Here is a 288,358-nt window from a genome sequence, read left to right on the forward strand (position 1 = left end):
TGGATTAATGTCAGGGTCTTCAATTCGATTCTATTGGTCCACATGTCTGATTTTATGCCAGTATATCTGTTTTTATTACTATAGCTCTATAGTAGAGCTTGAAGTCAGGGATGGTGATGCTTCCAGAAGTTGCTTTATTGTATAGGATTGTTTTAGCTATCCTGTTTTTTTTTTGTTTTTTGTTTTTTTTCCCACATGAAGTTGAGTATTTTTCTTTCCAGGTCTGTGAAGAATTGTGCTGGGATTTTGATGGGGATTGCATTGAACATGAAGAAATGGGATGGTTGAGCTAGGGGAGGGATGGAGTGGGAAGGCAATGAAAGAGATATCTTGGTAGAGGGAGACATTATGGGATAAGAGAGAAACCTGGTGCAAGGGAAATTCCCAGGAATCCACAAGGACAACCCCAGATTAGACTACTAGCAATAGTGGTGAGGGTGCTTGAACTGGCCTACCCTAGTAATCAGATTGGTGACTACCTTAACTGTCATCATAGAGTCTTCATCCAGTATTTGATGGAAACAAATGCAGAGATCCACAACCGAGCACCAGGCTGAGCTCCAGGAGTCCAGTCGAAGAGAGGGAAGAGGGATTCTATGAGCAAGGGAGGGTCAAGATCATGATGGGGAAATCCACAGAGACTACTGATCCAAGCCCATAGGAACTCACGAACATGAGACCGACAGCTGTGGAACCTGTATGGGACCAGACTAGAATCTCTGCATACAGGAGAGAGATGTGTAGCTGGGTCTGTTTGAGGGGCCCCTGGCAGTGGGATCAGGATCTATCCCCAGTGCATGAGCTGGCTTTCCAAATCCTATTACCTATGGTTGGACACTTTACTCACTCCTGATGGAGCAGGGAGGGGCTTGGTCTTGCCTCAACTGAAGGTACCAGGCTTAGCTGTCATCACCCCCATGGGAGAATTTACCCTTTTGGAGAAGGGAATAAAGGGTGGGTTGGAAGGCAAAGGCAGGGGCAGGGGGAGCAGGAGAATGGATGGGAGGAGGATCTGTGGTTGGTATGTAAAATGAATAAGAAAAATTAAAAAAAGAAAGAAAAATGGAAGCCATAACACTTGGGTCCCTTGACACAGATGTGTGCCTCGTCAAATGACCAAAAGAAAGAGTTCTTCTGACCCTCAAGGAATACAGAAAGACAATTTTAAGCCTGTTCCTGTCACAGTTTTAAAAACCACGTCTGCTGAAATCCGTGCAGACAAGCTTGTGTCATGGTGGAGAGGGTCCTGCTGTGGCTGCACGCTTTCTGGGTGCAGCCTTGACCTCTTGTCTGGCTTTTCTTCTCAGCAGTGGAGTTGGGGCATCAAAGACTGGACAGATATCCAGTGGAAAGCCGAGAAACACAGATGTTTATCAGCTGCCCCAGCACATCACAGAAGGGGCTTAAGCCCAAACTGACATTTACTGGCTCATATAAAGGGAGCATTCTGGGGTATGTCTCCTTCCCCTCTGTGACATAAATGCCTTCCCATAAGGTCACTGCAAGCCCTCAGTAAGGCAGTCTCTGTTTCCTCCATAGCTCAAACTGGAAGTTCATCTCATCATCTTGACTTGATCTAACTTGTTTTGGGAATGCCCATTTTAGCCTAGAACTTCAGTGGATTGATGCACAATGGGATGCCTTGGGTGAGAGCTCTGAATCCTGTTAACTTCAGGTGCAGCAGGATTAGGGTGCTCAGGACACAGCTCAACCCTTCCCTATGTCCCCAGTGGCTTTATTCTGCTATGCTAACAGTAGAATTAGGGTTCCTTTTTAAAATTTTTACCATGTTCTATGCAAAGACCGGAAAGTGGTGTCCTGAACAAAATTTGTCACTGGAAAGATACAATGTTTTCAGTAGCCACCTTTGAGTTTGGATGGGGTCAGTCCTGAACTCTGTGACTGCAGAGCGGTGGCAGGGTATAGTTCCTTTGGGACATCTTTAGGAGATTTTCAGCAGAACAAAGAAACTTAGAACAAACGGCTGCTGTGAGCAGGGCAGAGGCCCTGTGCCCTGGGAAAAAAATCATGGCATCATAGGAGTCAATTGTTTCTTCACCCACGCTGACAAAGTATTTGTAAGAGAACCACTTTCTTTCTCCTTGAAGTTTACATTCACATCAGGTGATACTCCATTTAAAAAACAGTCATGAACTCTATTCCCATAAATAAGCAATGTGCTCCAGTTAAATAAGAGAAAGAGGGGAAGACAAAGGGGTCGAGATGGGATTCCTAACAGCAGGCCGGCCCACATGCAGCCCCTCTGACACTGATTTCTGTGTCACCTCCATTTACAGAGCCGGGACTGACTGTTAGGGGTCTGGGGGGTCACACAGAAACTAGTTTCTTTGGATCAGTGAAGGGAAGATTCCTTCTGCCTCAAAAGGCCATTCCATTTGGTGATGGGAACTGTCACTGATAATGGTCCAACTGAGCGAAGGTGAGAATGAATGGTAAACACACCTGGCAGGACCCAGGATGGTTCAGCAAATGGGCCATAAAGCTGGGTTAATGGGACAGTAAAGCTGCCTCTGGGGTGCCTTGCCCTTTGCCTAAGCATTTGCTTGGCGACAGGGTCTACTAAGGAAAGAGGGCTGTGTGCTTTTATTAGTCTGCAGACTTGGGCTTATGCCATTTCTTTATATTGACATTGACCCACAATGTTCTCACAGAGCCTTTCCCTTTATATAAACATTTTCTCTGACTAGAATCAGACACCTCTTTCCACCCTGGTGATTGCCTCTGACAGGTGTCCACCCACATCTTCTGAAAGCCCTGGAAAACTGAGCTTCTGTTGTGGTGGCTGCAGAGGGTAAACAACTTCCCTCCCAGATCAGAAAGCCTACAACTGCCACTTCAGATTCATCTCGCTGCAGATTGTATCCCGTAAGCACCATGATGGTAGTCACTATCAATATGGTGAGCCCTGGGAGGGCCGTGTTGTCAAATAAGCCTAGACATCTGATATTTATCCATATTGTGTCTGAAAACAATGAAATTTGTCAACACCTTTAACATTTCTGCAAGTTTCATAGCTTTGGATTTTTCTAGAAGACCCTGGGACCATACCTGTTCTTAACTTGTGACAGACCTCCAAGAGTACCCATTTCACTATGGTGACCTCCCCACGCCTTGCTCCTCAGAGGGTGTGTGTGGTGCATGTTGAGTTATGGCTGTTGCTGGGTGGGGACTTTTTCTAGTCTAACCCTCCATTAGCAACGCCATGCTAACTGCTTATGCTGCACACCCAGGTTCCTTGTGGTTGAATATTACAGCAATGTAGTGCTTGCTCACACTGGGCCTATGGAAGTCTTTAGGCCTAAGATGAGAAAATATGCTCTGCTGGGGCCTGGTAGATGGCTCAGTGAGAAGAGTATTGGCCTTCAGACATGAGGACCAGAGTTCAAACTTCAGAGGCCATGTAAAAATCTAAGTATTGCCATGTATACCTTAAATACAGAGACAGGGGTCAGGCAGTCCTCCTGAGCTGGTGAGTTCCAGGTCCAAGTATACACCTTCTCTCAAAAAACAAGGTTGGAGAGCAACTGAGGAAGCTATTCCACATCAACCTCTGGTATCCACATGTACTCTCACACATGTGCACACACGCAAAGTTGACTAAGGGGCTGGAGAGAGGGTAAGAATGTTTGCTGCTCTTCCAGAGGGCTCATATTTGGTTCACAACTCCCTGTAATCCCAGCTCCGGGAGATCTGATGCTCTTTTCTAGTCTCCACAGGTGCACACACACAGAGCAGACAGATAGACAGACAGACAGACAGACACACACACACAGAGAAGACACACACACCTGATGCCCTCATACACAACACGACACACACACACACACAGCATGCACACATAAACACACACATACATGACAAACACAAACATATACACACACAAAATCAAATCTAAAAATATTTAAAATTGATTTAAAAAAAAAGAGAAAAATGTCCCTTCAAAGAAACTACCTTTCAGCAACTACCTACCAAGGAGCAGAGTGCAGATATTTGGTAGCAGGGGCAGGCAGTCTCTGCCACATCTCAGTGTGACACTCAGTGTGTGTACTTGACTGCTAACCTGAAGACAGCTATAAGGAGAGATCCAGGAATAGCAACAGACCTTCAGCTGGCTAAGAGCCTTCTCTTCTAATGGTCTTTTCCTACAGAGTTTTAGGAACAGCAGGGAGAAAATATTCAGGTCTTTAACTGCCTGGTGGTTTTAACTGACATCAGTACCACCTCTCAGTACATCTCACCCTCAGGATGGGCCAGAGTTGTGAAGCAACGATGGCCTAGCCCACCTGTGTGGCTGACCCATGTGTGGAGAAGGTGCCTTTCTTCTTCAGTGCCCTGGAAGCCCTCCTGGATTCCAGCTAGTTGCTGTGGGCTGCAGATTCAGGGTAATTCCTTTCATAAACGAAACTAGAGTTATAAGCCTTGAAAACGTCTCTGGAAGGAGGGTTATGTTTTTTATGAGTCTCACGATGGTTTGCTTAGCCCACTCCTGTGGCCACCTCGATGGAGCCCTGAGCAGAGCACCTGAGAGCTGTCAGCTCCTGGAATGCTCATCACCATCACGTGAGGTCCTGGGCTGTCCTCCATCTTTGTAAGTCAAGGCTCAGAACTCTATGTGGGATATGAGGGAGACTTCCAGGAAGCATGGCACCCCACAGTCTAAAACACAGCCATTTGGGTCCCTTTGTCAATGTTTACCACATTATTTTACCCTTCTTTCTCAGCCTATTAAGAAGCTCACATCATCTACGAGCATCTCTGGACGGTCCTGGACCCCCCCCCCCCCCCACATACACACACTTCTCTGCATTCATTATGTCTTGTCAGTGGGTACAGCCCCAGCATAAATATCTTAATTATTTTTGCACCTTTCTTTTTATTTACATCATTAATAAGGTGTTGGTTTTGTTTGTATGGTACTCTTTGAGTACCATACAATGTACTTGGAATTAATGCAGTTCTCCGAGCTCGTGGGTGAAGTTCTGCTGTGTCCCTCGCACGGATGCTGTCTCCCCAGCTCTTAGAACTGGAACTGTCAGCTCCCTTTGTGCTTGTGTTAGTGATCGCCAATTCAGTTTTTAAAAATCCTTCAATTGGAATGTAATCTTTCCTAGTTTTAATAGCTCCTCTAAAATATGTGGCATTTAAATGATTAAATCCAAAATTATTCAATCCATTTTTCTTAAAGATAATTTGTGGAAGGTTCTAGATGGCCACTCCTAGTCTCTTCCCAATGCTGAGGTAGAACACTTGACTGTAGATTCCGCTCCTTTGTCACCTGTGCTTTTCATGGCTGCAAACAGAAAACTCAAGATCCTAGCAACTGGCCGAACCTCAACATTGTTTTTCTCATGTTCTAGGCCAGGTATGGTCCTCAGTAAACAGGACCCACCTCTGAAGTCTCTCCAGATTACAAGAATAAATCCATTACTTTGTGGATCAAAAAGTTCAAAATCTCTTATTTGATTCTCTACAGAAGGAGTTGAGTATCCCAGATGTTGTTTTTGTTTGAGTAAAATCTGAACTATATTAAAAACTACCTACTGCTGTGTGGCCAGTTTGGTTTTTTTCCCCCTCTTGAAAGGTTCTGTTGAGGATTGTGGCAGATGCGTTGCTGGGACTCCTGGGGGTCCAGCTGCTTCCTGAGACACTCAGCTTGGGGGCCAGTGCCTCTGGGTTATGCACTTTTGAAATGGTCCTGCTGAAGTGCATGTTTTGACTTTCGGGTTTCCAGATGTTCCAAAGCAGATCCTATGTGCTCAAAGTTGTGGGACTTAGCATTCTTCTTAAAGTGAGGCCCAGAGCAGTCCCAAGTTTAGAGCGGTTTGCTTTGAGTGGACAGGGTAGCTCAGCATTGGTTTGCATTTCACCCCATTGTTTGAATATTATATGTTTAATTGAGTCATTGTCTACTCTTTATTTTTATAAAAGACATTTTTAACACCCTGAGCCATTTTTAATTTCATATGTAACTATACCCTGTGACTATTAATATGAGGAAACATAAAAGCACATAAATGGATTGTGTGTGGACTTCTGGCACGTGGCCATCCCAATGCTAGCACATTGTAGCGGTTTTAAATCTCAGATTCAGAGCATCACACAACATGAACATATTGGGTGGAACTTTCGAAGCCATGTCTGGAGGCTTTGTCGATTTTCCAGTGAGGAATCTAAGCCTAAGAGTGTAAGTGAGTGACAGCCCAGTGGTTTCCAGAGTCTAAGTTTCATTTCTGATACAATGTCCAGAAGCATATACCATCTTTTTGCATGTGTGTGGTGTAGATGTGTGTGTGAGTGTGTGTGTGTGTGTGTGTGTGTGTGTGTGTGTGTGTATGTGTGTGTGTGTGTATGTGTGTGTGTGTGTGTATGTGTGAGTGTGTGTATGTGTGTGTGTGTGTGGTGTAGATGTGTGTGTGTGTGTATGTGTGTGTGTGTGGTGTAGATGTGTGTGTGTGTGTGTGTGTGTGTATGTGTGTGTGTGTGTGTGTATGTGTGTAGTGTAGATGTGTGTGTGTGTGTGTGTGTGTGTGTGTGTGTGTGTGTGTGCAGATCAGAGGTTGAAGTCAGGTGTCTTTCTCTACTGCTCCTTCCTACTCACTGAGGCGGAGTCCTCCAGTGTTTATGTTGGACCTAGGATCAGAACTTCATCCTCATGCCTATGTAACAAGTGCTTTATTTGCTCAGCTACCTCCCAGAGTCAGCCCACCTGATAATTTTATGTATCATTGTACTTCTGTTGACAGGAGTGAAGGTAGTCTAAAGAGAGACATGTTTGCCTCTCCCTTTGGCTTTCCGTTTATTAAGACAGTGATCTCCAAGGGGTTGGAATTTTCCCAGGGGTCTCATGTAGAGATGGAAGAGAAAAGGTTGGGTTACTGGTGCCAGTCAGAGGAAGACCTTGTTCAGGGAGAGATTTCACCCAGTGTTGACAGTTTGTCAGAGCACCCTGCAGGAGAATCACACCCAGACAATAATGATGGTGGGGCCAGACTCTGACCAGGACTGTAAGCTATGCATGCCTCTTACTCTCTATTTAAACCTAAGTCTCATGTTACGGTCTCTGAGATGGCCTTGTGGGAGTCAGTGAACCTCCTGATTCCTCTTCTCAGTGTGGCCACACTGAATTAAGCTTTTCCTGCTTCCTTTATTACTTTACTGTCCAATTGGCCTACTGAAGACAGGTGTCTGAACCTGGTTCTTTAGGGCTGGAGGGTCCAGCTCTGATTCTAACAACTACAGTGCACAGTGGTTTGATATTGAACGTTAATCATACAACAGCAATGTTGAGCTAAATGCAAAGTTTTCATCTCTGCTGAAGTATGCGAAAGTGACTCTTGATGCCGGAGAATCTGGTATTGGTGAGAAGTCACTGGTCAGTCGCTGTGATAGGCGCTAGAGAGCTAAAAGTGAGAATTATGTGTTCAAGAGTCTTCTGTGAGCACCAACAATAAAAGCAAGTGGGAAATTCCAGGTATTGTAAATACACAAGTGACTTCCCAGCTGCTGGCAGAGCTGCTGAACCTGGGCTGAACTTCCTCTCCACAGAGCACAGGGCCCATGTCTCTCCCCAGGGTGCTTACATTAGCAAATGTGTTTTATTCCCCATTGTGGAAGGGTCAGTGAATGTGTCTGAGGTAGGTGAGCCAGACTATAGGAATGCTGTTGATGAGGCAAGAATTTGTGTCTCTATACTCAGGTAACAGAGCCATGGAGATGTTCATAGGATCCATGGTGTCTTTTGGTAAGGAATGAGCCTGGCCAAGGGAAGCTTTGACAGGAAGATGCCCCTAAGCAAATGGGAACAGCTGGTGACTCACTCTACGTGGGGGTGTTCAATGCTGGCCTCTCTGGGCTGCACAGGATGAAGAAGAAATGTCTTGGGCCATAAGTTAAATCCAGGATTTTCTAACCTGTGGCCTGTGGGTGGTGAAAGCATACATATGTTTACTTTATGTGACACTGTGACTTGATACTGCCATTAACAGAGTCTACATTTGAGGGCCTTATAATTGAGCTAAAAGAGCCATGGAGCTGGGGAGACAGTTTAGTCCATAAAGTGCTTGCCACACAGACATGAAAGATCAGAGTTCTATCCCCAGTACCCTGAAAAAACTGTGTGTAATGGAGGACTCCCATAATCCCAGTGCTGGGAAGATGGAGGACTCCCATAATCCCAGTGCTGGGAAGATGGAGGACTCCCATAAGCACAGTGCTAGGAAGGTGGAGACAGAAGGACTCCTAGGCCCACTGGCGAGCTAGCCTTGCTGAATTGTAAGCTTCTGTTTCAGTGAGATACCCTGTCTCAAAAAAGTGAGGCAGAGAGCAGTTGAGGAAGGTATTACTGACATCTGGCCTTCACATGGATGTTTACACACACAAACATGTATACACACATTACACATAAAAATAGGTGGTTTTTTTTGTTTGTTTTTTTGAGACAGGGTTTCTTTGTGTAGCTTTGGAGCCTGTCCTGGAACTCACTCTATAGACCAGGCTAGCCTCAAACTCACAGAGATCTGCCTGGCTCTGCCTCTCGAGTGTTGGGATTAAAGGTGTGCACCACTACATCCAGGCCTCTCATAATAGTTTAAGTAAGTTTATGAGTTTGTGTTGTATGCATGCATAGCTATCCTGGGCCATATGTGGCCTATAGGCTGCAGGTTGAGTACCCTTTAAGGGAATTTCCCTGAAGACAGAAATAGGCAGATCTGAGAGATACTCAAGCAGTGTATTAAAAAGACAAGGATAGAGGAATATCACAATTGTCATAGATAGTAAATGGGTCTGCAGGTCTTCCAGGGAGAAGGACCTTTCTTTGCTCTATTAAACGTAAACCAGCCTTATGATCAGCTGTAGTCAAAGGGACAGAAACAGATTAAGGCTTCAGGGGTGTCTACATGCTGGAGAATCTTCTATTGAGCTGACATCACAGTGTGAACCACCAGCTGGCCTGTGAGAAGTGGAGGCTTAAGGAGGTAAAACACCTCCCTGTCCTCCTCCCACCCCCTCTCCAACTCATCCATGTCCTTGGATCTAGTCCTTTTCATGTATTCTTAGTAGATGTTTAATAAATCAAAGATGAATATCAATGATTAGAAAGGTGGAAAATACTTTCAAAATACGAGCAACATCTATGCCAGACCTTTAGATGAGGATCTCATTGTTGGAAAGCTTTGGCATGTGTATCCTTGAGGTCCAAGACCTGTTCCTCTTAATTAAAACAGCTGCTTATAAATTTCTGCACTGTAATAAAACTTCTTGTCACAATAGAAACACCTGCAGACTAAACTGTGTTTCTTGTAATTCAGTGCATGAAATGCATTGGGTTTGTATTTTCTGTGGAGTCAATTTTGGACCCAGGCACATCAAAGAGAGAGAGAGCACCATCTTCTTACCCAGACTCCATGCAGACAGGAAATTGATAGAGCAGCTGCAGAATCTCTTAGACTATCAAGTGCTTTATAGTAATATGACATAGAGTTAAGCAAGAGACAATACCAGACACAGAAGTGAGAGTTGATCTTAAAAGATGTGAGGATGGCCTTTCTGGGAAGTACAACTGTCTTCATGGCACATGAGTTTAGAAGGAGAACCAGGCCTCAGATTTGTTCCACTTCACAAATATCCTATAACCTTGGGTTTGACTTAGATTCTGTTAAAAATCTATTTTATGAATCTATTATAGATATTCTTTATGGGGAAAATACCAGGAGGAATTATTTAGATCATGCTGGTGTTGCTTAAAAAGGAAAGATACACTCAGTGTTGTTAGCTCCCAGCTGCAGAGCCCTTGGGTGAGGGCTGTATGCTTCTGCTAAGAGGCTGAGAGACAGACCTTTCAAATGAGAACAGGGTGAATTCATGTCTCTGCTCTGTACACGTTTTCTGTGTGAAGCAGTTTTCCTCTTCAGAGCACTCTTTTAAAGGTAGGTGGTATCTGATGGCTGTTTCCTCAACAAAAACATTGTATCACCCAACATTCCTTATAAAATACTTAATTCAGCATGCTGTGGGTGTGGCTCAGTATAGAGTGCTAGCCTACTATATATTAGAGTTAGGATTCTCTAAAGGAACAGAGCGATAGGCTGCACACACACATACACACACACACACACACACACACACACACACGGGGGGGGGGGGGGAGAGAGAGAGAGAGAGAGAGAGAGAGAGAGAGAGAGAGAGAGAGAGAGAGGTATATATATATGGGATTTATTTCATTTATTTCCATGGGGTAGTTCAGTAATAGCTGGTGTCACACTGGAGGTTGTGAGAATCCAGGAGTGTCTCAGAATACAAGTCTCAATGGTACCAATCTGACACTGAAGGCCTGGAGGATTCTGGGAGAGCTGCTGGTCTTCAGTCTTTGTTGAAACCTGAAGAAGCTGGTTTTAATATCAGCAAAGGAATGCAGCAGCCACAGGTAGATGGACTTGCCAACAAGATCAAGGGCAAGCAGGCAAAAAGCAAAAATTTCCTACTTTCTGGGCTGCCACCAGAAAGTGCCACTCACATTCAGGGTGGGCCATCTTGCTTCAAATAATCTGATCAAGAAATTCTCCCACAGGACTCCTGGAGGCTTCTATTCTAGCTGATTCCAGGTCCAGTCAAGACGACAAGATTACCTATCATATCCAGCAAGCCCAAGGCCCTCATTTCCATTCCAGAGCTACAAAAACCTAAAACCACTAAACAATTTTACTAAAATTATCAGGGATTCTTCATTTAAAACCCAAGGAATGTTTTATTTATAAAATAAATTGTCTGTTCTGACTAGAGGGCTCAAGCTCTAGGCATGACATGTTGGTGATTCCTCCCTCCCTTTCCCATGATGGCTCTGCCCTCACCACCATTAAGTAGGAGATGGTAATTAAAAGTTTATGGAGTGGAAAATTAGTAAGTGATAATGATAGTTATCATCGACCAAGTAAATAGAGAACACACACATGCATATCATAAAACATATCACTTGTGTAATAAGGTATAAGATTGTAAACACTGAGCTCAAGTTTTCTCTGCAGTTAATATTAAAGGTTACTGTCTGGTCATGTATTCTTTCTCAGTTGTAAATGCAATGAACACAGTATGACATGGCCACAGGAGGCAGAAACTGTAGAGGAGTGTTTGAACTTGGGTACAAGAGACAGCAGAGAGCAAGGCAAGCCACACTGATAGCCAATGGTTTTATATTGGAATATACCCTCATGGTGACATTTGAGCAGATTTATACATGGAGAGGTGCATGCCTTAATTAATTTCATGTGTTTATGCATGTATGTGTGTGTGTACACTTGGGTGTGTGTATGCATGTGTGTGTATATCCATGTGTATGAGTGTAGCATGCTTACATTCCACAGCACGTATGTGGAGGTTAGATGACAAGTTTGGGTATAGGTTCTTGATTTCATGGTTTCTGAGACTGGGTCTTTCTTTTTCACCTCTAGTGGATGTGTAAGGCTTTCCTGTCTCTCTCTCCCATTTCATTATAGGAGTTCTGGGATTACAGATGCATGAGCCATTCTGTGTCCAGCTTTGTGGGTTGTGGGGACTGAACTTGGGTTCTCATGCTTGTATGGCAACTACTTTAACCATGGAACCATCTTCCCAGCTCCTGACTGATTGATTTTACTGACCATATAGAACATGTCTTGGTTGGTTTTTTTGTTTGTTTGTTTTTGTTTTTGTTTTTGTTTTTTTTCTGGTAACTTGACACAAGTTAGAGTTATTTGAGAAGAGGAACCTGAATTGAGAAAACACTTCCAGCAAAACACCTGTAGGTCATTTATTTGATTTATGATTGATAGAGAGAACTCAGCCCATTGTGAATGGTGACATCCCTGGGCAGGTGGTTCTGGGATGAGTAAGAAAGCAGGCTGAGCAAGCCAGTAAGCAGCATTCCTCCAAAGCCTCTGAATCATCCATCCCCTGCCTCCAGATTCCTGCCCTGGCTTCTCTGAGTGATGGGCTATAAGCTATAAGCCAAATAAACCTTTGCTCCCTAGTTGCTTTTGGTTATGGTGTTTATCACAGCAGTGGAAACCCTAACAGAGACAAATGGTATTAAAAGTACAAACCACCAAATGCTGCACTAACAACTTAAAAACACTGGCCAGACTTTTCAGAGTAGTTTTCCATCACCGAGTGCCACTAAACCCCAAGCACTCTCCTTGCTTATAAAAGCAGAAGACCTATACTAATTCATTTTCAGTTAGGTTCCTGGGTGTATTACAGCTTAAAGACTGGTCCACTAGCCAAAGAGTCAATTATATATGAGCTCTAGTTGTTCTGAACCCAGGCAAGGGTTTTACATTTAGGAATGTCAGTCTGTTAAAAGAACATTCTGTGATCTCAATGTCTCTCAGACACTTTCACTGAAAAAAAAATCACATTAAATAAAGTCCACTTTGAATTTTATTGCTTATGTGGCTTGGAGTTAAGTAAAAGAAGCAATGGCTATTGTTATGAGTGTTGTGTGCTCGGCAGTGTTTCCTGTATGTTCATTTAATCCACAACATGAAAGGAGAATGTCACTTTTACAGCTGGACACTCATTTGATGGTTGCAATATTGAAGCAGCACTCCAGGAAGTGTCTTAAGTCAAATGGGGGGAAATAAGCTGAAGTAACACTTTCCTGCAGAGTGGTCCACACATGACTCACCTTACCATCCACCTCAGCTCAGGGCGCTATGACTTTATGATTCCATTGGCTGAGGAGGCTGCTCTTACAGGAACTATATCAAATCATGTCAGTGGGTCTCAAACACGCCTCCTTCCCTGGGTGACAATGTTTATTAAAGCCATCCGTGCCCTCTGGTGTGTGGATGTCCATTCCGGGTCTTCTGAAGGAAGTTTCTTTCTGTAAATGAGAAGAAAGTGTAAAGGAACTCTGTCTGTGATAATTACAATTTAGACACAAAAACATCTGCTGGGCCCAAAACACTAGCTGTAAGCCATGGTGCTGGCCCAGAATGAAGAAAACTGGTGTGCAGAGATCCCCTGAAAAGGATTTTAGAAAGACTGAATATTGCTACCCACACTGACATTTGACCTTCATGTAGTGCTTGAATAAAATGCACTTATTAAAGATACCTTCTTTTATCTCTTCTATTTGTAAAAGTCACTGATTTTAACCAAATAACTCCAAGCCATTCAAAAACAAACTAGCTAAACATTGCTAGTGACTTACAAAGTATTGGGCCTGTCACACAAAGAATTTTAAACAATTTTTGTTTGCTTGTTTTTTTTTTTTTTTTTTTTTTTTTTTTTTTTTGTGTGTGTGTGTGTGTGTGTGTGTGTGTGTGTATGTATGTATGTGTGTGTCTGTCTGTCATATGTGTGCAGGTGCCCTTGACAGCCAGAAGAAGGCAGATCCCTGGTGCTGGAGGGTTCCAGTTGCATTTAGTTGCCTGACATGGGTCTGGGAACAGAATTCAGGTCCTCTCCAAGAGCTTAAGTGTTCTCCAGCCCCATAAAATAATGTTTGTCCTTTTGTATATGTCCGTGGAGTGCACGGACATGGATTTGCATGTTTTTATGAGTGTGGGCACATGTAGAGGCCCAAACTTGACATCATGTCTTTCTCAACTGCTCTTCACTTTATTTATCTAGGCAAATGCTCTCCCTGAACCCAGAACTTGCCAATTCTGGCTTAAATCTTCTAAACCAGATTGCCCAAAAGAGCCTGTCTTCACTTTCCAGAATACTGGGACTCCAAGAAGCTTCTACTTCTGTCTGGCTTTTATGTGGGTGCTGGAATTCGGATTAGGGTCCCTACACTTGCTCGGCAAGCACTTTATCCACTGAGCCATCTTCCTGCTAGGACTTCATATTTTACTGCACTTCATCTCTCTCTCTCTCTCTCTCTCTCTCTCTCTCTCTCTCTCTCTCTGGTTTTTTTGAGACAGGGTTTCTCTGCGTAGCTTTGTGCCTTTCCTGGAACTCACTTGGTAGCCCAGGCTGGTCTCGAACTCACAGAGATCTGCTTGGCTCTGCCTCCTGAGTGCTGGGATTAAAGGCATGCGCCACTACCGCCTGGCTCTCTCTCTCTATTTTTTTTTTTTTAATCTCCAAAAAAGTTGGTTGAAGAAAATGCCTGTGAACTGGCATGTCTTTCGGCTCATTGCTCTTGTCCTCTCGTTTTCTGTAGCCCTGAGGAGAATGAGAGCAGAAACCCAGATTTCAAGAACGTAGGAAGCCATTGTGTCTTTTTATTTCTGTTGATAACAGTTTTGTAAAACCAGTGGGCTGTGTTTGTGTGAGGGGTCATCCCGCGACATCCCCCGCTGTAAATCACATTAGATGGATGACCTCAGCAGAGGGGTCACTGACACCTGGTAGGCTTGGATTTGCTAAAACAATGGAATGGCTGTGAGTCTATTATAGTTGACTGTTGCATTTACATGAGAATAACTTCGACAATGCACTTCACTTTGAGTTGTGTTTTTGAAACTCTGGGAAAGAAAAATACCCAGTGGCTTACAGAGTGAACCCTGTCCTTGTCAGTAGCGAAGGGACTCGGTAAAACGCCTCATGTTTGTGCAGACATGTTCAGATATGATGCCTACTGTCTGTCTATTTGGAGGGACACTGTAGTGAGACTAAGTAGTCCCTTTCATCCCTTGTTTTGTCTCCTTTCATCCCTTACACCCCCTGTTTCACCCAGGCAAGTAGAGCAAATCACCACAGGCAGGCTTCACCTCTGGCAAAGTCCTCCAAGGACTTCTGCCTTCTCTGCAGAGAGGCAGTGGCCAGCATGTGTGCTCACGGATTCAGCCTGCACACTGGGCAAGTTTCTCAAGGGCAAAGCAGAAGTTGTGAGATTTCTTTCCTCACTAACTCAATCTCTTCTCCCAGCTGAACAGCTACAAGGTGAAAATGTTGGTCCCAAGCATTGGAGCCCAGCTCATTTGAGAAAGGTTGTAGTATATGCTATTACCACCACCTGGGAAGTCTGGTTCTCTGTGAAATCGAAGATGGCATGGCATCAAATTCAGACAAACACATGGAAAAATTGGGGGAGGAGCTGGAGTTAGGGCCCTCCAGCCCAGCATTCTATCTGCACTCCCTGTGGACCTGTAACTCAGCAGTGTGCTCTGTGTGTATTATGGAGTGTTTCTGGGTATTTGGGTGAATTTAGAACTTAGCCATACCCCCATGGGATTTTCACCTTGAAAGGCTATTGCAGTTCATGTATGTGGCAGATTTTTATAGACAAGGCAGGGTTTTTCCATTTTGGCAGTGGCGGTGAGCTCCAGGAAGAAGAGGAGGGCATTATTAAGGTCACAGACCTGCTAACACAGATGGGGTGAAGAGCTTCCCTGGTGAGATCTCATTGGAGATGCTGGGTCAACCTTTGAAATGTGCAAGGACAATTCAGACCAAGCTGGAAGCCTGGTTTTAGAAGCTTCTTCTGTGGCTCTCCTTAAGTTGGCCTCAGTGATAGAGTGTGCACTCACAGGCGTTAAGGGGCAGAGCCACTGTCGGCTGTTTGCCATGAATGAAGGCCCTTATATTTCAGTGCTGGGAAAGAGATGATATTTGTGTTGATTTTCTGTCACAGAAACCCAGAGGAGGTACAGAGGGAGCATGACCTTGGATGCCCAAGGCCCAGACTGATCAAGAATCATATGTTCCAAATCCATCATTGCATCAAGCACCCATCAAGCATTTAAATTTCTCAGTATAGAAATTAGGATTTCTTTCAAAAAGTCAGGTAGGGTTTATTAACAACTCAACAGGAAGGGCCTGGATTATGCAGATCAGTTACTGTAGGACCTTGAAGTGTCTCAGAGCTTCAAAGTTCCATCTTGTGACTGGCCAGCTCAGGTTCTGCAGGAAGCCTGGAGGAGCCAGCTTCAACGAAGGTACAAACTCTGTCATGCTGGGTGCAGAGGCCCACAGACTCAAGACTGAGCTCAGTACGGCATGTGCTTCCGTGTATTCGCTATATCATGGCAAACCTGTCAGCCATTCTAATAGTTTAACGGCCATCATCCCACACTGAGAGTAGTAGAAGAGGCTGGATGCAGGGCCCTGCTCCTCTTCTGCTGTTACTGTTTTGCACCTTTGATTTAATTTGATTTACACTGCTCATTCCAGCTATGGCTCACCTCTTGATTGAAGACTTAGAAGGGCAGTGTGCATTGACATTTGGAGCTGAATTTACTCCTTGTCTGCAAACAGTAAATTAAGTCACCAAAGCCCCTCAGGGTAGGAGCCAGCAAGACTCAACACATTTTGAGACACTGAAGAGCAACAAAAAACCCCGCAACCATTGTTCCTCTGCTGTGTAGAGGGCCTGTGGAGGGCTCCCTTGACAGCTCTATATTAATGGTGCTGGCTCAGTCCCTCAGGCCCTTAGCAGAGATGCCCAAGGCACTGATGACTTGGATCATCTGGTTTTCAGCAACTGGTTCCAGTAAAGTCATCAAGAACTGGAGTCATTCATGACTGTGAATCCAGCATTTGGGATGTGGAGGTATGAAGACGGCCTCAAGTTTGAGGCCAGCTGGGGCTACACAGTGAGTCTTTTTTTTTTCTTCATTTTTCTTTATTAAGAAATTTTCTACTCATTCCACATACCATCCACAGATCCCCCCTCCTCCTTCCTCCCACCCCTAGCCCTCTTTCCCAAGCCACCTCTCATCCCCACATCCTTGCACAGTGAGTCTTAAGCCAACCTGGGATACAGAATAAGACCTGGTAAGAAAGAGAGGTTGGGATGGTAAGGAGGGGGCAGAAGGAAGGAGGAAGGGAGGGAGGAAGGGAGGGAGGGAGGAAGGGAGGGAGGGAGGGAGTCACTATGTATGATGGTTCTACTTTTAGTTGTGATGAATTTCCCCACTGCTTCCACAGATAAACTCCAGGTCTTGAGGCCATCATTTCTGTGAGGGGGTGCCATAGCTATGACTAGCAAACTATATTCCTAAAAATCAAATACTGTTTTGGTCACTGGATGAGTATTTGAAAAATATGCCACTGTTGTCAGGGACACACTTGGATTTAGAATTGGAATTTTCCAGAAGCACCAAGTAACGTGTAAGGGTTGGATTGTTTATGTGTAGCTTCTTTTTTTCTAAATCGTACTCAGATTACAGTGTGCTGCAGGGAATGGCCACTTCCTTCTAGTATTGATGTGCAGTCTGAGAAAGCAGCTTTGTTCTGAAGATGAATACGTTTGCATCATTCTTAGTGCTTGGAATGCTCTGTACAGATGACAGGACCCAGAAGGACAAGGTGATTTTCTCCATCTCACCAGCTTTTGGAAACAGGCTGAAGTAAAGGTCATCTGTGGTGTCTAGGGTCCAAACTCATCTCACGTGCTAGGTCATCTGACTAACCTGCCTTTAAGTTTGGGGCTTCTCAGCCTCTGCATCCTCATTGTACACGTGGAGAAACAGAGTTTCAGAGAGGGCAGGGCAACCCCACTCCAGGTCATGCAAATAGTGGATGAAGAAAGTGGCATCTGCCTCAGGCTTGAGGAGCCTTCAGAGTCTTTGGTGACATAAGTTTTCATTCATGGAGTTTAATGCTTTTAAAAGGCTCTGACTCAGCAAGTTTCTGAGAGGTTGGGGTACCACCTCCCAAGCCACCATGTCAATTTGGCCTCAGAGAATTTACGCAGAGTGTCTGCCCTGGGAAGGATAAAACTTAATAATTTTGATTTAGCTTAGAAACAAGAATTTCTTCATGCTGACCTGAAAATGTATTTTTCTTTTTCTGGATCCCAGGTTCTGGTCCCTTACTGCAGAGCCTTTGAGGCAGCAAACGCTTGAGACAGAGGGTCCTGTCACACCCACAGTCAAAAGCAGAGAGAAATGGGTGCATACCCTCTGCTCAGCTTACTTCCTCAACTCTTACACAATTCAGGGGCCAGCCTTTAAAATGGCTCCTCGGTCTTCATCTCAATTAGCCCAATTAGGAAAAATCTTTCACAGGCGCACCCATAGGCCAACCTGACCTTGGCAATTTCCCAATGAGCCTCTTCCCTGGTGATTCTATGTCATGTCATGCTGACAATTAAAACTAACTGTCGCACTTCCTGATGTCTATGTATGTTTCTGCTGGCTGCTGGGAAAGCCAGGTCGCCCCAAGTGGCTTAACTCTGGGAAACACACCAGGACTGGATACACATTTGTTTTCTAGATCTCAGTCCTGGCTTCCTTTGCCTTTCTTACTTCTCTGTTTCCTTTCCTTCTGTTTTTCTCATCCAATTAACAGTAATGTGCTTTAATGTATCTTCAAGTTGCTTCAAATTCTTCCTGGAATAATTAAAGCATGGCTGAAGAATTTGTTTGAAAAGTTACTTGGCAATTTTTTCTATCTATCCCCCAGATCTGTGAATGCATCAACCCATTTCATGACTGGCTACCTCTGCTATTGATGTCGTCTGAGCTTTTCATACATAGGATCCCTGTCATGCCTGTCTGAGTAGTTCATGGGGAAAACAACTCTGCCCCCACAACACATTTCTTCAGATTTTTGTCTTCTTGAGTCACCTGGGGCTTCCAATGTGGCCTTGCTTATCACGATGGATTCACAATTACAATATTTTAATTTCCTAGGAATTCTTTTTCAAAGGGGAAGGAAAACTCATCAGAGCAAACAAACAAAGATGCAGGTGAATACAGGGTAAGGAAAATTTTACCTCAGGAAGGCCCCTGCATCAGATTGCCTCATTCTTAGAACCCATTCGGTATGTGGAAAAATTCATAACCTGGCAAAATCAAAGTATTCATACTCCTCCAGGCTGTATGCCAAATCAAACCACTCTTTTTAATTACAGGTGAATAATAATACCTTTAAATTTCTTGCAAATGACATCAGCTTGCTTGCACCCTGTGGCTGAGGGCAGGTATTGAGTGAGGGCCTAATTCAGCACAGCCAGCTCTGTCTTGTTGCACTTCCTGTCCAAGGGGGCTGTGCAATCTGGCCTGTTTTGTCAGACGTGTTGACTGGAGGTGGAAGCAGGTTTCAAACAGAAGACACTTGCGTGATTGAGGGCCCTGTTGGCAAGGCAGCTGGGGCTAGGTGTGTGAAAGGGAGATGCACCATTTGCTCACGCTTGTGTGTGAGAGCGTGCTTTGATCTGTTCCTTCCCCCAAGATTGAGGATGGCCCCTCTCAGCAACCTGAGGCTGTGTGAAGCTGTTGTATATGTGTCACTTTTGAAACTGTCTTGCAGCAGAGAGCTTGATGCCTTGGTTCCAGCATGGGGAGCAGAGTACCTGTGAGCTAAGCCTTCCCAGAGCACAGCAGGTCGTGGGGACATCTGGATAGGAGTTGACTGCTGGCCGTTATAAATAGACCTTTTCTAAGAATGAACTAATTGCACTTTCCTGGAAAGATGGGGAAAGCATTGCTGCCCTTTGCCATGCACTCTGCTTGCTGCAGGCTTGATTAAAATGAGTCCCATGTGGCAGAGAGCATCTGTGTCCTATCTCAGAAGGCAGTCCTGTGTCTCCAGGGGCCTGGATGCAGACACCTGTACTGATCGTTCAGCTCAGGCTTCAATTTACTAAGAAAATAGGCTTCATCCCACCACAGGGACAAAGCCACAGCTGACCAACTAGTTTCCTGAGACGGAATAGAGACCTGACTAACTAAACTCTTTATGCTAGAGTAACAGAAGGGATTTCTCAAGTGCTGTCTGAGAAAGGTATTATCTATACTTCCCAGACTAAAATGTAAAAATAAAATGAGGTTTCTGTAAGGGCTGGGAGGACAGTATAGCAAAATTAAGAGAATGGAGAAAGACAGACTGGATGGATGGTCACACCATGTCTAGCATGAAATAGTGTGCTCTTTCCCGAAGCCGAATTCATTGCCACATTAGTGGTGTATTGGATAAAACTTAAGACAATCCTTGAAAAAGAAAGCCAACTGAGTTATAACTTTAAAATGCTTGATAATTTCCTGTGGAAGCATTTAAGTTATTAGGATTTTTAATATGCAACATTAGATACTAATGTGCAATATTAAACATTGAATGCAATACAATTGTGTTGAGACATTTTTGTAACCTCTTCTTATATATCTCTGGAATGAAGATAATCCACCAGTGGTCACTAGATGCTATTTGCAAACTAGGGGGAAAACTAGAAAAGAAAATGGCTGGTCCAGGAGGTACCTTAGTTGGGATATTTGGATTTCTCCCAATAGCTTTAAATTTTTCATACATACAACATGACCGATTTCACTCAGCAAGTTCAGTGAGCAACTAAATTGTTAGTTAATATGTACCTCTCATGAGCTGGGAGGATATAGCTACTGGGTTTGAATGCAAATGAGTTTGGAAGAATCATGAATGTAGTAAACAAATGTCCAGGCCAGAAGAGAACAAATGCCCCAGGGTTGAGAACAACCCTGTTATATAACATGTTATGTCTATAGAAAGGAGAAATCAAAGCATGAAATGGTACAGTTTATTGCCTGTCTACAAATTCTGTGTTTTATACAATATTACATATTGTGTGTGTTACTGACTTTGCACTGCCATATTTCTTAAATACCTATATGCCATCAAGTTCTCTCCCACATGTTTTGCAAATACTTAGCGAAGAGTATTATAATTATTATAAGGGCAACAACTTAAGCTGCAAAATATACTAAAATGTCAGTAGAAACATTTTAAAAGAGAATGTTAAAAGCTTTGACTAACCTACTCTAAAACAATCAAGAGCAAAGGATAAGCAGCAAAAACAAGAGAGGGGGAAAGAAAGGGAAAGGGTGGCCAGTGTGGGTCTACTTACATTAACAGCTACACTAAATACACAAAGCAACAACTGGCAGATATAAAGGAAGGGAGAGATAAAAGGAATTCAAAATGCAAACACAGGTTAGACTTTCTGAAATGACTCTAATGGCACAGAAAATAATTCCAAGAATTCACAAATGGGATTACTTGAAATTGTAAAAGTTCACAGAAGGAAGCAATTAACGAAGTGAATATCAGTCTAGAAACTGTAGAAAGTTCTTCCCAACTATGCATATGACAGATGATTAATATCTAATATCAAGGGTTTATAAAGAACTCTATAAATTAAACACCAAAAACATAACAGTTTTTCCAATCCATAAAGCAGCAACCAATATAACAGACACTTTCAATAGAAGACCAATAAATGCTTGGAAAAAAAAAAAGTCCCATGTCGTCAGCCTTCATGGGAAAGTAAATTATAAACACACTGAGATTCCATCTCACTCCAGTCAGAATGACCCTTTTCAGGGAACAAGGACAACCAGAAATGTTGTGGGGAAAAGAGACCCCTGTTCACTCTTGGTACAGCTTCTATGGAGCACAGTGTGGGAGTTCCCCAGAGACAGCAGCACTGCCCCGGGACCCAGCTGCACCACTCCCAGGGTCCGAGTGATTCCAAGAGAGCAGCACATCACAGAGACGTTCATGAGTACCGCTGCTGCTGTGTTCACAGTGCTCACAGATGAATTGATAAGGACGAGGAGGGGACTGAGGTGAGGGAGGAAGAGCTCTAAAAAGATGGGAGAGGCTGCAAGAGAGGATGTTGAGGGGAGCGAAACCAAGTGGCCTGTGCTTTCTTTCAGATGGGTAATCTTGATTTATACGTGCTTAAGTACATTTATACATGTGCACACACATATGTATGTACAAATGCACTTGAAAGCCGAAAGGGGGTTTCTGGGGGAGGTTGGGACTAGCAAGAGGGGATCTACAGAAAAGAGTGGGCAGGTAAATATGCATGTATATGAAAGGAGCATAATGAAACTCATTGTTTTGTGCACTAAATAAATGTGGCAACCACAGTAGTTCTAGCAATCAGATTCTTTTAGCTAAAGAGACTTTCAGCATCTCCTGTTATCTCTGTGGAGTTCCAAAGTCACCCATGCTTTATCCAACTGATTGGACAGGATATACATTAATAACAGTTTCAGCTCCTGAAACCACAATCCACACGGTTTCTGACATCTGAGTTTCTGTAAATTACATATTTTATATGCAGAGCATTTCTTCAATATTCTTTCAGTGGCAGTTATTTCTTTTCTTAAGAAAATATAAAGCCAATCAGCAAAACATTCTGTTCCAAGTGTTTCAGAGGACCATGACCCGAATTTTAAACATGCTCATTCTATTTAACACTTTGTATAGAAATACCACTCACTTCTCGTTAGTGTTACTCTTCAAGAACCAAAGCAAACCCTTTCTTTCCTAAATTGCTTGTCTGGGATGTTTTGTCATAAGCAAAGTCACTAAGGCATTGGCACACTGGCTTTCTATGTCTTTACTTTCTTTGCAAAGAAGGTGTGTGTGTGTGTGTGTGTGTGTGTGTGTGTGTGTGTGTGTGTGTACAGAAGAGGGAGAGACCATATCTCTGTCCTTAATTCTGCTTTCTTACTCAGTTTCGTACAGCTGCAAGATACAAACTTCAAGTTCTTTTTTGACCCAAATCTGTGTCATAGGTATGACCCCAAGTATACACAGAATAGTGAAGACACAATGCAAATCTAAAACCATTGAATCTGAGAGCATCCCTTAAATAAGCTAAGGTCATTACATGAACCCCAAGTCCCACACAGAGAACATCTCTTAAATAAGCTAAGGTCATTACATGAACCCCAAGTCCTACCCAGAGAGTATCCCTTAAATAAGCCAAGGTTATGACATGAACCTCAAGTTCCACCCAGACCTCCCACTCTCCGTCATTGGGCACTTGCCTGTGTGGTTATGAACAGATAACCATTCTCTCCTGCCTTCAGGACAGAATTCATTGTCCCTGTAGAAGTGAGGAAGAAACACTCCAAGCAAATGAGCATGTCAAGAATCTCCTCAAAATATTGATGAGAGAGTCCTTCACTTTTTCAAAATTAATTTATTTCATATTCATTTGCCTGAATACATGTCTATGCACCACATGCATGCAGTCCCCAAGAAGGCCAAAAGAGGGCATTGGATGCCCTGGAACTGGGGTTATGAACAGTTCTAGGTTGCTATGTGGGTGCTGGGAGCTGACCCTGATCCTCTGGAAGAGCAACCAGTACTCTTTCCTGCTGAGACATCTCTTCAGCCATGTCTAATGTGTCTAAAAGGATTATAATCACAGTAATTTTCTGGAACCTTTATGTCTCGGCCTTTGTCTCTTTAGCTAGAAATCTGCTGTGTGGTTAGGTGGGCCTCCTGGACAGTTTGAGGGGATAGCAGCTTGCACTGGACACGTGGTCCTTCTCAAACAAACTCAGTAAGAGTCTGTTACACAGGAAGAGGGAGAGAAGATGTTTACTCACTCTGAGCAATATGAATGACCTCTGTAGTGTGACTGGGAGGAAAATACAATGAAAACAGTATGAAATAAAGACACCCCCAATTCCATTTTAACAGAAAATAACCTGGGGAAAATACCAGTCATTGTTTCAAAATGCCGTAAAGGGTGAACTGGAGACAGATTTTTGTTTTATAACTTCACATTAATGAGAAAAGCTTCTTCCTCTTGTCCCTTCTCCTCCTTCCTTACTTCCTTTCTTCCTTCAAAAATGCTAAGAGCGCTCTCTCTCTCTCTCTCTCTCTCTCTCTCTCTCACACACACACACACACACACACACACACACACACACACACACATACACTTGCCTCCTACACTGTCCTCCAGTGTGCTGTGTTCTGCTGCATTTTCAGCAGCTGCCACAGGGCAGAGGTACCCTCTGCAGGCCTCTGCCGGACCCTCAACTGGGAGCAACCTCTACCTCTGCTTCTGGCCCAGGCTCTGCATTTTCTGACCCGCCCAAATGTGGACAAGACTCTTGCAAGAAGCTGCCACCACAGATAGGGTCACTCAGTCACCACCCAATGGACTGTGGCCTTGGGAGCTGCAAGGCAAAATGAACACACTCCTTTTAAATCACTTCTCATTTCTTCAGGAGAAAAATCAGTCCCTTTGTGACAACAGGCAGTGTGAAAGTGTGGTGTGGGTGCTGATCCAGGCAGCCCTGGCCTTCCTTTGGGGATCCAAATGTGTCTGTGGGCTCAGCACTAAGCACCTGCTGTATGAAAAGAACTCATGCCGGGCGGTGATGGCGCAAGCCTTTAATCCCAGCACTTGGGAGGCAGAGCCAGGTGATCTCTCTGAGTTCCAGGCCAGCCTGGGTTACCAAGTGAGCTCCAGGAAAAATGCACAAAGCTACACAGGGAAACCCTACTCAAAAAACAAAAAAAAACCAAACAACAACAACAACAACAACAAAACCAACCAACCAACCAAACAAAAACAAGAAAAGAACACACTCTGCCATGTGCCCACTGACTGTCTTTCAGATTTGGGGAGAAACGGTGACAGTTTTTGTCACTAGCCACCATAGCAATGATGGGCAAAGCCAGAGTTATTCTTCTCTAAGGAAAGAGCCATTTGTTATTTTTAACCTGCATTCGCTAAAATGGTTTCTGTTTGGAACATCAGTGATGAAGATTAGGAGTACGGCGTTCTCGACTTCCCTTGTTTTGATTTTAGTACAGGACATAATGATGATAATCATACTGGCTTTAATTTATCTGCCTCATGAGTTTAATGATGCCTTCATCTTTTCCCTAATAGCTTGCACCTGCTTACCATTTTCTCCGGATGGCCATTTGCTCTGAATTCTTCGTTTATTATTCTTAATAACTTCTTGAAAATCATAATCAGAAGGAAGTCACAGAATAAAGGAAGTCACCAGCCCTGGCTGTAACATGAGGAACTGATTTGGGCACTATGTGAAAATATGCTGAGGGATAAGACCAGCAAAGACAGGGTGGGGCTTCAGTGGACTGTACAAACAACAGCTGGCTTCGTCTGCTGCACCCACTGAAGTGGGGAGGAGGTGGGAAAACATTGTTTTAAGTGTTGGAAAGTTTCCAGTAAAATCATGATGTCACCAGGGTATGTTTTGTCTGTGGCTCTCATTTGCATACATTCCTTCCCATGAAAACGTACAACATGAAGGAATGTTCTCTGATACAGTCTCAGTCTATGCTGCCAACTCTTAAGGGTGCATGAAGCAGATATGGGCAAAGAATTTCACTTGTAAATTTTCTCCATGTTAGAAAGAATGGAAAAGGAGAGCAGCGAGGTGTGACGATGCCGCAGGCTTCACTGTGCACTCGCTGAAAGAAGTGGTGGCTTTCCTTTCCAAACCACTGGCTAATATTTTCACCGTGAGCAGAGCATTTCCCACCATGGCGTTCATGTTTCCTTTGCCTTTAGAAGTTGAGAGTGAGCCCGTTTGCTTATCCCTTCGGTCAAAATGGCCCCATACTTCCCTTCTCGTCATTGAGAGATTTCCATCACACACTGAAACGTATGTGGGGCAAGTTTTGGAGCTTAATTTTGGCCTCAATCAAAGACAGACCACAGTTAGTCAGTGAGCAATAGAATGAAGTCAGCAGGGCCTGAGTTTGGAATTCCTTCCACACAGGAGTCTCCATTCCAAAACATCATTCACAACCCTGGAGCTGGCTCAAGTTGGCTCTCCAGTGTCTACTAAGCCAGAGGATGATGTAAGATACTGAGGGAGATGAGGTCACGTGAAGTGCCTAAGCAATCTGTTTCAAGCTTATTCAATATTTCCATAAATCCAATTAAATACAAACAATGATTTTCCTACTTGGGGATGACATTAATTTCTGGTAATATGGAAGACTATATTATATGAATGAATATACCCTGTAAAGACAAATTAAAATTCTTGGGTAAATTTTACTTTTAATTCTTAAAAACATCAAGTATTTACTATTGTTAAAAGTCCTTTTGGGACTTAAAAAAATTCAAGAACCTCAGAGTGGCACTAATAAAGCTGCTTTTATCTTTTAAAGTCTTTGTCAACTATATAAACATGACCTTCAGTTTTGAGGAGGCAAAGACAGAGAGAGAGAGAGAGAGAGAGAGAGAGAGAGAGAGAGAGAGAGAGAGAGAGAGAGAGAGAAACTGGGCCTGACTTGGGGCTTTTGAAGCCTCAGTGTCCTATGCCTAGTGAGTGACACACCTCTTCCAACAAAGCCACACCTCCTAATCCTTCCCAAACAGTCCACCAACTGTGAACCATTGAAATCTATGAGCCCGTTGGAGCCATTCCCATTCACACTGCCACACACAACCTGAAGTTTCCTGTTGCTGTCCTCTGCTGTCCCCTGCCACCACAGTTTAGACAGGAATACAGCCTTTTCTGAAGGTGGCCCAGGACATTAGAATGATGAGAACTGGAGTGAAATATAACTTTATTCAGGTTAGTGATTTTAACAAAACACAAACCCAAGCCTGGGAAGCTATATTTTCATATCATTGAAGTATCCCTACATGTACAAGTGTCAAGACATAAATCTAAGGTTGGATGTCAGAAAATTTAAGATCTAAAGATCAATTTCATTTTAAAAGACCTATTTATCACCCAATTTTCTTTTATTAAATCCAGATTTTTTTAAATAACAAATTACTAGCAACAAAGTAGCTAAAAACTAAAACTCATTTTCTTACAATTTTGAAGGTAGACTGTCCAAGATCAAGGGGTCAATATGTCTAGGTTCCCTGGCTTACAGACTGCTACCTTCCTCCTACCCTCACATGGACTTTTCTACCCACAGCTCATGCCTGGCACCCCTCCTTCTCATAGGGATGCTGGTCACATGAGATCAGGACCCACCCAATGACCTCATTCAACCTTATTCTCATCTTAAGCTCAGGGGAACTGTTTTTCTCTGACCTTTCTGTCTAAGCTTCCTAATGATCTCCAAATGGAATCCATGTGAAGTTGAAAAATCCAATGTTCCCCCCCCAAAAAAAAAAAAAAAACTGGAGCAGTGATAGACCATCACTATTAAACCAGGAACTAAATATAGGCAGACAGCAGTTTGCTACAAGAGATGGAATTGGCCATGTTGCCCACCTTTCCACTCAAAGGCACTGTCCCAGTAATTCTTAAATCAGCATCCAGTTTGGGGAGCAGAGGAGGGGGCAGAGTCCATGAAATGCAAGACTGGAGTGTTCATGCACAGGTGTGTGTACACACATGTAGAATCTTTAGGTTGATGTTGAATGTCTTCCTTGGTCACTCTCCACCTTACATTTTGAGGCAGGGTCTCTCCTTGAGGTCTCTGTCCTCACAGCACTGGATCCACAGGCATTGCTATCCTGACCAGCTTTTTCACATGGGTTCTGATATGAACACAGATCCCTAGCTGGCTTGGCCACAAACACTCTAGTCACAGAGCCATCCCCACTCTGTTACTTTGTTGTTTACCCAGTGTTTCATATTGGGTATACTGAAGACAGATACACTGTGTGTTGGTCCAAAAGCCATCAAACCACAGACAGCTCATTTGGACAGAGACCCCGAACATGGAGCTGGACACAGGAATTAGATAGACTCCAGACTGGCCTCCTGGACCTAGGATTTTTCAGGCTTAGAATGTGACATATCTGCCTTGGGACTGAAGGGAAATTCTTATCAAGGAATATAACTCATGATGTGTCCTATAACATGGGGGTTACTCTGTGCCCCCAAGTGCTATCCCATACCTCTTGTGATTTTTCCAATGTCTTTCATGTACATCAGTGTATGTGAAAACCTGTTTACAATTACCCAAATCTAATATCTAACCATGGTGTAACAATAATCTCAACATTCTTGCATGGTTTTTGTATGCTCTGTGTGATCCAGAAACAGAACAGGCATGCAAATTGAGAGATGATTCCACTTTGCATTGTTTGGAACGTTGCCAAAAATAGATTAGCATTTCAGATAATCCCATCTCATCTGGGATACGTGACCCTGTGTTCAAACAGTTCATCCACTGCATGGTGTCTCCTGCCACTCAGGCTAGTACAAGCAAGGCATGAGTATTGGGTTGCTTCACTCTGTCTTCTAGTGTGCTTGTGGTTGTGTTGAAAGCCACACAGCAGACTATGTCTTCATGTCACAGATGACTTAAAACTGTTAATGAAGGTGACTATAATAGAAGATGTAGAGTTTGTTGTTAGAAGGGGAGGTTTAGGTCTGTCCAAGTCAAAATATGGTGAGTTTTAGGAAATTTTAGAGAGTATAGGGATAGGTTCTTAATAGGACTGGGGATGGAACTCTGTTGGTAGAGTGCTTGTCAAGCAAGAATGGAGCAGAGGTTATCCTCTAGCATAATTTAACCCGGGTTTTATGCTACTGAATGATGTAATCCTAGTACTTGAAGATGGCGGCAGGAGAATTAGAAGTTCAAAGTCACCTTCAGGACCATAGCCACCCCTGAGGCTCTGTCTCAAAGAACAAATGAAGTTTATTTATAAATATTTGACCAAGCAAACTGCAGTCTTCGTCTTATGAGCATCTGGGGAAAGGCTGTGTCTTCTAGAATTCCTACCCAGACAACAAAAGCAGCCATGTGTCTGTGGGCATGCAGCATGACCCTGCTCGTTTGCGACTTACCAGCTACCACTTAGCTTCTTATCTAGTCCTCAGTTTTCTTATTAATTGATAAAGCAGAGGAAAACAATGGCTGCAATTCTCAGAACTGATGTGGAAATGAAAAACAACATGGCTGTCCAGGGCATCCATGGAGTGTGAATTTACACCAAGTCTTTTCAACCTTGTGTACTCAGGGCCTCTCTCACCCATGGAAACTTCGCACAGTCATAGGTCTACAATAAAGCAGGCATACAAACCAAATATTTAGTAAGCACAGCTCATGAGGAGGCTTATTTTAAAACAATTCTTTGCTAGTTTTGCCATTTTTTTCTGGCAACTAAAGTACATTTGCAAACTAATGAGATGGGTTTGCTTGTTTGTCTAAAGATCCAATACAAAGATCTACTAATTAAATGCTTACATTCTAAGAAATAGTGGCAGGAGCTGTCTTTGTTTTCTGTCATCAAACCCTTTTTTTTTCTTTTTGTAGAGCAGTAAACTTTGTAGGGACTGTCAAGACATCAAACTTCAGAACATGCTCCAGTCTCTGGTCTGAGCCCAGGTGTTTCAGGCTGCATTCTTGACACATGTGTTTCTCCATGTACGGTGGTGTTGGCTGTGGGTTTGTCATATGCAGCCTTTACTATGTTGTGACACACTCCCTCTAGTTCTCTGCTCGCTAGGACTTTTATGATGAAGGCCTATTGGATTTTGTCAAAGGTCTTTTCTACATCTATTGAGACGATTATGTGGTTTTTGTCTTTAAGTCCATTTATATGATTTATTACATTTACTGGCTTAAACAGGTTGGGCTATTCCAGAATCTTTGGGATGAAGCCAACTTGATCATAGTAGATGATTCTTTTGATATATGCCTGTATTCCGTTTGCAAGTATTTTATTAAGGATTTTTGTATCTATGTCCACCAGAAATACTGGCCTGTACTTTTCTTTTTCCTTCCTTCTACTTCTTTCTGTCTGTCTTTCTTTCTTTCTTCCTTTTTCTTTCTTTCTTTCTTTCTTTCTTTCTTTCTTTCTTTCTTTCTTTCTTTCTGTCTGTCTGTCTTTTCTTTCTTTCTCTCTCTCTCTTTCCTTCCTTCTTTCTTTTCCTTCCTTCCTTCCTTCCTTCCTTCCTTCCTTCCTTCCTTCCTTCCTTCCTTCCTTCCTTCCTTCTTTCCTCCTTCTCCCACTCCTCCCGTCTCCTCCTCCTCCTTCCCCCTCCTCCTCCCTCCTCCCCCTTCCCCCTTCTCCTCCCCTCCCTCCTCCTCTTCCTTCTTTGATGTATCTTTACCTGGTTTGGTATTAGTGTGACACTGGCCTCATAGAAGGAGTTTGGAAGAATTCCTCCTGTTTCTATTTTTTATGAATAATTTAAGAAGGATGGGCTGTAGATTATGGAGATCCTTGTAGAATTCTCTTGTCAATCCATCTTAACCTGGGATTATTTTTAGCCAAAAGATTTTTGTTATTTTTTTGATCTCCTTATTTATTATGGGTCATTTATGCTGTTGATCTCATCTTGGTCTAACTTCAGTGGTATGGATGATTCTGGAATTTATCCATTTCTTTTAGATTTTATAATTGAATAAGAGTACAGGCTTTAAAAAATTCCCTTATAATATTTTGAATTTCTTCTGTGTCTGTTGTGATGTTTCATTCTTCATTTCTGATTCTGTTAATGGGGGTCCTCTCTTCCTTTCTTTTGGTCAACTGGGCCAAGAGTCTTTCAGTACTGTTTATCTTCTCAGAGAACCAGCTCTTGGATTTTTGATTCTTCATATTTTCTTTTTGTTTCATTTTAATTATTTTTGCTATTTTTAAAATCATTTCTCGTCCTTTCCTAGATTTGGGTGTGGTTTATTCTTGTTTTTCCAAATTCCTAAGTTCCATCATTAACTTACTCATATGTGTTCTTTCTGATTTTTTTTTCTCATGTAGGCTTAGAGCTGTATATTTCCTTCATAGGACTGCTTATGATGTGTCTCTGGGTTTGTTGTGTTGAGTTTTCATTTTCATTTAATTCTCAGAATTTTACAATTTCTTTCTTTATTCCTTCTTTGACAAACTCATCATTTAGGAGAGAGTTGTTTAATCTCCATGAGTTTGTATACTTAATGGAGATGTGTTTGCTGTCCATTTAAAGTTTTTCTACACTGAAGTCAGATAGGACACAGTTATTTAATTTTTTTCTGAATTATTCAAGCTATGTTTTCTGTCCCAGGATATTGTCTGCTTTAGGGAGACTACTGAGTGCCGCTGTAGAACGTGTACTCCTTGGTGTTTGGGGAGAATATTCTGTAGATATCTGTTAAGTCCACTTGATGTATAATGTCATTTAATTCTGATATGTCTCTGCTTATTTTTTTGTCTCCATGAAATATCTGTTGAAGAAAAGGCCATAAAATCTTGAGTCAGGGTTAATCTGTGTCTGTAAGTATGGTAGTACACTTTTTTTTTTTTTTTTTTTATGAATTGGGTGCACCAGAATTTGGCGCATGTGTGTTTAGGATAGTGTTTTGGTTAATTGTTCTATTGATTAGAATGGAATGTTCCTTTTATATCTTCTGGTTAGTTTTACTTTGAAGTCTAATTTGTCAGATTATAGGATGGTGACTCCTGTTTGCTTTGCTTCCTGGCCCCATCTGCTAGGAGACCTTTTTTTTTTTTTTTTTTTTCTCACATCCCTTCACTTAGGTATGTGCCTTATATTCCTAATCTTTCCAGGACTTTTATCAAGAAGGGGTACTGGAGTTTATCAAAGACCTTTTCTGAATCTCACGAGATGATCATGTGTTTTTTGTTTGTTTTTTGTTTTCTGTTTTTCCTTTCAGTTTGTTTATATAGTGGATTACATTGGCTGATTTTCATGTGTGTATGTTGAGCCTGCATCTCTGGGATGAAGGCTACTCGATCCTGGTGGATGATCTTTTTGATGTGTTCTTGGATTCTATTTGTAAGTATTTTTGCATTTATGTTCATAAGGGAAATTGGTCTGTAATTCTCTTTTTCTGCTGGGTCTTTATGTGGTTTGGATATCAAGGTTACTGTAGCATCATAAATGAATTGGACAGTGTTCCTTCTGTTTCCATTTTGTGAAATAATTTAAGGAGTATTGATGTTAACTCTTTTTTGAAAGTCTGGTAGAATTTTGTGCTGAAACCATCTTGCCCTGGGCTTCTTTTTGTTGGGGGACTTTCATGACCATGTCTATGTCACTAGGAGTTGTAGGTCTGTTTAAGTTGCTTGTCTGATATTGATTTAACTTTGGGAAAAGGTATCTATTGAGGAAATTATCCATTTTTTTTTTTTTTACATTTTCCAGTTTGTTAGAGTACAGATTTAAAGTCTGTCCTTATGGTTCTCTGGATTTCCTTGGTGTCTGTTGTTATGTCCCCTTTTCATTTCTGATTTTGGTAATTTGGATATTCTCCCTCTGCTTTTAGTGAATTTGGATAAGCATTTATCAATTTTATTGATTTTCTCAAAGAATCAACTCTTGATTTCATTGCTTCTTTGACTGTTCTCTTTGTTTGTTTATTGATTTCAGCCCTGACTTTGATTATTATTTCTTGATGTCTATTCCTTGGGGTATGATATTTTCATTTTGTTCTAGAGCTTTCAGAAGTGCTGTTAAATTGCTAGCATGAGAGCTCCCTTTTTTTTTTTTTTCTATGTAGTACTTCATGCTTTAAACTTGCCTTTTAGAACTGCTTTAATTGTGTCCTATAAGTTTGGGTATGCTGTCTAGTCATATTCATTCAATTCTAGAAAGTCTTTCATTTGTTTCTTATTTCTGTCATGTCTATTTTTCATTCAGTAGAGTTGTTTAGATCATGTAAAGTTTCCTTCTCCTTATCTGTGTGCCATAAGTCTAGGATGGCAGCTGTGTCTACAGAACTCAAGGCACACTGTTCTGGAATTCTCTAGCATTTAAGTTCACCATTGAGCAATCAGCTGTTATTCTGATGGGTTTTCCTTTATATATGACTTACCTTGTTTTCTCTTGTAACTTTGGGTACTCTTTCTGTATGTTTAGTCTTTTAATGATAAACTTGCAAAGAGAAGCATTTTTCTGTTTCTGTCTACTTAATGTTCTGCATGCTTTTTCTGTCTGTATGAGTGTGTCTTTCTTTAATGTGGAGACATTTTCTTCTATGAACCTGTTGAAGATCTGGAATCTTCTCCTTCTACTATGCCCATAATTAGAAGACTTGATCTTTTTATGATATCTCAAAGTGCCATAACATAGTTGACATAGTTTCATTTTTCTCATATTCTTTGTATAAGTGGTCTATTTCCTCTACTTTATCTTCAAGCCCCGATATTTTGTCTTCTGCTTGACTCATGTTCTTCAAAGGCTTTCCCCTAACCTTTTTAATTGGGTTGTTGAGTTTTTCAATCCCACCTTCATGTCAGCTGAGTCCTCTTCATTATTTCTCTCTCTTTACTGAATTCAGAATTTATATCCTGAATTATTTTCATCATTTCTTTCAGCTATACATTTGTGTTTTCTTAGACATCACTCAGATGTTTATTGTCAATCTCTTCAAGTTTATTGGGTGTTTGATTGGGTCTTCCTTGAAATACTTGAATCCATTGATCACACTTATGATAGTTCTTTTAAATTCTGTATTCTGAGGCTCATATAGGTAATTCTTATTTGAGAACATTTCTATAGGACTAGTGGGTTTGGGAGGTATTCTCTTGGTCTTTCATACTGTGTGTGTTTTTGTGGTGTGACTGGGCATGTGGACTGCTTTTGTTGAGCGTGTCTGATGTGACAGTCTAGTCTGCCTCCTGAGGTGATGCAGGAGCTGTGCAGTGTTAGTGGAGCTCCTCTGGAAAGCTGGTGTGTGGAGAGGGGCCTCTGAACCCTTTCTCTTCTTCAGTTCAGGGACAGGGACTTGTGCCTGCCCCCCAGCAGAATGCAGGAAGAGCAGGAGACAGAGGAGTGGGAAGAGGATGGAGAGGAAGGAAGGAGATAGAGGAGTTGTAGGAGGAGGAAGAAGAGAAGAAAGAGCAAGTGGATGAGGAAGAGGAGGAGGAGACATCCTCCATCTTGTTCCTTCTTGTATCCCTGGATTCTACTATGAAGTACTTTTTTATTATTCTTTTTTTTCTAAATTTTCTATTCTTCTTTCATATATTACATCCACCAAAGATATAAGAGAAGAACTTTTGTTTTTCACGGTTTATTGTTGCTAACAGCTCCCTTCAAATGTTTCCCATACTTTTAGCTTAGAAGTATGTAGTCTCCTGAATTCACAAGCTTTTCAGTTATTCCCCAACACAAGCACTTGCAAACTGAGCAGTCTTCTATAGTTGCTTATTTCACAGAGGACAGAGGCCAAAACACACATAGCCTGCACCCCCCACTTCCCCCTAGAGCTGTTGGCTTGGCAGGCTCACATTCTGCAGAATCATAGATGTTTTGATTTATATCAGCTTGGAATTTTTAATATACGAACCTCAGGCTTTGCCAATATTTGAAACTGACTGGGTAACCTACGAGGTTTTCTACAATGCTGCCCAGGGGAGTAAAAGAAAAATCCAGGCAGGCAAACTTGAAAGCCAAAAAGTATAAGACAAACAGTGTGAACATCACTGCTTCTAGCTCCTTCAATGAGGCCATTACCTTTGCTCTTAGCATTTATTTCATTCTGAAATAGTGATATCCAGGAACTTCAAACCCATAAAAGGCGTGAAGAGATTCAGATACCCTTATAAAACTCTGTCTCAAAATTTCTTCTGGAAACTTCTTGAACAGAGTGAAAGAAATTAGTGTAGAAAGTGTTCTGTGTGTAGCTGGCAGCCACTGCTTTGGTATGAATATTTGCAACAATAAAGATTGGAGTTTCCAGTGGCGTGCTCTCTTCCTGAGCTTTTGTCAAGTACAGCAGGATCTTGCCCTGTAGCCCAGACAGTCTCCAAACTCACTGTCTTCCTGACTCAGCCTTCCAACAGGTATAGGTCAACAGACGCTACTTGGTCCCCATTTTAAAAACATATTCTGAGATGAGTAGATTAGGTCCCAACTTCATGTTGTTTTGTCTGCCAAACTCAGGGAAATCATTGATCCAATGCTATGCAGGCACTGCTGGAATTGCGCTGCCAACCTAGCTAATCAGAGCAGAGCAGCACTGTTGCCATGGAGAGCTTTGTGATTCCAAAACATAATGTGCACTTCCATTTAATCATCAAAACCAGGCCATTACAGGGGCATAAACATCACTTACAGTTTACTCTTACATCTAATTTGTATTTTTGGCTGATTTTGATAAATACTCATGTGAGTTAAGGAAGTTAACTGCCTAAGAGTCTTTTTCATCCTAGCTTGCCAAGGGCCAGTTAGGAGGAGCAAATATATCATGTGATTATCATTTCAGCATCCAAAGGTGAGGTTTCCCCTCATCCATGGCACTACTCCCAGGCATTACTATCAGTTGATACTTAGTTAAAAATGATGAAGGACTATCCTTCCAGATGCATTGGGCCAAAAGAAGTTGATTGGCTGACTGATGGCTGGGCTAGGATCACAACTGACTCTTGGCCTTCTCTTCTGAGCTTGCGAGTCCCTACGTGGATCTTCCTTTCTATACTGTTGCCAAATGGATACGTGGGCAAACCTGATTTTGTTCCACACAGGCAGTAAATATGGCACCAATACAGGGGTCCTTTCTGATGAGAAGAATGTGAAAGCCTCCCCTCAAGAGAGTTACTGTGCTGTCTTAGGAGACCACTCTCATTTTATGTCTTTATTTTTTATATTACTGGTTTACATTACTGTGGCAGATAATGTCCTCATTTCTCCTGGCAAGTCTTTATGGTGGCTTCCCATGCCACTCTGAAGTTGTCCTCCACGAGCAGTCACACTGTCGTGGGGACTCACACACTCATGTTGGTACCAGGAGCCAGGACTCACACTGTCCCAGCCTTGGACTTTGTTTTGTTTGGGTTTTGCAGAACAATTTACGGTGGTGTCTTTTCCAAACCTCTGATCATAGATAGACCTTAACTCTGTTGTGACTCTTTGGTTTTACTCATTGTCTCCGTCTGCTTTGTGTCCTCTATCACCTCTACTCAGGGCTCCTGTTTCTACTCTCAATACCACTCCAGTCTCACTGTCTTATTTCATATTGAGTTACATCCGATAGACACATGGGCTCTCATCCTGGTTTCCTGTATGGACACTTTTCACTCTGACTTTCTGGTGGAGACTGAGCTAATTACACGGCTTCATTTCAAGACCATCTTTTTCCACTCAAGGCCTCTTTCTCCCTTAGTTTGTCTTCATTTGTGTGGACGCTGGCTGTTCTCCTTTTCTAGCAAATGGGTCTCTCACTTTATGGTTTCCTCGCGAGAGTCCTTCCTTTCCTTCCCTCCTCTCCCCTCCCTCCTTTTCATCTTCTCCCTTTCTTCTGTTTGGAGACTAATTCCATGGTCCTCTGTCTCGCATTTGTGACTTTCCTGGAGTAGGTTTTATTAATTTCATTAGAAACATGGGGTGATGAGTGGCCTTGAGGTGTCAGAGCACTGCCCCCTTAAAGGTACCATTTATGAGAAAGCATGTCTGTAGATATGTTGAAGAATTGTTTTTCTTGTCTAGTGGTGATGGCACACGCCTTTAATACCAGCGCTAGGGAGGCAGAGGCAGGCAGATCTCTCTGAGTCCAAGGCCAGCCTGGTCTACAGAGAGAATTCTAAGACAGCTAGGGCTAAACAGAGAAACTGTCTTGAGAAAATCAAAATTAAACAAAAATAGAATTGTTTTTCTTGAGTTCATTCATGCATTACTTCTGCAGTATCTGGAAGACACTGCTTCCTTGGAGTCATCTGTTACTTACAACTCTTACACTCTTTCTGCCTCCTCCTCCTCTACATAGATCCCTGAACCTTGAGGGAAGGGGTTTGATGAAGGCCTCCTATTTAGGACTGAGTTTCCCAAAGTCTCTCGTCCTGCACAATTGTGGATCTCTGTGTTAGTTCTCATCTACTGCAAGAACACACTTCTCTGATGTGGGCTGAGCAAAGCACTCAGCCAGATGCTCACACAACCACGCAGGTTCCAGCCAGAGAGGTCCTAGCACTGAGGGGGAAGTGGGCATGGGTCCCAGCCCTAACCAACAACCCATTTGTAATTGATATCTGCTGACAAAAGAAAGATCATCTTCTTCCAATAGAGTTTCACTGGGTGTGAAACTGCAGGACAGGCCCCATGCTCACGAATAGCTGTCCAACACAAGACAAAGTCTACTGATCTTTTTGTGGATGTTTTGTTCATTTTGGCACTTTTTGTCTTTTGCTTTTTGATTTTCATTTTTATGGGGATTCTTTTGTTTTTGTTTTGTTTTGTTTTGAGAGAGAGAGAGAGAGAGAACATAAAATTGGGTGGGGAGGCTTGGAGGAGGGGAAAGCATGATCAAAATGCATGAAAAAATTGTATAAAAAATTTAAAAATAAAATCAATTGAATATATAAAAAGAGGTATCATTTTCTTTTTGAGAGTTCATAATGAGTTGTTTAATATTTCTAAAGAAGGGTCTAGAAAATAAATTTTAATCACTTTGACCTCCCTTCTCAAAGAGAAGATTCAAAGACTATAGCTCCTTGTCTGTGAAAGCAGAGGACCCTGGAGCCTTTCTTACTGCCCTGAGGACAGAAGCTGCTCCATGGCTTCAGTGATGCTGGGATTTCTGGTGTAAAGAATGGATGTGGTTTCATATCGTTCAGACACACCCATGCTCTTGACACCCACCTTCATAGCTCAGAAACAAGAAGGAGAGAGTTGGCCTTAGTAGTTCTGTGTTCATGAACAATACAGGCTGACCACACAGCTCTTCTGCAAGGGTGTCACTGAAGCCTGAGGTGCCATGTACAGTCAGGACCCAACCTAAGGTGACTAATTTCCCCTCACAAAAAGTGAGCCAAATTTTGTCAGCCCTATGCAAATACCACTTGTCTGGGGCTCTGGAATGTTGATTTTGTAAGTTATAAAACCAAACAGAGGTTTTCACTAAACTTTTTTTAAAATCAACTTTGGTTAGAAATGCACAAATAAAACCAAAAAAGCCCATTAGCACATCTGATAGGTATTGTAAATTGTGTTTGAATCAGTGAAATATGTGAACTTGATTCCTAAGAATTTCTAGAAATTTTGCTTCTCTTACAGTTGGGCCTATAAGTTCATTCAGTTTCACATTGTGAAATTGTGAAGTATCTATTAGCCTTGGTTTTGAACAGAGAGAAAATTCTGCCTGGAGTTGTAAAATGGTTTACTTCTTGGTAGCAGGATGCTTTTTACAGTTGTTTGATTCTGTGGTTGCAGAGTCAGGGTGAAGGAGAAGTCATGCTCAGGCCAGCAAAACCCGGATAGCTGACTGCTAAGCTGGTTCACTGCAGTGTGCTATGGCGCCTGTAACCTTGGGATCCACACACTTTCTGCTCTTTCTAACGTCAAAGCTCTTTTAAGATAAACCCCATGATAAAGACATACAGTGACTGAAAGATACTTGATCAGTAAGATCTTAACCATGGCCAGGGATGAGAGAACACCCTGTCCCTGCTCTACTCACTTTCCCTGATTCCTACCCACTCCATCCTTCTTTCTCTTTCTGTTTTCTCTTTCCTTTCTTCTTTCTTTCCCTTCCCCCTTTCCTCTTCCTTCCCTTTTGTATTCTCCCCTCCCTTCCTTCCCCTTCCCCCTCTTCCTTCTCTCTGTATTCTTGTTTCCCCTTTCTTTACTTTTTTCTCTTACATAAAAACATCCTTAATGAGGCCAGACCCATGAGCTGGCCCTGGGATCACATCTCTGTCCTGGTCAACACTGCTCAAGGTGGATGGATGCTCAAGGACCTGGAGCTCCTTAGGCAAAAGGCACCCTGGGCCAGATGGGGGAGGGGTCAGCCGTTCACTGAATGGTCTAAGCCTGGAGGTGACCCCACAGTGTCCGGGAGACAGAGGAACTCAGCTGTCAGGAACAGGAAGTTGGTAAAAAATGGAAGATGCCCCTGGAGAGCAAATGGAGAGCAGATGGCTTTAATTGTCAGCCCTACAGTGACAACAGACCAGAGAAATTCTGCTCTCTTGACATTTAAAAGATACCAGAAATGCCAGCGACCACATTCCAGAGCTGCCTGAAGGTCTCCGTGTCAGGGTGTTCAGACCTAAGCCTGGAAAACTGCAGGTGATGTTGACAGCACACTCCTGGGACTCCTTGATAATTCCCAGAGTGCACTGTTTTGAGACCTATGCCTTTAGGAATCCTTATCATAGTATGAAGTAGTCTTCCATCTGAAACAGAAATAGAAAGACTTCATTGGGAATTTGACATGGAGAAGAGGGAAGGATCTGTCACGTCAGAGTCAGGATGCCTGGTTTGCAGTCAATATCCATCCGAGCTAGAATGCAGTCTTAGAGGGTAAGAAGCCGAAGCCCCAGGTGGGAAAAATCTTAGGAGACAGAACAGACAGTGCCCTTGTTCCCAGAGCTAGAGACAGCTTTTCATAGAATGTGATCTTAGACTGACTATTCCTGATACATGCTTAGCACCAGACTCTCCACTGCAGATTTAACCATACTGACATCTCATTTAAGAGCTCGGGAAGTAAGGCTTGCAATGTTGAAGGCAGGAGTTTCTATTAGGTAAGTCTACTGCTAACTGTGACAGTGACAGCGGCTGATTTTATCACACGATGGCTGGCATCTGATGTGCCAGCCTCCCAGATCTCTTGTTTCCTGGGTGGGCCACCCTACAGCACCACACCAACCCCTAGAGGCAGCAGGCAGGACTGTGGTCCAGGCTGATGACTTTGCAATGCGCCTCGTTGCTGTAGCTCAGTTCTCCATCCTCTTTCTCTGATCTGTGTTTCCCCGCCTTACTCTCACTGGCCCTGGGGTCTGTGCTCAGGGCTGCTTCAGAAGAACTCAACCTGCAGTCACCCAATCCGGGACATCACACCCCTTTCCCCCAGTGCCTTTGCAGGGGTTCCCAGGTAGTCTGTGCCACTGTCCCAGGCACGTGTGGTTTCGATTGTCACCAGACTCTCATATTATGTTACCGTGTGCTTCTCAAGTCTGAAGAGCTGTGAGTTAATCCCTCATACGTGAGTACACACAGTGGTGGTGAAGACAGTGCCTATAAATGTGGAAGGACTGGGCTTTCTCTTGTCTCCTTGGCCTCTCTGCTCCACCCACGCTCGGCTCTCGGCATTTCTTCTTTGGAGGCTCCTGTCCAAGCTTTCCACTCCCTCAGCCACCACTCTGGCTCTGGCCACGTGGTGTATGGACCACCATAACAGTGTTACCTGGTCAGCTCCTGGCTGTTGCCTGGCCTCCAGTCTTAGTGCTCACCAAAGTAGAAAGAGCATTCTGAAAACCTGAATTTGGTTTGAGCTCTCCTTCCTTCACCCTGATACCTGGTGCTTCCCATCAGCCTTTTGTTTTAGCCCAGATTTTCTTCCATGTTATTTCCTTTTGCTCTGGGTAAAAATGACACTTGGAGGTGGGATCTACCACCATGAGCAGAGATGCTGGGTGGTGGTTGCCTGGTCCAGTTCTACATTCACCTTCTTGACTGCACGCTGGCTTTCAACAGACATAAGCCTTAATCCTTGGGACCTGAGGTTACTTGCATGGCGAACACATGGAAGTGTATTAAGAAAGTTGAGTATCCCAGGTCTCTACTTACTGACTTGTGTCTCCCAAATGGATGTGTTGAAGCACCACCCCTCCAGCATCTCAGAGTATGGCTGCATTTGGAGTGAGGAGAGCAGGAACCAGCCAGGAAAGCAGTTGAAAAGAGGCTGCTGAGAGGAGCCTGGTCCATTCTAACTGGTATTCTCAGGAGGGGAGTGGGTCAGTACAGGAAGACACCAGGGTACAGCTGTACACATGCAAGATCCCAGTGAGGTGCTTTTTGAGACCCTGGGAACAAACTGGCCTCTGTCTTGGACTTCCAACTACCAGGACTGTGGGAACACAGGAGGCTTCTGTGTAAGCCACACAGTTGGCAGGATGGAGTTTTACTCTGTCAGCCCTGGCAAACTCACACAGGCTACATCAAGTGTCCCCAAGAGAGCTGTGCAGAAGGTCATGTTTATAGAGGAGAAGGTGTGTTGGGGTGGGGCAGTGTGCATCTCTAACCTCCTGGCCTTGGAGATTGGAAAGATATAGTTATGTGCCAAGGAATGTTAGAGACCCCTGAAGATAAAGAGGGAAAAAAAATCCTCCTCCCCTAAGAGATCTGCAAATAGTGGGATCCTGCTATGCCCTTGATCTCAGTGTAGTGACAACTGTGTTCAGTTTGAACCTCCAATAATATAGAAGAAAAAATTCCTGCTGTTATGGGGCAATGTTTGTAGTAGTTATAGCAGCTGCTGGAATGCCTGTGTACATCCACTACACGCTATCAGTACGATGGCACCCACTTTTCCAAGACCCAGCTTTCGCTTCAGTAGCTGATCCCAGGTTGTCCATGGCCTGTCAGACTTAAGTCTGCACACTCTGAGCGCTCAGCCAGGTGCCTTCTTCTTGCTCCCTTCTCCACTCAGAGCAAGGGTGTTTTAGGTACATGCTGACTCCATGTGGCACCTCTCAGCTCGGTATCCATTGAGACTAGAAAGACAGCTGAATACCCCACTGACTGTACACTGTCTGCTCCTGTGACAAGGCTCCAAAGAAACAACATAGAATGGACACTGTGACCAATATCAATGACTTTCATAACACTGCAGTTATTAAAATAACTTAGAATAAAAGAAAAAAGCTGTTCTGACGTCCTAACTTGTGATTGAGCGTGTATGTATTTTCACAAGTAACTATGCATTGACTGGATTTGTGCCTTTGATGTATTTTCTTATTGCTCATGCCAAAAACAACTACTTTGTCTTTATTGTGAAAATTGTACAAGATGGAGGGTTGAGGAAGATCAAGTGCCTTTGTCTGTTGTTCCCCTGGTCCCTAGCAGGCTGCCTGTGTCCACTTCTGAAGGTGACCCACGGAAAACGGAACATTTCCTGTGAGGCAGAGGCCTCTGCTGGAGTCTGTGTTGAATGCAAGCCAGAGTCCTGTTGGGAAGAGCCAGGGCTCCCCAGCCAACGTTCCCAATCCCAGCCTCCCATCCAAGGCTGTTCCACAAGTGAAGTGCCTGTGGGCGGAAGGAAAGGGAAGGAAGTAAAACACAGTGCACCAGCAAGGCCTAGCAGATCTGGAGTAGGAGGCCACTTGGGATGGGGGCTGCTCCGTTTTTACTGCAGGCCTTGGGCAGAAGCCTGGAGGAGATTGACTAACCTAAGAACCACTCCCCTCCCATGCTCCTGCTTTTCTCTTCATGCACTTGTGTAACTCAGAGTGAAAACGCTTCAGAAACTCGATTGTTTACTACCACATTTAATTATTTATAATATGTGTATAAAATTAATTAAAAAGCCATGCAGTTTCACCTCTGGAGAAAGTAATGCTAAGTTGTACTTCATCCATAATTCATTCCAGTCAGTTGGTGGCTGGTGAATTTTCTCCCTGGCTTTTCACCAGTGTTCCAGGCAAGGATCTGTAAAGATACATTTTCATAAAAAGTTACAAAAAAAAAAAAAAAAAAAAAAAAAAAAAAAAAAAAAAAGGACTGAGGATGTTGCTCATGTATCTTTCAGGGTTTTGTGAACTTAAGATAATAACAATTTAAAATACACATTGAGAACAGATTTGAGCACATGGACAGCTGCAAATGAGGTCTCAGAGGTGGGGAATGTAGTTCAGTGGGCATAGTGCTTGCCTAGCATACATGAAGCCCCAAGTTTGATCCCCAGAGCCACATGAACAAGGTGTGGTGAGGTGCTCTTGGAATGCTAAACTCCTGAGGTGGAGGCAGGAGGATTGGAAATTCAGTGTCATCGTTGGATACATTGTTGAGTCAGCCTGGGCTATAGGAGAGCCTGTCTCAGTAAATCAATCAATCAATCAATCAATCGATTGATTGATTGATTAATCATGCACACTTACTAATTGGTTTATATAAGGTTGTACATGATGTTTGCTGAGCTTCATTTTAAAAACATTTATTATTTTATTTGAGTGTGTAAAAGTGTCTCTGTATATATATATATGTATCAGTGTGTGGCTGCTGATGCCCAGAGAAAATAGAAGGAGGTACCAGATCCTTTGGAGTGGTGTTTGTGAGCTGCTGGATGAGGTGTTGTGAAATGAACTCTGGTCCTCTGATAGAACAGTGAATGCTGAACCATCCTTCCAGACCCTAGGCTTCATTTTGTGTTTGCCAAACTGAGACTAAAACTTGTTCAGACTTCATCAGGTTTTCTGAGTATGGAAGCAACATGATTTAGGGTGGACTCAGCTAATAAGTCCTCAATAAAAATTAGTCTCATTCGTATCTTTGAAAGAATGTTGTAGAATACTATGTTAAGGTGTGTTACTTTTGTTTATGATGCATTTGTTTAACTCTGTGAAGCTCTGTTACTGTACCTGTCTAAAACACCTGATGGTTTAATAAAGAGCTGGACAGCCAATAGAAAGGCAAGAGAAAGGATGGGCAGGGCTAGCAGACAGAGAGAATTAATAGAAGGAGAACTCTGGAAGGTAGGTAGAAGTAGCCAGAGAAGGAAGAGGGCATTAGGGCCCAGCCACCCAGCTACACAGCAAGCCACAGAGTAAGAGTAAGATTTATAGAAGTAAGAGAACAGCAAAGGCCCAGAGGCAAAAGATAGACAGGATAATTTAAAGTCAAGAAAAACTTGACAAGAGACAAGCCAAGCTAAGGCCAGGCATTTATAAGTAATAATAACCCTCCATGTATGATTTATTTGGGATCTGGGTGGCAGACCCCCAAAAGAGAAAAAAAAAAGCCAATAACAAAAGGATTTAAGCAGATTAGGACAAAAGAGTGAAGACAAGTGCACCATCGTTCCCAGGTGACTGAGTATGATGGGTGAGTATGTTACATCACAGAGGCTATGTTGAGGAATGAAAAGAAAATCAAGATTACTAATTAAGTCTGATTTTCAAATGACTAATGGGTATATTTTTGGAATAAGTATGACCCATCCATGTAAGTAAGACACATGCATGTAGCTAAGACACATAAATGTAAGAAAGACACATGCATGGGTCTTACATTGAAAATGTTTTGCTGATTATGTAGCATTCAGTAGAACTGGCAGCCTTAGACTTTGCCTAGCAGTTCTGAATGGGTGCAGAGCTCAAGGTGAGACACCCACATGGATCTGTCCACAGTTATTACCCTGTTGTGTGGGGAAGGGCTTACAGTCATGCTGGGATTGCTCCTTGCTTGCAATTAAGGTAGTTTGAGCTGCACCTTTCTGCCATCACCATATCCATTGGCCTTTTCCTCACACACTGGGGCCTGTCCATAGTTTCTATGATATTCAATGTTGAGTGCTTATAGGATCCACTACACAGGAGTCACATGCTGAGTTGATGGTTATGAGGGGACCAGAGTCCAATGCTCAAGACCAGATGGATGCCATGCACAGTAATTTCAAGTCAGCTCCCTCCTCCTCCTCTTTCTCCTTTTGAAGAGACGAGGTCCTGGTATGTAGCTCACTCCAACCTCACAAGTGCTAAGATCATAGGTGTGTGCTAGCATATCAGGCTGAGCTACTATAATTCTTGAGCTGGAGAAACATGTCACTTAAACATACCAGACTGTGCTTCTAACAGTCCACTGTGAGCAGAAAAGACATCCCATAAAAGTGATGCTTTCCAGACAGCAGAGATCTTCATAGAAATTGCTATACTAAACATTCAGAAGACATGCAATGGCTGTTTCCTTCAATAACATGCATGATGTTTTGAAGGGGCTGACATAGCCTCTACTCACTGTTGACAATGTAAAAGTTGTCTTCATAGCTCAGGCATACTAAGGAAAGTAGGCATCAGCTGATGTTTCTGCAGCTGGAAGAAGAGCTGGGTTCACAGCAGCAACTCATCCTCAGGAGTCTGAACGTGACTTTTTTTTTTCTTGTTTCTAAAGATACTCTCTGGGAGATGAAGTAATTGGCTCAGTCAATATAAAGTGCTTACTGTGTAAGGACTTTATTGAGGACTTGAGTTCCATACCCCCAAACCAAGCCACGAAGAATGGCATGCACCTGTAACCCCAGCAGTTGGGAGGTGGAGAGAGGAGGGTCCTGAGCTGACAAGCAGCCTTCCTAACCTACTTGGAGAACTCGAGGCCAGTGCAAAACTCTGCTGCCAAAAACCTAGCTTGACCTCTAGCCTTCAGGGCCATGGGCAGTTGCACACACGCGCACAGGACACACACGCTCTTGAATGAATCCCATGAAATCCAGGCTATTCTGATCTACTAGGTCTCTTTTAGTGTGGAAGAGGGGTGTGAGGAAGAAGGCAGGAAAGTAAGAGAGAGGAAAGTAGGAAGGAGAAATGGAAATGGTGAAAAGAAAACAAGGAGGGGGAGGGAAGAGAGGGAGAAAGAGAGGGAGGAGAGGAGAAGGACGGAGCGAGAAAGAAAGGGAGGCAGGAAGATGGAGGACAACATCAGTAAGCTATATATATGTTTTACTAAAATGCTAGAAAATGAGGTCATTGGTGACATATTTGCAATAGGTTTTTCGCTTGTTGTAAAGGACAACAGGGCATCAAAGAGCAGGCTAAGACGTTCCACATGGTATTTGCGGGATGATGAAGAGAATATCTAAAACTGCTTCATTTTCCATAACAAGAAAACCTTCCTCCTGATTATATGAGCAAAGGGGTCAAAATCATGATGGGGAAACACACAGAGTCAGCTGACCCAAACTAGCTGGAGCTCACTGACTCTGGACTGACAGCTGGGGAACCTGCATGGGACCGAACTAGGCCCTTTGAATGTGGGTGACAGTTGTGTGGCTTGGGCACTATGAGGCACCCCTGGCAGTGGGACCAGTACATGAACTGGCTTTTTGGAGCCCATTTCCTATGGAGGAATACCCTGCTCAGCCTCAGTACAGAGGGGAGGGCATGGTCTTGCCCCAACTTGGTATGCCAGACTTTGTTGACTCGGCATGGGAGGCCTTACCCTCTCTGAGGAGTGGATGGGGGCTTGAGTGGGAGGAAGGTGTGGAGTGAGTGGGAGGAGAGGAGGGAGGGGGGACTGTGGCTGGTATGTAAAATGGACAAAAAACCTTTTAAAGAAAGAGAGAAAGAAAGAAAGAAAGAAAGAAAGAAAGAAAGAAAGAAAGAAAGAAAGAAAACCCTCCTCCTAATCCAGGCACCCCCTTTCACAGCAGCTCTTAGAAGTGATCTCCCTGCACTGCAATGAGTCTTGCTCATTTTGGCTTTGGATGAAGGTGTGTTCTGATGGACTCACCCTTGAAGAAGTGTTGATGTTGCTTGCCAGCACTTCAGATCCCTCTCCCTCGCCTTCATGTAGCTGGGTGTTGATTTGGAGGAATTATCTGTAATCCTAAATCAGTTTTAAATCTGCCCATTATCTCTGTGGCTGTTATCAAACCCATTCCGTCTTCCTTTCAAATCTGGTGGATACAGGCACCTTAAGGGTGAGGGACCAAGGAGCTCTCTGCAGGAGACTGACTGAGAGGATGGCCCCTCCATCCCACCCATGTATCACTTCCACTCCCAGTGTGAAGCTGGCCACCAGGACATACCACGGGCCAGTTGTGTTGTCCTTATGCAGAAACTCTGCCCAGGCTAGCACCTGGGTAGACTCCAGAGTTTGACATTCACGTGGCCCAGGGACAGGGGAGCTGCCATCCAGCTACCCCAGGCATTGCTTTCTTTCGTTCCCAGCAGTTTATTTCTGCAGACCCAGGGAACCCTGCCAAGCCTCATCCAGAGGGATAAGCACCATAAATCCCTAATTCCCAAACTAATCTTATGGCAGGGGACATGTTCTGGGCAGCCTTCCCACTCAGCTAACATAACGGGCTTCTTTCTTCCTGAAGTGTGCTCAGTGTCCTGCACGCTTCCTTATTCAAGGTTAATGATCGACTTTCCTGCTTACACATTAAAGCATGGAACCATTAACCTGGACATTCCTAACCTGGGACAGCTTGCTTTATTTCTGTTACATGAACTGGGAAATCAGAGTGTATTTTAGTTAACCAGTAGAGTCTACGCATTGGAAATCATGGGGTGAATATACCCAAAGACAGGCGTCCCTGAAGACCATTCATACCATGCAAAGTCTACATGTTAGCCTCATCCCTTCAGAAGCAGGGCACCCAGGGAGCACCTGTGCTAGAATTCTCTAGGCGTTTGACTTTCAACCTCATTGTTCTTTGTTACAGGCTCTGCCAGAAGAACTGAAGATCCCAGGGTATCACCCTGTGACTCATCAGCCAGGACTGTAGAAACAAAGAATAGATATTTCCATAATTTCAATGAGATTCTGTGACATTTTCTGTATCAGTTGTTCAAACAGAGTTACGTAGTCTCCGGCAGTGTATTATAAATTCAGTTTGGTTTTGTCAAGAGTCCCTGGTCTATAAGTAATTATTTAGAGAAGAATTAATCACAGAAACCCAAGCTGGTCTAAAAGAATCTTTCCTGTACTGTCCTTTCCATTGGAGTAGGGTCAGCTGAGCAAGGCATGTTCAACATGCCTTTTCTTCCTTTCTTCTTAGTGGACAGAGTTTATCTTCTAGACATGGAAGCCATAGGGAGCTGTTCCTTTTGGTCCATGACTTGTCTTTCCACACAAGGTCGTCTCTATGTGCTTTCAGAAATACTTTTCTGGTTTCTGAGTTTCTGCTCCCACGTGTGAAGCATGCAGGTTCAAGCTGTAGGCATCTTTTGTTTTATTAGTTTGTCCTCGGTGGAGAAGTGGCTAGAGAGTAAAGCCAAAGAATTCCTTGGGGAGGTGCATGGGGCCAGCAGCTGCAGAGGGCAAGCAGCCACCAGAAGCTCCGCCCTTCCCCAGGGGAATCCTGGGGTGTGGTGAGCAGTCACTCTCCCAGATGCTCTGTGTTCTGCCATAAGACCATAACTCTATGATGGCTTGGAAGATGAGCTATTTGGATAAATAGCTTTCCTAGAACTCTGAGCAGATGAAAATACTTTTAATGTGTGGGATGTTTTTCTTATCTGTAGTTAGGTCAAAACAAAAGAGACTTTATTACACTGTTATATATAGCACTTACTTAAACATTATTGTCAGAAGACTCTGTTTTCAGATTGTATAGTCTTATATGTCGTTTTTTCCTTGGGGAAACTGGGAGGAAAGAAAAAAGCAGGAAGTAAAAGTGGAAGAGAAAATAATGCCTTAAAAAGATATAAAGGGGAAATGACATAATTATTTTATAATATCAAAAATACAAGAAATACTTATTAAAAATAGATACAAAGAATTCTATATTGTTGCATGCCTGAGAACTTCACAAGTTGTCTGGTGTGTTCCCTCCCACTACTTCCTAATCTCTGGTACCATATTCCAAGGAAGGGAATGCTTGACAGAGATCTGCGCAGACTTCTGTGTTCCCACATGGTGCGGGGTAGCTCTTGTCACCTTGACACAAACCAGAGTCATCTGGGAAGAGGGACCCTCAACTGAGGAATTACCCCCATCAGACTGGCATGTGGGCCTGTCTGTGGGGCATTTTCTTCACAAATGATTGACATGGGAAGGTTCAGTCTACTGTGGGCAGCATTACCCTTGTGAGGTGGTCCTGGGGAATACAAGAAGAGTAGCTGAGCAATTCTTGGGGACCAATCCAGTAAGCAGCATTCCTCCATTGTCTCTGCTTCAGTTCCTGGCTCCAGGTTCCTGTCTTGATTTCCCTCAGTGATGTAACCTGTAAGCCAAATAAACTTCTCACTCCCCCAAGTTGCTTTTGGTCAGTATTTTTTTAAATTTCCTTCCTTTCTTTCTCCCTCCCTCCCTCCCTCCCTCTCTCTTTCTTTCCTTTCCTATTTTTTCTCTTTTTAATTTTTATGTGTAAAGGTGTTTTGACTACATGTATGTTTGTGTACCACGTGAGTGCAGTGCCTGCAGAGGCCAGAAGAGGGCACTGGATCCCTTGGAACTGGAGTTATAGATAGTTGTGAGCAGCAGTGTGGGTGGTGGGAATGGAATCACAATCCTCTGGAATTCCATCCTCTATAGAAGCTTTTTATTAAGGTGCATTCTTCATGATTCCTCTTGAATCATTGTGAGAAGATGAGAAGAAGTTTTATTAATTAGAGAAGAATGTGTATGCATAAGCCAGTGTCTTTACAGATAGCCCTTCAACAATAAAGAAAACCAGGTTCCACAGACCACTTTAAGAAGACTCTTGGTTAACAGTCTGTGTTTCAAACATGCCGTTCTTCCACACACTGTGCCTTACAAGGTCTGTGCAATGGAAACTCTACTGTGATGTCACCTTTGCTACATTTTCTGGAAAGTAACACATACATAAAGCCTTGAGACAGCCAAATTTTTCTGTGGAGCTAGGGAAAAGGACAAGTAAAATGTATGGAAGGCTATGCTTTCATTTGCCAGGCAGTAAATATTGCAAACTGTTATTTAATATTGGCTGTTTTAGTTTTTAAGGCAATTACAGAACCTCAGATGGTAGATTTTTTTAAGCTATGCATTCTCCAGAAAGAGAACCATTTTTTTTTCCTTTAATCAGATCTTTTTCACATGGTCTGCAAAAAGGATTCAAAGTGGTTGGTTTTTCTTTGCTCAGTTCCAGGTGGATCTTTTGGTGGAAATTATGAAGTTAGTAGACAGAGAGGAAGAACAAACTATAAAAGAAGAGAAGGTAGGTGTTTGTTTAATATTCAAATTTAATAAAAGTCTGTGGGTGATTGGCAGTTGGCAGACGCCATGTTTCTAGGTGAGCCTCGTCATGGTGAAGCCTGGTTCAGATCTATGCCATACTCCAGTCACAGGCAGACCCTGCCCAGAGTCAGCATGGAACTTGTCTCCATCCAGGGATTAGAGGGACTATATATCCACAGAACTTCCAAAGGCTGTGTTTGAGCTTCTGCAATTTTTGCTTCCCTTCCTTCCCAGGGGACACTCAGCCAGGACTCCATGCATCCTTAGCTCCCATGCTGGATGGAATAAATACTGAGAGAAGTCACAGCCTGTGACCTCAGCATGTGATTACATGTGATCTAAGGTAGAAACAGAACAAAATTGGAAGAGGGAGAAAGTCAATTATAGAAAAACAGAAGCACCACATGGTAAAAAAGACATTTTTGTTTATAGACAATGCTTTGGTTACGGTACTCTAGCTACTGGTGGTCAGCCATCTTCTAACCAAAGCAAAGGCATTGGCGGGGCTGTCATTTAACACTAATACAGACTCAGTTCTATGCTGGCTTGGGTTTTCTCACACTGGGTTCAAACAGGTATAGAAACTGTACTAGACTTCCAAGTTGCCTAAAAGAAAAGAAATGCATAAATTGCTTTTGCAGATTTCTTGCCTGTAAGAAAACTTCAAGCCTCAAACATCTCACAGAATCAACTGAGCTGAGGGTAGAGGGCTCTGGCTATGTCCAATAAAGCCAAGTTCACTGAAGTGGGTGAAGGAGGTGAGGAGGAGTGCTAGCCAGCCTGATGACCAGAGTTTGAGTCCCATAGCTCACACAGCTCGGAGCTCACAGTGTGGTGGGAGAGAACCAGCTCCCACAAGCTCCTCTGATGTGCGTGCCATAGCTTGTGTGCCCCCACATAATAAAGAAATGTAAAAAAACAAGTACCCTTAAAAAGTTGAGGGTCATCCATTGTGTTGAGATTTTGTGCATTTTTTTTCAAGAGTAATTCTGTAAAATAAGAAAAATGTTTTTTAATAAATATTCACTATTCAAAATAATACAAAACTAATTAGAATGTTATATTAATGATTCTATTAGAATAATAATTAAATTGGAAGACATATCTATTAATAATACTCTAACACAATATAAAATGCATATTTAATTATATTTCTAACACATATACTTTTTAATATAAGCAATATGTGGGTTTTGTTTGCTTCCAGTACACCAATCATCCAGTGATTTTCCATAAAGCAATAGAAAAAATATGCTCTAAATATTTCAAGATGCAGTGTTTTTTTAATAGATATTTTGGCTCTAAGTCTTACTCCCTTTGGTTATTAACTAAATGAAGTGTCCTAATTGCATATTCTTTCATATTTTATTTTTTAATTTTTATTTATGTGTATATGTATGTCTGGGAAGAGAGATGGTGTGTGTGTATGTCTCTCTCTCTCTGTGTATGCCTGTGTGTGTGTGTGTGTGTGTGTGTGTGTGTGTGTGTGTGTGTATACCCATAGAGGGCCAGAAGAGGGCTTCAGATTCAGAGGAGCTGGCGTTTGAGAGGGTTGTGGGCAGCTGAACATGGGTGCTGAGGACCTAACCTGGGTCTTCTGGAAGAGCAGCAAGGACCCTTTACGGCATCTCTCCAGCCCCATTTCGTTTTCTAATAGACCAAGACAGGCAGTGTTTAAAGCTCGCCATGATTTCCTTACTTCTGTCGACAGGTCCTAAAATGGAGCAGTTTTTCTCCAGTGAGAAGAAGTAACACAAGTGTTCTCTTCTTAGCCGGCTTTTGGAACAGAAGACACCCAGCAAGACCTTTAGCTTGTGGTCCACCCAAAAACATTTATGTGAGGTTTTCCCTTCTCCAATCTGTTTTTAGATCTGGCATTTTTGATCTTAGGTTTTTAGGACACTTTAGACTTTATTATGCTTTTTTTAAATAAGAATTTATGGTTTGCTGTTTTTATATATGGTTCTACATCCAACGATTTATCCAGACTTGGATAGAAAATATTTGAAAAACCTTGCATCTATTCTGAACATGTACAGACCACCCCCATTATTCCCTAAAAACACAGTGTACAGCAATCAGGAGGGATCTCACTCATGCCAGCCACAAAGGCTTTACCACTGAGCTATGTGCCCACACCCATCTGAAAGCACATGGGGCAATGTTTGTGGGCTTTATGAGAATGGAACATAATTTGAGAAAGGTTGGAATCCACAGATTTTAACATCAATGGTCCATCCTGGGACTGGCACCCAAAGATACTGACATCCACAAGATGTCCTGGTATGCCCTGAAGAACACTGACATGTGTGGAGTGTCTGATATAGACTCCCAAGGATACTGACATCCATGAGGTGTCCTATATGAATCTACAAGTGACATCTGTACCCACAAGGTGTCCTGGTACCAACTGCCAAGCATACCAAGGGACAGGGTAGCTCCTTCTCTTGTTGGTATTAAGAATAAGGGTCATAAATGGAAAGAGTATTTTGAACAACTCTACTATGACTCTCAGTCTCATGGATTATCAATGTTTTGAGTTGTTGGCCTTTTCTAGCAGCCCTGGACACTGAGTTCATCAGCTCTGTTCCAGGGAGGAGAAGGAAGTGTGGAGAGATACAGAGTGTAGGCTTTAGAGAACCTGTGATTGGCTATAGTGTTGAGATGTCAGCTTGATGGTAATCTAAAATATTAGATTCTGTATAGCTATAAACAACCTACAAGATGTACAGTAGTGATGATATGAAGAATCAGAGTTGCCCTGACTCGACATGATTAGCTGATAAGCCTGGCCTTCAGACATCATAACTTCTTGACTTTGGAGGGGACTTTTGGAAGAACTGTCTGTTATGTTAAAGTACTTTCGTATTAAAATCTAAAGAATGACGGCATTTCAAGATATACAAGACATGTAGTGGCTAAAAAGATACAGAACTTAGATTGGCTATGGTCATAGTTACTACTTTATGTCAACTTTATACAAACTTAAATCTATTTGGGAAGAGGGAGTCTCTGTTGAAGAATTGCTCCCACCAGGTTGGCCCATTGGCTGGTCTGCAGGGCACTCCTTGATTGTCAATTGATATGGAAGGACCCAGCCCACTGTGGCTGGTCTTCCCTAGGTAGGCAGTTTTTAGCTGTATTAATAATAAAGTAGCTGAGCAAGCCTGGGACATCAAGCTAATAATCAGTGTTCCTCCATGGTTTCTGTTTCAAGCTCTTGCCTTGAGTTCATGCCATGGCTGCCTTAGCTGGTGAACTGCAATCTGTCAGTTCAAATGAACTCCTTCCTCCCCACGTTTGGTCAGAGGAAAAGAGCTGTGAATCAGATACTCCCAGTCTTCAGGGAGGAACAAACAAGGACAATATTATAGGAGAGGGCAGACTGAAATCATGGTTCCTTTGTCTCACTTGGCGGAGTATTCAAAGTCAAAGAATGCTATGGAGTAGCTACTTGTAGTTCAGTTGAATTGTTAAAGCACTGGACTAACAAGCTGTACTGAGAAATGACTTTTCAAGGAGCAGCCAGCAAGGTTAGTGGAATCATCGAGGCAATGCAAAAGACTGAAATATTAGGCAAAACCTTCCAAAGCCATTACTTTGGACAGTCAATTTAAATGTCCAGGCCTCACAAAAACCGCAGAAATTTCCGGCAAAGAACCCACTATGGAAATAGCAGCATTCAGCACACCCTGTTCACCAAGTGCGTGTGCTGCCAAACTATAGAGTGGCTGACAAACACCCTCCTAAGCCTGTGCCGATGCCCAGGCTGTTTCTGTAGATTGGCTGGAAAAAACGCAACACCAGGCACACTGCATAGACACTGTGCCAACTTGTTGTATCAAATGCTTCGGTTTCTTGATTTACCGGGAAGGGCACCAAGAGAGAAGGTAAAAAGCAGAGCCCCCATGTTTATAGATTTTTTTTAGTTAGACAGAGGGAAGACACAAGACATGTTCTTGGTGCACTGCTCTAGGCTTCCAGTGAGACGGTCAAGAGCTGCTCTGAGACTATGCTCTGAGACTAACCGGGTGGATGGGTCCTCAGACTTGCGGCGGGCACAGTGGTAGTAGGGCACACAAATGCAGAATGCTCTGCCTTAATTGTTAATGTTTACTCAACAAAAACAGAGAATGGAACACTATGGTGACATTCAAGATGAAAACAGGCCAGTAGCTTCCTGGACTTTTAATATCAAGTTTATATTAGATTACTTTATTCAGTGGTTTAAAACAACTGATCACAGTCCCTCTCCTTCTTCCCCATCTCTGTCACGTCTCCCCTCCTTCTCCTTCCCCTTCTTTCCCCTTTCTCTTCCTTCCCCTCCCCTTTCCTCTTAGTCCTCTCCTTTCCCATCTCCTCCACTTTTCCTCACCCACTCTCGTCCCTTCCCACCCCTTTCTCTTCTCTTCCCTTGTCTTCAGAGACAAAGTCTTAATTTGTAGCAGGCTGACCTCAAACTTTCCATCCTCCTTCCTCATCACCACCCCCAACAGCTGAGATTACAGGAAATGACAATTTCTAATGTATTTATTTTTGATGAATCCAGCTGAAAGCCAATCTTTGTTATGTCTATTTAAAACATCCCTGGAATCCATGTATTTTCTATAAAGACCTGCCACTCTGTGAAATAGCTAATTGGACCATCAGTTCACAACATTGCGATTTCAGAGTGAGACACAGGCTGAATGCCACCTCCAGAACTCTCCTTGTGACTGCGGGTCCTTCTGCCATGCTGCAGTACAGAGAAGGCCTTCCCCACATGCCAGTTCTATGTTGATGGACTTGTCAGCCTTCAGAATCATGAGTCTGATGAAGTTCTCTTATTTATAAGTTATTCAATCTGCTGTAGTCTGAAATAGTCACAGAAAACATGAAGTTAAGACATGGAATGAAAAACGGACAGGTAGTGTGATGGCTAGTCTTTGTTGTCAACTTGGCTACACATGGCTTCAACTAAAACCAGAGTAGTGGGCATACCTCTGAGAGATTTTTTTGACTGGATCATTCTTGAGCTGGGAAGATCCTTCCTAAATTTGAACCACATCTTCTGCTGGTAGCCCATATAAAAGGCCATGGAAGAAGGAATTTTTGCTATTTTGTCTGCTTGTACTCACTCCTGAAGGCAAGTTCATCTATCCCACTCCTGAGACATTCCTTCCCTGGTGTTAGAATCTACTTCTTTGGGATTCCAACCTACACTGAATACCAGCATCTCTCTAGTCGGGACTGCTGAGACTTCTAGCCTTGTGGACTGAACAAACATCAGACTCTGGGCCTTTCCATTGGGCCCAGATAGACCAAGTCTGTACCCCACTTTAATACACACTCACACATGCACACACACATGCACACGTATTCATTGTTAACTGTTCTGTTCCATTACAGAACTCTAATACGGGCAAATTGTTTTTTAAAGATCTTGACTTCAGATCATTCCTTTGGATGTAGACCTAGAAATAGGGTTGCTAAATTATATGGTAGATCTGGTTTTATTGTTTAATTTTAGAAATGTAATACTGATTTCCATGGGGGTATGTACTTACTTACAACATTCAGGGAAATGTATAACACTGTTTACTTTTCCCAAGGAATTAGTTATAATGAGTTAACACATCCCCCATCTTAGTTCTGAGATTTGTTAAATAGATTGAATAATCACATATAAAACTTTGACTTGGTGACTGGGGAAAGTTTATTTTCATCATGTTGCCAAATTTGTTATGATTTTCATTAAAAATGTGATTATCATTCTCCTAAAACATAGAACCAATAGGACATAGATAGATGGATGGATATGTGGGTTGGCTGGATAGCTGGATGGACAGATTAATGTGGGGGGTAGGTAGATGAATAGACATGTTAGTGGATGGATGGATGGGTGGATGGGTGGGTGGGTGGGTAGGTTAGTAGATGAGTGGATGGATGGATGGGTGGATGGATGGATGGATGGATGGATGGATGGATGGATGGATGGGTGGATGGGTGGGTGGGTGGGTAGGTTAGTAGATGAGTGGATGGATGGATGGGTGGGTGGATGGATGGATGGATGGATGGGTGGATGGATGGATGGATGGATGGGTGGGTGGGTGGATGGATGAATGGATGGTGTCTTAGACACCATTCTATTGCTGTTAAGTGAATTACCAAGACAACTATTACAGGAGAAAGCACTTAATTAGGAGTTTGCTTACATTTTTAGTGATCTAGTCCATTATCAGGGCAGGGATCATGGCAGAATGCAAGCAGGTATTGGAGCAATATCTGAGGACTACATCCTGATCCATAGGCAGAGAGAGAGAGAGAGAGAGAGAGAGAGAGAGAGAGAGAGAGAGAGAGAGAGAGAGACTCTGGGCTTGGCATGGGCTTTTGAAATCTCAAAACCTACCCCCAATGACACACTTCCTCCAACAAGGCTACTCCTCCTAATCTTTTCAATCCTTACAAATAATGGCACTCCAGGTGACTAAGCATTCAAATATATGTATCTATGAGGGCCATCATTATTTAAACCACTGAAGATGAGCAGATGGATGAATGGATAGAAATATGGACACATTTATTATGGAAATTGTTCATGTGACTATGGTGACCAAAGAGTTTTGTAATACACTGTCACTAATTGAAAAGGCAGAGAAGCTCTGGCAGATATGGGTCACTGAGTCTGAAACCCAAAGGATCCAGCACTGAACAGTGGGGATGAAAAGAAAAGAAAGCCTTTCTCTTCCTTTTGTTCTGTTGGGGTCCTCAACAGATTGGATAATGCCTATTGTGCAGACAAGAGATTTTTATTTATTTTTATTAAGTTTACTGATTTGAAAGCTATTTGTTTTGACAAATCACTCTCTCAGATCATCCTCAAATCACATTTGACTAGCAATTAAGATGTCCTACATAATTAAGCACTGTGGTCTGTTACCATCATGGCGAGGGAAGGATGTGACCATAATATAGAGACGTGGACGGCTCCACTCCTGCTGAGCAGGCTTCCCTGTGCATTCTGTGGCTCACTTTGAAGTCACAACTAAAACACTGACAGTTTCATCATAGGTAGAGACATTTTTTTCTGGTTGCTACCTTGTCATTTCCATGACATCTGTCTGGTCTTCATTCCTGGCCTGTCATTCAGTGTGGCTAGCACCCACAGGTGACTACTTACCAACAGTCCATACCCTTTGCCCCCCCCCCCATACTCACATGTGTTTGTTTGTTTGTTTGCTTGCTTGCTTTGACACACAAAAGGATCTGTGTTGTCAGTGACTAGTATTTAAGTTGTCAAATAAACTAAGAAAAATAAAATAAAGAGGATTATTTCAATGTGTTAACCAAAACTTTAACATGAGATATAGATTGGCCAGTGAGGTGACTTGAGGCCACCTGTTGCATGCCACCCACTGCATGCCGCCCACTGCATGCCACCCACTGCATGCTACCCACTGCATGTCACCCACTACATGCTACCCACTGATACTATCCACTGCATGCTGCCCACTGCATGCTACCCATTGCATGCTACCTACTGCATGCCATCCATTGCATGCTACCCACTGATACTATACACTGCATGTTACCTACTGCATGCTACCCACTACAAGCTGTCTACTGCATGCCACTCACTGTATGGCACACATAACATGCCACCCACTGCATGCTACCTATTGCATACCACTCAGTACATGCTACCTGCTGGATGTCTAGCTCAGTTATTCCACCTGCTGCATGTCACATGCCTTGGGCTTTCACTCTGCACAGTGATGGCATCATAGCAGATGACTTCTGAGGACAAATTATTCTAAAAAGCCTTTAATGCTTCCAATCAAATCTGTGCTTTTAGGGAGTGCTCCATGCAATTGTCAAATTACATTTATTTTAAGAGATGAATTCACAAACCACACTATTTCTCTCCAGTGAAAATATAAAGTGGCCTTCTCCATTTACTTCTCTTTTTTATAGTTCTGCTGTTTATGACATGCATGCTTCTAAACATCATCAATTATTGCTGAGATATTAAGATATGATACCACAGTCAGCATCAAAATTTCACATTGAGAAATCTCCAACCATCTTCTATTCTTTGAGATAAATGGGCATGTAGGAATGTTGGTGCCAGATGCTTGTGATTTTAAAGATACGATAGCAGTCTAAGGAGAATTTGTGATTTGTTATAATGTTAAACTAATGATAATATAGGAAGAAGCAGGTACACAGTGATCAACAAAAATCATGGGTAATTTCATCCAAGTCACTCCCTTTTCATTATTAGATAAGAAAAGAATTTAAGGATGTACTAGATGGTTAATTAACTCCTCAGCTTCTCAGGTGCTTTGGAGTGACCAGAGCCCACTAGGTCTGGGCAACAACGGTCTTGTCATGTGACTAGACAGGGCTCTCTACTTTTTTAAATCTCTGTTTTTTTCATTAAGCAGAGATGGTAACCCTGATCTGCACAAGTTGCTTGGATCAGTTTTGTTCAGTGCCCATTGTTGAGGTATTGAATTCTGTCCCATAGTGACTTCCTCTCTGAATCACCTTCTCACTCTGTGTCAAGAACAATGACAATGCCATTCCCTTGGGGTCCCTTTCCATCATGTTATCTTTAGGACTTTCTCATAGCATAAAGAATTGAGCTGATCCAGGTGCCCGTCCATTTTATAAAATGAGAACTCTATGTAGCAGGTTACATCCTAGAACTCCCCCTTAGCCCCGGCCCAGTCCATCTCCTGTGGGTGGGTACCGCAGCACCCATTCTATGCAGTGCTAAGGATCAAACCCAAAGCCTCATGTAATTAGGGCAAGCGCTCCACCAGTGGGGTTGCTTCCCTTGACTCCCTGTCGGATGATCCCATCTTCCTCCATCTCTGCTATAGGAAGCTCGGTGGCAAAAATCTTGGTACAGCCAGATGATCTAGGAAGACCTCTCCATTTCAAGTTCCCCACTCTAACACGGTACTAGTGTGGCCAAGTACTCATCATCACAGTTGGCAAAGATTAGGGTCTGGCTGACTTGGCATGTCACCATTTAATCTGTGGCATAAAGTGACATATTAGGACTAGTTCTGTGACAATCACAGAGCAAGAAAGGAGTTCTACTTCACTTTATGTTGTTTTGGTGTGCACTAGGCAGACCCCTCTCTAACAATGTGTGTGTGTGTGTGTGTGTGTGTGTGTGTGTGTGTGTGTGTGTGTGTGTGTGTTGTTTCTGGGCATGGAATCCAAAGTGTTGTGCATATTACCCAAGTGCTGTCACATTGAGTCATGTCTCCAGCTCCTAACTGTGTGTTTTTGCTGGTGTGGTATGGAAGAAGCAGGGAATCCAGCTGTGATAGGAAAGTGGTTCACCAACAAAGTTCCTTTCTGCATTGCTGTTCCTTTTTTGATCCTGCCATCAACAAAATCTGTGATATGGAGACATGGCTATGTAGTGATATATTGTGTCCCCCAATATATTGTGCACCCTAATAAAACTTATCTGGAGATCAGAGGGAAAAAAAGCCAGCTACTATATTAAACATAGAAGTCAGGCAGTAGTAGCACACACCTTTAATCCTAACATTCATGAGACAGAGATCCAGCCAGATCTCTATGAGTTCACTGGTAATAGAGCTCTGTGTAGTGGAACATGCCTTTAATCCCAGCACTAACCATGGAGGTCTGGAGGTCTGTATAGACAGACAGGAACTGATGTAGCTGGGCAAAGAGAGAGGGAGTGAGATGGCAGGGACAGAAAAGATATGGGTGTGAGTATACAGGAAGTAGCCCTCTCTTGGACTGAGGATTTCCTAGGGTAAGAACTTGTGGCTGTGGCTTGTTCTGTTCCCCTGATCTCTCAGCTTTCACTCCAATATCTTGCTCTGGATTTTTTTTTATTAATAAGGCCATTTAGCAATTCATCTTACATGGCTACTCTAGAAATGGGTTCTATTCTCTGGAAGGGTGAAAAGGGATTCCCTTCCCTTGGTTCCAGGAACACATACCATTCTCTCCTTTCTGGTTTCTGCAGAAAGACTGAAGCTTATTGTAGGACACAAAGAATAAATGTTGATGATGGATATGCCTAGAAGTAGGAGGGGGTTGCTCTGATCATCCTAAAAATGTGCCAGTATTTTTGATCTTTGAAAAATCTAAGACATTGGCTCAGGAGGCAATATTTTTAACCCTGGTGGCCCAAACCACAAATTCCGACTACTTAATTACATTCTGCCTGGAGTGTCCTCCCAAGTGTTCCAAAACCCTGGTGGTTTTCATTTCCGACCCTAAGCTGCTCAGGAGTGCTGCTATTGTTATTATTTAACATTCCTGAGAACAGACAGATGCCCTATTTGAAACAGGAATTTGTATTTCCTGTTGGATGAGCTAATGATATAAAATCTGGATGTCATATTTCATTTCTAAAGTTAAACAAAAGAAAAGCATTAAAGGAAACATAAAAAAGGAAGCAGTGAAAGAAAATACAAGACAAGGCATCCATTCTGGTTAAAACACACGCCAGCTCATGTGGGAAGCAGTCCACTTGTGTGACTTTGGTCTGGCTGATGCGTGAATCTGAGTAAAAGCAATAAAACACTGCGTTGGTGTTGCAAGTACATGGAGTTATTGTTTTCCTGATGATATGACTTGGACTTGTTTGAAGGAGGATAATGGGATGGGCAATTTCCTGATGGCAAGGACACCCCCATTTAAAGGAACACTGTTATACATTACAGGGCTCTGTTTGTTATGTCTTTATTTCTTTAAAATCTTTTGACACAACAGTCACACTTTTTACCATGGAAATTTACTCATTGTTTGTAGCATATAACAATTACAAAGTTCTTTTTAAAATCATTTGGAAATTTGGATAGTCAGAAGGCAGCCAGGCAGTGATTATGCTTTTAATCTTCTACTTGTACTTCAGCCTAGGGCCAGGTCTTCCTTTGAGGCAAATCCTTTTAATTGTGCTTGGATTTTATACTTCAGGCATGCTTTAGGCAAATCCACTTTCTACCTGGCCTGCTTTTACATAACTTCAGTTTCCTCCTGTCTACTTTGCTTATATTGTTATGCATAGAAACATGACACATTTCTCTCATGAAGAGTGATAAATATTTTGAAAAGAGTTATTTTCTGTTTTGCATTTTCTGAGCAGGACGACTCTCTCTTCCTTGTAGAATGATCTGCTTGCCTTTGAGAACTGGACTTGCTGAGGCTGAGATGCAATGAACCAGAAGCAGTGACTTTTTAGCTGTTGAGTGTAGAATGAAACACTGGAGTGAGTACTCAGCAAGACTAAGATTTCAAAGCCAAACTTGATTGGGAGGAAAGGACATTCTAGAACTTAGTTCCACTGCTATATGTGAGTATTCAGCTTACTAGGAAAGAAATGAGACATTCTTTTCTATTTAATTTTCTGCTTGCCGGGGATAACAACAGATGAAGTGAAGCCATGAAGGAAGTCCACCACAGCACTTTCTCAGGACTGTTGAAGGGCCAGACATGGGTGAAGTATACATAAGAAACATCTAACCCTGAATTCCCTTCCCTGAGCCAGGTCCAGGAGTGATGGATGTTACTGAGAAGTCTCAAAAGCAGAATCAACTCTAAACTACTCTGTCTGAGTCCTTGGGAGGAGGTACACACCCTTGCTCCTTCCCTATCAAAGGCCTGCTCAGGTTGGAAGTCAGCATGCAATGACATGGGCACCTCCTCCCAACTCCATGAAGAAGATGACTTTCCTTCCATATGAAAGACATCCTTGGAAGAAAGAGGAGGATGCTAAAGATAGTTGTGATAGGAAACTGGAGCTTTAGTGATTTTTTTTTTACACAAGCTTTTATATTTTCAAAAATCCCTTCAGAACACCCGAGACTCAAGTATACTTATCTTTCAAGTTGAAACTTAGCCTTTGCCTCCTCAGGCCGTGGTGCAGTGCTGGGTTCTTACCTCTATTTTCTATCTCCTACCAGATAAACATCCAAAGCAGAAAGGGAGCCCTTTTACATCTCATTTAACATCTTTTGTGTATACCTCATTTTTTTTTTTTTTTTGCAGGGTGCAAGCCTGAGTTTTTCAGCCAGTGCCTGTATGATGATCTCTGCTCAACTACATATTTTATTATTGTACAATTCTTTGTTGACATACTATGTTCCTTATTTGCAGTATCCCCCCATATCAGCTCCATCAGCTTACTATCTCATCCTCTCTCCTCCATGTACTGTGAACCTCATCTGATATTGTTGGCTTGCTACCATTCCATGAAAGTTCATCCCAGATCCACACCTTCCCATAGCATGCAGTGTATGCCTGTTGGTGATAACATGTTGTGTCTGTATTAGTGTCTCATCATCAGACTACAAACTTTGGAAAAGCATTCAAAACCATTTCTTCTTTCTATGAATGAAGGAACATTTTAGAAACTAAATATTATTTTGCCAAAATAAAACTGTATTTGAGTTATACATTTTTTAAAAATCATTTATTTCTAGGTTCACAGTTCAGATACAACATAAGAAGCCTGCTGTGGATATCACTCTGTATAAATAAAATACTGATTGGCTACTAGTTAGGCAGGAAATATAGGCAGGGCAGGCAGAGAAGAGAATTCTGGGAAGTGGAAAGCTGAAGCAGAGAGACCCTGACAGCAGCTGTCATGAGAAGATGTTAAGATACCAGTAAGCTGGGTGGTAGTGGCACACACCTTTAATCCCAGCACTCAGGAGGTAGAGGCAGATGGATCTCTGTGAGTTTGAGGTCAGCTTGGTCTTTTACTTGGTTGTGTCTGAGTGGCTGTGGGACTGGTGGGTGAGAGAGATTTGTCCTGACCGTGGGCCAGGCAGGACCAGGAAAACTATAGCTACAAATGGTACCCAACGACTCAAGTTTCCACCTAAAACCTGAGAAAGAAGATTCTAAAATGGAGGTAAAACAGCTCCCTAGTTGTATCTCTCAGGTTAGTCACAGCCTGCATGCTTGAACTGCTATATGGCATGTTTGTGGCATGTGCAGTTGAAATATGGTGGTTATGAGGTATCTCCAAGCCTCACATTATGCTGCTGCTGTGTGTGGTGGATTTAGCCTTTGCTGATTAAATTTTTTTTTTTAAAAAGGAAGTTTCTGGGCTACATGCTGTTTGGATAGAAGCATAGATCCACTATGGCTCCCAGCGCTGGCAGATGAAAGGCCAAACTGGGTGGAGCTAACAGCTATGACTTCTGCTTCAGTACTAACTGCTGCAGTTTAAAGCAATAGTAACACAATAAGACAGATTCAGATGGAATAAGACTTTAAATGGTTTACATTATGTGTAAAAATATATGTAGGCTTGGAATGAATATAAACAAATAGTTTTAAAAAATAAAGTTTTTAAAGAGACAGTAAAGGTAGTATTAAAAAATAATCCATGTAAAGATGGCTATTACATACAAAATCTGGATTGTGTTGTCTTTGGGAATTTTAACTGCAGAAAAACATTTGATCATAAAAGCTATTGAGTTAAGCCAATATGTATATCCTAAAGATACCTTGACTTCAAAATTTGGGTGTAAGGATATGTTGCTTTGGAAAGGAGGCTCTGCTTTTGTTTTCACAGAAAGCCAGAGGCTATGGATTTGTTCCAGATTAAGATATATCAGGTTTGACCAACCAAGACCCCCTGAAAAGTCTCCGATGACACCATGGCCCAGATGATCCAAAATTCAGAATGGTTTCAAGGCAACTGGCTCAGACAATACAACCCCACAGACTACCCCACAAGCCTAAAATATTATTTGTGTCTCAATAAGATACAGTGCCTCCCTCCAGCAGGAAGTAGTAAGAGCAGCTACACCCAAATCCCCAAATATACCAAGCTGGCTTTAGGGAAGGAATTGGCTCACTCCTTCTCTAAACCCAAGCATATTCCTAAAATAAAAGGTTGAGAGATTCTTGTGTCCCATATCAGAAGAGCCATCTGGTGTGCAACAGAGAAAAACCAATATTTTTATTTAAAGCGGGTTGATTATAAATACAATCTTTTTCTAAAGAAGAAAGGAGGATAGTATAGAAATGATATGATGAAAGGGTAGATTAATGAACCTACTTTTAGAACAACAACTTATCTAGAAATGTTTTACATTGCTATAGATTTTAGTTTATTGATAGAAGTTTAGAGTTGTTTTTGTTATACCATATATATTTCTACTCTCATTTGAGGTATTATGGTTATGTATCTCATTTAGATTGTAATGGACAATTAAGAAATACAGATTAATAATTAGTCTTCTATGATAGTCAAACTTGTAGCCATGTTAGCTAAGTTTTCTAGGTGTACATAATCCAATTCAGTTAGGTAAGTAATCTTCAAAACACTTCAAAGAACTACAGAGTATGGCATTTAAATCTGGACAGTGAGACATGTCTGCTCCTGGCAGCACCAATTTACTTCAGAGAGGAGGATGGACATTGAAAACATTCTATATGGAGTTTATCTTCTTGGCAAAAATGCCATTTGGGCAAGAAACTGTTCTTGCCTGGACTGCTTGATTGACTGAACATGCAGGACCCATGGGAAGGTGACCACTGAACTGCTTGGCAAAATGGTCCTTCAGGTTCCTGCTTGCAGAGGAAACTGCCAGATATTCTACAGGACACAGAAAAATGACTGGGAGACTCTAGACCTGTGGGCTGAAGATAGATGCCCCAACTTTACAAAGGAACTTTGGATAACTGTCCAGGCTGCCAGCTGTCTCTGTCTACTCTCACAAGACTCCCGAAAGTTGCTTGTATCTGTTCCCTGTTTCTGAGGTAATATTATATCCTTCTGAGGTCTTTGATGTAGTTGAAGACAAGATAGTTATAATTTCCTTAGTTATGATAAGAGATAAGTTAGCTATGAAGCGTTAGAATCACAAATATAAGATAGATAGGATATGTTCTTTAATTTGCCAAATGCAAATAGATTAGATATTGTAACTGTAATTCTTAGATAACTGTTTTGTTATATGTAATTTTACTATGTGAAAGTTAAAACCTTTGTTTTTTTTTTTTTAAAAGAAAGAAAGAAAGAAAAGGAGAAGTGCTGTGGATATTGCTCTGTATAAATAAAATGCTGATTGGCCAGTAGCCAGGCAGGAATTATAATCAGGACAAGCAGAGAAGAGAATTCTGAAAAGTGGTAGGCTGAAGCAGAGAGACGCTGCCAGCTGCCACCATGACAAGCAAGATGTAAGTTACTGGTAAGCCATGAGCCACGTGGCAACTTATAGACTAATAGAAATGCATTAATTTAAGATAGAAGAACTAGATAACAAGAAGCCTGAGCCATTGACCTAATGTTTGACCTAAACAGTTTAAATAATATAAGAGTCTGTGTGTTTATTTTGTAAGTAGGCTACAGGACTTCTGGGGCTTGGTGGGAGCTGGAGAGAAACTCTCCAGCTACAGAAACCATCATTTATCTCTAAGTTATATTGTTCAAGAACAATATGAGGAACTATCATCCATCTCTAGGTTAATGATGTTCAGTTACAATATGAGGAACCACCATTCATCTCCATGCTCACAGTATTTAGGTATAGTGTGGGGAACTACTACTCATTTCTAGGTTAGAGTGTCCAGGGTATAATCCCATGAAATGTCATTCATTTCTAGGTTCTCAGTGTTTAGGCACAACATGTACCAAACATTTGTCTGTTTCCATCCTGTAGCTCATCTGATCATGAAGAACTGGCCTAAAAAAGTTTCCATTTGGCTAAAGATAGATGACTAGAGTTCAGAGAGCTGTGTTCCAAAGTTCTTTCCTAAATCCAGATTGCCTTTAACTTCTTCCATTTTGAGAAGCTGCAGGCATGAGGACCTGCCATACATCTTGCTCAGCATGAGCTGCTGTCTGTGATACACACCATGCAAAGCTTCCCAGCCCACTCCTTACTTTATTGTCAGGCTTTCTGTTGTATTGTTTCTCCATCTGGTTGGCGCAACTTTCATGTGGTTTTGGAAGTATGTGTCCAAGAATGTGTCCCAGATCAGCATCCTGTTTTCCTTCTCATTTAAATTTCTATTTAGTAAGCCTCTGTGGTTTGGATCTAGTGAGTAGTGTTTTCTTTTTTGGCAGGACTCCCTACCCACTTCCTCAGAAATAATACCTCTGCGTTCATCTGTCCTTCCCTACCTCTCCTATGCTAGGGCAATATATTGTCTACTAAATATATCTTGAGCAATATTCTAGAACATGACCTCCTCTTGTGGTGATAGAACCTATGTCCAAAACATGGCTGGTCCAGAAGTTCCTTTCATGGCAACACTGTTCAGTATCCCATGCCATCAGCAAATGGAAAACTTTCCCATCAGGCTATGGTGCTTTGAGTTACAACAGTTCTATTGCTTTAGAGAAACATAAACGACAACGTCTTCAAAATTAAGAGCACACTATTTTTTTTCCTGGTCAAAACCAGAAGGGAAATATGGTTCAAATTCTTTTTAAATCCTCCTTCCAACTGGTCATAGAAGCCCTATCATGGATGAATGGATTTTCTTGACATACTACATAAAATTATTTGTTTAAATGACTATTGTATAAGCCAGATATTTGAAGCATAAAACTTGGTTGTTTTTGGCATTTCTTAATTTGCTTACTCTGGTTATGTTCTCCTCAAATCCTCACATATAATTTCTATTGCCTCTAAAAGGGGTTATGAACACACATCTGAAGGAGACTTGGCTTCTTGGCTTTTGATGTTTCAGAGTCAGCTCTGGCTTGAACCTCTTGCTTCCTTTCTGATCCAATCCTCAGTGAGAACAATTCTTAAGCAAGATTTCCTGGGGGAGTTTTGTGGTTTGAGGTTTTAATAATCTAGGCTAAAATTCAAATACAAGCCACTGCTATTTGGATAGATCTCTTAGCCTTCTTTATGTGAACTGCAGCAAACCTGTCCACATTTTAAAATATTCTGAGCAATACCTTCTATTCAAGTAACACAGGGCAGTTACGCTTCCCATCGAAGAGTATCTAGATACCTGCAAGTTGCATGAAAATAAAATATATGCACTTCATGAAAATATTTATGAGTATGTTTTAGAATTTTCGACTCCTTTTTAAAAATGGATACTGCTCTATATAGAGGAAAATCTACTGAAAATATTTTAAAGGTTAGATCTTTGGGACTATTGAAGTGGGGTCTATTTAACTTTTTTGATAGTAAGCCGTGTTTGTATTAGTTCTCACTTAAGAGCCATTTCTTTTATTTATTTAGTTATTTGTTTGTTTATTTTAGAGCCATTTCTTTAGGCTGGTTTTTGTGTATTTCCAAAATGGCTTTGTCTGCTGAAGAGTGCTCTGGCTTGAATATTGCCTGTCTCTCAAAGATTCCTGTGTTGAGGCCACACCCTGTGGTCTTTGGAAATGGTACAGCACATTCAGCATGGGAAGTTTGAAGGGGTCTAGATGGGACCCATTGGCAGTGCTTGAGTGGAAGTTAGTAGACCAGATGGACACAAATCTCTCTCTTGTTCACCTTGCACATGCTTGTCTTTGCAGTCTATCACCATGTGATAGAAAAGAGGGTGCCAGCCTAAACTTAATCCTTTAAGGCACCACAGCTTTCCACCTCCAGACCTGTTAGCTAAATAGCTAAATCTCTCTCTCTCTCTCTCTCTCTCTCTCTCTCTCTCTCTCGGTTGTTGTTTTGATAAATTTAACTGTTAGGGTATTTATTATAGCAACAAAAAGCTGGCTAATACAAAGGGTCTATTTATGAACTTCCTGGAGCCTGGAATATGTTAAATAATAGCATCTGGATGTAAGTGAGGTCCTGTACTCATGTAAGAGGTAAAACTTTAGAGTCTATCACACAGGTATAAACACAAAACCACAGCTCTCACCTCAAAGGGGATAAGATGTAATTAATTCTGGATCTGAATATGAGTGACCATGGCCTGGGAACAGATTTAGGTTACCCTAAATTCTATGATCTAACATGGTAACAGTTTAAGGAAGTAGTTATAGTACAGAACAAAGAAAATCATAAGAAAAACACTCTGAAATTCTTTGGTGGAAACATTAAGTAGGTGGATTGAAGCAAATCAGAGAACTCTCAGCTGTAGGCCTAAGATGCTATCTTATGCTAGTCTTTGCCTTCTGGTTAGTGGAAACTAGAGTTTTGTAAAGTGAATACATTCTGAAATGGTTTACCTGTTAGTCACACAGGTGAGCAAGGAATGCCTAGGAGGCTAAGGACAGCCCGAAATGAACTGCAATTGGGTTCTAGACCTGCAACATTCCAACCTCCCCACAATTATTGAAGTTCTAATTAGCTAATCAGTGTTGTAGCAGCCTCAATGGAAGGCCCAGCTTCTTCCTTAAACCCTCGTTTACGCGTTTTCTTTCTTTCTTTTCTTTTCTTTTTTTTTCTTTTTTTTTTCTTTTTTGGTTTTTCGAGACAGGGTTTCTCTGTGTTGTTTTGGTGCCTGTTCTGGATCTTGCTCTGTAGGCCAGGCTGGCCTCCAACTCACAGAGATCTGCCTGGCTCTGCCTCCTGAGTGCTGGGATTAAAGGCATGTGTGCGCCACCACGTTTTTAATATTAGTGGTATTTAATTGATAGAGGATTACCCATTGAAAGATTTTTGAGAGAATAGAGCAAAGCAGGAGAATGTTTATGAGCAACACCCAGTTTAGGGACAGGCCCTCAACCCAAGAAAGAAAACTTTTATAATTAGAGTAATGTGGGTAACTTTGAAGGAGCCTCAGAACACAGCCCCTGCAGATTCTGCAGATTCAGGCTCGGGAGAATAGGCATGCTCTGGGTACTGAGCCTGAGGGGGATGCCCGTCATACTGAGTGGCAGGCCCGTGTTTTGCACAGTCACTCCTGAGGGCTCTCACCCAGTGAAGCAGTCTGTAGTGTTGTCTGCACAGTCTGGTGAAGTCAAGGGGTGCTGGGACCCCCCTTCACGGAGAAGCACTTGTGGGTTACAAGTGGAAAGTTGATGTCGCTTTCAATGTCAAGTTAATCCACATTTAGTTTGATTTATATACATTTTCCCCTTAAAATTCAGTTTAAACTCACCCTTTTAGAAGAAAAAATGTAATTTCCTACATTTCAACAAGTGTGTATACATTTATTTCAAAGATTTGCTCATTTTTATTTGTGTGTATGTGTGAATACTTGATTGGCCATATGTGCACCACCTGCACCACTCTGGTACTTGAGTGCCAGAGGAGGCCGGTGGCGCCTCTGGATTGGAGTGACAGATGATAAGAAACCACCTGATTTGGGTGCTGGGAACTGAGTCCAGGTCTTCTGCAAAAGCACTATGTGCTCTGAGCCACCAGCTCTCCATCACCTAACACCAAGTAGTTACAAGAATTACAGCATTTGGGTTTCTGGGTAAGATGACAGACTAGAGGTTGCCCCTGTATGATCCATGGAGGGAAAGACTCAGAATAAGAAAAATGATGAGTCCAAAGAGAGGAAATACTTCAGAAGTCTCTAAAGGAAAGGAAAGGATGCCTGGGAAATGCAAGGGAAAAAAGACGGGAGACAGGGCAGTAAGTGGAAGCTGATCACAGCTCCAGGTCCCTAGTAAGTGGAGGTTAAGCAGGTGCCTCTTCCAAATGGCAATATGGGAAAGAAGGACATTTCCCCTGTCAGGACAAGCCCACAGCCCTCATGCACCTGAAATCTAGTTACAGGTTCTGATGAGAGAATGATTCCTCCAGCAGAAGGGACAGCAGCCGTTAGAAAAAATCATTGTATTGCTTTTTTAAAAAACGGAACTACTTGGGTCTGAGAAGAGGGAGAGAGACCAGGTCAAGGAGCCTCAATAAGGACCTGGGGAGGCAGTTATGGAGGGCAGGAGGTCTGGATGCTGACAAGCCGAAGGGTGCAGGTAGCAGAGAGCTGGAGTCAGGCAGGAAAGTGATGTCCACCACCAGGGGCCAGGAGCAGACCTCACCAGTCAAGAGTGAGCATGGAGTTTAGAAGTGCTGAGCTGGAGGTGAGTGGGAAAATCGAACTCTGGAGCCACCGGTCTGCTACTCCCTGGTGTAGAGCCCAAGATGCTGGAGCAGTGAGTGCACAGAACCTGAAGACACTTCGTTAAGGGAAATGAGCCACACCCAGAACGACAGCACTTTGTCACATGGCAAGGAGATTGGAAAGGGAAGGTTTGGGCATGGTTTAGAGGGTAGATAATGAACACCCAAACAGTTAAGGAAGGAACAGCTCTTAGTGTTGTACAGTACAGCAGTCCAACTACAGCTCATGATACAATACTGTTTTATAATTAATGTGGAACTTGAAGCTCCCATCACAGAAATGAGGAGGAGACCACAGTGACCTGACCATTCTGTGTTGGCTAAATGTGGTTGTCATATTGTTCCCTATGTGCAGATACATCATCCCACACTAACAAAAAAACCAAAAAACAAACAACAACAACAACAACAACAACAACAACAAAAACACTTTAGAAAACACAACCATGAAGAATGTAAGTGCTCCAGGACCAAATCCCATTGCCACTATGGGACTTATTGAAACGGTTTCTGGTCTTCTGGCTGCCTAGAGACAATCACACTATCAGAAGAGTAAGCAGGGATACAGCCTAGCTAGAAAGATGTGGTCTTCAATTTCCCAAAGACATCCAGCCTCCATTTTCTAAAGCCCAATTGTAGGATGTTGGTTATCCAAGTCTTGTAGAGCAGTGTGAGAGAGCAGTGAGGGGCAGCGGGTCAGTGGGTACTAGGACTCAGTCAGGAGCCAGGCACCCTGATGAGCTGTTTCAGCAGAACTATTAGAAATAAGCAAGTCACTGTACAGTCCCAGAAACCAAAAGCAAAGACTGATAATATTTTCATCGTGAAGGGATGATAGATGTTGATGTGAAGCATACTGCTCCCAAAAGTCATGCTTATGGTCCCCAAGAGTTCTTTGTGGATCTGTTTAATGCATCTGTTCTAAAGGTGAAATCACCCTCATATGTAGCTGGCAATATATAGATTAAAAAGAAACTGATGCTTTTCTGCTCCTTTTCTTCCTTTTCTGAGCATGGTTCCATATATCTTTCATACTGAAAGTTTTTCTCAAATGTTGGGTAGCTCTTGGCTCTTTCTGGCGCTTAAACAGGGAAGTCTGAACTGGGCAGGATCCTGCATGTCCAGGTGGACTGTTCACAGGGTGGTTAGAGAGAAAACTGACATTTCCCTGGGTGACATCCAAATGCCAATATCTACCAATCTTTATTTCCGACAACTTTCATGCTTCTACAGGAAAGGAGCCTCCCCACCTCCATCATGAGTTATTTTTCCAGCTACTGAAAATTCCGAGAAGATGGTTGGGAAAGTGGTTAGAGTCCTCAGTTTCATTTCTTTGCTCATTTGAGGCTGAGTCTCATGGAGCCCAGATTGACTTGGAACTCACAACATATCCAAGGATGATCTTGAATTCTTCCCCCAACCTGTACCCCTAGAGTACTGAGTTCATAGGTGAGCACCGCCACACTTGATTCTTCACTGGGATTGAAGCAAGGGTCAAGTGCGTGCTAGGCCCCATCCCCAGCCACTCATTACTGATTTTCCATTTGTCTCCATGACACCCACCACCATTCTTCTTGGTCCCTGTTGTCATTAAGTTTAGGACTATCTGATCCAGTAATTCCAAATAGCAGTGCCATGATCCCCTGACCTTGGGGAGATGATGGTGGTGTGTAGTATCTGCTTGAGTGGGTTGAGTTGAAAGAAGACAATCATGGCTACCTGTACTTCAAGAGGCATGATGAACGTGGCTGGCCACGTGATGTTATTCCATACACAGGTTTTCTGCATGATGGGCATGGCTGAATGTGACGTTATTCTGAACACAGATTTTCTACAGTTTGTTTTCAGGTCTATGTCTCTTTTTGCATGTTCTGACAAGTTATTAACCTGCAAGGAAGGAACCCCACAGAGGAAGTTCTTCCCTGCAGACTCAGGGTTTATAACTTCCCCCTTTGACGCTTCCTTGTGCTTCTGTACTCCAAGCAGCAAAGGTGTTGAAATGGTTAGTTTATTGGACCTCTCTCTTGCTTCCTTGTCTCTCCCGTCCTCATTCCTAACAAAGCAGAATTTGGAAAGAGTGAAGTGAGAAATGGTAATATCTGGCATGATATTAACGAGATACAACAGTATAGCATGCCAGCACCACATGATCTAGTGTAGAACTGGCTTCACAGGAGAGGGCCTGGGTCTAGAGGTCAAAAGATGATTGATTACTGTTGGGCTGTTTTGAGTGGAGTGACGGTTTCACTCAGTTGCCTCATTAAATAACGCCCTTTATATAAAACAAAACAAGCAAACTAAAGACAACTCAGGTTCATTGGTTAAGAGTGTTTGCTGCTCTTGCAGAAGACCTAAATTCAACTCCCGACACTCATATTAGGCAGGTTACAACTTACTGTCATTGCAGGTCCAGGACATCCAATGCCCTCTTCTGGCCTCTTTGGGTACTGCACACACATGGTGTGAGCACATACACACACCATATAAATAAAAGATAATAAAAGATTAAACTCAAATAACTCAATGTTTCTTGTTTTAGTTACACTGTTGATGAAAGCAAAGGCTTTCTGCATCTTGGGAAGACATTTTCTGGCCTGTATGGTTTAGCTGATGTTGTTTTCTGTTCAAAATCCACTGATGTTGGTCATGTCAAAGAAACAAAGGTACAAATTTGTTTTCTGCAAGCCCCTCTCATGGTTTTCTGTTATTTCCTACATACCATTCTGCTATACCTTACTGAAGTACAAATATGTCTATATCTGCCCCCTTCCACAAGCTTGAAGGCTTCCTATGGTGTGACCCTGCTTTATCAATATGATTTTCTGTCACTCTTTATATGGCTTGGTCAACCCAGGTAAATGTTCTGGGTATTTTTAAAGTAGAGTTCTCAGGGCTGGAGAAATGTCTGCAGTTAAGATAGTATACTGTTTTTGCAGAAGACCCAGGTTCTATTCCCAGCACCCACACAGTACAACTCAAAGAGTGTCTACTGCTGCGGTTCCAGGGGATATGACCCACTTTTGGTCTCTGCATACACACATATGCACATAATTAAAAATAAAAGTGAAATGTAAATAAATGAACAAAGACAATGTCCTCTCCCCATGGTGGTGAATACTGACTCCTGGAGGCCCACTGGCCCCAGACATGTTGTCCCCCTGACTTTGCCTTCTTTGGGAAGCTCACCTTGCTGCTAAACTGTTGCTTGTCACCCTCAGCTTCCCACTCAGCTCCCAACCTGCTTGAACAACTAAGCATGCCTGGGATTGTCTTGTTCTGCTATTGATTTCTGCTGCAATCATTCACGACGTCGTGAAGTGGACTTTAAGTTTTTAGAACAGAAGACTTCCTTTCATCTTTTTATGTTTCACAACTCAGATGCTCTGAACATGGTTCTACAAAGGTCTTTGTCAGTTACTTTTCTCGTCACTGTGACAAAGACCAGACAGAAGCAACCGAAGAAAAGAGGGATTATTCTGCCTCACAGGTTGAGAGCGTCCAGTCTAGCATGATGGGGGAGGCAGCAGGAACAAGGGGCAGCTGCCACACGGCATTCACATTCACACTGGCAACAACAAACGCTGGTGCTCAATTGCTTCCCCTTTCCATTCAGTTCAGATGGGCAGAACGGTACCACCGCATCTAGTGTGGGTTCCCCAGCTCAGCTAATGTGGTCTAAAAACTGAGGATCTACAAACCCAGAGGTTAGTGTCCACTGTGATTCTAAATCACATGTCAGTGACAGCTGAGATCAAGCAGCACAGTGCCTCCCCGTCTTTTTATGTGAAGTGAGCATTTCCAGGGAAGTTTCATTTCCTCCCGAGATACTTTATCTGATATTTAGGAAGTTAATTTTTTTTTTTTTTGTTTAGTTGAATCAGAACAGGATGAAAAATTACATTTTTCAAAAAAAAAAAGGATTTCATTTTTATTTATGTATACTTGTGTGTACTGACTGTATGCATGCCGAATATGCATAGTTACCAATAGAGGCCAGAAGAGAGCATCCAATCCTGTGGAACTGGAGTTACAGGTGGTTGTGAGCCACCCAGGTGGGTGCTGCTAACCAAACTTAGGTCCTCTGCAAGAGCAGCCATGCTCTTAACCACTGAGCCATCTCATCTCTCCAGGTCCCACAAAGAAAACGTTGTGTTTTCTGGGTGGTTTGTTTGGGCCCACGGCTAAAACCCAATTGCATTGCTGATGTCTTTAATATTTTATATTTATAGGATGATAAACTAGCTAATGACATCATTTGCCCATTTAATTTCAAGTTGCATAAAATTTCTCAGTTTTCGTTATCATTTCTTTCCCAAGTGTTCCAAAGTTTTAAAAATTATCTTTTGATATGTTTGTAGAGATTTTGATCTCTTTAAAATTTGTTTTGTCTTCCTGTTTCTATTTGGCACATTCCATAAAAGACCATAAAGGAATTTGGTTCAAGTTTATCCTGAGTCTGTCTGATGTTTAGTTAGACTGAATGCCAAGCAATGTTTGGCAAACCTGAGAGGCGACTGCTAATTAAGCAGAGTTTACTTAACAATAAAAAGAAACCAAGAGTTCTCCTTTAAACTGGTGTGAGGGGCTGAGCTGTGCATGCTGAACACCGCCCAAATGCTACAGACCTCCGCTAAGGTTTTCATGAGCACACTGTCATCAGGCTTTGGAAGATCTTAACCCCAGTCTCTACTGCCATCTACCTCAACCTCTTAAGTTCACTAGCACTTTGCAGCAATTAGAGTTTTTACACAAATAGCATTTGCTTGATTTGAGAGCGTTGTAAAAGCATGAACTTTTTGCCCCTGTCCTTTCCTCTTATCCAGTGGTCACGTGCCTGCTCACATCTCTTTCTCACTGGGGAAGTAGTACCTGGTGGTCACGTGCCTGCTGACGTCTCTTTCTCATTGGGGAAGCTGTAGTACCTGGTGGTCACATGTCTGCTCACGTCTCTTTCTCACCGGGGAAACAGTAGTCCTTTCACAGTAAGGAATCGATCTTCACAGTTTGGCCACAGTTTGGTGGCTCATTGCTTGCGGAAAGTCATTTGGGCAGAACCCGAAGCTCAGGGGCCAGCCTACCCTCTTGCCTCTCAAGTTGCTTGCAAACCATTAGACATGCCTTCTTTGCCACACCACGCTGGTCATGACTTTGAAGTCTTAGTGGTGTGAAGTGAGGCCAAGTGAGTGGGCTGGGCTGCGGCCGCTCCGCAGTCACCACGTCCTTGCTGCTGAGAGACCTCCGGCTGCTCCAGTTCTGGGTTACTGAGCCCTCCTTCCCATCGCCAGTTCTCTCAGGGAATCTAGTCTTTCTATTTTGCCTGTGAATAAAAGAACTTGCACAGTGAATTCACCATTCCTTGTAATTCTCTTTCCTTGTGTCCAAAGCTGCTCCTAAGAGCCTTATTGCCCTACATGGAGTCTCCTTTATCTGAAATGCTAAGAAACAGTGTTTCAGAATTTAGAGATTTCTTAAAAGTTTAGAGTATTCGTATATACATGACGAGTTACTTCCTGGATGGAACCATGTCTAAATACAAAATTTACATGTTTCATGTAGATCTCATTAACACAGGCTGAAGGTAATGTAATATTTTTATTTATTTAATATAATACATGAAACCAAGTTTCACAGTGTGAGATTTTCTACTTTTTGTGTCATGCTAGTTTATGAAAAGTTTCAGTGTCCCAACATTCCAGAATTCAGACTTTCCTATCAGAGATGCATAAGCTGTAATTATAGTTTATATTTTTATGATGTAACATTCGGTAGGATTATTTTACATGTGTTTTACATCTATAGTATCTCCCTTTATCCATGATTTTGATTTCTGTATTTTGAGTTGCCTATGGCCTAACTGAGGTCTGAAGAATTACATGGTAAACTCAGACATAAATTATCCATACGTTTTAAATTGTTTATCATTCTAAGTGGCAGGATGAAATTCTGCATCACCTGGCTCCATCTCTCCTGTAACACGAATCATCCTTCAGTCTAGTGTATTCTTATGGTATACATTACTACTCAGTGTCCATCTTGGTTATCAGATCAACTATTTTGGTATCAAGAGTCAGAGCCTCTGTGTATCTTGTTTTATTTACTAATGGCCACAAAACATATCAAATGATGCTCAAATTCTGATGTGAATCTGTTAACTTAAGAAGGAAAGAAAAAAAAATTACAGGCTGAGGTTCTTGGTGGCTACAGCAGAATGTGATATTTTGAGATACAGTATTCCCATAGCTTTCTATACCTGTGAGTTTTCTACTTTATTTTTGTTACACTCTTACTGTGACAATGAATGAATTAAAGTGGAAAAGTAGTGTTTATGGGGTCAGAAATTATCTATTATTTGAGGCATCACCCTGGGAGTCTTGGTGTGTGACCCATGTGGATAAGAGGTGGACAATGAACTAAGACAAAACAATGATTGAAGAGACAAAGCAATGATTCCAATGTCATCTGATGTCCTAGTATTCTGAACTTCCTGTGCTACAGTGCTAGATGGTGGGAATGATGGACCATCCAGGAGCAGGGGCAAGACAAATGATTGTAAACTAGAGTCTCTCCATGTTCTGAGAATAGGGAAATGATGGAATAGGCTAGGAACACAAGGACCATGCCTGCCGATAATTTGATTTTAATGCATTTTGATTTGATAAGAATATAATTAAGTTATTCATCATACATTTGGAGTAATAAATGGAAATGCAAATTAAAATATCTAATAGAGATTGAGATGGTGAAATCTAAAATTTTTCTCTGCATTTCTCACATACACCTGCTTGATAGATTTGCAGAATTCCTTTGAAGATTAAGGATGTTCTGTTTGAAACAAAATATGTAGCAGGAAGAGGCCTTGATGACTCCTTAATAATGGTTGTGTGAATGTTGTGTCCTGACCCTCATTTCTTGCATACCGTGGATTGCTGGATAAAGCCTGTGCCACATATGAACTATTCCCAGTGCTATACTTGTTTGTTTTGGGTGAGCCTAATCTTATCTCACCCCAAACTGTGCCCCCAGAGACAAACAGTGGTGTGCAGCTGTTGATGAGTGTCATCGCAAATAGTGTCCCTCTTTCCCAACTCGATTGCTTTCTTTCTGAACACTGAGGTCCTCGGGGTGCTGAAAGGAGAGTGCTCCTGATCAAGGGAGAGTGCTCCCGATCAAGGGAGAGTGCTCCCGATCAAGGGAGAGTGCTCCCGATCGAGGGAGAGCGCTTCTGATCAAGGAACAGAATTCTCACTGATCTGACCTCATGCCTTGACATTAAAGATTCATAGAAGAGGCCATTTCAATCTTTTTTTGCATAAAAATGATTAATCTTTGAAAAATGGCTAACGAGGGCCAGCAAGATGGCTCAACTTGCCCATTTGTCAAGCCCAATGGTCTGGATTTGATTCCTAGGTTGCACATGGTGGAAAGAGAGATTGGTGCTCAGTGGTACATACCCCTCCACATACACATACAAATAAGTGAATAAATGAAATAAAAACATAAAAAATAAAATGACTAAAGCTGCATTATTTATATATACCACAACCTCACTAAAACTCTACAGTGTGAGATGAACAAGTCCTCCAACTAACTCAGATTTCAAAGTTTATTTTTAAACAAACATATTTGCTTCAAATGAGAAGTTCAGATGTATTTATATACTATGTATTTATACATAATTCAGTGTTTTACTCCCCTTCATCCATTGCTGTCTTCTGAGTCTAGACAAGACACAGTCCAAAGAAGGCTGGATTATCTGGCATTCATTCTTTAAATGAACTTGCATAGTTTCACACTGGAGTCTCACCCTCTTTTAACAGGCACATAGAAAGAGGCCTTCTCTCAGAAGAGCATGTGTACCAGAAGACAGAGTTTTTATTCTTGGTAGTTCATTATTGTCCATGCTTTAGTGCCCAAACAGGGAAAAAGCTTTTTAGTTAATTTTTAATCAGAAGAGGATATTGCGAATACCTTTGGATTTTATTTCTTGGAAACACATTTTCCATATGTAGTCTACCATTAAGAAAAATAGAACATCACCCCAAAGCTATTAGGATTAAAAAGAAAAGGGTGACAGATTTATCCTTAACATTGAGCAATCAGTTGAGGTGCTTCAGAGAATCTTAGTGTTTTTGATCAATATTACCCACAGACTGCTGTGGGTACATCTATGATTAAATAGCACATAAGAGTTGGGAAAGGCATGTGCACTAATGTGAAATAAGAAGTGAAAAACTTAGCTATGAATTTGATTTCTACACTGATGTTTGTGGTAATGGTAATTATGGGTCAATGGGCAGGTGTTCCATCTAGGAAAGTGCATTTGTGATATTTAAGTTCCCTGATATTTCAGCAAGAAATAATGTGTCAGATGACCAGGTTGTGTGACACCATCTCTGGGAAGATGTGAAGAAGCTTAACTCACTACAGACAGGCAATCAATGACAGACCAGAGTAACAATACCTCTCAAGTCTGTCTTGGTGGACAGTGAATTTATTTGGGGTTACAGAAGTTTGGGATAGGTGTTAATTACAGAAGCAGAAATAACTCGGTCAGCTACGTTACCCAAAGCTACACTAATATGATGATAGCTCATGAAAACTAGACCCCTGAATTTACTGTACAACCTCAACTGATTGAAGAGTGTCTCTCTTCCAGGCAGCTCCACTGGTCTGAGAGTGTCTCTGCAGTCCTTAATGCTTATATGACTTTGGGGGGAGGGCTGGGGGGGTCAATTCATTGGTCAGATTCAGGAACTTCCTGAGCCTTTTGAGTTGTTTACTTTCAGAATGTTAACCAGCTTCCCAAAAAGGATGAAACATTTCTCCTCCTTTTAGAACATCTTGAGTCTTAATGAACTTCCCTCCAAGGTAGAGACTCTTATCTGGAAGTAAATTCTGATGTGTTTTGATACATTTCTTGACAACAGTGTTATAAGTTAGAGCCAAACAAAATAAAACAGTAGAAAAACCCCACAGGGATGGTTGATTTTAATTGTCAATTTGACACTGGCTGGAACTATCTGATAAGAGAGTCTCAATGAGGGATTGTCTAGATCAGGTTGGCCTGTGGACATGTCTGTGGGGGATTGCCTTGATTGCTCATTGCTGTGGAAAGATCTTGCTTAAAAGTGGGTGGCACCAAGCTCTGGTTTGGGAGCTCTGGACCATATGAGAGTAGAAAACACAAGTTGAGTGCTAAACATAAATTCATCCATTCATCTATTCATTACACCCTGCTCTTAACCGTGAATGCCATGTGAACGGCTTTCTCAATCCTCTGCTGATGTGACCACTCTTCAATAGTGAACCATAACTGGGAATTGGGAGCCAAGTTAAACTCTGTCTTCCTTAAGTTGCTTTTTGTTAAGGTATTTTTATAAGCAACAGAAATGAAACACAAATGAATTTGAGCTCTAAGCAGAGAGAGTGGCTGTGTAGAGCTTGGCTGAGCTGGAGGAGAAAAATTAACAGGTAATGAAGGCCTTCAGACACTCGTGGATGTCCTCAAAAAGCAGGGAGGGAAGAAAACTCAAGTGTGATGGATGTGAAACCAGTTCAGAGAAGCAAGGTCAGGGTACCGTCACCACCACGTCAGTGGGTCTCACACCCTGCCCTTTGCAGGAACACAAACCATGTAGTCATAATTTCCTTTGATGGATCCATGCTCTCTGAGAGCTGGAGTCCACCTTCCCGTTCACTATGTGCTAACCCAAGTGTCAGTCTTAACGGCTGTGCTGTTTCTAAATGCATCAGTTCATTGGTGTTTCTTAGATACTTGCGAATAGTCGTGGTATTTGGTCTGGTTGAAGAAAAGGATGGTTTAGCTTTCAGTCATAATGATATTTTTTTTCCTGTGAAAAATTAAAACTCAGACCAAGAAGAAAGCTTGAATTTGCTTGCAAGTCAGGGAGTCTATCACAAATGTCCAGCGCAGAGGCAAACCCCCACATCTAAAGCTGGCCCTTAGAAACACTTCATTGCTTTAAAAAATGAAGAGAAAAAAGTAGCTGCTTGACTTCTGCTTGGCTGGATTCTGGATTATTTTTATTGGCAAGAGTTTTGAGTGGCTGAAAGGTGGCCATTAACACAGCCACAGAAAGTGCTGACAGGCTGATTATAAGATTAACACCCTGTGTTACATTAAGTGTGTCAAAACCCCACTCTTACCTGTTGGTGGAAAATACCAGCATAAGCAGAAACATTACAGATGTGAGCTGGTTTCTGATGCAGCCATGCACTTTGGGTGTCTCATTTTTTCAAGTGCCCACACTGGCTACTGAATTTAGCTGAGGGTTTAAGGAATTCATGTTTTATTCAGCAGTGGCGTTTCAGGAGTGGAGGACTTAGAAGGATGGTACACAGGGCTGGAGTGTTAGCCCTGCTGGAGATGGCGCTTGCTGTGTAAGTGTGGGGATCTGAGTGGGGATTCCTGGCATCCACGTAAAAAGTTGAGTTTAGTCGTGCACACCTGTGTTCTATCCTGGGGGAGGCAAAGACAGGAGGGTGCATGGAGCTCATTGGCCAGCTAGCCGAGCCTAAATGAGGAGCTCCAGGTTCCAGGAGAGGCCCTTTCTCAAAAGACACCCACAGGAACATGTGCACACCATATACAGGCACACACACATAAGGAACTGTAAATGAAAGTCATCCTCAGTTTGAATGGTCACATATGGTATGGTCAGGAGTAACTAACACAATCCCATTTATTTTATGAACTTATTTATTTATTTATTTATTTATTTATTTATTTATTTATTTACAGGTTTAACAATTCTTTACCTTAGTGAACTCAAAATCTACTTTACATGCTATAGTGTTTGTGGTTCCCAAACTGAAAAGTACCAATATTCTGGTCCCCAGGTTTGGGAAGTTCCCATGCAACGAGTTGTTACTTTTTAATCAGAAGGGGCCAGGGGATCTCTCCTATGTACCACACATGAGAGCCCATTAAATAAATACACAAGTAGAATATCAACTTCAAATAAGCTGTTAAAATTCTTCTCTGTGTTCACAATCAGAATTGATTAGCCTATGCACTGAGTCAATCACTCATCTAGTTGAGTTCTGCTTGGGAAAAATGTAAGAATTAAAAATGATAGAACAAGGGACAATTTTGAAATGTGCTGAGCCAGGAAGTCTTGCATCACATAAACAAGTGAGAAGAAATGTATACACACTTGGTTACTGAGGGGCCCCATATAGTTTAGTCTTATTGGGGATTGTGAATTTATACTCAACTTCCATTCTGTGGTAAAGAGAACATTGGGGAGAGAACATTTATTCAAAGTAGTGCAAGGCAGTCCAGGGTGAACTCAGGAACCCTGAGACCTCAGGACTGTGATAGGGAGCCTTATGGAACCAACAGCAGAGGGGTATGGGGAAGACAGCATGGCTTTGGGTCTAGCTAGAAGTACTTAACCGAGGGCCTGTTAGTCTGTAGATACAGGCTTCCTTTATGGCCTGTGACCCACAAGGTGAAGGTTGGCCTGATAGAAGACATTTTCTATCTGTGTACTTTTCTCAACCATGTAGGACATTCTCAAGTAGTTTTATATTATAAATTCAACTTATTAGACATGCATTTGGTAGGTCAAGTGTTATTCATGAATCTTTTCTTGGAGGGGTGGGGGTTGACCTTTTTTGAGACAGGGTCTCATGTAGTCCAGGCTGGAACTTGCTATGTAGCTAAGGCTGTCTTGAACCTAGGATCTCCCTACTCTCTTGAAGAATCATAACTTCTGTCTTTGTCCCTAGGGAAGATTAAACAATTAATAGTGCTAAGAAATCACCCACATTTGTGATGCTGGTTTGTTGACTAGAGAGTGTCTAGAACATTCTTTATAGACATCACAGAATTCTTAGCAGAGACACTGGGGAAAATTTCTCTGGTTCAGCTAAAAATTCAACAAAGAAACATCCCACCCAGGTCAAAGGCTCATCAAGTGAAGAATGGGAAGGAATATTAATAAAATCCATAGTGGGAGAAATTAGGCTCGGAGTTGAGATACTTTAATTTCTATCCTTTCTGTTTTTAACTCCAAGCTCACGACTTCAGTGTTCTCAACTTTAAGTTGTGGATGTTACAATGATTGGTGGCATCTCACAGCCCCAACCCATTATTCTTGAGACAGTCAGAACAAGCACTGAATCCCACCTGAGTGAGAATGCCAAGGTGTCTTAATAAACAGCACTGTGAAAGCAGAGCTTTTCCACCCAGAACTAGGTAATACCAGATGTCCCCAAATGATTTGGCTGTGGTTTTGCAGAGAAACATACACAAGAGGGGTTTGGGGAATCAGAGGAGACACTTCTTGGATAACGAAATAAAAAGAGGTGGGGGCAGGGAGCTAACAAATTGTTCTCTGCTGTATTATTCCCTTTGTGACCAAATCAGAGTGACTGAGCACTGCAGATTCAACCCTGTGGCAGCGAGTGGGCTTTTTTGCCTTTGAAGAATTGAAAGCCAAAAATATTTTTAAAACTAAAAAGTGGCTTTTCTGAAAACAGATGGGAAATAACTGTGAAACTTTAGGGGCACAAGGAACGTGGACTGAAGAAAGAAGCAGGTAGGGAAACCTCTAGAATGGAGAAGACAGCCTCAGGAGGCAGAGCCTGCAGGAAGGATGGGGAACTGGAAATCAGCCGTAGGGAAGACCATGGCTCTGAAGCTAGGACTCAGCCCAGGGAGTTGGGGTGCAGGGAAACGTGAGGCGACTTGCCAAAGAAGACAAGTCGAATTTGAGTCAGCATGGAAACGAAGCCAGCACCCCCGGGGGTTCCCTCTAGACACACCCCTGTTCTGGAAGATTCCTCTTAGGGTAAAGTAACCTTTGTCCGTTATTTTAAGGACATTTTAATCATCCGCATCCTGGGTTCAGGTTACATTTTAATGGAAGTCAACTTGGAGCTGTCTCCAGTGACAAGAAAGTGTTTTCTTTCACCCTGAGCTTCAGAAGTTTTTCCACAGTATCAGGGCAGCCTTTTTATTATCAGAAACATGGGTCTTATTTGTGGGCTTCAGCCATGGCAAAACTCCCGTGGAAGGCGATGGGAGTTGTGGTTGTCAGCCTTGGTGAATAATGTTTTTTCTTTCTTTTTCTTTTTCCTTTCCTTTCCTTTTCTTTCCTTTTCTTTTCTTTCTCCCTTTTCCTCCCCTCCTCTCCCCACTTTGCTTTTCTTTTCAAGGTTTGGAATATGAAGCAATCCAACTTATTTTGCTGAGTGTATCTTACTTTTTACCACAAACAGAAGATGGCCTTATGTCTCTCTTAGGTATTCAGTACAGTCATTGAAACCCTGAATATCCCTCTGTCCTTCCTCAAAGGGAAGTCCATTGAATTGTAGCTAGCTTTGATTATGGCCCTGGAACCTCTCTTTTTGTTATCCAGTTGCAATTTAATTTTTATAGTTATTGTTCAAAGGACTCTTTTCCTCAGTCATGTATTACTGAGTCCTGTTCCCCTACCAAATAAGAAGTCAAAAGAGAGTAGTTTTTAAAAATAACTCAAATATATGAAATATTTCTTAAATAATTTTGTATATGGGTTTATATCAAATAATCAACAGTGTAGATGAATACACTTATTAAATTTAAAAAAAAAACATGGAGCCAGAAACAGGGGTGAAAGCCTGAGAGAGTTCAGGGAAATAGGGAAAGCCACAGCTAACCTCATCTCACCAACTCTGCAGCTTCCAAATGCATGATACTTTCTGTTTACCCACGCCTTGCTGTTCTGCCATCTGATGTGCTCTCTCTGTCCAGCTACATCACTTTCTCTTCCTGCCCAGCTCTGTCACTTTCTGTCTGTCTGTATAGACCTCCAGACCTCCATGGTTAACTAGTGTTGGAATTTAAGGCTTGTGTCACCATGCCTGCCTCCGCTCCCAATGTGGCTTTGAACTCACATAGATCCAGACAGATCCCTGCCTGCCAAGTGATAGGATTAAAGGCATGTGCTACCATTGCCTGACTTTTGTGCTTATTTATAATGGCTGACTTTTTCCTCTGATCTCCAGGCAAGCTTTATTTATTAGAGTACAAATAAACCACCACCACACAACAGTGCTGTTTCTATGGGAAATTTCTCCCGGCATCTCTGTATTTGATGTGGGAAGCTGTCACACCACTCTCAGGAGCTGTGGACCATCCTTCAGTGTTTCTTCGATTTGCAATAGTCACCATTTTCCGCCATCTTTGTAAATTCAGATAATATAAGGGGAGCCCAGGGGAGCATTGCTGTCTTATTGAAGTCATTCAAAACAGATAGGACTTAGAACTTTCTACTCTGAAATGTTCTCTGTCTAAGATATCAGAAAAGTGACTTGAGTATGCGTGGACTCTTCAAATCACTTCCTGGTGGCGTGATATTAGCAGTGTTGAAACACCACACCTAGTGGCCATTTCCTCCTCCTAAAACCATGTCCTGAGTTGGGATGGAGCCCACATACTGCTGCCTACATCTGAGTCTGTACTTTCCCCATGTCTTCAGGTACATTATTTTCGCCTCATGTCACCCAGGTGTGGTATGGATAGTTTGTTTTTATGGTACCCTTTCCAGAAGCCAAATCTCCAGGCATCACCTGGAATGCAGGCCTGTCCACAGCCATCTGCTTTTTAAATAAAGTTTGATTGAAGTGGAATTGCACTCCTTTACTGACTGGCCTCTTCTTTGTGGCAATGGCACAGTGGAATAGTTGACAGAAGCTTTGGGGGTCCACAAAGCCAGCAATATTCACTTTAAGAACAACAACAAATGTCAGCACTCTACTTGGAACACAGTCAATTCTCCATGAAATAGTAGCAAGAATATAAAACTCAATGTGTTCTAGCCAAATGCTTGAAGAGCCTTAAATTGTTTATTTTTTAATTCTTTGAGAATTTTATGTAGTGTATTTTGATTATGCTCCCTCACTTGTCCCCTAACTCCCCTCAGATGCATCCTATCTCCCACTCCCTCCCAACTTCATGCTCTCTCTCTCTCTCTCTCTCTCTCTCTCTCTCTCTCTCTCTCATCAATTTGTGCTGCCCATAAACTCTTTGGTGTGGGGCCATCCACTGGCACTTACTACCTACCAGGAGACAACACTTAAAGAAAGCTGGATCCCTCCCCTAGCTGTAGCAGAAATCTTAAAAGGTCTTATTAATAAAAAACAAACCTGAGGCCAGTTATTGAGGTGAATGCTGGAAGATCAGAGAAGCAGAACAAGCCACAGCTTCCTCACCTCACCTCAGCTGATCCTGTTTCCTCAGACTGGTAGGTAGCCTCTGAGTCCTTATCCAAATGAATCTCAGCTGAACTGCTGCTCAAAAGCCTAAAAGCTTAACCAGCCAAATGCTTCTAGTTTCTGGTCTTCATGCCTTACATACTTTTCTGCTTTCTACCGTCACTCCCTGGGATTAAAGGCTCACTTTCTGGGATTAAAGGCTTGAGTCACCATCCTTGGCTGTATCCTTGAACAGATGGATTTTTGCCTCTGGAATGCTAGGATTAAAGGCATGTGCTACCACTGCCTATTCTCTATGTTTAATATTATGGCTGTTCTGTCTCTGACCCCAGATATGTTTATTAGGGTGCACAATATTTTGGGGAACACAATACCACCACACCCAGGAGCCTTCAACTGTACTTGGTTCATTAATTGGGGAGGGGTGCTCATGACCCTCCCCCTCATGACTGGCTTGATCTTGTGTAGGTCTTGTGCAGGCAACCATAGCTGCTGTGAGTTTAGGAATGCAAGTAGTCATGTCCTGAGGAATGGCTTTACTTAGACTCACCTTTCTGTTTTCCACATCTAATTGGGACTATCAGCTGCATACCTCTCCTTTCCACTCCCTGATTTTTCCTGGATACTTTGGTGTTGTGGATTGTTGCCAGTCATAGTAAACAATCTCTGACCTGTTCATGGGTTTGCTTTTGCAGTCATCCTAGTACTTCCCATTGCCTCCTGATCCAGCTAGACTCTCAAGCCCACTTCCTCTCCACTCCTGTGCCTTCTGCCTCATAGGAACTCACTAGCTTCCTGTACAATTTCCCCCAAGTTCTTGGTGTGCTTTCCAGCTTTCTCAACTTTCCTTCTGTCAACCTTCTGTGGTCTTCTTTTCTCCAAGATTAACTCAAATGTCTGACCATCAGGTCAGTGATGAGTTCATCCTCAAAAGGATAAGGTAACTGTGCCTTCATTCCAGCCCTGTCTGGCTGAAGATGCACTCTAGCTCTTATTTGGTCTTGAGGGAGCAACTCAAAGCAAACAAGACAAGTGTTCCTGCTGGGTCTACAGGCAGACTTGAATTCTTGTGGGGATTTTGTTTGTGTTGCCCTATTCAGATTGAGCCTGGGGCATACCAGGCAAGGGCTCCAGCACTGAGTGTTCATCATCCCCTACCCTTTCTCAGAAGATGGCTATTGCTGGAGTACAAACGTCCTGAGATGACATCCCATGACGCATTTAACATTCTTCAAGAACAGAGCAACAGCTTCCTAGTGTGTGTATTCCAAGAACTTGGGAACAGAAATAGGCTCTTAAAAATCATCTATCATGTTGGCTTGATTAACTGATTTAACGGAAGATATAAATTTGAACGCAGTATTCCAAATGGGCTGTATCAGGATGCCTCACAACTTCAAATATGACTTCATGTTACAAGGAGACCAACATCTTGGATTTCAGGGTAAGGAGAACTCTGTTGCTGGTATGATAAAAGTGTGTCACTAATACTAAAAGGATAGCAGTGTTAACATGGTTTATTGTCTCATTTAACAAAAACCAAATGTCACTCATGTCTTTCTCTTCTCCATCTTTATGTGTTCTCATCATTCATTTTTATAGATGAAGAAACCAAATTTAATGAGCCCAATTTAATTTCTTTTGGATTATACAGCCAGTAAGGGTCACACCTGGGAATCACGGTTAATTCTGAGTAATTACAAATCCTGGATTCCTAACACATGACGTGTATCAGTGTATTCATTAAGATGTGGCTCTTTTGTTTCAGTGGGAAAACAAAATGACTGGATTATTCTTCTTTCAAACAGAGCATTGGGAATGATTGCAACACAGCACCTTCCTGAAGGACTTGAACGTTGGGAGGATGTGGAATGTCTCTCACTGGCTGTTTCACAGGTGTTCTAGTTGACATCACTTTATTCTAGGTGGTTCTTAGAGGAAAGAATACAGGTTCCAGGTCACTGGGGTGAGTCTCTGGTAGGAGCATCCGGGACAGCTTGGGAGGAGGATGCTGATGACATTTAAAAAGGGCCTTTCTTTGCTTTAATCTTTAGCTTGCTCAACATCTGTTTTCTGGCTCCAGCGACTATACTTACTACATTAAGTTTTAGTTAGTTTAAGACTGTACTGCCTACTTGCATGGCTGTATGAAAGGGGATGCAGTAAAGAAGCGACCTACATGACTGCTCAGTGGTAATGGTGAAGGTTTGATTGAGCATAGGACAGAAAAATATCCAGAGGTATCTGAGAGTCCAGAGCAGAGAGAGAAAGAAGTCGACTGAACATGGCCAGCAGGCTGGTTGGTCATGGCCAGGGCTGTCTGTGAGAGAAGGGAGAAAAACCAGAGAGAGAGAGAGAGAGAGAGAGAGAGAGAGAGAGAGAGAGAGAGAGAGCACAGTGAGAATGACAGGAGCTGAGAATAGTGAGAACAGCTGGGTAATGAAAAGGATGGAGAGTGAGAGACACCACTTACTTCGGTAAAATCAAGATCAGATAAACAATTTAAACAGACCTATAATGCCTAAGAAAATAGAAGCAGTTGTTAAATTCTCCTGTCCAAAAAAGCCCAAGGTCAGATAGTTTTACTGCAGAATTCTATAAGACTTTCAATACTCATCAAATTATTCCACAAAATAGAATGAAAGGAGCGTTTGCCCAATTTATTTTATGAGGCCACAGTTACCAGATACTCAAAACCATTTAAAGACCCAACAAAGAAAGAGAATTACAGATCAATTTCCCTTATAAACATAAATGTAAATATACTCAATAAAATACTTGTAAACCAAATCCAAGAACACAATCAAAAAGATCATCCACCACAATCAAGTGGGTTTTATTTCAGAGATGCAGAAATTGTTCAATATATGAAAATCAGAGGGGTTGGGGATTTAGCTCAGTGGTACAGCGCTTGCCTAGTAAGCACAAGGCCCTGGGTTCAATCCTCAGCTTAAAAAAAAAGAAAGAAAAGAAAATCAGAGAACCATAGCCAGACATTATGGGGAGAGAGTCTAAATTGAAGGTCTCCATTGGCTCCTTCCCCTTGGATCTTGGGGAATCCCACAGAAAAGCAGGAATAAGATTATAAGACTCACAGGGGATGGAGGACACCAGAAAAACATGGACACTGAGTCCACTGAGCAGGGCTCACACGGGCTCACAGAGACTGAAGTGACAAGCACAGGGCCTGCCAGGGTCTGCATCAGGTCCTCTGCATATACGTTATAGCGCTTAGCTTACTGTTTTTGTGGGACTCCTGATAGTGGAAGTGGGTGTATCTCTGACTCTTTTGCCTGCTCTTGGAACTCTTTTCCTCCTATTCGGTTGCCTTGTCTAGCCTTGATTTGAGGGCCTTTACCTTGTCTTATTGCATCTTGTTTTGTCATGTTTGTATGCTGTCTCCTGAAGGCCTGCTTTTTTCTGAAGGGAAATGGAGGGGGAGTGGATCTGGAGGAGAGCATAGGTTGAGGAGAGGTGAGAGAGGAGAAAGTGTGGTCAGGATGTATTGTATGAGAGAAGAATATATTTTCAAAAAACAAAAGAAAGATGAGTAGCTGGGGGAAGGGTAGAGGAGGAATGAGAGGGGCTAGGAGGATAGCATGGAATAAGATAATAACAATTATAAGATTGAAATGTGTGACAGGTACTTGAGACTGAGGGAGCCTGGAGGCCAGCATGAGCTTTGATAGATGCCTTTTTTCTGTCAGTTGTAAGGGAAGTGACTCCTTTACCAGATGCCAGCAGGTCTCACAAGTTCCTGAGGAATGCTGGCTTTATCTGAGCACCAGAAGTCTTCCTATAGGCCAGATTGAGCTCATTTCTGGATATCTGAACTGTTTTTTAGAGTTTAGGAATTGGAGTCCCCTTTGGATCTGACAATGACACTGTGTTCTTTCTACCCCCCCCCCTCGTTTACCAACATTACATCTTATATCTTCCTATTTGTTTTGAGACTTCTGTGGGTTTTCTTCCAACCCACAGGAAGTTTCAAAGAAGCAACACATCTGACTTTTTACCTACCTAGTCATGAATGCTAAGAAATCCAAGTCAGGAAGCTGCTTCCACCTCAAATTTTTCACTCGCATGAAGCAAGCACAGCTCACCTTGTCGTCTGGAGATAGCTCTCAATGGGTGCCATGCAACTCATCTGTGGGAATCCTGTGTCTCATCTTACAGGTTGGGGACCAATTGTGTTGGCTGTAAACTCTCTTTAAAAGGATGAAGAGAAAGAAAATAACTACAAATGAAGAGAGTCTTCTTCCAGAATGAGGAGGCAGTATTTGCTTGCAAGTGTGGCAGATGAGATAGTTGCTCCCTTTGGAACAGATGGCAGTTGTGTTATCTATGATAATAACTATGATTTCTTCTGACACACTGAAGGGGAGCCATATCCATTGATCAGTATGAAACTTTTGGGTTCTCTAGACTTTAATTTCCTCTCAAGTGGGTGTCCTGTGTCCTTTCTGCCATCCTGCAGACAGTGGAGTAGAGAACCTAGGACACACTTGCTAATCTTGTAGCCCACTATTCTCCTATGTGTAATTAAACATCTTCTACCCATATCTAGGAGAGTATAGGCTAATTTGTTGCCTTAATATTGAGTAAAATCTGAAATTAAATTCAAAATGGTCTGGAACCTTCCTTCCTGCTGGATAGCCCTTACAGTGCCAAGAGGTGCTGTACAGGCTGGAGGAGAACTTGATCGGCAGTTTTCCTAAGCTATGGGCTCTGTGTGTAGAGATACTGACTGGCCAGCAAAGTGAGTCCAGCAGTGCACTCAAAGAATGTCTGTTATTGGAGTAACCTACTGGTTTCTGTTCAGAGTCGATGCCTATCCAAAGAAGGGAATCCATGCCTGAGACTATAGACTCAGGGAAAAGCCTGTAGCTAGGGAGGAGGTCATAGGCTTTAGCTGGTAAGCAACTGCTGCTGTTTTACTAGATGGATATGCTGCACCTGTGAGACTGCTCACAGTGCTTGGCACCCATTTTCTACTATCTTATAGTCTGCTAATCTTTCCTGCCATATTATTCCATTCTCTCCTAGGAACATTAGGTACAAAATGTATCTCTTAATTTATAGTGAACACCTGTGTCATATGAATGCAATTAGAACATGTTCCCTTAAAGGCTCATGTGCTGAGAGGTTGGTGTGTAAAAATTTCTTCCTTGGGGAGATACAAACAAACTCTACCTCTTCTTCATAAGGTCCCAGGGACAAACCAAGTATGATTCTGTCCAAGTTTATCCTGAAGGAAACCAGTGAATTCATAAGGCTTCCTTATACAGCATGGTGAAGGGTCACAGGCAGGAAAACAGAGGGCCAGCCCTAAAGCAGCTGCACCAATAGATTTTTTTTTTTCCCTTAGAATGTATGATGGTTCCCCCTGTGGTCATAGACAGTATAATGGTTTGAGTGAAAATACCCCCTGCCATGGGCTCATATATTTGAACACTTGGTCTTTAGTTGGTAGAACTGTTTGGGAAGGATTCGGAGGTATGGTCTTGCTGGAGAAGTATGTCGTTGCTGGTAGTGGGCCTTGAGGTTTCACATGTGCTCTGTTTGCCTCCTACTTTTGGATCAGTATGTGAGCTCTCGGTTGTATGGTGATATTTTATTTGTACTGAAATGCAATTTTATGTATGTTAATAAATAAAGTTGCCTGGGGGTCAGAGCTAATAGCAATCCATAGCAGAGGCCGGGTGGTGGTAGTGCACACCTTTAATCCAGATCACATGAGAGGCAGATCTCTGTGTGTTCAAGGATATAGCCAGCATGGAGACACATGCCTTTAATCTAAATACCAACCATAGAAGACCTGGAGGTCTGTATAGATAAGCAGTGATGAGGAGGTCATGTGGTTGGGTTTACAACCAATGAGAAGGCAGAACAGAAAGTCAATAAAAAGACAGATATACAGGAAGTAGGTCTCTTTCTGAGGGGAAGGATGACAGTGGCAGCAAAGGGTAAGAAAGGCAGTTTTAAGTCTCAGCTCTCAGCTACTGCTCTGACCCCTTGGGCTTTTAACTATGCATTTGGCTCTGTGTTTCTTATTTAAAAAGACTGTTACATCTACACAATTGTTGCTGCCACCATGCTTTTTCACTACCACCATGGACTCTAACCCTCTGAAACAATAAGCCTAATTAAATGATTTTTAAAAAATAAATTGTCTTTATCATGGTATTATGTCACAGCAATAGAAAAGTTCCACTTAATAAACCTTCCCCAGCATATATATTCTAGCACATTCTCAGACCTCAAACATGTACAATCATGGTAGACTTGCATGCAAGTGGTTAAGAAAAGCAGCTGAAGGTCAATTAACCCTTCCTACCCTCTTCTTCAATAAGGGAATGTCAACAGTCAACAAGCCCTATAGTGACTGACTCTTACAAGCAGACACAGCCAATATGGTGAATATGCAGCTGTGAGGACCATGCTCTACTACAGTCTTCAAGGCCATGGTGCTGAGGTTGTGGAAGCTTTTGAGAGAAGGATCTAGTGAAAGGGCTCTCTAGGGACCCCTTGCCAGTTAGTTGCTGAGAAAGCAGGTTATTATTAAATCAGCATGCCTGCCTTCTAGACCTGTGCTACATGATGACTTGGGGAGCAAGATGGACCTGGAGAAGAATGCAAGAGACACATTGAGTTAGACTGAACTTGGACTGTGAGTTGGCTCTTTGGGGGCAAACAAAACAATTGCTCCAAAAACTGTTGACCCAAGTTCCTCTTTGAGGTCCACATGGTGGAAGGAGAGAATTGAGTCCCGTAAGTTGTCCTCTGAACTCCCCATGAACACTGGATTGTGTATGCTCACACACATACAAGCACAAATATATAATAAACAATTTTAAAAATCAATTGACTTTAATACATGAATTATAACAGATCTAAAGTGACACTTTATTCTTACTCTGTGTTATATGTTGTCTGCTGGAGCAAGAGAAACTTGTGTAGACAGTTGTGGCTCCTCTGACAGTTTTTAAGGAGTAGGAAGACTCTGTGAATGCTTAATGTGAACATCTTGAAGAGTCACTGCACAGCATGACCAGTGTGACTGTGTTTGAGTTGTCATGGAAATAGAGCAGAGAATAAGATGTTTTCAAGAGAGAGAAGGCTAGCTGGGCGATGGTGGCTCACGCCTTTAATCTCAGCAGGCAGAGGCAGGCAGATCTGTGTGAGGCAGCCTGGTCTACAGAGCGAGTGTCAGGACAGCCAGAGCTACACAGAGGAACCCTGTCCCAAAAGACTGAGGGTCCTCAGAATCACTCTTCTCTTGTAAGATGCCTTTGGGTCCAGCACAAGCTCTGCCTCTCTGCACAGAGGCTTAGCCTGAAGAGAGGTCCCCAAGAGAGGATACACACACAGAAATGTGCCAGCCCAGGACCAAACTTCAGGCTCAGCCAGGGGAGGGGGAATAAGAGGCTTGGAAAGGAGGATCATGTTGCTGGTTTACTCAAAAACTTTGCAATTTTCCCCTTTGTACTGAATGTTAAAAATGTTCTTTGCCTTGTATATTAGACCAGGACTGTCACACCATGAAAGCCATCGAGTGTTGCTGGCCCTTCTGACAGGAGGCTTCCCTTGAACATTTGACATTGTGGTGTGAGTGCACTCATGCCTGACATGAACATAAGGGCCAGAGGCCTCCTTTCTCCCCTTGTCTCACGTGATCTGGGAGCTGATATGTGACACTGATTCTCTTCTTTCTCAATCGCTATTTCCTTGACCTACACGGACAACTTCTCATGGTTCCTCTGACCTCTGTGTTTCTTTGTGTCTTAACGAAGGACATACTTCACCCCCATCTGTTTAGGTTCTTCCCCTGACCCCTCCTGCAGCTGTAGTAAAACACTGTATCCTCAGGACTGTCTTCCAGACACCCCTCCTCACTGTCCTGCATCTAACGAGGTGGTCCCAGTCACCCTGCAATCTCACATGAGACTTTAGTCTCTGGCAATTTTCTTCGATTCATTTCAGTTTATACACTAATTTGGAGCTGGACCTGACAAGTTAAAGGAACCGCCTTTACTTCAGATGCCAGTTGGAAACCCTGGGTCTCTGACCTGTTTGTGTTCTTTCTGACTTTCCTGGTCAAGGGATTTCACCATCGCACCTTCAGATCTGATGATTTTCCAGCAACTCACAGAACTGAGCAAAGTCCTAAACCTAAAATCATGGTTCTGTTTGAAATCATGTGATTCAGGCATAGACAAAAGGAAGGGGTGTGGAGACAGATGTGGTGGGAGAAGAGGTCCCGGGCTCGGGCTCCTGGGGTCTCCTTAGGAGTCTGGAAAGCCACCCTCCCAGAACAATGGTACACTCACCAGACAGCATCACTCAAGTTCTATTGAGGCTTCCTAGATAGGTGTGAATAAGATTATTGGGAACCAGAGGGGACTCAAACTCCAGCTCCCTGCCCTTCTCTGGAGATTGAAGATGCATCTGCTTATCGCTTACCACCAATCTTAATGGAAGCACTGTCTCACAGGAAATACCATGCCAAGTAGGTCAAAGCCTATGTACACCTGTACATAGGTACATGTATATAAGTGGATGTATAATTATTATTGTAAATATATGCCTACAATCATGTTCTACAGAACAGTCACTAGTTTTCTACTAGTCTACATGCTCAAAAAGTTGCAGTTTCTCCTATCTTTCATTAATCAAAATTACAGGAGACCATGGGGACTCTCCAGCTTTCTGCCACAATTGCTAATTTCTCCCTTAAAATTCTCATTGCGTTGCAGAAATTTGGCTTCTGTTGAGTTTCATTCATGGTAATTTTATTTTGTTTGAGGCTTTTCCTCATCATCAAATCTTCAATGGGACAGAAGTTACATAGGATCATTTAGTATTCTATTCTATACATTATTAGGTGTAATTAGATCACTCAGAATACAGCTATAATTAAAGGTATCTCAAGTCTACTAACGACACTGTCAGGGCTGAGGTGTGAATGGATCATCTCTGTTCTTGGAAAGGCTTTCTCCTTAGGGTTTGTTTCATGAGGTCAACGGCTACCAACTGTGGTCAGTTGTCAGAGGAGACCTCTGACACATTTCTATTTAAAGTTATCTGGGGTTCTTGTAACGTCAAGCATTTTGCAGTTAGACTGCTCCCAGTGTCTTCTTTTGGAATTTCAAGGCAAACCCCAAACTCAGTGGATTTGTTTTTCTGTCTTATCAGGGGCCTATGTTTAGAGACTTTCATCATTGCTTCCTGTGAAGATTAATGATTCCCCCCTGGGGAAACTGACTCCCTTCTATGTTCAACACAAGACAATCGGGGGGGGGGGGGGGAATTGTAAGACTAGAGTTCAGACAAACAGTCAAACCAAAGAGGAAGAAAAGAATATGCAGATTAAGTAAAAACATGATCAGATATTGCCACAAAAGATATGATTCATAACAAAGGCCAATATCTAATTGCCTCTCATGGTAAAGGAAATGAGAAAAATGCCTGTATGGTAGCATGATTTGGCCTAATTAACATCTCTAAAGACCTACTGAGGGGCCAGGAAGATGGTGCAGTTGGTCAAGTGCTTGCGGAACAAGCCTGAGAAACTGAGTTCAGATCCCTAGCACTCAAGTAAGAATGAAGTACTTCATTGTGTATCTGCAATCTCATTGCTAGCAAGGCAGAGACAGGAGGATACCAGCATTCACTGGCCAGCCAGTCTAGCTAGTCATCAAGCCCCAAGTTTAGTGAGAAACATTATCTCAAAAGAAAACAAACAAACAAAAAACAAAACAGAAAGATGCTGGAAGAAGACACTCCATATCAACCTCTGACCTCTCATGGGCATACATATGCACATGCATATGCGTGTATACATACAAACATGTTCATATACCAAAAGTAAAGACCTTACCGGTTATCACTATTATCACTATTATGTTAGCAAAATAACAACATTGCAGCAAATCAAATCAGTGCTTATTTGTTTATTACATTCATCAGGCTGTGAATTTGAAGCTACCAAGCTCACATGTTTATAGTGTGGCTACCATGCTTACATATTTATAGGGCAGCTACCATGCTTACATATTTATGGGACGGAGAGTCCACAGAATGTGACCATATGGAGGGCTGGATGTCTCATTCGCAATCTAGATCTAATTGAGAGGTGCCAACTGCTTATTTGCTGTGAGGTCTGGATGAAGGTGGAGGTATGGGGCAGCTTTTTCAGTCTTTCTTAATGCCTGCTTTCCATTGACCACAGAAGCAGGAATGGGTTGCCATTGGTCGTTCATGCATATTTTCTAATGCTTTCCAAAGTGTTTGTTGATGTTCCCACACAAGCACACAGGGTGGTTCAATCTTTAGGCATGGTTTATGGTAAGCTGCCAATGTGGTGATGCTCCAAGTGTAGGGAAGTCACTGGCTAGCATTTGGACCTGGGTCAACTGAAGTGACTTGCAACTGGTCTGCTGAATAAGCTTAATCACATGACCCCAATTCCTCTTTGTAAGGGCAGTGAATGACCAATTTCATTCTCAGCATGTGGACTTTCAGGTTTAGAAGTTGCAGGTCATTTGTCTTTCAGATGTTAAAGATGTCACAGTGAGATAGTACCTAACAGATTACTCTGGTGTTTATGCTGAGCTACAATTTCAAGGCCTCAATGCTTCTGGGCTTTCCAGAACTATTGAGGCCTTTCATTTCTTCTTGATTCTGATTTATAGTTCTCAGGATTGAAATATTTGTGGAGATAATTTCCTCATTATTTTCTACCTTTAGTTGTCTCATGTTTTCTATTTATGATGCTGATGATGTTTTTCTTTTCCTTTGTTAGTCGTATTGAGCATTACATGTTCTGTTTCAAAGAGCTAAGTTTTGAGTTTGCTAGTGTACTATATTCTTGTTACTCTGTTGTTTATTTTTTTCCTTTTTCAATTTTATGACTTCCACTATCATTTCTGTTTTTCTTTCCCCTCATGTCTTATTTAGGTATATTTTACTTTTCCTTTTCTAAATTTTTAGAGTTACATACAACATGAACATGTTCATCTCAATTTCTGACAGTTGTGCTTATAAGAATAAAAGCCAGGCACAGTAGTGCATGCCTTTAATCCCAGCACTTGGGAGACAGAGATCTGAGGATCTCTGAGTTTAAGCCCAGTCTGTCTACAAAGGGAGCTCCAGGCCATCCAGGGCTATACAGAGGGATCCTGTCTCAAAAAGAAAAAAAAATCCCTTAAAGGGTGGCTTCCGTGTCCCCCGTGTGCTTTGAAATGCAGTGCATTATCTTACACTTCTAATTCTTTTCCAGTGTTCATTTGTGTCTCATCCTAACCACGAATTATTTGGCAAAGGTTCTCTTTTAATTTCCAAGTATAAGATAATTTTACTTATCTGTTTATTATTAAATCCTAAATTTATTGTTCTGTAGTTAAGGCATATGGCCTCTATCTGAAAAAGAAAGCAGAAACAGTAGACGGGAGGCTTGTATCACAGTTTCCATTAACTTCCTGAGCCAACAGGGAGTGCAGGACCCCTGAAGCATGGTTCCACACTCTGTCCAGTAACTTTGGAGAGAACATGGGCCATAGACACCAAGGACAGAGGAGAGGTCATCAAAAACTATGACTTTTTAAATTGTAATTTCTATTCCACTGAAATAGAGGGAACAGGACAAAGAAACAAATAATTTTATAAAATAAGCACAATAATTTATAAAGCTGAGATAAGCTGCATAAAGCATACAACCCATGAAAAAAACCAACGAGGAGCATTGTGCCTGAAACACAACCAGTCAAGTACAGAGTAGGTGGGGAAAGCACCAGACAGATACAGACTTGAAATATTAGCTAGGGAACATTCTGAAAAGAACCAGAAAAGGCTAAATGAGCAGAAATGTGAAGGAAGAGTAAAGTAATGTATGAAAGAAGAACAATCACAAAATCATTAATTTTATTATCAGGAAGAAGAATATGTAAATATTGACAAGAGGGAAAATTTGAATAAATAATAAGGGCTCCGGTCCCCAAATTAACTAAACGACAGACACGTCAGGTTGAGAGGATCCAGGGCAAACAATAGAAGGATGGGGACAAACATATCTAGACACATTATACTGATATTTACCAATATCAAAGGCAAAAAGAAAATTTTAGAAGCTTAAAAACAAACAAACAGCAAACAAACAAACAAAAAAACCAGCACATTGGAAAGAACTGGATTATAGTGCAGATGAACCCAAGACCTTCATTGCAGACACATTCAAGGTGTTCAAGACTTTGAAGGAACTCAGAGCCTCACTAAGGAGGGAAAGCAGGGGAAATGTAGGAGGGCTCTGTGTGTCTGTTGACCAGTAGGCAACTTAGGAAAGCATGAGTTTTCCAGATTGTTCTCACTGGAAGAATCAATTCCAGTTTCTCATGATTGGTGGGTTGGCACACTTCCTGATTTGTCAGAGATTCATACAAGTCCACTTTTGTCATCCAATCCAGTCTAATCCAGGAGCCTGTCTTTCACTCCTGACAAATATTTGCCCCACATGCTAACACACAGTACATTTTGGAATTCACACAGTGAAATGGATAAATGTACAGAGGAATGCAGTATCAGAGTGAAAACCAAGAAGATATCCTAATAGGGATAGCAAAAAGATTAAAAATAGAAACTAGAAGTTCTCAGTCACAGATGCTGCTCTAAGATACAGAGGATGGTCACCCATCTATTGTTCATCTTTTAAGTTCTAGTTCATGGAGGAATGTGTGTGTGTGAGATCAGGTCTAGCTTACATTTTGAGATAGAATTTCTCACAGAACCCAGAGCTCACCAGTTGGCTAGGCTGCCCATCCAGGGTCTGCCTTTCTCTGCCTCTCAAGCTCTGGGGTTGCAGCTTTTTATGTGGGTGCCAGGGATCTTGAACTCACTCAGGTCCCCTTGCATGCATAGCTCACACTTCAGCCACTGAGCCATGTTCCCAGTACCACTGATTTCTTTTGATGAGGAAGACTATTTGGTGGATTCCTGAGACTTTCCTCATACTCACTCTAGGAAGTCCTGTAGAATGTGAGCTTTGCTTGGTTGTTTGGATCAGTCGGCCTCATTAATTCACCACAACAAATTAGGATGGATTCTTCATACCTACTGCTTGTGTGCAGAAATAGTTAACATGCATGTGAGTATGTGGGGTTCTGTCTTTTGCTGTGTGTCCTGTCAATTTAAGAACTTCACAGGCAAATGAGGATTTTAGATGTTACATTTTGAGGGGAATCATAAGATGCTTCTGTTTAATGTTATTCACATAACACACAAGCACATTACAAACAATAGAAACAAGTTAAGAAAGAGGATACAAAGCTAATTATTTGTCCAGTCCTAACTCTCAAATGGACTTTCCAGTTTTGGTGTTGGAAGAATGCATAGAAATACACTTGAGAGCAGATGGATGAAAGATGAGGAGTACTTGCCAGATGGAATTTGAATTTGTCATGTTCAGAAAATAAATGACCACCATAACAGGTATAGAATACTTATCTGTCCTGTCAATGATACGCTTCTGGGTTGCGATACATCTGTTTGTTCATTTTACTTTATTTCATTGTTGGTATTTCTGGAACAAATGGATGTTTCCTTAGTGTAAATCCTCATAGGTAAAGAGGTGGCTCCCAAAGTGACATTTTTCTACCCTGGCTGTCTCTACATGTTTACAGTACAGCAAAATATGGCTTTGTTTTCCTGCAGTCTTAAGAATTTCCATTTGCTGATTTTAGGGTGTTTTTTTTTTGTCATTTTTTGGACAACAAATGATAATTATTGAGGTGTTTTAACTTTTATTACCAGTGATATTAAACATGTCTATCAACCATTTGACTTCAGTTGCTCACAAATTATGCAGAAAAACATGTGCTCTGTTCCTTAAAAAAAATCAAGACGTTCAAATCTGAGCCCTCCCTACATGTAGGAAGGAAGTGGGTCCTGTATACAAGCTGTCCTTTGCAGATGATTTAGGCTCTGAATTCTTGGCAAGTACCATTTTCAAACTTCCTTCCTCTCTCTTCATATGGGGACAGTTATGATTTATGAACTCAGTAAAGGTTTGAGTGTGTTTCCTAAAAATGACTTATTTCCTTTTGAAAGTCTGGGTCTGGGACAGAACTGCTGGCTTTCACATCTGTACTATATTCATTTGGAAATAAAGTTTTTATGAATCTTGATAACTTTGCTGGGAAAGCATTAACGAAGAGAAGTCATGTAAACTTTAGGTCTCATAGACCCTAGGTAGGTGGGGATTGCTGTGCAAACCACAGCCTTGTGCCTCCGCTGCCTCTGTAAATAAGGAGGTTTTCCTGATTTTTATTATACCTGAGCCCAGGTTACAAAATTGGGTGAGAAAATGGAGTAAGAGTGACCTTTAGTGGTCACTTTGGGTAATCACCAAGGGATGTGATGTCTGTCTCAAGGGGCCGGGTGGACCATGAGTTGGCATGGGGACTTCAAACAGGAGGTGGTGAGTGAAGACTGACTGACCACAGCATTTGTCGGCCTTTCAAAGTTGCTCTACACTAAGGGAAGATCAAACCCTGTAAGCCAGAGCTCAGGAGATGAAAAGGTGCATGTTTAATTGGCAAATGGAAATCCTGTCACACCTATTAGTGCAACTTAAGAGATTTGGTGCCTAAATCCTATGTACAAACAGGCTTGGAAAAGCACCTTTTAATTGAAGCAAAAAGCTTTTGCTTTGCGGAGATTGATTAAAAAGCCACCTGGCCGTGCTTTAAACCTACACAGCAGGGGTGGGGGGCAGGACCTACTGGTTAGCCCACATTTGACTTTAGGAAGAGAACTCATTCCCACGTCTAGGGAAATGAAACACGCTTTCCTTCTTTTTGTTCAGGGATGTCATAATATGTTTCTCTAATTCCTCCTTTAAATGTAGAGAATGATTCCCAAAGGAAGTCATTTCACTCCTTTTGAAACCTGTTTGCTGTTTTCTTAACCTCCTAGTCTAAGATGCATCGTGTAGACATGTTTCTGGGGGTACACTGAAGCCAGAATGGAGACTCAGCATCAAAAATTATATATATATATTCATGCACATGCTTTTCAAGATGCCAGACTATGTCCAGTGATTTTAATGTTATTCATTTTCCAATGACTGTTTTCAACCTGTTTCTGATAATAGTCATTGGCTTTATGGGAAGTAGGATTTTTCTTGAAGACGCACTCTGAATGTGGATGTCACCATTGCCTAGGTAGGGCCTCTAGACAGTATAAAAAGCAAAAGCAAGCAAGCAGATGTTCACATGTTTACTCTCTCCTGATTCTTCCCTGTGGTTGTGATGCCTGAACTCCTAGGGTGGCTTCCCCAAGATAATGGGCTGCAACCAGGAATCATAAGTCAACTAAAGCCCTTCTTCCCTTTGCTGCTTTTTGGTTAGAGTATTTTTATCACAGCTACAGAAATGAAAATGGAATGGACTGAGTGGGTGAGTACTGAGGTCACCCGCATCAGCGGGAAAGCCACAGTTCATTCTCCAGTTTCAGCCCTGAGCCAGTGCTTAGACCTTCCCACTGAAGGAGGAAGGACTTTTGGTGACACTGTGACAAATGTGTTCAGCAGTGGAGTGAGCACAATAGTGTCATGTATATGGGGGTGGTACATTGGTCCTTTCAGAAAGGTACCTGTAACCATTTCCTGGAGTACATACATGTTGGATCCAGGGTCTATGCACTGGTGCCCAGCTGCTGCTCACTTCTGTCATGATAGGATATGTCAGTGTCCAGGAATAAAGAAATGCACATTTGGTTTAGGTCCTCCCCAACACACAGACACCTCCTGGGTGTCCCCTGGTTTCTGAACACAAAACTGGGATAGAGGACTTCCAAATGGGGAGAGCCCTCCAACTCCCCTGCTTATCATGAGAGCTTATGCAGCAGAAGGGGATGAAGGCAAGGAAAAGCCCTTGACATCAGAAGCCACCACACATCAGGACTCCACACGGAACTAGTAGTGATCTCAGAAAGCCCAAGGCCAGAACACAAAGGGCCAGAGCAGAGGGCTTCAGAAGTCCTGGGACAGTGGCAATTCCTCCAGTGGATTTGCAAATCTCATTGACTTGGGAACATTTCACTGCGTATTAAACTCACACTAGTAATGTTGATTTAAACAAAACTTAGTTACTTTAGTTCCTGTGGGGACTGGATCGCCTTTTCCCAAGGCTGCTCTCTGTGAAAGCACCACATGTCTTCTGTAGTGCTTCCGGACAGCTGTATTTCCTGGCAGGAAGCCCTTGGTGGAAGCCAACACAGAAGAGAACAGGTGGAGGTGTTCTCTAGCATTAAAAAAGTCAACCAAAACAGAAACCTGCCTCTTAGCTCACAGATATTGTTGATGTCCTGTGTTTCACAAAGCTAGAATAAATAATTTTGACTGATTTTGGCTAAAGAAATAAATATTTAGGGAGATAGAGATGTTTAAGAAGCTTTAAATATGTACCAGAACATCATATTGTATTCTATGAGAATGCACTCTTTTTATGAATCAGTTAAAAGCAAACTGAAGTAAAAATAAATGTAGAAATTGTAAAAATAATATATTAAACAGTCTAAAATATAAATCTATCTTCTAGGTAATATTTTTAGTTTCAGTAAATGGGGTGTCAAGAAAATTTCTCCCAGTATTCACATCCAATAGACAGGAGCTAAACATTTGAGAATCAGCCTTGAACTTTGGAACCTAGCTGTGAAGTTCTGAGGAGATTTATCTGTGAGAATACAACATTAGAGAAATTGTTGTTTTTGCAACAGCTGAATTATAGCGATTTTAGTAGTTTACCTCTAACTTTATTACTCCTCAGCCAACAACAACAAAAGCCTATTGATTTTAGAGGGTACTGTTATGAATGTAATTACTTAGGATATCTAGGGTATATATACCCACTATATTCTTTTTTTCAGTACTAATAAGTGTTTTATTTTGTAAATCATTGTGTGTGTGAAGCATGTGTTTATGTATATATGTTTGTGTGTATAAATGCAGGCACATTTATGCAGTTCAGAACACAACCTTGGATGTCAATCCCGTCCTTCAGTGTTATTTAAAACATGGTCTCACTGTGTTGTCCAGTCTAGGCCTTGAACTCACTCTGTAGCCCCAGCAGATTTTGGTCTTGCAATCAAATTTGAAGTAGCTGGAATTATAGACCTGTATTATCAGGTCAGGCCACTCAGGTGTATTTGTATACTTTATCTTTCTGTAAGATATGGCCTTTGTAGTGATATGGTGGCTGCAATATCGAAGAGTAGAAAGTACCTATAACACCTGGAGACAGTGAGTACACCTGCTGCACTCCACCATGTTGTTGTTGTTGTTGTTGTTGTTGTTGTTGGTGGTGGTGGTGGTGGTGGAGGAAGCAGTAGTCTCAAACGCTTCCTCCTACCTCTGCCTCCCAGTACTGGAATTAACGGTATGAACCACCACACCCAACCACACCTCCTCCAGATCATTATTGGCATCTTTCAAGCAGGCACAATTGAACTTCTAAAGACACACAAGTGCATGTCATATCTTTTCATATGTAAATTACATCTGTTGGCTGGTGGGGCAGGGGACAAGGAAGGGAGTTTGGGACTAGCTGTTTTTCTTTCTTACATCCTTTTGTATCTTACGAATTTACTTTGGTCATATTTAGCTCTGGTGTCTGATCTTCTGTCTTCACTCATTCATTAACACATCCTCACAGGTGGCAAGCCCCCCTACTGTTACCCCTCATTTTAACACCTGATGTTCATAGTGACTAAAGTGGGAGTATCCTCTGATTTCCGTGATTTGTCTTGTTCACTTTTTTCTTTAAAAAAAAAAACAATTACCTATAACCCCTATCAAAAGTAGTTATTAAAAATCACCTACGAAAAATTCCAGGGCCAGATGATTTTAGTGCAGAAGTCTACCAGACTTTCAAAGAAGAGCTAATGCCAATAATCCTCAAATTATTCCACAAAATAGAAACAGAAGGAACTTTGTCCAGTTCATTTTATGAGGCCATAGTTATCCTGATACTCAAACCACACAAAGACTTAACACAGAGAGAATTACATACCAATTTTCCCTATGAACATAAATGAAAAAAATACAGTAAAATACTTGAAAACTGAATCCAAGAACACATCAAAAAGATCATTCACCATGATCAAGTAGCCTTCATCCTAGAGATGCAGTGATGGTTCAATATATAAAAATCACTGCCAGGCAGTGGTGGCGCACGCCTTTAATCCCAGCACTCGGGAGGCAGAGGCAGGAGGATCTCTGTGAGTTCCAGGCCAGCCTGGACTACAGAGTGAGTTCCAGGAAAGGTGCAAAGCTACACAGAGAAACCCTGTCTCGAAAAACAAACAAACAAACAATCACTAAATGTGATCCACCATATAAACAAACTGAAAGAAAAAAAAACCCACATGATCATCTTGTTAGATGAAGAAAAGGCCTTGACAAAATCCAACATCCCTTTATGATAAAGTCTTGGAGAGATTAGAGATCTGAGGAACATACCTAAACCTAATAAGGGCAATCTACAGAAAGTCTATAGCCAACATCAAATTAAATGTTGGGAAACTCAAAGGAATTCTACTAAAATCAGGAATAAGACAAGGTTGTACATTCTCTCCATATCTATTCCATATAGTACTTGAAGTTTTAGCTAGAGTAATAAGACAGCTGAAGGAGATCAAGGGGCTACAAATTGGAAAGGAAGAAGTCAAAGTATCCTTATTTGCAAATGATATATAGTGTATATAAGTAACCCTAAAAATTCGATCAGGGAACTCCCAGAGCTGATAAGCACTTTTAGCAAAGTGGCTGGATAAAACATTAAGTTAATATAAATAAATAAATCACTAACCTTCTTATTTACAAATGGCAAGTAGACTGAGAAAGAAATCAGGGAAACAACACCTTTCACAATAGCCTCAAAGAATAAAAAATTATCTTGGGGGTAATTCTACCTAAGCAAGTGAAAGACTTGTATGATAAAAACCTCAAGTCTTTGAAGAAAGAAATTGGAGAAGATGTCAGAAGATGGAAAGATCACCCATGCTCTTGGATTGGTAAGATTGACAGAGTGAAACTGGCCATTTTACCAAAAACAATCTACAGATTCAATGCAATCCTCAACAAAATTCCAACACAATTCTTCACAGAGTTTGAAAGGACAATTCTCAACTTCATATGGAAAAGCAAACAAACAAAAAAATGAGACTAGCTAAAACAATTCTGAACAATAAAAGAACTGCTGGAGGGTATCACCTTCCTTGTTTTTAAGTTTTACTACTAAACTGTAATAATAAAAACTACATGGAAAACAGACACATTGATCCATGGAGTCAAATGGAAGATTCAGACATAAATTCACATACCCATGGAAGCCTGGTTTTTGGTAAATAAGTCAGAAATACACACTGGAAAAAAGACAGCACAACAAATGGTGCTGGTCAAACTGTAGACTAACGTAAACAGATTCATATTTATCACCCTGCACAAACTCAACTCCAAATGGATCAAAGACCTTAATATAAAGCCACATACACTGGACCTGGTGGAAGAGAAAGTTGGGATTAGCCTTGAACACACTGTCACAGAAGACAACTTCCTGAACAGAACACTGATACCATAGGCACTAACACTGACAATTAATGAACGGGACCTCCTGAAACTGAAAAGCATCTATAAGGCAAAGCACACCACTAATAGGACAAAACAGAAGCCTACAGAATGGGAAAAGATTTTCACCAACTCCACATCTGATATAGGACTAATATCCAAAATATATAAAGAACTAAAGAAACCAGATATCAAAAAGCCAAATAACCCAATTAAAAATGGGGTACAGATCTAAACAGAGAATTCTCAATACAAGAATCTCAAATGGCTGAGAAACACTTAAGGAGATGTTCAACATCTTTAGTCATCAGGGAAATGCAAAAAAAAAAAAAATGACTCTGAGATTCTATCTTACACCTGTCAGAATAACTAAAATTAATAACTCAAGTGACAGCTCATGCTGATGAGGATGTGGAGCAAAGGGAACATGCCTCCATTGTTGGTGAGAGTGAAAACTTGTACAGACACTATGGAAATCAATATGGTGGTTCCTCAAAAATTTGTCAATCGATTTACATCAAGACTTAGCTATATAATTCCTGGACATATACCCTAAGGACCCTCAGTCTTACCACAATGAACTTGCTCAACTATGTTCATTGCAGCTTTATTCATAACAGTCTAAAACTGAAAACAACCTGAATGTCCCTCAATTGAAGAATGAATGAAGAAAATGTGGTACATTTACACAATGGAGTATTACTCAGTCATTAAAAAATGACATGAAATTTACGGGCAAGTGGATCAAAATAGAAAACAATCATCATGAGTGAGGTAATCTGGATCCAGGAAGACAATTATGGTATGTATTTACTTATATGTGGATATTAGCTGTTAAGTAAATGATATCCAAGCTACAATCCATAGTTCCAGAATAGTTAGGTAAAGAGGAGGGTTCTACAGGAGACACATGGATCTCCTGGGGAGGGGAAAATAGAACAGATTATGTATTTTGACTGTGAGTAGTTGGGAAGAAGATAGGAAGGGGTCAGCTGTGTGTGGGGAGATGGGATGGAGAGAAAGATAACTGGAATTGGGGGGGCATTTGCAAGGTGGTCTGGAAGCAGTGCAGTGGAAACTTCTTGGAATCTATGAGGGTGACCCTAGTGAGGACTCCTAGTAATGGAGAATAAGGAGTCTCAACTGGCTATCTTCAGTAGTCAGGCAAGCCTTCCAGTGGTGGGATTAGGTCGTGTTCAATTGAGTTGTTGGCTGAGGGTGTCCATGGAGATCCTCAAACAACCTAGGCTGATGCCAGGACAGAGGATTATTCTCTGAAAACTGACAGCAGGGCCTCAGTCCTGAGGACAATATCCACACAGCTCATTGAACATAGAGAGGTTGAGCTGGCATCTGTGTGGAGCCTTCACCCTATGTTCTAGTCTCCTTGGTGTGGGAATGTGCTCTGATGGCTACTGAAAGAGAAATGTGGACACCAGTCCAACCACAAACCTTGCATTCTGTCCTGCCTGCAAGATGTGCTGAGGCAATCAATGATGGCTCAGAACTTGTGGGAATGGCCAACCAATGTCTGGTTTAACTTGAGGGCCACTCCACAAGAGGGAGCCCATGCCCTACGCTGCCTGGATGGCCAGACCCAGGGACTTGATAGCCCAGAGACCTACGGTAGAAACAAATATGACTAGCCAAATAGTAATGATGATGATGATAATAATAATAATAATAATAATAATAATAATAATAATAATAAATTAATGAAATGACTCCTAATGATATTCTGCTATACTCATAGATCAGTGCCTTGTCCATTTGTTGTTAGGCTTCTTCTGGCAGCAGATGGGAGCAGGTGCAGAGACCTACAGGCAGACATGCAGAAAGATAGTCTAAATTGGAAGTCTCCATTGATTCCCTTCCCTTAGAGCTCCAGGAAGAAGAGAAGAGGGGGTGGAAACGTTGTTGTAGGAGTCAGAGGGGATGGAGAGCACCAGGAGAACATGGCCCACTGAACCAACTAAGCAGGCTCACAGAGACTGCAGCAGTAAGCATGAGCCCTTCAGGGGTCTGCACCCGGTCCTCTGCATATACGTTACTGCTTTTAGCTTGATGTTTTGGTGGGACTCCTAACAATGGAAGTGGGTGTGTCTCTGACTCTTTTGCCCACTCTTGGGACTCTTTTCCTCTCCTTTGGTTGCCTTGTCCAGCCTCGGTGTGGGGCTTTTGCTTTGTTTTATTGTATTTTGTTGTGTCATGTTTGGTTGTTGTCTCTTGGAGGCCTATTCTTCTCTGAAGAGAGTTGGAGGGGAAGTGGATCCAGGGGAAAAAGAATGTGTGGAGAAACTGGGAGCAGTGAAGGAAGGGGAAGCTGTGGTTGGGATGTATTGTATGAGAGAAGAATCTATTTTCAATAAAAATTTGTTTTAACTGTGTGTGTATGTGTGTGTACATGAGTATGGGTGCCATTGACGCTAAAAGAAGGTGTCAGATCCCCTGGAGCTGGAGTTGCAGGTGGTTGTGAACTGCCAGACCTGTGTGATGGGAAGGGAATCCCGGTCCTCTGCAAGAGCAGCAAGTGCTCTTAATCACTGAGCCATTCTTCCAGCCCTGGTCATTTTTTTTTTTTTCTCCATGAACTTTTGGCATGAAAATTGCCATTTTCATCTTGGTAGCTCATAGCCTACAGAGATCTCCCATGAATGGTATCAGTGAAATTCAACCTCATATCCTAACCCAGCTGTGATGGAGGACCTGTTCCCAGACTACTTCAACTGGCTTCTTTCATCTGTGAGGGATTTGCCTGAGACAAATAACTTATGAAACATCCCTATTATCTAAAGAAAACCCCAGATGTATAATGACTGAGGCTTCTCTCATCACTGCTGCTGTCAGAACAAATGCTCAGCATGCACTCCACAAAGACTCCTTTTCTAAAGGCACACACTGAAGGGAACACGGCTGTGCTTATTTCCTCCTCCACTGCAACAAGAGGTCATGTTTCTTTAGAATGCTCATGCCTATTCAGCTCGCACACGCTGCAGCACTCTGCCAAAGCACACAGTCCCCAAACCACTTTTCTCCAGCACCCTCACTCTCTGATCCTCAGCTGTTATTCTAGGAACTGGATCCATCCAGGCTTTGCCTTTGCTGCCACAGGGGACTATCAGGGCACCTTGCGCAATAATTTGCAAACAGTGGCTTGAGAGAAGTGGGACATAGAAAAAGTACATTTCATACTCTGACCTCTCTACATTGTCACAGGGTCTGTTTGGCTGGGCTGGCTTCCCAAGGCATGTGGGGGTAAGAAAGAAAGAAAAACAAATGGAAAAAAAAAGAAGTTAAGAGCTTGGAGAGGTGGGAAAGCTGGGGTCAAGTTTTGGCTTATCTAGTTAGCACGAAACCTTGTACAAGATACTGTTATCTCTAAGGTTCAGTTTCTCCATTCATAAAATCTGGAAAATGGATGGCTCAGTGGGAAAACGGCTTAGGAAAATGACTAGTCTGATGCCCTTTATATGGGACAGGTAAATAATTAGGGGAGTCTAGCATGTGGTTAATTTCTGTTGTTTTGATGCTGTATTTGGGGGTCATTAATGAAGTTTTACGTGGTCTCAGGTTTACTTGGCCCCAGGACAAAGTGGCTACACGTCTGACAAAAACTTAGGGAAGAAAGGTTTACTTTGGCTCACCAGAAAGGCATGGTGGCAGGAGCTGAAAGAAACCAGTCACATTGCATCCACAGCCAGGAGATTACACAGAACTGAGCCTAGGCTCTCCAGAGCTCAGGGCTCACCCTCCAGTTACTCACTTCCTCTGATGAAGCTCTGTCCCCTAAAGGTTCCACAACCTCCCACAATGTCCCCGCCAGCTGGAGACCAAGTGTTAAACACAAAGCCTGCACAGACATGGCACATTCAAGCCACAGCAGTGGCTGAGATGAAACACTCATCTTCCCGCCATATCTGGTGCTCCCGCATTGAGACAGCCATGGCCACTTCGCTGCTAGAACAGGGCACAAAGCAGCATCTTCGTAGCCATGAAGAAGAGTCCTTAGACTTCCGGTGGATATGAAAGTTCTAGCAAGGACATCTCTCCCAGGACAGGCAATCTAGAAGTGTGGCAGCTGGTCTGTGTGAGTTGACTCACACACTGAAGTTAAGGGCTTCAGATAGTAGGACATAAGTCTCCTCAGAGGGCCTGTCTTTATGCTGCTAGAGCAGACACTGGTGTGGCTGAGTGTCTGTGCTGCAGGTGTCCTACTCTAATGGCGACTGAGAGACTGTGGTACCGGTCTATCGTGACTGGAAGGAAGCTGTGAGAAGTTCAGCACTTTTCATATTGTTGACATTATTTTTCAGAAGGGCCCAACATTGTAAGTCACAGCCTTGTACATTTGGTTGGCTTCTGAAACTCCAAAGGCATACAGCCTTTGGAGACTGTAGACAAGGTAGACAGGTTCAAAGGTTTGAAACAACAAGAAGACAGGACACGGAAATACGAACGATAATATATAAAATAATAAATGACATAAGACATTTGATCAAGTCAAGATTCAAATATTTCTTGAAATGGTTTTAATAAGATGGGTGATCAAAGGCCCATGAGAGCTTACTGGTTGTGAGCTCCTAGTCTCTCTGGAAAATACCACCTCAGTTTATTTCTGCTTGGACAGAGATACCTGTTTATGCAAGGTCTCTCCTGCTGTCTCCTGGCTCTCTGCCTTGGTGTCTGCTGAGCTTTGCAGAGGCGAATAAGCCAGTGGCTCTTGCTCACCTCCCTCTCTAGCTCACTGCCAAGCAGACGCTCCTTCTTAGGACCCTGCCTTCTGCTCTCTGTATCCAGGAGGCCACGCTTTGCAAACTGTTTAAAAGCATGCAATCATGCATGCAAACCTTGACCACTGTGTGTTATTTTATTGTTTGACTGATTGCCCCATTCTCCTGTCTCTTTTCCCAGTCCTTCTGTGAGATTTAGGAATGACTCAATGAAAACACTCAATGAAAACACTCTTCTGTGACTTCACGAAACGGCTCCCTGTCTGTCCCTCCTTTACCTCTTCGTACAAGAGCATATTTAATGTCACACATGTACAGTCACCTTTGCCTGGTTTCACCAAATCCCCACTCATTTTTTTTAAATGAAAAACTTACAGGATAGAGAAGGTTGTTTTGTTGTCCTTCATGTAAAGTGGGTTTTATAACAATACCATTAAGAGGTGAATTGGTTAAAGCATCATTGCAATTTGAAACACTAGATATCATTATCATCATCCATTGTTTATGAATGAAACAAAATTATGAATGAAGTAATATTATGCAATGATATTGGAGATGCTAAGATGGGGTTTTAGTGAAAAACAAAACAAAGCATGTAATGGACCATATTATCATTTCACTAAAATAAAACCCAGTATATAAATGTATATAAATATCTAACTATCCACACTGCAGTTGTTTGTTACAGAAGCCCTGGCTATCATATCTCTAGAAGGGTCCTCTAGTACTGCACATTAGAATTATCTGCCATGAGACTAACTCAGAGTACAGGGCAACATTTTTCTCTCTAAAATCCTCTGCAGCTTTGGAAAACTGCACCATGAGAATGAAATAACTATTTTTAAAGATAAAATAATCTATCTGAATTGAAAATGTTCCTGTTTATGAGGAAAAACCAACTGTCTATATGCTAAGATTTAGATGTTACTATAATCTAATTAAAACATCCACTTATTTTTATTATGTACACCACTGAATCGACTACATACCATTTGAGTAAAGAAGTTGGGTACCAGGTACAAGTTCCCACATGGTTATGACAAGGACTGCATTCTTGCTGGCTTGACTTGGTTGAACTGATTCAACAGCTTTTGCTTCTTGTGAAATTGCAGCATTGAATTTCCTTTGAAATTTTGGTTTTGTCTTTTCCAGGCTTCAGGATCTATACGCCAAACAAAATGAGAACCTTTTAAAGGCCCCATTGAATTTCCTGCACACTTGTGAATGTCTGTGGTTTTTCTCATCAAACCACAAGAAAAGCAAGATGAAGACACGTGTGCCTTACCGCCAGGGTGAAGACTTCACATTCATTATGGATGAAAGGCTCAGCAGAGCCCAGAAAGTTTGGATTAAGTTTGGCAAATTTATTGTTACTTTCCAGAAAACTAGCCAAATTTGTGCAGGGAGGTGGGAGGGGGGCTGCCTGTCCACAGCCACATGCTCCCCTGTGCATCAAGCACACACTGAGATTCGGGCGATCGCTGTCTGGATTTAGGGGAGTTGGAAAGAGCACTGACAGGCTCTAACCCTTTGTAATCTTTCCTCCATGGACAGACATTCTCATTGAAGTTTTTAGTTTGAATTATGTGATTGCTGGTCTCTGCCTCTTGTATTAAATCTAACTCTTAAAATGTCCAAGACCTTGTGATGTGGCTAGCTATAGCAGAACATTGCTATGCAGGCTAGCCAAGAGTCCTTCATACCATTAGGAGAGCTTTGTAACCGGCGCTGCTTAGTTGAGTACAGTCCTCTGTGATTTGGACACTTGCAAGGCCCTGGTGTCAACTTCTGGTCAGTCTTCCACCATCACCTCAAAAAACAGCATGTAGGACACTGGGTTTTCCTTTCTTTATTTACCGTTGACCTTTAGAAAATGACATCACTATCCTCAGCATCACTCTCTCTAGAGGAAATAACACTTAGAATCCATATCCACATCACAGTTGCAGCAGGAAACTATGGACTATTAAACATGGCTAAATGAAGGGAATTTAATGAGGTCACTTAAAGTGTTGTAGGCACATTTGGAAAGCAGAAATGGAGGGTGGGGAAGCCATCAGCAGGGCATGGCCACAGCCGTGGGCAGACTGGGAAGAAAATGTTGGATGATGCCAGCAAGAACCCTGGCAAGAGAAGAGAGAAGAGCTAGTAAAATGGAAATGTTGCATGTACAAAGACACAACGTGTAAGGGCACACAAGCTCCAATTTAAAATATTACTGAAATGTTCATATGTAAAAGTGAATTTTGTAAAGAGATCAATACATTTTGCTTAGAAGATTGGTCAAAATGCAAAGGGAAAGAACTGTTAACTCCAGACTACAGATGAAAACAGGCATCAAAATGACTTAAAGTGTTGACCTAAATGACTTTAAGTAAATTCTGTAATGTATAAAGAGAATGTGTGGCTGTCCCTTAGCTGTTGAACTCAAATTTTCTGTAGTTGACGTTAGTGTTTACTTCCTGTGTTGTGTCTGGTATTTGATTTTTATATGCCTGCGTGTGACTTTCTTATTTAATCTGTCTACAGACATTCATTGTGTTTCTTTAATTTAGAATTTTTGCAGAGCATACATTACCAAGTCTTTGAATGTCTTCTGTTTTCCCTATCATGTTAGTGTCATCACTGACTCTGGGAAAAAGCTGTACATCACAATTTCTCACTCCCCTCAACCTGTCTTAAGTATCTAAGGGTTATTCTTGTGGAAAAGTAAAACAGTGGTAATTTTATGTTATTTTCACTGTTAAGGTCTCTACTAGGTAAACATAAATGATAGTTATCTTATTTAGAATCAGAAAATTCTTTTTACTCCCATAACTAACTTCTAAATTTCCCTTTTTAAAAAAAAGTATTTTCAAAGCATGAAAGTTGATTAACCTACTCAAGAGAGTAAACTTCTGGATAAAATTTGTGGGAATTATATTTTCATTAAAATTTTTGATAACATTTAATATTTTATATGCTTTATTCATCCTTTGTGGCCTATTGTCCTCTATAATCATGGTCCTATATATTTTTTTTGGCATTTTTGAGATTATGTAACCAGGCTGGCCATGAACTTGCTCCTTAGTCAGTGCTGGTCTCAAACGCTGGGATTACAGGCATGATCTCACTTGACTTGTTCTGCATTTTGACCCATGCAAGTACTTTTTGTTTTTAGTCTTAGGCATTTTAACTTTGTTAGAAAGAGTTAATAGTTAAAATTCTGAACTAGGAAAATGTTTAAGATTTTACTTTCCCATCGCAATACAGACACACATACTTAAAAAATTCTTACACACAGAAGTGGAAAAAATAAGCCTCAATCACAAGAGCATATGAAAAAAAAAATCATGAGAAGAATAAATGAACAAAGGAGACCTGCAGAAGACTAGATCATGCCGGGCAGTGGTGGTACACACCCGTAATCCCAGCACTTGAGAGCCAGAGGCAGGCAGATCTCTGAGTTCAAGTCCAGCCTGCTCTACAGAATGAGTTCCAGGACAGCCAGGAGAAACCCTGTCTCAGAAAGCCAAAAAAGAAAAAAAAAAGACTGGATCACATTCAACTCAATAACTAGGTCAACACCTGGTATGAACAGAGTAGAATGCAAAGAACCAACAATATACAAATAACCAGAGGGAAAAAAGAGCTAAATTACAGGAACCAGAAAGCTTTGCTCAATAATAACTCTAAATGTAAAAGACCCTAACTCTCCAACTAGAAGATGAAGACTAGACCATCAGATAATAAGACAAGATTTGACTATTTTTCTACAAGAAACAAACCTTACTAGCATCTTTAATATATCAACTAATATTAAGCTACTTTCAACCAATTAAACAGGCCCTCCTTGGGTTATACTACACGGAAAATCCTTTAGAGATGTTATCTCGCACCGTGCATAGCAAAGAAGTCTAAGCAACAGCGTCTAAAGGTCACTACATTTTGTCTTTGACATTTTGCAGTCACTTGTGGAATCTTTGCTACGTTAAAACTGAGGATGGAGATGTGGTTGTTTGACTTCATGTCTAGCACACTGCTCTCTGTGCTCTAGATGACAATGAAGAGAAACTAATTCTAAGCTTTGAAAAGTACCTGAGAAGTCATCGTTGAACACCTTGGAGGCTGAAGCCTGCAGGGGTCTCTTTTAGACAGGGGTCATTGAAGAGTCTAGCAAGTCTAGCAAGTCCCAGAAGCAAAGGCGACCAGCCTTCTAAGCAGGTTCTGGCTTTACCTCAGAGCTGGTTGGTACAGAGCCTCCAGGCAGTCGCTATGTGCAGAGAGGTGCATGCAGCCAATTCACCAACGTTCATTGCCACCGCCTCTTCAGTCTTTAAGAAGTGAAATTTCTGTTTCCTTCTTGTAGGTCCTGATGCATGAGTTCTACTCTCTTGGATTCAGGGAACTACAAGAGGCAAAGTTGAGAACATGTGGTTCATGTCTCCATGTAAACACCAGCCTTGAGGGGGTATTTTCAGGTCCAGCTCTGTCTACTTTCCAAAGATAGGTTGTGATACATGGTGCCTACTACTTGTGCTAACAACCGAGTTGATTGCTATGTGTGTTTCTGTGCAAGTGCGTGCTTGAATGTGTGCATATGTGTTTGGGAGACCATAGGACACTCATCTTAAATCAGTGTTTCTTACTATCTTGGGGCTAATGAATTAGGCAAGGCTGACTGGTCACCAAGCCCCAGTGGTCCACTGGATTTTCTACCTTGTCCTCATTTGGAACAATTCATTTTACCTGGGTTCTGAGGATGGAACTCAGAACCATTTCCCCAGCCGCAGGAGCATCTCAAGGATTTTAAGGTTAGTAGTGAAGGCAACATGCCCTCTTCAACATAGATGGAGGCGATCAACCCACGGGGTCAGGAAACAAGAACAAAAAACAATTTGGTTTGATCGCATTCAGGAGGGTGAAACTCTGGGTGGTCAGGCAGTACCAGATACACTTATTTCTTCCTGATTTTGGAAAGAAAGAATCAGAACAACGGGAGAAACATGTTAAAATATTTAGATATTCTCTCTAATATTTCAGGAAATAGTCTAGCTTTTGCCCCTGGGAGTGCTCATATATCTAGAAGTTTTCTTTTAAAAGCTTGAGGATGAATCTGGTTCTCTCCAGCTGAAGGGCGCATCAGGTCAGAGGCAAAAGCTGCCTGAGTGCTGCTGCCATTGTCTGCCTTCCTAGAGTGCCCGGACCCTCCACACCTCGATGCACTCCATCGAAGGAGAGACGAAAACACCCCTTTGCTTTCCTTTTTCTTCCTTCAAATGGCCAAACATGCTGTCTTTGGATGGATTTCAACCCTGCTTTCATTCATTAACAAGTGAAACAAAATCGTCACTGGCTTCCTTGACAGCAGTCAGGTTTCACTGGGTCTTCCTACTCCTGTCAAGCAGCAGAAGCTCCATTTAACTCAGCCACGGTCCTTGGAGCGCTGTGTGTGTAGAGCCCATCCAAGCTCATCAGAGATAATGACGCGGGGACCGAGAGCATGGGGGCATGATACCAGTGTTCTGGAGTGTGGGAAGTCTTAACTACAAACTTCAAAAGGAATCTGCAAGGGAGGCTTTTAGCGGGTCCAGTTTAGGACAGGGGCAGTGGAGTTAGGTGCAGGCATAGAATGCTATCAACCTGTTTTTATCTTTAGTAGAGTTTCTAGATCCTGAAAACAAGAAGGATTCTTTTAAGAGCATATGTTTTGTTTCTTAAAAAAAAAAAAAAGCAGCAATAGCAAATACAGTGAAAAACCTCCAAATGGGAACACAGCAGAATCCTCCAAGTTTAAAAAATGTTCCATTTTTATTAATTAAAAAAAATCAGTCTCTTAAAGGCATCGTGGGATATGGTGAGTGTATGACCTGGGTGGGGTAAGGAGAAAATTCTGAGTTGTGAGATATTTTTTCATGTTATATTCTTGAAGAAAGAAAAGCTGAATGAAAACACATGTCCTCAAGAAGTGACTAGTTGCAAGTCAATTAAATATCTCTTTCTAGATGTCATTTTGTTGAATCAATAGGGTCTGGGTTAGTTGTGACCACAGCCAGCCTTGTGATGAGGGCCTGGGGCCTGAGTGCTGGGTGCTGTGGCTTGGGTGCTGGGACATAGGGGTTGGGGCATGCAGTGGCTGGGGGTGGGGGAGTGGGGATGGGGGGGCTGGTGTGAGCTCTCTCCCAGACCTGAGTTCCCTGTTGACCACCAGTTTTCTCAGAGGAGGTAGCTGCTGACTGCTTGAGATCTGCTTTGGAAATCCACTCTTAGAGTTAACATATTACTGTCTTCACAGCTAAAGCGGTGTAACTTTAGGCAAGTTACTTGATCTCTCTGAGCTTTCATATTTTCATGTATAAACTGTCATAAAACAACTACCTCCCTCGCAGATAACAAAGGATCCCAAGATGGAGAGATGGCACAGGAGCTCAGATTGCTTGCTGGGTAATCATGAGGACCAACGTTCAAATCTCAGTACCTGGCTAGCCCAAATAAGGCCAAGCACCCTCCTTGACTGGCCCAAAGGGGAGCATCCTGTTTCCATGCTCATGATCCATATTACCCTGGGAGGATGGCGGCAAGCTTTTAGCCTTCGATGAAAACCACGGACAGCAATGGCCTTGGATACCTGATTTGCTGGCTTGTTCTCTTTGTCTCCAAGATGTCATTCGATTGAGAACACAGCGGCTCTGACTCTGCTCCAGCCCCTCCTCTGGAAGCTGCTGAGACCTCCAGTTCACCCCTTCTGTTCTTTTCCTCTCCAATTCCAATAAATGTCCCAATTTCACTTCTGAGCCCATTTTGAGATTCTTTTATTTATGAGACCAAAACATGCCAAGGGAGCCCTTGCTTCCTGGTGATATAGGGAATGCTGAAGAGATTATTTAGGGGTATCCCTTCATCTGTGTCTTTGATCTCCTCAGAGACCGAGTCCTCCTCCCTAGGTTCCTTGCAGACAAGGATGATTGTGAAATAAAGCAAGGTAGAGGCTGCTGGGCTGGATGCTGGGTCTGGGAAGGGAAGGGCCATGTCTGTGGCTTTGATAGAGCATGGAGAACTCTGAAAATTTTGCCCCTACTTTCTAAATCTATGGTCTTCAACATTCCATCATACTCATAAAGGATCCATTCATCTAGAAGGTAGTTACAGTTTTTTTTTAAAAATGACCAGTTTATCAGGCACTGAACTGTAACCAATTGCCTTGGCATTTCCTTAGAAATTCATTTGTTTAAAACAATGGAGAGGGAAATGAAAGGATTACCATTCAAAACAAATTGTCTGTTTTTAGAAGTTCTGAAAGGAAGTTGATTCTTGGGAGAAGCCGCTGGGTTCAGGACACATAGTCATTGAGGTTGATGTTTCTCTTCAATGTAGTGTCCAAAGCACCAGACATCTCTTTATCTCCTTACTTATAATTTCCTATATTTTAAATGCTAGGAATTCTCATTCTATTTATATTATAGTGTTTTATGCTTTATTAAGTCTCAGGTGCTCATACTAAACAGCTGTTTTGTATTATTTATTTCAAAGTTTCTTTGCAAATGAAAGTCACTCTGCATAGACAGTAGTCTTTGGACAGACTAAAAACTCAACCCCCATCTTTACCCTCTTAGGAAAATGATATTTGACCACTGACACCCCTGAGTAGTAAGGGAAAGGACTTCCTGTCTGTGCCCTGAGACAGGTGACAGAAATGGGAAGGGTGACCAGAAGGACAGCTCAGCAGGAACAACCCTTACAGCCAACCCAGATGGTGAGTGCAGTCCCAAGACCCAGCAGCAGGAGAGAACGGACTCCTCAAAGTTGGGCTCTGACCCTAGTACCTGCTACCATAATAGCAACAACAGGAAGAGTGCATAAGTAGATGGAAAGGGCAGCTATTGGCCCGTGAGCTGGAAGCCGGATGCTGGTTTAGATCAGGTAGCCTTTCCTAAGGAGGCCAGGGCACAGAAGGAACCCAACACTTGGACAGTGGCCTCATCACAGCACACACAGCATGATCTCTGTGAAGCAGCTTGTGTGGAAATGAGTATAATGATAACACCATATTGGTCAGCTGGGCATCCAAGTAACATGTAAATGTGTCATGTGACCTAGTATGCTAAACACCTTTAGCTTGGACTGAGCACTGGCAACATCAGAAGGTTGACAAGAATGTTGTCTTCTGTGTCAAAGCTTGTCCACTCTGCAAATGTCATGTATGTCCACATAACTATAAAGCTGGCAAAAGTAAATGGTTCTGGTTCCTCTTAGAAGCCCCGTGCTTCCAACTTCAGAACTGGAGAGCAGGGGCATAGCAGAAGCCAGCAGAGTTCCGATGCTGTAGGTTAGAGTTGGGGCTCCCCTGTGCCCAGTTGGTCACTCCAGCACCTTTATCAGTCTTTGGTGTGGGTTTCCTAGGACACAAGTTGTGTCCTTTCCCAGTGCTCTTCTGCTGGATGTGAAGTTTTCTCATTCTGCTCCTAGAGTCCTTTCAAGCCAGAAGTACCACATCTCATGGTTGGAACAGAAGGAGTACTTGCCGTCTCTGAACAAAGGGTGAACCGCCTTCTCTAACTTCCTATAATCATCTGTGTAGGACAGATATCTGATGGGCTTTGAATGTGAAATGTCTCCCATAGACTCATGTGTTTGAACACCTGGTCCCTAGTGGGTGGTGCTGTTTGAAGAGCCTCACCAGAGGAAGTGAGCAGCTGGGGGCGGGGCAAGTGTCTCACAGCCAGTCTGCACTTCCTGTCCTTTATCTCTTGACTGTGCTTGCAATGTGATCAGCAACCACAATATCATCCACACCGTCCCTGCCGCATTGGACTGTATCTTCTCTGACTGTGTTTAAAATGGATTCTTCATCCCTTCATCCCTTGGTTGTGCCAAGGCAACGAGAAAACTAAGAAATGCAGTCTCCAAAGCATTCAGGTACCACCAAATCCATGCTCTCCCAAGGGCTCTGCAGAAGCTCTATTGTAACTCTTCCCACAAAAGATTCTGTGGCCAAAAAGCCCAGAAAACCTTGAGATACAGAAATTAAGTATTCCCTTTCTGAAAGGCTCTTAAAAACTTCCCTAGTTTTCTGCTCTCCCTCCCAACCTGCAGGAAGGACATGGAGGACACAATCTACGCCCCTGCACAGGACACGTTTTTCACAGGGCAGAATTCTCTTGAAAATAACCTCCCATGAAACATACTCTGGAAAGCAACCTTCTAGGTGTATTATCATCATTATTCACAAGGAAACTGAGGTACTGTATTTCAAATGATCACAGCTGGAACAAGGATGGGCTACACATCTGACATAGTGGGCAGCAATGGCAATTACCTGTCGGAGCATCCCAGCAATGGCAGTACATTAGTTAACCTGCTAACAACAAGTGGATGGAGATTCCGGGAAACCTGCTGTGTCCTGAAAACTGTTTGGATCGTGCTGTTAAATAAAGTAGAACCGAAGCGTCTGAGAGTTCATCAAAAGACCAGACAGGAATGGGGAGAACTTTCCTTTCTTTTGTTTTGTGTATTGATATTCTCTTACATGAGTCCCTTCCATCCTCATTTCCTGCTTCCTCCAGAATGAGATGGTTTGGCCTTTTGGATGTGATTTCTTCTTAATTTCCATTTTTCAGTTGCAAACAGTTTCAAATCTCCCAGCCTTGAGCCATGTGTACTGGGAAGCTCTTGCTGTGCCTTTGGATACCGTGTGGTATGGACAGACAGACAGATGGACTGACAGCATCTTCCCTCCTCCAGCCTTAAATCCTACGTTGTAAAGTGTCTATATGTGAACGTTTTCTCTGCGGTGAGAAAACTGCTTATTTAAAATTGATTAACAAGCTACTGCTGTGGAAGGTTCACATGTAGGCCCGGGGCAGTAAACTGTTGCTGGAGATTATTCTCTCCCTTTTATAGTTCAGGCTTGATTCTCACATTCAATATTTGGGTTCTATGCTGAGAACTTTCCAGAAGGGCGGTTCTTGGAGACAACATATCATGCACCTGTTACAGCTATTAAGGTGAGGCAGCATGAGAGGAGGGGGAAGACGACCAAGTAGCTGGACACTTTGATCACTGACCCCATGATGACATTATTTGTCCCATAGGCCAGTGTATCGGGCACTGTCCATAGGTGAATAAATATCAGGGCTATGATAAGAGTTTTAGATCATCAGGTTTAAGTTTGAGGTCGGTGGACACCTGATATATGACAATGAAAAATACTAGGGGATGATGGGGAAGGTGGATATTGGGGTCCCAGTCTCCCAGGAGATCTTTCGCACTTCTGACTCTTCCCTGGCAGTGGAGATCAGCTCTCTGGCTTCACGAGGTCTCACATCCTTCTCAGGCCTTCAGGAGCCTCCTGGGAATGAAAGGAGTGAGGCAGTGGCTGCTGCAGCTGCTGTGGCTGCCCCTTTCCATTGCCTTTTTGGTCCTCACCACGCCCACACTGAGCAGACCCCTCTGCACTGGTGTACACTGGAGGGTGGACAGCTCAGAGCACTTGGATGTGTCTAAGCATCAGGAACTCATTTTATGTCTTCCAGACTAGGACTCTTGCAGCAGCTTTGTGCTTTGACTGTGGCGTGGCTGTGAGCAGCAGCAAGGTCCTCCCAGGGGCTTGAGGGATGACCCAATCTGGGTCAAAGAGACAAAGATGCTTATTTGGTGATAGATTTACTTGAGAAAATGAAAAAAAAATACAAAATGTAGATGTCCTGGTTTGTGTTAGTTTATTGTAATAAACACCATGACCAAAAACAATTTGGTAAGGAAAGGGTCTCAGCTTACAGTCCATCATGAAGAGAAGTTGAACTTGAGGTAAGAACCTAAAGGCAGGAACTGAAGCAGGGACGATGGAGGAGTGTGGCTTCCTGGCTTGCTTTCTCTGGCTTTCTCAGCCTGCTTTCTTAGTCATCCCAAGACTGCCTGCCCAGGGGTGGTATCACTCACAGTGGACTTAGCCCTGCCACATTACTCACCAAACATGTTGACAAGGACCAACGTGAATTTAATTCCTTCTAAAGCCACAAAACATCGATCTGCCTAACAAAATTTCACATGAGCAATATGTACAGCCATCAGAGAAACTTCTTCATCTGGTGGAATGGGTTTGATAATTTGCTGAGTAATAGAAAAATTCAGATAATTACAGTAATCATAGAAATGATAAATCTGTGTTAAAATTTTATTTTCTCTGCCAACATGAGTATATCACATTTGAGGTAAGGTAGATTTCTTCTTAAGTAGCACCTCCATTGTGTAATCCTTATTGGATATCAAGAATAACATAAAATTCATTTTTGATACCATTAGTATCTTTCAAATAATACTGGTTAAATCCAGTGCCTCAGCAAACCTTCCAGTTGCATTTGAAAGTGGGCTCTTTTTCAACCTTTCTTCCTCTCCTTTGGTCTTAGCCACTAGCCTTTGTCTCTGCAGGCTCTTAGTCATCTGGAAGCCTGTGATTATGTGAAGGGCAGTAGGGAAGTTCCTTCTGTCCAAGCCTTGCGGTGGTGTTCATCTCTAGAGGTGGGACATTCATTCCTTCCCATGTTTGCCTCATTGGGTAGGGTCAGTGTACCCCTCTCTTTGAGTTTCCACTCTACTAGGTTTCCACATCATCCTCCTAAGCCCCCAATGTTCCCAATTCCAGTAATCTCTTCCAGTCCTCTCTACTTTCATGCCCCACAACCTGATTCTTCCTGTTCCCATCCCCATCTGCCCCCATTCCATCTACAAATCTATTCTATTTCTCCTTCCCAGGGAGGTTCATCCAGTCTACCTTGAGGTCTTCTTGTTACTTACCCTCTCTGTGTCTGTGGATTGTAGCATGGTTATCCTTCACCTAACAGCTTATGTTCACTTATATGTGAGTAGATACCATGTTTGTCTTTCTAGATCTGGATTACATTATTCAGAATGATTCTTTTTAGTTCCATCCATTTAACTGCAAATTTCATGATGGCACTTTTTTTTAACAGCTGAGTAACCCTCCATTGTGTAAATGTACCTCATAATCTTTAACCATTCTACTGTTGAGGGAAGGTTATTTTCAGTTTCTGGCTATTATTAATAAAGCCACAATGAACACAGTTGAGCAAGTATTTTTGTGATAGGATGGAGTGCCCTTTGTGTATATGTCTAAGAGCAGCATAGCTGGGTCTTGAGGTAGATTGATTTCTAACTTTCTGAAGAAGTGCCGTATTGATTTCCATAGTGGCTGTACATGTTTGCACTCTCACCAGCAATGGAGGAGTGTTCCCCTTGTTCCACATCCTCTCCAGCATGAGTTGTCACTTGTGTTATTGATCTTAGCCATTCTGACAGGTGTAAGATGGAATCCTAAAGTAGTTTTGATTTGCATTTTACTGATGGCTAAGGATGTGAACATTTCTTAAATGTTTCTCAGCCATTTGAGATTCTTTTATTAGAATTCTCTGTTTAGATCTGTACCCTATTTTTAAAATTGGAATATTTGGGTTTTTTTTTATATCTAATTTCTTGAGTTCCTTATATATTTTGGATATTAGCCTTCTGTCAGATGTCAAGTTGGGGGAAATCTTTTCCCATTCTGTAGGCTGACTGCCTTTTTGTCCTGTTGACAATGTTTGTTTTTGCCTTACAGAAAGAAGCCTTTCAGTTTCATTATGTCCCATTTAGTGATTGTTGATCTTAGTAACTGTGCTATTGGTGTTCTATTCAGAAAGTCATCTCTTATGCCAATGCATTTAAAGCTAGTTCCCACTTTCTCTTTTATTAGGTTTAGTGTATCTGGCTTTATGTTAAGGTTTTTGATTCACTTGGACTTGAGTTTTGTGCAGGGTAATAGATATGGATCTATTGGCATTTTTCTATGTACTGACATCTAGTTAGACCAGCACCATGTGTTGAAGATGCTCTCTTTTTTCCCCAGTGAGTATTTCTGGCTTTTTTTAAAAAATCAAAATCAAATGTCCATAGGTTTGTGGATTTATGTCTGGATCTTCAATTTGATTCCAATAATCAATCTGTATTTTTTTATGCCAATACCATGCAGGTTTTCTTATTATATCTCTGCAGTAGAGCTTGAAGTCAGAGACAGTGATACTTCTAGCTTTTCTTTTATTGTTCATAGTGGTTTTTAGCTATCCTGGATTTTTTTTTCCATATGAAGTTGAGCATTGTACTTTCAGGGTCTGTAAAGAATTTTGTTGGACTTGTGATGGGGATTGTATTGAATCTGCAGATTGCTTTTGGTAGGATCGCCATTTTTACTGTGTTAATCCTACTGATCCGTAAGCATGGGAGACCTTTCCATCTTCTGATATCTTCATCAATTTCTTTTTTTCAAAGACTGGAAGTTTTTGTCATATAAGTCTTTCAATTGCTTGGTTAGAATTACACCAAGATATTTGTGTCATTTGTGGCTATTGTGAAGGGTGTTGTTTCCCGATTTCTTTCTCAGCCCATTTGTCATGTCTATTAGGAGGGCTACTGTTTTTTTCTTTTAGTTAATCTTGCATCCAGACACTTCACTAAAGGAGCTTATCAGCTGTAGAAGTTCCCTGGTAGAATTTTTGGGATTGCTTATATATACTATCACATCATCTGCAAATAAGGATACTTTGATTTCTTCCTTTCCAATTTGTATCCTCTTAATCTCCTTCAGTTGTCTTATTGGTCTAGCTACATCTTCAAGTCTATATTGAATAGAAATGGATAAAGTGGACAGCCTTGTCTTGTTCCTGATTTTAGTGGAATTACTTTGTGTTTCTTTCCATGTAATTTGATTTTGGCTATAGGCTTGTTGTAAATTGCCTTTATTATGTCTAGATATGTCCCTTTTATCCTTAATCTCTCTAAGACTTTTATCAGACAGGAGTATTAGATTTTGTCAAGGGCTTTTGCAGCATCTGATGAGGTGATCATGTGATTTTTTATTTTATTTTTTTTTAGTTTGTTATGTGGTGGATTACATTGACTGACTTTTGTATGTTGAACCATCCTTGAATCTATGGGATGAAGGCTACTTGATCATGATGGATGATCTTTTTGATGTGTTCTTTGATTAGGTTTGGGAGAATTTTATTGAGTAGTTTTGCATCTATGTTTATGAGAGAAATTGGTCTGTAATTTTCTTTCTTTCTTGAATCTTTGTGTGGTTTGGGTATCAGAGTGAGTGTGGCCCTATGAAATGAAGTTGGCAAAGTGCCTTCTGTTTCTGTTTTGATAGAATTCTGTGCTAAAACTGTCTGGCCCTGGGTTTTGTTTTTTTCTTTCTTTCTTTCTTTCTTTCTTTCTTTCTTTCTTTCTTTCTTTCTTTCTTTCTTTCTTTCTTTCTTTCTTTCTTTTTTATTTGATTGGGAGACTTTTAATGACTTATTCTATTTCCTTACAGGTTATAGATCTATTTAAATTGTTTATCTGATCTTGATTTAACTTTGGAAAGCGGTCTCTATAGAGAAAACTATCCATTTCTTCTAGATTTTCCAATTTTGTGGTATACAGATTTTGAAAAGTATGACCTAATAATTCTTTGGATTTCGTTGGTGTCTGTTGTTATATCTACTCTTTAGTTTCTGATTTTGTCAATTTGGATATTCTCTCTGTGTCCTTTAGTTAGTTTGAATAAGGGTTTGTCTATCTTGTTGATTTTCTCAAAGAACCCACTCTTTATTTTATTGATTCTTTGTATAGTTTTCTTTGTTTCTATTTTATTGATTTCAGTCTAGAGTTTGATTATTTCATTATGTCTACTCCTATTGGGTATGATTTCTTCTTTTTGTTCTAGAGCTTTCAGATGTGCTATTAAGTTGCTAGTATGAGATCTCTCCAATTTCTTTATGTAAGCACTTAGCGCTATGAAATTTCCTCTTAGCATTGCTTTCCATGTGTCCCATAAGTTTGGATTAATTGATATAGTTTAAATTTGACTTTATCATGGAACAACTTGTTTTCTCCATCTAGGAGATTGAAAGTTTTGCTGGGTATAGTAGTCTGGATTGGTGTCTGGGTTCTCTTAGAGTGTTCAGGACATTTGTCCAGGCCCTTCTGGTTTTTCCAGTGTCCATTGGGAAGCCGGGTATAATTCTGATAGTTCTACCTTTGTATGTTACTTGGCCTTTTATCTTTTCAGCTTTTGTTCTTTCTTTTGTTCTCTGTATTTAGCGTTTTGATTATTATGTGTAAGGGGACTTCCTTTTGTGGTCCAATCTATTTGGTGTTCTGTATGCTTCTTGTACCTTTATAGGCATGTTCTTCTTTTTTTTTTTAAGACAATGAAAAATTGTCTTTATTAAATTTTATTTGTACATATAATGATGGCAGATAAGTAATAAATTACCAGAGAAGGGAAATGAATCCTTTTCAGACAAGGCCTTGCTGTGTACCCTGGGATAGCCTCAAATTCTTGATCCTTCTGCTTCTGCCTCCCTGATGGTGGGATTATAGGTGTGCACCACTACACACAGTTTTAAATATAAGTAGTTTAAAACTAAACTGTTATTTTTTCCCCCTAAGGAAGAAGTTTTACTTAGTTGTTGATAATGAAAACAGTGTACCTTTTGGTTTTGAGACTTCTGCAAATTTGCTAATATGTTCTCAAAATTGATTCGCACATATTTGCAGTCTGGATATCTTTAGTCACAATTGAACAAGTGAAATTTTTCATCTGCTGTAACTTCTGAAATTTTATTTCCTTGTGGAGTTATGAAAGTCCTAGTTGGGGAGATAAGTTAAAGCCAGACATGGTGGTGCATGCCTGTAATCCCACCCAGCACGTTGGAGGCTGAGGCACAGGTTCAAGGCCAGCCTGAGAAAGATTCTGTCTCAGAAAAAATTCCTGCAATATAGTTCAGTGGTTAGAGAGCTTGCTTAGCATGCTTAAGACAGTAGGTTCAATCTCTATCACCACACACACACACACACACACACATACATATAAATACACACACACACACACACACACACATATATATATATATATGTATGTATGTACTATGAGATCCATTAAATCCAATAAGCCTCACATCATAACAAATTCTGGAAATGCAGCACCATTCATGAGTTTATTTCTTCTGAATTAATCCTAGCAGCTTTCAAATGCCACCACAAATGAAAGTTTTTCACTAGAAAACACACCACCAGAAGATTTTTCATAAATTTCTATGCATTTTGTTCGTGAGTCTTTCTCCTGAAAAATCATAGAAAATGCTGAATGACAGCAAATAAGGAATTGAGTCACAGTGTGCTTGTCCAGGTCCTGATGACATCAGCCATAAGTACTAACAAATTAAGGCTAACACATTTATTTCCCTATAATTCCTATTTTCTTCTTTGTCTGTCAACTCTTTTAATTGTGTGTGTGTGTGTGTGTGTGTGTGTGTGTGTGTGTGAGAGAGAGAGAGAGAGAGAGAGAGAGAGAGAGAGAGAGAGAGAAGAGTGTATGAGTGTGTGTGTGAGAGATAAGTGTGAGTGCATGCGTGTGTGTGTGTGTGTGTGTGTGTGTGTGTGTGTGTGTGTATACAAGTGTGGGTCTTGTATAATATTACAGGGACCAGCCTTAATATTATACATCCCAGGGGCTCAGGAGAGAGAACTACTAATGGCAAGGACTATTTTCATATTTTCAGGAAATGGAATCTAAGCACACTGAGCTCTATAGTCCACTTCTGCTGGTGAACTTATTAAGGCCATTCCACATAGTTAAAAGGGAGGTTTGTTTTGTGAGGTAGCTTACAAATGAAGGGATAGGTTGCAGGGTCTGGGAAAGGTATGGCACAGTCCGGCGCTATTCTCTGGAGAACTCTGCTCGGTCTACCTCCAGCATCCAGGGTCTTGGAACCAAGAGAAGCCTCTCCTCTGGATCCTGGGTCTTCAGTGTCCTCTCTCAGCCCCGCCTTGTAGGCATGACCATTACCAAAGCCTCAATGGGGGTTGGGCATTTTGATGTCTAATTTCTTGAGTTCTTTATACATTCTGGATATCAGCCCTCTGTCAGATGTGGGGTTGGTGAAGACCTTTCTCCATTCTGTAGGCTTTCGCTTTGTCTTGTTGACTGTGTCCTTTGCTCTACAAAAGCTTCTCAGTTTCAACAGGTCCCATTGATTGATTGTTTCTCTCAGTGTCTGTGCTACTGGTGTTATATTTAGAAAGTGATCTCCAGTGCCAATGCTTTCAAGAGTACTTCCTACTTTCTCTTCTATCAGATTCAGAGTAGCTGGATTTATGTTGAGGTCTTTGATCCACTTGGATTTAAGTTTTGTGCACGGTGACAGACATGGATCTATTTGCAACCTTCTACACATTGACATCCAGTTATGCCAGCACCATTTGTTGAAGATGCTTTCTTTTTTCCATTGTACATTTTTGGCTTCTTTGTCAAAAATTATATGTTCATAGGTGTGCGGGTTAATGTCAGGGTCTTCAATTTGATTCCATTGGTCCACATGTTGGTTTTTATGCCAGTACCAAGCTGTTTTTATTACTGTAGCTCTATAGTAGAGCTTGAGGTCGGGGATTGTGATGCCTCCAGAGGTTGTTTTATTGTACAGGATTCTTTTGGCTATCCTGGGTTTTTTGTTTTTCCATATGAAGTTGAGTATTATTCTTTCCAGGTCTGTGAAGAATTGTGTTGGTAATTTGATGGGAATTGCATTGAATCTGTAGGTTGCTTTTGGTAAGATCACCATTTTTACTATGTTAATCCTGCCTATCCATGAGCATGGGAGATCTTTCCATTTTATGACATCTTCAATTTCTTTTTTGAGGGACTTAAAGTACTTGTCATATAGGTCCTTCACATGCTTAGTTATAATAACCCCAAGGTATTTTATAATATTTGTGGCTATTGTAAAGGGTGATGTATCTCTGATTTCCTTCTCAGCCTGTTTGTCTACTGTATATAGAAGGGCTACTGATTTTTTTTGAGTTGATCTTGTATCCTGCAATGTTGCTGAAGTTTTTATTAGCTGTATCAGTTCCTTGGTTGAATTTTTGGGGTCACTCATGTATTCTAACATGTCATCTGCAAATAGGGAGAGCTTGACTTCTTCCTTTCCAATTTGTATCCCCTTAATCTCTTTCTGTTGTCTTATAGCTCTGGCTAGAACTTCAAGTACTATATTGAATAAGAATGGGGAGAGGGGACAGCCTTGCCTTGTTCCTGATTTTAGTGGTATTGCTTTGAGTTTCTCTCCATTTAATTTGATGTTGGCTGTTGGCTTGCTGTAGATTGCCTTTATTATGTTTAGGTATGTTCCCTGTATTCCTGATTGCTCCAAGACCTTTATCATGAAGGGGTGTTGGATTTTGTCAAATGCCTTTTCTGCTTCTAGTGAGATGATCTTGCATTTTTTTGTCTTTGAGTTTGTTTATATGGTGTATTACATTGACAGACTTTCACATGTTGAACCACCCTTGCATCCCTGGGATGAAGCCTACTTGATCATGGTGGATAATTGTTTTGATGTGTTCTTGGTGTCTGTTTGCCAGAATTTTATTGAGTATTTTTGCATCAATGTTCATGAGGGTGATCGGTCTGTAGTTCTCTTTCTTTGTTGCATCTTTGTTTGGTTTAGGAATCAGGGTAATTGTAGCCTCACAGAAGGAGTTTGGTAATATACCTTCTGCTTCTATTGTGTGGAACAATTTAAAGACTATTGGTATTAAGTCTTCTTTGAAGATCTACTAGAATTCTGCAGTGAAACCATCAGGTCCAGGGCTTTTTTTGGTTGGGAGACTTTTAATGACTGATTCTATTTCCTTAGGGGCTATTGGACTATTTAAATGGTTTATCTGGTCTTGATTTAACTTAGGTATGTGGTACCTATCCAGAAAATTATCCATTTCTTTTAGATTTTCCAGTTTTGTGGAGTAGAGGTTTTTGAAGTATGACCTGATGATTCTCTGGATTTCTCATTGCTTCTTGTTGTGTCCCCCTTTTCATTTCTGATTTTGTTAATTTGGATGCTCTCCCTCTGTCTTTTGGTTAGTTTGGATAAGGGCTTGTCTATCTTGTTGATCTTCTCAAAGATCCAACTCTTTGTTTCATTAATCCTTTGTATTGTTCTCTTTATTTCTATGTTATTGATTTCAGCTCTCAGTTTGATAATTTCCTGGCGTCTGTTCCTCCTGGGAGACTTTGCTTCTTCCTGTTCAAGCGCTTTCAGGTGTGCTGTCAAATAACTAGCATTAGATTTCTCCAGCTTCTTTATGTGGTCATTCAGTGCTATGAATTTCCCTCTTAGCACTGCTTTCATAGCATCCCATAAGTTTGGGTATGTGGTGTATTCATTTTCATTGATCTCTAGGAAGTCTTTAAATTCTTTCTTTATTTCTTCCTTAACCCATTGGTGATTCAGTTGAGCATTGTTCAGTTTCCATGAGATTGTAGGATTTCTGTAGTTTTTGTTGTTGTTGTTGTTGAAATCTAACTTTAAACCATGGTGGTCTGATAGAACACAGGGGGTTATTCCAATTGTTTTGTATCTGTTGAGATTTGCTTTGTGGCCAAGTATGTGGTCGATTTTAGAGAAGGTTCCATGGGGTGCTGAGAAGAAGGTATATTCTTTTTTGTTTGGGTGGAATATTCTGTAGATATCGAAAAAGTCCATTTTTGCCATAACATCAGTTAAGTCCATTATGTCTCTGTTAAGTTTCAATTTGGCTGATCTGTCCAGAGGTGAAAGTAGGGTGTTGAAGTCTCCCACTATTAATGTGTGGGGATTTATATATGATTTAAGCTTTAGTAATGTTTCTTTTACATATGTGGGTGCCCTTGTGTTTGGGGCATAAATGTTCAGAATTGAAACTTCATCTTGGTGGATCTTTCCTGCGATGAATATGTAATGTCCTTCATCATGTCTTTTGATTGATTTTAATTTGAAGTCTATTTTGCTGCATATTAGGATGGCTACACCAGCTTGCTTCTTAAGACCATTTGATTGGAAAGCCTTTTCCCAGCCTTTTTTTCTTAGGAGGTATCTGTCTTTGAGTTTGAGGTGTGTTTCTTGTATGCAGCAGAAAGATGGGTCCTGTTTTCATATCCATTCTGTTAGTCTGTATCTTTTTATAGGTGAATTAAGTCCATTCATATTAAGGGATATTAATGACCAGTGATTGTTCGTTCCTGTTGTTATTTTTATTTTTTGGTGGTAGTGTGTGTGTGTACTCCTCTTCTTTGGGGTTTACTGCTGTGGTGTTATCTATTGCCTGTGTTTTCATGGGTGTATCTGCCTTCCTTGGGTTGGAATTTTCCTTCTAGTGCTTTCTGTATGGCTGGGTTTGTGGATAAGTATTGTTTCAATCTGGTTTTGTCTTGGAAGGTCTTGTTCACTCCATCTATGATGATTGAAAGTTTTGCTGGGTATATTAGTCTAGTCTGGCATCCATGGTCTTTTAGTGTCTGCATTATATCTCTCCAGTTCCTTCTGGCTTTCAAAGTATCCATCGAGATACTTTGGGTGTTATTCTGATGGGTTTGCCTTTATAAGTCACTTGGCCTTTTTCCTTTGCTGCCCTTAATATTTTTTCTTTATTCTATACGTTTAGATGTTTAATTATTATGTGGCGAGGGGACTCTTTTTGGGGGGTCTAGTCTGTTTGGTGTTCTATAGGCTTCTTGTATCTTCATAGGCATTTCCTTCTTGAAGTTGGGAAAGTTTTCTTCTATCATCTTGTTATATATATTTTCTGTGCCTTTGAGTTGGTATTCTCCTTCCTCTATCCCTATTATTTGTAGGTTTGGTCTTTTCATGGTGTTCCAAATTTCTTGGACATTTTGGGTCATGACTTTGTTGGTTTTAGTGTTTTCTTTGACTGATGAATCTATTTCTTCTACTGTATCTTCAACACCAGAGATCCTCTCTTCCATCTCTTGCATTCTGTTGGTTATACTTGCCTCTGAAGTTCCTGTTTGTTTACTCAGATTTTCTATTTCCAACATTCCTTCTGCTAGTGTCTTCTTCATTTTTTCTATTTCCCTCTTCAGGTCTTGGACTGTCTCCCTTGCTTTTTCATGATTTTCATTCAAGGATTTATTGTTTTCTTCTGCTTTAATTGTCCTTTCCTCTAGTTTTTTTTTTTTTATAGCGTTCTTCCCATTTTTTGTTTGTCTGTTCCTCTACTTTATTTTTGATTTCTTCTATATAAGGCTCTAGCCTCTTCATGATGTTACTTATAAGGATGCTTTCTTCCATTCCGTGATGTTCAAGTCTAGCTGTTGGAGAAGGGCTAGGTTCTGGTGATGCTGTATTGCTCTTTATTTTGTTGTATGTACTTCTGCCTTGACGTCTGCCCATCTCCTCTGATGTTCGTTGTTGGTCTTATCACTGTACTTGGTCCAGAGAGAGTTGACAGTTTTAGGGAGCCTCTCTCTCGTCCAGATGGAAGCTCTAGGGCAGATGGGAGCGCTGGTCCAGATGAGATTGCTGGCTGGATAGGAGCTGCGGGGCTGCACTCTGAGTCTCGGGAAGTCCCTGATGTCTCCTTATTTTGTCCAGATGGGAGCTCCTCTTGTCCAGATGGGAGTTGCTCTAGTCTCTGGTCCAGATGGGAGTTCCAGGGCAGAATAGAAGCTGGGGGCTGGTGTCTGAGTCTCAGGAAGTGGCTGGGGTCTCGATCAAATGGGTGGGGGGCAAGGTGTGGAGACTGCAGTGTCTGCCTGCAGTCTTGGAAAAGAGGAGCCTTCCTGCAGGGCCCGCTGATTGGCAGGCAACTGGGGCCAAGTTGGTCAGGTCCTCCCGGAGTGGCCTGTGTCCAGAGGGTGGCACCCAGGCACAGTTGCCTCTCTGACTATAACCCAGGCACTCACCTCTGATCCAGATGGGAGTTCCGGGGTCTAAGCATGTTCTTCTTTAGGCTATGAAATTTTACTTCTATGATCTTGTTGAAAATATGTTCTGGGCCTTTGAGCTGGGAATCTGAGGTTCTAGTGGCTAGTATGGCTTCTGGTGGATTAGGGAGCCTCCACTGGAGTTGTGGGGTCAGGATATGGTGGTAAGGAGAGGAGGGGCAGTTGGGGATAGGCTGGACACACTAAGGGAGTGGCGGCAAGTCCAAGGCTAGGGGTCATAGCTGAGGTCTTGGCAGCTGGTGTGCCCTCTAGGAAAGCAGGCGCCTTCTGTTGGAGTTGTGGGACAGTGATTACTTTCAAAGGCAAGAAACTAGAAAGGTATTTGGAGAGTAAGTGTCAAATTTACAAGTCAAGGTTCATAAAAAGTATATATATTCTTATATAGTAATCATTTAATTTACAATTTCTAAGAAAAGAAAAAAAGATAAGGTAAATTCTAATTCATTTTTTGTATTAGTGCTTGAGTGTTATCAAATCACAGTTTATTTGTAAATATCAGGCACATAATTCCCTCTATTGTAAACATCAGCCGCATCATCATTTCCTCTCTGCTGAATTTGCAGATGGTGTAGGGAAATCCATTTCACTAGGATCAGTGGGTTTGAATTTTAAGGTTTTACTGCTTTTATGTGCTGTGTGGTGTCTTACAATTTCAACAGAAAAGCTTGGGATTTTCCACTCAGACGAGGCAGTGCATCTGAGCCTGAAAGATGGCTTGGAAAGAGCCGGCTAAGTCCTACTTCAATGTGGAAAGTGACCTTTCTTTCAAAGCCAAAGAAATCACCCTGCTGTTTTAGTACATGGAACTCTTTCTCAAAATGAAAACAAACAAACAAACAACAACAAAGAAACACCACAGTGTTCTGGTCCTTTGTCTTCCTTCTCAGCTCTTCTGCTACTAATTTTCTATACAATTCATGTGGTGGACTGATGTTCAAGGAAGAAAAATAGTACCCATTGGCTTTCCTTTAGGAAATTCCAAGATATGTACACAGCCAGGATGAGCAGGAAAGGTTGACCCCTACACAATCTCCTCCAACCCAGACCCCTTTACCTCCCCTTTGCAGACCAAGCCCTACTCAAAAGACACTTTGAAATGAGAAGGGCACTGGGCCAAAAGACGTGTTGTCTGTACATCATAAGTGGTCAGTCAACCATTTCAGTTTCCATAGTGTCACCAAGCAAGGAAGCCGGCTACTGAAGCACCCTTACAAAGACAGGAGGAGCACAACTGTCCCCTTGCTGCTGACAGGGTACACCCCATTCCAGCCTGCAGTCACCTAGACCTTACTGCTTCCAACGGGAGTCAGGGCCGCAGGAACTCAGGCGCGGAGCTCACAAGGCAGTGGCCCCTCTTCGAATAGACCATAATGCTTCCTTTTCACTCCACATCTTTCCTTTGTTGTGAAACTCACTGGAGGGGAACATGATTCTGTTTTCAGCCATTTATGCATCGTGACCTGGGTCAGCTTCCCGGTCCCGTATTTACATGGCCTTTCTTCTTCTTGCTCCACATCCGTTCCCAGAATCATGTAAGTCAAGCTTGAATTCCTCTTTTGAATTTTCTCCATCTCAGTCATCTGAATTTGTTCCCACAGTAGCTAGAACTTGTTCAATCCATCTCCCTCAGCTCACTATATTTCTAGTTGCTATGTCTATTTATTTTCATTTTATCCTTAGGCATTGTGGTTCACAGTTATTTGAAGGCCTCATTTACTTCAGCATCATAAATGATAATTCAGGATGAAGAAAATCAACAGTTGTTTGCCATTTTGAACTCGGCTCTTTTGAGCCTATAATAGAAATGAATCTACAAATAGCTCTTCAGAGTTCAGGATCAGGAGTAGGGACAGGAAGAACACCATATATGTAAAAATAAGGAAGTGTGTTTATTTGTGTAAAATTATAGTGGGGCCATGACTATAGTCCCAATAAAGTGGATTGGCAGGCTCGAAAAATAGAAGGGCCCATAGAGGGGAAGATGGCGTTGCTGAGGACAGTTGGGATCCAGGAGACCTTTTAAAGCAATAACAAAGCCCCAGTGTAATGGAGCCTTGGTGAGAACTTCTCAAACTGGCACTGATCACGTGACTCAGTGAGTCAAAGGAAGTTCTGCAGGTTTGTGGGATAGAACTGAAGCCTCAAATCCTTGCTCCATCAAAGTTCCCCACACATTCCTCTATCTGCTTCTAGAAGACTTCTGTAGGCTTCTGGAAGCATAGGTCCGCATGGCCTGGCTTCTCTGGGATGGTCTGATCGAATGGGCAGTGTCCAAGAAGGACGGTAGAGGCCATGAGAAATGCTGGGGGTGAAGCTTGCTCCTCAGGACTGCTTTGTGTCTGGTGCTTTTGGAGCCGTATGTTTTGCTCTGTGTAAGGAAGCTGGTGTGTGTGTGTGTGTGTGTGTGTGTGTGTGTGTGTGTGTGTGTGTGTGTGTGTGTGTGTGTGTGTGTGTGTGTGTGTGTGTTGGGGGGGGGTCCTACCTTTGTTTCTGTTGTGGTGGTGAAATACCCCGAGAGAGCAGTTTAGGAAAGGGAAGGTTTATTTTAACCCACAGGTCTAGGTTACAGTTCATCACTACAGGTAAATCCACAGCAGCAGGAGCTAGAGATGGCTAGTCACATCATCTCCACCACCAAGAGAAATTCAGCAGCCATGCTTAGTGCTCAGCTAGCTGTCCACTTTTAGGTTGGGTCTTCTCACACCACATAAGACAATCAGGACAATCCTGCAGAGATGTCCACAGGTCAGCCTGATCTAGACAGTCCCTCCTTGAGACTCTCTTCCCAGCCAATTCTAGGTTGTGCCAAGATGACCATTAAAGCCACCTATCCCCGGAGACGTCCTAAAACATCTCAGCCAAGGCAAGCTGTTTTCCTTTCTCCATTTCAGATCTTGCTGTTGGCTTCGAGAGCAATGAGGTTTCAGATGCTATGGAAATTGGCCTCTGAAGCTGTACTGAGTGAGCCAAAGAGCAAAAGTAGACAGAGGAGGAACAGTTGGATGCATCTTCAGAGGGGTTGTTGAAGCATCATGCCACACTGTGACTAGGACCAGTGATCTTCCCACACAAAAGAGGAAACTAAAATTCAAAAATGCTAGAAAGTGGTAGAGGAAGTAGGCTATTTCCCTCACAGGCCTGGGGTCTGAGGGAATGATAGCATAGTCACAGTTGTGACAGCCATGGCAAATGGGTCTTCTTGGAAACTCCACGCTGACAGCCACAAGTTCTAGGGTAACTCTTCTCTGGACCCAGATGAAACATCTCTCTGCAAATCCAGCAGTCACAGTAGACCAGCGGCGACTATTTTGCTTTTGGTGAGTTCTTTGGTCTTCAAGCACAGGCTACCTGCTTCTCATTCACACCACCAGCCTGGATTTCAGAGTTGGTGTCCGAGGCAGGAACCCTCTTCCTGCGCTGTCTACCAGTGCCAAAACAATCAGATTAATTCTGGTACCAGCCTGTCAAGCTGGCCAGCCCAGTAAGTCTCGGAGGTATATCTAGATGTTCGGGTTGGCTCGTTTTGTTTTCTCTTTCTGGGGTGACCTCGGGATTCTTGCCAGGGGGTTCTAATGGCTGTCACCAGATAACACCACACGGGGGTTTTATAAGCTGACATTTCCTGTTGCTGGCTTCCATTTCTAAAGGCCAAACCAAACACGGTTTGGACTCTTTGGATCGCAGACTGTTTCTGTCTTTCACTCTTCCCCCTCCTGATCCAGCCCTTAGGTCCCCTCACCTCTGCCTTTCCATCCAGCTTGTGCAGAAGTGCAGGGCTAGGGTGAGAAAGCAGTTACTGCCTCTCACCAGACAGATTTACTAAGAACCCCCTTAGGAAACTGAGGCAACTGGTGGTGTGGTGCTGGCATTGTTCTAAGACCCCATAGTGGAAGGCTTGGCTGGAATGCTTCCTGTGGAATGCCAGAGTGTTAGCTAGAAGCTCAAAGCTTTCCTGTTTCCAGCTCTGGTTCCTGTTCGCTGAAACAGCTCAACACGTCACTGAAGTTAATAAAGCAAAAGTTAGGAGAAGGAACCAAGAAAGACAATTGCCAGATTGATGAGTCCAAGGGTGTGTAATGTTTCTCATTAGGCTCTTGTGGTTGCCACATGGCTATACCACTGAATGACAGCCCCATAGAAAAAGTATCAGGATCCTTGGAAGTGTGAGCCCATTCCCACTGGCAAAGCTGCTGAGTAGCCAGGCTAGTGGCTCCCCGTCTCTAGAGCAGGTGAATGAATGGAGCTCTGGGCTGAGTAAGGCAAGCCCTGACCTCCTGTTTTCAATGTCACAGAAAAGGGTGAAGGTCATGGCTAACTTGGAAGAGTACTCACCCTGCATGCCTGCCTGGAACCTGTCTCCAGTACTGTGTAAACCAGCAATGATGGTACACACCTTTAGGGTGGAGGGCCAAGGGTCATCAGTTCAAGGTTGTCTTCAGTCACACATGACCTTCATTGCCATCCTGGGGTATAGGAGGTCCTATCTCAGCAAAATAAAACAAGATAAATTTAAAAAAAATCAACCACAGGAAGATGCTGCACTGCCTGGATAATGTCCCCAGCTTCTCCAAGGCCTGTGGCCTCTACATAAATGTGTCCCCATGTGTGCCCTTTGCCAGCATCGTTCTGACTGGCTCTTTCCCTGGGAGACTCTCAGTTTTCTCGAATTTATATTAAACTTGAATCGCTCAAAGCCAGTTGATTGTAAGTCTTGTCAGGTCCACAAAGTTAGCATCCCACTGCAGAAAGAGCAGAAGAAATGCATTCTGGGTGTTTGGGACGAGCGCTTAGACGGCCCTCTCATCGACTAAGACTAGAGCACAAGCTTTGAAGAGGAAGATAAGGGCCGTTTAAGGCTATGCTGAGTTTGCAGAACTTGTGGACTGTGTATCTGGGGTTCTGTGGTTGTTTGTGTTTGAAATAACAGCCTAGATCATGGCCTTTTCTAGTTTTTGTCCCCCTTAATATTTTTAAGTGAACATGTATGAAGTCGGTAGTAAGACTACAGAAACAATAAAAACATTCACTCCTCTAGCCACTAATAGGGAGGATGTGAAATGATGGAGAGCTCAGTGCTGGGAGTCACTGCTTAGCTGTCACTCCTAGGGCTTTGCCCAAGCCCTCTCCGACTTCCTCTGTGGTTCTGATAGGGATCAGACACTAAGGTTGGGGCTTGACAGTGTTGGGGCCTGACAGCTCAATGATTAGCATACCCTAGTTGTCTTCATGTCCTAGGGGACATCGGTTAATCTGCACTGCCTAGATAATGTTCCTTGCTCTTCTAAGGCCTGTGGCCTCTGAATGACCGTGTCTCCACATGGCTTTTGCCAACATTGTCTGACCAGCCCCCTCCTCGGGGGAGTCTCAGTTGTCTCAAATCTGTGTAGACCTTGAAGCCCCCTTGCCTGCATGGAACTCTTGTGTCACTTCCTACCCATGACACAAACCCCATGTTGATGGATTAATTTCTTCACCAGAGACTTATTTCACTAATGACTTCCGTTTCTTGCCATTTAAGTGTGTTAGTCCATCCAAACCAACACAAACCCTGTCACAGCCTTGACTGTTATTGGCACATGAGCAAAGCCAGAGCTGATGAACCCTAGATCTTTCTACAAAAACCATCATCTTCAAAAGAAAGCAAGTGACCTGGGAAATCTCAGAGACACAAATTACTCCTTGTAACAAAAACAAGTATCATCCTAATGCATGGAAAATCACAATGAAGGAGGGAATGGGGTTCTGAATAATGTGAGTACCCCTACAAAGGGATTTGGGGTGAATAAAACATCAAACCATAACCTGTGTGGAAGCTCCAAAACACTCAACAGAATAATGCTCAATTCTCCTTTATTTTCAAACATGGTTGCCCCATCCTTCCGCCACCACATGGGATGCTAAGGTTTGTGTCTTGGGCAGGGAGTGACATGAGAGTCCCACGCAGGCAAGGCATGTCCACAAGATATCCAGAGAGATTTACCTGAGGAGCAGAGACTCATCTTACTGGCTGCACCATCTTGAGTCCAGGGGTGAATAAAAAGTGAGCGTGCGAGCGAGCTAAGCATTGGCATGTGATGCTTTCTGGTTCTGAACAGGGACCAAACCATCCCTACCACAATGGGCTGTGTCCTTTCAAAACCAAGAGCAGCCTAAAGGCTTCTTCCCTTAAGTTGATTTCTCAGTCATTTTGTTACAGCAGCTACTACTACACTTAGCCCGAACCCTGTTGGTTGAACGGTCTGAACTGCCTTTGGGATCCATCCTTTCTTTCCCCAGCTCCTGCTAATGCTTGGCCTGCAACCTTCTTTATCATACGTGGTGGCCTCAGTTCCTCACTGAGCTGTCTGGTGTAAGTTTCTCTCTGCTGCCTGAATGATCCCAACCAATACTCCTGCTCTATGTAAAGCAATGTGGACTCTATGTCTCTCGCCCCTCAAGACTCTTTACTATCTTTACTGATTATCTAACACAGTCACACAATAGCTACTTCCATGCTTAATAAATATGTCAAGACATTATTCACTGTTTGCTATGAGCTAAATAAATACCCAAGATAGAGAAAAGCTTTCACCTTAAGAAAATATTGATGATTTAGATTACATTAAAAACGAATTATGTCCATTTTTCAGAAAATGACTTTCATAGAGTGAGTCAGCAACCACATCAAGGAAGGAGGTGTTTATAACTTCTAGCTCTGTCAAAGGACTCATTTACATTTTAGGAAAGTCTCCAGATGTTCATGTTAAGAGGCAGACAGCCTAATAAAAACAGGCAAATGACCAAGGAGCCTGTGTAACAGATGAGAGATCAATGGCTAAAATATGCAGGAAAAGAAGCTAAAAAGAGAATCACAAGAAGTACTGCCAGCTATACTTAGAACCCCAGTCAACAACTGGGACCATGGGGAAGGACCCCCACCCACTGTTGGTGTTTTTACATTATTCAAGGCAGAATCCCTACTCTGACTCCATGCTTGCCTTAGTGGGCAGCAGTTCTAGCCTGTGCAGCCATATAAAAACAGGTCTCCAAGGACAAGTCTGTCTGTCCTTCAATAGCCTGGGTGAGCCTGTTGTCAAACTGTGCTCAACAATGAGAAAGCAGCAGCAGTCCAATCTCCAAATCTCAGTATTTTGAGGGTCAAGGAATAAAGGCAGATACAGAGAGCTCACGTGCTGTGATTTCCCTGTGCACTTCTAAAACTGGATAAAAGTAATGTATCGTGTGAGAGAGAGGCATGGGCTTCCTCCCGAAAACAAGGTGAGCCAGAAAAAGCAGGGGGAAACATTTCTAGAGTGCTGGAAATGCTGTGTTTCTGCCACGGCTTTCGGCTTGGGAGTCATGTTCTCTTCTAAAAGCTCTCCAAGCTTCACATCCGTGACTGCATTCAGTTCTGTCTTTGTGTTTTCTTTAACTAACTCTTTTGAGAGTGTGTTGACATGGGACATTTTAGATGACAGAACCTGAAATGCTCACATGGCCTTTCTCAGCAGGACACCTATGAAAGACCAGAGGAACAACTCCATCCATGTTCAGCTTCATGACCAGTAGATTTTTTGAGGTCACTCATAGGGTCATAGATGAGAGGTTCCTACAGGAACCCAGGTAACTCAAAAGAAGCCTCATCACTGAACAGTTTCCTCAGCATGTGTTATGACCACTCCCAGCCCAAGTTGCATTATGAAGCCCTACCTTCATACTGTGGTGTCTCCCAAGACCATTTTTTTGGGGAGGAGGGAGTAATGACCAGAATTTTAGGTTAGTTCTGGCAAATCAACTTCTTTCATCCTTCTACAGCTAGTGTTGACAGCCCATTACGTTTCTCATGCATTTTGCCACCACTCTGTGTAGCATGTTTTATAGTCAAGGCTGTGGGGCTGCAGATCCTCATAACCATCTCTGCTCCCTGATGGGGACAGCCATGTTATGCCCAGAGGAAAAAGCCACACCCTGATAGATGCGTAAGAACATGAATTCCACAGTTGCCTTTTCTTAGTCCTTACCCAATTTGTCTCATTCCTACTGATGTGTTGTTTTTCCGTAGACATTATGCCACAAGCCTTTCAAAGGTCTTTCTGTGACCCTCTGTGCTTTCTGCCGTGTGTTTACATCAGGAGAAGCACATGCTAATGGCTGTTAAATTACTCAGATCTCTTTTCTTTCCCATTCCCATCACCCAGAAAAGGACGGCTTTTCTAACCCACGGAAATTTTGGTGCTCACCTAACACAACTACAAAATCTCTATTTTCAGAGTGTTAGTCACTGTTCTTACTGACAAACTATGGAAAACGTGTTTCACAATACTACAGCACCCATCAAAATTGTGTCCTGGTACTTTTATGGCTATTTCTCTTTTCCCTGTGTTAAAATAAGAAAAGAAATTTTGATCCATAATTAGTATGATATTAATCAAAAATGAAAATGTCAGGCTCGAGAGATGCTCAATGGTTAAGAGTCTTCAGTCATGAGGACCAGAATGCGGTTCCCAACACCCATATTTCATGGCTCACAAATACCTCTAACTCCAGCTCCAGGTAACACCCTCTTCTGGCCTTCACTGGTCCTTACACAACATGTGCACACACACTAACAGACACACTCATACATGCCCATAAATAAAACAAATATTTTTAAAATATGAAAATAAGCAGAAAATGAATAAAATTCAAATTAAGTATAGTGGCATATGCTTATAATGCCAAGTGTCAGGGAGGATGAAGAGGTGGGGGAGCACTGTAACTGGGAGGGTACCCTGGGCTATAAGTAGTATCTAGTCCAGGCATGGCCATATTTTATCTTAAAAACTAAAACCAAACAACCCCCCCCAATGTACAAAATTGAAGTCATTGTGATAACAAAGTTATGTAGAACTTACCTTGAATGGGAGCTGATAAACATGGGCTAATAAACAGGGACTCAATCTCACTTGTAAAGGTGGAAACTAAATACCAAGCTTGCACTTTATTTACAACTGACTCAAAGGAAGGAACTCTTATTTAATTATTCTCCTCTTGTGAGTTAATTAATCATGATTGTCAAAGACTCATCAGATCGGAAAAATGTATTTATTAAATTAGAATAAACTAGTTGGGGCTGGAGAGAGTTCAGTGATTAAGAGTTCTCACTATATGGGCATCTATACACACAGGGCATACACTCACATAGACACATACACATAAGTAAAAGATAAGTAAATATTTAAAAGAAAAACAAAAAAATATATGTGCTCCCATGTTAAACTTTCAAAATATATAAAAGCAATTCAGGGTGAAAATTACAGAATTCCAGCTGTCAAACACAGAAATCATATTCAAGGGCTGAGAAAATCAGAGATCTTAGCAGCAGGCAGGGATCAAATACCTCTGGCTGCATGTGTTTATTTGTAGAGCCCTGTGAAACCTTCACTTCCAACTGTGAGTCTCACCTGGCTGTGCTTCCAAATAAGCCTGATGCTTGCACAGGTCAGGGAAAGTTTTGCCAAGGTTCATGAACTTCCATTAAATACAGGTTGAGGGTTTCAATTTTTTTTTTTTAAAGTTGGGTCATTCAATAACTTTAACCATGTTGAAACTAGATTCTTTTTCAAATGAAGAGCTTCAGGTGACAGGCAGAGGAAGAGAAAGTCTAACCACTTCTGGAGTTTATAAAGGAAACCTGCTGCATTTTTTCTTTTCCTTTTATTTTAAAGTTTCAAAGAAAATTTGGCAGAGCAGTAAATAATAAATAGATAGATAGATAGATAGATAGATAAATCCAACTTAGCCTGAGTCTAACACTGTCTTTTTTTTTGTCTAGAAGACTCATCAGAATTTACATGAAGCTAGTTTTTTTATGCAAAACCAACAGTATTAAGCTTATATTGCCATAGCAATACAAATATTTACTGTTCTCATACTGTTTTAAATGTCTTATGTGTATTATATGATTTATTTCTCCATTGCAACCCCCCTTACAGACTAAGCCAACTTCGTCAGCCACAGCAACAGCCACAGCCACAGCCAGAGACACAGCTTTGTGCTCCATGGGCTCCAGTTTCCCGAGTTTGTGCAAAAACCTCCACTCAGGTGAAGCCAGGATTCTTGACTATATGACAGAGAAGACTTTCAGAGTAGATATGAAACAGTGTTGGAGTTTATTAAGAAGACATTTTAAGATTGGTTTAAGCATGGGTCTTAAGGGAGAGGGAGGAAGGGAAGAGAGAGAAAGAAGGGAGGGAGGAAAATGGAGAGAGAGAGAGAGAGAGAGAGAGAGAGAGAGAGAGAGAGAGAGAGAGAGAGAACTGACAGGCAGAGAGACCAGTGTGGCTGGTTGAGGACATCTCAAAGGGGATCTGCACTTAAATCTTTATAAATGTTATACATTTTGGTGTTCTGAATCTGCATTGTTCAAGGCATTTCTACGGATCTTTCCCCCTTCTTTTATGTTTTCAGTGAAATTGTAGAGTCCATCTGTAGTTCAGAAGGTCGAGGGAATCCTCACTATTTCACATGATTGTGGGCTGGCCAGAATGGATGCTGAGAGCTGAACTTGGATCCTCTGGAAGAGCAGCAAGCACTCTTAATGATTTGCCCCAATCTTAAAATTTTATAGGATTCTATTACAAATAAAAATTTTAGATTTTTACAGGTAATATAAATCATTTGGTTGTGCAGTCGAGGATGAGCTAATTCACATCAGACAGCAGGCTCTTGTCAAACCCCTTTAGACTTGGACAACATGTTGGACAAACATGTGGCTGGAACCTTGGAGGCTGCCAGGAAGACCTGGAGAAAAGAGATACAGCCAATGGTCACTACCTTCTCCTCCTATCTATGGTCACAGCTGCCCAGATTCAAGGTTCAAGATGGTTTACAGTAAGAAAGTTACACTTATTTGCTAAGGAAATCAAAGCAGCTGCATGGAAGGCTGGATCTGTGACAGACACCTGGCTAAAGTCACCTATTTATTGTGTACACATCTCATTTTTCATGGTTTCCTGGCCTCTTTGTAGTTCAACTCTGACAACTATACATCAACAGAAAGGATGATACATGGGGGGAAATCCAAGTGTAGAACAATTACTTAAATAGTGCAAACCATGTCTGTTATGGGGACTATAAACAATCTGGATAGCGTTTAACAGGGAAATACAATAGCTTCTGATTGTGCCAAGACTATGAATTACAGCATTGTTAAAGTCAGGAGACCATTTAGTTATTTGGCAAAAATACATAGTGCAGTAATTAATGTATGGAAAACATCAATTGTAGCGAGCCTATTTGTATAATCAAATTAATAGTGGAATTCCATAACCTTGGGCGCTCCCTCTCTCTCATTCATTCACTTACCCAGCTGCTTTTGGCAGAAGCATCATGTTTTTACTCACCCATCCTCCTTCCCATAAGTCTTGGGATATAATTGAAACCTGGACTTAGCCAGGACAAGGATCAGTGTTAAAAAATTCTGTTCTTGATGGCCGTCCAATGGCTTAGCCTTTACCCAGGGGGCTTTGCGCTAAGTACAATGATGTTACACTTGCAAAGCTTCTCTTGTTTTAAGCAGTATGAGACTAGCCTGCATGCAGTGCACTGAATACAGGGGCTGTCGTTCATATATTCCGCCAGTCTGTCAGTACACTGTGGAGGTTTATCAGTTAAGGATGTTGATATTTTCTAAAGTGATTTATTTTGTTTTCAAGTGTGTGTATCTGTGTGTGTCCATGAATATTGGTATGTACATGTGAGTGCAGGTACCTGTGCAAGCCAGAGATGTCAGAATCCCTGGAGCTGGGGTTACAGGCAGTTTGTTAGCTTCCTGATGTATGTGCTGGGAACCGAACTCTTGTCCTTTTCAAGAATAGTATGCTTTTATAACTGCTAAACCATTTCTTCAGCCCCAGGTATTTTAAAATTTCTCTATCAGTTAAATCTGAAAACAAACAAACAAACAAACAAATAAACAAACAGTTTTAGGTCCTGTTATGTCACTTTACCTCCTGATCTTTGAACAATAAAAGCAAGTCAGGGCCAGTGATGCTGTTGTGACCTATTGTAAGGACTGAGCATATATCCTTACTCTGTGACTCCTGTGCCAACACTTCTTGCAAATGCTTTCTGTCTAGATGTGACACTTTCAGTTCATGGAAGAAGCCAGTGTCGGGGAGGTGTTCACCAGAAGGTTGCGACACTTCACTCTCTGACTGTGGTTATTATTTGGATTCTCTTAGCAACAGCTTATGGTTTGCTTAAGATGAATAGTTTTTAGGAGGCTGACACGGAACTGACTTAGTACAGACTATGGCCTGTGTTAGTTAAACTCCAAAGGATTAATCCTGCTAGCGTTCATAAATAACACCTGCTCAAGCCTGCTGGCACTGTCTGTCCACACGGAATGCACCAGAGCAGAACCTGGCAGCACTGACAGACTGCATTATCAAGAGCACAGACTCTTTTATTCTTCAAACAACCCCAAACTGTCATTCTTTTGATACCGAGAATTTGGAAATCAACCCCAAACAGCCATTTCCAAGCAACTATGCAATCCCACGATTTTATGTAGTTGTAGAAAAAGAGCAAGCAGTCTCGGTTCTCTAGCCTGAGTTTCCCAGTATCTTTTATAAGAAATTGAGAATTTTCCAGAATGTCTCTGGATATTAGCAACAAGTACATTGCTGACAGTCAACACAGATACAAGGGACTTGGCAGGCTCAGTAGGTAACTTTCTCACGTTCATGTGATCTGGTGGATTGTGAAGTCGGCTGTACTCTGAGACATGCACAGCGAATTCTCCCTGGTGCTCCATTTTATAGGCTTTCTCCCACTGCAGGAACCCGAGAGGGTGGGTATGTGGCCTGTTTTGACCCATGCTAACTTTCTGTGAGTCCTTCTGTCTTGGTCCTTTCTCTTCCTCTGCCTCCCTCCCCAACAGGTTTAAGCTAGCCTGGGAAAGAACTACAGATCCTCTGGAGTACATCCATGACTCCCTGGCCAGGGACTCCCATCTGCCAGTCAACCCAGCTTCCTGAAGACACCCCAGTGGGCCCAGCTGTATCCATGGAGGCAAGCTCAAATGAGCATTGCTGCTTGGCTGACTAATGAGCTCAGGAGAAACAATAAATTGCTGTTTTAAGTCACCAGGTTGTGAGGGGAAGTGTGTGTGTGTGTGTGTGTGTGTGTGTGTGTGTGTGTGTGTGTGTGTATGTGTGTTCATATGTGTTCTCAGTCCCAATAGAAGAGTCTTTTTAGGGGGGAGCAGCTTGGCTGCTTCCATGAGACACTGTTGAATTCCTGAGGGAGGGCAGGCTTGCACCCAGCTCCCCTTCAGGATGCACATGTGGAGCCAGTAAGGACTCTGCATGGTGAAAGCACCTCCCAAAGCAGGTAGTGTGCAATGGCTGAGAAAATTTACCTTCCCCCCCTTTTTTTTCTCTTGCTTAAAAATCCACACCCAAAGCCTAGCAGCTCACTGGACTAATGGAGCACGGACATCTGTGACCACAGGTCACAAAGAAAACAGACTTTATAAATTGTTTAGGAACGTCACTGACTAAGGATGGCTAAAGCAGCAACATTACAGGCAGTCTGGAGAAGGCTTCACTTGTGAGGAACATCTGATTTCCAGAGTTGCCACACTCTAAAATTCAAAATGTCCAGTTTTTGTAAGAATTTTCTTTTATTTATGTGTGTGTGTAGATACTAGTGGAGGACAGAAGAGAACATTGGATGTCTTGGAGTGGTGTTACAGGCAGTTGTGAATCACACTATATGGCTTCTGGGAACTGAACCTGGGTGCTCAGCAAGCGCTCTTGTCAGCCATCCTTTCAGCAACAAAACTGTCCAGTTTCCATTAAAAGTTATTAGATACATAACAACAACAAAAAAAGAAAGTTCAGTCTCTTCACAGGGAAAAAGAAATCAATAGAAAACATTCCTGAAGAGACTTGACCATGGAACTGAGTATATACCAAGACTTCTAGTCAAATATATTAAATATGTTCAAAGAGATAAACAAAATCATGGGTGAAAAGTGTAACTAACAGGGCAATGTTAATAATGGAGTGTGATGGCAATCACTGATTATCAGCTTCATGGGACCCAGAATTGCCCAGGAGACTAACCTCTGGGCATAACTCTGAGTTGTCTTCTAGAGTAGGTTGACCTATAGGCACACCTGTGAGCAATCATCTATAGTAGACTAATTGAGGTGGGAAGAGTCACTCTAACAGTGGGTGACACTGTCCCCTGGCCATGGGTTCTAGACTGTAAAAGGAGAGCTTGAGCTCAGCACCATGATTCATCCCTCTGCTTTCTGGCTCTGAATGTGCTGCAACAGCCACCTCATGCTCCCTCGGCCATGACGAACATACCCACAGCAGAATGTAAAGAAGTTGGGGGATGCTGCACTGCTCTGAAGTGTGATGTTTGTTTGCAGATCTCAGAGATAAGTGAGGTGGAGGTGAAGGTGGATGCTGTCAGCCACTGTTTATCTCTGACCAAAGGTCTCCATGGTGCCAGCATGGCACCTCCCTGCTGGTGCAGCTTTCTTCCCAGCCTTTATCACGATGCTCATTGCATAAGCTCTCAGATCTGTCTGTAGAGTTAAGAAGCTTTCCTATCCCGGAAACTGATTCCAAATTGAGACTTCAAGGAAAGGTTTTGACAAAGGTAGAAACATAATTTAAATAACTTGGAGCTGACTGCAGGTAATTACAAGTACGTCATTGCTCGCTTGGGGAAGATGGTCTCCACCATGGATTTCAGATCAAGGTAGCTCAGAACCATGATCTTTGATCAAGAAGAATTGTTGAGGAGAGAGGTGGTGGCTCAGCAGTTAAGAGCACTGAGCGATGTTCCAGAGGACCTGGGTTTAATTCCCAGGCCATCTGGTGTGTCCAATCACGCCAGAAAAAAAAAAAAAAAAAAAAGTTTTGTTTTGTTTGTTTGTTTGTTTGTTTGTTTGTTTTACTCTTTTGGGGGGCCCACCACCCAGCTCCCAAATAAATCACACATGGAGGCTTATTCTTACTTATGAATGCCCAGTCTTAGCTTGGCTTAGTTTCAGCTTTTATTAACTTTAAATTATCTCATCTACCTTTTGCCTCTGGGCTTTTCTTTTTCTACTTTTGTATACCTTTCTTTGTTTCTTGCTCCATGGCTTGCTTTAGCTGGGTGGAATCCTCTGGAGTCCTCCTCCTCTGGCTCCCAGATCTCCAATCTCCCCTCCCAGTCTTCTCCTTCTATCTATCCTCTCTGCCCGCCAGCCCCATCATCCTTTCTCCTGCCTTGCTATTTGGTTCTTTATCAGACCATCAGGTGTTTTAGACAGGCACAGTCACACAGCTTCACAGAGTTAAACAAATGCAACATAAATATAAGTCACACACCTTAAAATAATATTCTACTACAAAAAAACCTAGTCAGTAGTATTTTCCAAAACAATTTAAAGACAGCTATAGTAATAATGAAGAGAAACCAGTTATTTTAAATAAGTTAAATTCCTATAGAAACAGGAGGGATTTTTAAACCAAAGTCTAAAAACAACAACTTAAAGAACTAACTAGAAATCACCAGGCATCCAAGATTTGGCAAGATGAGACTTTACTCTCTTCAGGTGCCATCTTGACTCAAAGCCCATCAGATGACTCACATTCCAATGTCTGCCACAGTCTCTGTGGTCCAAATACTATGGGATAGGGAAGTATTCTGTAGATGCTCAAAGTGACCAATGGACCCAGTGCACAGAACCTTGTAACCGAGGAAGACACAGCATCTCCCATGAGCCCTTCTTGGAAAGAATCTACAATCTGGATCAGTCTGAAAAACAAGCAAAACTGAAACAAGAATAGTGTTGAAAATGGTTTCAAACTCCCATCTGGACCAGAGGTGAGTGCCTGGGGTTATAGCCAGAGAGGCAATTGCCCCTGGTTCCCACCGCTGGACACAGGCCATCCTGGGAGGACCTGACCAACTTGGCCCCAGTTTCCAGCCAATCAGCAGGCCCTGCGGGAAGGCTCCCCTTTTCCAAGACTGCAGGCAGACCATGCAGTCTCCACACCCTGCCCCCACACCCATCTTCCCGAGATCCCAGCCACTTCTTGGGACTCAGAGACCAACCACCAGCTCCCGTCTGCCCTGGAACACACATCTGGACCAGAGACGGCAGGCAGACCCTGCAGTCTCCACACCCATCTGCGGGAGACCCCAGCTACTTCCTGAGAATCAGAGACCAGCCCCCAGCTTCCATCCTGCCCTGGGAACTCCCATCTGGACCAGAGACCAGAGGAACTCCCATCTGGACAAGAGGAGATCCCATCTGGACAAAATAAGGAGATCTCAAGGACTTCCTAAGACTCAGAGTCCAGCCCCCCAGCTCCTATCCACCCAGCACTCACTCCCATCTGACCCAGAGCTTCCATCTGGAGGAGAGAGAGGCTCCCTAAATCTGTCAGCTCTCTGTGGACAAAGTACATTGAAAAGACCAAGAACGAACCCAAGAGGAGATGGGCAGATATCAAGGCAGAAGTACATACAACAAAATCAAGAGCAATACAGCATCACCAGAACATAGCCCTTCTCCAACAGCTAGACCTGAACATCACAGAATGGAAGAAGAAGAAGAAAACAACCTTATAAGTAACATGATGAAGAAGCTAGAGCCTTATATAGAAGAAATAAAAAATAAAGTAGAGGAACAGACACACAAAAAATGGGAAGAATGCTATAAAAAAACTAGAGGAAAGGACAATTAAAGCAGAAGAAAACAATAAATCCTTGAGGGAAAAGCATGAAAAAGCAAGGGAGACAGTCCAAGACCTGAAGAGGGAAATAGAAAAAATGAAGAAGACACTAGCAGAAGAAATGCTGGAAATATAAAATCTGAGTAAACAAACAGGAACTTCAGAGGCAAGTATAACCAACAGAATGCAAGAGATGGAAGAGAGGATCTCTGGTGTTGAAGATACAGTAGAAGAAATAGATTCATCAGTCAAAGAAAACACTAAAACCAACAAAGTCATGACCCAAAGTGTCCAAGAAATTTGGGACACCATGAAAAGACCAAACCTACAAATAATAGGAATAGAGGAAGGAGAAGAATACCAACTCAAAGGCACAGAAAATATATTTAACAAGATGATAGAAGAAAACTTTCCCAACTTCAAGAAGGAAATGCCTATGAAGATACAAGAAGCCTATAGAACACCAAACAGACTAGACCCCCCCCAAAAGTCCCCTCACAACATAATAATTAAACAACTAAACATACAGAATAAAGAAAGAATATTAAGGGCAGCAAAGGAAAAAGGCCAAGTGACTTATAAAGGCTAACCCATCAGAATAACACCCGATTTCTCAATGGAGACTTTGAAAACCAGAAGGACCTGGACAAATATAATGCAGACACTAAGAGACCATGGATGCCAGCCTAGACTAATATACCCAGCAAAACTTTCAATCATCATAGATGGAGTGAACAAGACCTTCCAAGACAAAACCAGATTGAAACAATACTTATCCACAAACCCAGCCATACAGAAAGCACTAGAAGGAAAATTCCAACCCAAGGACGGCAGATACACCCATGAAAACACAGGCAATAGATAACAACACAGCAGTAAACCCCAAAGAAGAGAAGTACACATACACACTACCACCAAAAAATAAAAATAACAACAGGAACGAACAATCACTGGTCATTAATATCCCTTAATATCAATGGACTTAATTCACCTATAAAAAGACACAGACTAACAGAATGGATATGAAAACAGGACCCATCTTTCTGCTGCATACAAGAAACACACCTCAAACTCAAAGAGAGACACCTCCTAAGAATAAAAGGCTGGGAAAAGACTTTCCAATCAAATGGTCTTAAGAAGCAAGCTGGTGTAGCCATCCTAATATCGTGCAAAATAGACTTCAAACTAAAATCAATCAAAAGAGATGATGAAGGACATTACATACTCATCACAGGAAAGATCCACCAAGATGAAGTCTCAATTCTGAACATTTATGCCCCAAACACAAGGGCACCCACATATGTAAAAGAAACGTTACTAAAGCTCAAATCACATATAAAACCCCACAGATTAATAGTGGGAGACTTCAACACCCCACTTTCACCTCTGGACAGATCGGCCAAATTGAAACTTAACAGAGACATAATGGACTTAACAGATGTTATGGCTCAAATGGACTTAATCAATATCTACAGAACATTCCACCCACACAAAAAAGAATATCTTTTCCTCTCAGCACCCCATGGAACCTTCTCTAAAATCGACCACATACTTGGCCACAAAGCAAATCTCAACAGATACAAAACAATTGGAATAACCTCCTGTGTTCTATCAGACCACCGTGGTTTAAAGTTACATTTCACAACAGAAAAATCTACAGAAACACTACAATCTCATGGAAACTGAATAATGCTCAACTGAATCACCAATGGGTTAAGGACGAAATAATGAAAGAAATTAAATACTTCCTAGAGATCAATGAAAATTAATACACCACATGCCCAAATTTATGGGATGCTATGAAAGCAGTGCTAAGAGGGAAATTCATAGCACTGAATGACCACATAAAGAAGCTGGAGAAATCTCATGCTAGTGACTTGACAGCACACCTGAAAGCCCTTGAGCAAGAAGAAGCAAAGTCTCCCAGGAGGAACAGACGCCAGGAAATTATCAAACTGATAGCTGAAATCAATAAAATAGAAATAAAGAGAACAATACAAAGGATTAATGAAACAAAGAGTTGGTTCTTTGAGAAGATCAACAAGATAGACAAGCCCTTATCCAAACTAACCAAAAGACACAGAGAGAGAGCATCCAAATTAACAAAATCAGAAAAGAAAAGGGGGATATAACAACAGACAATGAGGAAATCCAGAGAATCATCAGGTCATACTTCAAAACCCTCTACTCCACAAAACTGTAAAATCTAAAAGAAATGGATAATTTTCTGGATAGGTACCACATACCTAAGTTAAATCAAGACCAGATAAACCATTTAAATACTCCAATAACCCCTAAGGAAATAGAATCAGTCATGAAAAGTCTCCCAACCAAAAAAAGCCCTGGACCTGATGGATTCAATGCAGAATTCTACCAGATCTTCAAAGAAGACTTAATACCAATAGTCTTTAAATTGTTCCACACAATAGAAGCAGAAGGTATATTACCAAACTCCTTCTATGAGGCTACAATTACCCTGATTCCTAAACCAAACAAAGATGCAACAAAGAAAGAGAACTACAGACCAATATCCCTCATGAACATTGATGCAAAAATACTCAATAAAATTCTGGCAAACAGACACCAATAACACATCAAAACAATTATCCACCATGATCAAGTAGGCTTCATCCCAGGGATGCAAGGGTGGTTCAACATACGAAAGTCTGTCAATGTAATACACCATATAAACAAACTCAAAGACAAAAAAATGCAAGATCATCTCACTAGATGCAGAAAAGGCATTTGACAAAATCCAACACCCCTTCATGATAAAGGTCTTGGAGCGATCAGGAATACAGGGAACATACCTACACATAATAAAGGCAATCTACAGCAAGCCAACAGCCAACATCAAATTAAATGGAGAGAAACTCAAAGCAATACCACTAAACTCAGGAACAAAGCAAGGCTGTCCTCTCCCCCCATTCTTATTCAATATAGTACTTGAAGTTCTAGCCAGAGCTATAAGACAACAGAAAGAGATTAAGGGGATACAAATTGGAAAGGAAGAAGTCAAGTTCTCCCTATTTGCAGATGACATGATAGTATACATGAGTGACCCCAAAAATTCAACCAAGGAACTGATACAGCTAATAAAAACCTTCAGCAACATAGCAGGATACAAGATAAACTCAAAAAAATTAAGTAGCCCTCTTATATACAATAGACAAATAGTCTGAGAAGGAAATCAGAGATACATCACCCTTTACAATAGCCACAAATGTTGTAAAATACCTTGGGGTTACTCTAACTAAGCATGTGAAGGACCTATATGACAAGTACTTTAAGTCCCTCAAAAAAGAAATTGAAGAAGAGGTCATAAAATGGAAAGATCTCCCATGCTCATGGATAGGCAAGATTAACATAATAAAAACGGCGATCTTACCAAAAGCAATCTACAGATTCAACACAATCCCCATCAAATTACCAACACAATTCTTCAGAGATCTGGAAAGAATAATATTCAACTTCATATGGAAAAACAAAAAATCCAGGATAGCCAAAAGAATCCTATACAATACAACAACTTCTGGAGGCATCACAATGCCCGGCCTCAAGCTCTACTATAGAGCTACAGTAATAAAAACAGCTTGGTACTGGCATAAAAACCAACATGTGGACCAATGGAATTGAAATGAAGACACTGACATTAACCCGCACACTTATGAACATATAATTTTTGACAAAGAAGCCAAAAATGTACAATGAGAAGAGAGAAAACATCTTCAACAAATGGTGCTGGCATAACTGGATGTCAATGTGCAGAAGGCTGCAAATAGATCCATATCTGTCACCATGCACAAAACTTAAGTCCAAGTGGATGAAAGACCTCAACATAAATCCAGTTACTCTGAACCTGATGGTAGAGAAAGTAGGAAGTACTCTTGAAAGCATTGGCACTGGAGATCACTTTCTAAATATAACACCAGTAGCACAGACACTGAGAGAAACAATCAATCAATGGGACCTGTTGAAACTGAGAAGCTTTTGTAGAGCAAAGGACACAGTCAACAAGACAAAGCGACAGCCTACAGAATGGAAAAAGTTCTTCACCAACCCCACATCTGACAGAGGGCTGATATCCAGAATATATAAAGAACTCAAGAAATTAGACATCAAAATGCCCAACAGTCCAATTAAGAAATGGGCTATAGAACTAAACAGAGAATTCTCCACACAGGAAGTTCAAATAGCTGAAAGACATTTAAGGAATTGCTCAACATCCCTAATTATCCGGGAAATGCAAACCAAAACGACTCTGAAGTACCACCTTACACCTGTCAGAGTGGCTAAGTTCAAAAACACAGAAGACAACTTACGTTGGAGAGGATGTGGAGCAAGGGAAACTCTCCTCCACTGCTTGTGGAAATTCAAGCTTGTACAGCCACTTTGGAAATCAATATGGCGCTTCCTTAGAAAATTGGGAATCCATCTCCCCCAAGACCCAGCTATAGCACTCTTGGGCACATACCCAAGGAATGCTCAATCACACCACATGGGCATTTGCTCAGCTATGTTCATATCAGCTTTGTTTGTAATAGCCAGAACCTGGAAACAACCTAGATGCCCTTCAACTGAAGAATGGATAAAGAAAATATGGTACACATACACAATGGAGTACTACTCAGCAGAGAAAATCAATGACATCATGAGGTTTGCAGGCAAATGGATGGATCTAGAAAAAATCATCCTGAGTGAGGTAACCCAGACTCAGAAGGACAAACATGGTATGTACTCATTCATAGGAGGATACTAGATGTAAAACAAAGATGACTAGACTGCTACTCACAACTCCAGGGAGGCTACCTAGAAAACGGGACCCTAGGAAAGACCCAGGGATCACTCAGTGACAGAGAAATGGATGAGATCTACATGAACAACCTGGACGACAGTGGGAGTAATGAAGGGCAAGATTTGAGGGAAAGAGAGCTTAGGGGAGCAGGAGATCCTCGCTGGATCAAGAACATAAAAGGGAGAATGAGGAATAACAGACCATGATAAATGAAGACCACATGAGAACAGGAGTGCTCGAGAGGTCCCCAGAAATCCACAATGATATATCCTCTGTAGTCTGCTGGCAATGGTCGAGAGAAAGCCTGATCTGACCTAGTCTGGTGATCAGATGACTAAACACCCTAACAGTCATCTTGGAACTCTCATCCAATAACTGATGGAAGTGGATTCAGAGATCCTCAGCCAGGCCCCAGGTGGAGCTCCAGGAGTCCAACTTTTGAGAAAGAGGAGAGACTGTCAGAGTGTGAATTGTTGATTCCAAGATTGCAAAAAGCACAGGGACAAATAGCCAAACGAATGGAAGCACATAAATTATGAACCAAAGGCTGTGGAGCCCCCAGCTAGATCAGACCCTCTGGATAAGTGAGACAATTGAATAGCTTGATCTGTTTGGGAGGCATCCAGTCTGTGGGACCAGGACCTGTCCTTAGTGCATGAGCTGGCTGTTTGAAACCTTGGGCTTACACAGGGACACTTTGCTCAGCCTGGAAGGAGGGGACTGGACCTGCCTGTACTGAATCCACCAGGTTTAAATGAATCCCCAGGGGTGTCTTGGTCCTGGAGGACATGGGAATGGAGGGGAGGGGATTGCGGGAAGGTGGGGTGGGTGCGGGAGGGGGGAAGACAGGGGAACCCATGGCTGATGTATAAAATTATAACACATAATAAAAAATTAAAATAATAATAATAAAATAAATATAAAAATATCAATTAATTTAAAATGCCACTTAAAAAGACTAAAGGAGAAAACCCCGCCTCACTCTTGGCTATGATCCTCCTGAATCTATGAAGCAAACTGCTTAGCTTTGGGTTGATGGTAAAATTTGAAACAATCATATACTCCCCCTATCTTCTTACACAGGATATTCCAGAGAAAGACATATGTTAAAACTTTAAGTGCTATTGGCTATGAGCAGTAAGACTTCTTTTTATGCAGTTGGTGTTTCTGCACAACTTCTCAAGTGCTGTGGTTGGATTATTACTGAGCCAAGTCAACCTCTGAGCTTTTATTAATAGACTGTGATTCATTGACTGCTTCTGAGCCTTGGCAGCCCACACCAGATCAGAGACATGGTATGGTTTGCATATTATGGAGTATGCTCCCCAAATGTCTAAATGTTAGAAATTTTCTCCCCTCTGTTTCCACAATTGTGTGAAACCTTTCCGAGGTGAAGCTTAGAGAAGATCCTTAGTTTAGTTGAAAATACCTGTGTCCTTCTGGCATCGCATTTTGCGATGTGATGTCTTCCCACACATGTTTTCCCACCATGACATGACCAAGCAAAGAGGAAGGGCCCTCACCAAAGACAAGCTGATGCCTCCCAACCATGTGCTAAATAAACATCTTTTCCTCATGAAAAAAAAAAAAGAAAGAAAGAAAATGGTTTCAGTTGCCCCCTTGGATTTTTTGTGCAATGCTATTTTGGGTGTTTATTAAAAACACTATTGATTTCTTCTTATCTGGAGATGAGAATGACTATCAGGTCTGCATCTGAGGGTGATTCCACAGAATTCAGAGAACATTCCCCAAGGCCTCTCTGTGTGCAAAGGCCATCATGGGAAGAAAGTGCTCTGGAGACTGTCATATGGGATACAAGGGTATGACACAACATTTAGATACAAAACCACATTTACCTAGAAATCACTTTTGTGTTATAATATGGAAAATTCTGTTGAGATAAGGTTTCAAAGAATTGTTCATAGTTATTTCTAATTTTAGTAGTTTTTTAAATTGACTTCTAGGATCCTCCACAGAGTCAGCTGCTCTATCAGCTCAGCACTCTCAGGAAAAGTACAGCTGAAGGATTAGTGAGTCCTAATGCATCTTCACAGGGTTATTTTAGAGATGCAAACAAGTCCCTTTTTTTTTTGCCCTGAATTAAATGCACTAAATTCATAACCACTGTCAGCTGGACAACAGTAAAGAGGCCTGATGTGTCTCAGTCCATAGAGCACAGAGCACATGCTTAACATGTATGATCCAGGTTCCATCCCCAACTCATAAACTAGCCATGAGGGTACATGCCTATAATCCCAGGACTCAGGAGGTGGGGGCAGCCGGATCAGAGGTCAAGGTCATCCCTGGCTACAAAAAATGTAAATGCAATAAAATATAAAACAAGTTGAGTTTTGGGGAGAGTTTCCTTGCTCAAGTCTCTAGTGAGAGTTCAAATAACCATCTTTAAGGAGTGAGAGGAGGTACAGTTTTGCAACATTTGTACTGCTTCTCAGAAACTGTTCTGCTTTTAGGATCTGAACCAGGCTGTCCCTTCTGAGTGTCCATCTAGCCTGAGATTGATAGTAATTAGAGTACAAGAAATCACTTTTCTTGTCACTACAAGAGCCAAAGGGCAGAGACAGGAATTGGCCTCCAGGCTGGGCTTTATTCAGAGATTGGGCAATCTGGGAAGAGAGACTTAATTATCTATCTATGGATCTATCTACCTTCCCCATCCCACCTCTAGCTAGCATCTTTACAGGACTCCAAACCAAGGCTGACAATCAACCCTAAGTTTGTTCTTATCTCTCTGGTCACGAGGTCAGCCTTATCTCTGAGATTTGCAGTGCTGATGTTTCTCTCGGTGTCTCATGTACTTCATTATTTTCTTCATTATTGTCCCTTTCTGTAGAGCAGGAGTTTACTTCCTCCAAAGGTTTCCAAGTCTTGAAGGTTACATCATGGTTAGAGGCTGACTCAGAACAAGCAAACTATGCCAATGTGCATGGATTCCTTTCTATAATATAGAGTATAAACACCCTCTTAAAGGAAATATGGAGTATAAACACCCTCTTAAAGGATAAAAGTGCCGTCATATTCTGTCCCCTCCCATTCTGTATCATGATGTCATCAGTCAAACTTAGCAAATTGCTGCTGATTCTCAGTTACAGCAGGAAGGTCCTGTCAACTTCTCTGACTGGACAGGGAACACAGACCCAGGTCTGTGTCCAGATCTGTCTTAGGACAAATGGAGGTGACCAATGTGTCCTGGGACATGGTGGTTATTAACAGGAATTCAACAGGTTTAGATAGAGCAGAACAGGAGGGCAGGAGATATATAAACCATCCATTGCTGTTATAAACACCAAGGTGAAAAGGGAACACTCTAGAAACTCTGCTTGGGGGATCATATCACCTAGGTATCTCCCCAGACTTAGAGCTCCCGTTCAGCACCTAGAACTTTCAGAAGATAGCACAGATCCCCAGGATACTGACATCTAACTTTCCTGTGACTTGGAGTTAAGTATTAAACAAGACACAGCCTCCTGAAGTCACACTTTCAGGACGGATGTTGGTCTTCAGCCAAGTTGTCCTTTTGCCTATGTTTATCTTCTTCCCCATGGAGCTTTAGCTCACCCCAGGTCACAACTTGTTAAGGCTGTGGGGCTTGTCTGCAGGTGCTGTACGAAGTTAAAGGGTTCATGCCCACAGAGACAGCCCAGAAAGGGAGCACTGCTCACCACCTCTCTGCTGGTAGATGGGCCATACACCTAAAAATGCCTAATTGATTTATTCTTATAATCATTTATGTTTACCTTAGAGGAAACATTTTGTGCTTTAAAGTTACATAAACTGACTATTCAGAGACTCAGCACTTCTGTTATCAGAAAACAGTTTTCATGTTAGAAGTGGTATTAACCACTTATTGACTGATTCCATGTACCTATTTCTCTGGAAAACATTAAATGACTTAATTCTTTACCACAACACTGAGAGGTATACATATCTGTCACCCCTCTGCATACCTGGGGAGGCAGAAAAGCAGAATGGGAAAGTCTGTTATCCATGTTCCTGAAGTTTCTGAGTGGTAAAATTTCTGGGTAAAACTCATAAAGACTATTTAATCTTATTAAGAGTACCTCAGAGGCTGGGGCTCACCATGGAGCCCAGGCTAACTTAACTCTATATGTATTCTCCTGCCTCTGGAGAGCCAGGATTCCAGGGATACACCACTAGACAAAGCAAGAACTTCTTAATACTGTCAGTGACCCTCAAGCATTCTACAGTCATTCCAATTTAGACTTCACTAAAATACTGGTTTGTATGTCACCACCAGGGAGAGACCAAGCTATTTGAAATATAATATTTAATAATCATTTAAAATTTTTCTTCTAGACATTTTATACACATGAAACAGGTGAATCTTCCTGGCAACCAAATGAGCCTGATTACATTACAATCTCTATCTCCATCTTGTAAGGAAGAAATCAATCGAGATGTTAAGTGATGTACCCCAAACCACACAGTTAATACATAGTATGGATGGAGCTTAGACAAGGCCGTTTGGTTTAGGTTTATTTCCTTAGCCACTGCACCTGGCACTTTTTAAATCGAGTAGGACTGTGTCCTCTTCCTCTAGCTCCCGTATGTCATGCCCACTCTCGGATGCACTCTGTTGGCATTTTATTGTGCTGGCAGCTATGTCTCCAACACTTCACTTCTAGTGTCTAATGAACTCCCTGCCATCCAGGAAGTAGTCACGAAACAACCACGTGAATGACGACACCTGATCCTTTTCTGTGAAACTGTTCACACAGTCCCTGCACTGAGACACTCTGCACACAGGTAGCACCATAGGGAATTACTTTAAATTCATCCGAAGTCTGTTACTGAATCTTTAGATGGATTTTGCTTCTGATGACTGATTTTCCTCTCAGTAGGTCTTCCATTTCTTGTCCTATCTAGATGTTGCAGCCATTAGGCAGGAATTGTTTTAGAATTCCATTATCCTTGTGAAATCTGGCTCAATCACAAATTCAGAAAATTAATGGCATTCACCCTAGAATTTGAGGACTAAAGATCAAGATTATTGAGGTAACAGCTGCTCCCATGAGTTGTTTGAGATTTCTGCATAAATAACTTTTTTCTTCTTTTTTTAAGGCATAACTTTAAAAGCAGAGATTTGAAAATATCACAAGACCCACTGGCAAAACACATCATTTAGGCTGCGGGCAGTAGGGAAACTGTAGTAAGGCCAGTGTTAAAGACTCAAGACTCTGAGACAGTTTAGACAAGGCTTCCACCTACAGCCAAGTGTTCCGAAGCAGAACTCCAGGGCTGCCGGCAATAGTATTTAGAGTGTAGATAGTTCTTTTGGACAGTAACCATTAATCACTGGCACCTCACGTTTTGGATGATTGCAGTTCACAGAGGCAAACACTGGAGAGGTGAAAGGTGCATCTAAGCTCACAGCCTGGTTCTTCTTCAGCCGGATTGACGCATGCAGTTTTTCTGATTCAATCCCTATCAAATTCCACAAGAAAGGACCTGATTTCTGTGCCAAAAGTTTTTTATATATAACATCCTGAATACACAAAGTCTTTTAAGCTCTGCTTGCAATTCTCAAGTTGTTCACAGAAGGCCCTGTGGGGAAGGCATCTCTAGTCAGGGGTTGCATTCCTTGCGCACACCTCCAGTCTGTGGAATCTAAGGGCGAATTGCCAAACATTTTTGATTCTCATTTTTTTTTTTTTAAATTTTTAAGTACAGAATAGATCTCTCTTTTTCAACTGATGGAAATATTGACGGCTAAACAATACTATGTAGATAATCACTGCTGGAAATAAATCATCTTTTGAATAACCACTATATGCAAATATTGAAATCCTCAGCAGTTTATTTTTAATGTAATTTGTTATTACCTAAATGTAAAATGAATTCTTTTCATTTACTTACTAAAAATACTTTATTGCATTCCTGCAAGTCCTGTTTTTTCAAGAAAGAATAATCAAAAACAGTTCGTTATCATATCTCATGGAAGAGAGCCTACAACAACTAATAAGCAAATGTATCTGCAATGCAAGATGTAGATTCTAGTGGGACAAATTTTATGAAGAAAACAGATAGGATACAGTGAAGGGAGGTTCACCCTTCTCCAAAGAGCACCCAGTCAGATGTTCAGACAAACGTGTTTGATGAAAGCTTCCAGCAGCTGAAGGGCGCTTTACTCACAACCCCACTGGGCTTGCTGGCCTTTCAGAAGTGACAAGCAATCCACAAAGACTGGAATGGGGATAATGAGACAGAATCCAAGGACACAGGCATAGCTGACAGTCAATCGGGAATCTGGGATTTCACTCTGAAGCCGTCTCACAGATTTTAAACATGACATGCATGACGTGAGTATGTTTATATTTTAAGATGCTATTTTGAAAATTAAACCTAGAGCATGGGTGACACAGGGGAGGAACTGACGTGGGGCCGGAGAGACAGCTCAGCAGTTAAGAGCACTCCATGCTCTTGCAGAGGACCCAGGTTGGTTCCCAGGACCTATGTACGGCAGATGACACACAACTGCCTAGAACTTAAGTTCTAAGGGGTCTGACACCCTCTTGTTGGTCTCCTTGTGCAGCTTCAGTTAGGTACACACACACACACACACACACACACACACACAATCTTTTGAAATGGTGGCGTAAAGCAGAGCAAGAATAACAGAGGCTAGATTTAAGCTGTATTTTGTCATGATTAAAATGCACTCAGAAACTGGCTGTTAAGGCCAGGAAGGGAATTCAGGATGCTGTGGCACTGTTCCAAATCAAGATGGAAGGTGCATTTCCTAGAGAAGGGTGGAGAGAGAAGTGCATGGGATTACTGCAGCTCATCGTGAGCAATAGAAAGAAGGAGGGAAGAGACTGCAAGGAATGTTGAGGCCTCTAGAAGGCTGAGCAAAGCAGCGTGGCAGGGAGGAAGAAGTGAAGACTGTGTGCCATGCCTCCGAGCCATCGGGTAAGGGGAATACCTGACCGGGCCAGTGGGAAGGTCACTCTGTGTCTGAGGACTAGTTGAGCGGTCTTCCAAATGCTGGCTCCTCCTGTTTGCACGAGCACTCAGATGGTTTATGAGGATGAAGTCTGCAGGCTAGTGGAGCTGGTTGGAGCCTCTCTGTGACTCACCTGCACATTTGGTGGCCTGTGTTGGGGCACCAACATACAGGGAGACCAAATAGAGAGGAGTAGATGGAAAATGTTCTTTCTACCTCTGATCTATTATCCATTCTGCAATCAGAATTAATTTCTCAGAACAAAAATCTAACAATGTTTTCCCAGTTTTAAAAAAAAACACATCTGTTTTTACATCTTTCATATAAAAATGCAAAGCCTTACCCTAGTCTCCAAATTCTGTGCTGGGGGATTCAGACACAAAGGGTTGCCTCAGCTGCTGACACTTCAGGCCTCTGGACTGTATTCCATTCCCCGAGAGGGTCCCACAGAATTGCAACTTTACAATCTCGCATGATTCCAGAAGCAATGAGGGTCTCCACTGACAATTACATACTCTGTGACGACAAGGTCTCAACTTTGCTTAACAGTGGGTCCCTGCACCAATGCCACAGCACACTGCCCTCCCCCATGAAATATTTGCAGAAATAAACTCAACCCAAAGCTCATGCATCTTTTTTTGTGTAATCTATGGAATCTCTCTATTCTCTATGGATTTTTGGGGGGTTATTGGGTTCTTTGATGAAATGGCTGAATGTGTACTGTCTTTGTCCAGGAAAAGCTCTGTAATCTGTTGATTCCAGCAGAAGTGTTTGCTGAGGCAGCAGAATCAGCCAGTCCTTTGTCTTTTGGGATTGTAAAGTGGAGTGCTGGGTGAGCCTCCAGGAGAGTGTTGCTTCTGCCTATCCCCTGACAATGTGATGACAGACTGACTTCCACAGTGCTGTACTGACGGCTGCTGACCATGAAGCAAAGGTGAGCAAATCCTCTTTTCCCCAAGCCTTCCTCACGGATGTACAGCTGCCACTCTGTCCCCAGGGTGACCAGGGCTCTCTATCAGTCGATTTTTCTACCAAGGAAACTTTCCACTTAGCAGAAAGGACATATGTAGCCTCTAAACTGACAAGCCTGCCAACTTTATTGCATCAGATCAGTATAACACTTTCTACATGGCATGCTTATCATTCTCTTCCATTTATGGTCAGTGTTCGCTGCATTGTGGTCTTATTTTAAAGAAGAGGAGCCGTTTGTGAAAGGGCACAAGAACAATAAGCTACAAAGCAATGTTGCAAAGGGCTGCATCAGCCTGTTCTGTCATGTGACAAAACGCATGCGGTAATCAACTTCCAAGTGGGAGATGTTTGTCTGGGCTCATGCTTTCAAATGTTTGGTGCATGTTTGTTGGGCTCTGCTGCTTTGGGCCAATGACTGAGTATTCATCATGGCCAGGAAGCAGAGACAGAGGCAGAGGAAGGGGCCAAGGTCTCAGCAAATGCCAGTCCTTCAAGGGACATCCAGAATTGTCTAACTTCCTTTACTAGGCTCCATGTTCTAACGGCTCCCCTATCTTTATGGTGGGCATTTATGCATACAACAGAGCAGTGTGCACTCAGGCTGATGTTCTACAAGCCAAGTGTCTACCTAGGGTACCCACCTCAACCCAGCCTGTGAGGGCCATCCAGAGACGTGGCAGAACACACAAGGAGCAGAACTGAGGTCTTAGTTAGGCTCTTGGTGTTAAATAGATATTTAGAAAGAGAATTTGGGGTTGTAGGTGTAGCTTTGTTGTAGGGTATAGCATGAATCTTAAAAGTTTTTATTAATAAAATCAACTTGATGTCAGGTATTAGGTTAAAGCTGGAAGATCAGAGAATCAGAACAAGCCACAGATTCCTCACCTCGCCAATTCCTTAGCTGATCCTGTTTCCTCAGACTGGAAGCTTCTATGTCCTCATCCAAATGGATCTCAGCTGAACTGCTGCTCAAAAGCCTAAAAGCTTAACTAGCTCTAGTTCCCGGTTCTCATGCCTTATACCCCTTTCTGCTTTCTGTCATCACTTCCTGAGATTAAAGGCATGAGTCACCATGCCTGGCTGTTTCCAGTGTGGCTTTAAACTCACAGAGATCCGAATGGATCTCTGCCTCTCAAGTGATAGGATTAAAAGCGTGTGTGCTACCATTTTCTGGCCTCTATATCTCGTGGCTGTTCTGTTCTCTGACCCCAAATAAATTTATTAGGGTGCACAATATATTGGGGAAACACAATATCACCACAGTAGGACTCTTGTCTTGCAAATGTGTATGCCTGGCTTTGATCATCAGTGACACAAATACATATATACATACATACATACATATATATATATATATACATTTTAAAAAAGACAAGATTTGTTTAGCCTTATCAGTAAATCTCTGGTTTGTCTAGTTTTTTTTTTTTTTTCATCAATAAACGTATCCCATGGGGCATGAGCAAGAGAGGAGGAATTTAGACATCTGACAGCAAAGGTTGACAGCAAAGAAACACACTCCTTGGGCCACACAGGCACAGGCACTTGGGGGTGAGCATGCTACAGAAGAATTTGATGAAAGAAGCACTCTGCTCTTCTGGGATTCCCACAGCAATGCCCAATGACTCACACAGACAATCCACCTCTGTGGGGAAAAATCAGCCCCCGTGCACAACCAGGTGCTTAGACAGGCCCTCTCTTTACCTGGGGATGGGGCTGAAGACAGCACATGACAACATCTTAGACTGTGGTGAAAACCTCCTGTAGGGTTATGGAGCTGAATTTAGGGGTCCCAAGAGATTGGCAGCAGTGAAAGGCTTCTAATCACACAGTCTGCACACATCAGTTCAAAATCAAAGGCATCATGAATCTAGGGTATGTCTGCCAGTGATGGCCCGTGCCATATCACGACTTCACTGGGGCCTGGTCTCTGAAGATACAAGATCTGGTTTGCACTGCACATGTCTTCATGCCCACTAGGGCCAATCAAACTGTCTAGAGGACCATAATCAGACTCCAACCATTGCCGTGTTAAGAGCCTTAGTGTCCTCATCAAACATTTAAGGTTTTCTTCTCTCACAGAAATGAAATTTAGCAATCACAGAAAACAGAAACTTTAAGTGCTCTCCTACTGGCTTCTTCTTTGTATGAAATCAAAACATATTGGAATTGCATTGTGTTAGGACATTTGGTTTAAAAAGTTGCTATTTTAGCTACTGACTTGAGTTTCATAAAGCTAATGAACTCCAGCTTGGGCATAGGACAGATTTTCCAACATCTGAAATGATAGGCTTCCAGCATTTTCTACTTTGTATTTGTTTATGTGAAGCAGTGTTTCAACACTGACAACTGCAAAAGCAAAGTATCAACTCTGAAATCTTTCAGGTGTTTAAAGTGATTCACATCCAAATAGTATCAAGTAGTGAAGATTTAATTCTTTAAAAAATAATTGTTATGTGTGTCATGAACAAGAGCATGTGTTTAGCATTCATGTGGAGATGAGAGGCAACTTTCAAAGTGAATCTCTTCTCTCCCTTCTCCTTGGTGAGGATGTCTCTCTGATTTCTAGTGAGCTGCAGACTTGATAGCTGGCCTGTGGGCTTTGGGGACAATCCTTCTGTCTATAGCTCCCATCGTACCTTAGAGATGCTGGGACTAAAGATGGATACCACCTCTTGTAGCTTTCTTATGTGGGTTCCGAGGATCACATTAAAGCCACCAGGTTTGGCAAATACTTTTACTGCTGAGCTATCTCCCCAGCACAAGGTTTAACTCTGTAAATTCTGTAAAACCAAGCAAGTATATGCATCTCTTAATTATCAATTTGCTTTCACCTTTAAAAATTACATACCTAGCAATTGTTCAAAGAATATTTGTGGATGATTTATTATCAGCAATTACCTGATTTCTATACATTTCTCTCTCTCTCTCTCTCTCTCTCTCTCTCTCTCTCTCTCTCTATATATATATATATATATATATATATATATATATATATTCACAGAAAAGCCATTTGTCATGAAGCTCTTCTACCTTGGTGACCCTCCAAGGACAGTTAACTTCTTCTTTCCAATATAGTTACTAATATTGACTTGGATATCTCACAGCACACAGTAAATATATCTGTATATCTATATACACATGCATGGGTTACAGGATGAGACAAGTTAGTCTGCGTCAGAGTTCAAGAGACTCCACAGTGGGCTGAGAGATTCTATATTGGTTAGACAATGAACCAGACCAGTGCCTGGAGGCAGCCCTGCTGGAGTCACACTGGTTCTGAAGCTGTCGGAGACAAGTTGACAGGGAAGCTGCCGGGTTCAGCTAAGCCTGACAAGAAAGGGCCACACCAGGGTCAGGCCCAGGTCCAGATGAGCAGACAGGTGGCTGGATACCAACAGTGGATGGCAGAGCTGAGTCAGGGCTCTCTGTCCTTAATGTACACACCAGGTGTCAGATTATAGGTTTACATGGGCCGAGATGTCACAGTGCGAGGCATCTGTCCCTTTATGAGGTCCAGGCAAGGGAATTATGATGTTGGCTTCAGTCTGTTCAGTTCAGTTCTTGGGTCTGTTTCCCTGATATGATTTTAATATACCCAAGTGCCCTCACAATTTCAACTTTCCTCCAAAACTCACAGGGTAGCTTCCTCTCTCTTCCCAGGAAGAAATCACTTATCTGTTCTTGGTGGGTAGTACCTGACAGATGCTCAGTTTCTGGGTCCACCTAGGGGTACATTCATCCTTCTTCAAAACAGAGTCGAAAGCTACGCGTAAAGTGAAGTCTCCTAGGGAAAGGCACAGACTTAACAAACTGCTGTTTTATACACTTGGAGTGGGGCATAGTCTGCTCTCAACACCTCACAATTTTTTTTTAATGTTTGTGTTCTTCATAAATCTCCAGAACTACTTTTTGTTTCAATCATGTCCTTCTTATTTGTTCAAAATATAAGGGACGGCCAGGAAAGGTTTCAACTAGTTTCTGTGAACTCAAGTTCCCAGCTCTCCATGCTGTCTGTGGTAAAGATGAGTAAAGGGAGCTAACAGCAGAAAGGGGAGTGCTTTACCTTGCTTATGGTGGTTGGTGAGTGATGGGTGATGACAGGTGAGCGATCTGGTCCCCACAACCTTCACAGTGACAGGCATCACACACAGTCACAGTATTCCCTTACCCAATGTCACTGAACAGTTCTCAGAGCTTCGAGCCATGACTAAATGGCCATGGAAGGAAGCTTAGCAGAGGAACATTGGAAAGACTCTCAGGAAAAGTTCTCTAATTGTGAAAACTATTAAATGCAGAATAAACACTCTCAGAGAGAGCCTGGCTGGCCATCTCTGGGGCTTTAAAGTGGGATAAACCAAATCTTGGAAGAGAAATGAAGGCAAGGTCGATTCCTGGCTGGGCAGCGAGCTGGGTGACATAATGGTCTTTTCCCTCTGTATCATGAGGCCTCTTTGGTGTATCCTTTTAAGCAGGAATTTAGTCTCAAAAGCAGTATTTGAATGTGGGGAAAAGAGTTGAATTGCAATGGAAACCTCTCCAGAGAATGCCTGTGGTGGAGGCACTGGGGATCAGTTACCTGTCTTACTTTACAGCCGACCATGGAAGCCAATGGGACAGCCACCTGATGGGTTTCCTGGCATACTCCCACAGTGGTTGTTCTTCTTTATCTGTGTGTTTATCTTACCCTGACCAGAGGTCTGCTTCTCACAAAAACAAAATAGTCTTTATGTGCTTATTAATGTCCAGCACAGTGTGTGCAGCTGCCAAGTGCTGTCTTCTTTCTTGTACTGTGTGCAGACTTACAGATCTATTACATCATAGCTGAAGAATATTCTAGAAGATCTTTAGAATTAAAAAATATGATGGGGATGACTGAAGATGATTGAAATGGTCACTATCAATTGAAGCCAGCAGTTTCCAGATGATGGGATGGCTTCTGTAGGCTGGTGTTGTCTAGGAGAAGAAGGGGCTTGGGATTCACACACCAGACAGTCCTACACTCCAGCAGAAGTGAGTGAAGGCGGCCATAAAGGGATTTGACTGGGTACAAAGGCCTTGCTCTTTTTTTATTAATGATTTTCATGTGTTCGTTTGCTTCTAAATTTTACTTCATTGTGACTATCATTTAATCTCAACAGGATTGATCCCTGTAGGCCATAGAACTCAATTCTTACATTAGGATTGTAGTTTGTAGGAGATACATGGCTTTGGAGCACTTGGTCCTCCATCTCTATTATGGAGAGCATGAATGGTGGGTTGTGAGGAACTCACAATTAGAATGTCCACATGAAATTTGCCTTTTGTTTTTTTTTAAATATTTGTTAATTTATTATATATACAGTGTTCTGCCTGCAAGTGTCCTTGCAAGCCAGAAGAGGGCACCAGATCTCATTACAGATGATTGTGAGCCACCATGTGGTTGCTGGGAATTGAACTCAGGACCTCTGGAAGAGCAGTCAGTGCTCTTAACCACTGAGCCATCTCTCCAGCCTGAGATTTGCCTTTTAAGTAAGTTTGATTTATTCACACGAACATTCCTTATACTACCATGCTGTTATAAAGGTTGAGGTAATCTTATGTAAACAGACACCCCCTACTAAGGAACTTTTGGTGGGGTAGATAATGTTGCAGGGAATCTTCTCAGGTAAGGATGCTTCTGGAGTGTTCAAGCTCAACCCACATCTGCTATGATGTTCTTCAACTGTGGTAGGTCAGGAGAATAGCACTGTTGGAGGTCCCAGAATGTCCTTGAGAGCATCAGCCATTGTCTAGTGCTGACAGGCAGGCTTGTGTGAACTCAGCAACCATGCCAGAAATTTGATGACCACTGAAGTCAGAGTCACACATTGACAAGTCTCCAAGTCCCCTTGCCAATGGATGTCAGCACAGAGGCTAGAGAAAACATGCCTCAAAAACACAGCAGTGCTATCCTGGGGGCCATCTCAAAAGTTCCAATTTTTGTATTTTTCCATCGGGACTTAGCTTTGTGGTATTGGGGCTCACAGCTAATGGCTTGTTAATTAAAATATCAATGGCATCTTGATGTTGATTCATTAGAACATCAAAGACTGTCTTGAGCTTGACTCCTATTTTGCAAGCATTGCATTATTCTATTTTTCCCCAGCTGGGTGATCATAGCCTTGTAGCATGAATTGTTAGAAGGTCTTATTAATAAAAACAAACCTGGAGCTAGGTATTGGGGTGAATACTGGAAGATCAGAGAAGCAAAACAAGCCACAGCTTCCTCACCTTGCAGTTCCTCAGCTGATCCTGTTTCCTCAGACTGGAAGCCTCTGTGTCCTTATCCAAATGGATCTCAGCTGAACTGCTTCTTGGAAGCCTGAAAGCTTAACCAGCCTTTTGTTCCTCGTCCTCGTGCCTTAAATACCTTTCTGCTTTCTGCCATCACTTCCTGGGATTAAAGGCATGAGATACCATGACTGGCTGTTTCCAGTGTGGCCTTGAACTCAGAGATCCGGATGGATCTCTGCCTCCCAAGTGATAGGATTAAAGGTGTGTGCCACCATTTTCTGGCCTCTATGTCTGTCTAGTGCTGTTCTGTCCTCTGACCCCAGATAAGTTTATTAGGATGCACAATATATTGGGGGACTCAATAGATCACCACATAACCTATCTGTTCTCTGTCTCTCACAGCTCAAGCACACCTTGTCCTGTGTATAGAGTTATGAGATGAGCAACTGTCTGCCCTCCCCTTTTTTAGGGTGCAGGACCAGAGGGATGTTACCACAAAGCAGAGATTTCTGCACCACAGGCCAGTGTTCACACATGACACCTGCCTTTCTGTGAAGCAGCAAGCTAATTCATACAGGAATAGTCTAAACAAAATCTGGTTATAAAAGCTCATTATATATTCTCGGCTCTATTTAATCTTTCCACCATTCTACTGAGAATTTCATAACTCAACAGTCAAAGAAGAAAATATGTTTGTCCAGAGGTCAGAGTCACTCCAAGATGGACCCTAAGCCCAGATGATCACAGATTCCTATAGACTCATTTGCCCTGGAGGTGAGACACAGCCAGAATATTCCTCCTGTTGACAGACAAGGTTTCAGTTCAGGGCAGGAAGGTACATCTACTCAGACACACAGAGTGTATTAGTCACGATTCTCCAAGAACAGGACAAATGGAGTGAAGCTATAGTACAAAGGAGAGTGATAAAATGGGCTTGAGTGGTCCAATGGCTGTCTACACACTGGGAAGTCAGAGAGCCCAGAAGCTGCCCTCTTCACTAGAGGGGAGGCTCCAGTAGCCCCAGTCTGTTATTAAGGGTCTGGAGGCATCTGAGAGATCCGTTCATCTTCAGTCAGTGAAGTTGGAAGGTCAGCGCAGCTGGTTTCTGATGTCAGGAGGCATGACAGGGCCTGCCATGGGACCGATGCTCGCCCGTAAGAAGCAGAGGTGGACAAAGAGCCCAGCTCTGCCCTTGGACCTCTGCCTATTTGGGCCATGCCCTGGAAAGTGCCACCCACTCTGGGGGAGCATCTTTTCCCCTTGGTTAGTTCCTGTTGCAAGTTCCCTCACCAGCACACCAAGGGTTCTGGATTCAATCAAGTTGACCATCAAGACTAAACCTACACAAGGGGTCAGATAAATCACATGGAGGAACAAAGCATGGGGCTTCCAGATAGACAGGACAAAATGAAGGTTGTTTGGGGAGATGGGAACCGTGTCAGGGATGGATGCCCACCGAGTCACACACCACTCAGACAAACCAGAACGATGTCTTAATGTAACAGGAAAAGGCGTCCATCTGTACCCAGGAAAACCTTCCAGCTTGGATGAATTTGGGGAGTTTGGGTCACATGGACTTGAGGAAACATCCTGATTGCCTCCTAGCAGTGGGTTCCCTGTGTGTTCTCCAGGGTTTGGTCCAGTGCAAAGCTATGAGCTGATGAATGCTGGGGGCTTTACAAGAAGACAGACATTTGTCTCAGAGCCCCTGAAGATGGTTTGGTTGGGCTCCCTACAGCCCACACACAGTCTCAGCAGTTCTTTGGGGATTATCTGGTCTTTTTTCTGTATTTGGAAACATCTTCCAGCTGGAAACAAAATACAGTGATGCCTGTCTGTCATGATGCTGGCTGAGGGCCATAGCAGGCAGGCTAACATCTAAGATGCAGTTTATTCAGTGATCTTAGATGGGCTCTTGAGCTGTCTTAGTCCTAGGTCAGTGGAACACAAAATGTTGTGGCCAGCTCCTATCCCATAAGACAACAGCTTTGGGCTCCAAGGAACCTGCCCTGGAGCTTTCTCACCCCCTTATTTGAATGTCCTTCACTATTAATTGTTGCTAGAGTTTTTTCTCCAGGTCCTGCCAAGCCCCAGCAGTCTGACAGCCCACTTATAAAATAATCACATAGAGACTTATATTACTTCTAAACTGTATGGCCATGGTAGGCTTCTTGCTAACTGTTCTTATACCGTAAATCAACCCATTTATATTAATCTATGAGTTGCCATGTGGCTCATGGCTTACCAGTATCTTAACATCTTCTCATGGTGGTGACTGGCAGCGTCTCTCTGCCTCAGCCTTCCACTTCCCATAATTCTCCTCTCTGCTTGTTCTGCCTATACTTCCTGCCTGGCTACTGGCCAATCCAATCAGTGTTTTGTTTATTAACCAATCAGAGCAATACATTTGACATACAGAACATCCCACAGAAATTAATGGACAAAAATGAAGCTTAAATAAGGGAAATAGGGCTGAGTACCCTTTCCTTTGCTCATCTTTATAAGCACCAATGCCTCCTTCAGTGGACTCTCCTTACAGTGCTCCTCCTTTGATAGACTCTCCTTACAGTGCTCCTCCTCTGATGACTGACTTCATGTCTCTGGTGTGGGGAATATGCAGTGTATGGTGTGGGGTGGGGTCTGGGTTTGGGTTCGTGTGTATGTGAGTACATGTGTGCGGAGCTGGGTACATGTATGGGTTGGATACACAACTGTCTGCACAGTGCATCTGTGGGGTCACAGGACAGCCTTTGGTGTTGATCCTTAGGCATTGTCTGCCTTTTGTTTGAGACAAGGTCTCTCCCTGGCCTGGGGCTGATCCACAAAGGGATCCATTGTCTCCACTATGTGCCTTGCCATTGTGGGGCTCCAGGCACTCGCTGCCAAATCTGGCTTTTTCTGTGACTTCTGTGAATCTCAGCACAGGTCCTCACACTGGTGAGGTGAGTGCTCTACTGACTGAACTGTCTCCCCAGCCCCAGAGTCTGCACTTTCACAATGCTGCCCATTTGATTCTCATGGACATTGGGTTGGATACTCAAGTCTCCCCAGGAATTAAAATTTGAGTTTTCACCCCCAATCCCAGCTTATTTATACTCTTCAGTGGTTCACATCCTCTGAAAAACATGTTCCTGTGTTAGCCAGTCACTACCAGCTCTCACACTAGACGTAGCCAAGCATGACTCTCCCTGGACCTCCACTTCTGGGAATTAATAGGACACTCCATTTGTCTTGCGTCCTGTGTTCCCTTAGTGTGTTTAGGAGCTGACTGAACTCAACAGTGGACGCTCCTTGAATCCTGGTGAATGATCAGACATAGTATTACTTCCTCCAACTCTCCTGGCCATCTGTCTCCTTTCTGGAAGCCAGTGTTTGGAGAAATGGAAAACTTCAGCCAGCACCACAGGGAGTGTCTTGCAGCTGGAAGATGGTGGGGCAGGGAATAGGGCACTCTGAACTGTGGCACCCAGCTACTGCTTTGTCACCTCCTGGTCATACAGGCTGTCCATGCAGCTCCTCCTTCCAACCTGCAGGAACCTATCTGCATCACCAAGTGTCCCCTGGAATGACAAATAATCGTATTAATCACAACCTGTGGAGGCACCTCGGCAGTCCTTTGATCACTTCAAAAGTCATTGTGCATTCAAGTTAGTTTTGTAGGTTAAGATCATTTTTATTGACTTAGGATCACAACAGTCTGCAGAGAAAAGGAAATTGGAGGTCAATGGATAGAGTCCATCCATTGTATGCATTTATGAGGTGAAGATTGGGGAAGGAAAGGGATCGATTGTAAGGAGTAGATACAGATGGCAGATGGAAGCAACAGTGCATTCTGGGTCAAGCTTTTTTGCATATTTGGGTTTTTATTGCTTCACAGTACACATAGACATTGTTATACAACAATTATGACTAATTTTAATTCAAAGGACACGTGCATAATTGCATACTAAAATCTGCTTCTCAATTGTCTTTTAGGATCCTTTGTCATTCAACACACTTTAAAATGTATCGATAAACTGCACCAGCATCATACAGAAAGAAGTTGCTCAGGTGAATGAATTTGGAGATAGCAAAAATTGTGCTCATTATTCACTATAGGGGCTGGGGATGAGGCTCAATGTAGAGTGTTTGGCTGGCATGGCCAAAGCCTTTGCTCAAGCAGCACAGAAAACAGAAGTCATAGGGCTGAAGCTGTCCCTAGGGCACAGTGCTTTCTTAGTGCATGTGAAGCCCTGGTTCCCCCTGTAGCACAGGCTGGGGCTCATTATTCAATATTGCAAATTGGTCTATTGTCTTTCCAAAGTGGGAGGCCCTTCTAATTTCAGAACATTCACCAAAGGACCGAGGACAACAGAATCCCCACAGCCACCGAGGGGTCACTACCTCCCGTGTACCCCTTCCACAGCCAGAGTTGGCGGACAGACAAAGCGCTCACCACTCATCCAGACTATGGTGTCCCAGGAAGGAAATTCCAATGATTTCTGACTTTTCAACTCTGCTCTCTGTTGCCAGGAAATTCCTGTCAGGAAAACCAATCACAGATACCTAATCCCATCGCTCATTTTCAGCTGTTCTCTTCATTTCCTGCGGCTGTGGGACTGGCGGCAGAGGGTGGGGTAATGGTTACAGCAGGAGCATGGAGAGCGATCCCAGCTCCCACACCCAGCACAGCAATCCCGCTGTGCTGCCTGTAAGACAGCGATACACCTGCTAATTGGAGCCCCAGGAAACACATTTTTTCTCACTTCTCTTTTTCTTTCCCAGTTAAAAATTACAAGACATCTACAAAAGCTTTCCCTGAGCTCAATACAGAGCCCATGGGAAATTGCAAGCCCTGGAAATCCTGCTTTTGCCTCTGACCACACCATACGCACTATTTTACACAATCTTTTCATTATCCATCTTGCAACATATCAAAACAACATTGCATTTCTCTTTCATTTCAAGCCAGCCCATTTTGTTCTTCTGGGACAGCACACATTTGAAAGGTTGAGCCGGGGTTTTATTTATGCACTCTTTGTTTGGTTAAAAGAAAAACTGAGACGGAACTTCTGAGCTCCTTCCATAGCTGTGATTAGACAAAACTGAACGTCTGAGGCAATGAAATTTATAAGACATATAAATCACATTCCATCCTCAGGGCCTGAAAAATCACAGAGACACAAGGACTTGACAGGGGGATGCTCCTCCCTCCTCCACACAGACACACGCTTGTCGGTGGACCCATGAACACATGATTTCTCAGGGTGTCCCAATGGGCTGATGAGGTGGCTTTGTGGCCACACAGTCTTTTGCTGAAAACAAGTTAAAGACTTGATGAAGGTGTGAGATATGAGGAGGGCTAGCAATGCAGTATAATTCTCTGGAAATCTTTAGAATGATGTGCAAAGCAGCCCCACAATTGTTCCCTGCTCCAATTTAGATTTATTTAGAATTGCTTATGTTACTGAGATTTATAAGTGCTTCATCCCATGAAGAGAACAGCCTACCCTTCAGCCCTCAGAATACATTTGGCTGGGATGGCTCTTCTTTCATGGCACGGAGCCTCTCCAAAACCTTGCTGGAGACTGTCTCAAAGCACAACCTCGACCCTGTCTGGAAAATCGCTAGCCGGCCAACAGACCAGAAGGAAGTGAGTCTGGGTTTTCTATTTTCTCTGGAAAACTTTGTGTTGCAACCTCTTAGCTCAGAAACTCATTCTGCGGAGGCTGTAGATGAGAAGTGGTTTCACTCCGGAAGGTTACCTGCCCATGTAGATCCTGCGTCTCCATCTCACTTGTCTTCCAAAGCTCTGTTTCACTTGACTATTGAAGGCCTCTAAATAGCAAAGCTTTCCAGAGGTCACTGAAGCCAATTCCATTTCCAAGGAAAGGCAGAGGGGCTGCTGAGAAGCAGTGGGAAGGTGTTGATCCGTGACCTCCAAAGACAAAATCACTTTGCTCAGAAAACGTTCCTGCTATGTCTGTAAAGTGTATCTTGCTGTGTGTTGGTGCTAATTACATAAGATGTCCTTGAAATAGACCTGTGACAGTCCACAAACAGCAGAGCAATTGCTGGGAGTGTCTGGCTGGTTTTGAAGCCATTGCTTCTTTTTAGTAGATACAAGGCTATTCTTTCTCTTTTATTCTAGTTGCTATATTTGATTGTTCTGTGCATTGTGCTAAGAATATTAGATATGGCAGATGAAGGTCCAGTGAATCAGAAAGCATTCCCACCAGAGGCAGGGGCAACACATGCAATAGCATCCTGTGCCAAACTCCCAGTATAAAGAGGGATTTAACTAAACACTGAACTACCTTGACATTTCCAGCTTACTTCTCGGTATTTTCTCCATAGATCTATATCTTAGAAGACAGAGCTGCATAAAAGCTTACTTATCATAGGATGTAAGAGCTGAAGAACTAACTATACATATCTCAGAACAAAGGATTTTAACTGAAAGTAATTCAGCTGGAAGCTTTCTGCATATGTGAGGGAAGTTTCAAATGTAATTGCTCTTCCATGCATAGCCACATGAATGGTGTTGGCCCACATGTCTCTACATCCTATGCCCTAGGCCTCACTTCATTTGGAAAAGTGACTTTGAAAATATAACTGTTAAAAATCTTAATGAGGAAGGCATCCTAGTAATCTACCCCAAACCATCCTCTGTCCTCTCCTGTGGCCCAAAGACTATATTGAGTCCAAGAGACAATGTAGATAAATGAAGGGCCACTGAGGTGGCTCATTGGGTAAAGACATTTGTCATGCAAACCTAGCGACCTGGGTTTAATCCCTGGAACCCATGTAAAGTGGAAAGAGAAAACCAAGCCACATGTGTGCTCTAACCCTCCACACACTTACCATGGTACATGTGCCCCTCCCACACACTGTGGACTATCTCTCTCTCTACTCTCTCTCTCTCTCTCTCTCTCTCTCTCTCTCTCTCTCTCTCTCACACACACACACACACACACACACACACACACACACATCATCATCATCATCATCATCATCATCATCACCACCACCATCACTATCACCATTGTAGTTAGATATGCATCCATAAACAGGGTGGCATCATGATGAATGTCCACCATCATCAAATCACACAGGAAAAATACCTGTCTTGGAATGGTGTGAGTTTAGTTTGCAATTAGAGGCAAGGCCAGGAAGAACAGATGTCTCAGAGGGATCCTGGTACCTTCAAAAACCTTTCTACAGCACTGAGTTAGGAAACAATCATGCTTTTCTTTGCTGTTGTGACCTCAAGCACAACAGGCATTGACCTGTCACTGAGCAACAGCCCCTCCCTTAATGTGCCCATAACATGCTGGAGGCACAGAGAAGTTTTGTCACAACCAAACTTAATTCTAACTAACACAAAATAATTGACTCACAAAGTTTGTCCTGTGAGTTGAATGAATTAATATGGTTGTTCAACATGCACGTCTTTTATCATATGGCCTTCTTGGGAAAATGACTGAAGGATTCATATGCCTTAAAAATATACATTATGAAATCCAAAAGGCAATGTGATGACTTTAATTATGCAACTATTACATTATATTGCCTATTTGGATTGATAAAATATGATTACACTCATTGTTATCATTTAAACACCCAGTATTTCCCCTCGTTAGTTACATGTAAACCTGCCTTGTCCATGTACATTTGAAGAATGTTACAATAATGTGTTTTGGCCGTGCTGCCAAAGCACCCATGGCCACTCTTGCAGAATGCATTCTCCCCTTGAACTCTGTGTTTGTTCAGTTTGACTCTTTTCTTACTAGTGTGTGATGCTGGTTTTGATGTCTCATGCCAGACCTGTGTCTCTCAATCAACCCCCAGAAGAAGTTTCTCCAGGTTGCACTGGGGGACACTCCCACCCTGAAAGGTGAACCCAGCATCCTGTAGCTTACCCTAGCCTTCATGAAACACTTTCCCTTCCTTGAGGGATGACTTACTGCTCTGCACTTTCTCCAATCTAGGGAAGAATTTGTCCAGATCTTAATCAACATTGTCCAGCTAATTGCCACCAATGGCGCAGCCACTGCCACTCATTAGGAAAGAGTCTGCAGAAAAGCCTAGAACATTAATGATAAAGCAGTTTCCTTCTTGTGTCTTCTTCCCCACATAAAGCTCAGGATCACCTTTGGGTCTTTGGGGTTCAAATCAGCAGAGGATTTCCTGCCCAGGGGAGAAGTGAACTACACACACACACACACACACACACACACACACACACACACACACACACACTCCTCTTCCTCTCGCCACCCAAAGGGACAGTTTGACTGTCTTTGTGCATCATGTCTGTATTTGAAACATTTAAAAAGAGAATATTCATGTAAGTGTAAATACACAGTGTTACAAAACAACCCACTGAGCCTTCTAAAAAAGAACCCCAAACCCTTAAGGAGTCCTTGTTGCCTGATGAGGCAAATAGAACTGGAAATGTTTTTAATGCCAGGGGAAGAAGGGGTGCAGAGGGAGGAGCTGCTGAGGGGTGAGTACATCCCATTAGGTGGATGGCTAGGCAAGCATGTCTAGGGGCCCAGGAATAACAAGTAGTCTCTCAGTAGGACTGATGGAGAGGAATGATACCTGTAAAATGCTAAACACACATGCATGCGTGCACACACATGTAGAGACACACACCAACACACACCCATACACACCACACACCCATACACCCATACACACACATACCACACACACACACACACACACACACACACACACACACACATACACACAACAGACAAATATTTACAACTCTACATAACTGAATCTTCACAGGAAAATGTTGCCCTGAGTGGATTCACCATGTGAGCGAGTTGAGGAATGAGGGAATGCCCACTGGTCTATCCAAGTTTTCTCAAAATGTCTAGGAGTTGTGGGGAAGTGAACACATGCAGAGGTTGGCTGGAAGCTGTGACAGAGGCATGCACTCCTTAATTAACCTGTACATCAGCTGAAGTCACCAGGCAGACCAGGAGGATGACACTCCCCATTTACACTTATTGCTTTTTCAGATCTGTTCTCAGACATCGCCCCACGTGCCTGCAGAGTGCTGAGCACTTCTTGAAACTCTTGGGGTCAGGACCCTGGTCCCACTCAATTTGTGGTCCTGACTGTTTTCTCCACGGACTCCTTCTTTATTCTTCCACAGCCCTCTCTAACCTACTCAGACATTAAAATGGACTCTTGTCCAGTCTCCTGAAGCCGCTCTGGGAGTCACTTTGCACCAAAACACCAGTAACACTCATGCTCTTTACTGCACAAACACCTTCATACAAAACCCAGTATGGACAGCTGTGTAAAAACCAAGGCAAGGGTGCCAGCGACTGCTCCATCCACCCTGCACCTTGAGCAACATTTCGTCTGCTCCAGCTGAACATTTAGCATGCCTGCAACTGCCTTTCCTGGCAGGCTCCTTTGGCTTTCCTGGTATTGCACTTGCCAAATTCCAAAGACAAAAAGAAAAGAAAAGAAAGAGCCTGCTCACTTGATCTCTCCAGATGTTTACTTTTCGTTTAAAAAGGAGGAAATCTGGGATCAGTGGATGAAGGCAGGATCGAAAGGGCCTGTTGTACTAACCACATCGAAGGAACGCCATGGAGTCTTGGACTCTGCCATCACTCAGGGTTCTGAGCTAGCTCTGAAACCATAGGAGAAGGAAAGGAAAGGATCTCCATCTGTGACTCAAACACGCTGTGCTGTGTGTCAAGTTCAATGAACAAACTAATATTGTTCAGGGTGAGAGTTAGGTAGTGAGTATACAGTCTTTAAAAACTCAGGACATAGTACTGGGAAAGTGTCGCTCATCTGAGTGAAGTCCATTGGGTCCTTTACAAGAGATTCTCTAGTTTGCTGTTATAAGCTATTCCTAGGCCCTTAAGACACAGGATACCTACCAGCTCAACCACATGACCAGAGGCTGCACTGCCCTATGGTATCTACTGTGGGGTACTGTTACACTGCTATAGCACAGTGCTAGAAAGATCCCCAGAAATCCACAATGATACCTCCACTACAGACTACTGACAATGGTCGAGAGAAAGCCTGATCTGACCTAGTCTGGTGATCGGATGGCCAAACACCCTAACAGTCATGCTGGAACTCTCATCCAATAACTGATGGAAGTGGCTGCAGAGATCCTCAGCCAGGCCCCAAGTGGAGCTCCAGGAGTCCAATTGTCGAGAAAGAGGATGGACTGTAAGAGTGTGAATTGTTGACACCAAGACTGGAGAGGCATAGGGACAAATAGCCAAATGAATGGAAGCACATGAATTATGAACCAAAAGCTGTGGAGCCCCCAGCTGGATCAAACCCTCTGGATAAGACAACTGAATAGCTTGAACTGTTTGGGAGGCACCCAGGCTATGGGACCGGGACCTGTCCTTAGTTCATGAGCTGGCTGTTTGGAACCTTGGGCTTACACAGGGACACTTTGCTCAGCCTGGAAGGAGGGGACAGGACCTGCCTGTACTGAATCCACCAGGTTTAAATGAATCCCCAGGGGTGTCTTGGCCCTGTAGGAGATGGGAATGGAGGGGAGGGGCTCAGGGGAAGGTGGGGGTGGGGGCGAGAGGGGGGGAGGACAGGGGAACCCATGGCTGATATATAAAATTAAAACACAAATATAATAAATAAAAAAGGAGGAAAAAGAAATATAAAACTTCAGAGTGAATACAGGAATACAAAGGGGCTACCAAGTGTCCCCAAGACTGGCCCATTGATTCTGGTTTCTCACAACACACTCATTACATAAGACTTAAAGGGGTAAGGGCGTCAAATTATTTTACTCTTCGTCTGCCTTGTTTATTATGAAAAATTGCAGCCAGGACCAGAGAGATAACTCAGTGGTTGAGAGTACTAGCTCTTCTTGCAGCTGACTCAAGTTTGGTACCCAGCACCCATATAAGGTAGCTCTGGATTGCTTGAAGCTCCAGCTCCAGGAGATCTGGTGCCCTCTTCTGGTACCTGCACTCACATGTAGGCACACCACACAGATACATACATATGTACACATTTTTTTTTTTTTTTGAGACAGAATTTCTCTGTGCCACTTTCAAGCCTGTCCTGAAACTCTTTGTAGACAAGGCTGGCCTTGAACTCACAGAGATCTGCCTGCCTTTGCCTCCCAAATGCTGGGATTAAAAGAATCCACCACCATGCCTGGCTATGTACATAATGTTTTAAAAATCTTAAAAAGAAGAAGAAGGAGAAGGAGAAGAAGAACAAGAAGGAGGAAGAGGAGGAGGAGGAGGAGGAGGAGGAGGAGGAGGAGGAGGAGGAGGAGGAGGAGAAGGAGAAGAAGGAGAAGGAGGAGAGGAAGAAGAAGAAGGAGGAGGAGAAGGAGGAGGAGGAGGAGGAGGAGGAGGAGGAGGAGGAGGAGGAGAAGAAGAAGAAGAAGAAGAAGAAGAAGAAGAAGAAGAAGAAGAAGAAGAAGAAGAAGCAGCAGCAGCAGCCTTCTGCCGATTTCCCAGGTGAACAAGCATGTGATGAACTTTCAGGAACACATAGTCAGTCTTTATATTCTAAGTTATTTCAAAACAAATTCCACTCATAGTATCATTTCATCTTGAATTATGTACCTAGCTATAATGTTACTATCATTCCAAATAGCATTTCCCTAATATTGTGAGATAGCACACAGGTGTTAAAATTTCTACAATTGCCTTATAACTCATTTTCAAAAGGTTTTGAGGCAGAGAATAGAGGTTTGTCTTGTGTCATTTTCCAGAACCTGGCTTTTCTGACTGTCCCTGTGGGTATGGCTTTGTTACCTTTGCTAGTGGCAGAATAGGAAGTTCCTCTCCACAGATGGAATCTTTCCTTGGAAACTTCCCTACATTGAAACAGCCTGTGTACTGAATGGAGACATGTGAGAATGGTAAGAAGTGCAGCTTCCCTGTCTCTCTCCTCTTTCCACAGATCAGCACAATGTCAGGCAGAGAGGATCTTGGGACTGTGGCTTCCTCAGGAAGCAAAGAATGAGAGGCAGTGTCCCACAGCTCTAGCACTGCAGGATGCTTTCCCAGACACCCATTCCGTTGCACTTTACAGGACATGTGGGGGGGGGCGACATGCTATGAGCACACTGACAGACAGATGGACATGTCCATGTCTCTCCACTGCACCAGGATTTACTGAAGGACAAATTCACAAGGACTGTGCCTCGATGACTGGCTTTTTCAAGTAGGCCCAATTTCCCTTGGTAGCCGGCCATTGGCAAACACAGGTCCTTTCACTCCAACCTTAGTCAATAATATTAACTCTTTGATTTTGCGTTACATATCACACAATCAATGTATTTCTATACATGGGCACATGTGCTTGGAGATTGGCTTGGTTCTGTTAAAGAGGCCTCAGCAGACTGTAAGGAGTTCAAAGAGGCCTTGCTGGCAGCAGAGGCAGAAGGCTGACAGAGATCTACAGAGAATCTCTGAGAGCATTTGGTGGCAAACCCCTTTGAGCATTTCTGGAGTGTAGATGGGGATGCTGTGCAGGTGAAGGGCAGGACCACGTCAAGACAGATGAATGAGGAGACAGATGAACTGGATTGTGGATCAAAGAGGCTGTGTCAGCGGTGAGGAACAAGCCAAGCTGAAACTCCCAAGTCAGGTAGGGTCTTTCTGCCTGTCAGTCCCTTGACACACAGACCAAGTGGTCAGATAATGGTCATGGGTGCTGGCACTGTCCATGGGTCCTCCTCAACACAGAAAACGAGTCATGAATGAAGGTAGGAAGCTAATTGTTTTCTAGTTTCAGTTCTGCCATAGCTTTTTATGTTTTGTGGTGGATAACTGGATGTCGATATAATTGACGGTGAATGGTTCCCTCGAAGTGAAGCTCCCCACGTCAGAATGACATGCGAGACACACAGAACTTGGCCAGTGTTTGAGTGACTTCCTTGAAGCAGCTGTGTGATGGTTTTGTCTGTCATTACAATAAAATGATTTTATTATGAAAATTATAAAACCAATTAAAATATTATTTATTATTTAAAATAATTTAAATAGCTTAACTTTAAAAAATTATGTATATCCGTAGCCTGAACTGGCCATCTCCGATGACCAGATTGGTGCCTAGCCCAATTGTCCTCAGAGAGGCTTCAACCAGCAGCTGATGGAAACGGATGCAGACCCACAGCCAAAACTTAGATGGAGTTTGGAGAATCTTGCAAAAGAGGAGAAAGGATTGTAGGAGCCAGAGGGGTCAAGGACACAACAAGAAAATCCACAGAATCAACTAACCTGGGCTCACAGGGGCTCACAGGTTCTGAACCAGCAACCAGTGAACCTGTATGGGACTGACCTAGGCACTCTGAATATATGTTACAATTGTGTAGCTTGGCTCTCTTGTAGGAATCCTAACAGTGTAACAGTGGGAATGGGGGGGCATCTCTGACTCTTTTGCTGGCCTCTGGGACCCTTTCTTCCTGCTGGGTCACCTTGTCCAGACTTAATAAGAGGGGAGGTGGCTAGTCTTACTGCAACTTGATAAGCCATGTTTTGTTGATACGCATGGGAGACCTGCCCTTTCCTAAAGAGAAGAGGAGGAGTGGATTGTGGGTTAGAAACAGAAGGTTGTCGGGAAGGGGCTGGGAGGAGAGGAGGGAGGGGAAACTGCAGCTGGGATGTAAAATAAATAAATAACATTTATAAAAAATTATGTATATCTCTATGTGTCTGTGTATAGAAGCTGGAGTCACAGGTGCCTGTGTGTGTGTGTGTGTGTGAGTGTGTGTATGTGTGTGTGTGTGTGAGAGAGAGAGAGAGAGAGAGAGAGAGAGAGAGAGAGAGAGAGAGAGAGAGAGAGAGAGAGAGACAGAGAGAGAGAGACAGACAGACAGAGAGAGTCAAAGGAAATCCTAGGAACTGAATAGGGCCCTCTGCAACAGCATATGCACTCTTAACCACTGAGCCGTCTCTCCTGCCCCTCGCTTTGAATTTTTAAACCATGTACTCCTTGTCGGACTTGACTATCAACAGTTTCTCCTTCCTATAACAATTCCCAAGCTGCTTCAGTCTTCCCTTTCACTTACTCCATACTCTTCTAAACAGGCTTTATCAATAGGCTTGCCTCAAATTACTTGACTGCACCATCTGCCTCCCATCAGGATCCCGAGAGAACACACGCTAGAAGGGAACAGCTGCAAATCATGACAATTGTACTCTTTGGATTTGAGATGTATGCGGACAATCTGGAAAACAGTAATTATCAACTTCATAGGTGGAAATGTCTACTGAGTGTGACATCGTGGCATGTCAGTCTCTGCCAGGAAAGAGATGGCATCCTGGGTGTAGACCAGTCTTCCTCAGTGTGGTATCTGTGTGGACAAGAGATGCTTTCGGGGCTCCTTTTGCTACACAGAAGATACACTAAATAAAACCTCTTCTACATGTAGACACTATCCCATTCATACTTAAACAGTCAAACTTACATGTCCTATAAGACAACTAAAATTCCCTCAACTTTAGGAAACCACATGTTCCCACACTAAAAGTGGTTTTTAAAAGGTCATTTCAGAGTAAAGTTTGAAGATCTTAATTTATAAAAGTTGCAAAATCTCAACCTTGGACCTGGACACATGTGCTCCTGCCTGTGTCACCAGCAGCCCCGAGAACACAGGACATATCTCTACCAAGTCCCTTACAAACTGCTAATGGCGGCCACATGGTGCCTACAGGATAGCCTTCATTGACACATACCCCTAACGAATGCCGATGATTTAATCCCACAAGGTGAACCCATCTGAAAAGTGACTTGAAATCGGGTCTCATAGTCTCCAGGCTCTTTGGCTCCATCATAATTCCTTTTGGTTGGTGCAAGTAAATGTAAAGCTTGAGTTTTCTGTAGTTCCTGTTCATTTACTCAGATTTTCCATTTCCAGCATTTCCTTGGTTTGTGTCTTCTTTATTGCCTCTGTTTCAATTTTCAAGTCTTGAACTGTTTCCTTCACCTGTTCAATTGCTTTTTCTTCATTTTGTTGCCTTTCTTTAAGGGGGTTATTGATTTCTTCTACTTTTTTTGTCTTTTCCTTAAGGGAATTTTTCATTTACTTTTAAAGGCCTCTATCATATTCATAAGGTTATTTTTAAGGTGGTCTTCTTCTGCTTCTTCTACGTTGGGATGTTCAGGTCTTGCTGATATAGAACCACTAGACTCTGGTGGTGCTATATTGCTCTTTATGTTGTTGAACGTATTCTTGCACTGGTGTCTACCCATCTCTCCCCAATCAGTGCAAATGGTACTTATGTCTCAGGGTGCCACTCTTGGTTGAATCGGTACTGGCAATGTTTGTGTCTCAGGAAGCTGCTGGGGTCTCTGGTGGATGGGTGGATTTGGGGGACAGAGTGGGGCTTGTAGATTGCAGGGTCCGATGGGGGTGGTGGTGGGAAGTTCTGCCCTCAGGATTCTTGCCTGCTGGCCTGTAACTGGGGCTCTTGGTCCAATCATAGGTGGCCAAGTCTATGTCTGAGGGAGCAGCTGTGTCTGAGGGGATGGGTGGGGTTGGGGGTTGGAGTGGGGCTTGTAGGTTACAGGGTCCGATAGGGGGTGGTAGTCAGACCTGCCTGTGGGAGTCTTGCCTGCTGGCCTGCAGCTGGGGCTGCAATGGGTCTGCTTGAGTTTCTGAATGCCTGCCTCTGAGCCTGCTGACGAACTATCGGGGTGGGAGTTGACTGCTATGTTTGATCATATTTGGCTTCCAGGAAAAGTTTCCCAAGGCTTCACTCAACCAACCACTTGTCATTGTCAGTATTTCCAATAAACAAAACAAAACAAATAAACAAACAAACAAAACACAAAAAAAACTTTGGATGATTGTTGCAGTTTAAAAAAAAATTCATGATTTTTTGCTGTCTAATGGGGATTAATTAGGGTGCAAACCTAGTCAATTATTATTGACTGTCCCTTAAACCCAATGATGTGGTATCCAGACTTATGGGGAACATGCCCTTAAGCTGTTAGGCTGTCTCTGTTCTTAAGGAGGGGCTGAGGTGCCCTCATCTGTCGCCCTTGTCATAGCATCACCGTCTAACCTTTCAGCTATTGGTAATCAAAATGGTCATAGTTAAAGATAAGGGGACATATCATGTGTTTTATTTGTCAGTTGTGACTTGAGGAAAACCATTTCTCAATAGTTACATGCAAGTAGTGAATAAAGCACTAAAAGATGCTTGTAGAGGAAAGGCAACCAGAGGAAAGAGTTTGAGAGGCGTGCTCTTCCTGACGGGAATTATTGACATGGAATCTGCTAAACCATTTTAGTCTGTGGGGATAATGCTTGCATGATGCATTATAAAGAGACAGGTTAATTCACACACTGCATTTGCTAAAAGCAATCGACAGATTGGGAGCAACCTTGTACAACAAATATCTGCCATAAGGGTTGGCAACAGCGTACAGATAGTGTTTGCACTACTGAGTGCTTCTGGATCAGCTGGGGCCAGTAAAATGACCTCTCCCCTTGTAACACCCTGTTAATGATTTCTGTAAAGAAGCTGCCATCCCTTTCTCATTTATGCTTTCTTTGCTCTTCAATAAACACAAAGCAAATCCCTCTGTTAGGGGCAGAGGGACAAACAACAGTCACATAGAAGAGACACGCACAACATACAGGCTACAAACAGGCTAGTAGCCACAAACTGCACATAGTTGGAAGACCCAAGGAGAGAAGTGGAGAATTCCAATTAGGTTCAAGTTAACCCAAAAGCAAGTCTTTGTTTTTGTTCTCTAATGTGACACCAACACATCTTTGTGCCTCTGAGTTTCTTTAACATGTTAAGGGATGCACTGTAGGACTTCAGAGTGCTAAATTCTAATCCTCAAGGTTATGGAACTGCACACATAGCGAGAGAGAGCTAAAGGTGAGATGTAATTACCATCAATATTTTCAGGCAAGTGGGGCTTACATTTATATAAAAAAAAAAGAAAATGTAATGTATATAATGGAAAAAGCCATAAACATGTTGTCAAATGTGTAAAGTATTTGAGATCAGGGCTACTTACAATCAGTTAACAAAACAAATTCCAGAATAAAATGTATATGCAATGATATAAATCTTTATTTTAAAAAATTATGCATTGTATGCCTACAAACTGCCAGATTATAGTACCAAGATCTGAGAATGTAGATTGATAGATGATAGATGGCATATGATAGATAGGTAGGTAGGTAGATAGATATTTGATAGATGATCACTAGATGACAGATAGATAATTGATAGCTTATATATAGACAGATAACTGATAGATGATAGATACATAAGAGATAGATGTAGATAGATAGATAGACAGAAAGATAGAGAGACAGACAGAAAGGAAAGGAAGAGAGAAAGAAAAGAAAAGAAGGAAATAAAGAAATGTGATAGATTACTTGGCAGCTTGCAGGAAGTTAGCACTATGGTACAATTAAAATACGAATAAAGCCCATTGTCGTAGAAGTGGATTTGTCAGCTTGGGAATAAGACCAGAATGATTTAAAGAATGAACTATTTAGCAAATGAGCATACACTGAAAGAGTCCAGGCAAAATTAAGCCCACATGAAAATGTTCAGAAGAATTAATGAAAATCTTTTCAGTCCAGTTAATTCCCTGAAGACTACCATTGTTTCTTTGTGCACAAAGAATGAATGGATTTGGCGTGAGAGAGGAAGAGAACTAGAGGCCAAGTAGGAAGAACTTTGGCCTGAGCTGGGAAGTCAGAACTCCTATGGCTGAGAGAGACTAAGATAAATGCATATGCTGCATATGGAAGACATACAAATCCCTCCCCAACACTAGTGAAGGTAGACAATACCAACAGTATAGTAGCCTCATTGAGATTCCTACTTGACTTCTCATGCTCCAGTCAGCTCTATCAAATGCCCAGCTGCCTTCCAGGCAAGGCTACCTAGTGTTACTTGCAGGTTATTGGCAATTTCCAGACGTGTTTACACAGACCTAGGCTATACATTTGATGTTAGATAGATCTAGTTCTTTTTATTTATTTGATGGATTAAGTATACTTACGTCTGCAACCCAGGACTAGGTACAAAAGGTAGTGAGGAAGAGAGGAAGAGGAGGTAGTGGGAAAGGTGGAAAAGGGGGATGTCAAAAAGCAGAGAGAGGAAGAGGAGGAGGAGGCAGAAGGGTAATAAATAAGCTGATAAGGTTGCAGTCAGAGATTCCCTATCCAGCAGCCATTCTCAAATAAACACACTGAGGCTTATATAATTACAAATGCTTGGCCAATAGCTCAGGCTTGTTACTAACTAGTTCTTACATTTTAAGTTAACCCATATTCCTTATTTACACTCTGTCACGTGGCAGTAACTTTATTAGCATGGCACGTTCATCTCCTGCTCCCTCTGCTTCTAACTGGAGACTCTAGACTCTGTCCTTTTTCCTTCCAGTATTCTCTTAGTCTGTTTTTTCCACCTCACCTCCTCCTGCCCAGCTATAGGCCAGTCAGCTCTTTATTAGCCAGTGAGAGTAATACATATTCACAGTGTACAAAAAGATTGTTCCACAGCATAAGGCTGAGACAGGAGAAGAAATGACTCACCCCAAGAATACACAATGCCATAAATATACCCCAATCCAGACTGTGGTTACTGATGAGAGTGGTGTGTCAATGTAGGCTCATTGTTCTAATCAAGTGTGCTGCTATATGGAGTTCCCCACCATGGGGGAGGCTGGGCCCATGGGAAGGGGAATACACGGGAAATATCTGTCCCTCCTCAGTTCTGTCCTGAGTTTAACACTTCTCTACAAAATCAAGTCCATTTCAGAATGACTCCAGAGATGCTTGGGACAACGTTTAGCATGGAAGCTACAAATGGGAAGAAAACCATGGAAGATGACTGGAAGAGCTAGGGCTTCTGAGAGTAGACATGGCATACATCACAACCTAACATGCTGCAGTGGCTGGAGGAGATGGTCTGTGGGAGCACCATGTTGGAAAGGCTTTTAGCACCACACTTGACAGACAGATGTGCTACCCAGGGGAAGCAGTTCATTTCCCATGAACATGGAATAGAGTTGGCAAACTAAAGTAAAACTGACTGGCATCTCTGTCCTCTTGGAATTGTTGATTGTCCATTTAGATAGAATTTTCTAGAATTTGGTAATCCTGTTCTCCTTCAAATTAGCAATTTGCATGTTTGAATTTTTCTTCATGATTACCATCTTATCTATCCATACAGTAGTCAGTGGAAAAATAAGGATTTGGGGCATGTTCATTCTTTTATTTATTATCAGTAGAAGAAAGACTATAAGCAAATTATCAAGTATCACCCTGGGGAACATATTATGTTGGATTCTGGACATAAAGCATTCAATGACAGAAAATCACACTGGTTCTCACTGCAAATAGTGCCAAATCTTCACTTACACGCCCTGAACACCTAGTCTCCTGTGTCAGTCTTTGTGTGGATTTTGATTTGTTATCTTTGGACCTCACTTTAAGTGTGCTTCTTTACAGTATGTAACTCATAGAAGATTGAAGCGGCTCCTATATAAAGCACAGACAACCTGAAACAAAATAAGCAAACATTTATCAAAAATTGTTGTCATTGTGTTGAAGTACTTGACTAATGTATCTGGCAAGTTCCCAGTCCATAGTCATAATACCACATGACTTCTATGCCTCTATCTTCATAGCAATGATTGGAGGAGAAAGTGCTAGAGAGAAAGACCATGCATTTAGCTGGTGTTACCAAAAGAAGAACATATACTTCCTCACCACGAGTCCCTGTTTACAGATTTGCATGCAATGAATAAAGGCAAGGTCAGAACATCTGGGCTGAAACTAAATTTCTGCTTTCACTGCCAGTCAGATGGTTCAAATCACTCAGCTTCATTCTGTTTGAGGTTTATCAACCCTAGCAGGGGGATGGGAACCCTATAACATACTGTTATAAGAATTCAGATCATAATACACCGGAAGTGTTTCACTCACAGACTGACAGACCATAATTATTCAAACCTGTCACTGATTCCCATTCTTCTTCCAGGGTTACAATCCTTGTTTTCAGCAATTACTATTAAAAACTTGGAAAAATACAAGATGGGATGGGCTCTTGATATAGAATGTTAAGGAGGGGGCTGCCAAGAAAAGATATGTTGTTTTATTGCCATGGAGAAAGAAAACAGCTACAAGGACTGGGTTCCTACCTGTCTAATGAAGCCATGATTGTTCTAGCCTCGGTAAGAAGCCAAGCTCAGAGCTGGATTTAAATCTAGTTGAGCAATGACATCGTGCCTCAGTGAACAGGTCCCTGAAGGCTAATCAATTAGGAATAACCTCATACATTGAAAGTCACCCAGCTGGCAGCCGACCAACTTCAGGGAGCATGCTTCTGCTGCTGATACTGAACTCTACTATCTCTGTAAATTATTAACGATGATTCTAAGATGACAGCAGTCTCGTCTTCGGCTGCAATGAACGCGTCTGTAACCAACACAGAATGCGATCCCACAGCTGACGTCAGTCACTCTGGAAGTCATAGAAACACAATCTGAAGCAATCTCTTTCCCTAAACAGAAAATTCAGTTTGCCATGCTGGACGAGGCTACATCTGATCAATGCAGCTCTTTTCTTTTGCTTAAGCCCTCGATAAGTTCAGCTTCAATTTAGGATTCAAGCATAGGTTTTTTTTCATAACTACTGTAGTTTTGAAGGCCCTCACTTAGAATGCTAAATTGTGATCTCCAGGCTACTCTCTACACCTGCCTCTTGTCTCAGATTCTTGGACCTTTCAGATTAGCTTTTACTGAACTGCTGGTGAACTGAATCAGAGTGCTTGGCAGAGAATAGGTGGGGGAGGGGGGACCTGGTAGACAGACCAACAATCACCTAAGCCACCTGGAAACTGTCAAGACTGGACATCCATCAGGCTGGAGGTGCACCCACCTAAGACAGTACGTCAAAGCATGTTTTATCTCTTCCTTGGGTTCATGACTGTATGCATTATCTTGTCAGTTTGTGGTAAAGATCACTATGCACACATGACTTGCTGAGTAGGTAACTGTGGGTCAACCTCTAGTTTCTTCCCAGCCTTTACCTGGGTGGTAACAGGAAGCACATTCTACAAGAAAAGGCACTGAGCCTCTTTCCTGCTTGTTATGGGCATGAGACCATAGAACAGAACATTTTCCTGGAAACACTCTTATAAATTCCTAATATTTTCTGTCACTGTGCTTTCCTGGATGAATGATCTAAAATTATAAAAGTTATCGTTTTTAGGGATCTTGATCATTCAGTTAATACTTTTCTGAATGTGTGCATGTGTGCCTCTGTTCCTGTTTGTGGGAGCATTCTGAGTGTGTGTGTGTGTGTGTGTGTGTGTGTGTGTGTCTTCATGCACATGTGTAAAGGCTAGAAGAAACCGTGGGTGTCATTCTTAGGTACACTGTTCACCTCCTCTGAGACAGAGTCTCTCGTTGGCCTGAATGTCACCAATTAGGCTAGAATGGCTTTCCAGCAGACTCCAGAGTTCCTTCTGCCTCTGTCTCCCCTGACACAAGGGATACAAACATAGGTCACAACCTAGCAATTTTTTAAAGGTTATTTGAGACAGAGTTTCTCTGTGTAGTTTTGGTGCCTGTCCTGCATCTTGCTCTGTAGACCAGGTTGGCTTTGAACTCACAGAGATCCACCTAGCTCTGCCTCCCGAGTGCTGGGATTAAAGGTGTGCTCCACCATTGCCAGCAAAACCTAGCATTTTTAGGTGGGTTCTGAGAGTCAAATTTAAGCCCTTGCGCTGGCAAGGCACAAGCTTTATTGACTGGGTCAATAATTATTATGTTTGGAAGTCATAAAACAGATAATTAATAATACCAAATATTCAGCTTTGGTTGATACTCAGAACCATGATACTCAGAAACCATAAAGTATGGTACATGGTTTCATAGTAAGTAGTAGATGATTTCACTCCCTTCATTGGATTCTGAAGCTGGCCTTCTTGGTGTTTCTCTATATTTCCCCCCACTGCACACTGACATCCCTTTACTGATGCCCACTGTTTTCTACAGATGTTATCGGTCCCTGGGCAAAAATGAGCGGAACTGGGAAGCTTATCAGTAGGAGCTGAGGATGGAGTCCTGGCTATAACCATCCAAGGTCCAGAAAGTTTTCTTTTTAGAATTTTAGAAACCTAGGAGAATGTGTTAACAAAATTCTTAATTGTTTTAGGGCTTATTATTTGTGTCTAATAGAATATGGACATTCTCTCAGATAAGAAAACGTAATAGAAGTGGGTGAGAACATGGGAAAGGCATTTAACCCAGCTGTGCATTAACTAAAATATATACCTATGGAAAGACAAGAGAAAATCAAGACAGATATATTACAAGGACATTTTAACAGTTCTTTGCCTTATACTATAAAGTTTCTAGTATATTGAACAGAGACCTAAATTGCTAAGAAAATAGTTAAGAGGAAATAGTATATTAAACTTTAGGTTTCCAGATTATTCTGGGGTAGATACAAAAGAAAAAGCAAACAGGTGTTTTTTGTCATGCAAAAGTCAGCATTGGCATAAACTCACAGTAGAAATGGCTAGATGACTCAATCAGCTGATATTTTTTCAATAAGTCTTATAAAACATACAAACCACATTTTCAAATCAGGATTTTGAGAATTCCTGCTACATTGAACTACTAACCGACAAAATAGAAGCAAGGCCTGAAACTGAAGTCTTTGTAGCTCTGACTGGAGAGCCTACTGCTTCATAAAGCTTAGCAGAGAGAAACTAGTACATTGTGTTCCCTAACTGACTGCTTAACCCTGAGCTTGGTGAGAACCAGTCTGCATGCAAACCCAAGGCCACAAGAAGAAAGAGCTACTGCCATTGTTAAAAAGCAGAAGATGATGGTTAGACTGCCCAGTGGTGTTACATCAAGGTAAGGACTGGTGCTCAACCACCCTCCAACATCCCTCTCAACTTCCAAAGATAATTACCAGTAGACAGACATGAACATCAATGCATCTTTCCCATTTCTACGGCATCACATAGTTTCTATTCCTCACAACAGTATTTCCTACCATGACTTTTGAAATCCCTAAATCACTTCAAAATCTTTATGATAGACTGGCTGGTAACATTAAAGGTCAAGAAAACATGGATTTACTTAAAATAAGAATGTCTGATTGGTCAAAAGGAAGTAGTTGTCAGCATTGAATATATAAAGTGAGTGGTAAAAGTCTTCAGGGGAGGGGAATATTTGTTTCTGTCTCAGTTTCCTTAAACCATTCAAATACTGGAAATTTCTCCACTCCAATATCATTCTTGTAAGAAAGCTGCTTAACCCCTAGTCTCCACAAACTTAGTGGCAAGTAAGAATCTACTTGCCCAATGGAAACACAAAGTTAAATCTACCATTGAGAAATTATGTCTGCAGTTACATTATAGATGAATTTGACAAGATCAGACCTACACAAGGCAAGATCCAGAAGTAACCAAGGAAGATGAGACAGCCCCAGAATGCTGACACACAGAAGATGTGGGTGGGTCTACATGAATCCAGGTGTCTGGACACACTATTTTAACCTCTTCTACTTCACATTCTTGAATATATTTGGTTATATTCTAGAAATATCAGATAAAAAACATTATCAGAATATAAAGATGTGGGGGTTGATAAGATGGCCCAATCAGTGAGAGCTTATTATACATGCATGAGGAAAACATGTCTGTAACCCAAGTATGGGAGGGGTAGCATGAAGACTTGCCTGCCCCCACTAGGCAGACAGCCTAGCCAACCAGTGAGCCCTGTGCTCAGAGAGAGACCATGTCTCAAAATATAAGGTGGAGAGCTGTTGACATTGAATGTCAATCCCCAACACTATACATACTTCAAAACAGTGGATGAATACATGAAGGCTGGTAGGCACATTGTTCTAGGATTCACCCATGTCTTTGAAAAGTCATGGACACACAGAAGAAATCAAAGTTCTTGTTATTATGGAGGTGCTCGCAGTAGAAGTGTCAACATGAAAGAGCTGTTGCTCTAAACAGACATTTCTGGTTATGATCCCCATGCAAGCTGGATATGATGATTCACACTTATAATCTTACCACAAGGAGAGCTGAGACATTATAGCATCACAGACAGTTCAAGGATAGCCTGTGCTACACAGATGAGACCCTGTCTAAAACACAACAAACAAACAAAGACGATCCTGCTGCAAAGACCTATGCTAGATTAAAACAGAAACCCATAAGAAACTCAACAGTTACGCTCAGTGCGCCAAGGTAGAAAGAAAAAATTATCAATTTGGGTATGAAATATCTCAGAAGAAAATTGCTGGCAAAGAAAGCCAACCTTCCAGAAAGAGTCTGTAGAATATACTGTGAGATTGTCAGCTGGGTAATATCTGCATTTTTCTTTTATTGAAAATAGATTTTTCTCACACAATATATTGGATTATGATTTCCCCTCCCACTATTCCTCCCATTTCCTCCCTACCTCCCCTCCCATTCAGATCCACTCTCTTTGTTTCTCATTAGAAAACAAGCTTCTAAGAGGTAGCAATATAAAAGACTAAACAAAAATTAACACATTGGAATTGAACAAAATAAAACATAAGGGAAAGAGCCCAAGTCAAGGCACAAGAAGCAGAGATCCACTCATTCACACACTCAGGAATCCAATGAAAACACTCAAAAGGAAGCCATAACGTATGCTCAGAGGACCTGGTGCAAACATATGTGTAGGCCCTGTGCATGCTGCTTCAGTCTCTATGAGTTCATACAAGCTTTGCACATGTTGACTTGGAGGGTCTTGTTTTCTTGGTGTCCTCCATCCCTTCTTGCCATAACACTCCTTCTGCATCTTTTTCTGAGGGGTTTACCTGAACCCTGAGGGGAGGGATTCAATGAAGACATCCTGTTTAGGACTAAGTGTTCCAAGGTCTCTTACTCTCTGGCTGTGGGTCTCTGTATTTGTTTGGCTGGGTAATATCTTACAGTTGGACAAATTATGGATTTTTTGAGCAGTTAAATTAAATAAGTGCCTCTTGAGAAAAAATATAGGCAAAAATTCTTTAAACTAATTAAAAATTAATGTCATGGACTGGACTGGCATCTTCTTCTTCTGCATCTGTGATGGAGTCACACAACACTAGGGCTCATTGGCCATACTAAATTAATATTATGTAAAAACACAATGCACCACATTTAACTAGGGCTATCCCAGGAATGGATACATTGTCTATATATTTTAAAATCTGACTGTGTAATTAATCATATTAGTAAAGTAAGAAAAGTAAAGACCATTTCAACTGATAGAGCATAGGCATTTGCCTATGTTTAGGAATTATTTATGGTAAATCTCTCCTAGCACTGGATGGAGGGATAGTGAGTTAAATAAAACCATAAACACACTTAAAACTACCATTGAACTTAGTGGTGAAGATGGAACACTTTCTTCTGTGATCGACAATAAGACAAACATGGCACTTAGTGTCAGTTCTCAGCTCTGCGGTTTGGTTCGTACTGCACATGGAGGTAAAGAAATAATAGAGATGAGAATGAAAAGGGAAGTCATTCCCTGGGCACTCACACAACACAGAAAATAGGATAGGTTAAAAGGCTTTAAGGCAAATGTGCATTTAATATAGTCAAGTGACTCCCAAGCAGTATGGACATGTGTATTTTAGTTTATGAATACTATTAACAACTCATGAATGAAATAGTATAAAATAACTGTCATCTTAACAGCATGGAAGAGGTAGCACACTCAGCATTGCAGACTTGAACATTGCAAGCTAAACTTCTTTGGCTAAGATGAAGCTGTTATTCTCCATGGAGAGACGTGTGGCACTTATGGATAAAAACCCTGTGATAGAACTATGTCAGCTCTTCTCAACCAGCCAACAAACATTTCAATTCAAACCCGACCAGGCTTTGATTTTCCATCCTTAGAAAACCACAAATGGACTACAATTTAAAGCAGTCAATCTGAATAACCAAGATTATTTTTAAATAAGCAACCTTAGTGTTCCAGTGACTGATTTGTAAGATTCTGTAGTGTGAGTTATCTGCCTAAGTGCTCTTGGTATTTGGACCACATAATTCTTTGCTTTGGGGAACCATCCCAAATACTGTAGATCAGCTCTTCATCCTGTACCCACAGATGTCTGGAGCCTCCTCCAGACACTATAGCTGTGATAACTAAACTTGTCTCCAGATATCGCAAAAGGTCCCCTGAAGTATACATTAGCCCCTAAGAAGAACTGTGGCAATAGAAGCCCACAATGAGGGTATTATGCTAGAGAGGTTAAACCCATAATAAAGGTCACTGGAACGAAATAGGCCAACACAGGGCCCAATGTCCTTTTAACTCACAAGGAGCCAATATGGTTAAAAGAGGGAAATATATTTCTCCCAAATGGTTGTAGAAGAACTGGATGTCTAAATGGGGAAGAGAATCTCATCCTGACTTCTTGGAGCATATGGAAATTAGCTTAAAGTGAAAAACTATTCTAAGTACATTATGCCCAGCTCTGCTGTTCTAGAAGAACATCCGTAACAACAGAATGAGCAAAGAGTTTTCTTTTAGATTCAACTTCCAAATTACAAGAACTGAAAGGAAAGAAAGCTTCACCCGGTGGTGGTGGTGGTGGCGGTGGCGCATGCCTTTAATCCCAGCACTCGGGAGGCAGAGCCAGGTGGATCTCTGTGAGTTCGAGGCCAGCCTGGGCTACCAAGTGAGTTCCAGGGAAGGCACAAAGCTACACCGAGAATCCCTGTCTCAAAAAACCAAAGGGAAAAAAAAAGAAGGAAAGCTTCATATACTCTCTTCATTTAAAGACATGCATAAGAACACAAAGAGTCCATGCCACCAGACTGGGAGACAATACACATGACACTTAGAAATCACAAGAGTTGACATCATGCACATATGTGAGTATGGGTGCAAAATATCCAAGGATGCCTGATGGCACAGCAAAAAGTAGCTCAGATTATTTTTTAAATTATGAATTATGTACATGATTCAAGAAGACAGGGCTTCACCATCCAAGGGAACTAATGCAATTACTATGATTTCATTACACAGCAAAGTGTCCTAACACATTTAAGAATGGTAAAAATTAAAGTAATTGTCAAAATCAGAAATCTGTGTGAATGCCAGGCGGTTGGGAGGCTAATGCTTTGCTGGTGGGAATGGAAGGTTGTAGAAATCCTTACCCAAAAAATCAGGCTCTCACTAACAGAGTTAGCAAGCTTTGTCTACACACTTACTGCAAGTGTGTAGAAATCCATGTCCAAACAAAATAAATGACGTTGAAAGATGATTCCTGACACTCTAATGCATAAAACCCCAAACTGAAACTACCTTCCTCCTCAGCAGTAGATGAGTATGCAGATTGTGGTTTGTTTATATAAAAAAACACCCCTCACCCATAAGCAGGAAGAAGCTCTTAATACATGATAATACTTGTATAAATAAATACATGTATACATTAAAAATGTACTTAGCAGCAGTCAGTCCAAAAGAGGGTGCTCTATGAAATTCACTGTGTGAGTGTGCAGAGCCATGTATCCATCTGCAAAGAGGTACAGAAGAGCATTCTGGGAAATAGGTGTTCTTCAATTGGGTGAATGTATTTATTAAAGCATATTCTTTCAAAAGGTACAGGTTGTACTATATGTAAACTCTATCTCCATAGACCAGTACTTAGGAAAGGATACAATAGGAACAAAACGATCTCTTTTGGAAGGGGCTGGGGAGATAGTTCAGCAGTTAAACAGCTTGGTACATACACAAGAGGACAAGAGCTGAATCCCCACAACCCATATAAATGCCAAGTGGGTGTGGCTGGCTGTCTATGATTCTGGCCTCAGAAGACGGAGCTAGAGGAAACCCTGTAGCACGCTGGCTAGTCAGGATGTCAGCAAGATCTGGGTTCAACTGAGAGACTGCTTCAAAGAGAAGGGTGGAGGTACTAAAGATGATTCCTGACATTAAGCTTACACACGTGCACACACACACACACACACACACACACACACACACACACACGGAAACATACATGTATGCACTGTATGGAAGCATGCATATACACACCACACACAAAAATATATACATACCCACACATATGGAAGCATACATGTACACACCACACACACACAGGTGTACACACACCCACACATATGGAAACATACATATACACACACCACATACACACACACACACATGGAAACATACATATACATACACCACATACACATACACAAGCACTCACACAGAAGCCTACATATATACACACCACACATACATATACATGTGAAAAGAAGAAAAGACCCTAAAAGGTGCCTTTTTTTGTTGAATGTGATAATACTTGCTTGTAATCTCAACCCTCAGGAAGCTGAGGCAGGAGAATCGCTATTTTGAAGCCTACCTGGGCTATATCTAGCATGATCCTGACTTAAAAAAACAAAACAAAACAAAAAAACAACTAAATGAACATTCCTCTTTCCAAACTTACATGCAATGCCTTTACAGTGTGAATAAGATAGAAGGTATAACCCTAAATGTGCATCCTTTCCCCCATGAATTATTCATCGATACGGGTCCTTTCCCCATGAATTATTCATAGATGACATAAAATAAACTTTTTAAAGTTTCTAACAAGAATCTAGCTTTGAACGTTAAACTCTATTTGGGTATGTATAGGAACTGTGTGACTATTTGATGACAATGGCCTTCATTTTCCTATTGCAGCTGTAATAATATGACTTACCAAACAGAGGCTAAGTCCTACCTCACTGCAGTCACAAGCTTGCCACTCAGCTTTGTTTTCAGTTCTGTACTATTTTGAAATCTGCTACAAATGATTGTATAGTAATCAAAAGGTAACGGCTGGTTACTTGTTGTTGAAGACCTGTGTATCATGTATCCATTTGCCATTTCTTTCCTATCTGTGTGGTGATAAAGTACAGAAACTGCCGGTGCCCGGCAGGAACAGGAAGTCTGCTCTCACTTCCAGAGTTCTACTGCCCTCTGCTGACCCTACATCCTGATTCCACGGAAACAAAGCCACTGGTACTCTGAGATCCTTGCTGATTCCACATCTTGTATCCGTGGAAACATAGAATGCCTGTGAACTCTGTGATTCTTGCTAATCCTCAATTAGGCACCTATGGGGATATGGATACATGGGAACCCTGAGATCCTTGCTGGTCTGACATAATGGATATGGAAACATGGAATCCATCAGAACTTGGAGATGCTTGATGGTTGATATCCCTGCATCTATGGGGACATGGACTCCATGGGAACTGAGATCCCTGCATATAAATGAAGATGCCTCTGACACCCCAACCACTTCATGATCACGCCAGTCAGATGATCTTAGTTCACTATATACCATGTCTACTAAAGAACAAACATGAATCTGTATAAATTCAGAATTGCATGCATTATAGCCTTTAAAAAGTGTGGGGTGACCATAAATACTAGATATGATATAATATGAGCCTCTTCAAAAGTGAAGTTGCTATTGATCAAGATAGTTCAGCAGGTGAATGTGTCATGTCTGCTGCCTGATCTGACACCCCAAGTTCCATTCTTGAACCCCACATATCAGGAGAGAACCAATTCCCACAGTGGTTCTCTGACCTCCACAAATGTGTTGTGGTATGCATGCTCTCTTACACACACAAAATAAACAAATAAATGCAATACAATTTTTAAGTTAACTGTTTTAATATCTGTTGTTTCCATACATTATTTTTACACAGGTAACTAAAATGGCAGGCATAATAGTTGTGTATAGGTAGCATTGTTTCTTGTTCTGTTTGGAGATTTGGTTTGCAGGCGCATTTTGATGAAGTATTTTTATTTGCTAATTCTCACTTTCTCCATCTCTACTTTGCTCAATGTGGACCTCCAGATAAGACCTGGATTCATGATGATTGGCAATTTAGAGGCAAGTTTCTGGTCATCCTCTGTCTATTGGAGATAACATCAGGACAGCTGGTGATTTCAGCTTGGTCCTGTGGGAGGGCTCTGTTTCCTCTGCTGGCTTAGGACAGTCATTCATGAGAACTTCTCTGGCTTTGGACGGTGGTCAGAGCAGTATTATTGTACTGCACTGAATAGAGAGATGGAGCATGCTACTCCCATGACTACTGGATTCTTTCTGAGATCTCAGCATGTCCAACCCCAGGCCATGGATCATGTGTGGCCAGAGAGAGCTACAGATGCCACCCAATACAAAATGAGAAACTTACTTAAACACAAGGGACTTTGTGATTTCTTTTACTCCCTCTTTACTAGAGTGTATGGTTCTGAAATGTGAGTTTTATAGATGACATCATTGAATCACAGTGTCTAAAGACCCAAGACAGCCCTCATGTGGGATGGTTTTCATTCTCACTGGCTTGGTGTTTGCAGCACATGTCCCATTACATATTGTTTCTGTCCTTTGGGCTAATGGATTGCCTGTGTTGATTCCTCATAGTAGTTTTTCTGCACCTAACTTACTCTTGTTTCTATTACTGCAGCAGAGTGGGTCCTGTATCCTGAAATCTATATAAACTAATTTGAGCCACTAACTGTTAAGGTTCACGATGCTGGAAAGCCAACTGTTGCAAAGCTGTAAGTACAATAAGCTAACACTGAGACTGGAGGCCTTGAGAGGCCTTCTGCCTGGGTTATGTGGTGGTGGCAAGAGCATGGAACCCAGCCCACAGTGTCCTGGAGATGCAGCACTGCTCCTCAGTCACTGCTGTTAACTGTCATAGCTTACGCTGACTTTGAGTCCGATTTGCTCTTCTTGTTAACTGGTCTCTGTAACACTTATCTGCTTGTTTCAGGTTTTCACTGAACATGCTTTCTCTAATACAGTATCAGAAAATTAGAGTGCAGGTCTGCATCTAACAGTGAACAAGAAGAGACTGTTAGCTACAGTCCTTCGCTCCCCTGTTCCACAGTGGCTGGGAAACTGCTTGCTGTCCATGCCACGTGTGTCCATGGTCACACTCACAATGGAAGAAGGAATTGCAAAGGCTCCTGCCAAGGAAGTAGAGTAAGATTGAGTCAGCATTGTTTCTACTGTCTGAAAAGAATTTCTGGGTCCCCTGTCCTCTATGATGTACAGGAGGTTTTTTTTACTGTTTACTGTAGTCTGTCCACTAACATTGATATTGGCTCTTTATGCAGGCTGGAGGATGGGGGGCTTACTTAGGGTGGATTAACTGCAAACATTTGTAGCTCAGGCTTGAAATGTCTCAGCTAGTACAAAGACCTCAATACTAATGGATGGACTCTAGCCTATTCATTGGCAGACAGTTTTGTGTGGAGTCCATGCCCAGTCTTTCATCCTAAATGTGCCCAAATCCCTGGGTATGGAGCTGGCCCATCTCTGTGTCTCTGCATTCCATAATGGCTGCCTTGGGACTACAGGAAACAGCAGTGATTGAGGAGCAGTGCTCTGTCTCCAGTATACTGTGGGCTGGGTTCCATGGTCTTGCCATCACCACACGACCCAGGCAGAAGGCCCTCCCAAGGCCTCTGGTCTCAGTGTTAGCTTATTGTACTTATAGCCTAGCAACCATTGGTTTTCAGCATCATGAGGCTTAATAGTCCTAGATTTCAGGATAAGACAATGAGTTTTCTCTATCAGAACATACTTTTCTCCTGTCTCTTCTTTAAACTGCTCTTTAATTTCTCCAGTTCTCTCCTGATATTCTCCTAAAAGCCACGAACATATCCAATACTCAGAAATTTCTTATGAGTTTGACAATGTCAGACTTTCTTGACATTTGGTTCTCTTTGTAAGTCATCAGAGGGAGGAAGCTTGCCAAATCTGATGGTGGTCACAGTATCATCTTTTCCTAGAGATCTCTGTGCTTCAGTGAGTAGCTGCTAAGGTTTCCACAGCTGGTGTTTGGATGCAAGACAATTGCACCCAAGTTGCTTTAGAGTTATGAATCCATTCTCCTTCTTGTGGAAATGCTTTTTTAATTTTCTATCACGTGCAGAGTGACTTAAGACATGGTTCAGTGAATCAAGATACTTGCTGCCAAGACTGATGACCTGCGGTTAAGACCGGAGACCCATGAGTAAAAGGAGAGAGCCACTTTTTTCCAGTCCATTTCGATGGACCTTCCTTCCACACGTGCTGTGTCACAAAAGTCCATATTTCTCACCCACAATGAATAAATAAAATTTTAAATTAAAAAAAAAGATAGGTATTGCCTTCCCTCCATGGAACAGTCCAGCTGAAGGCAATTGAGTCAAACTGCATGATACCTCTGCCATGCTAACAAAAGGGTTATAGGACTTCTTGTGTTCCTACCACATCTCAGCCAGTAGGAAGGGAAAAGACATCATGCAGATATTTCAAGGGAAGGATTCAAAAGGACACCTGTCTCTTTTGCTTTTTCATCTTGACTTCTAATTTCCTCTTCAACTCTTTTGTTAAGGTTGGCCTTGAAGTCTATCCCTGGCCTGACAGGATGCCCCCCTGGGAATCACCTTTATCTTAGTAGACAGTATAGTTATGCCTACACCTATGACTTGTGACCTGTGTCTTCACAGACAGTGTTTACATGGCAGATTCCATTCTAGCTCTTGAGTATGGTGCAGCCCTACCTAGACTGCCACTTTCTAGAAGATTCTTCACAAGGCAAGTACAGTGTGTTACTAGGTAAGACACATATGAGGCAACAAATGAAACACATGAAATAATAGAAGGTTCTAGAAGAAAGAAGGCAGCATATTTCACAGGACCAGGCCAGAACTGGGTGAGTCTTAGCCAACTTTATTAGCCCAGGCTGACCTAAGTGGCCCAGCTCCATTGCTTGTTCTAGAAATGAGGCATGACAAGCAAGGAGAAAAGCCAGAAGCTCGCAGTGCAGAGAAGACTCCTCTGGGAAGGATCAAGTTCATGGAGAGGAGCTCACTCCATGTGTCCCCAGCTCTCCCCGACCTGTAAATGTCAGTGGACATTGAGCAGCCTTTCTTTTCAAAGTACTTTGGCAGAAAGTGCATGTTAGATTTCTTTCCTGACATGTCTAACAATTGCATATACTACGAGTGTCTTTGTTATACACAACCATGTTGTGTGAAGATGAACGGCTCCAAGAGCCAAATCCTCCTTGATGAGCTGTTTTGTTTTATTTGAGGAGATTGTGCAGGAAGACTGCAGAAAAAGCATTCCCTCCCCCCCACACACACCTTTAAAAACCATTTTTTATTTACTGAATGTCATGGCACCCAATTTCTAAATTTTAAAACTCAATAATATTCAGCATAGAAGAAAGGGTGCTCTACTCATAGTTACAAAAGTGTCTTGTAAATGAGTGTTATGTTTCTTTATGCAAAACTAAAGTTATTTATATGATTCAATGGACAGATCAATATTTTAATTATAAATATTTGAAATATCTACTTCTTGAGAAGGCAATAAGTTCAAATAACTGGATGTCAGAAACTAGAAAATAAATATTTACCGAGTAAAAAATAATGGTTCTTTTTTTAATTGAAAATAGATTTTTTTCTCATACACTATACACTAATTATAATGACCTCTCCCTCCCTCTAGATCCACCCCTTTCTGTCTCTCACTAGAAAAGAACAGACTTCTAAGAGATAACAACAAAACATGCGAGCCCAGCTTCGTTGATTCAGAAGGTCGAGTCCTCCTACCGTCCTCCACCCCTGTTGGCTCTTACACTCTTCTCTCCTTTTCAACAAGATTCCCTGAGCTTTGAGGGGATTTGATGAAGGCCTCCCATTTAGATTCTCTACATACATAACGAGGCTCAAAGTGAAGGGTGTTTTCAAAAGGCTCCATTGGGTTCTGCTCATCTAACACTGTCTGGAATCTAATATGATGATTTTACTGGAATATCATTTCAAAGCACCACTGCATCTCATATTCCTGCACCATCAGAAGGAAGTTCAAAGCTCACTCTATTGAGGTAGTACCTAAATAATCCAGTTGTTTGACTACTAAATGAGACACTGCCTCAAAAAGCCCCCAGCAGCCATATTTGATAACTCTCTACACCAAACATCACATAAATGGAGGAAATATGAAAAATGAGCAATAATCTTACTGCTAGTCTAGGATGGGTATATTTTAAAAGAACAGCCTCAACCATCCACATACCTCAGGAAACTTAATTGACTTCTCTTTTGATAGAGTGCATAGTTCCTAACAGCTACAGTAGGATGTTACAAGGGTTTTTATGATTCAGGAGAAGGTAGATTCATGCTATTCCTGGTTGGTTTAACATGTTAGGATGCATTCTGTTATAGCATGAAGCTTAAAAGTTCTTATTAATAAAAACAAACCTGGAGCCAGGTATTGGGGTGCATGCTAGAAGATCAGAGAAGCAGAACAAGCCACAGCCACCTCACCTCACCAGTTCCTCAGCTGATCCTGTTTCTTCAAACTGGAAGCCTCTGTGTCCTTATCTAGAATGAATCTCAGCTGAACAACTGCTAAAAGCCTAAAATCTTAACCAGTTACAGTTCCTTGTCCTCACACCTTAAATACCTTTCTGCCTCCTGCCATTACTCCCTGGGATTAAAGGCATGAGTCAACATGCTTGGCTGTTTCCAGTGTCTCCTTGAAGTCGCAGAGATCCAGGTGGATCTCTGCTTCTGGAATGCTAGGATTTAAAGGCGTGTGCTACCACTGCCTAATCTCTATGTTTAATATTGTGGCTGTTCTGTTCTCTGACGCCAGATAAATTTACTAGAGTGCACAATATTTTCGGGAACACAATACCACCACATTCTTTTAAACTACTTTAAAATGCTAGAGAACTGTGGTTTGTGAGTAAAATCAAGAGTGGAATATTTAACTGAGACCGAATGTGGCTAACAGTGTGGAGGGGTGGGATGTAAGGACCAGGCAGACCTCACCTCTGAGAACAAACTGTGGCTGGTTGTATTTTCACTTGTGTGACAAGATTGGCAATCACCCATATGGTCTGATACTCCTATCACTAACCATGTGTAGAAGCTTGTCACTAACAAGGTAGAGACAAAACTCTGTGGTCTGACAACTCCCTCGCCCACAGTGGTGGGCTGCAGTAGCTGGAGCCCCCATTGTCCTTTGCTCTCAGTACACAAACTAAGAAGTTCTGGAGAGACACTTCACCTGATGCCAGGAAGCCTCCCCCTACTCTCACCCACTCTGAAATTTTACCCTCTTCTGGCTGTGACCTACTCCTAAGTCAATACTTAGCTAGGACTACAGCTAAAATAATCTGGAAGAGAACAGTCCTTCAACAGGGATTTCTGAATTCTGCTCTGGGTGAGCATGCTCACAGTAGCAGCAGGGAGGAAGTCAACAAGACTGCTGCTACCACCACACCCATGCTTAAATCATAAATCAACTCCATGCCTTGTTCAGTCACACACTGCTGACAAGACTGGGTATGAACTCCACAGAGGGAGTGTTGCACTCTTTGCTACTCTCCCCCCTGGGAAGTATGTGGACTTGCACTCAAGTCTAGCCAGGGGAAAATTGCTATAGGCTTCTTAGCAGTATTGATGCAGCCACTGTCAGAGACTCCTATTAGTAACAGAGCCAATGCCCACAGTGTCAGAGGAAACCCTTCTCAGGAAACAGGGACCATTTTCCCATTGTAGGCATAGATGCACAGATGTTTACTCCATCCCCATTCTGGAGTGACCCACAGAGATAGAGTCTTTCCAACTCCAATATAACGCATACTCTGCTAAACTCACTACTTACAAGTATAGGTACAGTTACCCTACAAAACCATTTGGATATGAATTCAACATTGTATAGAAAACCAGTACCTCAAAATCTATTCTCAGGAGAAAGCTGTTTAATAACAGGGGTATCCCCTAAAAGTGGTGGAGGTATCTATTCCACCAGATGTGCAAATTTCAACATAGGGACATGAGAAATGTGCAAAACAAGGTTACTAGACATTTCTAGAGGTCATAGCTCCTTGGTAAGAGATCCAATGATATTGAAATGCATGAAATGCTTGATTAAGAATTCAAAAGAGAGACCATTTAAAAGACTGATAAAGTTCAATAAAAGACATCATCAGAAACAACAAAATGGAAATCTTGAGAATAAAGAACTCAGTAAGTCTAATAAACCTAAGCCAAAGTCTTCAACAATAGATAAGATCAAGATGTGTGTGTGTGTGTGTGTGTGTGTGTGTGTGTGTGTGAGAGAGAGAGAGAGAGAGAGAGAGAGAGAGAGAGAGAGAGAGAGAGGAGAGGGGAGAGACAGACACAGACACAGAGAGACTGAAAGACACTGATCAAACTCTTTCAGGCACCATAAAAGGAAGAATTGTCAATAACACCAGCATACCTGAAGGAGAGAAAAAGATATTAAGGGCCACAGAAAACATACTGAATAAAACAAGTACAGAAATTGTCTTGTCCTAATGTTCAGGAAGGCAAGGATATTCATGTACAGGAGGGTTCCAAGTAAACATGCCTAGGAAATGATCCTTATTATAATATATTACAGTCAAATAGTGAAAAGTGCAGGATTAAGAACAATTTAAATCTATAAGAACAGAATCGACAAGTCCATTAGAGTAATGGTAGATGTCACAGCAGATAGCCTTCAACACAGCAGGACCCATGATAGTGTACTACAAAGACAACTAAGATTACTATGCCCAGTAAGGCCACCCTTTAGAAATAGAGAAATACAGGTAAATATAATCTGAGGGAATTCTTGAGCACCAAATACACCATATGTTTAGAAATGCATAAGAAAATCCTCTACCCAGAAATAAAAAAAAAGATTATAGCCATCAAGCATAAGTCCCAGTAGTTGAGTACATGCATGAGAGAAAAGTAGAAAAATAAAACATTGTCAATACAGTAACCATCAAACTTCAGAGATGGAAAAAGATGGGGAAATGATCAAAGAATACTCAAAGTAACTAGAAGAAAGTAAATGAAATGACTGAAATAAGTTCATAGCTTTTACTAATAGTTTAAAAGATAAAGACCAGATTAGCTGTATTAAACACTAAGACTCAGGAATATGATCCTTAAGAAATTCATCAGCAAAGACACTCATAGACTGAAAGTAACAGGATGGAAAATGGCATTCCAAGGAAATAGACTTGTAAAGACAACAGAAGTGGCCCTACTTTCACCAAAGAAAATAGACTTTAATAGTTAAAAAGGCAAAAAAGGACAAGGAAAGTTTTGTTGTCTACATATACAGGATTTCTTGCCAGTATGATGAATTTTAAGTCATAAAAAGACACTATAAATAGTGAAGGCTTTCCCACATGTCTTACATCCATAGGGTTTCCTTCAGTAGAAGTTCTTTTATATCTTTAAAAAGAACTAGAATAAATAAAAACTTGTCCACATGTCTGATGTGCAGAGGGCTTCTCCAATGTGTTCCCTTAATATTTTTTAACAGAACTAGACAATGTGAAAGGCTTTTCTACGTGGCTTACATATGCAGAGATTCTCTTCAGTTGAGTTCTTGTATGCATACTAAGTACTGTGGAGTAAAATACTTTGCCAAATACTTTACACTTCCAAGGTCCCTGTCCACTGTGCTCTTCCATGTTGTCTGCAATGTCTAAGAGAGCAAGAAGAGTTTCCCACCTTACTTATATACACAGGATTTCCTTGACAGATGAATTCATGCATGTATTTGAACATCCCCCCTGTCTTAAAGGAAGTTTTCTAATGCTAGTTGAACATTAAGTCCACAGTGTTCCTCTCCAGGGTAAGAAATTTCATTATTTTGAAGAGCCTTGAGACATCTGACGGATTAATCACACTGGTTACATCTAGTTCTTTGCTGGTTTTGAAGTATTGGGGAAAATTGATAGCTGCAAGAATTTTACAGCCTATTTACAAAGAAATAAAATTGCCCACTAAAATCAGAAAACATAAAACCCATGTGTGTACTCATGGGGTTCTTCATGCTCAAGTCATTCATCAGCTGCATTTCCTGAGGGGATCAGAGTTCAGCAAGACTTCCTTTCAGGAAGTATGCTCTATGTGACCACATGACCATACCCATCACTGTGTCTTCCTAGGTGTTTTTCTCTTAAACTGGCTTGGGTCTTCTTGCATTCCAGTCCCCATCTCTTGTTTCTCCAACCCCTTGAGGCCCTTTGCTGGCTTAAGCCTTCTTAGTAGACTGAGTGTTGTCCCCATGCTGGTCCTCACTGAGCTGTCCATTTGGTGCAGGGCCTCCAATCTGCTTGTTTTGTCTTTCCTATCTTAACTTTCCCTCTTGGGCTCTACTCACACTATTTACTCAGTCAATTATTTTTTTAAAGATAAATCTTGCCATATAGTGCAAGCTAGCCTTAAACTTATTAGGTTACCAAGGCTGTTGTCACATTAATGGTTATCTTCTTGTCTCAGCCTCTGGGGTATTGAAATTACAGGCATGAGTCACTACACCTGGCCTGTCAATATCCTGGGTTAAAAAAAAATATTTCATTCTTGTAGCTGTTCATGCTCATCTGTAAAATAGAGAGGCTACACAGTGCCATTTCTATTACCAACACTTTTCTAGATTTCCAGGACTCTGGTGCAGACCTTCCAATTTGAGGTTGCAAGTAAGACAATAGCATGACATGTAACATAGTAAAACAATAAGGTAAAATAGGATGTATGTAAAATTGGAGCCCTCATGTTCAGGTCATTGGTAGCAGATGCACGTGGAGTCCTGTGGTGAAGGACGCAGATTGACTGCGCCATGGCTGCCTGCTTACTGGTGCCCCATTCATGTGGGATATGTGGCAACATACTTTTGATCTAGTTTCTCTCTAATGAAGAAGAAAGTTAAGGGAGGGCTTTATAGCCTTTGCTTTCCTGTTTTATGTTAGATTTTATGGTTTTGCATTCCAAATTCCATTACAAAAGTTAAAATAGAAAAAAATCAAAAGCTCAGAAGGTTCCTTGAGGTTTTGTCTGGAAGCAAGACAATGAAATCTAACAAGATTTCATTAAATGTAACTATAATCAAAGGCAAAAGTTTTCTATTGGTTTTATAAACTTTATCCCTAATGGGAAGATAGATTCATGTTGAGGCTTAGAATAGATTTATTAGACCCCCTGAAAGGCTTCTTCAAAAATTGATTTATGTTTTAATGCAGTCCTGCCCCATAGGAATTGAGTTTCATATAAACCCAGAGTTGTGAAACAAACATTTCATGAAGCATAAAAAAAGCGGTGCTTTTAATTTTAATTTAAAAATGAGCAAATAGTAGCAAACCAGGTTGTTTTGCCGTGGCTGCCTCACCATGGTTACCTCAAGAATACCTTCAGGGACTGGTACTAGCAAAATAAAAATTAGGAACTGAGTGTTTGGCATTCGTCACAGACACCCCAAACACCATGCCTTGGGCAAGGTTAGTCACTGTCAGTGTTCTTTCTCACTCCTGTAGAAGGGAGACAATAGGGAGGCACTGAAAGTTCCAGTGTGGCTAGGATACTTGCTCACATGTAGCTTCAGAGTTAGAAAGCAGACGGTGGAGCTAGAAGGTTCTCTGGGGTTGGGGAGGGGATGTTAAGGGGTCAGAGGTGGTGGGAGAGAAATTCGCTTCATTGATGTAATGGTTGATGCGGACTATAAATTGATGAAGTTTAGAATCTTCATGGAAGCGAATCTCTGGGTGTGTCTTCAAGAGATTGCCTGAATTAGGTTACCTGAGGCGAGAAGAGGCACCCCAAGTGTGGCTGGGGTCCTGAACTGAGTGAAAAGGAGAAAGCAGACTGCCCAGGGTTCCCATGGCCAAATCAGCTATGGCATTTGCCAAAAATCAAACAGTTATATCGTTTTTATACAGGTTATCTCAATTTTGACTTTCTACAATGTCACAGTTTACTGAATGACAGTGAATTCACAAGCTACATTGGTTTCATTGGCTTCAGTTTGCTAAATGGTTCTGATTTCCCTTGATAGATGGCTTTGACAAACACAAGTTCTTTTATACTATTCTTAATCACTAGTATTAACTCTCAGATCATATACCGCACAGTTAATCCAGCCAGCCAGCCATCTGTCCATCCATTTGTCTTTCTGCTCTGTCTTTCTGTCCATCCATCTGTCTGTCCCATACATCCATATATCCATCCATCTATCCATACGTTCATACATACATACATACGTGTATATAGACAGATAGACAGACAGACAGACAGCTTATGGCATGACCACAGAAGGGTTAAAGAGGTCACAGTGAAGTTCAAGACACTGAAGAGCCAGAGGGAGAGAATCGCACCAGTGGTCAGATAGTAAGGACCTGCTGCAAATCTAGAGGTGCACAGAGCTTCCCGGGGTTGAAGGGTTGCCCCTGGGCCACAGGGTTGAGTCAAGACACAGAGGCGAAAGGCTATGGAGATGGGGTATAGGACTGACTCCAAATGGATGAGTGGACATGCAGCAGCCCAAGTGGGTCATGCCCATCCGTAGGAACAGAGCTGAGTCATTGTCCCAAGGACAGTCAGAAGTTCTTTGACTGACGGCCTCTTGATGCACACACTCGATGGTCAGATGGTTGATTTATCATGGGATGTATAGATGTTTATAAATTTAGACCATCTTGAAAGATGCAATTCATACACATCTGGTCATATGTGTGTTTCTACAACCCCTTTCTCAGTCCAATATTGCTTACTTTAATCAGCACACTAAGCCTAACAAGGTAACTGTACAGCACTACCCTGATAATGACCAGGGTTGATGCTCCCTAGAGTCTGGATGGTAACAGGATGTCTTGTCTGGTTTTTCTCACTGAGAAGATACTGCAGTTCAGCCAGTTTGCAAGCAGACAGTCCTGCTCATTCAGCATAGAGCCAAGGACTCATCCCTAAGCTCAAACTGCAAATGTGAACTCTTCAAAACTAGACTGTCCTTGTGCCTGAGTCCCCAAAGCAGACACTGCCTTGTGGATTAGATGCCTAAGCTGAGCCCCTTTCAATGCACGCCCCAGGCTTTGTGGGGAGGTAAGTCTGCTGGTTGCTTAGAATACTCTCCCCAGAAAGTGCTTTTGTGTCTCAGACTTACACCACAGCAGCAAATGACTGCTTCTTGAAACTCCTTCCATCCCCTGGACCAACTCCTCTATGTTCACAGATTCTCTGAAATTGGAGAGCAGTCAGCCCAACTCAGCCAGTATAGAAGATGCTATTAGGAGGAGGCTTAGACTGTATGTGGGCTGGGGACAAGTGGACTGGGGAATCAATATTTCAGGTCAGGATTTTGAAACCACACACACACACACACACACACACACACACACACACACACACTCACACACACACACAGCCAGGATGCCAGTCAGACTAAACTTCCATTTACAAACCATAAACTGGAGATCATGAAAGGGAAAGTGTGTTGAGGGTCACACATGAGGTAGCAGCAGACGCTGGTGGGCAAACCTCTCTTCCTGTCTCTCATTTCATGAGCTTTGCCCATCCATTAGTGCCAGGAGAGAGCTGTACACTGAGTCTGTGCATGGCCACTACCTCAGGAAATAGCAGACAGGCCCAGTCTCTTGTGTTGGGGCCTGTGGTCAGCTGGCCATCCTTGAACAAGGGATCATTGAGAGTGCTACAAGAACTCCATTTTGACTTCCTCTTCATTTATTTTTAAAGTCTAAAAGGGAAGGTTGTCAGTGATGGACTGGGATGAGGAATAGGAATTTGCTCAGCAATTTCATCATTCTGCAAACACAGTCATGAGCGAAGGACAGGCTGTCTCACAATTTTAGATACAAACCCACCTTTGTATGTAGATATTTGGGGATGTGTCACTGCGCTGTGCATTTGTAAAGCAGGATAAAAATCTTCTCTTTTGTATTTCTCTCCTAAACCACCAAGAGCAGGCATTTGCCTCTACATTCCCTGGTGCTCTACAATGGAGAGAATCGATGATCCACATTGATGCGCAGAATGTCAGTTTCTTGGTTTTATTCTCACATAAACACCATAAACCAGCAACAAGGACTAAGCTTATGAAAATTAACACTAAATTTCCAGGACTAGAGAACTGGCTCCATGAATAAGAACTGGTAGATCTTACAGAAGACCAGAGTTCAGTTCCCAGTACCCACAGTGTGTGGCTCTCAAAGGCCTGGAACTCTAGCTCCAGGGGATCAGACCTCCTCCTCTGCTCCCTACAGGTACCAGATACTGGCATACATGGGCAAACACACACTTCACATAAACAAAAAGAGATCTTTAAAAATAAAATCTAAAATTTCCTTTTTTAAAGGGACATGTACTTAGTGTCTTTCTAATATCTATTAAAAGGACAAACAACCCCCCCCCCCCGACAAATCTAATAAAGAAATTAGCAAAGAAAACAAATAAGAATGGGCTAGACCTGTCCTGCTTAATTCAGTGATGACCTCAAACAATCTTGAGATTTGCATCAGCTCAGAGATAGTCTGGGAGAAGAAGCAATGGAAACCCTCTTTCTAGAAGCTGGGTCACCAGATATCACAGAGTCTTCTTATTCAGGAGAGAAAGCTCCCACTATCTCATCACACCCCAGACTGGAGGGGGCTGGTCAGACCAAGCTTGGAAAACAGTGGACATAGATCCAAATACCTAAACCTTGTCTAATTGTTAAGCAACAGTTAAGATGACTGGATTTTCCCATCCTGGAAATCCATTCATTTATTTATTTTATGTGTTTGGGTGGGGTAGCCAGGGCACATGTGAGGGTCAGAGGATAACTTGTGGGAGTCAGTTCTTTGCTTCCATCATGTAGGTCCTAGGGACTGAACTTGAGTCCTAAGGCTTGGTGGCAGGTGCCTTTCCAAGCTACCATAACAACGATGAATATTTGCTAAATTTTCATTTACAAAATATAGCAAAACATACAGCTGCTTCTGTATTTTTCCCATCTTCTTCTCTTCAACAGGATAACTGTTGTGTGATATATTTTTGTGTTCTTGTGGCAGGGTCCTGTGTTGTTGCTTCCTTTGGAGTTGGGGGCCAAGTAGGAACAGAGTCAAACCACACAGACTCCTGGAGAATGTGGAAACAACAAGCTCAGTTTATTCAGGAAGAGACAAGCCTTATGTACCCTCCACCCCACCCCAGGGGAAGGTCTGATGAATATGCATCTGCTGGTGTGACATGGTTGCCTCTCATTGGTCCAGGTCATTTCCAGGTCTTGTCTCAGCTGCTGTTGGCTAAGGCCCAGGTTTGCTCTCAAGAAAGTATCTTTTTTACTCGTTTGGGCTGGCCGGCCCTCAAGCCTGTTAGGGCTGAATCATCCCACAAGTTCTGACAAATAAAGCTTGCCTGGAGACCAGAGGGTGGAGCTAGCCACTAGTTAGCCACAGAGGCCAGGTAGTGGTGGCATGCACCTTTAATCCCAGTACTTGAGAGGCTCATACCTTTAATCCCAGCACTTGGGAGGCTCATGCCTTTGATCCCAGCACCTGGGAGGCTCACACCTTTAATCCCAGCACAATTGGGAGGTAGAGACAGGGATATAAGGTGAGCGGAGACAGGATCTCAGCCTCATATGGTCTGAGGATTCCCAGATCTAAGAAGTCTCTGGTGGCTGCTGCTCTGCTTCTCTGATTTTTCAGGTTATTATGCCAATATCTGACTCTTGGTTTTAGTTGATAAGACTAATTAGGATCAAGCATCAGATAATAGTGTTTTTATTTATATGTAGGAGAACTATTGAGTGAGAGGCTAAGACCTGAACAATGGGCCTCAATGATTATTCCCCACTGCTGCTGCCTCACTGGGATCTTGCCACTGAGGGTGGGTTGTCACCATGTACCATTGGTACCTGTGTGTGCATGTCCTCCTTTCTAAGCAAAAGCAACACCACGTGAGTGGGTGTGTGTTGCTGCCTCTCCAGCCTCTTGCTTTCTCCAGTTCTCTTTGACATAAGGACATCTGTCTAGCTCACAGGCTCTGACAGCAAAGAACTGCTGGCCAAAGACACAGCCTGGCTTCTTCATACAACAGCAGCTCCCAGATTTAACTTTCTGTTGCAAAGTCTGATTCTATTTTTCCCAATTTAACCAGCTGGCAGTTTTCTTTGATGGGCAAAAACTGAATTCTTGGATTGGCTCAATGGATGAAGATGGTTTCTGCCAAGCTTGATGACTTGAATTTGATCTCGATCCTGTACAGTAATAGGGGGATCCAACTCTGGCAAGTTGTCTTCTGAACACAACACAACACACACACACACACACACACACACACACACACACACACACGAGAGAGAGAGAGAGAGAGAGAGAGAGAGAGAGAGAGAGAGAGAGAGAGGATAAATGAATGTAATAAAAGTTAATTTTAAGTAACTATTATTCCATATGCTGCCCGATGAGCACATAATTTAGCCTGTATTTAATTGGACCTTGTTTAAATGTAGGCGGCCACGTGTTCATGTGTTTACATTCTTGGTGACATCATCTTCTAATCACTTCAGCCATCAAGAGCCCCCAGCACTTCACAGGGCACAGTTTTAATTTCCAGTGTGAACATTTAGATTAATTCAGTTCTGTTTCCACTGGGTACTGGTGTGCATTGATACAGCTCAGTGGTGTCTAGAGTTACATGGTAAGAAAAGCTGGTGGAACTTAGCTCAAAACAACAGTATAACCAATGTTACTAGTTTGGGGAACTTCCACACTCTTTAAGTCCATCTTTAGAAGAATCAAATGTGATTTACCCCCCTGTGGTGGCTTCTGGGTATGACCTAAGTGTTTCACGGGCAGTACTTAACCTGTAAGAAGCTGTATTTCTGAAATCCTAGAAATTCATTCAGTAAATGAGGAGAATGGGAAGTTCTGCTGAGAGGTAACACAACTTCCTCTTCTCTGTAGACTGCTTTGGTAAATTCTTTTGTCTCTGAAATAAAAAAGCTCATAGCTGCCACCAAACCTCCCATCAAACTTAAAATATGTAAGCTCATTAAAGCCTCTTTGTAAATTTTATCAAATGTAAACATGGGATAGTATTTTATTTCTCATTAACCTTATTGCTATTGTGATATACAAAATATATTCATTTTGTTGTAATGTACTTGATAATGTGCTTACAGTCAGAAGCAATTTTTAGGCACAGGGCTGGGTCTGCATTCAGGAGATTCCCACCTTTGTGATGATTATTTTGTTTATAACTTTACAGGGGGCCTAGTCCAGTCCCATGGGGGCTCCACAGCCACCAGTCCACAGTTCATGGGCTTCCACTAGTGTGGCCAGTCATCTCTGCATGTCCTCCCATCATGATTTCAATGTCTCTTGAATGCAGAATCTCTCCTCTCTCTCATCAATTGGATTCCCTAAGCTCAGCCTGGTGCCTGGCTGTGGATCTCTGTATCCACCTCCATCTGTCACTGGACAAAGGCTCTATGATGACAGCTAGGTTATTTGCTAGGCTGGTCACCAGAGTAGACTGGTCCAGGCACCCTCTGGACCACTGCCAGCAGACCAAGGTGGGGGTCAACCTTGTGGATTCCTGAGAGCCTCCCCAGCACCCTGCCTCTTCCTATTCCCATGATGTCCTCATCTATCAGGTATCTCTTTTGGATATGGAAGACGGTTATTTGGCTCGAACTGTTGGGGGGGGGGGCACCCAAGCAGAGGGATTGGGATCTGCCCCTAGTCTATGGGCAGGCTTCTGGAATCCGGTGCCTGTGGTGTGACACCTTGCACAGCCTTGGTGCAGTGGGAAGGGGCTTGGACCTGCCTAGGCTCAGTGTGCTGGGCTCTGCTGACTCCCCATGGGAGACTTCGATTTTGGGGATGTGGAGATGCCGGGTAGCTTGGGAAAGAGGGCTGGGGGGGGGAGGAGGGAGGAGGGAGAAGGGAAGAGGGGGGGTTCTATGGATAGCATTGGAGTAAGTAGAAAATTTCTTAATAAAGAAAAGAAAAAAAAAGAAAGAAAGAAATTGCTTTACAGAGGATCCCAAGGTAGATGGAGACAGTAAAGGACCGCACTGGCTTCCGAACCACAAATTCCCAGAGTCAAATTCCCAGAAATAAAAATGGAGGACACGGCTGCCCTCTAGTGGACATATAGAGAAAGGGAACGGTATTGGCACTTTTGAAAGGTTGTGTTGGTTTTCACAGAAATGTTTCTTATCTCTTGAGTAAAATAGCACCTGTTGTCTTCATTATTTTGGAAAAATACCATGAGGCTTTATGCTCAGTGAGAGAAGGCAGGTTTTAGAAAGTGTTTTTGGAAAACTTGGATTTAAAGAACAGGAGAGAAGCTGTGTAAAAAAAAGCCTGGAACCTTCACAACAATTTGTTTAAGAGGAAATGAATAGAAAAGAGACATTATTCATTCGATAATTAAAATGTAAAACCAGAAGTCTCTGGGGCTCAAGGAATTGCTCTCCAGATTTACATATGGAGGGTTTGGCAGAGAAAGAACATGTCTTTTGGAAGAAATGTTAATGTCCTGGAAGATAGAAGATGAAGAACAGTTGCTGAGAAGGAGGACAGAGCGGGAAGTGAGGCGGGGGAGACCAGGCTGGGAGCAGAATGGACGACAGTCCACATGGGAAGAATCCACAGCCCCGAGGCTGGCCAAAACACATAGCTGCCGAGCAGAGTACAGAGCAAGGGACAGTCCACAGCTCTGAGGCTGGATGGAGCCATGTTTCTCTTAACTTCACCTGAAAGTCAGGTATTGGTGGAGGGAGGGAAGCCAGGACACATCGTGTGTGCACAAAAATGTCACGTGACCCCTTATTTCGGCCAAGTAGAATGTATTATACTGCTGGGGAGATGTTTGAACAGGTGAAGTGCTTGCCACACAGCATGAGGATATGACGTGGATTCCCAGCAGTCATGTAAAAAAGTGGGGCATAGGAGCACACAAATGTAATCGCTGGAGGGGTGGACAGAGAGAGACTGATGCCCTGTCGGCCTAGCCAAACTCCTAGTTAAAGTGAGAGATCCAAAAGGGACAAGGAGACAGCTCTGAAGGAATAATGTTTAAATGAATCTTTGGATTTCATACACACACACGTGCACACTCCCCCCCCCCACATACTCACACACACACACACACACCTGCACACATACATACATGATATGTGTATGGATAAAGAATGAGAAAGACATATAGATTAGTAAAGAAGACCTTTTAATAAACTGAATGGTAAGGCTTCCCGTATGAGATAAAATCCTAGCAGAAGACTCATGTGACGTCAAGCAAAATGAAGGACTGTGGGTTAGAAGCCCCACGGGCTTCACTTGGAAGCTGTAAAGAAAAAGACATAGGAGCTAATCTTTCCATGTTTGGAAAAAGTAAATACATGAAAAACTCCTCAGTATGATTTGGGGTCCCCGTGAGACTGGAGCAGATGACTCTGATTAGCGATTATGTAACGGAAGAGCTGGTTGGAGTTAGTCTGCTCTCAGTATTAATAAACTGATTAGAAGGAGTAAGCATTGGCTTTCTGGGGTGTCAAAGTGTATTTTATGAATGCATATGTTCGTAGCTTTTGTACTCAAGCGACATGAGTCCTGGGCAGGAGCCAGGACCCTGGGACTATTTTGTTCTTATATTTTAGGGGGCGTGATTGTGGTACACAGGCGTGTGTACCCATTCCTGCTCTTGTGGAGGCCAGAGACAAATGTCAGGAGACTTGCTGTATTGCTTTTTGTTTTCTTTTTTAATTAAAAAATTTTATTGAGGCCCGAGCATGGCGCCTGGAATAGAGGTCTGCATGTGCACACTCACCAACATCGCTGCCATCTGGCCCAGATCCAGCACTTTGACTAAGTCCATTACAACATCTCCAAGCTGCTCGAGTGAACAGAGGAGCTGGTCCTCCAGAAATGGATGTCATTGCTAAATAAGGCCCATCCTAGGTCCACTGTCTGGCCCTCAGCATGCAGCAATCTGAGCTGGTGTCCAGCTGGGAGACAGAGAGCATGGGGCCGTGGTGATGCCTGTAGCCTAAAAATGTTGAGCTGGTGGGCCTCGTGGTGGCAGACAGAGAGGGCAGGAAGGGGTGTGGCAGCCTTGAGTTGACATGGAACCTGACCCCGGACACCCTGCCTAGTCACAGATTACTCTGATTCAGGGCAGCAACAGCAGAATATCTGAGATGAGTCTTGTCAATGGTCCAGTATTTATGGCATGTCAGAAACCAGAAACCTTGAACCAGATCAATGACTTGTTGCAATGAATATTTGCATATAAAGCTGTCTGGGCCAAAAATATACTATGTGGCACACTGCAGTTTCCAATACTACTCTGATGAATGAATGTGAGATGGAAAGGTGGGAAAGATGGAGGGATGGAGAGAGGCAGACTTGAGTTCTGACAGCCTCCCAACATGCTGCCCACAATTACCCTGGTTCCGAGCAACAACAGGATGTTCAAGATGAAGAATGGTTCATTTTCTGGACAGGACCTCCTCAAAAGACCTCGATAGTCTATGCTGCTCTGTGAGGCCACTTTGGTACCCGTGATCCACTGCCTTAGGCTGTGTTGAAACCAGAGGTTCATGTGGGTGTCCCTGACCTGAGTTACCACTGAAGGCCATACAGATGTCCTTTGTCTGGCTGCTGCCTGAGGCCATCCTGATGTCCATAGGCTGTGCTTCCACATGGGGGCTCCATCGATGTGAGTGGCTTGGCTTCCACCTGAGGCCATGTTGATGTCCTTGGCCTGTGATGCTACCAAGGGCTATGATGGTGTCCGTGGTCTGTACTGTCGCCAGAGACCATGCTGAGGTCCAGGGCACAAACTGATGCTGGAGACCATGTGGTCCATGCTCTCAGCAGAAACCATGTGAAAGTACATGATCTGTGCTCCCACTGACTGCAGAAAAGAAGCTACTTTTACCCTGGTATTGATGACTGCAGACTCACAGCTGAGAAAGAGGAACATAGAAGGCTTCTGTGACCCCCCCACACCCCCAAAACCAGCAGCCTAGACAGAAAACCATCAAGAAGAACTCCTAAAAATTGTGACAAGGGTGGGGAAGCACAGTTTTCTACAACTGGGTGCTTCTGGTGGGGTGAGGGTGGAGAAGGACTCGGTTTTCTTTAAGGGCCTGGCCGTGGGAGTTTGCTCACGCTCCAGTGAGTGTATGGACAACACAAATTGGACTTTTTTCTTTTTCTTCTTCTTTTATATGGGGGGGGGGGTGTGGCAAGGAGGGGCAGACCTGAGAGGACTGGGAAGTGAGGGTGCTCTGTGGACACAGTTTCAAATGGGTCACTAGAACAAAACTGAAGTGGCAGTTCTTCAGAAACACAAACAGAAACTGGAAACTCTGCTGAAGGAGCTGGGTGTCTTCCAACAGTAAAGAAACAGCAGCAGGAGCTGACATCCACCACCTGAGGTTGTGGCTCTGCACAGTGTACACAGCGGACTCACTCTGTTCGGCTTTGTGTTCTTGCACATGTAGAGGATACATGGATTTAATGGCAGACTCCCTTAGAAAGCACGACCTCACTATAGTTCCCCATTGAAAGGTGCTCATTGTCTTTCCATTGAGCATAACTAAAATAAACCAAGTACTAATGATCACACTAGTAGAATGGGCAAATAGAAGAAAGACGGAAACTAAACATTTGTAAAATCTTACTTTAAGTGGGACAGGGTCTTCTTTTGCTTTTTTTTTTTGTTTGTTTGTTTTTTGGGGGGGGCTTATAAATGTTTTTTTTCCTTTATTATTATATGTTTTAAATTTTATACATCAGCCATGGGTTCCCCTGTCCTCCCCCCTCCCGCACCCACCCCCACCTTCCCCTCAGCTCCTCCCCTCCATTCCCATGTCTTCTAGGATCAAGGCACCCCTGGGGATTCATTTAAACCTGGTGGATTCAGTACAGGCAGGTCCTGTCCCCTCCTTCCAGACTGAGCAAAGTGTCCCTGTGTAAGCCCAAGGTTCCAAACAGCCAGCTCATGCACTAAGGACAGGTCCTGGTCCCACAGACTGGCTGCCTCCCAAGCAGATCAAGCTATTCTATTGTCTCACTTATCCAGAGGAGGCTCTCATTTTGTAATTTTATCAGAACAGTTTACATAAAAGCAATGCTTTGAGCTCATTTCAAACCAGCTTCTCCTGGGAAGGCACCACTAGGGGGAGCCCTCAGCTGCTTGAAGTCTCAGTGGGGCGGGGACGTTTCCCAGCCTGCCTCGTGAGAAGAAGATACATTTTACTTGCCCAAATGGAATGTAAGGGAATTTGAGGATGGGGAAATAATTTTCCTTTCTTTACATCTACATGAAAGAAAGTTCAGCCAGCTCATTTCTAGAAATTAGTCGTAATTCAAAATGATTTTCTGGGAAGGAAAAAAAAAATCAATAATTGAATAATCTTATGGCAGAGGCAGCTTTCCCTTCCTAGTGGGTGTTAAATGACTCCTTTCAGAAGCTCTTAGGGGAAACTTACAGCAGGGATGCACTTGGTATGCTTGTCGATCACACAGTAAGTACAAGGATCCGTCAAAGATGATTCAAAGTGCACTCATAAGATGCACTAGCAGGGCTAGAGCAGGGGTTGCTCCTGCAGAGGACCCAGGTTGCTTCTGGGACTTACAAGGAGGCTCACAATCATCTGTAAACCCAGTTCCTTTGCGATCTTCCGGTCTCCATGGATACAAGGAAAATGCACAAGCGTGTGTGCCTGAGTGCGCACAACACACACACACACAGACACACACACACACACACACACACACACACACAATAAATAAATAAATAAATAAATAAATAAGTAAGTAAACAAACAAATAAATAAATAAAATTATTTAAAAGCCACAGGCTGCTTATCACTGTGGGGAAGGTGTGTGTCTTGTGCAGCCGCAGGGATGGCATGCAGCTGAGCCTGGTCATGCAAAGTCTAGGGGTTGGGAAAATAGCTCTGTTGGTAAAGTGCTTGCCATGAAAGTACAAGGACCTAAGTTCAATCCCAAGAACCCTTAGATAAAAAGCAAGATATGGCTGCACCTGTTTACAATCCCAATACTGAGGGGACAGAAATGGGAGGCTCCCTGAAACTCCCTGAGGCTCCCTGAGGCTCCCTGGCCAGCCATTCTAGCATATTGAGGGAGTTCCAGGCAAATGAGAGATACACATATGTACATACTTGTACTCACACATGCCCACTTGTACACAAACAGGCACCACATGCACACATACAAGCAGGTACATACCCACGCATGCACGCTCACACACACAGAGTTATAATGATTGACTACAGCCCTTCTTCTTTATTGAATTATCCCCCAACCATAAATTTTTATTTAATTACATTATAAACATTACGTATTTAAATTGTATAATCAGACCACACCTCATCACCATAACAGAGACCACAAAGACTGCATGTCACCAAAAAGTCTCCTCACCTTTCTCCACACAGTCCCCTTCCTGCAATCCCTGCTATCTGTCCCCAAATGCACACTCAACTTTTCTTCTGGTTCTATTAACTGTGCTATGCTTCCTGTACACATTCTTTTGACATGGCCCTAGGCTCTGACTTCAAAGCCTTCCAGTTCATTTGTGTTATTGTTGAGCGCCATCAGAAGGCTGGCATGGAACAGGATGATGCATTTATCTGTTCATTTGCTCAGGAACATTTGGGGTTCTTCAGACAATTGAGGGTCATTACAGAGAAAGTGCCTGTGAGCATTCATGAACCAATCTTCGTAGAGACAGATGTTCTCTTTTATCTTGAAAAATGACCTAGGACGCGATGGCCGCCTCCTCAGCATAGTTAAACCGCATCTGCTCGGCTCTTTAAAGGACTGCAGAGCTGTTGACTTTCCCTTCTTCTGTGTACACTCACATGTCTGTCCATATTTGTGTATACCTATATTAAAGCACGTATTTTAGTTTTGTAATTAATAAGAGCCATTAATAGCACAAGTCAATTTAAATTAGATAAATACAAACTTGGCCTTTGTTTCTACTTAGTAACACAGTTGCTCCTCAACTTCCAATGGGTTGTGTCCTGGTGATCCAGTATTTGAAAATATGATAAATCAATGTGGTTAATGTGCCTAATTTACAGACTATTGAAAATGAGTTTAGCCTTCTTTAAATGTGCTCAAAGCATCACCTCATCCTGCGGTTGGCAGAGTTGTCTACAACAAAGCCTGTTTTATCGCTTTTCATAGCTGCATCCTGAACTGTCAGCACAACCCGCTGCCCAGCTTTGGCCTTCCTGACTGTGTGACTGACACAGGCAAGACAGAACTGTGTTAGAAACAGCCATCACCGGAAGTGACCACCGTGACATCCGAAGCCTGCTTTCATCTGAATGCATTCCACTTTGGCTGCATCCTCAGATCCAAAGCTTGGTTTGGACCGCCCTGGTGCTGTAATGTCGAGCTTCTCTCCTGTGTACTGTGGAAGGACAGAAATAAAGCCATCATCACCAACTTCAAACTCCCTGTGTTAAATAACTTAAGCATCACCGAGTAATTTATGGAAAAAGAACGGGATGAAAATACTTTTATTTTGCCTAAAACCAAAGGCGATGAAATGCCCTCGGTAAGGTGGCTTGGGTTGCCTCATAACTGTGTCACAATTGCTTATGACAAATGCACGTCTCAAGAAAAATAAGAGCAGATGCTATTTCAGTGTTCTGTCCTGAATTCAGCCACGTGTTCTCATTTTATATTTAAAAAATGCAACTGCTGTATTCCGAGCAGTCAGATCCCTCTCGGAGCATCTCCAGGTCTGTGGCACTTCCCAGAAGTAAGAGCTCTTCTTTTCTCTGCTGTGTCGTGGTCTGGGCTAAACAAATTCTGCTGGCAACTGAAGTTGTACTTTATCATAGTTTTTGGAAGGGAATCTCTTTATGAATATAAAATAATGAATAAGAAAAACTCAGTTTAATGTTTAGAAAACTTTTCTTTTTAACCAGGTGTGTGACCTCGTATAAGCTACTAACCTATTCTGGTAGCGCTATGAGAGAGGCATATTGGCATGTATGTTTTTCAGGGCTTAAGGAAATTTTAAAATAATGTTTATAAGATCCTTAGAAAAGTGCTGGTCACATAATAATAAATACTAACATGTTTCCTTAAGTACTATGAGCATGTGTGAGATGGAGGTATGCATGTTTGTGCTGAGAAGGAAACATGAGCAGACAAATCTACACTAGAAAGAGCCCCTTTTCTCATCTGCAGAGAAAGTACCCTCCTTATGTCTTGATGCAGGTGGTATTTCATGCCTCTTCAGACTCCCAGCTGTTGGAAATCTCTCGAATTTCTAGAGAACTTCCATGACTCTGGAATGGCTTCTGGGGACTTCTGAATTAGTCACTCTTCTTGTCTCTGGGACAGGATATCAGAGAGAAGCAACTTGGTAGAGGGCGTGGTTCCTGGGGTTCATGGTTTGAAAAATATTATCCATCACGGTGTGACAGCCTGGAGTTCATGGCAGTGAGAACTTGGTTGGACGTCTTTCTCAGCAGATGGACAGAAGCAGGAAGGAGTTACACCCATTAGGTCTGTATTCCAGCCACCCACTTCTTCCAGCTAGGCTCCACCTCCTAAAGGTTCTCATAGTAGCATCCCAGCTGGGGACAAAGTTCCAACACTGTCCAACCATGATCTATTTGCTAATGCCCGGAACTATGATGATTACAGATGTTAAAATGATCCATATTTTGCTCTTTAATTTAGGATTTATTTAAATATCTAACCATGTATTTTGGCTGGAAATGTATTTTTATCAAAACAAGATGAGCGTCTGCATAATGATTCTAGGTTTATTGGAAAATAAGGTATTTATTTAAATAATAATACTTCACTAAATTAATTAAAATACTCAAAATGATGGAGAGAAGTATGTATTGACCAGAAACAGACTGAAGCCTTGGAGGTAGGTAAGACCAACACAGTATCTGCTGGTCACTGAGCTGATTTGCGATGAGAGCAGAAGTCTGCTGCTTTGGGCCCTGGCAGGGGTAGTGGGTAGGCCTTTCCACTCAAACCTCTAGTGTGTGGCTTGTCAAACTGAATAATTTTTTAAAAAATTCTGGAACACTCTAGAGAAATGTTTTTATAGAATATAGAATATTCCTGTATAGTGTATGATGGCCACTGAGTTCCATTGTAAGGTAATGCCAGAGTACAGAGCAAGTACAGAGGCAAGAGGACACAGTCTGCACTGGTGTAGGAGGGTGCCTCCTGGAGTGAGGAACTGCACCAACTGTGCAGTGAGACAGTAAAGGCTCCCACTGCAGGTGTGGCTCCGCTGGTAGACTGTTTGCCTAGTGTAGCAGGAGTCTTAAAAGATCTTATTAATAAAAACAAACCTGAAGCCAGGTACTGGGGTCAACACTGGAAGATCAGAGAAGCAGAACAAGCCACAGCCACCTCACCTCACTAATTCCTCAGCTGATCCTGTTTCCTCAGACTGGAAGCCTCTGTGTCCTCATCCAAATAGATCTCAGCTGAACTGTTGCTCAAAAGCCTAAAAGCTTAACCAGGCCTAGTTCCTGGTTTTAATGCCTTATATACCTTTTTGCTTTCTGTTATCACTTCCTGGCATTAAAGGCATGAGTCACCATAACTAACTGTTTCCAGTGTGGCTTTGAACTCACAGAGATCTGGATGTGATAGGAGTAAAGGTGTGTGTGCCATAATTTTCTGGCCTCTATGTCTATCTAGTGGCTGTTCTGTCCTCTGACCCCAGATAAGTTTATTAGGATGTACAATATTTTGGGGGACACAATACATCACCATAGCCTAGCAAGCCTAAAGTGCTGAGTTCAATCCCCTGTACCTCTTAAACAGCCTATAATTCTAGCACTTGATTAAAAAACAAGTTTGAGGAGCGTCTGAGCTACATGAGACCCTGAACAAAAAACACAATGTTGTTAAGTTTGTCAAAGATCAAGTTCTAGGTCCACCACTTGCTGTGTGGGGTTCTGGTCCTCTGTCTCTGTGTAAAATATGAATAGTAACAGTTCCCACAGTGCAGAGTTGCATGAGGCTGCAGTGATTATGGGTTGGAACACAGCGCATGGCTAGTAACATGTTTAGTCTTTCAATAACAGAAAGCTGGTTCACTTGACATACACGAAGCGCTTTCTACAGGCCAGCTTCCAGAACCTGGTCAGGACACGACACACCTCCTTGGTTACTTCTACATCTGATGTTCAATGCCCCATTCCATTTGTTCCCTGGAACATTGTTGCTGTTTTAGAACAATTTAGGGGGACTGATGGCCCTGGAGAGAACTCAGCGAGCATGCACACTGCCTTTCCTTGTTAGGGGGCAGCGTTTATGGCCGGCTTTCTACCTCAGAGGACAGGTTTCTCTTAGACAGAATATGTTGATCTACCAGACTGTGAGAATTTAGTGTCTAAGGGGCGTATTTTCCCAGCTGGGAGGATGCTCACTCACCTGCTCAGACTGAAGAGCCAGACATTTCTATCTTGCTTTCTTTTCCCTTACTCTCACATCTCCAACGCCATCTTATTCCTATTTTTCAAATATGATCCTTCCCTTCTCCCCATAGTATGGAAACGCTCATGGAGTGCTTAATCCCCTTCACAAAGTCAGCATTCCCAGCCACTGCCTGGGCTCTCTGCCAGCTGATCTGACCCCTCCTAGTCATCTGTGTCCCAGCTGCTCCAAGAGTCTCCTAAACAAAGCTTGCCAAGCTCTGTACAGCCCCATCGGATAAGGTTGCATATCTCTCCTGCAGTATCCGGCCTGCAGGGCCAGCCTCATGAGTGTGGCCCTCACATCTATGAGAAAGCCACTGCCTGATTGTTCTCATGTCTTTTTCCATGCTGCCTGTGGGCCTGGTGTGGCACCTCAATGGCCTGGGCCCTGTCTCTCACTGTGGAAGGACCTATTCAGATGACCCAACTTGCTGAGTCTTAGAAGCCTGCAGGAAGCCTGGTGTGGGTTAAGTGCTCCTTACCAGGCCCCTCGGCCACCAGATCTTAGTATTTTGGTTTCCAGGGAAAATTATTCTTGATCAACCTTCATAATGTTAGACTGAATAATTAGAATATACTAGACTGAATTGGGATATTTCTAATCAATAGTGAATCAATTATTCAAATTGGCACCACTTGGGTAGGGCACACCACAGTTCCATAGTCATGAACAATAGAGACATGTGACTTGTTTATTCAGGATCTCTGTCTCCAAGACGTTCCACTGGCCTAGTGTCTCCTGAGAACTCCCTGTATCCATGTCTGTGTGGGCGAAGTGAGCAACAGCCACGTGTCAGGTTGAAGTCTAGTCTGTTGTCTGTTTGGGCCTGGCTTCTCCACAGTCTAGAAGCTTTCTTAGCTTCAGGTGTAGGTTGAAAGTTTTGGTAATTAGGGCTCTTGACAGTGAGGTGCCATAAACAGATTGGCAAAAGTTCAAAGGCTTTTATGTTGTTCTGCATGTGTGTCTGTATATATGTCTATGTGTGTGTGTATGATATGTATTTGTGTAATGTGTGTCTGTGTGTGCATGTGTGTGTCTGTATATCTGTGTATGCACATGGTATGTTTGTGTGTGCGTGTGCACAGTGTGTGTGTGTGTGTGTGTGTGTGTGTGTGTGTGTGTATGTGTGTGTGTGTGTGTGTATTTAAATCTCTACTCCCTGCTCCAAGCATCCTCAGTGTTGGTTAGTTTTAAAGACTATTTAAGCCATCATTAAATCTTGCTAGGAAATTTTTGAGCTGATCCGTGTCTCCAAACAAATATATTTTGGCTAGGACAATCCAATGCTTTTATTCTGACCTTAATAAGCTTAGGTTCCTCTTTCCTACATGCTTGAGAACTCATACTCCCTAACATGAGGAGAGAAAAGAGTGTCCCATGGGGGAGACATATGAACACTCATGCCTGTATTAAGAACTTAGAGTCTGTAAATACTGGGTACAGATCTTGTTTCAGAATTTTGAGTATGGCCTGTAGAAGCACAGTTTTAAGTTAATGACATGCATATGCCTGTATTTGGTACATTGAAAATGTTACTAAGAACAGTTGGTCCTAAAGACAGCAGGAAGTCTCATAAAGCATTGGGCAAATCACATTACAGGCTTTATTGAACAGGTCTCATTCAAAAGAGCTCCTCAGGAGAGTTAAACACACATTTCACAGTCTCTTGGAGGGTTCTAGAGGTCCAGTTCCAACATCGCTTGCAACGTTCAAGGCCTTTTTCAAGCCAATTGGCCAGGTGTTCCAAGTCTCCTGGAGGAAGTACATCTGTGTGGAAAAGCGTGAGAATGCTCGGCTGGCCTGAATGAAGGATGTGTGTGTATGTGTTTACATTCACATTCCAACAATGTATCCAGGGAAGTTAATACATTTGTTTCTTTTCCCATAGCAAATCCAATTTGGAAAACTCCCTGAATCATTTTCTCTTGTTTCTCAGAGTTATACTTTATCATGAGAGTGAACATTGGAGACGTTTTCTCCTTAATCATACAACACACGGAGGAGAATATGGTGTGAGTTGAAAGCTTATCAGGTTGTAGCTACTTAGCAGACAACAAGATGATCTCTAATCGCTATTAAATGTTCTTAATACCAAGGGAAACATATGGGTTACTAAAGCCCGTGTCCTTTCTGAGAACAGAATGGAGCACAGGAATGGAAGGATTGGAGGAGGGATTGTTTCAAGTTGGAAGTTTTTGCAGCTGAGGATAAAAGTGTTCACATATGAAGACAGAAAGAGAACTTATCTGAGTGGGGTGAATATTCTGGGGTTCTAAGGCAAGGTTCCCCTTTCTGCTGTTGTTGTAGCTGGGAAAGAGCTGAACTTAAATGTAACTTTTTATACTTCTGTAAGCATCTCTCACTCACTGTCATGGCTTTTATCATTGACTCCCTGACAACCACTAAGGACCTCCTCTGTAAATCAACTCTCTGTTATTTATTTATTTCATTGCCTTTACTCATCACTGTGTGTGTGTTCACTTGTGTGCAGGTGAGTGTGTATGCAGAGGCCAGAGGGGAGTTGTTGCTCCTCAGTCACTGTCAACCCTGTTTTTTGAGGCAGGATCTCTCTTCTATATCTGGAGCTACCCAAGTATTCAGTAGGCCAGCAAGTCGGCAAGCCCAGGGACCCCCGTGTCTCTGCCTCCCAGGTGCCGGGATTACAACTGTGCAACAGCAGGCCATTTTATTTTTGCATGGGTTCTGAGGACTAACTTCAGGTCCATGAGCCTGCACAGAAAATGCCTTATTGACTGGGTTGTCTCCCCAGCTCAGCATCTCTTTATGTCCTGTGTCCTCTGGTGCTCACTGATCCCAGGTCATCATCCTTGTCTTTTACTCTCTAATCTTGTCTACTCCGTTCTGGCACTGAGACAAGATCCTGCATCACATTCTTTCATCCCCGATGCCACTTCCGCAGCTGTCATGGAGACATGGCAGCTTCTCTTATCCCCAGTGTCACTTCTTGGCACACCCTCAGGCAAATGTGGGATGTTACCTGAACTTGCTTGTCCTCCCTGAGGACTTTTTCCTGCCCACAGTGAAATAAAAATGGCTGACTCCAAACTGAACTCAGAGCAGGAGCATGTTCCATGTGGGGCTTTCTCAAAATGATAGAATTTGTCACCCTCCTGACAAATGGTGAGCATCCCATACAAATGGGAAGTTTTCCTGATTAAAACCAGTCTGTTAATGCTGAGTTGGGAGCTTGTGGGAAACAACTGTGTCAGTCGGAGTTTCTGGGTCTGTCTGCCAGACAGGAGCTCACAGCCATCCTGGATTTTGACACTAGATGGCAAGTTCAGAAGCATCCTCTCCATCCTGGTGGGGTGGTGACTGCCAGAGGGTTGTACTCAGGGCTGGTGACTCATGGGGAGAGCGGTGCTATGTGTGCTCACAACAGTCAGTGGGGGTCTTACAAAGGCAGGCTTTGAGAGTGCTGGTTGAATAAGTCCCAAGAATTACTGTATGACATGTTAATATATCTTACTTCCTGGGGATCTGGAAGACCTACTCAGTGTCTTTCTCACAAATTCTGTTTCTACCCAAATCAGGCATCGTTTGTACCCCTCCAGTGAGCACAGGCTGGAACAGCAGTCTTTGGGCTCCTGACGCCAGAGCTGCTGGAATACGCCCTGCACACACACTCATCCCCACCACATACATCTAATTATTTACTCCTAAGAACATTGAGTTTCTAAACATGGGTGTGACAGAATAATAGTTTTTATGTTATCCTGACAGTAAAACCATATAATGTGGCAGCTACTTCACCCGTACCACCAACCCCATCCCTGGAATCCAACTAATGAGGTCTCAGTACCTACCAGCTTCTGAGTCCATTGTCTGTTTGGAAAATAAGTATGTGAAATTTTTACACTTAAAAACAATATGCATTCAAAGTCAAAATGTAGTTCGTACATAGAAACTTGAGGTGAAAATCATTTTTAGAAGATCTGCCAGTTTGAAGAGTCTTGACATCTAATCTCCATCTTTCTTTTTTTCAAAGTTAGAAAAAGCTTTATTAGACAGAAACCAGGCCTGGAGAGACAGAAAGATGGCAGGAGCATAGCAGAGAGGAAACAGAAAAGAGAGGATCTCCATCTTTCTTAATGCTGCTCAGTTCCTCTCAATGTAAAAATGTTTATGTCTGTGGGTACTGGTCATTAAAGTGTAAATATATGGAAATGATCTCAGGGAGTATTTTATAATGCCTAATGCCTAATGAGATAAGGAATTGACCAGGGTTGCATGATTAAGGGGAAAACAATAAAACAAGAAGTATGAAGTTCAGAATGTGCAGTATGAACCCACCAACTGCACATAGTGGTTAAAATTATTTCATGAAAAATTGAATTATTCCATTTCAGAGTATTCAGATTTAAGAGCAAAAATAATATAAGCCATTTTCTATGGAACATGATGTTATATTGTTAAGACTAAAGGTTCCTTAATCTAGAAATAGTCTAAAATATTGCTTATTTTTTATGCCATGCTACACCTGTATATTCTTGATATTGTAACACACAAACATACCATTAATGTACTTGGCATCCATAATATGGACCAGTTGAAACTGATTTTCCTAGGTAACATCACAGCATTATATTGTGGGTTTTTATTTGTTTCTTTGCTTATTTCCAAAGGCTCACATGGTCTCTAAGCAGAACCATGGTGTGAACCAGCTAGGTATCCTTTTACAGATTTCTGTAGATTGGGTTGAGGAGGAAATAGCAAGGCATAAAGAATTTCAACAGCTGATTTCAATGGGAAAATTCACTCTGAGTGAGCTTCATGTCCTCCTGGGTCTGTCCAGTGGTGGCTTTGTGACATGAGGTGGCCAATAAGCATACAGAGCAAGCCCATTTTATGGCTGGGTGAGTAGCTCTGATCTTGGAAAATGTCTGAGTATGTGAGAAGGACTGACAGCAAAGTAACCCAGCCTTGCCTGGACAGTGACAACCACATTCATCAGGAAAAAATGAGCCTGGTGCCCAAAGACACCAGAAGAGGGAGTCAGAACCCTGGAGCTGGTGTTGCAGGCAGCTGTGAACTACCTGATGGGGATGCTGGGAACGAAATTTGAGTCCTCTGCAAGAGCAGTGGGTGCTGCTGAGCCATGTCTCTACCTCCAAATCTGACTGATTTAAATCTCAACCTTTTATCTTTCTGTAAGAAGAAAGAGAAGAAGAAGGAGAGTTTGGAGTAAGAAGATGGGGGGTGGAGAAAGAAGAAGAAGTGAAAGAGGAAAAAGAAGAAGATAAGAACCAGGAAGGCACACAGGAGCTACAGACTAACAAACATCCCCAAACCAGGGATAAGAAGCCCTTTCTAGTTGATTGTCAGGGTTGTCCAGGAGACTCCAAAAACATTACAGGCTATTGCTGTTGCCTTTTGGTGCCCCTTCCCCTTTCCCACAAATGGAAAGTAAGTCCCCATTGTTAAAGACACCATACACTTCAGATCCAGGACCCAGAAGATCTGAGCTGGATCTCTTAAAGTCTCCTCCCTGAGATCTAGCTTTCACAGTACCAGAAGCAGGCATGCAAGCTTCCAAAGGGAGCAACCAGCAATCCTCCTCAGGTATGATGCCTGTGAACCACAACAACTACCAGCATTGCACAGTAATGCTAAGGAAGCAGCAGTGGCATACTTTGGCAGTAACCAACACCTCTTTATATAGACTTCAGACCACTCAACAAGAAGGAAATAAAGCCTGGTACTGGACACCTAGCCAACTACTCAGGGCTATGGAAGTCATGGATGTTTACTAACCAGCACAATCCCTAAGTACATCATAAGTATCTGTCCTTATACCCACAGAGACATATAGCCCTCAACCCTCATCAAGGCAGCTTCTCTTTGCAACAGACACAGACCATTACAGAAAATGACAACTGATCAAAATGCATAGAATAAGTTTTACTGTGGTGACCAATGCCAAATGATACATCTACAACATAATTATTTCACCTAAGGCTCAGGGATCATTTCAGAAGAAGGGGCAGAAAGATTGTGAGAGCCAGAGAAACAGAAAGTTTGCTATGAAATCTGTCTCCTAGAAATGCTATACCCATTAAGTCCCACCAACATGTAGTAGAATATTATTTTAAGGTGTTTTACTTTTGTTTATGTTGCATTTGTTTAACTCTCTGAAGCTGTGTTACTGTGCCTGTCTAAAACACCTGATGGTCTAATAAAGAACTGAATGGCCAATAACAAGACAGGAGAAATGATAGGTGGGGTTTACAGGCAGAGAGACTATACAGAGGGAGAAATCTGGGAGGAAGAATAAAAAAAGACTAACAGCCAGAGAAGGAGGAGGATTCCAGGGACCAGGCACACAACTACACAGCAAGCCATAGAGTAAGAGTAAAATTTACAGAAATAAGAGAATCGGTCTGGGCGCTGGTAGCACACACCTTTAATCCCAGCACTCGGGAGGCAGAGGCAGGCAGATCTCTGTGAGTTCGAGGCCAGCCTGGACTACCAAATGAGTTCCAGGAAAAGGTGCAAAGCTACACAGAGAAACCCTGTCTTGAAAGAGAAAGAGAGAGAGAGAGAGAGAGAGAGAGAGAGAGAGAGAGAGAGAATTGGAAAAGCCCAGAGGCAAAAGGTAGATGGGATAATTTAAGTTAAGAAAAGTCTGGCAAGAAACTAAGCCAAGCTAAGGCAGAGCATTCATAAGTAAGAATAAGCTTCCATGTGTGATTTATTTGGGAGCTGGGTAGCTGTCCCCCCAACCCCCCAAAAAGTAAAATAAAAAAAAACAACAAAAATTTGGCGTACCAGCTTAGGGCTCTTATATCCATCTGGAGCCTGAGAAGCTGAACAACAAAAACGGGGGTATGGTTCCTTTAAGAGTTTCTGCCAGACAGTTTCTACTTGTTACTGAGCTCTTAGCAGCTAGTATGTTGAGTAGGAACAAAAAAACTAAATAAAAATGCCTCTGAAGTGCAAGCATTGGCATTCTAAAGCTTTAGGAAGGTTGAATGCAGTTCCTGGTGGTCAGACAAACCTTTGAAAGGCTTCCTGTCTCATACAGAGAATCTAGGTGTAGGCTAGCAGTTTAAAAGTTTGCTTGTGCAGTCAAAAAAAAGCTAAAAGATACACAGTAAAAAAGATCCAGATGGAAAAACCTCTAAACAGGTTCCAGTGTGTTTTACAATGTGTGTAGGCTTAAGAAAGAAAGAAAAAGGGTATGGATGGCCATAAAAAGAAATAGTTTTACAATAATAAAGTCTTTAAAGAGAGAAGTACAGTAATAAAAAATAAGCCACATAGAGACGGGAAATATACAGGGAGTGTGGATCCTGTATGTTTTGTTGATGTTGAATTTTTTTGAATGGTCATAAGCAAACAACAGCTGCTAGGAGACATGGGATGGAGAGAGGGACTGATGAAATAAATAAGCCTGTACACTTTAGGAATGTCTTAACTTTTAAGTTAAGATATCCCACAGGAAATGAGAAGCTATGGATTAATATGAATCAGGTGAGACCTCCAGAGACTTGACAGGTGATATGTCAAAGGTTACTGCTGGTCTTCCCAGGACTTGGTCATTATCTCAAAATTTCTCTCTGGGATCCTAATGACACTTTGTCCACAGACAACAGGAAGAAATATGAAGAAAACTGTGCCCACATTCCCAAGAGTTGTGGGGTGTGGGTGGTTTTTGGTTATTTGGTGGGTTATGGATGTTTCTTATCATTTAGGGGTGTATAACATATTGATACAAATTTAAAGTTATTTTTGTTACACTGTATATATGTTTCTACTCTTGTTTAAAGGATTTTTGTATATTGATAAAAATTTAAGGTTATTTTTGTCACAACATATTGTATGTATATTTCTATTTTTGTTTGAGGTATTATACCTATACAGTTCATTTGGAAATGTAGGGTGAAGTTCTAGTTTTTGAAAGCTATTATTGTAAACTATACAGGACAATCAAGAAACATAGGTCAGGAGTTAGTCATTTATAATAATCAAATTTGTAGATATGTTAGGAATGTTTTCTAGGTTAAATAGATGTATTTTAAATAGATGATCTTCAAATATTTCAAAGAGCTATAGAATATGGCATTTAAAATGTTTTGTTAGTTTACAGTTTTTCATAACAATGAGACACATCTGCTCTTGGCAGCACCAATTTACTTCAGAGAAGATGATGAGCATTGAAGAAACTCCTTATAGAGTTTGCTTTCATTGTGGCAAGGTTAGCCACTGGGCAAAGAAAGTGTTCTTGCCTTTGACTGCTGACAATGTGCTGTGCAGACTGGACAAACCCACCCTCCCATATGCTTCCATTTATAGGGCTGGTGAATGTGACCAGTGTGGATTTTGTTGATGATATTTCATAAGTGTGTGTCCTTGAGATGTAAGTTCTTCAAAAGATAAGATGGAAGCTGACATTTATCATGGTTTTAGAAGTTGAGCCTTGGTTGTTTCATACTTTAAGTCACATAAAGAATCCTTGAACAATCACTACTATTTTAAGATCTGCAAATAAGAATGTTCTAACCCAAACAATATTTCCAATTTTCATTATGTTAACTAAGATTATCCTTTAAAAAATAATTTGTTCTTTTTCCAGCTGTTTGTTTTCTGTACATCTGGAACACATCCTTGGAATCATTTTATGGCAGGAAATATTTGGTTGGCAACTGAATTTGGATAATTAAATGGAAATTATAAAAGAAAATTGTGTTAGTTTAAATTGATATGACTCTGGTTTGATACTGTGTTATATCATTCATATCAAGAATAGAGTGGAATATATTAATATTTTTATACCACTTAAGAGAATTTTGTACAATAATTTGGGTTCTATTGAATGTAACTTTCATTATATACAGAAGCTGCCAATACAAAATAGAAATCTTCCCATCATTGTAATAATGTACTCATATAAAACATTATTGGTGAGTGTAAATGTAATATTTGAGTGGCTATGGTAATATTTAACTCAAAGAAAATTTAGTCATTAAATTGTCACTACATAAATATAGGTGTTAATGAAACAGTTCTATCACAAAGGTAAATGACAAGCTCGTTTGAAATTTGTTTTATTTGAATCTTCACTAAAAAAAAAAGAGTCTAGGAACTGCTAAAAGTTACAATGGGGTGAACCATGGGCACAATGAATATATATATATATATATATATATATATATACACACTGTCATCTTCAGGGTAGTTACTAAATCATAAAAATTAAATAACTAAAAGTTGAGGGAGAAAAAAGATTACCAGAAGAAACCCCTAAAGTTAATTCCTCTGAGAGATGAGGTTGTGTGGGTTTCATGTCCACAGGCTCTCATACCTTGGAAGACTAATTTGTGAACCCACCTTGATGGTTATTTTAACTATTAACTGAAATAATAAAAATCAGAGTTAAAATCAACAAAAATCAATTTTGTTTAAAAAAGGATGCCATAACACAATTTAATTCTTTGTAGAGTAATAAAAATAAATCAAAAAACAAAAATATTTTGATTCCATTTAGCAAAAAAAAATGAATAAAAACATCTTATTGTACAAAATCTCTTTGATGTTGGCTGATGTATCTCATAATACATGTCTGTCTTCAAAGCTCTACACAGACACACATACAAGGCAATGGCTTTCCTTTTTCTTCTGGTGAACTTCACTTAGCTGTGGGTTCTCACTGTATCCTCAAAGGCTCATAGCAATGTGTACCACTCCAGGCAGATGAAGACTGTGATTCCCATGCTTATCCCAGAGAAGACCTAAGCTTGAGATTCAGTGTCTCAGGAAGGGCCACTTCCTCTGGAGCCCTCCTTTCTTCCTGGTCCCCTTTGGTTTCCATACAATCTTTTGCTTGCTGGGTTAAGAGCCTGAGATGGTCAGGTTTGCTGATGTTTACGTTTGTCGTCAAGGTTACAGGGCAGAGGCTTTAGCAGGCTGTTAAACCTACTCTATGATGGGCTTTTGCAACAAAACCTGAGCTCCGAGTTTCCAGTTGTGCTTGGATCAGGAACTTGGCTCTGAGCCCACCCTGTCCCAGGGTAACTCAAGCCAAGCCTACACCGTGCGTCCCAAATAAACCAGCAGTTGACACTGTTTTTTCAAACATGACGTGCAGTTTATGGATTGGAACATGAAACCCGGTAATAAAACTAGAGAATTTGTTTAAAAGCTTTTCTCCCCTTTCTATTCTTGCTAAGTATTTCCATTAAGGTTATATTTTTCTTTAACTCCTTCCATCCATATCTTTGATTAAATAAAGAAAGCAAAGATGCTGTAGGCCCTGAAAACACAAAAGCTTGTCTGTCTCCAGGAAATCTTTCCAGTAATTTTGTCTACTATTTTTCCAAGTGCTCCCCCATTTCTTGAAGCTTTCCCAGGAGCCTCTGCTCCTCCGATAGGCAGCCACGTGCAGAGTGGATGGTTCTCGAGCTGGCATAGGGAGGCTGAGCTTTCTAAACCGGTGTGGTTGTCATTTTCTGTCCACGAGTAGCATCTAATTCTAGCTGTGGTTTTGACATAACTGCTTGCGAGCCTTGCTATAAAAACCTACTTAAACTGTTACGAATTAAAATGCAATTGTAAGACCTGTTCTGAGATTAAAATAGAACCAGACAAACTTAGTATATGAAATTATATCTGAAAGATGTGAGGTCTGAGGCTACAAAGGTGGTTAAGAGCAATTAGTGCTTTTGCAGGGTAGCCAAGTTTTGTTCCCAGAACCCATGTTGGATGGCTTACAACTGCTGGTAACTCCAGCTCCAGGGGATCTTACACCCTTCTCTGTGTCCTGTGGGTACTGTGTGCATGTGCTCACATACACACACACACACACACACACACACACACACACACACACACACACAGAGTAAACTTTAATAATAATAATAATAACAACAACAACAATAATAAAAAGATGTGAGATTTAATGAGCAAAAGGCTGACTTGAAACAGTGTGCAGACCTCACCACAGCCAAGAGTGGTCATCTCAGAGCCATGATGCAAGTTAAGTATATATATACACATGGCTGCTACATCAGCTGGCATTTTCAGAAAAAAAAAAATGTCTAAAATTCAAGTTGTTGGGCTGGAGAGACAGCTCAGGGGTTAAGAGTACTGGCTGCTCTTCCAGAGGTCCTGAGTTTAATTCTTAGCAACCACATGGTGGCTCCCAACCATCTGTAATGAGATCTGGTGCCCTCTTCTGGTGTGCAGGCAAACATGCAGACAAAACACTGTATACACAATAAAGAAATCTTTAAAAAATATTCCCAATTGTTTGCAAAGAAGGAAAATAAAACCTAAGACACACACACACACACACACACACACACACACACACACACACACACGCACACACACCAAAAAACAAAAACAAACCAAGAACAACAACAACAACAACAACAAACCCACTCACACACTTGTGTTTGCTCACCCTAAACTCAGAATGCCGTGCTGGCCAGGATGGCTGATGTGGGAGGGGTGGAGGATATGACTTCTTACAGGCTTGCTTAGTCCCACAGGACTCACATGATGTGTTCTGGGAGACCTAGCACCCATGCGCCACAGTCATCGATGTCTATGCATTTTACCCACCCGTAGAGTTGAACTGAGATTGACACTGCCTTGAAGATTAACTGGAGGGAGATTTACTGGCTTAACTCTAACAGTGCCCAGAGAGGGGTAAGGAGCTGGCACCGTGTCTAAGCTAGGATGAGGGTGAGGGGACCTGTCACCCCTGTGCTGTCTTGGTGGTTCTATCAGCATCCTCATCTCTCAGGTCCTGGGTCTCATGCAGGTCCCTTCTCTTTGCAAACTGGATTGTTAACCCCAGCTCATCAAACAGAAACCACTTTTCTTGTTCTCCTACCTTCCACAACAAGTCACTCCTAAACTTGGTTTTCGTAGTGCAGAAATATTCACCGCTAACATCTTCCCTCTGTGACCATCACTGAGGTTCAAACAATCTCCATGTGTGAGGTTTTAGTCGCTATCTCCAGGGCCACATTTATTCAGAAACCAGAGGAATCTGTTTGCAAATGTAATCTAATGTCGCCTTTGTCCTCCTCAAAACTGACCAGCAGATTTAAATGCCTTTAAATGATATCACAAGGTGGCTGTCTATTTGAACAGAATGCTTTACCTCTTCTATTGCTAGTCATAATTTTGTGTTCATTTAAGAGTTTGTTCTCTAAGGAAAACTGCTCGTCCTGAAACAAGGTTAGTTAGACCTCACATTTTAGCCCAATGCCTTGGTACTCCAACTTTTCACTTGCCTGAAGATATTGTCCACACTAGATCCCAAGCCTCCAGTATTTAGGGGTTTTATATATTTATTTATGGTTGGCTCCATGTTTCTATTCTAAATCCTGAAACATGGTAAAAGTCTAATAAAGACTGAATGAATAAAACATCAAAATGACTAAAAAAAATGTGTGGTGGTGTTATGGTTGGAATGTGCCCACCCTTCAAACCTCATGTGAAGAAACCTGGTCACCAAATTCCTGCTTAGTCTACCCATGGCTGAACTTGCCGACTTCCCATTCCCCTGCAGGCTTTTTCATACTAAGGGATAAATAGTCGACTCCTCTGCTGCAAACGGTTCATCTTTTATCTCAAGGACACAGAGTTTTCACTCGTGGGCTGTTTGGCTGTACTCTTCCCTCCCTGTCACAGAGTTGGGGGGCAGCCAATCCCTAGACCTGGGACAGCACTTTGAGGCCAACATGCTTGGGTCTAAAATGGAGCTGACAACCCCACATCCGGGTCAGCTTCTCAGCCAGCTCCAACAGCACAGAGCAGTTACTATTTGAGTGTGCAGTACAGTCCTGGTGGATTTGGGCTTGTGAATAGCAACCATCACCACACTAGCAAGTCAAGCTCATCTCTGCAGCTCAGTCACACTTTCAACCATGGGCTGAAGGATCACACCCTGTGGAAACCCTTTTGTTTGTAAGAAACCACATTCTGCAGATGGCCGTGCAGGACAAGGGCCTCCAATTCTGGTGAGTTTGAAGCAAGATCTCAAATGTGGCTGTTCCCTAGGGCAGCCTTCTTCCTTCCATCTCCATTCTCCCCTTTGTGTTTCTTTTCTTCCTTTGCTCTCCTGCCTCCTCTTCTCTTCCTCATCTTACCCTCTGTCCTTTCGGACTTAATCTAGTCTCACATCATCACCACCATCTGTAGACTTATTTCCAGGTAGATGCCATTAGTGTTCACCCTAGGGAGCTTTGACTGGAGTTTTGACTCCTGACTCATGTAGCTCAGTGTCAAAATGCACAACTGGTATTTCAAACTTTACAAGCCCACAGTGTCTTGGTGTCTGAGGTAGGGCCTTGCTGTGAAGCCCTCAAATTCATAGTCTTCCTGTCTTATCTTGCAGAGTGTACCACAATGTTTGCCTTCTGAGTTGTGCTTCTAATACTCTGTGTCCTGGTTGGGTTTTGTCAACTTGACCCAAGTGGGAGTCATCTGGGAAAGGGAACCTCAATTGAGAAAATGCCTTCATCAGATCTGCCTGTAGGCAAGTCTAGGGTTGGGAACATTTTCTTGATGGAGGGTTAATGTGGGAGGACCCAGCTCACTGCGGGAGATGTCACTCCTGAGCAGCTGGTCCTGGGGTATATAAGAAAGCTGGCTGAACAAGCCTGGAGGAACAATCTAGTAAGCACTGCTCTCCCTGGCCTCTACTTCAGTTTCTGAATCTAGGTTCTATCTTGAGTTCCTGTCCTGACTTCCTTTCATGACGGACTGTGACCTGGGATGTGTAAGCCAAACAAACCCCTCCCTCCCCAAGTTGCTCGTGGTTGTGGGTTTAACCACAGTAACAGAAAACAAGATGATGATTCTCCGCTACTTCTCCATTTTAGAGAAGTGTAGTTTCATTGGTTTCCATTTGTAAGGCCAGTCTGCCATGTCCTGCTTTATGTATCCAATCTACCACCCAGCACATCCCTGTGCTGATCATCCAATCCTAGAACGCTCCCTAGACTCCGACCTCAGGCATGTGTCTCCTCCAGATTCTCGTCAGTCTCCTCTGACTTTCATTAGGTGGCTGATTCTTTTTATTGAGCCCGAGTCATCTTTTCACTGAGAAGTTTCTAGATACACATTTTTATGTCTACCACTATGTTCACACTCTAACATGTTGATGTGTGCTTTTCTTATGGCCTATGTGACTCTCTAAAAGGATCTTGGCCATTCTGGCTATAGTTCTCAGAGGAAGAGAGATCAACCTGTTTCTGATGGTCTTCTCATGCCAGCCATAAATGTCTGCAGTGAGAAACCATCTGGTGGCCACAGGCACTCCTGGACTTGCAGATACACATTTGCAACCATATGTGGCTTTCCCTTCTCAGGGTGTCAGTATCCTGGGTCTCTTTTAAGGACATTTGTCACTGTGTGCTCCGTGACTTCATCTTGAGATCCTTCATCCAATTTGCAAAGGCATTTTTTAAAAAATTGTGTTTATTTATTTATTTATTTATTAGGTAGGGAATATCACAGTGAATGTGGAGGTCCAAGGACAACTTGAAGGAACCAGTTCTCATCTACTCTGTGAGTCTTTGGGGATTGAACTCGGGTCATCCGGCTTGGTGGCAAGCACCTTTACTAATCAAACCATTGCATCCTTGGGGGTCAGTTGTCACTCAACGCACTAGGAAGAACAATTCATCTTTTGATTCAGGCAATTCAATCTGGCTACAATATGGAATTGTCCCAATTGAGCAATGACTAGGACAAAGGCCACCAAGCTGCTACAACATTGTGAGCGGTGATTATCTGAAATGATTGAGACAAAGAACAGCTGCAGAGGAGGGCTGTTTGTCAGATCCCAGTGACAAGTGACCTGATGTGAGGATCAACCCTACCACAGAGACCGGCTTCCTTTGGGAACTGGAGTCTCTCCATTCCTTCTACAAATGGCATCCACTTAATGGCAGCACTGAGAACGAACCTGGGGAATAGATGGAGCATAAAAAGGAGAAGCAAAGCCAGGCTTATGCTATACGATTGTAATCGCAGCATTCAGAAAGTTGAGGCAGGAGGTTGGAACATCAAGGTCAGCCCGGGCTGTAGAGTGAAACTCTGTCTCAAAAATAAAGGAAGGAGATCTTTTTGTCATGGCACCTTCTTGGAGGTTGGCTGTGTCCAGATGAAGCTGCATGTCTCCTTCCCAGCCACTGTCTGTCAGAGACTCATTCAAGTGGGCAATGACTGCAAGCTTCCTACTTTCCATGAGGAGCACATGGCCACAGAAGTACCTGCTGATGCTCCAGGTGAAGAGTGGAAGGGTTACGTGGTGGGAATCAGAGTCAGTGATGGGAATCAGAGTTGTCAGTGGTGGGAATAATAAGGGTTTTCTATGAAGCAAGGCATTCTGACCCATGGAAAAGTATGCCACTGTTGAATACAGGGCAGTCTTGCTACAGACCAAGGGGAACGGGAGACAGGAAACACAAGTCTGTTGACAGATGCATTGTGGATGCCAATCTGAGTGCTCTCAACTTGCTTATCAATAAAAAACAGGAGGGAAGGATATTCCTGAACTAACAGATACCACTGTGCCTCCGAGATTGGGGTCCAAAAGAGCTAGCAGATTCCAAAAACTGTTCAATCTCCATGAGAAGGTGGTGTCCACCAATACGCTGTCTGAAAGCCCTTGAACAAAGTAGGAAGCCCAGAACTAAAGCACCCAAGACTCAGTGTCTTGTTATTCCACGTGTCCTGCAACACAAACATGGATGCACTGCTCTGAAGAAACAACACACTAAGAAAACCACGGCGGAGGCTGCAGGATATGCTAAACTTTGGCCAAGAGAATGAAGGAAGCCAAAGGAAAAAGCCCAGGGACAGACTGCCAAGAGATGCTGTCCTTGCTTAAAGGGTCTGCTTCTGGGCAAATTCTGAGTCCAGTGAAAAATAAGTCTTCAGGAGGAATGAATAAATGATCAGAACTTGAAGAAATCATAAAGGAAGTGAGGAAAGAAGGAGGGAGGGAGGGAAAAAAGAAGAAAAGCAGTGTGGGGGGGTAACAAGAGCCATCCTGGCATCAACACTCTAGGGCAAATCTATTGTTATAGACAGGAAAGGAGAGCTGCAGTTACAGTGCATTCCTTTGGGAGTACTAGGCTCATGGTGAGGATGCTAAGTGGGCCAGCTGTTCAGGCAGACAGTCTGGCAGCTCCTCCAATGATTACACGTGGAGTTATCACATGACCCAATCCCTGGGCGTGTGCCCAGAAGATCTGCAAACATATGTCCAACTAAATATTCATCAAACAAGTAATGAATCGACAAGATGTGGTATGTCTACACAGTGGGATATTACTCAGCTCTGAACAGAATTAGCATCCTACACTACTGAGAATAGAAAACATTGTGAAAAGTGAGGTAAATTGTCACAGCAGACCACCTATTACAGACTGTAGTTTAAGAGAGGTGTGGGAAGCCAGTCTAAAGTGGAGTGCCCAGAGCTGCATTCTGGGAGAAAAAGAGTGGCTAGGATGCACGGCACTTCTTTGGGAGTAATAGTCTGTTGAAAGGTGGTAGGTGCTATTGGACCCTCCGTTTCCAATTAGTGGATTTTATATGTAAATTACTCATTAACAAAAATGTTTGCAGCAGAGTACAGCCTGGCCGGGTGCAACTCAGTGACAGAATGCTTTCCTAGCACACAATCCTCAGTAACACTCAATAAAAATACAAGGAAAATAGCCGTCATTGCTAGCCACCATGTAAGAGACAGTGCCTTGTTTTATTCTACAGGGATGAAGTAGCAGCTGGTTCCCGTAGAAACGGGGGGAACTTGTGGTTATTCAAATTGAGATAGCCTTATTGCACGGAGCACACTGCACGTAAAACTGTTCAAAGAATTGGGGAGGGGAAGACGGTGTCTCAGCCTGGACTTTAGGTCATAGCAGGAACCGTGGTAGAGAACGTTGGAAGGCTGTGGCCACTAGGGGTCAGGAAAAGGCTGAGGATGTGAGGCTAGCCTATGCCTAAGCTGTCCCCACACACCAGTATGTGGTGACTGCCTGAGGAATCAGATTCAGGTTTCTTCTGAAAGAATTTCTACTGCCAGAACCTAAAGTCACCCTTACCTCTGGCCTCTCTCATCCCTGGTTCCTTACCAAGCCCATGGTCACCCTCTCTAGTCTCTGGTTCCTTACCAAGCCCACGGTCACCCTCTCTAGTCTCTGGTTCCTTACCAAGCCCACGGTCACCCTCTCTAGTCTCTGGTTCCTTACCAAGCCTACGGTCACCCTCATCTCTGGTTTCCTTTCTCTATTTCACCTTTCAAATCACAGAAGTTGCCTCACAGGTGGAATCTGAACCACAGACTAAAACAGAAAAGGCATACAAAGGGGATTTGAGTGAAAAAGCCATGCTATACAATAATAACATCACAGACATAATAGAGGCCCCAGAATGAGTAAGAACAGAGAGTCCCATAGCTAAAGACCTCTTGGAAAATTCATAGAAAATGTGGGATCTCCATAGCTACGGAAATAAAAATAATGTTTATATATATAGGAAATTCATGGTAATAGATGAGGTACTTTCCAAGTCAATGTTGAGAATGGACATATAATTGAATATTTTGAAAAGTAATTTTGTATGGCCATTTAAAGAGGAAAAAACCTTGATCCTACTAGAAATTAATGCCAATGAAAATCAACAAAAGGTTTTTAAAATATTGACAGCCTTTGACCTGGAAGCTTCCTATCTAAACTCTGACCTGAGGAATTACTCAGAAATCCACTGAGTCATCTGCTCACACGTCAGACTTGAAAGCCTCCCATGAACCCTTCCAATCAAATCTTAAGCAGAAAAATTTTAAAACTCAAGTTTCTAATATACCTTTAGGGGCATGAAACAAACCAGAATTATTTTTATTGATAACATGATTTTGTGTTCCACAAAGTGCTCCATCCTTTTTCCAAGATCCCCAAAGGCTGGCAAAGTGGCAAAAATATTGGTAATGGGCACTGCTGCACAGGACCGGCTGTGCCCCATGCCCTGCCTCCCAGGGAGCCGGTCAGCTGTGCTCCAAGACAATCTCAGGCCGAGAGGCACCCACCACACTTGTTCTAAGTGTAGAGAAAACTAGAGGAAGAAATTGGTTAATCTTAAAGAGAAAGACACAGGGGGGGGTGGGGTGGAGCAGAACAGTGTGGCTCTGTGGAAGCCACTGAGGAAACCAGAGAAAGGAGCGACAGATTCCACAAGAATGAAGCCCAGAGAGAAGCCCTTTGAGGAAGCAGCTGCCATCTTACTTCATTCCCAAGGCTAACATCGGACTCCCAAAGCTGTGCTGCACTCTCCAAGGTGATGCCCATAGATCCAAGGTCCTCGAGCCCTGAACACCCAGCTGTCAAGATGGCTCGCTGCACCCACATTTCTCTATGTGTAGCAGTGGGAAGCATGTCTCCATCTGAATCCCCAAACACTATGAATGTACTAGTTTACCTCCTCTATTGGCTGTTTGTCTTGTGAGAGAGTATCTGAGAAGATGTAATTCCAATTTGAGGGAGAAAAGGTTTCTCTTGCTCAAGTTGAGGGGATTAAACTCTACCCTGGAGAGAAAGAATACTGCAGAAGGATGCGGTAGCGGGATACGTTGCAGTCAGGAAGCGGAGCAGATAGAAGTGAGGTACTTCTTTCATCTAAATGTTTCACAACCTCCCAAAGCATCACCACCAAGTAGGGGTCAAGTGTCGAACACATGAGTCTGTGGGACCATTTCCCAGTCAAAGCCTGACTGACATGTGGTGAACAAGACTTAAGACTGTAGAGAAAGTTAAGATAATAAGGAGCTCTTGTTCTTAAAGATAGTGGGATTATCCAGAACGAACCAGAGCAGACACCAGGTTCTTATCATGGGAAGAGGAGGAGCCTGAGGAGTCCGTGATGATGGACAAGGTCAGAGAGCTGCTGTGAGAAGCACTGAGCAGGACTCTGCTAGGTCTGAAAATGGAAGGTTCCATAAGCCTAGGAATGCAGGTGTCCTCCGGACCAAGTCGGAAAGACTAAGGGATAGATTGAGCCCTTACATATACAGAAGTCATGAACCTAGCCATGACTTTAGCTGGTGAAATCCATCTCAGACTCTGGACTCCAGAAGGGAAGTATAAATCTTTCCACAGTCACAAAAGGTCATCTGCTCCTAACTACACAAACCAGTACACCGTGCTTGTTACAATAGATCACAGTAAGTTTTCTTTCTTACACATTTCTAGTTCTTCTCAATTTATCTAGAATTTAATGCCAAGAACTATTTTAACAGCTGGTGAAGTGGTTCTGCTGGTAAAGGTGCTTGCCAAGACACCTAGCCTGAGTTCAATCCCCTGTCCCCATGTGGTGGAAGGAGAGAACAGGCTGTCATGCCGTCCTCTGACACCCACATGAAAGCTGGGGCAGGTGCATGCACAACATTTTGAAAATGAGCAAATAAATGTAAGTTGTCAAGGGCTATTGTTTTAGAGTGCTATTATTTCTCCAAGAAAATGAAACAATTGGCCCAAGTTTGGTGGTTTTGTTTTGTGTTGCTATTGCTTTGTGACTGACTACCTTCATACCTTGGATTCATAGGACTTGTTACTGAACTGGAAATTAAGCCTTGTTCTTTAGAGCATATTATTTATGAACGTGCTCCCAAAATCAATTTGTAAAAATGAAGCAGCCAGCTGGGGCGGGGTGGGGGGTGCGGGTCTTTAATCCCAGCACTCGGGAGGCAGAGGCAGGCAGATTTCTGTGAGTTCAAGGCTAGCCTGGGCTACAGAGTGAGTTCCAGGAAAGGTGCAGGTGCAAAGCAACACAGAGAACCCTGTCTCGAAAAACCAAAAACCAAAAACCAAAACAAACAAAAACCCTGCTGCAGTATCAAATCAGAACAAATTAAATTAGTTCAAAAGGGAGAATGAAAAACTTGTGTCAATTCCAGTTTTCACATGAGTAATTTTCACATAAATAAAATAGACAAATAAATAAGTAAACAAACAAAACTTTTTAAAATGCTGAAAACCAAAACAAAGAATTGGACTATGAGGGCATTACATGCTATGTAATATTCTTGTTTTTAAATATGGTTATTTAGTTATTATTATATGTATGCTAATTGTTTTATGGCAGTTCAAGACAGCTAGTGAAATTCTACTTTTAAAAGCAAAATGTGATGGACTGACTCGCTCAAATATTTCCTTTCCTTCATTTTCAAAAGAGGAGACGGTACAATGAAGGTAATGCGGAAGCCCTGTCTCTAGTCCCTCAGCCTGGCAGTGCTGTTCATCTTGACCACATCCATGTGGCTTGAACTCAGCATGGACTAGTTCCTGTAGCATCTCATCCCTATACAGCAAAGGAGGGTTTGGCTTTTTATGAGGTGTAATAGGACACTCAGTATGTGAACAAATGATTGAATGAATGAGTGAATGAGCAAATAAATAGATCAGTGAACAAAGACACTTGTCTATAGGCCAGAGTCGGGCGGAAGCCAGCAGACTGCAAGTGGTAATTTTGTTCCAAATTGAACTGAGACTGTATTCATGCGAGCTATTTGTGGCCTCATCAGAGGAGTTTACAGACTAATTATTGTGGGGCACAAAAGCCCCAGCCGCCATCCAGGAATGCCTGGCTCACATCTTAGAAGAATTGATTTAAATGTCATTAATTTCCCCTGATGATTCAGAGTCACTTTTCACTTAGGCCTCAGTAAATGGCAAAGAGGCATGCACACATCCTTCCTGAATCTGTTAGTCACGATTGCTGGCAATCAGTTCCTCTGCTGCCTTCCGTGTGTCGCCTGGGGGAGCATGTGTCCCAGCCACCAGATGGCTAGGCTGGTGACCCTCTTGCTTTTTCTCGTATTAGACATCACAGGAAAATGTGGCACTCACACTGATACCCTGTTCTATCATTGAGGGAAAAGGAACAAGTTGTGCTCAAAGCACAGCAAAAGAGATGGATGGTTTTCAAAAGACAAGCTGGATTTGAATGGGAGACCCTAGGTTTGCACACAGCTTTGGGCCTATACAAGATGACCATGGGGGCTAGGATTCCCTAGGCTTTGTATCCCTGGATTTCTACCTGGATTTCTATGTATTTCATGTGTGTGTGTGTGTGTGTGTGTGTGTGTGTGTGTATATGTTGTTCTTAGGTGCCATCCATCTTGGTTTTTGAGACAGGGCCTCTCACTGGTCTGGAACTTGCCAGAGTAGGGTAGGTAGGCTGACCAGCCAGGTTATCTCTGCCTCCCCAGGACTAAGACTATAAACTTGCACTGTCGATCTGGCTTTATTATGTGGGTTCTGGGGTTGGAATTCAGGGTGCAAGGGTGGCTCTACAGACATGAATTCTCTCAGAGTAGCACTAGGGTGTTCAGACAGAGCTCAAGTCTCTCTCCTCTTCCTCTCTCTTCCTCTCTGTCTATCCAGAGAAGACAATGTTGCCTGTATCTGTGTAGAACTTGATAAAATTAAGCGAGAAAATGCTGCTGTCACCAACATCCAGTAACTAAAAATATTGTTTCCTCTTATAGGGAAAAGAAAAAGAAATCACCTCGGAGGGAAAATCAGACACAATTCTAGGAGAATAGGAGATTTTAGTTGCATGTCTTATTCCTGGTTTTTCTGTCTGTTGACACCCAGCTGTACCCTTGAGAAACTGGTTTAAGGCATCATCACTGACGGGTGGGAGGGCACAGAGCCATGATGCTACTGGAGACGTTTATCTGCACTGGACTACTAAGAACTCATCCTGGATTTGTGCTATGCAGAAAGGGAGGGGTAAGTCTGCGGGGCCCTCACAGAGGCTCTGAAACAGAGGAGCTTGAGGACCCGTTCTTCTGCATCCTGTTATTTATCTTCCCCCTCTTGCTCTTTCACCTTGGCCCCAACACGCTGTGCCCATGGAGCTGGGGCTGGGAGAGCAGATCAGACTTCAGCGGGAGAGACATAGATGAGGACATTAGTGCAGCAATGCCCCAAAGAACAGAGGGCTTGTAATTGGTGAAATGGCCCAGGCAGGAGAGAGTACCAGCTCCCGGAGGGGAGGTGTGCCTCACTTTGCAAAGGATGTAGAGGAGAGGCTGAACTCCTGATTGACACAGACGCATCTGAATGTAACTTGAGAGGTGTGGCAGAGCCACGCATGTTTCCGTCAGTTAGAAGATGATTATAGTTTAATTGAGCAGATAGAGTGGGTGCAGGGCTGACATACTGACTGTAATGGAGCAGAAGTCATCCTTCCACATGGAACAGAGTGCTTTCATCTGGATGCAGCACATGCCACGGTTCCTCTGGTAAGCCTGGCCTGTGCAGTTGTAGACACAAAGGTCTACGTGATCTCAATTCCCTCGTCTCATTTCCTTCTACTCCTGGCTCTGACGGGGGCCCGGGTGACCCATCTCATGTCAGATGAGCCACAAAGGGTTTTTCTCTTCATGTTCTCCATGGTTTGTTTTTCTCTTTCATGGAAAGCAATGGCGCGTCAGTGTGAAGGGTGTGCAGCCAGTGGCACAGAAGCTCCTCATCTGTCACTGACAACATCCCAGACTTATTCAGCCCCCTGCCCGGCTGCTGGGAGGGGATAGGATTGCCAGAAACCGGAGGAGAAAGGCTTTCAGAAAGTGAAACCAATTGGGAGTAATTAAGTTTTCCAAGCATGGAGTGAAATAGCTCTCCAGGAGTGGCAGGCAGAGCCCACCTGGCTTCCAGAAATTTCCAAAGTGCTGTGCCAGGATAGTGAAGGGTTTTCTCTTGCTTTTCTTGTTCTCTTGGGGCTGCCTGGTATGTGTCATGCCAGCCTGTGCTACTGATGGAGCAGGCCTTCAGTGGGTTTACTCAGCTTTCAGTGCCTGGTTATGACTCAGACTCGAGACTCAACCTTAGAACCCAAGCGAGGTCAGAATGAACACAGCCCCTCATTGTCAAGAGCAAACGGATCAGAGATGGATAACTCATCCATCTAGATGGTAGAGTCATACAGCAAAATTGGGATTTTCTTTCAACCTTAAAGGAAACCATTTGTTCAATTCGGGCTTTTACTCACATAATGAATCCACTTAAAATTAACAGAAATCTCTCATCAGAGATTGTTTGAGCTCCTGAGGCTTCTCTTTGTGCGATTCATTTTGCTAATGGTCAAGTTCCTGGCTGAAGCTTTCGACAGAGCTGAGCTCCATGCTCTCCCAAGCACAGAGCCTGTTGAAAGGATGCTTAATAAAGCCAAGATTGGGTTCCTCTGCGCCTTTGATGGGGGAGACAGGATACCATCAGCCTGGGAAGCCTTCAGCATGATGGCTGCCACATGAGGAGGTAAAGCAGAAAGCAGTCAGGGCCTCAGCTGTTTTGAAGTGGAGGCCTGTGTTTGAACAAGGAATGTTTGAAACTGGACCCAGGCAGTCTGAACTAGAAAGGCTATTGGCAGTGACTGATGGACTCAGTGTCTGAGGTATGTTATTCCTTCTTTTGTGGGCTCTTAGTTCTGAGGCATGCACTCTTAACCTTCAACACATTCACACATGAGTAGTATGGTCGAAATGTCTAGAACTGATGGAAAGGGGAAAGGAAGGATCCATGTGTGAAACCCTGGCCCATTTCCTCAGAGGGAATGAGAGGAAGTGATCTCATGGGTAGGAGTGACTCCTGTAAGTGTGATTGCACCTGAACTCTGCACCCTCATTGTGAAGCACATTTTTAAAATAATGAAACCAAGGCTTATAACCTAAGGGATCTGCTTAGAGATACAGAAGCAAAGCACAGAATCGAACCCACCAAAGCCAGTCCTTCTTAGTAGCTCTTAGAGCAGGAACTCTGGGTCTGTGGCATTGGCAGTGCCTGCAAACATTTTAGAAAGATAGGAGGACCCGAGGGTGGCATCCAGCAGTCTGTTTTAACAAAGCTTATAACATCCCACCCCTGGCCGTCTCATGTGGTGAAACACATTCAGTTCAACCACAAACACCCTTAGATACCTACATTCCCATCCTTTTTAAATCCCAAAGCCTTTCCTGAGACTCAGTGCAGAATCATCACTGAGGAATGGAGATGCGGAAAGGAAAGATGAGGTTAAACAAAGCCCAGTGAGGCAGACACCAAACTCCCCAGCCAGCATTTGAGGCTTTCAGTTACATCATCTGTATGTAGCCTTGCTCTCTCACCTTTGTGGGGCCTCTCTCTTAGGCTAGTGCCACTGCAGCTTTCTCCAGTAGACACATTCCACACTCCTGGGATGTCAACATCTCCAATTCAACATGGGCTTCACCTTCACAGCTTCGTGCACAGGGATTCTGTGCAGGGTCTCAGACATTAGTTACACATTCTCTGGTCTCAGCAGCTGTCTCAAGCCTGGGTGCACCTCTCCATGTCCCCATAATTCTTGCATCCAATGTTAACACAACTGGATTTTCCAGAGAGTAGTTTTCAAAAATGCTCAGCGTACAGCAATGGATGGATGCAGCTGTTGGAACGCAAGGTAGCCAGTCCACAGTGACATCACAACTTGCCATTTGGTCTTCTAGATGTGAAAGCTCCCATGACTCAAGGATTTCATCTAGTAAAACATTTACTGAAAGTGTTATGTACTTGGCTTTCTACAGCTTTTCTGATGCAATCAAGCATAACCTTCCAAAGTGTCATATGTTGTGGACCAAGCTATACAGAGAAAATTGTATACATTTATGTGTGAAAGGCAAGGGGCAGAAGAATAGGGAAAGAGATACAGTTGTGTGAATTTTCCTGAAGAGACATGAATGACTGAGCAGCTGTTTGCTCCAGATACAGAACCAACAAGAGACCAAAATAATGGTTTCATTAAGTTTCATTAAGTGGACCAATGAATGAGTTTACCATGGTCACTTATAGGAGCTCAAATGACTACAGAACAGCTGCATCACTGAAAAGGCACCCAGCATGGAGCTCCGTGAATGACTTGTGGGCAAGTCAACACATCACAGAGTCTCCTCCAGGTACCTTGGCTGAGGTTCTCCTCAGCAGCTGCTGGTGCTTCCCTAACTTCAGGGAGGGGCCTTGTGAATCTGTTGGTTTCAGGAATTTCCTGTGATGTGTGAGTTGTTTCCTACCTGAGTCCCATAAGCTTCTCTCACCCTCCTGGAGATTTTTCAATTTGGAAGAAATGATTACACAATACCATAAACACACATGTGTTATACAGAAAGAGCCCCACTTGGCTGAATGTTGTGTTTGGTGGACTGCCATTAAGTGTGTTTCCATTCTAGTTTGTCTGACACTGGGGGGGACAAGACTGACAAATATAACAGAATATTTCCAACAAGCTTTCCAAGGTCTAGTGGGAGGCAGTGATGTCCCTTATATTCTAAGTCCCAGAATATTGTGAATACTCCCAGAGACAAAGGAGCTGTTAACTTGGCCTAGGAGGAGGGCCATGGAGTAGTTCACTAGGAAGGCCATTCTTTCTGTCTTTTTTGTTTGTTGTCCTCTCTCCTCTCTCCTTTTGTGTAGTTTTGGTGCCTGTCCTGGATCTCGCTCTGTAGACCAACCTGGCCTGGAACTCACAGAGATCCTCCTGGGTCTGCCTCCCAAGTGCTGGGATCAAAAGTGTGTGCCACCACCGCCTGGCAGAAGGCCATTCTTAATGTGGGCTCCTTACAATGACTTCAAAATGTTCAAGGGAGGAAAGGGAGGATTCCAGGAAGAAGACAAATAAAACGAAATGATACCTGCTCACACACAAAAGTGACAAAGAGCAAATCCTGCCGAGGAAAGTAAGGAATTGTATGTAACAAGGTAAATTGGGAATAGGAACATCCTGAAGCATAAAGGAGCCTGCAAAGTCCACTGGCATCCAGGTCAGGAGCTGAGATTCTATTGAGAAGACTGTAGGGCCCTGAGACAAGAAAGAATTTGACAGTTAGAAAATGTCTCCATGAGAATGACTAAGATTCATTACATAAGTGTATGAAACTCTCAAACAATTTAAAGAAAGCTGCTTCTGGCTTTTCATTGGAAACATTTATCTCTTTTAGGTGAATAAAACATCTAAATGTGAGGGATAAACCTGGTGAATTAGGGTCTGGAGAAATGGCTTAAGGTTAAAAGTTTGTAGAGCTATTGCAGAGGACCTGAGTTCAGTTCCCAGCACCCACATTGGGCAGCTCACAAACCTCTGGACCTCCAGCTCCCAGGAGAACTAAGGCCTCTGGCCTCAGTGAGCACTGCCTTTGTGTATACACACTCCCAACACATATATTTATGCAATCAAATACAATAAAAACAAACCATTTTAATGGGTTATCTTGTAATAGTGCACTTTAAGAAGCTAGGCTCCACAGTATTCTGTGCCTAGCATTTCATATCTTTGCCCTGTAATACCCTCACAGGAACAGGGAGAAATTATACCCAACTTTATCTATGAGCAAATGTGCTTCAACTCATCTACTTTAAAATTATAGTGTGTTTAAATCCACATTTGTGTGAGTCAGTTCTAAGTGCTATTCTGTGACACCATCTATTTTTAAAAATTGCAAATTAGGTAGAAGTAAATGTGGGTGAAGGTTTAATTTTTAATGTCTTTGAGGATGACAAAACTGGAGCTATCAAGTCAGGAAGGAAACGGATTAAGAGAAAGAAGAGATTTGATATCTATACAGAATAGAGGTAAGCACTAACATTAGTTACTCTCCAGGCTTAGCACACACATTAATTACAAACAAAACAGCAATAAACACTGGCTCCTAAGTAATTTAATACCAGTCATTTCTAAAGAGTAATGGACAAAAGGGCTCCAGTAAGTAGTGTGGATATAGAAATGGGCTCCTGGATGACAGGAGAATACATTTTTTCTCTTGAGACAGCATATTACTATGAATCCCAGACTGCCCTGAAGTTTGGGGTTCTCTGGCCTCATCAGCCTCCCAGGCTCTAGGACCCCAGGTCTGCCCAATGGCGCTCACAGTAGAAGAGAAACCTTGATCACATCTGCAGATAGACACAGTTAGAGATGATCACAACCATGCCAAGCTGACTTGGGGAATAATTTACCCCATTCCCCTGACTTCTCTGAAGAAAAACTAAATAACATCGCTGAGTAGATGTGAATTCTTTGGCTCAATAACTTCAAGTTTTTGTTTGTTTGTTTGTTTTGTTTTTTTGAGACAGGGTTTCTCTGTGTAGCGCAGGCTGTCCTGGAACTTGCTTTGTAGATCAGGCTAGTGTGGTGGTATTGTGTTCCCCAAAATATTGTGCACCCTAATAAACTTATCTGGGGTCAGAACAGAACAGCCACTAGATACAGAGGCTAGAAAATGGTGGCACTCACACCTTTATTCCTAGCACTCCAGAGGCAGAAATCCCTCTGATCTCTATTAGTTCAGGGCCACATTGGAAACAGCCAGGCATGGTGACACACGCCTTTAATCCCAAGAAGTGATGGCAGAAAGCAGAAAGGTGTATAAGGCGTGAAAACCAGAAACTAGAAGCATTTGGCTGGTTAAACTTTAGGCTTTTGAGCAGCAATTCAGCTGAGATCCATTTGGATGAGGACTCAGAGGCTTCCAGTCTGAGAAAGTGGCAAGGTGAGGTGGCTGTGGCTTGTTCTACTTCTCTGATCTTCCAGCATTCACCCCAATAACTGGCCTCAGGTTTGATTTTATTCATAAGACCTTTTAAGATTCATGCTACAGTCTAGCCTCAAACTCAGAGATCCAGCTGCATCTGCCTCCTGAGTGCTGGGATTACAGGCATACACCATCACACCTAGCTGATTTTTTTTTCTTAAAAGGAAAATGAGATGCAGTCTGATAAACAGAAGGGAAATGGATTGGCTGAAGAGTTCTATGGGACTAAGTCAGTGTCGAGAGAACACAGAGGCTATTGGCCTCATTTAAGTCATTTTTCTTTTAAGTGTATCACCAGGCTCAGAGTCCTTGATGTTTCTCCAAATGTACCAGGTCTCTAGAGAGGCATTCTGGGTACCATAGAGGGCAGAGGGCCTAATGATGGGTCTTTATAAAATTTGGCTTGGGGCCATAGAATGCAAAGCCATGGTCTCTTTTCCCCACAGATTCTACTCTGGACTACTTTAAAAGTTGAAGACAACTTGAATTTTTAAAAACATGTGCATTTTAAAAATGCCATCCCTGACTATATTTAAGCTTATTAACCTAAGGTTAGAACATTACAATTTGATCTTTTTATGCATTTGTTTGAGCTCCACAAGGTTCCAAAGCCTGAGTCTTTCATATGAACTTGTTCATTCACTAGGCAGAGACTAGGTTTCCAATACCCTGTCTACCACATGGGGAAACGTATTTGTAACACCCCCCCCAGAAACATCTGACCCTTGTTCAAAGGGACAACTAAATGAGAAGAGAAGGCAAGAAATCAAAGGCACTTGAACTCGACCTAGAATCCTGGACCCCATGGCGAAGTCATTTGTGCACCAAAGACATGGAAATAACTAGAAAGGATTTATTCTCTTAAAGATATTTTTCCAGTCCTTGAAAAACAAACACATGGCTGTGTCTCTCAAATTTAGCATCCTCTTCCTGTATCACTAGCATAGCTTTCCCACTCATTTGAATTTCTGCCCACCGACTCTTTGACTCTTTTCTGAGAGAAACTAATCTTTGCTTTTCTCCAGGGAATACAACTGCCACTCAGGGATGCATGTCCCTATGAGAAGGACAGGAAATAGGGAGTCTTCCTCAGGAAGATCCAGGGAGGCTTTATCCTGACCTCTTGGACAGCCCTTCCTGGGCCCCAGGGCCAGTGCAGACTCTGCTGGTATCCCCCCTCACAGGAATGTCAGCTGTCCTTGGAGTGTTTCTGAATAGCTCTGTTATACATTTATCTATTGCTCAATCCACATCGCTATGCTGCCAAGGCAGGACCCTGCTGAGTCCTGGAGGATACCTGCCAGACCTTCATGATGGCACCTGAGCTGCCCTGCATCCCTCTTCCGTCTTGGAGGAAGGCCTTAGAATTTGATTGTAGTGCAATTGCATGATCATAACATTTAGACAAACATCTCTCTTTGGAATTTTATGTAAGAATAAAATAGCAAGGCAGAGACTGGAAATAAAAGATGACATTTTGAACTAAAAGTCAGAAACACTCTAAAATGGCACAGATTTTTAAATAAATAAAAGTAAATAAATAAGTAAAGAAAGAAAGAAAGAAAGGAAGAAAGGAAGGAAGGAAGAAAGAAAGCAAGCCTCAAAACATACAATCCTGGCTCCTGGCAAGAAACAAAAACAAAAACAAAAACAACCAAAAAGGTGTATTTTTGTTTTTCTCCAAGAAAAAAGTAGATAATTGCTCTATGAGGAAGATAGTTGATAGTTCAAAAATGTGTCCTACAAACAGCCAAACAGCCCTGAGACAGGTCCTCTGCAGTGGTTCTAAAGGAATACATTCTAACCTTCCCCCAAAGGCCTGTCAACACTCTGTGGAGGTTAATGGAGAGCTGCCTCCTTAACTGTGAAAATGGCTACTGTATCGCCCCCTCTCTGAAAGGAATGTAAGGTGAGACTAATTCTCCGCTGCTGCACCCGAAAGAGAGATAAAGGTAATGAATGGAATGAAAGATAGAAAGCAATGCTGAGTTTAAAGCTTCTTGCAAGAGGAAGATTAGAATATCTACAGATTAGTTGAAGCAGGTAACCAAGAGGATGAAAAACCGGAAGTCAGCTGGATTGAAAGGGAGAGGAAATTGGTTAAGTAATTTAGAGAGTGTCCTGGTTTCAGAAATGATGGAAACAAGGAAAAAGTTGAGGGTCGTGGAAGAATATATTATCTATATCATGGGGATATGTGCAGAGCCTAAGAAGAAGCCAACACTTCGTGCATATCTAAAATTCAGGGTTGAGAACACTTGCCAAAAGGGGAGTGAAAGAAACTAGATCATCAGTGATGAGCTTTGCTGTGGAATTCAGTGACCCTGCAGGCCCACAAGGCACGAAGACCGCACTGTGAGGTCAGTCAGTGGCTTTGTAACTGAACATACACTGCCCACACAGCCCTGGGGGGAGGGGCAGGGGGCACTGACATGACTCATTCTCCCTCCAAACCTGTGCTGCTGCAGGACTATTATTTCCCCTATCTTTCAGGTTAAAACCAAAGCAACAATAAACAAACCTCCTCTTTGGAAAGGGAGCTTAGCAATCCCAGCATGCTCTGCAGAGGATAGGCCCCAAGAGGGAAGTGCTTGGGACCTTCCTATATGTATCCTTTCCAGGAGTAGGTCACATCAGTAGCCCAGTTTCCAGAGATAGAGAAGAAGCTACCTCTACAGATACCTCACTATCGCTCTATTTTTCATGTCCAGCATGTCACTAATCCATCCATGTGTGTCACCCCTTAGCTCTCCTGAACCCACTAGCTTCTGTTTCCAGAGGAACGATACCCACCAAGCTTTTGCAGGAGCTTTTATGCATTAGTTGCAGATCTCCTCCACTTACCTATTCCCTCACTACATTTGCCTCTTTGCTTAGAAGTATTTTCAAAACACTGATTTCATCTGCTATGTTGGCTTAAAATCTTTAAATGACATCATTGCCTTACTGATTGGCAGGGTAAATAATAACAAAACTCATATAAAAAGATGCTATTGATTGCCCTGAAACATAACCATTCAGTAAGGCTCTCTGAACTGACAGAATCTTCTGCAAACTGTCCTAAAAAAACATATTTACCCTGACTTTGGTGTCTCCACCCACGGAAGACCACAGATGGAATGTGGCAGTGGTATTCTATAGAATACTTTCATAACTGTAGTTTTCTGTGGCCTATATTCATCCAAAAAAGTTTGTATATGCTACATGATAAGGTTTATGGATGGAAAGGGTGGAGATGACAGAAAACCTTCTCTTTCACCTGAAGGAGTCAGTTACTCAATTGGAGGATGACACCCAAAGTCCTTCAATGTAAAATTACCAAAAAACACTTAGGGTCACTATTGCTATGATGAAACTCCATGACCAAAGGCAACCTGGGGAGGAGAGAGTTTATTTCAGCTTACAGTTCCCCATCCCAGTCCATCACCAGGGGATCCCAGAGGCTGTGGAACAGTGCTGCTTACTGACTTGCTCCTCCTGGTTTGCTCAGCCTGCTTCTTACATAGCCAAGGACCACCGACCACCAGCCCAGGGGTGGTACCAGCCACAATAAGCTGGGCCCTCCCCCATCATCACGAATGGAGAAAATGTGCCACAGGCTTCCTTCCCCAGGCCAGTCTGACATGTGCTTGTTCTCATTGTGGTTTCCTCTTCGCAGATGACAATAGTTTCTGTCACACTGACAACAAAACAGCACAGGACAGGGATGTGATCGGATTCCACAGAAACAAAACTTGATGGGGATACTCCCATGGTGTTATGTGCTCTCCAAAGCGGAGGGTGGCTGCTGTGGTGCTGGGGAGTTTCCTGGAGTGAAAGCAGCATTCCCTGCATGGGTGCAGGGGCCTCACCCAGACACCATCAGCTCATATAGGTCTTAAGAGATCCCAGCTGAATACTCAACCAGGAACCCGAGCTAGCCTAATGTTCCCCAACTTGTTGGTCAGAAAAGTCTATACAGGACCTCTTCTCCTCTCCTGTGACCTTTTCCAGGAAGCAGCTCAGAGTCTGGGCTTGAAACATGGTGCCTGTAACATTGTCCCTGCGTGTGCCATGCTGAGTGTGTGTGTGTGTCTAGTGTCTGCTGCTCAGCCTACAGCCCATTCCCAGATTTCAGTGGACATAAAAGAGGGCTTTTGTCAGACTTCGGGTAGAGGCACTCAGAGACAAGAACATATCTTCAAATTCTCAGACTTCGGTGTAAAATTTGTGGCCACTGAGGCTGCCTGAGGGTAGAACTAAAACCTGTCAGTACAGCTGGTAACAATTCAGACAGGCTGTAAGGTTAGGGGTGTACCAAGGGATGAGAGCAAAGACTGGGCCCCACCAATGCAAGAGTGAGCAAGGGGGAATCTAATCTTCCCTCGGCAGAAACCTAGCTGTGATGGCTTTGGCTGCTTACCTGCCTCAGCCCCTCACTCACTGGACTCTTGCCTTAAGGAGCTCACATTGTGTTTTAGATGCTGAAATGTCCTGCATCCCACTAGGGAAGCTTGCAGCGAGTGAGAAAATGTCAAGAAACCAGGCCTGCCCACCTGGACCCTGGGTTTGAGGGGATTGGAAGAAAAGCTTTCCTTACTAACAGAAACTGAAACCCAGAGAAGTCAGGCTGTGCCTGCCTGTGACTCACAGAAGATCCCAGTTAGTTGCATTAACACAGTGCAGATTTTATCAGCCACCTTTTTGTCACTCTGACAAATGCCCGTGGCAATCTCCTTAAAGGAGCGAGGGTTAATTTTGCCTCACAGTTTGGAGGCTTGGGTGTATGGCCACTTATTCAGTTGTTTGTGTTCTAGAACATCAGGAAGCACACAATAGAGGAATCCTGCTCGCTTTGTGGTTGTCAGGAAGCAGAGAGAGAATCACAGGAAGGAAGGGACCAGGAAAAAAGAGGCTATCTAAGGAAGAGCCAGTGCCTATCTCCTAACTCCCTCCTAGAGTGTCCATCCTCCCAGCAACAAAAGTCCATCCAGTTATGAGGCAAACAATGTCCACAATGAAACCAGAGCCCTCAGAAGCCCCTCACATCTCAAAGGACAAGATCTGATGGAGAAATACTGAAGATGTCACAGAGGTGGGATCCACTGCTAACCTACCGTCTTCCTACAATGCCAGTGCCCTGCTGTTTATACCACTCCAGCTAGCTCCTTCTGTAAGTGGTAACCACAGCCTCCCACCTGCTGAGCAAATGCCAGTTACTTCTGTTGCTGCAGCAAAAGCTGACTGAGAGAACTCAGGGGAGGACGGCCTACTGTAGCCCACAGTCAAGGGAAGCCCGGGTGGCAGGACGCTGAGGCAGCTGCTAACATGTGTGCACGGCCGGCAAGAGAGCGGATGAGTGCTGCTGCTCAGCCCTTCTATTTGGTCCAGGACTCCAGCCTATGGGGTTGTGCTTTCTATAACTAAGATGGAGTTAACCTAACCTTTATTGTTCCTCACAGGAACGCCCAGAGGTGATTCTAGAACAGCTGTTCTCAACCCTGTAGGTCACCACCCCTGGGGGTTGCATGAGCCTTTCACAGATGTCACCTAAGAGCCTCAGAAAACACAGATGTTTTCATTACACTTCATAACAGTAGCAAACTCACAGTTAGGAAGTAGCAACAAAATAATTTTATGGTGTGTGTGTTGGGGTGGGGGGTGGGTCACCCTAACAGGAGGAATTGTATTAAAGGGTTGCAGCATTAAGAAAGTTGAGAAGCACTGTTCTAGAACCAATCAAGCTAACAGTATGAACCATTACACATATCAAATTCAGTTTGGTTAAAAAACAAAACACAAAAATATAACATTAGCCAAGACAAAGGTCTTAAGACTGATTCATAAAAATGTTTGTGCCACATCCTGTTTCCCTGAACAATGGTCAGATCTGTGTGGTCAGTGCAGCAAACACAAAGGGTCCAGTGTGGTACCTCTGTAGTTTTTCCCAAAGGCATGAGAATCTCAAGTGTGTCTTCCTGCAGAGCATCCAGATACAGCCTTCAGGTGCACTAGCTATTTTTCTTGGCAAGATGCATTTTTCTTTTCTGTGTTCTGGAAATTCTGTTGAAATTGCATGTTCTCTCCACTTTGAATGCAGAGTCAGGACTCCAGTGACTTAAAAAAACAAGAGTGTCTCACCTACAAGATCTGCCAGTCACAGCGAAATGGGTAGAGCAATTGCTTTATGAATCCTGTGTTCTCACAAACTTAGAAGGAATTGTACACCCAGCTCAGAGGAAGGTCTCCTCTGGACCAGTTCCAGTGAAGCAGATTTCACTGTTTATTGGCTGCAAGGTGTCTCCATATCTAATAGTCAGTTGTGAATGCCACCATGAAATGTACCAAAGATTCAGAAATCAAAGTTCACATCCGTTTCTTTTTATTTATTCTTTGTGTCTTTCACATCATGTATCTCCAATCCATGCATTTCCCCGTCCCTTCTTAAGCATCCTCTGCCCTTGCAACCTCCCCCACCAAAATAAAGTAAAACAAAATTTAAGAGAAAAAGGGAAAAAAAAGAGAAAAGGGAAAAAAATCAGTCTTGTCATGGAAGCTGCAGTATGACACAGTGAGTCATGCAGTAAACCCTTTTATCTGTATATCTTCACTTGCAAGTGCTTATTGCAAAGAGTCATTGGTCTGGTTCAAGGCCTCTGGTTTCTTACACACTATGAATAATGGGCCCTTGCTGGAGGATGTCTTTCTGTACGCTGTGAATATACGTTGTTCCCATTGGTTAATAAATAAGCTGCTTTGGGCTATAGCAAGGCAGCTTAGAGACAGATTGGAAATCCAAGAAGAGAGACAGGAAAGAGAAAGGCGGAGTCTGGAGAGATGCCAGACTGCCGCCCAAGGAATAACATGCCAGCAAACTGGTAAGCCATGGAACACGTGGCAAAACATAGATTAATAGAAATGGGTTAATTTAAGATATAGGAGCTAGCTAGCAAGAGGCCTGTCATAGACCATACAGTTTGTAAATAACATATAGCCTCTGTGTGTTTACTTGGGCCTGAGGAATATGGGACGGCAGGGCTGGGCAAGACTGGAGAAACCTTCTGGCTACATTTGGCACCCAGACATGGTAGCAAGAATTTCCACCCAAAATTTGAGAAAGCTTTAAAAAAAAAAGATGCTAAAAATAGCTTCCTAGTTGTGTCTCTCAGGCTGTGATACAGAGACACCACAGCATTGGGGCTTGACCTACAGCATGGTGGACTCCTGCTGCAGTACACAGAGGTGTCTCCAAGCTATGTAGTGCACTGCATGTTGGATTTAGTTTTTGCTAGTATAGGAAAAAATGGTTTTTGGGCTACACATTGCTTGTTGGAGGCATAGAACCATTGCTTCCCAGAGTAGATGGTAAACAAGGCTCCCAGAGCTGGCAGTAAACTTAACACCGCCGTGTTGCCATGTTGGGAAGCTGAGGTGGGTGGAGTCAACAGCCAAGGCTGCCTCTTTCATCCTAGCCATGCAGTTTAACAGTTTAAAATCTCTCCTGGTCAGAGAAAGATTGTAGATTCACAATAAGACAGATTCAGATGGAATAAAACTCTAAACTGTTTATAGTGTGTATAAAAATGTACTTAAGCTTAGAAGAGAGAAAAAAGGAATAAATTCAGTTATATAAAGAAACAGATAATTTTAAAAATAAAATCTTTAAATAGATAAAGTAATATAAAAAGTAAGCCATGTAAAGATGGAAATCACACACAGAGTCTGGATTATTAACTGCAGAAAGATATTTGATTGTAAAGGCTACACAGTTTTACATACATATATATATAGTATCTCAACTTCAAAGTTTTTGTCTAAGGATATGTTGCTTTGGAAAAGATTTCTGCTTTTGTTTCTACAGAAGATGAGAACCTATAGATTGCTTCTAAGCTAATATGGTTTGATCAACCAAGACCCCCTGAAAGGTTGATACAGACTCACAGACTACTACAGCCAAGATTTAACTATAATTCTTAATTTTTTCAGGATCCTCATAAGATTACCAGCACCCCAAACCAGCAGGAAGGATGAGAAGCTACACCAAAATTCCCAAAATATTGTTTATAACTGTTTATTTTTATTTAAAGGGGTTGGTTATAAATGCAATCTCTTCTGAAGAAGAAAAGGGGATATAGATATGATAGGTTGAAAGGGTAGATTATTGAATATACTTTTAAAGGGCAACAACTTGTTTGAATTTTTTTTTTCCAGAGCTGAGGACCAAACCCAGGGCCTTGTGCTTGCTAGGCAAGCGCTCTACCACTGAGCTAAATCCCCAACCCCTTGAAATGTTTTACATTGCTATGGGTTTTGGTTTATTGATACAAATTTAAAGTTAATTTTGCTATACTGTATGTATGTTTTTACTCTTGTTTAAAGTATTATGTTTATGCAACTCATTTAAAAATGTAATATACAGTTAAGAAATACAAATTAATAGTCATCTATAATAGTCAAATTTTTAGTCATGTTAGTTAAGTTTTCTAGATATACATAGATATATTTCAAGTACGTAAGTAATCTTCAAACACTTCAGACGTCTACAGAATATGGCATTTAAGATGTTTTAATAACATATTTTTTTTTTCTTTTTTTCATGGCTGTGAGACATGTCTGCTCCTGACAGCACCAATCTACTTCAGAGAAGACGAAAGAGCTAGCTGGCAAGGCCATACAGTTTACAAATAATCTAAGCCTCTGTGTGTTTACTTGGGTCTGAGCACCTGTGGGACCATGGGTGAGGGAGATTTGTCTGGACAGCTGGTGGGACCTGAGAAACATCTGGCTACAGGCCCTCACTGGAACTCCTCTTGGTTATCCTGATGTGGTCCTGTGTTGTGGAAATCCTGCAGCTTTGGGTCTGCAGACTGGTCCCTTCATGTGCTTCAGCAGATCACAGATGGGGTGGATGTTGGGGTGGGCCAACACATAACCCCAGTTGTGGGCTGGGTGGTTGCATGGTCAGTCAGCCCACCAGCTCTCCCTTTCCTCACCACCAGGGTGAGCTCTCTTCAGTATTGCCCTGGCTAGTTCACCCATGCAGCAAAGAGCAAGGGGTGGGGCCAGTTCTCCTGCTTTCATGCCCTTATCTTAATCCCAGCCCTGAAAAGCCTAAGGAAATACCCTCAACCCAAACCCCCAGATGCAGAGTGGCAGCTGGACTGGCTCCGGGCAGTCTTTTTCTTTCTTCCCAAACTCTGACCCATCATTTTCATCCTATGATGTCTTCTGCCTGGACTTACCCTTAAAACCCAGCTTTGCTGAGGGAGGGCTCAGCGCTCCCCGAGTTGCTGGGGTGCATCCGGGCTCCTGCAGGCTCCAGCTTGTTTTGTGAGTCGGTCTTTATACTGTTTCCTCCTTCACTGGTTTCCTCTGAGCTATCAAATAGTTCTAATTCCTTGGCCTCTGTACTTCCTGGCAGTTCCCGTGGGCTTTGGTGAACTCTCTCAGACTCCTTTCCTGCTCAGTCAGAGCTCTCTGTCACATCCTGTTTCTAAGAGCCTACACACAGGGTTTCCAGCAAGAGGGCCCTGAGCACACGTCTGTGTTCATCCTCTGAATTGCCCAAACCTCCACTGCCACCTCTCCCTCCTCCTCCCCTTCTTGCTCCGCCTCTTCCTTCGCAGCCTTCCCCTCCTCTTTGTATAATACTGAGCTCATGTCAAGGCGGCCTTAGCATTTGTATCCTTCCTCTGTGATTCACTGTGCAAAACTGATAACCCACTTAAATATCCCAAACCTTCTCTTGTGTTCATCTGGAATTATTATTTTAAAAATGAACTCCAAAACTTTCTGAAGGTGACTCAAATCATCCAGGTTGGTTTTCCTGGATGCCCGCGAGCTTACCAGGCTGCCACTTTCTCATTTCTCACCACAGTGCCTTCTGAGTGCAGGTGGAAAGCCTACTGTGCCTAGGTCCATCCCAGTGCCTGGGCCATGGACCAAAGCACAGTAGGTTCCTGGTGGTTCCATATGGAAAGCAAGAAAAAAAGTTATCTAGTTCAATTTTTTCTTATTCATTAGAGAAGTCTGTCCTGCAGAGATGAATTCTTGAAACATGGAATTTTTCACCATCTACGCTATCAGAACTACTGTTCAGATTTGTTCCCCATGTGATTCCCTAAACTACAAATATAATCTCAAATGTGAGTCCCTCCATCAGCCTCTAAAGTGCATGCATGGTTCTTTTTCCTTCTTTTGCTTTTACTTACTCGACTCCATGGGAATGAAGATGAATTTTCTTCTTCCATTACCCACTATTCTCACTTCCTGATGCTTATGCTGACTTCTGTCTGCTCCCTTTAATTTTGATCACTACAATTGTAGTGATCAACAACACACATTTCCTAATTCCAGTGATTAACTCTCCTTGGGATGTTTCTTTTTAGATTTGTTTTATTCTATGTGTACGAGTGTTTGCCTGCATGCTGTATCTCTGCACCATATATGTGCAGCACAGGTCAGAAGAGGAAATCAGATCCCCTGGAACTAGAGTTACAGATGATTGTGACCTGTCATTTGGGGACCAGGAATTGAGCTCAGGTCCCCTGCAAGAGCAGCAAATGCTCTTAACCATGGAGCCTTCTCTCCAGACCCTCACCTGTTTCTAAGTGTTGCACTGAGGTCTGGTTTTCAAAGGGAAGGATGTTAATAGTGAGCCCTTGCTAGTTCTACTCACCACTACAAATTCCATTGAAGATAATAAACAGAGCCAGATGCACAAGTTGATAAGTGTCTTCTCATGAAGAGGGGACTGGGAAGATACTGAATCTTGCTCTGACAGGTCAAAGCTGTTGGACTGACATTGCTTTAACTCCTCTAGGTTTCAAGGACAATTTGGAAAACAAAAGACTTCAGAACTTCCACTGGTTAACCTCAGGGTTAATCCTGTGAAAATACAAAAACATCTACATCTATGACAAGGTAGGTGTGTATTGGTGAATGTTCATGGTATTTTAAAAAGTCTAAGTGCTTAGTTTCAGTATGCTGAATTTTATTTAAATATTAAAAGAGAAAAGAAATAGTATTTAATCAACCCAAATAGCTTAACCTATGGTAACAATTGACATAGCCTATCTACACTGAAGAGAAGATATTTAGATTGGGGGTAGGGGTACTCGAGATAAGATCTCCTGTAGTCTTGAACATGTGTGTGGTTGAGTATGCCTTTGAATTCCTGATCCCCCTTCTCTGTCTCCCAAGTGCTGGAATTACAGATGTGTGCCAGCATTCCTGGCTGCCATGATTATTGACATCATGGCCACTCTGCTATTGCTTCTACATACAAAGGAAATTATAAAGCAGCAAGTTATTTAGAGGAACAAGGGGGAAGGGTACACTTCTACTTGAGTGGAATGCCATGCTTCAAGTGTAGCCAAACTGGTGTGTAGGTGGAACAGACAGTGCCCAGCATCTTAGTCATGACGAGGAAGCTTGGACAAGAGTTTAAGATAAGCATGGTTTTCACACTAGCATGAGCTCAAACATTTGTGTCCTGTTCTCTCTTCCAGTGACCACGGGGCCTAGTTACATATGGAAATACTAAGTTGATGTCACTGATCTTTAGTGCTAAGAATCTCCGTGTATGTGTGTGTGTGTGTGTGTGTGTGTGTGTGTGTGTGTGTGTGTAAATGTGTATGTGATGATGTGTGTGTGGTAATCTGTATGTGTGTGTGTTTTGATGTGTGTTCATTGATGTGTATTAGTGATGTGTATTGTGTGGTGATTTGTGTGTGTATTAATGTATATGTGGTGTGTGTAGAAGTGTGTGCGTGTGTGTATGTGTGTGTGTGAGTGTGTGTGTGTGTTAATGTGTGAGCATGTGCTCCCCTGTATAGGAAGGCCAGAAGTTGTTTTTGTCACTTTTCACCTTGCTGTTTTAAAAAGGTTCTCTTGTGAACCAGAAGCTCTCATTTTCAGTCTGGCTGGCTGGCTAGTGAGTCCCAGAATTCCTCTTACCTCCCCCTCCCCAGTGCTGGGATCACAGCTTCCCTGCCAGGCCTGACTTTTCACACTGTGGGTACTAGGGATCCAAAAGCACTCTATCCACTAGCTAGGCCCAATGAAAATCCTTTCAAATGGGTTTAGAGGACGTCACCCTTTTGTTTTTCTTCTCCATGGCTGTTGCACAACCTGAGGATCCCCCCTCCAGGAGGAACAACCTGCCCATGCCAACCAGAATGAAAATGGGAGCTCCCTAGAGCCCTGGATAACAACTGCTAAGTTTGAGTATAAGATCAAAAAACCTCTGTGTTTCTAAGTCAGTCTACAGACTTCTGATTGCAGCTCTGAACTCAGTCCTATCAGCTGAGTGTGCAGTTGGACAACAATGGCCATTCCCATGGTTTCTTGAGGCATGGCCCATAGCAGGTCCCAATCCAATGCATGAGTTAATTAATTACATGAACTAATCCATGGCCAGACAGGGCTCTAGCTTCTCCAGCTGTGGTTGAGAAAGAATGAATTACACTACAATGTGTTATGTGCAATATAGTCTGAAAATCAACTGTCCAGGTGTTGACTGAGAACATCTTAATGTATCACCCAAACCAGAACCTGCCTTTTAATCACCTTCCCAGGGAGATTTGTGCATATAAATAAAGACAATTAAATGTAGAATTAATCATGAGCTCTTTCAGGTAACATGACCAATATCTTTTTTTTTTTTTAATCTTTTCTATCTTCTTTTCCCAGTACCAATGTCTAAATGCCATGCAAATTTAGCCAAACCAAATCTTACTGAATCAAAATGTAATGCTGGCTCAGGGCCAACCCTGGAATCCCATTGTCAGTTTGGTTACCAGGAATCTACCATTGTTTGCAAAGCTGACCACCCAGCTGTGAGGACATTGAGGAGTAATGGGGCAGACACAGGGCAGAGAGGAAGGAAGACAGAAGGTCAGAAGCACAGAGTATAATGGATGTATCCTCAGATGCCTTTCCATAAGGATTGAGCAAAAAGATAAGACTTCATCAAAAATGAGTCAACTCTCCCTTCAATGACTTCATTCATTCAGTAAGTAATTGCTGAACACCAATGTGTACCATGAGATGAGCCAAGCATTGGGTCTGTGACAAAGACAGTAAGTAAAGTGTTGTTTTCATTCACTTTATATTCTATTGGATGAAACATAAAATAAGTGAGAAGTATATACCGTGTAAATGCTAAGGAGTGCCTAGATTAATTTTATAGCTGGCGACCAGGAAAATCTTGCTGCTGAGATCCCATCTGAGTAAAGATCTGAACTGACAAAGGGGAGATGGGACCCTTACAGCTTCCTGGGGCAACAGGGCTTCAGGCAAAAAGCATAGTATATCCCAAACTTGATAGCTGAGACACAAGGGAAGAGAGTTAGCAGGAACACAGGGTCGAGGAGATTTGAGTAGGAGAGGAAGATGAACCATAGCTTAGGACACACTGAAGACTCTGGCTTTAACGTGGGGCATAAGATTTCATACAAGGAGAAATTAGAGCTGACCCTGTTCTCACATGACTGCTATGGCTCCTCTGTGGATGCAGATTGAAGAAGACCAGAGTGAAGCCAGGACGCTATGGAAACAGATGTCCCAACAGTTATCAGTTTGGACCAAGGTGGTGGGTAGAGGCAGCAAAACAAGTCAGATTCTGATTTTGTGAAATCATATGGTCAAGTGCTGATTTGAGTAATTCGGGGAAATGGTATTATTGTCTTCTGAGTTGAGGGAGAACTATTTAGGGGAAGGTGAGCCTCTACTATTGGACACTGAGTAGTTTCTATACATAACCCATTGACTCCCATTCTCTTGTTTTCTTAGCACAGACAACACTCCAATGAGTCTATTGAAAAGTCTTGAATCAATTTCTAGGAGAATTCTCAAAGCAAAACACATTTCACCCTCTGCATTGGTGTGAGCTTCAAGAAGAATCAGGGCAACCGAAATTGTCATGGTAACTCAGCTTCCTGTCAAGCCTTCAGGAGAAGGGATGGCCAGAACCACTTCTCTGTATCCCCTAGAGTTCAACCACAAATCACTAATTTGAGGTAACCTTGAAAAGTTCAGAGAATTCTCTGATCTCCAGCTATATAATCAGAATAATAACATAGAGGCTAGGGTTATACTCAATGATACACCATGTATTCAGCATCTTTGGGGCCCTGGACTAAATCCTCAGATCTAAATGATAATAGTACACACTGTGACTCACCTGTCTTACAAGATTGTTGCAAGGATCAAATAAAACAATGTAGATGATGCCATGTTGCCCAGTAGCCATAGCTCTGATTAACAGCAAGACACTTGTGCAAGCAGATTGCTTTGCAACTGGAGATACTGTAAGGGAAAATATGTAAAATGCTTTGAAAAGTCAGACAGTGTTCAGCTTTATCTCCTGTCTTAGTTTGCTTTCTATAGCTGCAACAAATGCAACGTCCAAAAGCAGCTTAGGGAGGAAAGGGTTTATTTCATCTTACAGCTTAAGAAGGAAATTAAGGTCAGGAACTCAAGGCAGGAGCCTAGATGCAGGAACTAGAGGAGAGGCCATGGAGGAATGCTGTCTACTGACTTCCTCAGGCCACTCTCTTATGTGTCCCAGGACCACCTGCCCAGGACAGGCACTGTCCACAGTATGCTGGCCCCTCCCACACCAATTATTAATCAAGAAAATGCCCCCACACAGTTGCTTACAGACAGTCTGTTGGAGGGATTTTCTCAGTTGTGGTTCCTTCATCCTAGATGACCCTAGCTTGTATCAAGCTGGCAAAGCACTCACTAGCACAGCCACTGAGGCCATAGACAGCTAGCAACTCTTCCTCTCTGGACAGGAGATGTTAAAATGTCCTTGACAGCAGAGTTGTTTGATAGTCAAAGATTTCTGGTATCCTGATCTTGCAGTGCACACATCTAACCAATAGCAAATGGCTGGATCAAGAAAAACGTGTATAGTGTCTTATTATATAATGCCACAAGAGTCTGTTAAAGGATCTCAAGAATTTATTAAGGAATAAAATGGGGATAATGCACTCATGAATACAGAACAAAATAAACATTTCCACTTATCCAGCTGCTGTTGTCCTCTGTTCTGTCCAAGGGTGATGGGAACCACCTGCAGGCTGCCTGACCTGGTCCTCACTACCCAAGAGAGAGCACAACCCTTTTCTTTCTCCCGTCAAGTAACCATTCATGATGCAGACAAGACCACACCCATAGAGTCAGATACTCCAAAAGCCATTGGTTGAATGGAATGAATTTCCACAACACTTCCCCTTTTTTGTCTAAATAAGAAGGTTTTAAATCTAATACAAAGTTATAATCAATAAGAACAATTATCAAGTATTGTCTAGAAGAAAGAAAAGGTAATAACATAAACAAAAATGGAATTACAACCAACAAGAACAACATCAAGCAAGAGACACATACTAAATGTCCAGGCCAAAGGTAATTGGCAAGTTAAAGAGATTACTCCAATAACCGTCCTATCCTGAAGAATCTAAATCTTGTATCTGACATGCTCTTAGTTAAGCTGTAAGAAGATTGTAGTTATAATTGTCTGATTTTCAAACCCATCAAAGACCTGAGAAGGAAAATAATATTTCCCAAGTGAGCAGAAAGTTCAAGCAAGCAACTTCCAAAACTCTAGAAATGACAGAGATCTGGCTGTCTTGACAGTTACCCAAAGTTCTTCTGGAACATTGGGGCATCCATCTTCACCCTATGGGCCTAGAGTATCTGGTAGACTTTTCAATGAAGCAGGAAATTTAAAGGACTATCCCACCTACATTGGCAAAGTTTGACAGTTGCTTTCCTTTGTGTCCTGCAGAATGTCTGGCAGTTTCTTCTGTGAAGCAGGAACCTAGAGGACCATCCCGCCTTGTTTTGGCAAAGTTTAGCAGTCACTTTCCTGTGGGTCTTGAATGTTCAGTTTATACAGCATACTGTCAACTAGTCCAAGCAAGAGCAGTTTCTTGCCAAATGGTACTTGGTACAAAATTATGCTGTCTTCTCTCAATGTGTAAAGTTTTTCACAATGAATGCTTGGAGAATTATGCTGTTAGGATACATGCTTTCTTAACTGCTGAGCCATGTCTCCAGCCCCAGGATACATGTTTTCTATACACATGTCACCTATATTAATAATTAAATCTTCCAAATGACTCATATTTGTAATTCTTGAGTCTGTGCTAACTTGAGGAGTTTCTTTGATGCCCATCATCCTCTTTGAAGTAATTGGTGCTGCCAAGAGCAGATATGTCTCACTGTTGAGAAAAGTCTAAGCTTGTATGAACTGAAGCTTTAGTTGAATTATTTACAAGATATTTCTAATAGCTGGTTTTTGTTTTTGTTGGTTTTTTTTTGTTTTGTTTTTTTAAATGCAGTCTTCTGTGGAAAATTGTGAGTTGTAACTTGAACTAAGAACAAAAGTTAGTTGAACCTGGTGAAACAGGCCTCCTGTAATCCCAGCTGTTTGGGGAGCTGAAATAAGAGAATCACACCTTCAAGACCAGCCTGGGCTGAGAGTCAAGACCAGCCTGGGTAACCTAGCAAAAGTTCAAAGTGAAAAGGAAAGGGACCAGAGACATGGCTCAGTGGTTAAGAGCACTGGTTGCTCTTCCAGAGGATTGCATTTAATTCCCAGCACCCACATGGTAGAGAACAACAGTTTATAACTCCACTTCCAGGGATTCTGACACTCTCTTCTAACATCCATGGGCACTACACCTATATGATGCACAGACATACATGCAGGTAAAATACTTGTGCATGTAACTTTTAAAAGTAAAAAGTCAGTAAGTAAAAAGAAAAAATGGGGCTGTGAACATAGTTCGGTGGTAGAGTGTGTGCCCAGGCTGCACAGTGCCTTGGATTCCATTCCAAGTACCATAAACAAAACAACCCCACACACAGAAAAAACAAAAAACAAAAAACAACAAAACAAAACAAAACAAAACCAACAAGTTTTAGCCTTAGCCAAGGCATTATTTAATGGCATTTTGTCCATTTCAAAATTGAAAAAAAAAAAAAAAAAAACTGTGGTGAATATCAGAAATACAGAATCCTGTGCATGTAGAGGGGATATGTGCATGGTGGTACTGGGTTTTGTCTCTTCATAAGTCTTTATAAGTCACACTTCACAGTGTTCCATATTCTATTCCTAAAGCCTGCAGGAATTTCAAGTATGATATAAAGTATAATCAAGTCTCTCAGTGACATCCTTCATAATTTCCCCTGCCCTTCATGTCCCCTGCCTTCCAGCTTTGGCCACTGTCTGTTGGGCTGTGCTCTCTCATTGGTGTGGGGCTGGTTGGCAGTCCTAGCACCAGCTCACAGAATGGTTCCTTGAGCCTCCTATGGCCATATCCACAGTGCGGCCTCTTCAGAGGACAAAACCACCATCCCTGTGAGCAGCTGCTGGCTCCACAGCACCACAGGTGTCTCTTTCAAGATGTCAAACCAAGGCTGTTCTCTTAATCTTTGATGTGGTAAGGCTGCAGCTGTCCATACAACAGAGCCCAGAACCTGTTTGCTTCACACAGATGATAACCCACTAGGCTTGGCAAACAACATATGATTTAGTTCATCTAACCCAAGGGCTATGCCCATGCCTGAGACACACACCTGGGAGACATGCTGGTTAATAAAACATACAGGCTGTTGAAATTTCTTGAATGGGAAGAGGGAATAGGCCATGTCCTATTGCATTATTTCTCATCATGTCTCCAATATCACAAGGCACTAAGGTGAAATTCAGAGTTAAATCATTTTTTCATTCAGTGATGACTATACTCTCAAGTGCCATTGGGATTTGCTAAAATACCAGCTGTTTGCAGCTGCAATGAATTTGACATGCTGCCAAATCACCATAGAATGTTCCAGATTATGTGGAATTATAGAGCACAACCAATGGAATAAAAGCCACGCTGGGTCAGGGAAGAACATATCTTAGCTCAGACTCAAGAATTATAAATATGAGTCATTTGGAAGATTTAATTATTAATATATGTGACATGTGTATAGAAACATATATCCTAACAGCATAATTTTCCAAACACTCACTGTAAAAAAATTTTAAACATTGAGAGAAGACGGCACAATTTTGCACCAAGTACCGGTGTGCCAGCACCCATCATTAAGATTTCCCTACACTTGCCTTATGACATAACCAGCTGTTCATCCCACCACCCGACTATCAATTTTTCTTACTTGCTGTATGGTTTGTGATCTTTTCTTCAGACAAAGTGACAGAGAGGCAAACGTTGAAGAGTCAAATGTAATCTTCCAAAATACAACTCTTAGTCCCTAGTCAGAAGATTATACATTCTCAGCACTTCATTTCGAGACGTTGAGTTTGCAATATAGAGCTAGAATGGACTTCTTTAGAAACATTTGAAATTTCACTTCCTTGGCCCTACCTTACACTAGCCCAGCTTTCTGGATTTTTAACAAGTCTCTGAGATAATTCTTTAGGTGACCAATATTTGAGAGCTGCCAGGGTGAAGAACTCCACATTCAAGGGGTCTGCCACTAGGCCAAGGGTGTCAAGTAACCAGTGAATATCTTTCTTCTTGGCAAGGAATTCCATTTGCCCTCAGAAGAAGCCGGATTCAGCCAGTGTGCTGGAGTGGACTGCTTTGGGAACAAAATACTGGAAATATTTGCAGTTCTTATTTTATATCTATACAGGAATTCAAGTTGCCTTGTTCTCAGGGATGATCTTGAGGCTTCATGCCAGAGGAGAACTTATATCAAATACTAGATGGTTTTCCCTGGGCCCTGTTAACAGAAGTGGTTAAGAGGTCCATACCATCTCTTCTCACAATCAGAGTGAAACACACATTTTACCTCATTCTCCTCATGCATGACCAGTACGTATTTTCTGAAAAATCTATTTCTATTTTAATGTGAGATACACCTAGCTATGTTTTCTCTTTTGTTTGACTTTTACAGAAAATGGCATACCACACTGACTTGATTTCATAACTATCAACAGAGTCAGCTTTCCATAAACACTGCCGCAGAACCTCTGTTGAGGTCTTCATAGAATCTAGCTAATGATTCTATGGAAAAAGCAGGTTAGTGTTGGCACAGCATCTTCATCCTGAAGGGAGCTGAGTGGATCAGCTTCGTTGGGCTTGGCTCTAGGGAAACCCCCCGCTGCTTCCTGTGAGGTGTGTGAGGTGACACCCCTTTAATCTGCATTCACCCATCCATTCTTTACATTTTCCATCCAAAGAGCTTTTGTGGAGGACTGAACTTTGAGTCCCAACTTTTTCTTATATTAAAGGTAATGCAATAATCATGACCTTCTACATATTTTGCAAAGTTTGACTAATGTTGTACAGGGGCCTAGTAGATCTAAAAACAGTAGTGCTCAATAAACGGTGGTTATTACTATACTGCAAAAACAGTATCCTTTTTAAAAATAAGCAGTAAACTCCAGAAACTCTTCAAGACTGGTCCTGGAAGGGGCTGGAATGGTTCAAGTCTGTCCAGCAGGTCACAGTTTTACGAGGCTTCCTGCTTGGATTGGAGCTTTGTAAATGAGCTGTGTGTACCTAATCAGACGAGGCAGAAAGTAACAAAGAAAATATGTGGGTCAATACCCTCCAGAGAAAGGCCACAGGAAATGAATGTGTTTAGCTTCAAAAAGATAAGGGGAGAGCCATTCCGCCCCTGTGCTCTCCATTTCCGCATCTTCAAAGTTGTCCTCATGACCACTGTGTCATGGTGACAAATCACAAAGCCCATGAGAGTCTGTCCCATTCTAGGCACGCAGGCCTGGGTCAGCTGACTTACCTCTCCGGTTCTCAATTCCTTAATCTGTAAAATCTGAACAACACTAGGAAATATCTGACAGACGTGCGAGAATTCTTGGTTCATGGTACACTGCTGGCAGCCAGCGAGGGCGAGCTGCAGCCTGGAATGCACAGGTTAGCTTTCTAGGGCTGGCATAACAGCCTAACACACACTTGGGGGCTTAACCACAGAAATTCACTGCTCTGTAATTCCAGAGACTGGAAGCCTGCAATCAGTGCACTGCACTCACCCTGAAGCCCAGGAGGGATCTTTCTTTTCTCTTCTGCTTTTGCTGACTTGCTGGCAATCCTCAGCTTCCTTGCCCTGCAGCTGTGCACGTCCAAGGCCGACCTCCCTGGACTTGCCTTCATGCCCCCACACTGAACTAAGGCCTTGTCTTAGCTAACTCAATTTGCAGCAGCCCTAACTGCAAATGTGATCACTTTTGCTGGGCAGTAGAGCCTGCAGGTTCCCCTGCTGGAGGAAGACTCTGAAGAGTGCAAGAGGGTATCCTTGTCTGCCCGCCTGATTAGCAGCAAGAATCCTGTGTATTCATAAAATAGAGATGTCATCATAACAATGGAAATGCTACTTGTGATTTCCAAAATTCTTCATATGAAGACATGCTCCTAAAAGGAGCCTCATCAACCAATGCAAGTATGATTAAACCAGGTGTGGTGGTGTAGGCCTTGGCAGGTATAGGCAGGAGGATTGGGAGTTCAAGGCCAGCCTTGGCAAGTAAGTTTGAAACTAGCCTGGGCTTTGTGAGATCCTGTCTCCAAAAAACAAAAATCTGAACTCAAAATAATTCAGATGACATCTTTGAAATGGGTGCCCCTAGTTGTTTTCTGCTTTGAAAATAGATTTGAAAATGGGACAGCTGAATTACCCAATATGAGATAATGCTGCTCTAGGCGAAGAGCAGGGATGATGCTGATGTTTCAGAAACTAACGTTTATTTATTACTATCTTTAATCATGTGTATGCTTGTGTGTGCATGCATGCTTGTGTGCGTGTGTGCACACTTGCATGTGTGTGTTTGTGGATGCCTGTGTATGTGAGGTCAACACTGATGATGCCATTTTGTCTCAGTCCGCTGAGCTGCTTACAAGATGGAGATGAGCGAAGGGTTTGCATTCTGACAGACACAGCTCTCCCAGGAAGACAAAATCTAGCCTCTTCTGCATTTACAACTTTGGACCAGGTCACATCAGACAGCTCTGTCATCCTTATCTGGAGACAATGCCCCCACACTCAGTCATTCTCTGCCTTTTCTGTGTTTACAGCGCATTTCCTTCAAAACCTGTGTGTGGATTCCTGACTTGATATGTGCTAGCTGCTGGCTGTTGTGAGTGTGGAGGGAACTGAACAGGCATAGGTATTGTGTTCCCACCCTGTCTACATTTCCTGTGTACAGACTGAGTGGAGGCTACTCCATCACATGGTGGTTCTGTCTATTCCTGAGGAAGCCTCCCCAATGGCTGTGTTAACCTCCACCCACAGTGGATGAGACTCCCTCCTCGGTATCCTCACCTGCCTTCGTTGTGATGTTAGTGGGAGTCATGTGATCTCTCACTGTGGTTGTGACTTAAATTGCCCCGGAGGATGTTGAACACCTTTTGTACATGGTAATTGCTGTGTATCTCTGAAAAATATTTGGGCTGTTTACCCTAAATTTAAGCTTTTGTTTTATCACCTTAATTTTTAATAGCTGTTTGACAGTTTTGTGTGTGTGTACTGAATTCCACTGTTTTACCCACCTCTCTCTCCAATACTCCTCCCTCTCCCTCCAATACTTCTCCCTCTCCCTCTTCCCCTGAAACCTTTTCTCCCAGCAATTTCCCCTCCTTCCTGCAATATTGGTTGTGTGTGTGTGACTCACAGAGTTGAACTAGAAATCCTTTCCCAAACTCGGGAGTGGGGTTATTTTCAGGAAAATGGGAAACTTATCAGTTACACCACAGAAAAAAGGACACCCTTCCCTCAACTACCCTTAACTGACAAAGTCCTTCCTGGGCCCCTCCCCACCCACAAGGAAATGCTGAGAGATCAAATTTGTGCAGGCAAGCATGGATGCAGTGAGTTCATGAGCAATGTCTGTCGCATCCAGATGTCTGCTTGCTGTCTCCTCACCCTCCGCCTCCTGACCCCTTCCCTGATGCTGCTTCTGCAATCTTCTTCTAAGCCATAAAGAGGGTGCTATAGCTGTCCCATTGAGGGACAAGCATTTCTTCTCAGCACTCTGGTCATGTAAGAGTTTCTGCAGTCACCACTGCCCACTCCAGTAAGAAGCTTCTCTGATGAAAGCTGGACACTGCACTAGTCCATAGGTATAACATGGCTATTTAGAAGTCAGTTTAACAACATGGGCATTTAGCACAACAACAGGCTTATGGCCTCCCCCAGGTATGGGCTCTTGGAATGTAAAACCAAACATCAATTCCTTGCCATGGAGCATGAGACAGTTGGTTATCCCCACAACAATAATGCCTCTATTGCACTAGAGGCTGGCCGGCATGCCATTGCAGTTTGAATGACTCAAGACTGTTGCTGACTTCTCTTCTGACAGCCTGAAGAACCCTGATTTACTAATTTTTAAATGAACATCTTGTGAGAGTTCTTTGCTTGTTTATCTATTTCTGCTTTTGTTCCTCTATTCTTGATATAAGTAACGATCAATGTGACATTAAATGGCAGCAAGAGCAGAGACTTCGACCACTACCCTCTTCCATTGGTCAGCACCCCACAAGAACTGGCTTCGATGGCTCAGAAAGAGCACTCACATCTCTCCAGAAAACCAGAGGGGCAGAAGTACAGAGACAGGTTTGTTCAAAGCTGGGACCTCCATCTCAAATCTCTATCCAGTGAGTTCTAAGTCAGCAAGAGTCTTGGGAAGGAAGGGTCCAGAGAGACAATGCAGGGTGCATGCATGGCAGGACCTCTTCAGACAGAGGCATGCCTCCTTTTTCCTTCTCTGGCCAGAACCCCACAATGGAGGTTTCTGTTCTCTGGTTGGCAAAACAGAACTTGAGCAAGTCTTTTCTTCAGCAGAAAGGTCTAGGAAGGAGCAGAGTGCCAGAGTAAGAGAGGAGACAGAGACAGTGCAGATAACCTTGTGGTAGAAAGAGGTTGAGGTGGCAGAGCCACCCGAACCCACAAATCTGAAAATACCCTAGGCAACCAAAAGCAGAACCTGCCCCTTCCAAGCAAACACCAAACTGTTGTTGTTGGTTTTTTATATTCATTTCGGGGGTCCACGACCCAGCTCTGAAATAAATCACACACAGAGGATTTTTCTTAATTATGAATGTCCAGCCTTAGCTTGGCTTGTTGCTAGCCAGTTTTTCTTTACTTTAAATTATCCCATCTACCTTTTGCCTCTGAGCTTTTCCCGTTCTCTTACTTCTGTAAATCTTACTCTTACTCTGTGGCTTGCTATGTATCTGGGTGGCTGGCCCCTGGAGTCCTCCTCTGTCTCTGGCTACTTCTACTTTCTCCTCCCAGATTTCTCCTTCTATATGTTCTCTCTGCCTGCCAGCCCTGCCTATCCTTTATCCTGCCTTGCTATTGACCATTCAGTTCTTTATTAAACCATCAGGTGTTTTAGACAGGCACAGTAACATAGCTTCACGGAGTTAAACAAATGCAACATAAACAAAAGTAATACACCTTAAAATAATATTCCCCAATTCCCCAATACTAAACAGGAGAGAGAGCTCCCCTGAGGAGAGAAATCACACATTTGGACAAGGAAGCAATATTCCCTCTGAGCATAAACATTTCCTGTCTATTTTTTGTTTTATCTGCATTTTAAAAATTAATATCCGATTGCAATATAAAACAGAAATGGCTGTGTAATATCAATATGTCCCACAGAAATGATGAAATACCATTTTGTCTTTGTAATGGCCAACTGTTACACTGACTTTGGGTCCACTTGACTCAGTAAACTCAGTCTGATGCAAGCTCACTCAGATCCATCAGGTGTAGGAGAGGAAATGGCCTATCAACTTCTTTCTGATTTTGCTACATCTTTCCTTGCGAAGAACACTCATCTAGATTTATAACGCCATTTTACAACAGCAGGTTCATTTAAAAAAGACTTCCCCGTAAGAAAACCAAAAACTTATGTTCACCTTGGGGAGGCTTCAAGCTCCATCTCCAGCTGCCGCTCCAGCTGGCCTTCCTTACCCACACCCCAGTGGTTTGGATCAAAGACACCTGAAGTCTAGCAGAAGTCCAAACTTTCAGAGCAAAGGAAAGCCAAAGGAAAATTCAGAGCCTCCTTCCTGGAGGTAGCAAGCTCACCCCATCTCAGATCTCTGCTTTCAGTAGGCATTCTCTTTATTAATGACCTTCAAGGACATTTTCTTTAGAACACAGAAGGACAGCTCACATCCTGTTTTCTCTGCTCTCATACATAATTTCTTGACTTCTCAGTAGACAAGTCTGAAGTCCCACACCGCGCTGGAACTCCTCCATTCCTGCCCACTCACCTGAACCTCCATTTACAGAAATGGTATAGCTGCAGCACTTATAAACGATGCCTTTTCTACATTGCTACAGAATTGGTTAGATTCTTTTTGCCAAGATTTATATGTGATATTTGGCTATAACTATTTACTTGGCTGAAGTGTCTGGGGTAAAGAAGGAGACCCAAGAAATCTTCATTTAGAATGACTTAGTTCTGCAGATTTTCTGCTTCTCTGGTCTTCAGGCCAGCCTTAGGGCAGTCACTCCATTCATTAACTTAAAATTCACCATCAGTTGGGAGGAAGCAGCTAAGTGGGTGATGTGTTTGTCCAGCACCCCTGGGTGTTTGATCTCTATCACTGCATAAACCAGGCTTGGTGGCTCACAAATGCAATCCCAGTATTCAGTAGGTACAGGCAAGAGGATCAGGAGTTTGATATCACCATCAACTACATAACAAGTTTGAGTCCAGCCTGGGCTACATGAGGCTCTGAGGCCAGTTATCGTGGGTACCAGGATCCATGGGGAACACAATGGAAGCAGAAGGGGAAACCCAAGACTTTCAAGGAACTCAATATCTTTGTCTTCCCAACAGTATTCACTCAACAAACAGGAAGTGAAAAAACAAAATAACATCAACCCTGTCTTTCCAACAGCATTCACTCAACAAACAGGAAGTGAAAAAACAAAATAACATCAACCCTGTCTTTCCAACAGCATTCACTCAACAAACAGGAAGTGAAAAAACAAAATAACATCAACCAATCAACTCAGGCCCTTGTGGAATAAATGTCCAGGGCAAGAGACAGAAATGTAACTTGGTCAGCCCTGTTTAAAATCTCCATAGCTGAAGTTGAACAGTTGTGTTTCTAAAAAAGTCATTAAAGTACCTTCTAAATATAAATTATCTTGACACAGAAATACTTTCTGAGGCAAGTATTTCATTTATCATGTCTTTAGGGAAAAAGAAAATTCCACGTTGAATAATTACACAGAAACATTTTGTCCCCCACTGAAACAGGGAGATTATTTTTCTATCTCTGTGTGTATAAGTTGTGAGAGCGAATGGAAAGAATGCAGGCAGAGTCAGTGAACTCCTGCATCTGTGATATCTACAGTGCCAAGGACTTCTGCTGGCCCTTAGACCTCTGCTCGTCTGTAAGAAGGAAGTCTGAGAGCTGAAGCAGAGATTCAGGCTGCCTGGATTCCTCACATAAGGAAGAGCTAAGTTTCACTTACTGGCAGTGTAAAGTGGTCTGCCTCTCATTGTTTTTCTAGAGAAGGGTGATGTTTTCAAAGGTGTTTGTGATCTTCGGATAACTGTTAGTTTGTCCATTCTCAATGGATCATTTTGTTCCATCCTACTCAAGGACACAGCCAGTCTCTTCTGAAGTGCTTGTTTGTGTGTGTGTGTGTGTGTGTGTGTGTGTGTGTGTGTGTTACAAATAAGGTAGGCTTCATCTCTGAACCCCAAATCTCCTTTCCCCAAAAATACAATTATACACACACACAGATATATACATATGTGCATATAATATACACATATATACACAAACTCATACATACACATACACAAATATAATATACACATACACACATATATTCATACACACTTTCACAAATGTACACACATACACACACACACACACACACACACACACACACACACACACACACAGATGAATCCAGAACTCTTTTTCCATTTCTTCCTCTGGAAGGAGCTGATGATACCACTGACTGGAAGACTAAATCCTTCTCAGTCCTGGGTTTGAGATGTGTACTTTGTTGGAAGATGAACTCATCTGTTTTATTTGCCACAGGTCAGCTTCCAGGGACAGAGATTTTAATAAAACATTTCCAATTACTTATTGCTGGAAAATGTTTCAAAAACAAAGTTCCACCCAAAATAACTGCAGGGCTGTGGAGTGGAGTGCTGGATCCTCATTGCTTAGTCATTGAAATGCCTCCCCCAAGGCTACCTCCCCTTCCTGGCCACAGCCACATACATAGGTCTTCCACCACCATCTGGAAGCAGCCACTCCTGGATGCTCAGAGTGGAGATGCTGCCTCTGCCTTCAGTCCATCCACGGCAAGCATCAACACTTGCCCCAAGCATGCAGAACGTTAGGTGGACTTCAGCAAGACTGAAATGCTACTTCTGGGGCCTCCAGCCTCCCAGGTCCCAGGGCTACACATTTAGGCTCCAAATGCAATTGGAGGAGGAGGTGCAAGATGATTCCTAAGGGAAATGCCATTCTGTACTTTGCTGGGACACTCTAGGGTCCTGTACTAAGGGTTTCTCTGCAGACCTCTGAGGCAGAGAAAACTGTGCAGCTGAGCATTTGTGCCTCTCCTTCTTGACTACTGAATTGGAGAAGCTTGCAGGAGGGAATGTCTAAAGAACTCATGGTCCTCAGTCCTCAGGAGCCACAGGAAGAATTCTGCCTGCTGCAGTCACAGGGCCTCTGATGTCCAACAAAGCTGCCCTTTATGAAGACACTGACTTCTGGGGTGAAATCCCCAAATATGCCCCAGCAGGAGTGTTAGGAAACAGACATGGAACCAAGGCCTCCGCTGCTGCCTCCCAGTACAGCCCTTTAACAGATTGTCGTCCCCAATGTCTATTAGTTTCTGAAATGTGTACTGTGAGTTCATGGTGTTCAGCCATCTGCCTGGCTCAGTTTTGGGGAGCCCTCCCACCCCACTGCCATCTGCTCCATGTCTGTGCTGACTTGGCTAGATCCCCTTCTGGACATGATGAGGATGTCAGGCCTGAAGTGGGTGCCTGTGACATCTGCTCTTGTCTTGGGGTGCATGGCATGTTTGTAAACGTGGTGTGGAAAGAAGATTGAGGTGGTGACAGCCACCCTGTGCCCCATAGAGACCCTGTTTGTTTTTCACATTACATCACCATTGGCAACCAATGGGAGACTAGGCTGGCAGAGCAGGGCTGCTTCTCATTCTTTTAAGGCCAGACTTTGGCAAGCAAAATAAAATAGAACCTCCTAAATGCATTTCAACTATGCAAAAGATCCTACTCTTTTAATCTTCTCTCACTTCTCTCCCTTCTCAGAATAAAAAGACAGAGAACTAGATAGAGGCAGGAAGAGGGGTGGGGGTCAAGGCAGGGCAGAGAGTCCACTCTGTTAGTTTTACCTACTGAGGAGGAGACTATACAGACTACCCAGGAAAGGCGTGTGAGAAGGCTTACACAGTACCTGTAAGGCTGGATCAGAAAGTACATCACTCTGGGTCGCACAAACAGAAAGAGGTCACATGATCATGTTCCCTTCTTTCATTGGAACTTTCTCAGTAGAAATGGACCAGGGAGGCGTGGTCTCTTAGGGTATCTCTGTCCAAGCAGAGTTTAACTAATAATGGGCCTCGGTTATATCGGGTTAATTCAGAGCAAAACATGTTTGACCTCAAGCTGCTGTTCATCCTTGCTCTGCGGTCCTAACACATGCTGCAAACCCAACATGAGGACTGAGGAATGCTGAGGAAGAGGGATCTGTGCTTTGACCCTGAGCCCAGGCTCTGCCTCAAAAACAAAGCAAAAATGCTTTTAAAAAAATAAGCAAAATAATCCAGACTAAGAAAGACAGTACTGCGTATTTTCTCTCATTCCTGGATACTTGTTTTATCTATGACATGAAACAGAGGGGAAGGAAGAGGGCCAGCGGGAGATGAGAGGGGAAGAGGGGAGGGGGGTGACACAGGGCAAATATGGCCAAAGAAGATGTTATGCGCATAAGAAATTATCCTTAAGAAACCCATCACCATTACACAGTGAATAGAATTCACTGTGAAATCACTAGTGAATCTACCAGTGAAGCTATTAAAATAATACATTGTTTTTAAAAAGCTGGATGGATTGAAATGCACTATGTTGAGAGAAATGAGCCGATTTGGAAAGGCAGATTCCATGCTTTCCCTTACATGCTGAACTTGGATTTAAATTTGAGTGTGCACATATGTGTGTGTGTGTGAGTGTTTGCTCGTGCATGTGCATGGAGATGCAAGTGTATGTGCATAGTGGGTGAGTGTGACTACAGTATTGCACACATGAGTGTATTTGAGTGTGTATCCATGTATGGATGAGTATGTACATGCATGGGCATATATGCATGTATGTGTGTGTGTGTGTGTGTGTGTGTGTGTGTGTGCACATCCATGTACTTGTGCATGTGAGTGTGCCTGTGTGTGGGTGTGGGTAAGCTACAATACTACGGCGAGGGTGGAGAGAAAGGAGGAAGGGCTGCTGGAGGAGGCAGGACAGGGGTGAGAGAATATACTTGACAGGAAAGCAGAGGACGGGCTAAGGGAAGGAAGGAAGGGAACCAGGCAGTGTGGGAGAGGGTGGTAAGGAAAGTGAGTACTGAGAACAAAGTACAGCGACACTATGTGTGGAGATGCTGTGACGAAAGCCAACACTTTAATTAAACTTACATTCACTTAACACACACACACACACACACACACACACACACACACACACATCAACAAGAGCAAAACGACAACAAAATAAAACCAACAAGCTGAGGAGACAGCTGTTGGGAAAGTTGCCTGTGACGCAAGCATGAGGTAGGCTTGAGGCCAGAAACCCAGAACCCACACCCTGTTAAAGCCCAGCATAGTACAGTGGTGGCCTGTAACTCCAACGTAGGAAGCCAGGGTGGAGGTGGGGGCCCGAAGGATCCCTGAAACTTATTATCCAGCCAGTCTATTATGGAAGACACCTGACATAGACCTCTGACCTCTAGAAACACATACATGCCCACAATAAGAAGTCCCCACACACACACACCCCGCACCCTGCACCCCATACACAAGCTGCTGTTGTCCCTGCACTATGAGGTCTCTCTTTACTGAAGTGGACAATGTCTGGCAGAGCTAGAATGACAGTGTCTTAGTTAAGGTTTTGATTGCTGTGATAAAATGTCGTGACCAAAGCAACTTGGGAAGGAAACGATTTATTTCAGCTTACACTTCTAAGTAAGCCATCCATCACTGAGGGAAGTCAGGACAAAAACCCAAAACAGGCAGGAACTTGGAGGCAGGAACTGGTGTAAAGGCCATGGATGAACGCTGCTTACTCACTTGCTCCCCATGACTTGCTCAGTCTGCTTTCTTATAGCACCCAGGACCACCTACCCAAGGGTAACACCATCCACAGTGAACTAAACCCTCCCACATCGACCACCAATCAAGAAAATGCCCACAGGCCAATCTGGTGGGGTCACTTTCTCAGTCAAAGTTTCCTCTTTCCAAGTGACTCTAACTTGTGCCAAGCTGACATAAAACTATCCAACACAGCAGTTTGTGTGTGTGTGTGTGTGTGTGTGTGTGTGTGTGTGTGTGTATGTGTGTGTGTGTTTGGGGGGTGGTGGTATTAAAATAAAATTACCAGTGAGAAATTTGAGCAAGTAGTACTTATCGATTGTATCCAGTGTTCTTTTGATGACGAACGTGCAAAAAGTATAACAATTTATTCAGGGATGGTAAGATATCTCAGTGGATAAAGAAAGGTGCTTGTCACCAAGCATGAGAATGTAAATTTGATCCCCAGGACCCACTTGTTGAAAGGAAACAACAAATTCTCGCACGTTGTCCTCTGACTGTCACACAAACACTCCCAAGGAGCTTCCATAATGCCGTATATGTGCCGTAAGATATGTGAAGGGTGTGTAGGGAAAACAGTCCACTGGTCCAAACAATGAGAAGAACTCTGAGATGGGACATGCAGACTGGAAATATCACTGTATATTCTCCATCTCAGGGGAATTATTACCTGACAATATCCACCTAAAAGATTTCACTTGGTGTATTTAGGCGAAATTTGCTATTTTAATCTCGATAGGCAAAAACTGACATCTCTTTCCATTCCAACTCATCCACTTTGTTTTCTGAGACAGGCCCCTCGTTAACCTGAAACTTGCCAAGGAGGCTAGGCTAGCTGGCCAGAGAGCCGCAGAGAGCATGCTGTCTCCATCTCCTCACTCTGGGTCACAAGGATGGAGCACCACACCTTGCCGTTGTTGTACATTGGTACTTGGGATCCGAACCCAGGCCCTCAGGCTCACGTGGCAAGCAAGCACTTTCTTAACTTAGCCATTTTCCCTAATCCCAAAAGATACTGGCAGGAAGTTTCCTCTTATATACTTGGTAGAATCCTGTTTAACATCTATAACAATCTGTGGAGCTAAAAAAAAATTTTCTAAACTATTGAAAGAAAAAATCTTGTTCAGCTATGCTTCAACAAAGACTAAATATCTTATTATTATCTTCATAGAAAGTATGATAAAACTGTTGTAGCTCTACAAGGGTACAAAGAATCACTAAAATGATCATGATTTTCCTGCTTCATTGTATTTGTAACCTTGGAGAAAAAAAAACCTTACAATTTGATATTTTTCTTTTATTCTAAATAAGCATTTACATATAACTAATTTTTAAAGTGCAAGATTATTTTATTTTCCTTTAAGACTCCTGACTACATAAGCTTCAGTGTCTAAAAGAAGTTAAATTCAACTCTGCTTAACAGGAAACAAAAATAACTCATTATTTGACTAAGAAGAATGCATATTCTTCTCCTACATGTTTATTTAGGATTAAATATGGCAACTGCACCCAGGGGTCTGTTTACATTCCCCTCCCTTTAATTGAGTCCCCCAGGAAGAACATGGACACAGTGACTATCTACACAGTGAGTTAGGTTCTTCCTAATATGGCAACCCAAATCTAAGAAAATAGTTTAGAAATTTGTGTGGAGTCCATCTTCTGTTTTTTTTGTTTTGTTTTGTTTTGGTTTTTTTCATCTATTAAATGATGGTAGTGGGTGTGATCATCTAGGGTCCCCTCTTCCATTCTCTTTGGCTATATATCTTGTTACATGAGGACAAAAAGACTAAATACCTACCAAAATAATATCTCAAATATATGTGGTGGTCGGTTTTTATTGTCAACTAGACATAATTTAGAATCATCAGGAAGAAAGCTCCAATGAGGAACTGTATAGACCATGGCAGCCTGTGGGCATGTGTGGGGGGGATTATTTTGATTAACCAAAGTTGGGCAACCCACCCTGAATGTGACTGGGTACAACCCAAAGTGGAAAGGAGACAAGGCTTTAGGAACACCCAGGCTCATGTCAGGGAACACTCCTGCAGGCTCCCCCAAGGAGACTTTTGTCCTTGGAAACATCCAACCATCAGCCAGAACACACACACACACACACACACACACACACACACACACACACACACACACACACACACGAAACACTTTCTTGTCCAAGCTCTTCCCTTGATCCTATCCTATCCCCGTTCCTTCCCAGATTCCCTTGGTAACAGCTCACTTCTTAAAGGGACCCTGGCTTTTTTGTAGCCTATACTTTCAGATCAACACAGAGAGAAATAACTAACAAAGTTTCCTTTTTTAACTAAACAGCCCATCATCTAAATCAGAACTCAAATACAAAGGCTTTCCTCCTGAAATGGAACCCTTTTCTAGATAAGCAGAATGAATATTCTCCCGACTGTGTTCTGCCTTCTTTTTCCTAGGAAGATGGAGCGTCCTGTTAGAAACCACCATCTATCCACTCCAGAAGTGCCAATGTGTCTTCTGTTTCCCTCTCTCTTCTCATTGGAAGTTATGCGTTGCTTTGAGAACCATCTGTACTACTGTTAACTTTATTTCTCAAAGTGAACAGGGTCATTTACTCCTGTTCTGCTCCAGTGGCTTGAAAAAGCTCCATTAAACAGCCAGGTAGCTTCCTCTTTACAGCAAACACTGAACCAAAGGATCACTGGAAGTTCCTCTGATGTTTGACACCTAGTGAAAAGGACTTCTTGTGTCTCCATGAACTGTTTAGAATGTGATCCAGTAAACTGTTAGACTGTGATCCAGGCACCACACTAGTCCAGGCTTCCAAGGCATGCAGGAAGTAACTGTTGGGGTGGAAAAGGCTGTTTCTAGGAAGCCTCAGAAGCCGTAATAAAGTTTTATCTTAGGAAAGTTTCCCTGCACCTGACATGAGCTAGCTCATTAAACAAAAAGCCAGATTTCAAAGGGTGGAAAAAAATCACCCTTAAATACAATAAACTTTACAACCCATGATCGATCTTAATCAGAACTCAAACACAAAGGTGACTGAAACTGAGTCTCCTAAAACTCACCTGAGCAGGGTCTCAGCTTGGAAGTGTTCTTTGGTTTAGGGCTCTGCCCCACTTCTGACTACTTTGCAATCCCTTCTTTGAAAGTAAAGAAGAACAATGCCAGCCATGTGTTTCTTTTCAAGATGTGGGCACAAATTCAAGATCAGAAAATAGGGGGAGGAAGAGGCAACAGGACTGTCTATCTGGGGTTGTGCCCTCCAGACAAACACACATTCCATGACTTCAGACCCAGCAGGGAAAGGCACCTACCTGTACGTGAGACAGAGGTCTGAACTCCCACAGCAGGCTATCACCTCCCTGTCCCCCTGGTTCTTGGGTTGGTCTTTATACCATCTAGGCACCGGCTGGAAGATCTTCCAGGGATCGTTCCCATTCCTTGTCGTCAGCTGGTACACAGATGTGGACCCAGACTGGCACTCTCCTGCTTGAAGTCTGTGTTTATCTGATTGCATTGTCTGTCTGTGCCTGGTGTCCCACTGTGCCATGCCCTCTGCAGCCCCTACCCTTCACTCTGCTGCCCTTCTATCTGGAGTGCTCTACAGTCCTTAGATACCTTCCCAGGTCAGTTTCTCTAGCACCTTTTCCAAAAGACACTTTCATCCTCACAGTGGTGTTTATCAATGCTCCCACTTGCTGACTCACTGCAGGAGGCTGGCTCTTGGCTGTTGACATGTGTCCTACTGCCCTTCTGCACCATAATCCAAGACACAGTCTAGTCCAGATCCTAACCTCTGCTCTAGGATGCTTCTCAATCCCGCCCCCGCCAGTCAAGGTTTAGAAAAAAAAAAAAAAGCATATAGTTTTTGAAACCTATTTGCTGCTTAGTTAAAATCCATTGAATAGTTGCTTCCAGCTTGAAGTGTCTGCAAACAGATTTGAAAAGTGTTTTAGAGGAATTGAACACAAGGAATGCTTGTTGTTTTTTTTTTTTTTTAATGTCTGTGAGGCCATTGGCAAACTGTCTTGTCTTGGATGATGCCTTGCAAAGTACAGGAGTTTGTCCAAAAGTCTAGAAGCCTGACTTGACTGAGACATGATGTGCTTGAACTCAACCCTTCAATAGCTACTTTAAACACCAACTAAAATATAAACACAATGAAAATATGCAAGTGTGCCACAGCAAAAACACAGGAAGTAATGAAGTCAAATCCAGGCCAGCCCACCGAGACCCTCTTCCTTCTTTCCTGGGAAAGCTTTCCCACTTTACTGAGTATTCCTGTTTATCTAGATTCACACACACACACACACACACACACACACACACACACACACACACTATGGAGCTCTGTTTTCAAATTAGAATGTTTGTCTTGAAAACATCATTACTCTTTCCCCTTTGCAAAGCTGGTGACTGTTCAACTGGGTCCTAATACTCTCTGGGAAGACCTCTGCACTCTCCCAGGATCTCTGGGATAAAAGCAATCTCAAAAAGGAAAAAGTCTTTTGCATGTCTATGACGTAGTCTGTGTCTTACCATGGCAGGTGATCTCTTCATGTTACTGTAATTAGTTCAAATAATAGAGTGTGTTAATGCCTTTCATCTCAAGACACTGAGGCAGAGACAGCCATCAGATGGATTTACTGCAGGTTCAAATGGAGTCTTGGGTTGTTGATTATATTATTCTTTTCTTCTCTCCCACCATCTCTCCCTCCCTTCCTTCCCCCCTTAATTAATTAAGCAACCAAATTGTACCACTTATATTTTCAGACTTCCATGTGTTAACAAGAAACTGAATTTAAATAATTCAAGAACTCTTTCTAAATAGCTACCCCCTTCCTCAGCCCCCTCCCCATGAAAAGTTCTGGATGAAACTCCCCTCAATATGTCCCTCTTCCAGTCCTTAATCTCTGCAGATAGATAAGGAAGTCAGAGGTTCTGGTGCAGGAATCTGTCTTAAGAATTCAAGGCTGTGGCTTGCTGTGTAGGAGCTGTAACGGGAGACAATTCCCTGTGAGCCAATCAAAACCACATCAAGCCAATCCTGATACTCAGAAGATAGACCATGGTACAATGCAGTGATTTCGCTGAATGATGGTCACACAGTCCTCCATTAATCCTTCTGCTATTTTGTGCAACTTTTCTGCTATTGTATGAGGTATGTCTTAGCTCATTGTTTTGAAGTTTAACAGAAATAACTGAGACAGACACCTAGTATGAGATTTATTTTTTAATCTCATTATGAGGTGCTTTAACTAGACAATTATTTATTGATACAGCAGAGATGTAAGGAGAGCAGAGGAAAGTAGTTTAATGAAAATTACATTGAATTTATTCCCAAAATGTACAACAAACAGCCTGTCCAGTTATACATTCTGAAACACTACTGTGACAAAGAATCTGAGAAGTCAACACAAGGGAGGGAAGCCTGCCGTGGCCCATCATTCAGTCTGGGCTGCGTTTCCTCTGCTGCTTAGAGTCTGAAGTGGTGAAACACTGTGATGGTGGAAACATGTGGCCTATGGCACAGGAGACTGCTCACCTCATGACAGCAGAAAACATCCAGAGAGGAGGGAGAGGCCCCTGGAAAAGAAATACCTTCGGAGGCATATCCCAGAGACTTGCTTCCTTCAACTAGGCCCCATTGATTTATTTATTGATGAGGTTAATTACTTTGTTATTTATTCACCTTTGAGTAGTGCCCCCAGCTGGGGAGCTGCACCTTCAGACTGAGACCATAGCACAGTCTAGGCTTTTCTGCCTCCCTCCCTCCCTCCCTCCCTCCTTCCCTCCCTCCCTCCCTCCCTCCCTCCTTCCCTCCCTCCCTCCCTCCCTCTCTCCCTCCCTCCCTCCCTTCTTCCCTTTCTTCCTTCCTGTCTCCCTTGTTTCCTCCCTCCTTCCCTCCCTCCCTCCCTCCCTCCCTCCTTTCCTTCCCTTCTTTCCTTCCTTTCCTGTCTTCCTTAAGTTTTTCTGTATTTCTCTCTTTCTTCTCCCTCCTTTCTTCCTTCCCTTTTATCCCACATTTATTTCTTTATCCTCTGTGTGTGAGTGTGTGTGTGCATGCGTGCGTGTGTGTGCACGTGCATGTGTGTAGGCCAGAGGACAACTTGCAGAAACAGGTTGTCTCCTGTCCTGTGTGTCCTGGGAATAAGAACTCAAGCACTCAGACTTAGCTGCAGGGATGTTCACCTGGGAGTTGGGCCTGTTTTTGTTTTGTTTTGTAGTTTTTATTTTAAAAGGAGAAGGTTATCCATATAGCCTAGGTTGGCCTTCAGCTGGCTCTGTAGAGGAGGATGACCATAAATTCCTGATCCTTCTGCCTCCACAGGCATGCAGCACCATATCCAGTTCATTCGGTACTGGTAACTAAAGCCAGGCCTTCACACATGCTAGGTAAGTGCTTTACCCCCTGAGCTATGCCCCCTCATTATTCCTTGTCTGCTAATATCCTCATTACATAAATAGATTAAATCTAGGCATTATTTCTAGAATATTGACTCACTAGGCATTATTATTGCTGTTATTATGGATTCTCTACTTCCAAACACACACTTTTTTTTTTCAGCTATAAAGAACAAAGCCAAGTAGTGACCTTCAGGACCATCTCACTTGATGGACCTGCGTCCCTTCTGTTCTGCCTTAAGGCCTCTCCTCTGAGAGACAGTGCAGGAAAGCCCACAGGCCCAGCACACGGGGCTCCTTTACTACAAACAGTCCATGTCTGCTGCTTCCCAGTTCTTAAAGTTTGCCTGATCTGTGTGTCTTCCTACTGACAGCAACAGGATGTGAAGGATGGGATTACAGCATCTCTGTCCAAAAGCCTCCCTGAGCACTTCGGAGCTGTAGGGAGCCAGGGTATATCGCCTCTGGAAACCGATGGCACCAGCCATCCATTTTGAGTAAATTCTTGCCTGTTTCAGGCCTCATTGTCCCACCTGCCTAAAGACAGCAAAGGCTTCCAGGATCAGGTCTATGTCCTTATAAAATTAATACAAAGGCCTTTATATCTTTTCATTCAAATACAAGGGATGCCCCCCCCCCATTCCATGGTCAGTTAATAATAGTTTAAGAACAACATGGTGGAAGCCAGCCAGGCTGCACCCTGCCTGGCCTGGCACCACTATGTTGAACAAATATGTGATAGAGAGATGGGAAAGACAGAAAAACAGTGTTGTGGAGAGAGACAGAACTAGAGGCATGGCAGCGGTGATGGGTGAGAGAGGGCTGTGGTTGATAGTGGAGCATGGCATTGCCCAGGAGGGTAGATGGAGTGGTGTGCAGCAGCTTGGAGCTTACCCAGAGGCAGATTCCTGTGGTTCATGATGCCACCAGAGGCCACATTGGTGTATGTGGTCCATGCTTCTGCCCTGGGATGTGGTGAAGCCTGAGATCCATGTGGATGTATGCGGTCTGTGCTGCTGATGGAAGCCTTGGTGATGTCCTCAGACTTTGCTGTCTTGGGGGCCATGTTGATGTGAGTGGTCTGTTTAGCCACCTGAGGCCATGCTGCAGCCCATGGTCCATGCTGCCACTGAGGGCCACATCTGAGTCCAAGATCCTAAAACTGCAGTTAGTGTCTGTGTTGATGTCCTTGGCCTTGTTACCACTGAAGGCCATGCAGATGTCCATGGTCTGTTCTTCAACCTGAGGCCATCTGATGTCCACAGTCCAGGCTGCCTCTGAGGGCCTTGTCTGGGTCCACGGTCCTACTGCAGCCGGGAGCTGTGTTCCTGATCTGTGCTGTCACCAGAAACCATGTGGCAGCCCTGATCCATGTTCCTGCTGACTATGGAGAGCAAGGAGGCTACTTTGACTGTGATGTCAACCACTGAAGATGTACAGTTGAGAGGGATGGACAGGGGAGGTGACAACTCCTACCCTCCCCCACATACTCCCCAAAAATAACAGCCTAGAAAGGATGCTGTCTAAGAGAACTTACAGTGTGACGGGGTGCTGAAATGTAGCTCTCCACAACTGATGGCTTCTGGAGGGGGTTTCCGGAGGGGAAGGACTCAGTTCTATTTAAGGGGCAGACCACTGAGAATTTCACCATGCTCCAGTGAGTATATAAACAACACAAATAGGGCTTGTTTTGTTTTTACTTTTTTCTATTTTTTTTTTAATTCGTATTCTTATTTTTACTTTTTTCTTGCAGTAGGGGAGAGAGGCCACAGCGTGCGAGGTAGATGTGGAAGGACTTGGGGGAGAGAGGTCACAGGGTAGGGAGTGGACTTGGAAGGACTGGGGGAGAGGGGTTACAGGGTGCGGGGTGGACATGGAAGGCCTGGGAAGTGAATGTGATCAGGGTGCAGGATATGAAATTCCCAGAGAATCAGTCAAAATGTTAATGTAAAAAATAAATAAGTATATAAAATAGTTTATGAGATACTGAAAGGGGTCACTGAGGAAAAAGCATGGCCCTGCTCAGCACCGCTCTGGACTTAGTGGGACTAAGAGACCCATGCAGGCCCTGCCTGGGGCAAGTTCGAGGAGGAAACAAAGGCCACAGAGTCAGCACTATTATGGTGAGCAAATGTATGGTGTGGTATGGAAGGGAGAGAGAATGGTTCATGTCCAGTGGACAGAAGACTATCTGAAGAGGTGAAAGTGGTGAGGAGCAGGGTGAGGTGGGTGGCTTGATTGCCACCCAGGGCCATGGTGATGTCAGTGTCTGGGTTGCTGCTGGGGCCTGTGTCTGGGTTCATAGGCCTGTTGCAGCCATGATCTGTGATGTTCATGGCCACTGATACCGTTGAAGGCCAACAGGAAAGAGCTGCACAGAGTTGGTCCTGGCCCTCACTGACTGCAGCACTGGAAAGAACTGATAACCCTCACCAACTCAGCACTTGGGAGAACAGGTCTTACACCTCACCTGGGCAGCACAATAGAACTGACCCTGTTTGCAGGGACATGGGCGAGCTGGCCTTGAGGGCATAAGAAAGGGAGAGCAGGTCCAGCTCTCCTCATCTGCCATGAGGTGGTATGGGTGAGGAAGAGATGCCCTTCCCCCCTTGCCTCAGCCACCCACAGCAGGCACGGGAGCAGACCCACCCCTTTACCAGCTGCAGCACTCAGGAAAGTGGGCCCTGTACCTCTCTGGGGCTGCAGTGTAGAGTTGACCCTACTGACAGGGACATGGGTAAGAATGTGGGTATGGGAGATCTGGCCCTGTCCCTCATCTGCCCTATGGTAGCAGGGGCTAGGAAGAGATGCCCTCCCTTCTCCCTTGCCACCTGTGCTGAGTGGAAGAGCTGGCCCTGCCCCTCATCAGTTGCAGCACTCGGGAGCCCCTGCACCTTTCCTGGGTGGCACAGTAGAGCTGACTCTGTTGGCAAGGGCATAGGTGAACTGACCCCCCCAAAGGTGTGAGTGTGGGGGAGGTGGTCCCACTACTTGTCTGTCATGTGGTATTGTGGGCAGGGGAAGGATGTCCCTCCTTACCCCTTGTGGCAGACAAGAGAACTGATCCTCCCCCTCACCCGCTGCAGCACTCAGGAGATAGGGCCCTGCAACTCACCTGGGCAGCACAGTAGAGCTGACCCTGTTGGCAGGGGCCCGGGTGAGCAGGCCCTGAGGGTATAGCTGGCCATACCTCCCTTGCCTGCCATTTGATGGTGAAGGAGAGGTGCCCTCCACCCCACTCCTCACCTGTGGCAGTTGGGAGAGCTGGCCCTGAGGTTGTAAGAGGAAGTGAACTGTCCTTGCCCCTCACCAGCTGCAGTGCTAAGGAGAGTGGTCTGTGCACCTTGCCTGAGCAACACAGTAGAGCTGGCTCTGAGGATGTAGGTGTGAGTGAGCCAGCTCTGAGGGCATTAAAGCAGAACCTGCCCTACCCCTTGCT

Source organism: Onychomys torridus, chromosome 6, assembly GCF_903995425.1.
Source record: "Onychomys torridus chromosome 6, mOncTor1.1, whole genome shotgun sequence".
NCBI classification, from domain to species: domain Eukaryota; kingdom Metazoa; phylum Chordata; class Mammalia; order Rodentia; family Cricetidae; genus Onychomys; species Onychomys torridus.